The 288,358-nt window shown below is 41.7% G+C and overlaps 1 protein-coding gene and 1 long non-coding RNA gene across 2 annotated transcripts; one reads left to right on the top strand and one right to left on the bottom strand.

The window, feature by feature from the left end:
- Positions 1–106,002: 106,002 nt before the first annotated feature.
- SEMA3C (semaphorin 3C) lies at positions 106,003–269,072 on the top strand. The gene is made up of 18 exons (XM_037889242.2): positions 106,003–106,477; positions 109,763–109,903; positions 199,541–199,701; positions 202,664–202,726; positions 210,565–210,684; positions 216,402–216,492; positions 221,259–221,378; positions 223,580–223,722; positions 226,553–226,667; positions 228,865–228,934; positions 231,977–232,121; positions 238,247–238,469; positions 251,074–251,162; positions 254,165–254,206; positions 255,470–255,627; positions 258,988–259,055; positions 262,859–262,989; positions 264,749–269,072. Exons 2-18 carry the CDS (start codon positions 109,801–109,803, stop codon positions 265,160–265,162), a joined length of 2,256 nt encoding a protein of 751 aa, XP_037745170.1. The 5' UTR covers positions 106,003–106,477; positions 109,763–109,800; the 3' UTR covers positions 265,163–269,072.
- Positions 147,645–151,603, bottom strand: LOC122466767. The gene is made up of 3 exons (XR_006292551.1): positions 151,330–151,603; positions 149,674–149,725; positions 147,645–147,794 (listed from the first exon to the last, which is right to left on the bottom strand). It is a non-coding gene; the product is annotated as an uncharacterized LOC122466767 (long non-coding RNA).
- Positions 269,073–288,358: the final 19,286 nt, after the last annotated feature.

The raw sequence follows: 288,358 nt of genomic DNA, 5'->3' as shown, positions 1-288,358 counted from the left end.
GCCTCAGTCCTCATTGCACCTGGTAGAGAGATGGAAAAGGTGATGACTGTAAGCCACATTTCTGCTCCCCTGTTTCTAGGCCATCCAAGAGCCCAAACAAACCAGGCCCCTCCTTCCCACCCTGCTATGTCCCTTCCCCATCCTTGATGTCCCCTATATGATAGGGATGTGTGGTTTACAGCCAGCTACGTTGGCCTTGCACCACATTAGGATTCCTGTGTCAGGGAAAATCCTTCGCTGCCCCCTTAAGGAAGCTTCCTGGCTGTTTTGCACAGCAGCTACAATTCCGCTCTTTTTGTCTTCATTAGAATTGAGGACATGCTGAACTGCTTAGGATTGGGGCCACTGCTTGCCACTGACATTCCCATTAAAATCAATGGCAAATGATTAGTGATGGCAGTCTGGATGAGAAACTATATTATACTTGGAAAGGCAAATACTTGTTTCCCAGACACAGCAAAAGCCTTTGGGTCAACACATGACGTAGTAACAGATGTGCATGCCTCAAGGAGATTACTCAACTGCATTAATGCCTCTTTATTGCTGCAATGGACACAGACAATGTATTTTTGATCTGGGGTGGTTAAATTGACAACTAAGGCAAATTTCCATCCAAAATCAAAAACCAAATATTGTCCAAACCTTAGTCAATATAGAATCTAGGACTGGAAGGGACCTCAGAGTCATCTAGTCCAGTCCCCTGCACTCATGGTAGGACGAAGTATTATCTAGACCATTCCTGACAGGTGTTTGTCTAATCTGCTTTTGAAAATCTCCAGTGATGGAGATTCCACAACCTCCCTAGGCCATTCACCACCTGACAGGAAGTTTTTAACCACCCTGACAGTTAGGAAGTTTTTCCTAATGTCCAACCTAAACCTCCCTTGCTGCAATTTAAGCCCATTGCGTCTCGTCCAATCCTCAGAGGTTCAGGAGAACAATTTTCTCTCTCTTCCTTATAACAACTTTTTACATACTTGAAAACTGTTATCATGTTCCCTCTCAGTCTTCTCTTTTCCAGACTAAAGAAACACAATTTTTTCAATCTTCCCTCATAGTTCATGTTTTCTAGACCTTCAATCATTTTTTGTCACTCTTCTGTGGACTCTCTCCAATTTGTCCACATCCTTCCAGAAATGTGGTCATGAACTATGAAATTCAGATTTGACTCAGGATCCAAACCCAATTTCCCTAAAGTCTGGAGGATTTCTGACAGATGGTTTAGTTTTTGTCCATTATAGACATAGAAATAAAGCTCAGATCTACCTAAAAGATGTGCTCTAATTTATTTTGGAAGTACTTTGGAGAAGTTCTATGGCCTGTGTTATACAAGAGGTCAGAATAGATGGTCCCTTATGGCCTTGGAATCTAGGAAGCCAAATTTCCCTTAAAACCATGGATATTTAGATTTTGGTTTGTGCTCTCCTATAGTTTTTAAGGGGGTTGAAAAGTACAAGTTACCTACTTTTTGTTTAACAGCCGTGTTAGTCTGTATTCGCAAAAAGAAAAGGAGTACTTGTGGCACCTTAGAGACTAACCAATTTATTTGAGCATAAGCTTTCGTGAGCTACAGCTCACTTCATCGGATGCAGTGTATGCGTCCGTTGAAGTGAGCTGTAGCTCACGAAAGCTTATGCTCAAATAAATTGGTTAGTCTCTAAGGTGCCACAAGTACTCCTTTTCTTTCTACTTTTTGTTCATTTTTGCATGCCCTTGCTTTTCTAGGTCTTGGCTGGGGCTAAAAAAATAATGTACTGAAAGAGCACGAGAGGGCCTTTGTTTTTACTCAGTCAGTCTCCTGTGGGAGTTAATGTTCACCTCAGTAAGGACTGAAGGTGAAGAATGTCAGGGCCCGGCACTACATCTATAGCCCATTTGAGACTATGAGGATTTGCCAAACACTTGTTACTTTATACTTCCAGACCAGAGAAACATCCAGATTTTCTTCACACTTAGTCCCCCAATCTGTTAGCTTTAGCTATTGTTAATTCCAGTTCCAGTCAGTGGTCAAAGTGGGGTGAAAAACATCTTAGAGCTTGTTGAAGCTTGCATTGCGGAAGAGCTAGGGAAGAGATCACAATCAGGTAAAAAGGAAAGTTAAAAAGGGGGTGTCGTCTCTGAAGAATAGGTTTATTTCTGACCTTTGTTCAAATCATTAAATGTTCTTACTTTTCTGACTGAAGGTGCCTATTTCTTTTACTCTGTTTCATTCTTTTGGCATTTGCCTCATTTTACAGAATAGTAAAACCCTGTAAGAAATTGAGACATTGGTGTGCTCAGTTTGTGAAGGAAACAATGCCAAGTTCAGCTCTTGCTCATTTAGTTCAGTTCTCTTCTCCTTTCTTCTCCTTGTTTCTTTAAAATATTTTAATGCTCTGGCTTTGGGGATATAGATATTACAGAGTGTTGTAGTGGGCTAGAATTACTCTTTAAGGCCATAAACTAAACATGTTTGGGCCCATGGAGCACAGTGGTTAATGTCTATGAAACCTTATCCAGCTTTTGTTCTTTCAGGGTCTTGCATGGCTGACAGCAACTCAGCAGTTACTAAAAGTCGATTGAAAAGTCAAAGACTTACAACCGTTAGCTCTCATTTTCCCAGAGACCTGGGTTTATTCAAAAAACCACCTGCTTTCTTAGGGACCCATTTTTGTTTCTCTGTCAAAGATAAAATGTTGACACCAGAATGGAAATAAATCCAATGTGACCAAAAGGAAACTTATGATGTTTCTCATTTCAGACTTGATCCTGCAAACACTTACAACTCTGAGCCAAAGAATTCACCTGCTTAAATCAGTAGCCAATTACAACACCCACAGGCTCTGGTTCAGCTATGCCGGATCATAGAATCGTAGAACTGGAAGGGACCTTGACAGGTCATCTAGTCTAGTCCCCTGCACTCATGGCAGGACTAAGTATTATATAGACCAGTGGGTCCCAAACTTATTCTGCCGCTTGTGGAGGGAAAGCCCCTGGCGGGCCAGGGAGTCCCTCAGCCCGCACCGCTTCCAGCAACTCCCATTGGCCTGGAGCAGCGAACCGCGGCCACTGGGAGCCGCGATGGGCTGAACCTGCGGACGTGGCAGGTAAACAAACCAGCCCGGCCCGCCAGGGGCTTTTCTTGCACAAGGAGTGGAACAAGTTTGGGAACCAATGATTTAGACCATCGCTCACAGGTGTTTGTCCAACCTGCTCTTAAAAATCCCCCATGATGGAGATTCCACAAGTTCCCTAGGCAATTTATTCCAGTGCTTAACCACTCTGACAGTTAGGGAGTTTTTCCTAGTGTCCAACCTAACCCGCCCTTGCTTCAATTTAAGCCCATTGCTTCTTGTCCTATCCTCAACATTTTTTCTCCCTCCTCCTCGTAACAACCTTTTATGTACTTGAAAACTATTATCATATCCCCTCTCAGTCTTCTCTTCCAGACTAAACAAACCCATTTTTTTCAATCTTCCCTCATAGGTCATGTTCTCTAGACCTTTAATCATTTTTGTTACTCTTCTCTGGACTTTCTCCAGCTTGTCCACATCTTTCCTGTAATGTGGTGCCCAGAACTGGAGATAATACTCCAGTTGAGGCCTAATCAGCATAGAGCAGAGTGGAAAGATTACTTCTCGTGTCTTGCTTACAATACTCCTGCTAATACATCTCAGAACGATGTTCACTTTTTTTGCAACAGCATTACACGATTGACTCATATTTAGCTTGTGACCCACTATGATCCCCAGATCCCTTTCCACAGTACTCCTTTTTAGGCAGTCATTTCCCGTTTTGTGTGCTGGGGGATGGAGTCAAGGCTCCTTCCATTTTTCATCCATCCTGCCCACCTCCTCCAGGGGGAGTAAGCCAAAGGGAGGGTCTGGGAAGTCTATACAGGGATGAAAGGCTGAGTTCTGACTCACTGTTACTCCCTTGTGTGTGCATATAACTCTAATGCACAATCCAATATTATCTGTCTGCAGGATCAAGTCGTAAACTGGATGAGATCTCAGTTTGTACAAGAGGGAAATCTGAGGACTTTGAAAAGATTTAGACATAACTCTGTCCTCAGGTTGGCATAAACATGCACTTCTCACAAATCCTGGGAGCTGTATGCATATCTGAGGACACAATTTTGCCTAATGTTTATTTCTGACAGTTTTCACAATGTTTTTCCATCCACCATGTGTGAACCTTGGTCTTAGTTCACCTGACTGATCACATTGTTTTGTACATGTGCCCGGAGCTTTGGATGAGTAATGTATTTTTAAAAAGATTGAAAATCATACATATAAATTAAATAAATGCCCTTGCATGTTACTCTGTTGTGTGTTTGGAAGACTGAGAATTATATATTCTTTCCCTTTTCCTCTTTCTTCCTATTGGCTTAATAATGATATATTTAAAAATGGGGGTGGGTTGTAGAGGAAGGAAGGGACGATTTGAAAGTGAAACAGCTGCATAAGAATCAGTTTATTGCTCTACTTCATTTGAGACTTTGTTCCCGGAATGTGCAACAGTCTTTCCCCCTCCAATTACTGCTTAGTTCTTATATTATTTAATTTAAATTATTATAAATGACGCTGTCAAATAGTGAAAATAACAGCAGCTCAGATCAGAAGCTATAAGACCTTCATGGTTTAATTAAAAACAAATCACACAGCTCCATTAATTAAAAAGTAATGCCAGCATCAGGAATCAAAGGAGCTTTTATTCCTCACTAATCTTTGTTTTTTGTTGTCACTTCTCGTCCATTTTAATTATATTTTTATAAGAAGGCGTGTGCTGGTTGCTGAGCTCTTACAAGAACTCCCATTTAAGGGCCTGCTCCTAGGACGTGTCATGTTAGGCCCTGATCCTGCAACAAACTCTGCCTGAGCAGACTCCTAGACAGGAGGGGAGCCCCACTGAATTAATGGGGTCTCCAGGGGGGTGCTGGGGTACATCTGCACAGAGCTCATTACCAGGTCAAAGCTTCACTGCTGTGGGGTGATGAAAGCCCACACCAGCTTCAGTGTGGGTTTCACACAGCCCACTGGGGTTTCATACAGGTCTAGGACTCTGACTGGCTATAGTTCAATGCAGGACCAGCGTCTAAGACTGAGTTAAGAAGTTAAAATGACTGCAAAAATGTGTAATTTACAAGGCAAGACCATACAGCCTAAAATGTCCTTTGTTAGGTGGCATTTGTCAGAAATGTGGAGAAGAGCATCTTTCTTGCAGGAGCCCTTTCATGGCTAAGCTGAATTGAAATATATAAAAACAATAAGTCACTGAGTGCAGCTTGACTTCTAAGCAGAGTGGGGATAGTTCCCATTGCAAAAAAACCATTATACATAGACCTTCAAAGTCCCCTTTTTTCTTTCGTATCTGGACAGGTGAGTTACTTGGCACCTTGCCTTGGACTCCACAGCTCTTTGGAGCCAATGTATCCATCCAACACCATGAATATGAAAGTAAGCATATAAAACAATCGAACGGCGGAGCCTGGGAGGATGGAGAATTCACCTCCTGAGGACTAGATGTACTACATCTCAATTTGCTGTAAAGAGACACAAATCAAAATCCATGGGACAGGCCAGCCAACAGTCTATTCAACCAGTGGGCTGGGCTTACAGTTGAGCTGTGTGAAACTCCACAGTTTTGCTTCACAGGGGTTCATGGGACCTTCCCCTTTCCTTTCAGTTTGTGCCAATTCACACTCCCTGAGATTCACTCTGACTTTGGACACAGTCTTGCCCTTTAGGAGAAGTTATTTATCATTCTTAGTTTATTTATGTGCATGTTCACGATGCAGCTGCTAGGCATGCATGCATGTGCAGTGCAGTGTAGTCTTCCTTGCGGATGGTTAAAAAGTACTACCAGGAAAGCAGTAGGGTACAGAGAATGGGTTTCTAGACTATGACTCTAGACACCTGGGTTCTATTCTTGCTGTGGGATTTGGGGCAATTAATTTCACCTCTCTCTCTGTTTCCCCATTTGCAAATGGGGGTAATGAAATTTATGATGGATATTGGTGAAACCTCATTGAAGCTGGTGGGCATAATGCTGCCCCCTCATTCATGATAAATATAAGAATCCGTTTTTAAAAAAAAAGGTTAAGTACAACAACTGAAACCACAGGGCCACTGCCCAAAACACAAGTCATGTGAAAGTCTGGTCAAAAACTGATGTATGCGGGTGGAGGGGTTTTGCTGGGGACTGAATGAAAACACAGGGGTTTTGTTTTGTGGGGCTGGGGTTGTCTGAGCAGAAGCACCCAGAGAACAGGTAGAGAGAAACAGCAGGAAAGCCATAGAGACAGCAGAAGAAGCACTCGTGGCCAGGGAGAAAACTAAGAGAAAAGGTTTTTGAGCAGAGTGCTGACTAAAAAGAGTCTTGGAACTGTGAGCAAAGAAACTGCTTCCTGTTGTTTGATTCTTACTGTGTTCAGTAAAACAGGAATATACCAGTAACAAGACTTATTAACCCCTTACAGCAAGTGGGAGAGCAAGCCAGGGAGGGAATTGTAACTGAGAGCTACGTGCTGCTACTTACTCAGGGCATGTTTTAGTTATATGTAAGTACTGCTATTATAAAGGAATAATTGCATCCTGACCAAACACAGAAGATTTTCAGATATTTAGGATGTTTTGAGAGGTACTGTGCATTCAGTGTATCTATTCTGTCTCGCCTACGATTAAATATGTATTTGTAGCTATATTTCAGAATTCAGTATAAGGCCCTGTAGAGTTGCAAAATTCCAAAAGTACAGTGTCAAAGTAGAATGCCATATACCTCTCTCTGTGCACAGAATTTCTAGAGGTGTCAACGGCATTTTTGTGGACAATCTAGGGCAATATATATCCAACTGTGTGATAAGAGTGTCATTACTTAATGACTGACATATAATGAAGATTAAAATTTGATCCAGATTTAGAAGTCAACAGCTCTATTAAAAGTCTTCAATAATTCCTTGCAAATGGAGATACCTAGAGGCTATTTTGATTTAACTTCCTTTATCTTTGATATAATGATAACAAATGTTTAGTCTCCTTTTGTTTTAAGGATAATGCAGTTGTAATCCACACACCTCCTGGGTGTGGTGTTCTATCCCCTCTAGTGGCCTTAGCTAAGAGCCATCTGGCTTCTAGCTCATGCAGTAGAGGCTCATGCATTTAGCTCCAGAGATCACAGCTTCAAACCCGCCCACCGATGACCGAAGTCTGTCGGTGTTACACAGTCTCTACCATAAATATGTCCATATTTCATATACAAGTAGCTCAGATCTTGCTAAGAGCTCCCAAGAATTGAGGAAGGGCTAGACTACATCCCATCCCTGGGCATATAAGGAACCACAAGGGGATTTAAATCTTAGCATCCCAACCCCATCCTCCATTGGCACAGCAATAGAGCAGTCCCTCGGCTCAAGACCGCACATGGATTGCTCTCTTCTTGCAGCCCCAAAGAGGCACACCATCCCATAGGGGACCAAAAGGGGTGGAAAGGAAGCAGAGGTATGGCTAGCCAGGTGTAGAGAGTGGGCCATTCTGCACCATGTACTTGTCCTGGGAGAATAAATGTGGGATTTTACATCAACTGGCTATAAAGTTGTAGGAGTTTTTTGTTTACTCTTTATATTAACATACCAATGTTAAATACATTATAAAACATTCATAGATAATGAACAGCTGTTTTAATAAATTAACCAATTATTACAGAGTACAACAGATCAGTAGTCTGCTTATAACCATCCCTAGTAGCTTTTACTGATGCACTTACAACCTTCTATTACACATGCTACTCCTGTCTGTAACATGCTTATTACATCTATTAATTCCCTTGGAAGAGTGGACCCATGACTGGCACGCCCACTTGTGGCTGGGTGTAACGTAGGAGAACATACCTCTCTATGCCCCCTGCTGATGGTCACTCTGGTCCCACAGCAGTCTGCCTCTTCTCATGACTTGGCCATTTGGCCTGGTCCCATTTAGTCCCATCCCTTTTGAGGTAACAGAAAGTCCAATGTCCTTAGATCAGGTCTTTGGCCCCAACTCTGGGCCCCCTGGTCCTCAGACCCTTCTCTCAAGTGTCTCAGCCATCCTTATCTCCTTGTCAGGGGCTTCACACCACCTTCCCAGTAGCTGGTAGGGGAACCCAGGCCCAGCCTCCACACAGGGTTCCAGTCTAGGGACCCTAAGACAGACAGTCAAAGTTCACTCTGCCGGACTTCTTGCTGCCACCTTCCTGGACTGCTTCCTAGCAAGCCTGTCAGCAGGCCTCTCCCAGAATCTCCGCTCAGTGTTGCCCTCTGGAGTCTCCCAATAGATTCCAAACCAAAAGTATAAACTTAAACCCATCTCTGTCTACCACATGCTTGGCCTTTCTGTTCCTCCCATCACTCTCTCCCTGTAAGCCCTAATCCTGCCCTATTATCAGGCTCACTACTGGAACTTGCCACTGCCTGATGGCTGATCTGCATCTCTGCTGGCCTCTTACCAGACTTTGCTACTCAGGAGCAGATTTCAGGGCTAAATCCCCCTGTCAGCTTCTCTAGTCCTAGAGAGTGACTGCAGAGTCTCCCTGCAGCCCCCTTCTTCTTCTGTATTGAATGGTGTAAAAAACTCACACTCTGAGTCTATGACTTGCAGCAGCCCCTTTCTAACCTGCTTCCCTTCTTTACAGTCACCACCTTCCCCAGCTGGATTTCATCTTTAATTAAAACTAGCCCACCTCCTCAGGTGCAGCCAGGTAGCATAATTAGCCTCTCATGTCCACATTAACCCTTTCATTGCTTGTGTGGGGTTGTGGCACATAGTGTTGCCCAACAGCAAGAGACCAAGGCCATCTGGCCTAGTGGCTACAATTCAGGATAGTGTCACTCAGTGGCAAAAGTCCAAGGTTGCCTTACCTAGCAGCTACAGCATGGGGGTGGGGTAGGGTGTGGGGGAAATTGCTGTTAACCTTGCTGTTGAACCTGACCCCATCCCACTCTGTGACAAGATCTATGCCCTATATGCAGCATAGGCAAGAGCGGTAACGCAAGAGACCTACAGGCCTGCATCCTGTAAGACTTAGCTAAAGCTAAGAGCATTTTCATATGCTGGGCCGTGGTATTTTGACCCAGATAATGAATTAGGCTAACCTCTAACCTAGCTCAAGTCCCTAGCTGTCCATTATATGCAACCACTCCGCCCCAAACCTGCCAAAGCCTCTAGGCAAAACGCTGCCACAAGCAAACCGCAGATCTTGATAATAACGAAGTGCGTCAGCACAGTGCTAATTATGAAACTGTTTACTTTGGCTCCTTATAAGGCTTTATTAACAATGCTTGAGTGATAAAAAAAATAAGGAAATGTATCATTTGACTTGAATGTAAAAAACTATGTAAGACCGGTATTATAGGGGCAGGACAAAGAGAGACAGGGTGGCACCTGCGTGTGGCCATCTCTGTCTCCTTCTCCCTGCATGCTTGTATTCAAATAAAAGGACCTCAGACTGTTTGAACCAAACAGATGGTGTGACTCGTTTTCCACAATAAGGGGAACCCAGAAACCAGACCCACCCTACTTCACCAGGTTCTGACCCAGGGTCCTTCAAAACAGTAGTCCACTATGTGGCCTAGGATCTGGTACCCTCATACATGTCCCCTGGGTCAGTTCCATCATTGCCACTGGTTGGTCTTGGGATCCCTCTTGGGTTCCTCTATGGTCTGCCTCTAAAGTCCCTTGCCCTGGCAACAGAAAGTCATCACCCTTAGCTCCCAAGGTCAAAGTGCTTGCAGGCACTTGGTTATGAGTGGGGCCCTGCCAATTTCATGGTTCATTTTGATCAATTTCACAGCCAGAGGATTTTTTAATTGGTCAGTTTAATATTTTCAGATGTTTACATCTGAAATTTCATGGTGTTGTAACATCCTCAGCAATGCAAAGAATTCATTTAGCTTTTCCACAACACCCTTGTCTTCCTTGAGTGCTTCTTTAGCACCTCAATCATCCAGTGCTCCAGTGATTGTTGGGTAGCCTTCCTGCTTCTCATGTAGTTGAACAAATGTTTGCTGTTAGTTTTTTGTATCTTTTGTGAGTTGCTCTTTTAATGATTTTTTGGCCTGCCTAATTATACTTTTACACTTGACTTGCCAGAATTAATGCTCCTTTCTGTTTTCTTGATAGGATTTGACTTCCAATTTTTAAAATATATCTTTTTGTCTCTATCTGCCTCTTTTACTCTGTTTAGCCATGGTGGCATTTTTTTTGTCCTCTGATTGGTTTTTTTTATTATTATTTTGGATATACATTTAGTTTGAGCCTCTATTATGGTGTGTGTGTTTTTTAAAAGTCCCCATGCAGCTTGCAGGCATTTCACTCTTGTGACTGTTCCTTTTAATTTCCGTTTAACTAGCCTCCTCATTTTTGTGTTTTTCCCATTTTGAAGTTAAATGCTACTGTGGTGGGTTTCTTTGGTATTTCCCCACTTACAAGAATGTTAAATTTAATTGCATTATGGTCACTATGACTGAGCGATTCAACTATATTCGCTTCCTGGACCACATCCTGTGTGCCACTTAGGACTAAATCAAGAATTGCCTCTCCTCTTCTGGGTTCCAGGTGCAGCTACTCCAAGAAGTAATCATTAATAGTGTCTAGAAATTTTACATCTGCATCCCGTCCAGAGGTGGTATGTTGCCAATCAATATGGAGATAGTTCAAATCCCACGTTATTACTGGGTTTTCTATTCTTGTAGTCTCTTTAATTTCCCTGAGCATTTCACAGTCACCATCACCATCCTGGTCAGGTGATCATACACAGTCTAGAACCAAATAAGATCTAGACTGATCAGAATGTTTCTGCAGAGAGAAGAACATTATTTTTCACATCCAGGCTAGGTTTTCAGGAATATTTCCAATTCTTTAGAATAACTGAGCACTGGAGAATGAATAATAGGGGAAGCAAAATGGGCACCACCCTCTGAGGTATTCATTTTAGTCCAACAGATCTCAGTTATTTTGATGTTCACAGCTCATCCCTCTTCCTGAGCTTAATTTGAAGGGATGGGTTGAGGAATATGGCTGGCTTGGCAGGAGACACTATTATTTTATGATGAGCTGATTAAAATAAATAATTGACTAATATATTTACAGATTGGGTCAGTTTTGGGAGCAACAGGTAAGTATTGATCCTTTAGTTTTTTTAATTTTTGTACAAGCATCATTAGCCATGGCTAGGTGCTTTTTAAAATAAACATGTATGGGGCTAAGGTCGAGATAGCGCTTTGGGAGTTAGATGCCTAAACTGCTTAAGTGCTTTTGAAGATCCCTCTCAGCACCTCTCTACATCTTTAGGTGCCTAAAGAGCTTTGAAAATTTGGTCCTGAGTCGCCAACAGCTGATTAGGGTTCCATCACTAGTATGGTAGAGGAGATTCTTTAGCTTACACTAACTCCTTGCTGGCCATTTCATTAGAATTAAAGGCCAAACTCTGGCCTATAGCCACAGTTCCATCTTGGGAGTTTGCAGAGCCCCAGAACTGTCCAGGAGTGAAGCTGATGTGCCACCCTTACAGACTGCAGTGGCACTCACTGACATGGGTATGGGGGAGGGCCATGCTATGGCCCACTCCCTCGCCCACCCCTTTAGCAGATGCTATAGTGACTAGAAATACGAGACTTGCAGGAGAGTGCAAGATAGGGTTGCCAACTTTCTAATCACACAAAACTGAACACCCTTGCCCAGCCCCCTGCCCTGCCAATTTTCCGAGGCCCCACCCCCCCCACTCACTTTAACCCCGCTTCCTCTGTTGCTTGCTCTCCCCCATCCTCACTAACTTTCACCAGGCTGGGGCAGAGGGTTGGAGTGTGGGAGGGGGTGCGGGCTCCAGGGTGGGGCCAGAAATGAGGGGCTTGGGGATGGGGTGCAGGAGGGGGTGTGGTGGTGCAGGCTCCAAGAGGGAGCTAGGGTGCAGGAGGGAGCTCAGGGCTGGGGCAGGGGATCAGGTGCAGGAGGGGGTGAGGGTGTGGGAGGGAGTTAGGGTGTGGGAGGGGTTCCGACGTGGGGCATGGGTTCGGGGTGCGGGAGGGGGGTTGGGGTGAGGGCTCCGGCTGGGTGGCATTTACCTCCAGCAACTCCTGGAAGTGGCCAGCATGTCTGGCTCCTTGGTTCCTGGCCAATGGAAACTGTGGAGCCAGCACTCAGGGCAGGGGCAGTGCATGGTGCCTCTCTGGCTGCACCTGTGCCTAGGGGCCGCAGGGACATGCCGTCAGTTTCTGGGAGCCACGCAGAGCTAGGGAAGCTGGGGAGCCTGCCTTAGCCCCACTGTCACACCCAGAACCCCCGCCCCTCCCAAGGGTCCCCTGGGGGAGGCAGATCAGCATTGAATGTGCATTGTATATTGCTAATGCTGTTGCAAGCATTGCAGGGCAATTTGCGAAGGGTCAGAGGTGTGAGTGGGGAGTGGAAGATTCTTTTGCAGGCTGCAAGAGGCCAAAGGGGGAAGGAGAAAAAGAGCAGAGAATGGGTTAACTCAACACTGCAGCCAGCAAGCTCAGTCCGACGATAAGACGCTGGTTCCAGTGCATGGTCACGGTGCTAGATGAAAAATTATCTCACCCAGCCACAGCCAGCCATGAAAAAAGAAAAAGTACACTGAACCAGGGCTGCAGAGATGGAAAACACCGGTGAAACAACACGAGGGGAAGCAGAGCTTTGCGTATCTGGAGCCGGGTTTTTTTGGGAAAGCGGAGAAGACCACAGAAAACCGTTTTGGACTGGCACAAAGAGTACCAGGAACAGAGGTTGCGGAATGGAATACCCCCAAAGGAGCCCAGGACTTAAAACCCTCCTGAGAGCTGGAGCAATTCGGAGATCACAGCAGACCCTGGATGACCTGTGCGCAGAGGACAGAACTCCCGTCCACCCTTCCCCCTCTTCTTCTTACGTTACACCCAGGCCTGGCCAGCCTCGGGTAGTGAGTGTGAGAGTATGAAAGTGGGTTAGGACTTGGGGCATTAATGCTTTATTCCTTCCTCTGAGTGACATGGGGAGCACCCATCACTCTCCACTGTTATTTTATTATTTTATCAATGAAGCTTTAAAACTTAGACACCTGGTGTCTTCCGTCTCATCCCTTAATGATCCTGTGGCCTCAGCCTGATCACCTGATGCCTCAGGCAGATTGGTAACAGAAATCTGTCACACCACTGCACCACCGACCGGACTCTGAGCAGCCCGGTCAGCAGTTCTGACCGGAACCGCCAAGGTCCCTTTTCAACTGGGCGTTCCAGTCGAAAATTGGACGCCTGGCAACCCTAGTGCAAGGACACTCATTCTGCCTACTTCTTGCATGGGACATGGGAATGCAAGGCAGTAGACGGCCCTTGTGCATCCACACAAGGTCTGGAGAGAGCTGGCCTACAGAATTTGCTATGCCTCTGTAAATTGAGCCTCTAATACCATGCAAGATCTGGCATGGGACTCACACAGATAAATAAGTTTGCATGAGGAGAGCTGAAGTGGGTTCAAATAAGGCAAGATACGTAATTCACTGAAACCTTTCTTTTTGAAGTAACTTAATTTAGGTTTGACTGTTAAGAGTGCTGCAGTTCACAGCATCTCACTTGTGGGACCCATTTAGACAGCACTCACAGTCTATATTAAACCAAGGGTTGAGGTCAGGGTTTGTTTAAGCATGCTAACTCAGCATCATCACTGCTATCTGGTAGTGTAGCATGAAACTTAGCTGCCCTCTGCCAGTCTTCTTTTCACTGTTTCATTTTATAGTGCTGTTGCTGGGGGCCAAATTGCAATAGGTTCTGAGGCGGCTGCATGGGAGTGGGAGAAACATGTCAGGTGCCTCCCTACCCCGGCACGTGTAACCCTCTGTTCTGAGTATGTTATGCATCTGTCATAAATATAAAGGGAAGGGTACAACCTTTAAGTATGCAGTAATATAAAATCCCTCTTGGCCAGAGGTACAGAATCCCCTTACCTGTAAGGGGTTAATCAGTTCAATTAACTGAGTTGGCACCTGACCAGTTGGCACCGAGTTGGCACCTGAAAGAAGATACTTTCAAATCTGGGAGGGGGAAGGCTTTGTTTTTGTGCTCTGTGTGTGTTCTCTCGGGAGACAGAGAGACCCAGCAAGTAGTCCAGCTCCTACTGAATGATAAATCTAAATTACAGGAATAGTAAGTAATAGCAAGGAAATGCATTAGAGTATCTTTTGTTTTAGCTTGTGAATGTTCCCTATGCTTAGAGGGAGGTTTATCCCTGTTTTTTATAACTTTAAAGTTTTGCCGAGAGGGGAATCCTCTGTGTTTTGAATCTGATTACCCTGTAAAATTACCTTCCATCCTGATTTTACAGAGGTGCTTCTTTTACTTTTTTTTTCCTTTATAATAAAGTTCTGGTTTTTTTAAGAATCGGATTGGGTTTAGTGTCCTAAAAACCCAGGGATTTGGTCTGTGCTCACCTGTACCAATTGGTGAGGATTTATTCTCAAGTCTCCCTAGGAAAGGGGGTGAAGGGGCTTGGGGGGAATATTTTGGGGAACAGCATCCCAAGTGGTTCTTTTCCTTGAATCTTTGTCTAACTCAGTTGGTGGTGGCAGCGAATACCATCCAAGAACAAGAAGGGATTTGTGCCTAGGGGAAGTTTTAACCTAAGCTGGTAGAAATAAGCTAAGGGGGTCTTTCATGCGGGTCCCCACATCTGTACCCCAGAGTTCAGAGTGGGGAGGGAACCCTGAGAGCATCCCCCTCTGTGCCTAACCCACATAGGGTATAAGTCTGCTGCAGCTACCAGTTATGGAACTTAACTCTTTCGCTCGGGCAGTAGAGGCTCATGCTCTTAGCTCCAGAATGTAAACCCCACTGATCACCATGATGAAGGTTAAGACAAATTCAGACTGGAAATAAGGCAAACAATTGTTGTCAGTGAGATAAAACAATTTTGCCAAGGGTCATGGTGGATTCTCCATCACTGACCATTTTTAAATCAAGATTGTGTGTTTCTTTCTAAAAGATCTGCTCTGGGAATTATTATGGGAAAGTTCTCTGGCCTGTGTTATACAGGAGGCCAGACTAGATAATCACAAGGGTCCTTGCTTGCCTTGGAATCTATGAAAAAAACACTCACACAAGGACCTGTTGCAATTGCAACCCTTGTGTTAAGAGAAGCACAGGGACCAGTTCCATGGTGTGCCCTTAGGACCACACAGTGCTCCAAAAGAAATGGGAGAAGGGGAGACTATGACTGTGTCATCCTCACCCCTGTGCACCCCAGACCTCAGAAAGGGGTGCCCTCTTGGGAGGAGCCACATGTGCAATCTCCATAATAACCTGGAGAAAGATAAAAAAAAACATAGACGATCAGTAATGGAGAAATGCTTATGAAAGGCCATCATTAAGGAGAGAGCGAGGGTCTGAGGCTGGCAAAGAGATCTTAACAAGCCCCAGCTCAGGGTGGTATTTCATAATGTAAAACTTCTGATAGCCTGCAGTTGGAAAACACAGTCTGAAAACTCAGCATCCCAAAGGTTGATCTGATAGTGAGTTGAGTGCATGAACACTGTTAAACCCAAATGTTAGGACATTTGCTGGCTAAATCTAGGAGGCTACTTTCAATGTCCAAATCCATTTCTCAGATGAGATGAATTTCTCCATGGTTAATGACATTTCTGTGAACTATTTCTCCCTTCTCTCCAAATGCATACATTGATGCAAAGCTTTAGGAGACTGTGCTTTAGTTCCCTGTTTTTAACTACTGTGACGGGGCTCTGCTCACTGTAAGTGGCACCCCCTGCTGCTGTTCTGAGGATTAGTTCAGCGCAGCCAACACCCCTTCTTCAGTTGCACCCCATCGCTTTCTCACTTTGTGGCTGCTCTCTGACTCCAGGGTCTGCAGCCTCCTCTTTGTGACTTGGTCATCTGGCCAGGTCACTATCTGTGTTCCTCCACTTCTGGGGTATAGTCCTTAAAGTGTCTGTCACTCAGAGTGACCCAAGCAGTCTTCCAAATCATTGACCTGCTGTTTTCACTTCCCCACTGGTCAGTAGGGGAATCCAGGCCTGTCCTCTACTCCAGGTTCTAGCCCAGAGACCCTACAACATGCAATCAAGGTCTGTTCAGTCCCCAACCTCGCTACTTACTCCCTGGGATGCTCGCTGCTCTGCATCCCACTGGATCTCTTCTCCACCCTACTCTCTTCAGGGTACACTGTCCCCTCAGGGCCAGAGCCAGGCCTCCAGGCTCCTACTCTTTCCCTGAGTTCTCTTCTTTCCCCTCTGCTACACAGAGGGTGACCTCAAACTTCCTCCCAGCAGCCTTTGCTGCTGCTAGCTTTCTAGGTTTATACTAGCCTAGCAGTGAGCTTCCTATTTATCAAGGCACTCCTCTCGGCCTATATCTCACTCGTTTGCTACTTAATTGGCTGATTGGACCTGCCTGGCCTAATCCAGCCCTCACATAACCAGCATGGGCAGAACACCGCATCACAATTACATAATTACAGGTTCTTGCACATTTTCATATCCAGGCTCCATGTTTTGAGAAGCAATTTCTAGATCCTATGAATACTTACACCCAACATACTTTATCTTTTTGTGATATATTGTGACATTTCCATATGTCATCTCTGACATAAAAATGTCAACCTACAATAGGCCAAGCAGTTACATTTTATTCTATGTTATGATTCAGAAACAATGGACTGGAGTAGGCTTTCATGTTATTTCAGCTTTTAGGTTATGCCTTAACCTTGGCCTGTGCATGTGTACATATTGCATGCTGACATTTTTATGCGAGAGATGACATATGTATATATCAAAGTATGTGACAAAATGGTGAAGAATGCTTGGTATAAGCATGAACAACACCTAGAAACGGTGAGATGAAGATTTAGCTCCACACTCTCTGTTTCATTTAGGACCGCTGTAGTTATGCCATTTTTAAAAATCTGTCTTTTGGCTTCTTCTGATGAGCTTAGAACTGAACAACTGCAGCATTCCTGACTGCCACAGATTTTGACCCCATCTGCCACAGAAACCAACAGGTGTTTCTGCTCTTTAAAGCAATGGCACTCATGCAGTCCCCCCATCCCTGCTCCCTCCGTTTCATTTCTTCGGGGCTAGATGCCAACAGAAGTGACAGTCTATAAACGTATCACTTCACAAGAGAAACAAACAGCGTGAGCCTGTGGATCCAACAGATTGACTCATTTACACTGGTGTAAATCAAGAGTTCCTCCACTGAAGTCAGTGGAGTTACAACAGCCTAAAGCAGGAGTACAGGAAACGACAGGAGAATAAGGCCCAATGTATCAATGTCTGTGTTTGCTTAACAGCCAACTGCTTGCAAATAACAGGGAGTGGAAGTTTCCAGAGACAAACTAATTAAGTGCCAGATTGCGCACTACCCCATGCAGGAGCACTAGGTAGGAGAGAGAGCCCAGGAGCCCCGCCCATCCTCCCTGCACTGCCGAGCACAATGACAGTCCAGGCTCACACAACTCAAGCTGTGCAAACCAGTGGCCAAAAAAAAAAAAAAAAAAGGGTTGACGTCTAGTGAAAATGAAATGTTATGATTTTTTTCAGTTAACACAGAGTCAAAAAGAATGTGTTTGAGGACAATATGTTTTATTTCACTCAAGCTTTTTGTAAACTTTAAAAAAATGGAATTAAATCTTAAAGCAAAAAAATCATTTTGAACAAAATACCCCCATGAATTGAATTTTAAAATGTAGAAATGGGGGGGGGGGGCGCAAAGAGGAGTGTTTTTGTTTTTCCCACTGAAGCCATTCAGTGAGTACAACATTCACTGACAAAACATTTCAGTCAACCCAAATCTGCATTTTTCAGCACAAACCAGTTTTGGATGAAAAAATTTCACCCAGTGCTACACTCAACCTCATCGCCCCCCTGGAAAGGGGTTGGGTCATGATGGCAGCCCCACACTATCGTGGTGCTGGACCTATGCAATGGGAGAACATTCTGTACCCTTAAAACTGGATTTGTAGCAGTCATGGTCTTTCTGCACGAAAAGAGGCTTTGGCCTAGCTCCTCAAAGGCATTTAGGCTCTTAACTTCCATTGATGTCAATGGAAGTTAGGAGTGTAAATGCCTGCCCCTTAACAGAATGGAGCAGGGAATATCTTTGTCACATACATATACAGTGCCTAGCACGATGTTGCCCTGATCTCTAAGTGGTGCCTCTAAGAGTTATTGCAACACCTATAATAATAATAATAATTGTTTGTATTGCAAACAATTGGCCCAGTAATGGGCCAGAACACCATAGCGCTGGGAATGGCACAAACCAGAATAATGACTCCATGAGCAACTGCTGGGGTAATACATCACTCCTCTCCTCCCTACTGAGATGGGTGGCTCAGAGACACAGTTTAGCCCTATAGCTTTGCTTTTGCCCATTCTCAACCCCTGTTTTATTTTTTGTGAGCTCATCTGCCTTGAAAAGCCCAGGTGTTTTTTTTTTTTTCAAAATTAGGAAAAAGTTAATGAAAATTAATGACTAGGGAGAATAAAGGATACATGATCAAGTTTTTTTCTTTGTCATCCGCTACCAAAGCATTTGTCTAATTTATTCTCTTCCCATCAGCTGTTTCAAGAGCATCTGTTTTCCAGCTGGTTTGATAGCTCCTGGAGGTCAGTAACTAATCAGTCTGACCTCAATGAGATCTGTGTTGGCCTCAAGCAAGTTGAGGAGTTGATGTTTCAATAGCATAAGGATTCTTTAATGCTTTGAATGCCAAACTTTAACAATCCCTCCTATCTTCTGTTCCAAACATTGTTTATAACCTTTACTACATATTAAAAAACACTTTTTAAGCACAATATATTTTTTTTCATTTTCTTATGTTGTGCTTCAGCTTCTTAAATTACCTTCCTAATTTCCTAAGCAAATTGAATGGGGCTAGTTCTAAACTTTCATTTATAATAGTCCACATTCTACATATATATTAACAAAACAATAATAATAATGGCAAGGTACATGGTGAGAAGCTTACACAGCAACTGTGTTGTGATTTGTAATGACTGTGTGGTGTTCTAACTTTTCTCTGTGTTACAAGGTTTGGATTCCAGGTGCAAGCTATTTTCTTGTTGAGGGACAAATGAATTGCTATAGGAACAGTACAGAGTTCAACTCTAATTTATTTATGAGTATCTACATTTTTACACAGTTGTATTAAGCAGCAAAAATGCAGCCTATAACTCAGAGATGTGGCACAACACTCTCAGAACTCCAGTAAACAACTGAGTTCAAACCTTCAGCTGGACTATTTTTGACTGCTGCTCTCAAGCACTGATCCAGCTTTCCTTAACTATGAAAAGGTCCAGACGTAATGTCATCCTTCTCACCTCACATCGTCCACTTTTCAGACAAATGCTGAGCCAGCTTTTTCCATGTGGTTCGGAAAGTTGGACAAGTGGGTTTACCCCATCTTCTGCCAAAACCACACACACACATACATGTACATCTGTGGCTATTTTACAACAAAAAGAAGATACCTAAGTTTAGGTATCAACAACTGCCCTTCAGGACAGAAGGACTTTCATGTCTGCTGTTAAAAGCCATGAGTACAATTAGGACCTTTGTACTTTCCAGTAAATTTAGTTATTTTTATCACTATAAAACATGTGCAAAGTAGGTGTAAAAAGCTTGCAAATCAGAATGACAACATTGTACTTAATTTAGAGATATAAATTACTACACAAGGTGCAAGTCAACAGTTAATCAGGCACTCAGTTTGCACATTTCAGCAGCCATTTTGTTCTGAGAGTTACTGCAACCGGAAGCAGAGGGAAAAACCACACTCTGCTCACTCCTGGAGACTTTACTTTTGTTCTTTCTCTTTATTGTTTTCTCTGATTTAAAATGAAACCCATAGCACACTGAAAGTAGATAGGAACATAGAAGAAATGCTAGTTTCAAGGAATATGTCATGTTTCAAATAATACATCCTTTTTAGTAACTGGAAACACACTATAACAGTTAAAAGGTTATCGAGACAGCAGATAAATAACATAAGTGAAGTGATTCAAACTGCATAAAATGAGAAACACAAAGTTCAGCATTACAATTTTTTCTTGGCTGTAGTGATACACAAAGTGATCTCTTACATTTATACTTCCAATTAATCCTGACTCCCTGAAGATTCTTCTGATTTCAGTGGCTGGAGGTTCAGTCAGTGAGTGACTTAATGCTAAATCTCAGAGAGGGATTTTGTCATGGTTAGAAAATCTCTGCTGCTGGAAAGAGCTTCTAAATGAGGGTAACTCCTTTTTTATTTATTGTTTAAATCTAATCATATGGTTTCTTGCCTTGCACATCTGTTCTGAGACAGTCAGACCTGGAAACTATAACTTCATACACTGTCAACACCACCCTGCAGGGTCAGTTAGAGCCTGATCCAATACCCTCTAACACCAACAGGAGTCTTTCCATTGACTTCAATGGAATTTGGATCAGGCCCTTATTGACATTTGCAGATGACACAAAAATTGGGGGAGTGGTAAATAATGAAGAGGACAAGTCACTGCTACAGACCAGTTTGGGGTGCTTGGTAAGAGGGGTTCAAACAACCAATCGGTGATTTTAAGAATGCAGGACATATTTGTCTGATGAGGGGCTCTATCCCGGGAAGCAGTGACTCTGAAAACGACTGGGTGGCAGGGGAGGACAATCAGCTGAGCATGAGTTCCCAGTGCAATGCTGTGACTGAAAGGGCTAATGCAGGCCTTGGGTACATACACAGGGTAATCTTGAGTAGGAGTGGAGAGGTTACTTTACCTCTGTATTTAGCACTGGGAGTTTTGATGATAAGTTCTGCTCTCACATTGGTATAAATCATAAATAACTCTTGTAGTGACTGGTGTAAATGAAAGCTGAATTTGTCCCTAGGTATTCATTAGCCCCTCTTGCTGTACCGAGGAGTCTTGTTTGCTATTAAATGTAAGGGTTCAATATGATTTATTCAGGAAATAAACAATGGAGTTGTTGCTTTTATTATGTGTCACTTGGTGTTAAACCTGTATGTGGGGCAAACAAGTTTATCTTCCCAATTGTGTTCTCCTTTAAAAGACTCCAGAGTCTCATCATAGTTAATTGAAGTGAGCTCCTTTGGCTAAGACAATGATTCATGTTCCTTGGTGCCATCAGTTGTATAATGCAAACGTAATGATTAATTATTAATTCACAACACATTTTTGACGAAATGCTAAGTCGTTTAGAAAGCAGGAGAGCAAGCCATAACTTCCCTGCATTCTAATATTAGTGATGATGTTTCTCCCCTAAAACATTGACAAAAGAAGAACACGGTGTATAATAATAATAATGAGCCAGACTGTAGCTTTTCTACTAGGAGCACTGTGTGTGTGTGTGTGTGTGGTGGGTGGACCGGGAGGGGGGATAAGGGCCCTAAGGGATAGAGCTATAGCACTTAAGAAATTCTTTCTGTGCAGAGCAGACTCTGGCAGAGTCCTTTGGGGCATATGGGTAGGAGACAAGGAGCTCAAGCTTACCAAAAATCACTCCCTATTTAAAAATTTGCAGCATGTGTTACTGCAGTGCCTGCCTCTTGGTGCCAGTAGCTGTCCCTAAGGAGAGGTGAAATGCCAGCCCAATCCACAAGCTGGTTAGCTATGACCCATTGGGGTCAAAATGTGCTGCCATGTGCTTTAGCTAGTTCATGAGCCCGGGGTGCAAGAGGATAGTAGGTTTATTCTAATTCTGACTCATATAGTAGTGCTGATACAGGAGGAGTGTTGGGCAGGAAAGAGGCTCCTGGTGCTATTCCCTCTTGCCACCTATGCAGAGAAAACTGTGATTTTAGCAGCACGAAAATTTTTAAGCAATTTTTTTGCTTAAAAGAGACACATTTTTAAGCAATATTTTACTATTTCCATGCCCCAGATATGCCACCAGCTATCTAATTTGTAAATCATCCATCACTGTAATATTTGGTGCCTTAAACAATAACTTTCTGCAAATGTATCGCCTTTTGTATACACAAATCAACCTGACAGCACAGCCAAATGTATCCAAATGTATCGCCTTTTGTATACACAAATCAACCTGACAGCACAGCCAAATGTATCCAAAATGCAACACACAATTTTACCTGGCACTAGGCCTTGCACTCCTGTGGGATATTTAGAAGTAGATGTCAGCCCAGTAATTTTGAGATTTGTGGCTTTATAAACTTGTTTATTTTTATTTATAAAAGTGCTCATCAATTGAGGTCTAAGAACTGTAAATTAATGACATATATTATTTGCTGATCATAGTCAACATTAAAAGATTCTGATGCATCATATACTATGGCCAGACCCTCCATCACCTCTTCAGCCCAAAGCCTGAGAGAAGAGATGAAATTTCTACTTCAGTAGGAAGATTAAAAAACGTGGGGCCTGATCTACAGCCATTGAAGACAGTGAGAGTCTTTCCAGGGGCTCTGGTCAACCAGTGAGGGAAGTAAATTCCAGAGACAATTTCCCTCAGCTGAAGGTCAGGCCTTCAGCCTGCAGATGTTCAAATCTAAGGACTAAGAGCAAAATTCCTCAGTTGCCCTTAATTGTGATGGTGCCAGGGAGAGAGAAGAGGTTGACTCCACAGGCCTTTTCTGATCACATTTTCCTGAACTTGTCTTCTTCTTACACTAAAAACCTTGAGGAAAGGCTTTGCCTGAAGCCCCTTCTTGGAAACCCCTGAAAGGTGTGTTCTGCTGTTTCTGTAATGAAACTTGAGTCTTTCCAGAAACTACTGACTCACATATATGCTAGTAAATTGTTTAAGAAGATTTCAGTGGGGGCCATGCAGATAATGCAGGGGAAATATGCAGCAGTTCTGGTTATTCAGGGTGTTATCCAAAGGTCAGAATGTTGTAACTGCACATCGTTAATGTGATGAGACGAGCTGTTTCATTTGCTATTTTCATTTAGATTTTTATCACCTCTCCTTCATTGTATCACTGTATCTCTGTATCCTTTCCTCATGAAGTAGTCTCGAAGCTGGGGCTGAATGTTTTAAAAATTGTTATTTGTTTACCTGAATGTCTGTGAAAGTGCAAAAATATTTCCACTTCTTTTCTTTCTTGTCTCAGGCTGTTCCGCACCAATTCCATTCTGTGCTGCTGAAAAAGAGACCATTGTGTGTATGTGTGGGGGTGAAGTGGTGCAATTCTGAAGCAATCTGGTAGCTAGCATGAGCACTATGTAAAAATGTTGTGCTGAAATGGTATGGATGGTTTAAAATGCTGGGCTTTACTTGGATTTTAACTCTTCCCTGTTCTCCTGTGGGACTCTTACCATAAACTGAGACAGCTTATGACATAAATATAAAGGGAAGGGTAAACCCCTTTAAAATCCCTCCAGCCAGAGGAAACATCCTCTCACCTGTAAAGGGTTAAGAAGCTAGGATAACCTCGCTGGCACCTGACCAAAATGACCAGTGAGGAGACAAGATACTTTCAAAAGCTGGGGGGAGGGAAAAACAAAGGGTCTGTTTGTGTGATGCTTTTGCCGGGGACAGAACAAGAAAGGAGTCTTAGAATTTAGTAAGTAATCTAGCTAGATATGCGTTAGATTATGATTTCTTTAAATGGCTGAGAAATTAAGCTGTGCTGAATAGAATGGATATTCCCGTCTGTGTGTCGTTTTGTAACTTAAGGTTTTGCCTAGAGGGATTCTCTATGTTTTGAATCTAATTACCCTGTAAGGTACTTACCATCCTGATTTTACAGAGGTGATTCTTTTTATTGTTACTTCTTTTTTACTGTTACTTCTATTAAAATTCTTCTTTTCAAGAACTGAATGCTTTTTTCATTGTTCTAAGATCCAAGGGTTTGGGTCTGTGGTCACCTATGCAAATTGGTGAGGATTTTTACCAAACCTTCCCCAGGAAGTGGGGTGCAAGGGTTGGGAGGATTTTGGGGGGGAAAGACGTTTCCAAACAATGCTTTCCTAATAAAATAAACCCAGATAAACGTTTGGTGGTGGCAGTGGAAGTCTAAGAGCAAAGGGTAAAATAATTAGTTTGTACCTTGGGGAAGTTTTAACCTAAGCTGGTAAAAGTAAGCTTAGGAGGTTTTCATGCAGGTCCCCACATCTGTACCCTAGAGTTCAGAGTGGAGAAGGAAACTTGACAGCTTATTCCAGTGAAGATCTAGTCTCTTAGGGTCCTTTTCCCTTTGTATTGTTTTAACAGGTCCTTGCTGCTTGGCCCTAGCTGATATGACAAGTAAGCCTGGAAATGGATGCAAATAAAGAATACACAAAGCCCTGCGGAGGAATTTGGTACCATCTGTCCGTCCTCTTGGAAGTGGCAGGTATTGAAGCTGGAGTCCACCATGAGTCCTTTGCGAGCTCTAACAATGCCTTGTTAATAGGGATGGTGAGTCTACCAGTCATGGAAGGGTGCAGAATGCCTAGCAGCTTGTGTGACTTCTCTTGCACTGCTTCCTGTGGATCGTTAAGGGCCTCGGCCATGCATTTCGTCAGGTCTTGGAATGCCTTCAAGTTGTCTGTCAGACAAGGCGTAGAGAGATTGACTATCTTATTCGGGAGGATGATGAAATTATTGCTGAGATAATTGTTCCTCCACTTCTTCCTGTTGATTTTCCTCATGCTTAGAGGAAGGGGATCTAAGGCCATGTCTACACTTCCACTTTTGTCGGCAAAACTTATGTCACTCAGGGATGTGAAAAAAACCCATCTCCCTGAGTAACATAAGTTTTGCCGGCATAAGCTCTTGTGTGCTCTCCCACGGACAGATACCGCCGCTTTTTTAGTTGGCTTTATTATGTCAACAGGAGAGCTCTCTCCCGTCAGCATAGCGTGGATACATGAGTGGTCTTACAGCGGCACAGCTGTATCAGTACAATTGTGCCACTGTAAGCTGGTTAGTGCAGACATGGCCTAACCCTGGCGACAGAGTTTGCCAGTTTGTGTGCGTTTAGCTGCATAGCCCGGGGTGCTCAGGAGGGCTGTGAATGATAAACATATGTATACAGGTCTGGTGGCCACAGAAGGCAATATCAGGGAGTCTGTGAGATCCAGGCCTTCTCCTGCTCAAAGAGTGTGGAGTTCCTCCCTGTCTCTCAGTGTGGTGTCCATGGAGAAGAAGGGGATGAGCAGCAGATGAGTCTCTCTGTCATGTTGGAGAAGATGAAAATGACTCTTCCAGTGGTGGGGCTCCCCTTTCTGGGGTGCTAGGGCACTGCTGCATCCCTTCTACCTGGTTACAGGAAGAAGATGGTACTGATGTCTCAACTGACTGAAATGTCACTGACATGCCTCATGGGAGTTGTAATTTGGGCTCCTCATGTTCCCATTCTCCTATATAGGTTGAGCTCCCTGGTTGGACTACATCTCCCATGATATGCCATGGTCTCCCCTTTTTGATAGGGAGGTGGAGCATCACGGGGACCCTTGGCTGTATGGTAATATGAGAGATGAAGTCTGGCTGGGGGGACATGGCCCATAGAAGAGAACAGATACCTGAGGAAACTACACTACAACTTCCACGAGGCAATGTGGCAGCATATTTGATACAATATTTTGTTTAACACCTAAATATTTCTATTTCTGAATTAAATAAAATCAAATATTTTCAATTGAGAACAGATACCTTTTGTAAAAAATTAATTTTAGTCAAAAATCCAATTTTCCATCAAAAAACTGTTTTGGATTTCAAATTTTTGACCAGCCCTCTAGGATATTCTTGGTTTTACAGAAAGATCTGCAGTGGAAAATCTGTTGATTAAAATAAACTAAATATTTCATTGAACAAAGATGTGAAACCTCACTGGAATTTTCATATAGACCAGATTAATTAACTCAGAGACTTTAAATCACACAGGTCCAGACCTGTGGATTTTTAAGCATCCTCACACTGGAGAGAGTTAAAGGGGTCAGTGTATCCCTCAAGTCTGCAATCCACAGCTCTGATTCATTCCTTTGATTGACTTTACATGCATCTTTCATGCAACACCTGCTGCTCAGTGGTATTTTGGGGAAAATCCAAATAATCTGAATACACATTTTTTTCTGATGATTTAATGTTAAATGTAAGCTGGTGACATACAAGCCTTCACTTTGTTATGAACACTGCTTCTGATCAACAGGGCCTATCTCTGGAGGCCCAAATACTGAGTTGTAAGCTTGGGCTGTAAGTATCCCCTTAATCCAATTCTATTCCACAGGCTAATGCAGAAAATCATGTTTGTTTGCAATATGTCAGACTTGTTATATTAGTGTATAACTTTCTTTCCATCTGCAACTATTACATGGGTCAACATTTACAAGTTTGTAAGTCTATAAATACTCCCCATCACAGCAAACATTTTGACAATCCTTGATCTCTGCCGGATAATAATTGTTGTTTACTTTCTATTTTGTTTACATTGAAATAAATTGATAATAACGGGAAACTGCTAGCTAAAGTAATAAATTGTGCCTTTTGTTATACAGGCAAGAAGAAACATTACAGCTTTATTATCTTGTCTTTCAAAGGCCAACACTAATACTGTTTGCATTCAGCAATATGTGTCTCCTCAGCATCTTTGCAGCCAGTTTAGAAACTCAGTTGATGCTAATTTTTAGGGCCAGATTCTGCACACCTAAAAGCTGGGTGCAAAAGAACACTGAATCCTCATGACAGAATTTCCTTGCAGATTCACACAGTCAAAGTGGACTGTGATATTCTCCCCTCTTCATTTGTACAGCACACCAGTTTCCATCAAAGGGAGTTCCCCACACACAGGGAAGGCAGCATATCAGAGCTGGCCTCATCCCTGTGGATTGGAGGAGAGAAAGTTTTACTCCCTGAATGGCCTGACTCTGTAACTGCTCCGCACCTGGAATGCTGCCTGATTTAAATGGGTATATCTATACAGAGAAGACAGAGTTACTAATCCCCACATCAGTGCAAGCTCAGCAGATAGACAGGCTACATAATCAGGTGCTGGATCTATCAAATTTGGGGGAAAAAAAAACACACTGGTTTATTTGGCAAAGAAAACAAAAATTGCTGACCATAGTGATATTAGATGCATTAGGCTGTTGAAGAGTCTCCTAGGGAAATGGTGCACACTCCAATGCTTGGAATTTTAAAAACTAAATTGGACAAACTACAGGGAAGAGATCACTAGGGAACAACACACAACATTGACAGAAAGACAGACTGGATGATTTAACCAGTAGAGTTGGTCAAGAATTATATTTATGAAAAGTTTGTCATTACAAATATGCAGTTTCCTTCAAAACAAAACTCTCCTGGGAAAGGGTTAGTTTCAACAAACTTCTCAGCTCAAAAACCCATTGTACAAAGTTTCCAAAAATTGTTAAAGTGTCCCATTTTGACAGTTTTGAAATAGTTTTCTGGTTTGAAACAACTTTTCATTTCTAAATGTAAGCTAATTAGAGTTTAAAAAAAATGTTGGAAATCAAAACAAAATGTTTTGATTGATCCAAATAAAGACCATTTTCAAATTTTGGTTCGTGAAAATTTTAGAGCTTTAGACTTCTTTGTCCCAATCTGGTATATGAACATTTTTTAAAATCTCAAAATTTTTCACAGGATGGCAAAACCATTTCCCGACCATCTCTATTAACTGGTCACTTCCATCTCTGACCTGTAGGATTGTGGGCTAAATTCATTCCTGGGGTAATGTCATTGATTTCAGTGGAATTACACGAGGCATAATGGGTCAAATTCTGTCATGAATTATATTGCTATAGACATCCATGACTTAGAGAGTAAGAATGTGGTCCTTCAATCTCGAAGTTTCAATTAAATAGTATCTGAGATCATTGTTAATACTTTCCAATCAAATTTGATTATAAAAGGCCAAATTCCACCCCACATTATCTCTGTGTAACACCCCTGAAATCATTATGATTACATTATTATTACTATTTATTATTTTTTTTCAGGAGCACAGAAAAACCCCAAGAGGGATCGGAACACTAAACAAAAACAAAAAACAAACAAACCAGGCAGTGCATGCCCCAAAGAGCTAACAATTTAAGTATAAAATGAGAAACAACGGGTAGATACAACAACCAAATATGCAGGGAACACAAGGTAATTCTACAGTATAATGGATCAAACAAGGAGGGTGAGGCAATACCTGTTATTGGCCCAACTTCTGTTGGTGAGAGAGACAGAAGCTTTTGAGTCACACAGAGCTCTTCAAATCTGGGAAAGGTACTACCAGCGTCACAGATAAAAGATATTATCTCACCCATCTTGTCTCTGTGATATCCTAGGACCAGCATGGCTACACCTACACTGCATACAACTCCTGGTCAGAATATTTTGTCTGATTGTCAGCCTAATTCTCCTTTTCTTACATTCTTCACAATACGCATTCTCTCCCCCCCCCCCTCCCCCCGTGTACTACCCCAAACACAACAGTCATGATTCAAAAATCAACATTTCTCAAAAAACTATCACACAATAATATCCAGGATACCAGTTTCTCCCATTGTTAAAAACAGGAAATGATTGTTGTATCCATATAGTAAACTTTGTAAGGGTGACCCGTGTAATTCCAGCTCCATCCCTGGTGTGTATAACTTTCACTAAAAGGCTGGTCTAAGCAGTCATTTTATGTGGCATAACTATAGTGCAATATAGCAAGACAATGGTAAATGTTATTCATAGGAGAGAGAATTGAGCTTTTTCATTTAAGATGCAAATAAAATATGCTTAAAAAGGGACAGTGTTTTGATCGTGCTTTGCCCAAAAGAAGCACAAATTTTTGCACTAGTTTTTCCTGTTGAAATACAAACACCCAGGAATGAATTCATTTTTTAAAAATTAAGTTGACATACATTATCTGTGCCTTTTTCACCAGATTGTTACTTTGGTTTTATGTCAGTGTAAATTCACTGGAAAACAAATTAATGAGTGATAAATCAAGTCCTCTGGTGTTTCTACATAAATTCATTGTAGAGATGATTCTCCATGCGGTTTTATGTCTGTGCAACCCCTTTGGCTCAGAGATAGGTTGGGGCAGGGATGCTGGAACAATTTGTATAGTGGGGATGCTGAGAGCCATTGAACCAAATGGTAAACCCTGTATATAATGGAAACAACTTCAAGCCAGGCGGTGCAGCAGTACCCTCCGCACCCCTTCTTCCAGCACCTACGGTCTGGTGTAAAGACAATGCACTGGAGCAGAGAATCAGGCCCAACAAATTTAACAATTTCTCCCATAGCTGAAATGGTGAAGGATTCTATAAACTTTGGTCATATCCTCAGATTCCATATGCATGTAACGCCTTCATGGCCTTGCAATTCGTACTAAAAACACATGTGAGCAAACAAACCTTTACAGATGATAACAAAGAGAGCGTTTTTTCTTCCTACAGAGACAGGTAATAATTTAAAGTACAGAGGGGTGATCTTTGTCCTCTGTTCTGTGATTAACGGGGTTTACCATTTAACCTTAGGGTATGTCTACACTGCAATTAAAAACCCCTAGCTGGCTTATGCCAACTGACTCACGGAGCTCAGGCTGTGGGGCTGTTGAATTGTGCTGGAAATGTTGAGGCTCAGGCTAGAGCCTGGGCTCTAGGACCCTGCAAGGTGGGAGAGTCCCAGAGCTCAGGCTGCAGTCTGAACTGGAACATCTACACCATGATTAAACAGCCCCTTACCCCGAGTCCCATGAGCCTGAGTCAGCTGGCATGGACCAGCCACGGGTGTCTAATTGCTGTGCAGACATTCCCTTAGTGTCAACAGTAGCAAATGGACCAGCACAGAAAATCCCGTTCACATGCACAGAAAATCCTGTATTTGCACAAGTCCTCACACATTGGTTCAGAAAAAGAAAAGGAGTACTTGTGGCACCTTACAGTATGCATCCGATGAAGTGAGCTGTAGCTCACGAAAGCTTATGCTCAGATAAATTGCTTAGTCTCTAAGGTGCCACAAGTACTCCTTTTCGTTTTGCGAATACAGACTAACACGGCTGTTACTCTGAAACCTGACATTGGTTCAGGTACCTCAAAAGATATTATTCAGTACAAAACTGCACACAAAAAATAATGCACAAGCAAATGTCCCAATCCTTTACCCAAAAGAGCTGCTCTCAAGAGACATCATTTTGTCTCTTCGGCATCACTTTAAATTATCCATCCATCCATCACTTGATCATCCATTTCAGCTACTCCCTCTGTGCCAAGTCTGTTTTCAGGTTTCAAAATTCCTTCTGTGTCACTGCATCTTTCCTTCATTCTGTAATGTACTGGCTTGTGTATTTTCTGCATCTGCTATGTCAAATGTGCCTGAGCTTTTACCAGGTGGCTTTTACTATTTGAGCTAGCGCAGCTGCTCTGTTAGTACACCCAATAAAAGCCTGTGTTTTAATGAATAGGGGAGTGGAGTTGTATCAGTGCTGTCTTTCTACCCCAGGATTGGGGTGGTAATGAACTACTATGCTTCTTCTTCAGCAGTGGTGGGAAGGATTGTGGTACCTTATTGGGATGCTTCCTGTACCCCCCTGCCCCCCCCTTTTTTTCATGGGACTCCAGTGTTTTTCTTTCAATGCTTTTTCCCCAGAAGTATCATGTATTACAAGCTGGGAGAAACTGTGACCAAATCCTGCTCTCCCCTTACAGTGGGTGTAAGCCTGGGGTAACTCCATTGAGCTCACGTAGCATGTATCTCTATGATCTGCTTGCATCACAGGGTTGCTGTGGAAAATCCTTATTATTACTAATAAGATAACACCTACTGGCCAGCCAGGCTCGATTGCGCTAGGTGCTTTACAAATGTATTGTACAGAACGGTGCCTCCCCCCATGAGCTATCCTTGAGGCTATCCCCTACCAAAAGATGCTTATGCTGCTACAGAACCCCCCTCACCTCATTATTTTATATTTTGCCTATTTCTGTGACTGGTGATACCCACTTCAGAGGGAGTGGTTTTCCTGTGGTATTGTGGGGCATGTGTATTACTTATTCTTTTCCTCTTGACTTAGGGCTATTTGGAATGCCCTTGTGATGCTCTCATTGTTGCTATTCTTTTGTGGTTTGGTGTTTTTAATAAAATAGATCCAGCCTGACCAAGGAGGAGGCTGTACCAGAAATAGCCCAAGGAAGACTTCTGGCTCTAGTTCACTAACGGAAGAAGGCTGGATAGCTCAGATAATTGTCTGGATGTGCAGCTAAATATTTGCATGCTTATCCTGAGTGAGCCCAAGCTACATGTCTTTTGAGGGTCATCCCTCTATGATAATAACCATATTTGACTAAAGATACATAAATCAATTAACATTTTTAATGCCTCTAGATACTTATATGGTCATAATCCCCATAGTATGTGAACGCCTCGCAGTCATTAATGGATTTTATCTGTGAGGAAAGGGAGTATTATCCCCATTTAACAGAGAGCGAACTGAGGCACAGGGTAGATTAAGTCACCTGCCCATGGTTACACAGCAAGTGTATTGTTGAGCCAGGAAATGAACTCAGATCTCTTAAGCCCAGTATACTACTGTCCACTAGACCATCCTTCCCAAGCTCTCTATTCACTGCAGCAGAGAACCTAACCATATACTGGTGAAAATCAGGACTAACCCCCCTGCATAGAGTTACAATGGTGTACAGCCAGTGCCCATAATACCAGAATCTGACCCAAAGTGTCTGTGGTCAAAGGAGACCCCCTCATGAGAGAACATGAGAGGAACAAATGAGAGACCCTCTGCTTGCAAGAAAAACTGGGAGAGTGCTCAGTTTCCTGGAACAGCCTCTGTACAGTTCTTTAGGGTCTGATTCAGCACAAAATATTCTTGGCCTTTCTGGCCAAGCAAGCCTCAACATCGCCCGTTCCTGGCATTGTGGGAGACCGCTCTATTCAGCAGAAACATCAGCCCAGTCCTCATACCAAAGTCCCACACAGCCTTTAAAAAAAAAAAGAAGCCCTAAACCTGCTCCACAGTCGAGAGCTGCAGCCAGGCAGCAAGAGGGAAATAAACACCCGTTCTAAGCTAGAGCTACAGTGCTCTATAGGTGTGTCTGTACGTGCGTGAGTTTAGTGGTAGGTGGCCAATCTCTGTGACTGTTAAAAACACCACCACATTGTGACACTTTTCAGGGTTACCCAAGGTGTCCAGGGTGAATCACTACCACCTGCTCACAGCGTGAGGGAGCCCTGTCTTTGCCCTCCAGGAGAAATTCTGCCCAGCCACTAGCTTCTGGCAATGGAGGCATTCCCCTCTGGACTCCATGAATCCCACTGTTTCCCTCTTCAGACTAGCAATTTTATAAATTGTTATACTCGAGTGCCTAGTCCCCTATCTTCTGGAGACTTGCAATGTACACCAATCTGCTGCCTCTGCGGAAGCAGTGCACCCCAGTTTGTTACTTTCACCTCAGTTCAGTACTCTCCTTAGCACAAGGCATGATGTGCTAAGTAAAATGAAACTGAACTTTATTTAACAGAGCATGAGTCAGAGATTCAAATAAAAGCAAGTATAGGGATTTGGAAACTCAGGGGGTTATTGTAAAAGAAAATCATAAACACATATACTTATTAACAATTTACTTTCTTGTATAATAAGGTATTTTTCACCCAATAGTCAGTCAGTCCTTACAGTGCTTGCAGTCAGTCCAGAAAGCTGGGCTGGACCTCTGCAAGCAGAGTGTCTCCTTCATAATGGATACAGTCTTGTGACCTCTCCTCTTCTCTGATAGAGATACAGACTATTATCTCTTACCCTAAGAGGTCCCCTATTTAGAGACTTTTCTTGGAGTTCTTTTGTCTTTGTAAATTCTTGAACCTACACCTGGTCCAGACAGAAAACATAGGGCTGGCTCCACAGATGTCCATGGTTCTCAGCCTTGAATTAGCCTTGAGACACATTTTGTTTTGTGACAAGTTTCACTTCAACAGTTTTGAAACCTTATATTCTACATATCTCTTAAACTATATCCCATACAAACATATTGCAACAATCTTGATGATCAGCTGGACCTTAGCATTTGGCAAAGACCACACATGACCCCCACAGGTGAGATATTGTGAAGATGGTCAGACGCGTGTAATATATCTGCCGGGTAGTTCTGTATCATACACACAGCAGTCACTGCTTGTTGGAAATGAAATTAAACACCTTTCCTCTCTATTTGTTTTTCCAAACATCCTTGGGACTATCTGGATGTTCACAGCTAGATCCAACAGCATGTTATTCTTTTAACAATGCTACTTCTACCTTGTGTTGTGTTTTTTTGGCACAGAAGACTTCCACTGGATCTTTTGTGTGCTGAGAGAGGCAATCATTTTCATTTTAGATGGCTAGTTAGGAAATTTACTAGCTTTCTCCCTTGTATTATGCCTATAAAAACTGTCTTCCCAATATAAACCCTTATCTTCATTCTTTTATCTTGGCTAAAAAAATAAGCAAGTCATAAAACAATAACATTAAAAACCCTACATTAGAACCAAGTGAAGCAGGATCCCACAGAATTGAAAACTATGGAAGGCTTGATTGCTTCCCAAACAAACATAAGTCATCTTCTGTTCACAAGCGCCTGGATAGTTGCCTTCTGGAGGTAAATCAATAATGAAGTGGGGGCAAATAGCTCCATTATCTAATTTCTTTATATTTATATTCAGCAAAGGGGATCAGATATCCATTGAACATCTAGAAAAGGTGGGTCTTCTGAAATGGAACTCTGTTATTTTATCCATTGAAGGGGAAAAAAAACTCACATGAATCCAAGGCTAGATTTTGCCAAAGCTCTATTATGAGGAGTTTCTTGAAGCCACATTATTTTTTCACTTCTACACTGGAATTTTCAAATGCAATATAGCAATTTAGTTTTGAGACCACTTCCTGCTGGCTTATTAGAAGAAATACATTTTGCAATTACATTGTGACATTTTGTTATTATTAGCTTTTGAAAGAGAGGAAAGAAAATTCAAGCATTTCCCACAATGAAACTTAATCACTGATTCTATTTTTGCTATTTTTTCCCTGCTGGCAGGAGGAACTTAATATGCAATACTATTGCTAATTTGTTAAATGCATTTGAAATCTTAACACTGATGTTACTCAGTGAAAGTGAGAGAATCAAAATACCTTTATAGTGAAGAAAAGTAGCACTATTTCCTGTTAATTGTATTGGTGATTTTTATTTAGTTATTTATGGTGAAGTGACCAAAAAGAAGTAGACTGAGACTACTAACTCACTTCTCCTAAACCACACTAACCAGCAAAGAGTAGAGATTTTCAGGCAGTCATTCTCCACTTTGTCTAAATAGGCCAGATCCACAGTTCATTGAATTCAATAGAAATATTCCCAGTGACCACAATGGGCTTTGGATTAGGATATTAAAATCTCCACATGGGCTTTCTCCTGCACCCGTTGAAGTGAAAAGCAAAGCTCCCCTGGATTTCTGAGGTGTAGGATCAGAATTTGTGTCCTTACCAATCTCAGTGTAAAGCTGGTTGCTTGGCTTGGTCTGGTTCTGTGATTTTTTAACCATTGCTACAATCAGTTGGTTCTACCCTGTGTTTTAATGAAGCATCAGTTTGATTATGAAGATATACAAGTGTTCAGATCTGGTGGACGAGTCACTCAATTTTTAAGCTAAACTTGATCTTTGTGAGACTTCAGATCTTTTTTTCCAGCTGAGCTAGCTCACTCCCTTACCCCAACATTATACCTTCTGTGACAAAGTTCCTGCTCTACCTTGGTGGGTCTTGTGCTTATTGGCAGATTTGCTCACCTTGGAGCTTCACGGCAGCCCTCAGCTTGGCCGTTTTTCTGAATTCACAGTCCAGGTCGACTCCTCCTGTGTCTGACCAGGATTTGGGAGGAACCTAGGCCCGCCGTCTACTCCGGGTTCCAGCCCAGGGCCCTGTGGAATGCAGCTGTCTGGAGTGCCTCCTGGAATAGCTGTGTGACAGCTACAACTCCCTGGGCTACTTCCCCATGGCCTCCTCCCAACACCTTCTTTATCCTCACCATAGGACCTTCCTCCTGCTGTCTGATAATGCTTGTACTCCTCAGTCCTCCAATAGTCCACGTTCTCATTCTCAGCTCCTAGTGCCTCTTGCTCCTAACTCCCCACACGCACACCACAAACTGAAGTGAGCTCCTTTTTAAAACCCAGATGCCCTGATTAGCCTGCCTTAATTGATTCTAGCAGCTTCTTGATTGGCTGCAGGTGTTCTAATCAGCCTGTCTTAATTGTCTCCAGAAGGTTCCTGATTGTTCTGGAAACTTCCCTCTTACCTTACGCAGGGAAAAGGGACGTACTTAGCCTGCTCTCCTGCTGCTGCCCTCTGGCCTGGGCTTTCCTTGCTTTTTGCCCCTGCTTTCGGCTCCCCCCCTCCAACGGGGCCAGATGCTCTCCCCCCTTCTCCTCCCTTTCTTTTCTTTTTGTTGTTTTTTTTTCTTTCCTGCTGTTGCTAGAGTGCTGGCCGGCTGCTGACCGGCTGTTAGTATTCCCCCCCCCACCCGCCCTCGGACGCTGCTGCCGCTCCAGCTGAAAGCCCGCCCCCGAGAGAGGGGGGGCCTGCTGGCCCGCTCCCCAGAGGGGGGAAGTAGAAGGACCCAGCCCCCAGACCCAGCCGCTTGCTGTTTGTCTGCAGACCCGTCTTCGGTCGAGAGGACTCTTATCACTTACTCCGGCATTTCTGGAATGCTGTTGCTGAAAAAAAGAAAACCCGGAACAGACAGAGAAAAAGCTGTCCACCAGAGGAACACCGCCCGGGGAATCTACAAATCGCCATGGAGGGGGCCTAAGACTGAGTAACTTTTGAACTGTGCTCTCATGTGGGGGGAGGCCTTGACGGTGTCTTAATTGTGTTTGTAGGGACACAGGGGGTGTGGCACGGAGCTGCCCCCCGATCCATCTGTGTCCTCCCAACCCCCACACTATGACCTTCCTCACTGCCCCCCCCCCACACACCATCTTTGCTGGCTATCTAACATCTGCCTCTGGACTCAGCTGCTCGCCCCGATTCCACCGTGTGGACCAGAAGCACCAGCCAACCAAACAGGACTCTCTGGACAAGCGTACGGTGGTTTATGTGCCCCCAACCCTGAATTGTCCACCCCACAGCTTGTCCCTTTCTATCTGACCCCAACTCCTGTTAACCACCTGCCACCGCCCCCGCTGGGGCATCGGCAATGGAGGGCACTGGGGTGACCTCCACCGCTGCCATGCCCATCGCCTCCCCAGACTCTAGGGAAGCCCCTCCAGCCAGCAGGAAAGGCCAAGGCAAGAAGAAGGGGAAGGGCCCCGCTAAAACCACCGGGCCCTCCATGGCAGGGGCCACCCCCACTGCTGCGGCCCCACCACCGACCACGGCGTCCTCCCCTGCTGCCCCCTCCACTGGCTCTGCGGATGTCCCTCCCACAGCCCCTAGGATGTATGCCCGGGCGGCAGCAGCCCCCCGCCTGCTGCCTCGTCATCTTTCCCGCCCACCGCCTCCACCACCATCAATAGCGGCCGGGGCCCCTTTCCCACCATGACAAGGAAGCATGGTGTCCGATGCCTCCTGGTGCCCACCTCGCCCCACGTGGAGACCTACATGCAGGCGTTGGCGAGGGTGGTGGGGCCTTCGGCCATTGTGGCAGCCTCCAAAATGTACAGGAAGGTCGTCTTCTTCCTAGCATCGGAGGCTGCCACCCAGGAAGCACTGGAGAGGGGCCTGGTGATCGGGGGGGTGTCTGTCCCCCTAGAGCCGCTAGAGGACCTGGGCATCCGCCTGGTCCTCACCTCTGTCCCTCCTTTTCTCCCCAATGCTGCCCTGCTACCCACCCTTTCCACCCTGGGGAAACCTGTTTCTGTTATCAGCCCTCTCCCATTGGGCTGCAAAGACCCCACCCTCCATCACATTGGAGCAATAGTTGCAGCAAATAGAGTGTGTATAATCCATAGATTGAAATGCATTCAAAACTATTTACTGAACAATTTCAAGTAACAAACAGAATAATGGAAATCAAAATCTGTTCATGTATCATTCATAACCCTCCAGCACACTCCTGGACCCAGAACTGTGCAGGGGAGACCACCCTCCCCACCCACCCAAACACATACATACATTCTGGGGGCACTAGACCCAGGTGGTGACTCCCCACTTCTCTCCTCCCTGCTATCATTCGGCCTTTGGAGAAAACTGCAGAGAGCAGCCAACCAGAGACTCCAGCCAATAGGAGCAGAAGCAGCCAAAGCAGAAACCTTTGGTCCTCTGGTCATTCAGAGAACTTTCTACAGTTTTGACTAGACTTTCTCTGCCCTGTGCTGGTCAGCTATTTGCGCCAATCTTTTCCCCACAGTCTCTTCACCTCAGCTTCTCTCCACACCTGCCCCTCTGTCAAGGTTCCTTCCCCACTCTGAACTCTAGGGTACAGATGTGGGGACCTGCATGAAAACCTCCTAAGCTTACTTTTACCAGCTTAGGTTAAAACTTCCCCAAGGTACAAACTATTTTACCTTTTGCCCTTGGACTTTCGCTGCCACCACCAAACGTCTAACCGGTTTTATTTAATTAGGAAAGAGCCCATTTGGAAACGTCTTTCCCCCCAAAATCCTCACCAAAACCTTGCACCCCCTTCCTGGGGAAGGTTTGATAAAAATCCTCACCAATTTGCATAGGTGACCACAGACCCAAACCCTTGGATCTTAAGAACAATGAAAAAACATTCAGTTTCTTAAAAGAAGAATTTTAATAGAAGAAAAAGTAAAAAGAATCACCTCTGTAAAATCAGGATGGTAAATACCTTACAGGGTAATTAGATTCAAAACATAGAGAACCCCTCTAGGCAAAACCTTAAGTTACAAAAAGACACAAAGACAGGAATATCCATTCCCTCCAGCACAGCTTATTTTCTCAGCCATTTAAACAAACAGAATCTAACACATTTCTAGCTAGATTACTTACTAAGTTCTAAAACTCCATTCCTGTTCTGTCCCCGGCAAAAGCATCACAGAGACAGACCCAGACCCTTTGTTTCTCCCCCGCTCCAGCTTTGAAAGTATCTTGTCTCCTCATTGGTCATTGTGGTCAGGTGCCAGCGAGGTTATCCTAGCTTCTTAACCCTTTACAGGTGAAAGGGTTTTGCCTCTGGCCAGGAGGGATTTTAAAGGTGTTTACCCTTCCCTTTATATTTATGACACCCTCCTACCCACTTCTCCCCTGCCCAATACTTCTCACTCCCTTCCCTTTTCTTTCCATTTAGCTGATCCCCTCTAGACTATAACATGCCCCCCCAAAAATAAAAAAAAGATGGGACTAATGATGTTTGGTGCCATCACATTGGTCACTCTGCTGGTGTGTTCTACCCCTTCTCCCAGTCGGTGTCTGTCTTGTCTACTTAGATTGTAAGCTCCTTGTGGCACTGACAATCTACTAGTCTGTGTTTGTACAGCACCTTGCACAATGGGGCTCTGTTTTTGGTTGGTCTTTAGGCATTACTGAAATGAACATAATAAAATAAAATAGTAATACAAGAAAAGGGCTAAATTAATTGAATAAATTTCCCAGAGCCAATAGTTTGCCCAAATCAAGAGACAGCAAAGTATGCATGTTTAGGTAGTATCTTTTGACTTATCAGTTCTGTGCTGGTAAAAGATTCTTCCCCATGATGATATTGTCCCTTCAGCAGGAAAGGCATTCATGAGCAAAAGCAGATCATGCCTGGTCATTCCATCACCTCCTCTGGATATCTATAAAAATGTTACTCTGATTTCCACAGTTACATTTATTGTTTTGTAGAACATGACCCATATTCATGGAAAGGTCACTTTTGCATGTACATATGGTTGGCAAGCCCTTTCCACTTAAAGATGTCTGCAATTTAGACATGGACCATGATTACATATTGGAGATGCCATTATTTATATCTTTTTACAAAAAATACCTAGATGTTCAGTTTTAGACATTATTATATTTATTTATTAGTTCATATCAAGGTGATGTTTTTAAATAATTTCATGATGAAATTATCTCTGGAGACAGGACATTGTGCATGCTATAACAGGGAGTATAGCGCAATTAATTTTAATTGTACGTATTGAAACTCCAGGCAAAGGAGTGGCAGCTTAAAGCACATTATAATGGAAAGTTATTTTAAAAATAGGTTAATCTATCAATATCTTATTCTAGATGTACATTAAATCCATATTATATGAATGAATTCCATTTGCTTCATTTTGTGGACTGGGAAAAGATCCAAAGGCTTTGGCTTGCCAGGTTATTCCCTTTTTGGATATTAACTTCTTGCCTGGATCACTCTTTGCCATACAAAATGTTATGGGTGCGGGGATGTGTCATGTGCTAGAGCATCAGCTCTAGGACTCCCTGAATCTCCTCTATAAAAGTGGGTTACCTGGGCACGGATCAATTGCCACACAGTAGGTAATACAGTCAGAACTTGTATAACTAAGAATCAAAATAATGGCTTCTGCTTACCTTCCTGACCACCTGGGGGAAGCTGAGCTAATACAATCTGACTGATCATAAATACATTTTTGGCAGCTCCACAAAATGGGCTCCACCTTCTCACCAGGATTATTTCTTTTATAAACTTGTTATCTTGAGGTTTTTCTTTTCATTAAGCAGCGTTGCCAGCTCTCATGATTTTACCATGACTTGTGATATTTAATGGGAACATAAGATGTAGGACTGGAAGGGAAAAAGAGGGTCCTTGAATCTAGTCCCCTAATATGGCAGGCAGCCCTGTCACTTAATCCAAAACCATACCCAGAAACTATTGACGGAAAATAACATTGGCGCAAGAGGAAACTAAGAAAGTGATCACTTTTGGGAATCAGTCATTTTCATGGAATAATAGACATTTTGTGTTTCCTCAGGGATTCTTTTTCTTTAAAAGCTACTGACTATACTAAAAGTAATGTAAATGCATGAGAGAAAATATTTATATCTGAATTTTAAACACAAGTAAATATAGCTCCCAGTTCTGCAATTTTAAATAAATATTTCAGAATATAGAAATTATAGGATAAAAATCCAAAACGATGTTTTCTTTATTTTAAACAAGCCACTTTAAAGATCAAAGCATCTCTCTTTAAACACATTTTACATAAATGACATGTTTTAAGCTCCGAAAACTTCAGAATACAGTGATTATAAACATTGAACTCATCCTGGCTTTCACTTTATTGCTCTATTATTGCTCGATGGATTCTGGTTTTTCATCAGAAAAACAAAATTTCAGCCAAAAGTAGAATGTTTTAGTTTGCAGCTGAATTTTTTGGGGCAGTTTTTGGCTGAAAACTTTTCCTTTTTTGACAAAAATTCAAAATTGTCCATTAAATATTTTTACATTTCGCCCTCCCCCCCCCCCAACATTTTCTATGGGGACTGAGGGGAATGTTTTCCAACCAGCTCTAATAATTTGTATAATAGTTATATCACATAGTAAAATCATCATAACAAATCAGACACACCTCTGGGTGGCAGCTCATTCCCAACCTGTAAGAAAATCAAGTTTCCCACAAAGAATTCTCCACCTGGCCAAGGAAGACACATGATCCTTCTTGGGGAGTCAGCACTCAGAAGAATCAAAAACATACTGCAAAGGACAGGATGACAACAGGATGGTGTGCTGCCTTCCTAGGGCGACATCTTATTCTTGGTTCTAAGATTAGATATGTTTCTTAAGTCGCCAGACAAGGATCCACTGATGATGGTTCAAACTGGCACTAATGACACTATCAGGATATTTCACAGATAACATGACTCCAGGGAACTCAGAAGTGTGCTGAAGAAGTGATCTTCTCTGAGATCCTTCCCCGGTCCCATGAATGAATGAAGACAGAAGGCAGAAGTGAACCACTGGATAGGTAAGTGGTGTAGGGTGGAGCATTTGGCTTTTGTGGAACACTGGTTCACCTTCTTTGACAAGAGGGGGCTGTATAGTTTGGATGGACTCCATCTGAATAGAATGGGAACTAATCTCCTTGGCGACAGACTAGCTAGAGTACTCAGGAGAGTGTTAAACTAGTAACAAAAGGGGAGTGTAAACAGAGAGAAGATAGGAGCACTCATTTAGCACAAAATTGAGATTTTGAGAGCAAAATCAATCAAGGAACCGAAGGACAAGAAGAGAAAAAGTTCTTTAATTGCCTGTACACCAATGCTAAGAGCCTGAGTAATAAACAAGAGGAATTGGAATTGCTCATTTCCGAGCATAAATTTGCTCTAGTTGGTATCACTGAAATCTGGTGGGATGATTCACAAAATAGGAATGTTAAAATCAATGGTTATAACCTATTTAGGAAGGATCAAGTGGGCAAAGTGGGAGAGGAAGTGGCAGTCTCTTTCAAAAATGCATTACCTGTTTTCAAGTCACCAGTAACTTAGAAGAAAATGATCTTGAATGCTTATGGATCAATATCCTAACAGATAAAACACAAAATGGGGTATTAGTTGGTGTCTGCTATAGACCACCAAATCACACTAGGAAACAGAATGACTGGCTCTTTATGTACCTACCTATAATGTGTAGGAAATAAAGTTGTGTGATCATGGGGGTCTTCAGTTTAAGTGACATATGCTGAAGATCTCATGCTGCCAATACTAATATCATTGGAATTTCTAAATATGATAAATGACAATTTTCTAACTCAAAAAGTGTTGCATCCAACATGAGGGAATTCAATATTAGACCTCATCTTGACAGATAAAGATGAACGGATTGCAAAACTAAAAATTAATGGTAGATTAGGTACAACTGATTATAACTTGATCACATTTATAATGTGTAAACAAAATAAAGCCCAGATCAATTATTATATATATATATACTTGGGGCTTTAAAAGGATCTATTTCACAAAGCTGAAAACAATTATGAGCCAAATCAGCTGGGAGAAAGACTTTAATCAGAAAAAATATGAATGACAATTGGGAATTGTTTAAGAACACTAACTTAGATGTAGCTTTTTGAGCAAACTTACAATCAAAGAAGGCTGTATTGGTTAAAAAAACAGATCTCATTTAGAGGGGAAATGAAACTAACTATAATAGATAGATAGATAGATAGATAGCTCTAACAAATACGAGAAAGGGGAAGTTGATAGTAATGAATATAGACCAGAAGCTAAGCATTGTAGAAAACTGATAAGAGAAGCAAAGGGACACAAGGAGTACTCTATGGCTAGAAGAGTTTAGGATAATGAGAAGGAGATTTTTTTAAGTACATTGGGAACACCACCAACAAAAAAATCCTAGCAATGGTATTGGTCCATTGATAAATGGAAATGGTAGCTTTATCAATTATAAAGCAGAAAAGGCAGAAGTACTCAATAAATATTTCTGGGGGAAAAGTGATTATATAATCATATATTATGATAACACTCTTGCCATTCCCCTAGTTTCCCCAGAGAATGTTAAACAGCAGCTACTAACATTTTTAAATTCGCAGGTCTGAATAGCTTGTATCTAACAGTTTCAAAAGAGCTGGCTGAGGAGCTTTCTGGACTGTTAATGTTGGTTTTAAATAAGTGTTGGAACACTGGGAAGTTCTAGAAGATGAGAAGAAAGCTAATGTATTGATATTTAAAAAGGCTAAAGAGGATGACTGAGGTAATTATAGCCCTGTCAGTCTGACATCAATCTCAGGCAAAATAATAGAGCAGCTGATATAGGACTTGATTAATAAAGAATTAAAGTAGGGTAATATAATTTTAATGTCAATCAGCATGGGTTTATGGAAAACTGATCCTGTCAAACTAACTTGATATCTTTTTTTGACGAGATTACAAGTTTATTTATTAATAGTAATAGTATTGATATAATATACTAACCAATTTATTTGAGCATAAGCTTTCGTGAGCTACAGCTCCGATGAAGTGAGCTGTAGCTCACGAAAGCTTATGCTCAAATAAATTGGTTAGTCTCTAAGGTGCCACAAGTACTCCTTTTCTTTTTGCGAATACAGACCAACACAGCTGTTACTCTGAAACATATAATATACTGACTTCTGTAAGGTGTTTGACTTGGTACCACACAACATTTTGATTTAAAAAACTTGAACAATATAAAATTAACATGGCACATATTAAATGGGTTAAAAGCTGGCTAACTGATAGGTCTCAAAATGTAACTGTAAATGGGGAATCATCATAAAATGGGTGTTTCCAGTGGGATCCGTTCTTGGCCCTATGTTATTTAATGTTTTTATCAAAAACCTGGAAGAAAACATGAAATCATCATTGATAAAGTTTGCAGATGACACAAAAATTGGGAGAGTGATAAATAATGAAGGGGACAGGTAACTGATACAGAGTGATCTGGGTTGCTTGGTAAACTGGGCACAAGTAAACGACAGGCATTTTAATATGGCTAAATGTAACTGTATATATCTAGGAACAAAGAATGCAGGCCATATTTACAGGATGAGGGAACTCTATCCTGGGAAGCAGTGACTCTGAAAAAGTTTTTTGGGAGGGTGTGGGGGTCATGGGAGATAATAAGTTGAACATGAGCTCCTAATGCAACACTGTGGCCAAAAGAGATAATATGATCTCTGGATGCATAAATAGTGGAATCTCAGTTAGGAGTAGACAGGTTATTTTACCTCTGTATTTGGGACTGGTGCAACTGCTGCTGGAATACTGTGACCTTTCCTGGTGTCCACAATTCAAGGATGTTGACAAATTGGAGAGAATTCAGGGAAGAGTCACAAGAACGATTAAAGGGTTAGAAGACATGCCATATAGTTATAGACTCAATCTATTTAATTTAACAAAAAGAAGGTTAAGGGGTGACTTGATTATAATCTGTAAGTACCTACATGGGGAATAAATATTTAGTAATGGGCTCTTCAGTCTAGCAGAGAAAAACAAGGAATCCAATGGCTGGAAGTTGAAGCTAGATAAATTCAGACTGGAAATAAGGCATACATTTTTAAGAGGGAGAGTTAGGAAACACTGAATTACAATGTTAGTTGACAGGTTTCAGAGTAGCAGCCGTGTTAGTCTGTATCCGCAAAAAAAAAGGAAGACTTGTGGCACTTTAGAGACTAAGAAATTTATTTGAGCATAAGCTTTCGTGAGCTACAGCTCACTTCATCGGATGCATCCGATGAAGTGAGCTGTAGCTCACGAAAGCTCATGGTCAAATAAATTTGTTAGTCTCTAAGGTGCCACAAGTCCTCCTTTTCTTTTTAATGTTAGTTGAGTGTAGCTAATTTCTACGCAACAATTCTTTCAAACATGGAATTGACACGGGCATGAAACACTGTGCAAATAATCAGTGTATCCAATTCTGGTCTCATTCACACAAGTGTTACACTAGTGACACTCCATGTACTTCAGTGGAGTTACTCTCTATTTACACCAGTGTGAGACCAGAATCAAGCCCAGTAAAATAGGGCAATTCTTGAGAACTCTTCTTGATTTTAGAAACAATTTGTTAGTTGAAAACTGCCATCTTCTCAAACAATTTAAAGAGTTAAAACTGTCCCTACACCATTTTGCTTATTTTCCTAACATATATCTAAATTGACTTTTTTTCCTACAAAAATTATAGGCACAACTGTAATTATAGATGCTCAAATTCTGAGGTGTTAGCTACTCTATAGCATTTGAAGAATTCTAATTGACTACTAGTGAATGCTGATATAGCCATTTGAGGATGTAAAGTACTATATCATACTGGTTAGCATTAAAGTCTGTGCCATTTTGCCTTTTCCTAATTAACCTTGGAAATCCCTGTAATTAATTATTATAAAGAATACTGAAGTATTGGCAATTAATGACAAGCAGGAATTATAAGTTCTAGTGGATATGACGGTATAGTCCATAGTTTTCATGAAATACTTACACAATACTTGATTATTTGGGGGGGTGGGGTCTGAAAATATGGCTGGGTCACAGCCAAATGACTGACCTAAACTTGTACAGTGATGTCTTAGAGACAGCTGAATAAAATAATAAAGCACAATCATTAATAAACAGGAATTCAAGTAACCCTGAATTGGAGCTTCCCAAATGTCAGAACCTATGCATCCTCTCCAACTGCAGCTTTCAGGTTTCTAGCAGAGCCATACTTCTACTGCCTAAGCTCCCACTGAAGTGATCTTTCCCTCCCTTGGCTTCTGCTTTTACAGAGCAGATTACGCACACTGTACTGCCTCAGCTCCTGCTGACTGATTATTGCTGCACCTGTGATGCCTTAAATTAGCTACAGCTGTACTGGTGAAGATCTAATTGCTGCCATTTGTCGGGAAGCTGATGACTGACTCAGTCTGTCTCACTCTGTGGATCCTGTTGGAGAAAGGGTAGTTCCTATTGCCCCTCAGACAGAACTTCTACCTACAAGAACTGGAGAAGTCAAGACTAAACTAAGGCTTTTCATTCACCGTGAGTCTCTTCTAGCTCCCAGCTTCAGCCAAGCTGCAATCCTCCTTTAAGCCCTTCAGTAGAGAAATAAGAGGAAAAAAGTTTTGTTTTTTTCAGGGAAAAGTATGAAATTGAGAAATTGCCTCAGCAGTCTAGGAAAGAAGAATAATGGAAGAGATTGTTAAATACTTTGGGCTAGATCTTCTACTAGTATAAATCAATGTAGCTCCTTTAGAGCTTGTGAGGATGACATCCTGGCTCTATTGAAGTCAATGGGAGTTTTGCCATTAACTTCAATAGGACCAGGATTTCACCCTAAGGCTCTGGCTCCTTCTCCATGCACCATCTGTATCCTATTCTCTCATATATACATGTAAATGGGGGGGCGGGGATTATGAATGCAAAGGAGGAACTACAGAATAAAGGGGAATATCGCCAGGGTCCTAGAAAGGGAAGAGAGTAAATCTTCCACTGTCCCTACGCAGCAGCTTGGTGGAAAGGCTCCTTTAAATAACTAACAAACAAACAAACAAACAGGAGACCCTGAAGTCAATGTTGAGCTGCTGTAAATCAACAGACAGTTGATTCAAAGTCAGTAAGAGTTACTTTCTAATGGGGTCCAGAGAGGAAGAGAGAATGGTTCAGTCATCAGCTTCCTAAGAGACTTCATTGGAGCTATGCTAATTTACACCAGCTGAGAATCAGACTCTCTATTCCTTGCCATGCAGTTCTCTAGGAGTCCTTATATCCCAAATAAGCCATTTTTATAGATATAGATAACTTCCATGTCACATCCTACAGCTTTGTAAAAAGGATTCCTAGCTATGACTTTTAGCTTTCCTCAGTTTCATGTGCACTAGAACAGATTCTATCAATTTTAAAAAGTAAAGAAATTGTGAAGCTACATAGTTTATTTCTACAGCAGTTTCCATGGGAATATCCCAATGATCTTTATAGCTATAAATTCACAAAGCATTATTACACATCTGTTCTCTCAACACCTCTGTTTTTACTAGAGTTGTGCAAAAATTTTTGCACAAAAATTTTCTGTCAGAAATGCAGATTCAATTACACCAAAACATGTTGCTAATTTGGTCAATTTTGCCTGATTGTTTCAGTTTAAATAAAACCCTAAAAATCCAAACAAGATATATTTTGTTTTAACAGTTCTGAAAAGCATTTAGATTTTTTTTGTTCAAAACAACTTTATTTCAAAATTTCCTTTAATTTTATTAAAACACCAAACATTGACAAATGCTTAATCAAAATATATCGTTTCAGCTCAAATGAAACATTTTGTTGACCCAAACCAAACTTTTTCTTCAATTTTTTGGATTTGCCAGCGAATCAAAAAATCAGTTATTCGCCCAATGCTAGTTTTTACAGCTGGGGGAACTGAAAGAAGGAATGGCTAAGTTTCAAGGTCACATAGCTATAAAACCCAGGTCACACACAACTCAGGGCCAGAAATAGAATCCAGGATCAAGATTTTCAAAAGTGCCTCAGTTTTTGGGCACTCCCTTGGAGACACTTACAGGGGCTAGATTTCCAGGGAAGAGCTGCTCCACCCTTTCTGAAAATTAGGAAGTGTCTAGCTTCAGCCAGCCACAGAGTTCAGTGAGGTGGGAGTGTGTGCTCCAGACGGAGTGTGCTGGTGAGCCTTCAGGTAGATGAATTCAATGTCATACTTTTGGTCATCAAAAACCAAAACAGGAGACAGAGATTCAAATTTATTTAGTCACAGGGGCTTGCCACGCTGCTAAGGGAAGTCACAAACACAATTGACTACAAACTTAAAAATCTGTGTTCAGAATCGGAGAGGAGGCACCCTCGCTGGCCATCACTGCCTTGTGGAATGCATAGAGCCTTTTTCCATGCTCAGGGGGGCCCAGGTAGAATTATTTTTGATGAGCTTGACTGTGCCATTAAGCCGTCTTAAGGGGTAGTGTTGAGACACACACTGCTCTGGGGAAACACCAGGACCTTCCACATTGGGGAGATTCAGTGGACCAAGGCTGAGCGATAGAACAGATCAGGAATTTTTTTATGAAACGTTTTTTGCTGAATTTGTCAAAACTGAAACTGTTCACAGGAAAAGGACAATTCTGATGAATTTTGCATTTTGAAAAAGTTTTGATTTTTTTTTTAATTTCCATATTTGAGGTCTAAACATCTTTTTGTTTGGAAATTTACATTAATGTATATTAAAAATGTAAAATAAATAAAATGGTCAAAAATTGACATGAAACGTTTCTGAATTATTGGAACATTTTGATTGAGCTGGTCTGAAGGGGATCTTTAGCTTGCAAAAAAATTCGAGGTTGACTTTTTGTCCTGTTTTGGGAAAAAATTTGAACTCTTAAAAATTCTTGTGGGACAGGAAAGCTGTTTCCCACCTAGCCCTACGGAGCATTCTCTGCTACCTCCTTCTATGTGCTGCAATGGACTGCCTCATGCACTGCCAGCCACCACTCTGGGAAGGAATGAAGGAGGATCCCCAGTTCTTACTTGCTTCCTCTGCAGTTCTGTTCTCCCCACAGGGAGCAGGAATCCTTGCACTTCTCCTGAGCATGGGGACTGGCATTCTGCCCAGTTCTTATATGGATCATGCAAGAGTGAGAAAGAATCCTCACATACTCCCTCCCAGTGCATAGCTGACTAAGGGCCAGGCAGAATGTGGCCCTACGGCAGTTTTGCAAGGTATGTAAGTGTGATGCCAGTACTGTCTTCCTGCCTTCTGCATGTATTTCCAAATCAGACATGCAGAGATGTTGTAACTAAAGATGGCCTGGAATCCAAATCCCAGATCTGAATACCTCTGAGCATTGTGAAAGTCTAGAGGTGGGTTTTGCAGCTTGGACCCATCTCTAGTTGTAATATAATCTATCCTTGATCGTTTACAGCCTCTTACAGCTTTCAGTCAAAGACCAGTCAAGCTCGGCCAGCTTCGACAAGTTTGGTCCTCTGCATGACAGATCAAAGCCATTAGTCCTTCCTGGAGATCAGTAAAGATGGGAAGTCGCTAATCAGAGCCCAGCCCACAGCTGTGCCTGGGTTCATGGGTGGAGAGTGATATATTGCAGCATCTGCAGAAGCAGCAGGATGAGGAAAGAAGAGATTGAAAAAGGCAATGATAATCACAAGGTGACTATATTATTGGTTTATTCCCTCTATTTCCAACAAGCAGATGATGCTGCTTTTTTGCTCATAGTGCCTTTGATATTATGCCTGAATCTCCTTACACACTGGTTTCACCCTGGTATAAATCCATTTGTTTCAGTTTAGTCAGACCAGCATAAGCAAAAAGAGATTTCTGCCTGTTCCACTAATTCCTGAAGGTCGAGCAAAAACTGAAACTGATTAAGTTGTAATGGGTTATAACAGTGTTCAATTCACAAAGTAGTAATGGGTGATAACAATATGTGGAGTTGAATGGCATAAATGGATGGAGCGAATGAAGCTTTTCTACTGTATAGCTCAAGTAAAGTAAACTTCTAAACTGCTATGTCCATACATCTTGTAAGACATGACAGAACCTGGCAAACCAAAGTGGTTTGTAGCTTATACGCTCTTCTACTACACAGGTCTATTGGATTTACCTGAAATTCATAGGTTCAGAATGGTTACTGACTAGAGGAAGAGAACAAACAAATGGATTCCTGCTAATCACTAGCACAGGGGTTGCCCACCTGTGGCTCCGGAGCTGCATGCGGCTCTTCAGAAGTTAATATGCAGCTCCTTGTCTAGCCACCGACCCCAGGGCTGAAGCTCCAGGCACCAACGTTCCAGTGGGCCGGGGGTGCTCACTGCTCAACACCTGGCTCTGCCACAGGCCCTGCCCCCACTTCACCCCTTCCCGCCCTCTCTCCTGAGCCTGCCATGCCCTCACTCCTCCCCCTCCCCCCCAGAGCCTCCTGCACGCCACAAAACAGCTGATCAGTAGGGAAAGGGAGGTGATGATCGGTGGGGCTGCCAGTGGGTGGAAGGCCTTGGGAGCGGGGGGGAGCTGCTGGTGGGGCTGCTGAAGCATTACTGTGGCTCTTTGGCAATGTACATTGGTAACTTCTGGCTCCTTTTCAGGCTCATTGTTGGCCACCCCTACACAACAGAATCACTCTTCTCAATATAAAGTTATTGTTTTTTCTAAAACACAGAGATCATGGATACAATATCAATTTTTGATTATATGAAGGAAACTCTGTAGTGATTTAGGCCCTGATCCAGCACGGTACTCGAACATGCACTTAACTTTAATGGGCCTGCTCACATGCTTAAAGTTAAGTGTGTTGCTTGATCACAGCCTACTGCTTTTTACAAGGTCTGTTATACTAGCGATTTTTGTCTTGTCTCAGCTTTGCAATGGAGGTCCTAATTGCTTGAAATCTTCCTGTTGCTATTTTGGTCTTTGGTTAGCTCTTGTTTAAATAGGTTTAAGTGAGGCCAGGTGGCTTAAAGTTTACTTAAAATAGTAAATGAATTAAAACTAATTTACTACAAAGTCTGCCAGTATGTTTTGTGTTATCAGTGTGTTTAGATTGGAGAAGTGTCCATGTCTCCTTCTTTGTCTTGAAAATGCACTGAATACAAGCACACTGTGTATACTCAGCAAACAAATAAGTAATCATAAACTATACAGCATATTTTCTAATTATTGCCCAAACCACAAACCAGAGTAAGGCAAGATTTAACTCTAAAACAATTAATGTAACTGGTAAACGGATAACTTTGGGGGCCAAATTCTCTTTCCTTTAGTCAGAGCTGTATGTTATTCCTGTATATAAAATGACCACACACACCAATTGCTTTGGTCTAGTGCCTAGAAACCACAGATTTCTTCAAGAGGAATTTAATTCTTGTGTTCTCAAGCTTGCTCAGTTTACTTAAAAACAAACTGTCACTTTTAACATTACTTAACCACTTAGCCCAGACTCATGCAGAGAAAGTCCTCTTCTGCTTCAACAACTCTCTTCTACAGGAATCTTCCTTAAAACAAGTTCACTTAATATAATCTTCAGTCCAAACTTCCCTCTCTCCCTAGTTTAGAACAATATTAGTGAAGATTATTTCCCCCCCAAACCGCTACCTTTTCCCCATGGGAAAAGTTTCACTACCCACATTCTAAGCCATACAGCATATATTGTCAAATTGACAAAATTTGATGATGCTCCTGAGACTCAGACAAACAACAAACCAAATCTGCTCAAGACGGCAAGCTCTACAACCTTCCTTCATGATAATACTGCAAGTTGAGTAGACACTGGAGAGCGGGATTTTCAAAAGGACTCAGTGTTGGCCTAACTCTGCTCTGCAGTGTTGGCCTAACTCTGCTCTGCAGTGATGCCGATGGGAGTGGTTTAGAAAATTCCACGCATCTCTCTTCAACTTCTCAGTATGCTATTGGCTTGAAAAGAAGAACTAGAGCTCTGCTTTGTAAATCCTCCTCTACTATGTCGTGTCATCTAGTGGATAGGTCACCAGACTCTGAATCACAAAGCCTCAGTTCTATTCCCAGCTTTGCCACTGACCTGCTGTGCAATCTTGAGCAAGCCACTTCACATTTCTGTATCTCTGTTTCTGTGATGTTGGGGATTACTTTCTAGCACAAGGGGGCCCAGTCTCTTTTGAAATAATGATAATTTGAGCATATCCTGCCAATCAAAATAAAATTGTGCCCATAATTTATATAGATATTTAATCATGGTACCCCTAGAGCCTTATGGTTACTAGTTCTGAGAAATCCTAGATCCCTAATATGTAACTTTAAAAAGGGAAAGTGCTGCCTAGAATCTGGTAACCCCTCTTACTACACATACACTATCCTTCACTGAGGAACAGAAATTGTGTCTCTACTCCAACCCCAACATGTTGCAATACTTTAAAGACCATGTGTTTGGGCTGTCAATATGTTGGGTTTCAAGTCTCTGCATCAGGAAGTCACTGTACTGGCCCCACTGAAATCACTAGGAGTCATCAACTTCAGTGGGGCTAACATTTCAACCTCATTGTTAAGGCCAACCTTTGAAGAGACTGAGAAACCTTCAATATTGCTTTTTAGGATTGAATCCATGATGTTATAAAAGTGGTAAAGATATGAGAATAATCAACTGTAACTAAAGATGAAAAAATTGAATCAAATAAAATACAATTGAAGGTATCCATTTTGTTTTAGTTTGGTTTTTTTTTTTTTTTTTTTTTTTTTAGTGTTGGAACTGATATAGAGTTTCTCACTATGGGCGTCCATAGGCTTGTGTTAAAAAGGTCACATTTTGCCAGGATGCTGGTAAATAGTGTTGCCAACTTTCTAATCGCACAAAACCAAACACCCTAACCCCGCCCCTTTCCTGAGGGTCCCCCGCTCACTACATTCCCCCTCCCTAGGTGGCTTGCTGTTCTCCACCCTCACTGGGCTGGGGCGGGGGGTTGGGGCGCAGGGGGGGCTGAGGGCTCCTACTGGGGTTGTGGATGAGGGGTTTGGGGTGCAGGAGGGGGCTCTGGATTTTGAGGTGCTCAGAGCTGGGGCAGGAGGTTGAGGCACGGGCTTACCTCTGGCAGCTCCCAGTCAGTGGTGGAGCGGGGCTAAAGCAGGGTCCCTGCCTGTCCTGGCTCTGCGCTGCGCCCCAGAAGCAGCCAGCAGGTCCAGCTCCTGGGGTGGGGGCAGGAGGTACCCTCCGCCCAGCTCCCATTGACCATGATTCCTGGCCAATGGGAGTGCAGAGCCGGAGCTCAGGGTGGGGACAGTGCGCAGAGCCTCCTGGGCCCCCCGCATAGGAGGCAGACCTGCTGGCTGCTTCCGGGGCACAGCCCGGTGCCAGGACAGGTAGGGACTAGCCTGCCTTAGACCTGCGGCACTGCCAACCAGACTTTTAACAGCCCAGTTGGCTGTGCTGACCGGAGCTGCCAGGGTCCCTTTTTGACCAGGAATTCCGGTGAAAAAACCGGACATCTGGCAACCCTAGCACTGGTAAAGAGCATTAGTCCCACAAATGTTCACCTTAATGTGAATTTTTTTCCAATATCATTCACAGTTTACACGCAACAAGACATGCTTAACTCTAGTGTGTTAAAATTCATGAATAAATATATTATGCAAATCTAAACTAAGTTTTAAAGCACAATATTTATGTAAGCCCCCAAATGGTTTCTTTTATTATTTTCAACTAAGTCTGCATCTTGGCATCAAGAAGCAGAGATTTTACCATCGCTGTGTCTCATCCAGCATGAAAGCACCGAGTTGCAAACTGTCGGAACATCAAGGCAGCCTTTGCAGTGTTTCTCTCTGCTTGTCATGCGGGAAGGAGTGTGTGTGTTCCTAGCTAAGCTCAATGAATCCTGACTGCTCAGTTAGCTAGCAGCATGTTTGCTTAGATATGGTAATGTAGAGTAGTTATTGGCTCAGTTTATCAAACAGTTTCAACATAATGGTTGAAGGCTACCAAGGTAGTTTGACTTGACTAAAAAGAATAATCATTTGTTGGCATGTAACATGCGGGCTTGCCAACATAAATTGCAACTATTGGTATGACCTGGCAGGCACACAGTACCTAGCAACCTAGATTTGTTTAGGAATCTCTCTTTAGCAGTTAGGAATTTAATATCTTTAACTTCCAAAACTGTATGAATTATAAGGTATATTTTATGGCTACATTGCTATTAAATAGCGTGTGATCTCTCCCCTCCTGAAGTAAAAATAGCCTATTCTTCCTACCTAGGAATGGAAAGTCATTTCTCCTCTTTTGCCCCTCCAAATGAGACATGTGGCTCATTTTAATAGTCTACTGAAACCTGAGCAACTTCCAATGAATGTTGGCATTGAGAACTTTGCGGTCAAGGTCTGAGGATTTTGCACAGTGAGGGGTGAGAGAGGGACAATAAGGATTTTTTGTTTTAAAACAGTCATGTGAGGTAAGGCCTCTAAACCTTTCGGGCTGTCTATATTTAATAACAAGCCAAATTCACTAGTTAATATGATATACTTCAGCTACCATAATTACAGTCCATTATAGCAGATATAAAACAAGGAGTCTAAAGAGTAAAGTCTTTTTAGGCTTTAAACTCAGACTTTTTCTGCGGGGGGACACATGTGTGTAATAAAATACCCATTAAATTTTGCCATTCGGCCATGAGAAAATAAATAGCAAGGGAACGAAGCCTTTGTCAATAATTATGCTTTAGATATAAATTGTAGTTGTACTACTGAGCAATTTAAATGAGACCCTCCACACATACCCCTTTAGTCAGGAATAATAAAGGAATTTTATCATAAATAATCTGTGCTAGGTAAATCCATGATCAAATATTTACATCAACTGGAATTTTCAAAGGAGTTTAAGGGAGTTAGGCATTTACTTCCACTGAATTTCATAGGACTTTTGCAACTAAATCAGGTAGGCTTCTTAGCCAGTCCCACCCATTATTCATTTGCAATTAACTTATTACACCAAGAAAGTGATTGTCATCTAATTGGATTTAAAAATTACTTCTTTAAACTCCGTAAGTAAACCTCAAGAACATAAAATGAAAATGTTGCTAAAGTAAAAGCCCCAGATTAGTTATTTCCAGTCTTTAAAGTCCAGTGACCCATGTTTATCACAGGGATGGAAGAAGTTGTAGAAATGATTGTCTACAAATCAACATGGAACCAACCCATTCATGAGAAGTTTGAATAAATTCATTAACATTTTCCTTTTAATTGATTTCTGAGTATTTTCCCACTTCCTGGTCTTGGTCAGAAGTAGACAGGGAAATTGTGAAATTATGAAAGAAATACTATCTTTTACAGTATTTCCAGTATGGCCTGAATCTTAAAAATCTTGGAAAGCTCCTAAAAGCCTGTTCTCAAAAGATTTGCCATTCAATTTTTTAACCAAAGCGGTTTGGATAAGCACAAAGCTAACATGAACCACCAAATATTTTAGTTTGTGCCTTGACAGGTGGAGAATTATGGTCCAAATTTAAAAATACATTGGCTTTGGAAAGGACACTAGTAAACACACAGTTTTGGAGAAAGAATTGGGCCCAATCCAAACCAGTGTAAATATAAATTATAGTACCTAAAGTAATAGCATATAATGTAATTGAAACCAAAACATAGGAACAAAACCAATGCATTTTAGTTCTAATAAATTTTAGAGCACACGAATTTGACATTGTGATGTTTTAGCTCAAAATTCTTCCAGCTCAATGCAGACTCTTTCTCTAAATTCTAAGTGAGTTATTCTCTCAAACTATCAATTCTAAATAATCTGAACTTGTTTGTCTAAACAAAAGTAATAAACCCACAGACAATCCGTGCACAATTGTTTAATGGTTTAAAATTGTCTTTAAAATGGCAGCTTTTTTAAGGTAAGCAACAACCAACTTGATACGTACTTGACGTACAATTCCCATTTATATATCATTACCATAATAATTTATTGGGTCCCAATCCACATCCATAAATATTAATTTTTGCACTTTTTGATTCTAACCAGAAGGAGAAGTGCTGAGATTGGTGGTTCCCCAAATGATTCCTCCCCAACTTGAAGTAAGAAGCACTTGAAGTCTTTTTAGATAGTTTATCCCCATAATATATGATGTCCCAAAACCTTTTTGAGGGCTTCCTCTCTCCAATAATTACACTAGAACATTGGAACAATGAGCACTGATAATTCTTGGTTATAAAGAAGAGCCACATCTGTGTGATCTCTGATACATTTTTTGCGTTCACTATAACAAACATCTCATAATAATCATCAAAGCCTTGTCTTCAGGAAAGCTTGTCACCACAAGATCCTAGGACAAGATTTAAAGCAAGGTGACAAGTGATTTTGCCTTGGTGATTTGCTCATTGCTCACAGATTTTGACCAGCATACAGGCTTCCTAAATACAATAATTTGATCAAGTCACCACTTCACTTCTGTACTGTATTTTGCCATGCAACTCCGGTGATAACAATGATGTAAGACAATGCAGAATTTGGCCCCATATTTCAATATACACAGAAGAAAAAGGCAAAGGAGCAACAAAACTGATACGTAACAGATTTCAGAGTAGCAGCTGTGTTAGTCTGTATCCGCAAAAAGAAAAGGAGTACTTGTGGCACCTTAGAGACTACAAATTTGTTAGTCTCTAAGGTGGCACAAGTACTCCTTTTCTTTTTTCCACTTAACAGATTAAAGTGCCAAATTCACCGGGGCTGAAAATGGTAATGTCAGTTACTGTCTGAGTATGAATTGATCAGAAAATGGGGGTAAAGCTGCACTGATTTGGCATTCAAGGAGTGTAAACATGAGCATAACTGACATTCATCTGGTATTCACTGGGGACCAACGTCAAGTTTGGCAAAGGATCCTATTTAAAATAATGGGAGTTAACCGCACGACACAAAGGCTGAATTTGGCCCTGATACTATTGGGGATGGCGTGGGCTTAAGTCAAAGTGATGGGCTTATGGAGGTACTGCTTTATTTTACATCCTCCTGTGAGTTGTTTTCCCTGCCAAACCATCCTTTCTTCCTCTTTGTATTTTGGTTACACTCACTCTGCACATTCACTGAATGCCAAATCGGCTTTGCCACTTTCACCTATATTATGACCAACTTATATCTGTTATGCAGTTTACCTCACCAGTTACATCACTTCTGGATTTGGCTTAGTGGTGGATATTTACTCCAGTCTGCATTTATGGGTGAAAGTTCCCAGTTAGGACTGGAACTTAAGTGGTGCGTAGACCTTGGGCTGACTCTCTATCCATGGTGAATTTCACATCCTAAATTTAGCACATAGAATGGAAAGCCTAAAGAATGCTTTTCTTGGAAACCATAGTTTAAAATACTCCTAGGTAGAAATAAAATTGAATTGTTGTAATTTGAGATTAATATACTTATTTCAGCTTCTAACTTTCAACTATTTGATTTTAAGTGTAAGAGCTAATTTGAGAGGCACTTGCTTAAATCGTAGAATCATAGAATATCAGGGTTGGAAGGGACCTCAGGAGGTCATCTAGTCCAACCCCCTGCTCAAAGGAGGACTGATCCTCGACTACTAAATTACATGGGAGAAAAGATATGTCAATCAATAATACCTACCATGGATCAGAAAGAGAATAACAGAACTTTTACCTGATATTTTATTTTTATATATAATAGGTTTAATCAAAATCACTTTTGTTTAGTGCACTTGATATATAAGTGTAGGTTCTCTATACACAGAATTTTTAGAGTGCATATTCCTTTTATTCTTAATCACGAGAATTAAGGGAGTCAATACTGTGATAAAAATAGGTTTCAGAGTAGCAGCCGTGTTAGTCTGTATTCACAAAAAGAAAAGGAGTACTTGTGGCACCTTAGAGACTAACCAATTTATTTGAGCATAAGCTTTCGTGAGCTACAGCTCGCTTCATCGGATGCATTCTTTTTGTGATAAAAATGTAATTACTGAAACATCTAGTTTAAAGTTTACTGTGGTTCTGCCGAACAATTAGGGAATGCTAAAATTCAGAAAAAAGATACAGTTGATTCCAAAAGAAAAAAAAAATCATTGATTCCAGAAGCAAAAAACACTTCATTCCAAAATGTTAAGGTTTCTGAGTGTCAATAATGCACCTACCTATTGAATTGTTTATAAAAGCAAGCACTTAAAAGGAAACAGTTAAAAGGTATCATAATTCTTAAACTGCCCACATGGGCCAGAATCTCAGCTGGTGTAACTCCATTAACTTCAATGAAACTATGCCAATTTACTCCTGTGGAGAATCTGGCTTATCATTCTTATGAAGTAAAAAGTTCCACCTCTCCGTAATAAACAACACATAGCTGCAGAGATGGGTGTTGAACAAGCTCTTAGTCCTTGTTAAAAAGCTCCTAATATATAGGCCACTGTCATTTATACTGAAGAATTAAAGCTGGTCAGATAATTTAAAAAAAAAAGAAGAAAATTTTAATGAGAAATGAAATGTAGTACATTTGTCATGATTTCCTCCTCACACACTTTCTGATGAGCTCTGTAAAGGACGCTCTTAAGCCTCATCCACTTAAACAAACAAGCACAGGCTTAACTTGAAGCTTGTGAGACTTTCTATTGATTTCAATGTGACTCCTCATGTGCTTAAGTGTTTTATTGGATTAAAGCAGGGGTGGGCAAACTATGGCCTGGGGGCCACATCCGGCCCTTCAGACGTTTTAATCCGGCCCTTAAGCTCCTACTGGGGAGTGAGGTCCAGGGCTTGCCCTGCTCCAGCATTCCAGCCGGGGAGCAGGGTTTTGCCCTGCTCTGTGTGTGCTATGGCTCTGTGGAACTCCCAGAAGCAGAGGCATGTCCCCCCTCCGGCTCCTACGCAGAGGGGCAGCCAGGGGTCTCCGCACATTGCCCCCGCCCCAAGCGCCGCTCCTGCATCTCCCATTGGCCTGGAACCGCGGCCAATGGGAGCTGCAGGGGTGGCGCCTACAGATGGGGCAGCACACAGAGCCACCTGGCTGCCCCTCTGCATAGGAGCCGGAATAGGGACTGAGGTAAGCGCCACCTGGAGCCTGCACCCCTGATCTCCCTCCCGCCCTCCAACCCCCTCAGGCGCAGCCTGAAGCACCCGCCTGCACCCCCACCCCCGATCCCCAGCCCCACTCCAGAGCCTTCACCCCAGCAGAGCCCTTCCGCCCTGCCCTGGACCCCAACTGCCTGCCCCAGCCCAGAGCCCCCTCCCACACCATGAACTCCTCATTTTTGGCCCTACCCCAGAGCCCTTACCCCCTCCCACACCCCACACCCCAATTTCATGAACGTTCATGGCCCACCATACAATTTCCATACCCAGATGTGGCCCTCGGGCCAAAAAGTTTGCTCACCCCTGGATTAAAGCCCTACTTATATAACGGTTATATAAGGACTTCTATGCCCATCCTGAACTGCAAACATTCAGTAGGCTTCCAAAATGCTAAGATTTACACACACATAACATGTAGCCCATGTGTTGTCCAACTGAATTTAATGTGACATACTTAAAACTGAGCACATATATAAGTGTTTGCAAAATCAGAGCCAGAGAGGGCAATACGATCACATGTATAAACACCTAGGGACTGATCTAAAGCCCATTACGTCAATGGAAAGACACCCCCCCTCCACCCATGACTTCAGTGTGCTTTGATGAGGCCCATAGTGCCTACTTCTGCTCCCACAAGAAGTCAATGGTTATGTCTATACTGCAGTGTAAACCCAGGATTCAAACTCATGCTCAAGCCTAACCTCCCCTTCCCTTTGCATGCACAAATCATGGTAACCCAGGGCTCAGATCCAGGACCTCACGGTGGCGGAGGGTGCAAGCCTGAGAGAACCTGGGACACAGCTTCAAGTCCGATTGCTTTGCAATGTAGAAGCAGGCCCACCGGACTCATGCTCTGGGAGTCCACCAAAAGTATCCTACAATCTCACAGGCTGACTTTCTTTGTCCTCTGGACAGTCAATTTTGATGAACAGTCAAGTTTTTCCACATTGCACCATGAACAAAGGACTAGAAAGACCACATTTTGGAAGGGCACTAGGAAATCTGGGTGTTGGACTCAAGTATACATTATGCAGTGTTGGATTTAGAGTTCAACAATTCCTAACCTGGGGTTAAAAATGAGTGTAGATGCTCAAGCCCTAGGTTAACAAATTCAGGGTCTGCTAATTTGAGTTCTACTAACACTTTGCTTACACTACAGTATAGACATACTCAATGACAAAAAAATCAATCAATGGGAGCAGGATTGGGTCCCAAACAAAAATCATTAATAACTTTGCTTAGTTACAACAATCTGTGTCTTCAAATATAGTCAGGATATGTATTTGCACTTAGTTTTAACAATATGGCAAGTTTGAAGGATAACAAAATATTTGTATTTATATGCAACTAGAGCAGAGTGATTACTACTGTGCCATAATGCAATAGAAAGGCTATTATATTGATGAGGAAAACACATTTTCTGCAATGAAGACAATGGAGATGTGGTTGTGCTGTCTGTCTCCCTTCAGCATACACCGAATACAAATATGTATATCTATTTTGGAGTTTGGTTTAAAAAAAAAAAAAACAACCTGGGGGCAAAATAGATGCATATTGCTAACAAGTTAAAACACAGGATAAAGAACGACTGCTCTTCTATTTCTTTTTTCATTTCTAAGCAAACTTGCCCAGAGGCAGGTGATTGCTTTGTTTATTTTTATTTTTTACTTAGTTAAATACCCTTTTTCATTGCTTTTTAAGACCCCCGGCAATCTAAAGCCATCTGTCTTTTGAGCTGTGCAAGGGTTTGGTTTGTGAAGGACTTTGCAGTCTGGGTTAGAAATGAATCAACCCCAGGTTTACTTGAAAATTCAAACTGAAATCTCTGAAGTGATCCTCAACCCCCTCTCATCCCTCCCTACAATAAGCCATGGGGACACCACTTCCTTCCCTTACTTTAAATGGCTTTACAGTGCTCATCCCCTTATTTGGAAATGGCACTAAGGAAACAGGCTGGAGCAGAGTTTGGCAGGTTTCCACCTGTGAGAGCAAACTTCTTCCATATTCAGCGAACTTTCACAACTCTGCATTCTCTTTAGAGTCTTATTCCACGTCCATCACCTTGGTATCTAAGCACCCGTGAACCCAGTGTTCGCTGTTCTAGTGGGCTTGACATCTGATGCAAGTATTTAAGACAGCTCTAAATGGGCTTTATAATATTATATTTAAATGGTTAAAAAACTGCTACTCTTCCTGAGCCCCACAGAGCTCTAAAATTTCAGATGTTGGAACTTTTTCCTATTTTCTTCCAGGATTTTCCATTTCCTCTTCTCTATTCCACTGGCCACAACAGATCACCTCTCCTTACTGCCAAGCTTAAAAGCAGCTTCTGTGGTATTCCATGGGCCACTGAACAAGGAATGTCTAGTGTAACATGATCTGCACTTTCCTATTACAATGGTTGCTAAAGAACTCTGCATCTTCTTAACCCACCCTCCCAATCCACACACACATTCTGAGGCTTGGAATTCCTATGTCTGTCTCCATCTCCAGTCTTGCAGATAGAACTTGGAAGATCTCTCTGCTGGCACTGGGCCTATAGGCTTATCAAATGCTTTCATATACAACTCCGCACACTCTTCTCCTTGAAAATAATTTCATATGTCTTTAATTTCATTTATTGAAAGCAGATTGTCAGTGCTTAAGCAATCAAGAATAGATATGTTCTTTAAAAAATGGAATTCAGGTTCAGTTTGGATCTGCATCCAAAAGTTCAGATGTTTCTTTGAACTCATTCCTTGATTCTGGAGAGGGGGGTGTGGACTTAACATTGCTATTGGATATGCACGCAAACCTCAGGAGGTGATAAACAGAAATCAATAGTTATACTGGTGTGAAAGAGAGGGAAAATAATCAGGTGTTGCATCTCCAATCCCACGGGAAATACAGATGTTCGGTAGATAACTACACAGCACAAGACAACTGAGAATTTAGCCCTGTTTTCAGAGTGAGCCTGTGCTGCACCTCTAAGGGTATGTCTACTTCACCATTAGACTCCTGCGTCTGGCCCGTGTCAGCTGACTCGAGCTCGGGCTACGGGGCTGTAAAATTGTCCTGTAGATGTCTGGGCTCAGGCTGGAGCCCAGGTTCCAGAGTTCGGACTCCAGCCTGGGCCCAAACATAAACACTGCAATATTACAGCTCAATAACCCGAGTCCTAGGTATTTAATTGCAGTGTACACATAACTCTAAGAGGCCCAGCACAGGACTCACTGCCCAGGGGCAAGTGAAGGCTAAAGCAGCTTTAAGCCATGTTGGAGCCTCCTGATCCTGGGCTGCTCCAGAGGCTGGAGTGGCCCCTGGTGTAACTTAGTTATGACAGACTCCTGAGGCTGCCTGGAATCTCCACAGTGCTCGTGTTGTGACCCCAAACCTGACATGCCCTTCCCATTCCCATCCCCACCTGGGCTTATGAAGGATCCTTGGAAGGCAGCCTTACAGCTGTCTTCTACCATGTATGTGCCAAGGGAACCCTCCCATGCTTGAACTGGGGCTTTTGGGGCCCCTTTTATGCCACTCTGGCCCTTTTATGTGGCATACAGGGGCCAGAAAGGGATTGAGAATCTCACCCTTAGTGTCTGACAAACTGGGCTGTGTTGCCTTCTGAGCACCCTGTCATCGCCTGGTGTTGGTTTGTGGCCCCCTGCCTCAGTTTACCCCTTGGACCTCCAGCTAAGTCATCAACAAAAATCCACCCTGTAGCAGTGCGATGACTCATCGGTGCGGCGCCTCTTGCTGGTCATCCAGGGAATTAGCTCTCCCCATTATGGAACACTCTCTGCAGGCCAGTGTCTCGCCTGCCGCTGGCCCCGTGTCCCCTTTTCCTGCTGCAGCCCTCTCCAGAGCTACTTTTACGATTGGCTCCCTCAGGCAGCCCTCTCCCAGGGCTGTTTTAACCCCTTCAGGGCCAGAGCGGGGTGACCACCCCGCTACACACCCACTATGGGGAATACCAGTCAAAAACAAATAGAAAATACAGTGTTTGCCCCAGGCTCAAACTGGGTCCAGCTTCTTCTTCCTTCCTCTGACTCTCGATATGTCTACACGGAAGCTGCAAGGTTTAAATTCCAGCTCCAGGAGACATATCTGTGCTAGCTCCGATTGAGCTCGTGCTCTATAAATGGAATTCTAGCTTCAGCAGTGGGAGCAGCTAACTGCCCCAAGTACAATCCCACCTGAGACCCTAAGTTCATACTCAGGGATAGTCCCCTTCCCTCCCAATGGTTAGTGCTGCCACAACAACCCCTTTACTGTTAGCACGCTAACTAGAGCTAGATCAGAACTAGTATGGGTATGTCTACTCGAGCTGGAAATTATACCTTCCATCTCCAGTGTAGGCATATTTCCAAGCACTCTTGTGCTCACCCTTATGGGCTCAGCTTTCACCCTTCCTGGGCTCTCTTCATCTCTCCCTGAATGCCTCCTGGGCTCTTCTGGGTTCCTTCCTGCTCCTTCTTATGCAGCCTCTCCCAGGCATTCCTATCCAGGATCTTTCCCAGGCCTCTGCCTGCTTGTTGCTATGCTTTACTGTCCAGCCATCCCTCTCCTGCTGGGCTTCCTTCCTTATGGCCAACCTTACAAAGGTATAGCAGGGCAAAGTGAATGGAACAGGGCTGACTGGCCCATGGCCTCTGGCCCTGAAAGTGGCAAGCCACACTGTTACAGGCTGAGCGCTTCAATATCTCCCATGAGATTTTTGCTACTTTTCTTTTAGTCCGGGTTTTAGTTCGGAATTCAGTAGTTCAAAGTAGAGCAAAAGTGGAGGAATTACAGTTATTGAAACATTTCAGAATCTCAATTAAACTTCAAGTCTAATTTGGTTTAAAAAACAAACAAACAACAAACAAGGTAAAGTTTGGGTGAACTGGGAGTTCCGGGAAGGGTACAATTTTTATTTTTTTTCTGAACCTTACCCATCCCTAATTTAGAAACCCCAGATATCATGCTAAATAACTACAAAGATAAGGAACTAAATACAACAATTAAAAATCCAGTAGCATCATGAGTAGAGATGCAGAAATTGGTTCAGATAAAATAAAAGCTAGCTCAATCCCTTGACCATCCATAAAGGCAAGCCACATCTTGAAAAGTTCACCTCACTTTTCTTTTCTTTTTCAAGCACTTATTTCCTGCCAAAAGTTGCAGGGCTGTATTAGCTTATGAATCCTGGAAATCATATAATATAGTCTCTTCCTGTGAGATTTCCAACCACATTTTGCAGACTGAAAAGATCCAAAGACTCACATAAAGCTTTGAGAGGTATCTTAATTTCTGGGTGTTAAGTGTTTGGTTCAGCTAAAGTTTTACCCTTTGCTCATCATGATTCCCGAAAGAATCATTAGCTTGAAACAACAAGAGTCATTAATCTACCTTTTTAGGTAGGAATGGGAAATTGAAAAGGTAAAGCATTTCCCATAAATTTTAAATGAGTTGCACTGAATTTGTCACATCTTCCACTTACTGTAATGAATGGAGATTTAAAGCCGTGTGATTCCCATTAACATTTATACAAGAGTAATGTCAGTGTATCCACACTGTGCAGAAATGATACTTCTATGCTCTTCACTTATATTAAGTAGGGATGGGTGAAGACTGGAAGATAATTAAGAATTAAAAGAATTGAGCAAATAATTGATTTTTCAGTTTGGTGGCCAAGAAGGTTCATTTCCGATCCAAACTGATTTTTTTAAAGGATTTTTCTTGCTAAAACAACAACAACAACAAAAACAGAAAAAATTATTTGGGTTGAATGAAATGTCTAAATATTGTTTTGAAAATGATATTTCAAATTGATGTTTCAACAATGTCAATCCAAAACAGTTAGTTTAGAAATATTAAAACATATTTTGACTTTTTCTAACCTGTTTTTCATCTGAAACTCTTTTCCAAATTCAACCCAAATTCATGAATAGTTTAGATGCCCTAAAATGTGCATTTTCCAGCAAATTTACTGTTAGCCAAAAATCTTTCACCCAGCTCCAATTAAGAATCCTTTCACCAACCAGCCCACTTCTTTCTCCATTTCCAGAACTCAACCCTATGAAAGTGAAGCTTTCTGACAGCTCTGAATCCTCAGTTAGCTTTTTTTAATATAATTTTTAATGTTTGCATGTCTCTGCACTCCATAAAAACAAAGGAAATACCAAAATATCATGACGAGAGCTGTATTTTTTTGTATTTCTGGCCCAGCTGAGAGAAAGGATTGTATGCAGTGCTGTTGTAGCTGGTTGGTCCCAAGATGTTAGCGAGACAAGGTGGATGATGTAATATCTTTTATAGGACCAACTTCTGTGGGTGAGAAAGAGAAACTTTCAAGCTTACACAGAGCTCTTCTTCAGGCAGATGACCTGAAGAGCTCTGTAAGTTTGAAAGGTTGTGTCTCTCACAACAGCTGTTGGGCCAATAAAAGGTATTACCTCACACACTTTGTCTCACAAACAGACTATTCTGGCACCATTTCCAGCCAATTTTTGCAGCCTAATGGGTCCAGCTAAGCTTTTAGGAGTTAGATTCTACCACTTTAAGTTATGGTGAACAGTACCTACTGACATACATTGACTTCAGTGGGACCAGGGTTTCACCCATAGTCCTTACGGGGCCTGATTCTTCGACCCCTATTCATGTGGAGTAATATCTGGCTCCCTGAGTAGTCCCAAAGACATCAAGATGACTCAGCCGGTACATTGCTGCTCATTGTGAGTAGGAATATCAGACTCAGACACCTACTAAGCATTCAAACTTTATCGGTTGCTTATCCAAACTGAACCAGGGTCTGATTTTGCCACCTACCTCACAGTGACTGGCATTGCAAGTGGGGTAAGGTATTACACACTGTGAGTAAGGGTGGAAGGAGAGGGCACCAATGACCAGATCCAAAGCCCATTGAACTAAATTGATAGACTCACTGCAATCAGTAGGCTTTGGAGCGGGCCCTATGTGAGAAAATTTTTTTTCAAAGTGGTGTGCTGTCTCTATGATGGTATTGTGGCTGCAGTGTGCTGCACCACAAGGCAGATCACAGATGTACTGCTGGAGACCTAAGCTTTCCTAGGGTTTCTAGTTTTGAGTGCCTCAGTTTCTGTCGGTATCACTTTGAACTCCATATTCAGTCTAGACTTGAAGACTACAAGAGATGGAGAATCCACCCTTTCCCTTGGAAGTTTGTTCCAACAGCTAATCACTCTCACTGTTAAAAAAAAAAAAGTGCCTTATTTCTAATTTGAATTTATCTGGCTTTAACTTCCAGCCATTGGTTCTTGCTATGCCTATCTCTGCTAGGTTAAAGAATCCTTCAGTGCCTGATATTTTCTCCTCATGAGAAAGTTATTAGCAAAGGGCACTCTCTTAACACCCACATTTGAATCACTTACAGATTAATTCTGCATTCCTTACAAATGTTGCCCCAGTGAAGTCAGGGAGACAACTCACCTGAGCAATGGCCTTAAATTGCATTGGGTTTGATTAGAAGCATTGGCATCTACTATAAGTTAGTATCAGTATTTAGGGCCTGATTCAACAACTGAAATAAAAGACTTTCCAGTCAATTAAGTGGACCCTGGATCTGGCCCCTAGTTAATATCTATGATAGTCATTTTAGGCCCAGATTAACCCCCACTACTCTATGGGAGTGTAAGGGGGGCAGGAAGAAAGGGTAAGTGGCTTCCTTCCTGATCTCTGTGTCCCTGAACAATAGGGACACAGTTGTACACTCAACAAAGAATGGGAGCAGTTGGGGTCCTGGTGCTACCTCCTGCACCAAGCATTGGCTACCAGAGATGGGGAAGATGCATGCTCTGAAGAGATAGAAGCAGCCGTGCTCACCCATTCTTACAGAGCTCCATGAGGAATTTTCCTTCCGTCAGTGGTACAGTTTCACTTCCCCAAACATGGAGCTGAGCCTAAATGGCACAACTGAGCCCATAGGGAGTGACTCTCACGTTAGCTACGGAATCCCCGTTAGGTCAGCCAGCAGCGAAAGGGAGGAGGAAGAACTTGGACAGGGAAAAAAGCCATGTGCATACATACTGGCTCCAAAACTCTCCCAGTTGAACACTACAGCTTTATTTCTTTCAGGTAGGAAGGATAAAAATCTGTTAATAATTTAGTTTAAGAGCCCCATCTTTGTGGATTCATTTGTATGCCAGTAATGGCAGAATTCATAATGAACAGATTTTACATTTCTTTTATGTGAATGTCATGTCAACTTTTTTGTATTTTTAAATGTTCCATCCTAATTGAGGATATGTTTATAGAAAAGTAAAGTGTTACCTACAATTACCAAGGGAAAGATTTATGGTGAAATCATACCTCAGGAAGAAATACAAATTAGTTCATTCTAGCTTAGCTTGCATAGAAATTATGCTAACTATTAAAATATGAATACATGAAAATGTTATAAAGCTCAGATCTTATCAGAAGTCAGGTTCAGAGGGACAGAACATGACTGGAAGAACTATCATAGTGTTTATTATATACTCCATAGCCTGTAGTACATCCTTATATTTTATAAATAAATCATGCAGGAAGATAGAACCTACAGAATAACAGAGAAAAATGTAATATGGAACCAATCTAATTTCATCTTTAACATTTCTCATCTTATCTGGCTATAACATGGTTCTTATTAAATGTTAGCCCCACCATGACTTGTCTGAGCCAATTGCAGAACCAGTGCTGGCAGTCACACACTTTTCTGAACCACAGTAGCTAATGAATGAGAACTTTCTTTTTTTTAAGTCATCATTTATGATATTATAGGCCTCAACCTCCTCTCACATCCACACTGTAAAACAGGAGTAACTCCCTTGAAGTTAAGTGAGTTACACTGGTGTAAAGCTGGTGGGAGAGGAGAGTCAAGCCCTATATGGCTCTCTGTGACCAGAAAGATGAAAGCAATAGATTTACCACATAATATTTTAGCACCGGGCATACGTGAATTATATGGAATCAAGATTATCTGGTCAGATTTATTAATACATATGCTAGGGGCCAAAATGACTTCTACGGGGTCCCTGTGTATGCAGAATGTGGCCACTACTTTCTGAAGACATCATTTGTGACTAACTCAGGCCCAAAGTCAATAGAACTTGGGCACATGCATAGGTGATTTCCTGAATCATGGCCTTAGACTGCAAATGCTGGATTACTACATCTTTTAAGATCCACCTGGCAGCATTACTAACATAAAATTAGTTTGCCATTTAAGATTTAACTAAGGTGACTCCCATTACACAGTATCTCAGCACCTCACAGTCTTTAATGTATTTATCTTCACGACAACATTGTGAGGTTGGAAAGTGCTATTATCCCCTCTTTACAGATGAAGAACTGAGGTATAGAGAGACTAAGAAGTCTGTGGCAGATCAGGAAATTGAACCCTCATCTCTCAGGGTAGTTTATAAGTGACACTAACTACTGCAGTATCCTTCATCTTTGCATTAAGTACCTGAGATGGGATTCAGTAAGGTAAGCTTCACTCTTTTGGTAGTCAAGGCTTAACATTAAATGTTAATAACCCTCTATATATCCAGCAATGTGATAGCAAGGAAAAATGCAGAATTGTCTTTATATTATTTTAACTTTCCTGGCTATCAGTAAAGTAAAATCTGAGAGGCTCTGAAATTAACATCTGACCCACAGTTTGAGATTCAGTTTTTCAAGGCTCACACAAGCGCGGGAGTCAAGCTTTTCCAATAATGACTTCCTCCATTAATTTGATGGAGTAGTTAATAAGTGACACAGTATACACTATAAAGGGCAAACTGCACAGCTGAGTCACCACTGGTAATACTTACCCGCATTCTACCCTCTGTAAATATTATATAGCGTCCAAAGAACTGAATTAATTGTAGCTAATGAGTATGTGGTTTGCTTTTGTGTTACTTATTGGGACTTCCAACATGAAACTGCTTAGGGTGATGGTTTATTTAATTATTTTCAATGTTATAAAAATGCATGCATCATATCATCTCAGGACACATGTACAGTATACTTGGTTTCTGTTCCTTTTGAATAAAGACAGTTTACCAGTCATTAAACTACTTACAGCCTGCCATATTCATCGTGGGTTGGACTCAGCTGAAAAGTTATTACACAGAATTAATAGATCAAATGCATTATAGTATGTTTTATATCCACCACTCTAATACTGACAATGTGTATTATATGACTAACATGCAATTTATTTGGAATAAAACTATACTTGAACACTACAATAAAAAATAAACTATAAGTTCTTCATTCTAACTTTACTATTAATTTCAGTTTATATATGCTGTTTTCTCAATAAAGGCACATTTCATATCCTGTACAGAGGCAAGGAAGATATTATGTCAAATTCCAATAAAGAGTCACTGTTAATGCCATCTCAGGTAAATGAGTAATAGCCCAAGAGGTGTTTAAATTGCTAATATAAATGAAAAACAATATGTGGTGCCTTGATTCAATTACGGCAAGTGCCTTGGAAATGCACATGGTATTACTAAGTGCCCCCCTTACATTATTAATATTGCCATTGCACAATACTATTTTGGAGCACAGTTAAATGCATTTTCCAATAGAGCTAAAGCCCAGCTTCCCCTTTATATGCATGTCTAATTCTGGATAACACAAGTGAGAACTTGTCTTTCAAGAAGATAGTAAGTTGAAAGGAGCGATACAAGTAAATATTATATTATTATTAATATTCATATATTATCTCCTCACCTTTACACAGCTTGATCATGATCTCCACCATTTTACAGATGAGATAATCAAAGCTTAGCGGGGCTAGAGTCCAAAGGATCCTCTTTTTGCTGTTTCTGGATGGGCCCTTAATTTCCAAGATTGGGATTTGTGTTTTCATTTTGATTTAATAACAACGTTTTTGTGACAATTGGTCACTTGGCAGCTCTCTCGGTGCTCAGCGAAATCCTGCGAACCCACAGAACTGAATGAAGCTTTAAGATTTTTAAATTTTTAATTCTTACTGGAGGAGCTGAGTTTAACCAGCCCTAACTGTAAAGACAACAGGATTGGAAATTATACCAGACGTTCATTTGAGTCACACTTTATCTTAAGGTTACATTCATAAATAGTTTATAAAGGTTGAACAATAGATTAATAGAAGTTTTAATAAATGGTTAAGCAATTGTTACAGAGTGCAATAGCTTAATAGGTTACTTACCATCATGGATTATAACAATCTCTAAAACCTTCTACTGATGTGCTTGTACCCATCTCTAATATATATTACACATGTATGCATCTACTTATAACATCTATTAATCATTTGTTAACATTTTTATAAACAATATATAAATGTACCTTTAATGCAAAATATGAGCTTGCTTTCATATGAACTTGAGTTTTAAATATTCGGACCTGATTTTTTTCTCATTTATACTGGTATAAATTTGACTGCTTCTATTGAAGTCAGTGGAGTTTTATTGATTGTACAGCAGCCTCAGATTAGAATCTAGCCTTAAATTTTAACGAGTATAATTTGCACCAGAAGTACTCACACCACCCCATGTTTATAAAGTTTTGGTCATCCTATCAAGGAACAGAAACACTAGCATGTGACTTATGAGGTAGCCAGTCCTATATAATGTAAATAGTGAACAGTGAATAGTCAAAGGCAGAGTGGAAGTGAACAATCAGGCTGTTCACTGAAATATTGTTGCATAAAGTGTTCAAATGATTATGAATAAAAATTTTATAAGAAGCGAGAAAATTCTGGAACAGAAAAACAGATAAATGTGCTGAATAATATGTTCAATATGAATAGCTTGCCCACTTCACATTATATCCTACCTTGGTCACAAAACTAGATTAGGAAAAATGGGACACAAAAGTATTCATCTTGAGATTGCTCTTTTTAACTGTTGTTTTTAACCATTTAACATGAATAGATAATATTTCATAGAATCATAGGAATTAGAGATAGGAGAGATATATAGAAAATCTGTCCCATTCCCCATCATGGCGACCAGTGTAGGGGGACTGTTCCCTGTGGCACACTTTCTACTGTATTTTAGCCATTTTAAAAAAGATAGTGAAACTGAATTTAAACAGGTTTCAGAGCAGCAGCCGTGTTAGTCTGTATTCGCAAAAAGAAAAGGAGTACTTGTGGCACCTTAGAGACTAACAAATTTATTTGAGCATAAGCTTTCGTGAGATGAAGTGAGCTGTAGCTCACAAAAGTTTATGCTCAAATAAATTTGTTAGTCTCTAAGGTGCCACAAGTACTCCTTTTCTTTTTGTGAATTTAAACAGTTTTTTAAAGTTGCATTCTGTCTATTAAACAGCTTTAAAACTGGTGTAACATGGTCATTGTCACTTTAACTAGTGTTTGAAATATTAAAGAAAAAGACCAACTAGATGACTGAATAAACTTTCAGCTAGATGTCCATAAAGATGTAACTCAACCTGTCTCGAACACAGACCCTCAGTAAACAATATGACAATCTTAATACTGGCGCAGATTCAGAGCAGTTGTCTGCAGGTGATCAGAAAGAGTCGAAGATACTACTGGTGGGCGATTTTTCAAAGTGGAGTGAATACTACAGTTGATATGTTTCCCCACTGCTTTGAATTACTGAGGTAACATGAAAGCTGTATTTTCCCTAAAAAGAAGAACCTCATAATCTCTCATACTAAGTATCTGACGTGGTGGTTGTCTTTTAGAAGTTCCACTGGACAGAACTGTCACCTGATAATGTCCTTGTAATCTGCCTAGGAAAGATATGTTCATTGTCACATTAAGCCAACTGGCTTGGAAAATGCCTCCAGTGAATTTGTCATTCAGCTCAGATAGACTGGTGCAACCTTTCATGTAGCTCACTCAGGCTCAATCTGATACTGTTGTTCACGAAAGCAGGCTTTGCACACAGGAATAGTCCCATTAAAAACAACGGGAGTTGAGTGCACAAAATATATTGCAGAATTTGACCCTTTCTTTCTCTCTGTTTCACATCCCATCTCCTCCCTACATTGCTTGAAAGTTGTGTAACTGGGGCTTAAGTTAGTTAGCAGTAAGACTGGTTATGGAATGGTGCTAGACTAGGACCTGGATCCACAGAAGGACGAAGGAGCCTAACTGCCATTTTGGGTGCCTAAATTCAACATTAAGTGCCACTGAGATCCATAAAATCCCTGCTTAGCTGCCACCTACCCCTGTAAGCACCGGCAGTTCCCAAGGCACCTACATTTCCGCCAGTGAGCATGAGCACGGCCACCTCAGCCTAGGCCCATCGGCGCCACTCACACCTAAGCCCCAGTGAGATTCTGAAACAAGTCCTGCTTATCTTGCCTGTCTGAGCATGCCTACTCCGATTCAGTGGGCATACTCAACACAGCCCTAAACTCACACAAAACAGCAAAGGAGATATGGCACCAATTCAGGATGTGGGAGTTCAATTGCCCACTCTAGCTCACATCAATAAGGGATTTGAGCTCAGGTTTCCCCTCCATCAGGTAAGTGCCCTAACCACCGGACTACAGTGTCATTCTCACATGCTTGCTGGCACACTACATATTTAATTATTTATACCCAATGAACAGCTTCAACAGAAGAGACTGAGGGAACCTGTACCAGAATATCCCACAGTCCACTAGTTAAGGCACTCACGTCAGAGGCTGAAGATCCAAGTTCAGATTCCTGCTCCACATCAGGCAGAGTGGGGATTTGAACCTACGTCTCCCACGACCATTCTGAGTGTCCACTGGGCTAAAAATTATAAGGGACCCTCTTCATTATAGGGGATCTTCCACCCCCAGTGTTTCTTGCAGAAATTGCTTAGGATCCTGACTGCAAGAGAGGGTTAACAGCTGAGAATCCCAAGAGAAGATAGGCCCCTCCGTCTACCCTGGATTTAGGCACCCAGCTCCTTGAGAAGGACAGGGCTTAGGACCTCTCCTTGGCATGTCCTACTGGCTAAGTTATGCAGGTACCTGCTCAGCATGCTAGTTTTTGTGGATCCCATTCTTAGGTGCCTAACTCTCCCCACAGACTTTATAGGGAGCCTGGGCACCTAATTCTGGTCTCCAGTGGATGGCAAGGCACCTAAAAGTTAGGTGTGACAACAGCTAAATCCCTTTTTGGCTTTAGCCCCTAGGTTCTATTCCTGGCTGTGATGTGCTGTGTCACTTTAGGCAAGTCACGTCCCCACTAAGTTTCTCCATTTGTAAAATGGAGTTATGCTACTGTTCTCATTTGTAAAGCACTTTGAAATCTACTGAGGAAAAACAAGATAAGAGCTAGATATTATTCTGTAGGTATTTTTATTTCAAATCACTAGGGGTCTTGTTTTGTCACACATCCACATTACAGATCTCTGAAATTATGTCTATCAATTTGCATAATGCATATTATAGTGCATAGCAATGATATATGTCAGAAGCCCCCATACTGAATGTTTGAGTTAGCAGCATTCTGCCAGCTTCCAAAAAGTGTGGATATGTAGGATTTAAAGTCTTGCATATTTGTAATGGAAATGTAGCAAAACTGTAGATTTAGCAAAACAATTAAGTTCTTCCTGTGCTATAAACAGAAACAGGTGGATCTGCAGCTTAAATCTGTTAAGTGCAAATTACTTCCAACCTTATCTAGAATTATATACCACAAATTTGCAGCTAACAGTACGTAGCTGTCTGGCTACCTGACATTGCACAAATCCCTTCAGTTAAATCAATAAATCAAAAATGTGCACAAAAAAATAAGCATCAAAAGTCATCATATCAGTTTTGTTTCAGAATCCATAAACCAGTGAATGAATTACACTCCTCATTGCACACAGTGCTCTCATATGTCACCTAATACAGTATGGATAACAGTCTACATTTCATATTCTTCATTTAATAATTAGTCCAGATACGATTTAATGCAAGTTATGTGTATATGTGCACACATGCATGTATGTAGACGAACAATTTCAAAAATGTCAAGTCAAACCGACATTCCACACAGACTAAAGTTTTTCATTTTTTGTTTTAGCAAGAAAAAATTCAGTTTCAGTTCAAAATGAAGTGAATTGTTTCATAGGTGCTGGAACTAGGGATGCTGGGGGTGCTACTGCACCCCCTGGCTTGAAGTGGATTCCATTATATGCAGGGTTTACAGTTTGGTTCAATGGCTTTCAGCATCCCCACTATACAAATTGTTCTAGCATCCCTGAATTGTTTTGGGGATTTTTCAGTTTTGCCACCAACCCTTTACCCCCACCCTCCAAAAAAATCAGCTATTTGCTCAGCTCTAACCAAGACTTCCATGGCTCCACCAGTCATTCTGAGAGCCTGCAACTGCTCTCAGTTCCATCATCTTTCAGAGTTCTTCCTGCCATAACCTTCCTACAGACCAGATGGGGTGTCACTCATATTACTCTCAACCAGGTTTGGGTTCCATAGGGTGCTGTGCCTATTGCATTATCCAAGGCAATGCTGAAAGTAAAGTACAGACAGAGTGCCTGCTCCTTTTACTCTAGGAATATCCCCCCCCCTCACCCCATTTGGTCATATACTAGTGGTGTCAGGGTCTAAAGCTTTACCCTGGATAAGATACAATGAACAGCCCCTACTCAGATTTACACTGCATTAACTTTTTTTCCTCATCTTGTTCTTGAGTTTTGTAAAGTTTATTTTTATAAAAGCGATCATTTGGACTGAGTTGTACTTGAACGTGTTCCTTTAATGTTCTTGCCAGACTTTCAACCATGCACCTTTAGCACCATGTTTACTACACACTCTGTTAAGTAACTTTTATAAAGATGTGACCAACACCATTTCTTTCATTTCTCATTCCATGAGAAATCCCTAAGATGTCCTTTCAGGGAGTGAATGAATGTGAAAAATGTCTTTGTTCAAAGAGTGACAGTTTCTAAATGAAAACTGTGATTTGTTTGAAAAAAAGCTTTTTAATCGTTCCTTTTTTCCAGCCCATGTATAACAACCATGTGAAAATGGTAGTGATAAATCTAAAGTCATTTCCAAAGACACTGGTTGCACAGAAAGTGGCCTGTTATTAATTGTTATGTCTGAGATCATCCAGGCAGTTTTTGCTTCTTGCTTTTGCTTAAGATTCCAATCAGCTCGTTTATTTTTTTCATATTTATCATTCAAGTAATTATAATAAAGTCCTGACCTCTGACCAGGCAGCAGTTTCCCAAACAACACAAGAAAGACACAATGCAAGAAAGACATCGTTGCAAGATACTCAGTGAGTCTGGAACAATTTAGTTCCAATGGGCCTATTAAACTATTATGGGTTGTCTTTACAATCTAGATGAAGAGCAAGTAATTTATTTTCTGCTGTGTATACTTGTAATCAGTGATCCTCAGGTCAGCGCTTCAGCACATACTTCAGGTAAGGCTAGAGACTTAGTCTAACAAAATCCACGCATGTTAACTTTCAGAAGTTTTGATTAGTGCATTTCTTGGGAATTAGACCAGTTTGTACTCAGTTGTAGTGCTAAAGAAAATTAGCATATCGCTGGCAAGTGAAACTGATACAAATATTCAGAACAGAAGAATGCTAGAGAATATTTAGGCTGCCACTGATTAAGTAATAACCAACGGGGGATGGAATTAAGTAGAGAACTATCAGGCCAGAAACAGAAGACTTGAACCTGTTTTTGTATTAATCAGGAAGTGTTTGGGGTTTGTTTTGTTTACCCGTGCTGTAGTTTCAAGGACATTCCAATGCTATTTCTATTATTGTTCTTATTCTAGCTGCCCTATTTTGAATATTAAAGGATAAAGCAAGACAGCATGCAAATACATTAATGGCCTGATCCTGTGAAGTGCTCAGCACTTGACTGAAGTCACTAAGAGGCATTCATGCTCTGCCTGGCATTGACTTTAAAGGGAGCTGGACAGGACCTCCAGGTATTAAGCATCAAAGGGAGCTGAGTGTATGCCACACCTTACCAAAGTTGCTCAGCACAACTGGAGATTGGGCCCTAGATTCACACTGGTTATTTCCTATAGGAAAATGTGATACTTGGAGCTGTAGGGCTAAGTTTTTGCTTCTGCTAAAGTATCTTGGGGCCACTAAATCAGCACAAGACAGCATTAAAACCAGCTTAACAGGCTACATGAAGACTCTTGGGGGGGGGGGGTGAGGTGAACAAGGGGAGAAGAGCAGATTACTAATTTGCAGATAGTGTCATAAACTAAGTTAGGTCTTGACTGCACTAGGGATTTACTTTGCAGCAATTGATACAGCTGTCCCAGTGTATCCCCAATGTATAATGATGAAACAGACTCTGCCGGGGCAAGTATAGCTTTGCCCGTAGAGCTACACTGATGGCTGTAACCATGGTGAATCCCCCTTATAGGCAAGGCCTCAGAGGGCTGCTGATAGCACAGGGGCCTTCAAATAAGGAGTTTCCAAGCACTCCCCATACTATTAGGACCCCAAAGGGAGAGGAGCTGGAAGCACCACCACCACCAGGCACCACCAGGCACTCTGTCTCCCAGGGCATTACTCTGACCCCCCACCTTCAGAGCCCCAGCCTGCAGTGAATTAGTCTGCTACCTCCCCAGCCTGCATATAGCCCCTTTAGTGAATTAATGTGCCTAACCCCACAGATCTCAGCATAACCAAACACACCTCTTCAGATACTAATGCTGCTCCTACGCACACTGCTCTCCTTAGTGCCGAGCTGTTTTATTTTCCCAGCTGCATCACTCCCCTCCTAGTTCTGGGGGAACTTCAGGAGTTATGGGCCAAACCCCAGGAGTTTGTTTCTTACCAACCCTTCCCATCCCAGCTCCAGAAAGAGTGCAGATAGGAGGCAGAGGAGTTGTTGCCAATAGGGCCAAGTGCTTCAGGAGCACGCAGGAGGGAGGTCTGCCTTCTTCATGTGTGGAAGAATCTCCTCAGCAAATGGAGCCTCTCCCCTGGATTTCCAAGGAAGGACAGCCAATCACAGGGGTCTTCTCTGGAGGATCACAGGTTTTCCCTACAGACTTACAGGAAGGTCTGAAAACCTATAGTCTGTGGGGACCAGTTATAGTGTTGGCAGCTCTGAACCCCTTCACTCTGCAAACAGTCCAGTCAGAGACTGTGATGGACTTGTGTCAGTTTACCAGGTGAGGATCTGGCCCTGATTTCTGGAGCCTTGCTGACCTGACTGAAGTAATTAAAAATGTGTGTGTGTGTGTGTATGTATATATATATATATATATATGTGTGTGTGTATATATATATATATATGTGTGTGTGTGTGTGTAGATAAGGGAATGGATTTTCTGAATAAAATACCAGCTGTGGTATTCCAGGATTCTATAAAATCGTAACAGCCTTAAAAACACCCTTTCTCTAGAGTCACTTTCAGGCTTTTTAGCTTAAGGAAATGAGACATATTCTGTTCTCACCTACACCAGTGTATGTGCATGTTCATTCCATTGAAGACAATAGAGTTATTCTGGATTAACACTGGTATGACTTTAACTGGTAACCTACACAGCAATTTACCTCTGTCTGACTCGGCATTAGTTTCTCTGATAGCCTGGCACAAAAATGGAAAATGTCAAGGTATACACAAAAAGGAGAGGCTTTGCATTACTTCATTCAGCTGTGACTAACACTCTTAAATTCCTCACTTCTGGGTGCTGGCAAGAGGTCTTGATTTAGCACTGAACTTCTAAGCTGGTTTGTTTCTAACAGTTGCAAAAGCAGTTGGCTGTTCCATGCAGTTTACCCTGCAAAGCATGGGAAGGCCATTCAGAACTTAGCCATCTTACGAACTCAGGTCTCATCTCCTCTGCATAGGTGCAAAAGCTCTCAAGGCAGTTTTCATAAGAGTCCTGGTCTGTCCAAATGTTGTTGGCTCCTTCCCACGCAGTGTTTTGCAACGTGTGTGTGTGTGAAACGTTTGGTTGCTACCCTCCATTCCAAGGGTGGCTGCATTTTAATAGTGCTGAACCCCAGCCTAGTAAAACCTAGAGCTGATTGGAATTTTCTGAGTTTCAAAAATTTTAATTAAAACTCTCACTGAAAGTGCAATTTTCAGCGAATCATCATCATCATCATGGCAAATCCCAATGGGACGTGGTCTACTTGCAAATTGAGCACCTCCTTGATTGATGTCTGGTAAGGTGCTTAAGGAGGTCTGATTGTATAGTCAGTTTATGTCCATCAGTGGCAATCTTGTCCCATCATCAAAGCTTTTGGTGCCATGTGATCACTGGACACGTAGCACTTCGTACACGTGCTCTGGAATTTGTTGGTTTTCCATTCTTATAATATGTCAATACCAAGAAAGATGCTGAAACTGAACCAGTGCTGATGAAGGCAGTTGCTGGGTTGGCTTTGAATATCCTTGGTTCTGACCTTGTCCTGTCACCTGGTATGGAGTAGCTGTTGGGGACTCCTTCCTTCCAAAAATGATGTATTTAAACCATTTCTAGTGGGAACCTATCCGAGATACACTGTACCTTCCTCGAGCAGAGGATTATCTCTTTATCTTCAGTTTTGGAGAAACATGTATGGTTTGTCAAGACAGTTTTATTAAATTGAATTCATATCCATGTACCATCTAGTTTTTGAAATTCTTTTGTAATTGGGTAGGCAAAAGCCACTATATTTTTACATAATTATGTCTGTGGGATTTGTAAGGTGACCTCAGCACTAAACAGAGAGAGATTCTGTTTCTCCTGTTTCATAATCAAAAGTACTGTGAACTGCCTTAAGTTCTCACTGTGGGGCTACTATCCCCAATGAGATTGCACAGGTGAAACTAGGGACATAATGTGAAGATAATGAGGTTGCACAGGTGTAGCTGAGGGCAAACCATGAAGATAAAAGGGTTGTACAAGTGTAGCCAAATGCAGAATTTGAAGAAAATGGTGTTGCACAAGTCTTAAAGAGAGAAGTTTGAAGGCAACAGGATTACACAGCTGTAACTGAGGGCAGAATTTTACCCGCAGATTCTTTATTGTTTATGATGCACAAGCAGGAAAGAACACAGGCTGACAATTGAGATCCTAGAGTAAGTGTGCAGGATTGGCAGTGAGAGAAAACAGATTTTTAGTTTTAACTAGGCCAAATCTAATCTGGAGTCACTGATGATGTCTCACAATGTCAGAGAAAAATGAAATTTTGAAGGACTACCGTCAGTTTGAAAATCACATTTCTGTCTGAAAATGTTATATCTATTATCATAACATAATAGATTATTATGGGACAAGATTTTTTTCAAGATTATTGAGACAAGATTGCCACTGATGGACAATCTTGTCCCAACTTCAGAAAAAAAAACAAAAAAAACTTCAGTCAGAGTGATCACAGATGTTTTTTTTTCTGAAGTTTGTTTACTTTGTGCATTTGACAGCGCTTTATATATAGTCCATTTCTCTATTTCCAACATAGGAGTGAAATTTAGGAACCTTCTTTATCAACAGAATCCATCTCCTCATAATCTTCTCTCTCTCTCCCGGATGTAAAAATAGCGATGTTTAAAATCTATTGTACATCAAAAACTCCAAACGACAAACAGAATATAAATGGTTCCATGACCCTGCTAACCTACTTAATCTGACATCTGTTGTTATTGCCTCTGCTGATGCTGAAGGGAAATTGCTTCTTTCTTTTCCTCTGCAAACATTTGTTACGTCTTGGGTCAGGCCAGTTGTTCAAAGTCCACATAAAGAGGAAGCCTGATTTTATGGCCTGAGACATTGAACTTACAATGCAAGTAATGTCTACATGCTATTCCCTTTTGTTTGGGCTGGGAATTTTGAAGGGTGAGCTAAGGAGCACAGCATGCTGAAATCGGATCCTGTACCCAGTGAATGCCGGGGGATACTGGAGACAGCATGCGTGGGGAGGAACAATGATGCCTATGCTGAAACTTCATAGTAATAGTTTGTACTGGGAGGATGTTAACTTTAACAAATGTAACCACAGCAACAGTGTCTGTTGCTACTCTGGACTTTGATCACGGGGACCGCTCAGTGCAAGACAATAAACACTAATCAGAGCTGTCAGACAATAAAGATTGTTTGCTGCTTCGAGATACCTGTCTTGTATATTGGCTCTTCCTGTGACACAACATGCCCAGTTGTATTCAGTAGTACAGGTAGGTGTGGAATTATTAGCCAGATAGTGTCATTATTATAATCTGTCATATTCTGTTCCTCAGGAAACACATCCAACTACCTTTCCATTTTCCTGGGTGGAGCCTAGCACTGCGGTGATAGTTGTAACTATTAATTCAAGGCCTGATTTTCAAAGGTATTTAGGTACCTATAGATGTAGAGAGGCACACAGTGGGATTTTCAAAAGTGCCTAAGCAAATAACTAATTTAGAGGGAAGAGTGATATATATATATATATATATATATATATATATATATATATATATATATATATATATATATATATATGTAATAGGAGTTAGGAAACCCAACCTACTGTGGTACTTTTTAAAACCTCAGTAGGTGCTTATCTGTTTCTGAGAACCTTTGAAAATTGGGCCCCTTGATCCTTCTTACTTTATATAGTTAACATTGCTAATGTTATAACCTGAAGAGCTCTGTGCAAACTAAAAGTTTGTCTCTTTCACCAACAGAAGTTGGTCCAATAAAAGATATTACCTCACTCGCCTTGTCTCTCTAACCTCATATAAGTGGCCTGGATCAAATCACTTTGAATCCAATCATTCTTTTGGTGCTGACTAGACATTCCAGTTTCATGCCTGCTGCATATTTTAATACTTTCTTCCATGTCCTTTTCTCAAGTTATTTATGAATAGTGTGTCTCAGATTGTCTTACAAAAATTCCCACAGTACCTCATTTTCTGCCTTCCACTCCATCTATAGATTGTTTTTTCCATGTGTGTGTACACATACATATTTAAAATAACTGTGTGAAGAGAAGCACTTATGTTATATGTGATAACCCTCATCACAGCTATAGACACTATGCCTTTGTGCATTTAGTGGCCTTTGTTTCTCAAAATATCATATTATGTTACATGTATTAGTATCATTACTTTATAACTGGACCACTTACACTAAACTAGCACTAATATGATGTAGTTATATAGCACATCTCAGTGCTGTAGTATTACAAATATTACTCAGTTCTCACTGAAATGCATCTACATCTGGGGTGGAACACGTGAGTCATTCTGCCCCAATAATCACTATGCCACATTTTGAGGAGTGGAAGCAAAGACTAATGTAACCACTTGAAACCAGAGAGGGAATTTTAGGCTCTGCAGGAAGAATACATTTACCTACGTTGGAATTTGGTGAAAACACCCCTGCTCTGGCTAATGGTCTTACTGTGACAATGCTGAGCCTGTACATCCCAAGTCAATAGGAGTTGCAAGAATGCTCTTCACTCTTCAAATCTGGCCCTAAATATGCTACTGAGTGCTTACAACAAATAGACAGTTTTATATCTCCTCCGAAAGATGGCACTTTCTACAGCACAATAGCTATCAGCATCATGCTGGGACATGTGTAATAACTTGGAGGGAAATGTACTTAATTACCAGTTCTGTTTGTTGAAGAAAACAAACTTATTATTCCTCATTTGCAGAGCTCCTGTACTTTGGCTGTATGATTCCATATCCCTGGGTGCATTAGGCTAGAGTTGTGCACAAACAACCCTCTTAAGGCTACACACTGAAGGGCAATAAAAGGGATCCTCTTACAAATTTTATACTTTGCTCTGGAAAAAAGAGATAATTTTTAGGTCAGACATATTGCAACATAAAACATTATGCTGGCATTTACACGTCGTCTTTTGAGCCAAATGCCAGGCAAACAGGGAATCCAGCAACATTCTCTGCAGCCTACAGATTAGTGGATCTAGCAAGTCACACTGTAGTCTATATCAGTCCCCATTAAACTGAGGTTTAAAGAACTATAGCTGTATACTGGCAAACTTTTAAACCAATAAATTTTATCCCATGTAGGGATGCACTTCAGCATCTATTGGTTTTCAAAGTTGGATTTAGGTGTAGTATTTCAGTGAGAATGAGGCAGGCTTTAGAATAACTTATTTAACTAACAGTAGAAGCAACATTTAAAGTGAACACTGGACTGCTGCTGCTGTAATCTAGCCTGGCTGTACTCTCTGTCTTCATAAATGCACTTGATTCCTGTCTCTGTATGAGAGAGTCTGAGAAAGAACAGGACTTCTTGCAATGCGTAGTGTCCTGCAGAATGCGTGGCAACCTTAATCTTCCTCTGGAGCTTAAACCTGTATAGCACATTAGGTTTGCACATCATGGCAAGTGTTAGGGCACTTGACCTAGAAGACTCCACTGCGGTGTTAGCAATGGATGTGAGTTTGGAGTGTTCAAATGCAGAAGACATGATCCTGTGTTAATATGGTTCAGGGACTATTATATTTCTTGTGCTACCATTTTGTGTTGAGATGCAAGTGCCCTACAGAGGGGATGCACTCATGGTCTGGTCTCTCTGAGAGACCTTACTTTTGTTCTTTCTGGGTTTGTTCTCATAACGTAAAACGCAGAGTGGGTACTTTGCTTTCCGTTTCTTGTTCTTTGTAACATAAAACACAGCATGGGTTCATGTTTGCTATGTCCCCTCTCACTGTTTGTTCTCCATCTCCTTCAGCACCTGTTTGTCCTACTCCTACAAAGCTTCACGCACCGAGCCCTTGGCAGGGCTCCCCGTTCCCATGCTCTGTGTATGGAATGTTTTGACTCATTATCAGATCCTGTCCATTCAGTTTGCTTTCAAAGGAACCCAGGGAAGAGAGAGACTGGAGTGAAGCACTTTAAACTTTGGGAAGTCACTGGTTTCATAATAAGCTATATAAAGACAGGTTTATTTAAACAAGGGCCCTTGATGTGCATATGGCTTAAGACGTGAGCAAAAAGGCATGTTCTCTACTCCTAGGAGCATACAATGTATATGGTCACACTATAGATTAAAAGAAAAGAGGTGCAATCTAAAAGCAAAGTGGTAGAATAGTGCATTTGGCACACTTCTTGTTAGTCCAGATGTTTACACTCTTTAAATTGTGGTGTGACTTCCATTAAAGGAATATGAGAAAGGGCAGGAGAGGGAGAGCCAGGTTGGATGGTTAATGGTGGATTGCAATCCAAAATTTGAGTAGAGCCTTAAAGAAGAGGACTGCTGTTGTCTGGGGTACTGGCTATAAGCATTTGGAGCTACAGGTTTCTTCAACCTAGTCAAAGAGACAAAACAATTATTCATGTACACACATGCAGACTCCTGGCCCCATGCTAGAACATTTATTCATAGAATGTCTTGGTTGAGAATTCAGATCTGTCTCAAGAGCTGTAGCTCATGAAAGCTTATGCTCAAATAAATTGGTTAGTCTCTAAGGTGCCACAAGTACTCCTTTTCTTTTTGCAAATACAGACTAACATGGCTGTTACTCTGAAATCAGTCTGGAGTGGATCCTCTATTGTCAGAAGAAATAGGGGAGAAAAAAGCATGCAGATCTGGTTGTCTGGTATCCTCATCCTTGTTTAGTGAGTCTAGACAATCTATTTTAATTTGAAACCATTTCAGCAAACCCCATACAGAGAAGGAGAGGTAGAGGGGGACAAATTATGTTGGGGAAAAAACTGTTGAGAGATTATTTACTGATTATTTTTTTCTTCAGAGGAACCATTATCCAGTCTGATCTCCTGCATTACACAGGCTATAGGTTTTACCTGAATTAATTTCTGTTTCTTCACGGTAAATTAGAATTTCATTACAGACAGAATTACAATTTTCACATTACAATACATTGAACCAAAATTGAATTTTGATTGTATTTCATTATAAACGGGGCATGAGAAGCATAAATCTGGATTTCATGTTCCCTCCTTTTAATGGTTCTTTAATCCCAGGGTGCATTCATCCAAACTCCCAGAATCACACTGGATCACACAACATTACCACAGCCCCAGATATTTTTAAGGAAGCAATAATAGACATATTCAATATCACATGCTGAACTTTATGAGTTCACAGCAGAGATTGTGTGTTTGAGTGTGGTAAGAATCATACCACCACTATTATCTTCACTCCACCCTGTTATCTTCACTAATAGTTCGATCATACGATGGATCACAGCATTTTCAAATGCCCAGATCATTTTTCTGTTGTATTATTTTACCTCTGAATCATTAAGGTTGGTCATTCAGAGGTTGGGTTCAGACCTCAAGCCCACACTCACTCCATAATCAGGTAAGACTCCAATAAAAGTCCACACTTTATCTAAAGAGTGAATACAGACTTCATGATTGTGCCTACGGTATATAAAATACATTGCTGAGGGAAAAAAAAACCATGAGCAACAGAGTACAAATGCAAAAGAACTAGTCACTCATATTAACCTCAACCAAAGGTAGCATGCTAATCGACTGAGAATAAAAGATAATAAAATGAATATTGTGGATCTTGGTTTATGTCCATAAATATTTGTTTGGTCAGATTACAGTCAGCTACATTATGCATTGTCTGTTTATCCCAAAATATCTGTTTACGTACATCAATTAAAAATAATCCAAGTTGTAGTATACTGTATATTCTCTTGATGAAACAATATATCATCAGGACAACTATTTCCCCTTCACCTAATTACTATCCTCTGATGGGCTTAAAAATCCTGCCAATTGCCTTAGGTAACTGTCATAAATATAAAGGGAAGGGTAACCACCTGTCTGTATACAGTGCCATAAAATCCCTCCTTACCAGAGGCAAAAGCCTTTCACCTGTAAAGGGTTAAGAAGCTGAGGTAACCTCGCTGGCACCTGACCCAAAATGACCAATGACAGGACAAGATACTTTCAAATCTGGAAGGGGGAGAACAAAGGGTTTGTCTGTCTGTGTGATGCTTTTGCCGGGAACAGATCAGGAATGCAGCCTTACAACTCCTGTAAAGTTAGTAAGTAATCTAGCTAGAAATGCATTAGATTTCCTTTTGTTTAATGGCTGGTAAAATAAGCTGTGCTGGATGGAATGTATATTCCTGTTTTTGTGTCTTTTTGTAACTTAAGGTTTTGCCAACAGGGATTCTCTATATTTTGAACCTGATTACCCTGTAAGGTATTTACCATCCTGATTTTACAGAGGTGATTCTTTTACCTTTTCTTTAATTAAAATTCTTCTTTTAAGAATCTGATTGCTTTTTCATTGTTCTTAAGATCCAAAGGTTGGGTCTGTGTTCACCTGTACAAATTGGTGAGGATACTTATCAAGCCTTCCCCAGGAAAGGGGGTGTAGGGCTTGGGGGGATATTTTGGGGGAAGACATCTCCAAGTGGTCTCTTTCCCTGTTCTTTGTTTAAACGCTTGGTGGTGGCAGCATATGGTTCAAGGACAAGGCAAAGTTTGTACCTTGGAAAAGTTTTTAACCTAAGCTGGTAAGAATAATCTTAGGGAGTCTTTCATGCAGGTCCCCACATCTGTACCCTAGAGTTCAGACTGGGGAAGGAACCTTGACATGGTGGCAGAGCGGTGGGATCATTTTGAACCAGAAGCACAGCAGGATTTTAAAGCATTTTGTAAAAGGTGATTGCAGCTGTAGATTCTGTCTCTCTGCCTGGGGGACAGAGCAGCGGCCATAACAAAAGGATTTTTCTGTAGGCTGAGAACAGCTATCAGAGAAAAAGGTTTCAGGTTACAGCACAGCAAAATTTTACAAGCCAGAGGTCCTCAGGCCTAGATACTTCCCAGATACCCTCAGAGCGGAGGGAAACTGTGAGTGTGGGCAGGAAGAAGGTCATCGCGTGGAGGGACACTGGAGCACAAGTGTCGGCTATCCATGCTTCCTTAGTGGACCCCAATTTAATCGACCCAGAGGTCCAAGTGATGATTCAGCCCTTCAAGTCAAACTCTTTTGACTTGCCTACAGCCAAGTTGCCGGTCCAGTACAAGGGCTGGTCAGGAACGTGGACTTTGCAGTCTATGATGATTATCCCATCCCCATGCTGTTGGGGGAAGACTTGGCCAATCATGTGAAGCTAGCCAAGAGGGTGGGAATGGTCACCCACAGCCAGGCTAAGCAAGCTGGCACACATAGCTCTATTCCGGAAACTTCTACCAGGACCCGGTCAGAGGTGATGGAACCAGACCCCATTCCAGTGTCTGTAACAGCAGTAGTGGATCCAGTCCCAGAGACCCAGACAGAGCCAGTCTCAGAACCGGAACTGGCGGAACAACCAGCACCAGAACCATTGCCAGTACTGAATCCAGTACTTGCAACCCCAACACCAGAGGGCCCCACCAAACCTGCACCAGCAGCAGCAGATAACCCTACACAAGAGGCTCAGCCGGAGCCTGAACCCCAACATAGTGCACCAGCGGAGAGCGGTTCACAGTCAACGGAAACAGCCCCATCACCTGCATCGCTTCCAGAGGGACCAAGCCCAGGTCCACAATCCAATGAGAAACTGATGTCTCCAGTATCAAGGGAACAGTTCCAGACCAAACAGGAAGCAGATGAAAGCCTCCAGAGAGCTTGGACGGCGGCACGGAGCAACCCACCGCCTCTCAGCTCTTCTAATCGATCCAGGTTTGTTGTAGAAAGAGGACTTTTATACAAGGAAACTCTTTCTGGTGGACACCAGGAAGACTGGCATCCTCAGAGACAGTTGGTAGTTCCAACTAAGTACTGGGTAAAGCTATTAAGCTCAGCCCACAATCATCCTAGTGGCCATGCTGGGGTGAACAGAACCAAAGACCATTTGGGAAAGTCATTCGACTGGAAGGGAATGGGCAAGTATGTTTCTACCTATGTGCGGTCTTGTGAGGTGTGCCAAAAAGTGGGAAAACCCCAAGACCAGGTCAAAGCCCCTCTCCAGCCACTCCCCATCATTAAGGTTCCATTTCAGCAAGTAGCTCTGGATATTCTGGGTCCTTTTCCAAAAAAGACACCCAAAGGAAAGCAGTACATGCTGACTTTCATGGATTTTGCCACCCAATGGCCGGAAGCAGTGGCTCTAAGTAACGCCAGGGCTAAAAGTGTGTGTCAAGCACTAACGGACATTTTTGCCATGGTAGGTTGGCCCTCCGACATCCTTACAGATGCAGGAACTAATTTCCTGGCAGGAACTATGGAAAGCCTTTGGGAAGCTCATGGGGTGAATCATTTGGTTGCCATCCCTTACCATCATCAAACAAATGGCCTGGTGGAGAAGTTTAATGGAACTTTGGGGGCCATGATACGTAAATTCGTAAATGAGGACTCCAATGATTGGGATCTAGTGCTGCAGCAGTTGCTCTTTGCCTACAGAGCTGTGCCCCATCCCAGTTTAGGGTTTTCAACATTTGAACTTGTATATGGCCATGAGATTAAGGAGCCATTACAGTTGGTGAAGCAGCAATGGGAGGGGTTTATACCTTCTCCAGGAACTAACATTCTGGACTTTGTAACCAACCTACAAAACACCCTCCGAACCTCTTTAGCCCTTGCTAAAGAAAACCTAAAGGATGCTCAAAAAGAGCAAAAAGCCTGGTATGATAAACATGCCAGAGAGCGTTCCTTCAAAGTAGGGGACCAGGTCATGGTTTTAAAGCCGCTCCAGGCCCACAAAATGGAGGCGTCATGGGAAGGGCCATTCACAGTCCAAGAGCGCCTGGGAGCTGTTAATTATCTCATAGCATTCCCCACCTCAAACCTAAAGCCTAAGGTGTACCATATTAATTCTCTAAAGCCCTTTTATTTCAGAGAATTAAAGGTTTGTCATTTTACAGCCCAGGGAGGAGATGACGCTGAGTGGCCTGAAGGTGTCTACTATGAAGGGAAAAGTGATGGTGGCATGAAAGAGGTGAACCTTTCCATGACAGTTGGGCGTATGCAGCGACAGCAGATCAAGGAGCTGTGCACTAGCTACGCGCCGACGTTCTCAGCCACCCCAGGACTGACTGAATGGCATACCACTCCATTGACACAGGTAATGCTCACCCAATTAGAGCCCAACCTGACCGAGAGTCTCCTCAAGCTAAAACTGCTATAGAATGGGAGATCCAGGATATGCTACAGATGGCTGTAATCCGTCCCTCCGGCAGTGCCTGGGCATCTCCAGTGGTTCTAGTTCCCAAACCAGATGGGGAGATACGTTTTTGCGTGGACTACCGTAAGCTAAATGCTGTGACTCGCCCAGACAACTATCCAATGCCACGCACAGATGAACTATTAGAGAAATTGGGATGGGCCCAGTTCATCTCTACCTTTGACTTAACCAAGGGGTACTGGTAGATACCGCTAGATGAATCTGCTAAGGAAAGTTCAGCCTTCATCACACATGTCGGGTTGTATGAATTTAATGTGCTCCCTTTTGGGCTGCAGAATGCACCCGCCACTTTCCAAAAACTTGTAGATGGTCTCCTAGTGGGATTGGGAGAATATGCAGTCACCTACCTTGACAATGTGGCCATATTTTCGGATTCCTGGGCAGAACACCTGGAACATCTACAAAAAGTCTTTGAGTGCATAAGGGTGGCAGGACTAACTGTTAAGGCTAAGAAGTGTCAAATAGCCTAAACAGAGTGACTTACCTTGGACACCAGGTGGGTCAAGGAACTATCAATCCCCTACAGGCCAAAGTGGATGCTATCCAAAGTGGCCTGTCCCAAAGTCAAAGAAACAGGTCCAATCCTTCTTAGGCTGGGCCGGATATTACAGGCGATTTGTACTGCAGTACAGCCAAATCACCGCCCCCTGACAGACCTAACCAAAAAGAAACAGCCAAATGCAGTTCAGTGGACTAAAGAGTGTCAGAAGGTCTTTAACCAGCTTAAAGTGACACTCATGTCTGACCCTGTGCTAAGGGCCCCAGACTTTGACAAACCATTCCTAGTAACCACAGATGCGTCCGAGCGTGGTGTGGGAGCAGTCTTAATGCAGGAAGGACCGAATCAAGAGTTCCATCCTGTCGTGTTTCTAAGCAAGAAGCTGTCTGAGAGGGAAAGCCACTGGTCAATCAATGAAAAGGAATGTTATGCCATTGTCTATGCTCTGGAAAAACTACACCCAAATGTTTGGGGACAGTGTTTCCACCTGTAAACCGACCATGCTGCGCTACAGTGGCTTCATACCGCCAAGGGAAATAAAAAAAGCGTATTCGGTCGAGTTTAGCTCTCCAAGATTTTGATTTCGACATACAACACATCTCAGGAGCTTCTAACAAAGTGGCTGATGCACTCTCCCATGAAAGTTTCCCAGAATCAACTGGTTAAAATCGTCCTTGAGATGTGGAAAATATTGTTAGTCTTTATACAGTTAGTAGTATATTTAGAGGTGCATGTGTCTTATTAACTCTGTTTTCTCCTAAAGCTCCAGGAAGAAATCACAGCCAGTGTTTCACCCTATCTGTAATTTGGGGGGCATGTCATAAATATAAAGGGAAGGGTAACCACCTTTCTGTATACAGTGCTATAAAATCCTCCTGTCCAGAGGCAAAACCCTTTCACCTGTAAAGGGTTAAGAAGCTAAGGTTACCTCGCTGGCACCTGACCCAAAATGACCAATGAGGGGACAAGATACTTTCAAATCTGGAAGGGGGAGAACAAAGGGTTTGTCTGTCTCTGTGATGCTTTTGCCGGGAACAAATCAGGAATACAGCCTTACAACTCCTGCAAAGTTAGTAAGTAATCTATAAGTAATCTAGCTAGAAATGCATTAGATTTCCTTTTGTTTAATGGCTGGTAAAATAAGCTGTGCTGGATGGAATGTATATTCCTGTTTTTGTGTCTTTTTGTAACTTAAGGTTTTGCCAACAGGGATTCTCTATATTTTGAATCTGATTACCCTGTAAGGTATTTACCATCCTGATTTTACAGAGGTGATTCTTTTACCTTTTCTTTAATTAAAATTCTTCTTTTAAGAATCTGATTGATTTTTCATTGTTCTTAAGATCCAAGGGTTAGGATCCAAGGGTTGGGTCTGTGTTCACCTGTACACATTGGTGAGGATTCTTATCAAGCCTTCCCCAGGAAAGGGGGTGTAGGGCTTGGGGGGATATTTTGGAGGAAGACGTCTCCAAGTGGGCTCTTTCCCTGTTCTTTGTTTAAAATGCTTGGTGGTGGCAGCATATGGTTCAAGGACAAGGCAAAGTTTGTACCTTGGAAAAGTTTTTAACCTAAGCTGGTAAGAATAATCTTAGGGAGTCTTTCATGCAGGTCCCCACATCTGTACCCTAGAGTTCAGAGTGGGGAAGGAACCTTGACAGTAACTATGGTCTTAATTCTGTAACCCTTTCTGTGCTGATGAGCACTTAGTTACATGAGTAGTTCCCTTGTTTTGTTTTAAATGAGACTGTTATGTGTTACACAGTATAATTAAGATCTAATAATGTAGCCTTATATAGGCATCTGCAGATAACCTCAGTGTTTGAAGTATATGAAGTATTTCCTATGGTAAGTACAGAGAAATTCAAGGGAACATAGTAGATACTGAAGACAACTGCTTTTGGTAAAACTGGCCCATCTTTAAGGGCTACCAGTATTACCACCTCTGCCAATCATCATTGTAGCACTCTTTATAGAATCTGGATAGATGCATGTTTGTTTTTTGCAAAGGCTCGAGAATGCCAAATTCACTTCCAAACCCATGTCTCTTGTGCAACGGCAGAGCAGCATGATGCCGCCAGTGCCATGCCTGTGGTCCAGCTGACTTGTTTTAACAAAAGTTACCTGAAACCTGAGCATTTTATAATGTTGAGATCTGAATATATTACTCTGAACATTAACACCCGCTGAGGATCTGACCTAGTGTATCTAATGCACATAGGTCCACTGAAGCTGGGGAAGCTGTGCCTAATTCCACCAGCTAAGGATCTGGCCCACATTCTTTAGCTCACTTCCTTTAAGCAGTAGCAGTGAGATTTCTCAACAGACAGTGATAGAATAGTCTGGCACACATTTTCCCCCCATGAATCACAATCCTAAATTAAAATTGCACAATAATAGCATGTGCACTTAAATGTAAGTACTAGAGTGAGCAAGGGTCTAGAAATAGCTAAATACTTAGATTAGAGAGATAAGCAAATTCTGTAAATTATACATTGCTGAGCAGGGTGTTCCACAACTAGCACACCACGTTCTGTTAGCCCAGAAGACCAGGTTGTCTCATACTGAGGGAGAGATTGAGAAAATAAATTTTGGATTTTAAATAGAGGTGATTTATGCAGCAATATTATTAAAAAGGTTCCATTTTAGTAGATGGGATTGTCTGCGAGTATTCAATAATAAAGGCTTTGAATTTATTTTGACACTAATGGTTAAAAGGGCAGGATGTTTCATTAGTCATTATGTTTATCTGGTTGCATTTAAAAATCTATAATGCTATATAAAGTATCTTTTATTTCTCTGACCTCTTCAGAGGCTGTGGTAATAACTAAATGTGGACTAGCTTAGATTTACGGTTCTGAATTCCTCTAGAGCAAGGGACTGCTAGCATGGGTTTGCAATCTATCTGGTACTGATGTTAAGCCAGATCACCCTCCCGGCTCATAGGAGTTGACTGAGATGGGGAGGAAAACTCTAAGTTTTCAGCTTGGAGTTTTCCTAGTATCATCCCATGAAAAAAATCTTTCTGGGTGGAACAAACATGGAGGGGTATCTCTATGGGCTGGGTGTATAGCATAGCAATGACAGCCCATGTAGAAGGATATTGATCTGCATCATATTCTCAGTGCCCGTGTAACCAAAAATCATTACCGCCACAAAAGATGCATTGATGGAACTGTATACTGGAAGTTTATTTTCCTGAGACAAGGAAACGGAAGAACCAGTGTGAATGATATTTTAATTAGAAACACTGACAAAATGGGCCTTGCTCTTTACAGCCATGCATCATGTGTACTTATTACACCTGTGCAAAGGGAGTGTTAAAATTTTACCATTCTGATTTGGCCATGTTTTGCATCCACTTTGCACAGGCATCACTACACGAAGTGATATCTTTAGTAGATTTGTTGTCAGCATCATTTTTGTAACAGTCAAAGAAGCAAATTAGCATAACTAAACATCAAATGGTGCAAGAACTAATGTGTATTTTGATACCACACCAGGGAAATCAACATCCTTCACAAGCTGGAAATTGAAGCAGGCAAGCTATTCAGAATGAAAAATGTATTCAGTAAATTGAGCCCTATTATCTGTCCATGGATTGTTTGTGAATAGACATTGATTTTTATGAATTTTCTCATTATTCAGAGCTATTCATTTTTTTATGTAAATACATTTTAGCCTATAGATTGCTCGCCAATCATTTACTGAGACTATGGCTTTTAGTATTCACCATTCATAATTCACTATTTGTGCTCTGTGATTGGTTATCTAAGTCAAATGGTATTGTTTCTGCTCTTTGATTGGCTGACTGTAACTCTTGTAAAGAGGAGAAGAGGCCCACTAAGTAACTGGGGCTGCTTCAGGATGATTGAGCAATCACTTCTGTCAGAAACACATAGTATCACAAATGTCCATGAGACTTTTGCTTTAAAAGAACATTCTTGCCAGCAAGAATTGTTCTTCTGAATGTTTGTAGGAAGCAGTCAAAAGAGGATGTGAAAAACCTTGATTATTCCATGATGTTATTTGGATGAATAGTAGTGGAGGCTCTTTTTTTGCAGTAAACACATAGATTCTGTTGTAACCAGGTTTTCCAGACTCAGGTCTCTTCTTGCTCTGAAGATATGCCTCTTACAAATACTGTACGCTGCCTCTCTGAGACGCTGACAGAGCCCAAATAGATTTGCATAACATTATAGACAAAATAAGTCTATGACATTCTGGAACTTGGCCCGGGACTGCTTGCGAGAACTCACCCCTTCACTTTATCTTTGTTAGACTCAAAGAGCTCAACCTATTTAATTTATCACCACAAGGACTGAGTCCTATGATCCTAATCCGGCATAAATAAACACACCAAATCTGTTGCTGATGACTGTTTGCACGTTGGTCCTGGGACCATAATGTAGCTTGTCATTTCAGATCTTGTTACCTGATATAGTGCACAGAAATCCTGGCATTCATCCGACACGAGAATGACTGTGAAACAACTATGAAGTCATGATGCAGGATTTCATAGATAAGAAAAATATTTTTCATTTTTCATAGACAATGATGGTATCAATTGATATGTCCGCTCCTGGGGTCTGTACCCAGTTCTTGCATAGGTATGTACTTGATGAGCTAATAGTATCCTTCAAGCCAGATCATCAGCTGGTTTAAATCAGTGTAGCTCCATTGATGTAAATAGAACTGTGCTCTTTTTTTCATCAGCTGAAGATGGGGCCCTTCAACTCTCAATAAAATAAGCATAAAACGAAGAAGTGAAATACACTGAAATTTAAATATCCTGTTGAGGATACTAAATGTTTTCCAGACAAAATTTGTTTCTAGATAATTCTGATAGTGGAACCCTCCTTAAAACTAGATCTGTTTTAGGCCAAAGTAACCAAATTCCATCCTGCACATCATAAATGAATGATGGACTTTTGTGTTTCCCAGTTATATACCCGTCCGGATTTCACAGGGTGAATTGTCCTTTGGGAAACGGACCTGACAGGCTGGTCAAAATCCAAACATCTCTTAGAGCAACTTGTATTCTGCTTGTCAAAAGTCAGATTGTTCAGCCACACACTTCTTTGTGAAAGTGAATGACAGGCGGAAATTGCATTGTAAAAGAGAGAATTTCAGAAAATAGGACAATGAAATACAAAGCTAGATGTGGTGTCAGAAACATCTAAGAACAGTGTTCAAACCACCAGATTTAAATACGCCCTTAATTTACCCCACTGTGCCAGGATGCTGCAGAGCACACAGTATGTTTGATGTTATTTGCAATACTTGACAACGCATTTTGCTTTGCTCAGGCAAGTATTTGTGCCTTAATTGAGATTTGTTTCTGGTGTTGGTTTGAATTGGATTTAGCATTACCTGAAAACAGATTTTTTTTTTAAGCAAGATGACCCTTCCTAATATTAACTCATTATTATTGCTAAGTCATCTCTATTTGTTGTTCAACACTGGTACTGTAGAAGGCTACAGTAAGAATAATCACTGCTTCAGGCAGTTTATGGTCTGTAGCCCCAATCCTGCAACTGAGTACATGGTTTACCTTTGTGCCTGAGCACAGTAGAGTGCATGATTGATGCCAAAACTGCAACGGTTCTTTCAAGGATGTTCGTACACAGCATGTTAATCTCTGTAGTGAGTTTTCTTGTTTTAAAAGGAGAAAGCTTTAACCTTTGAGTCTGCAGGGCCCGATTCAGGGCTTTGGCCCACTGAATTTAACAGGAGTATTTCCATTGTCTTCAATGGGTTTTGGGTTAAGCCCATAACAGCTGACACAATGAGCCAAATTTCTCCCTGGTTTAACGTACTGGCTGCATTGGAGTTCCACCCGGTATAAAGGTCACTCAGTGCCTTCGAGAACATCATCAGAGCGTAACTGGCTACTGTTATGAAAATATGTATGTGCCTTACACCTCTATATTGATAATTTACTGCAGTTGTACACTAGGTGTTTTTTAAATAGACAACATAGTTGATTTAATTTGAAATTGAAATACTTGGACAGTTCTGTTCAAATTGTGAACTTTATGGCCCCTGGAATTATATTGTAAACTCTATTTGGAGAAATGTGTGTGAGGGAGATTATAAACTTATTTTTTCTTTCATTACCTCTGTCTGCTAAATGGATGTTTTAGGAAGTTAGTAAAGGTAAAGGAACAACTTTTACTCCTGGTCTGAAACCTTAGCCCTGGTCTACACTAGGACTTTAGGTCGAATTTAGCAGCACTAAATCGATGTAAACCTGCACCCGTCCACACGATGAAGCCCTTTTTTCTGACTTAAAGGGCTCTTAAAATCGATTTCCTTACTCCACCCCGACAAGTGGATTAGCGCTTAAATTGGCCTTGCCGGGTCGAATTTGGGGTACTGTGGACACAATTCGACAGTATTGGCCTCCGGGAGCTATCCCAGATTGCTCCATTGTGACCGCTCTGGACAGCGCTCTCAACTCAGATGCACTGGCCAGGTAGACAGGAAAAGAACCACGAACTTTTGAATCTCATTTCCTGTTTGGCCAGCGTGGCAAGCTGCAGGTGACCATGCAGAGCTCATCAGCAGAGGTGACCATGATGGAGTACCAGAATCGCAAAAGAGCTCCAGCATGGACTGAACGGGAGGTACGGGATCTGATCACTGTATGGGGAGAGGAATCCGTGCTATCAGAACTCCGTTCCAGTTTTCGAAATGCCAAAACCTTTGTCAAAATCTCCCAGGGCATGAAGGACAGAGGCCATAACAGGGACCCGAAGCAGTGTCGTGTGAAACTTAAGGAGCTGAGGCAAGCCTACCAGAAAACCAGAGAGGCGAACGGCCGCTCCGGGTCAGAGCCCCAAATATGCCGCTTCTATGATGAGCTGCATGCCATTTTAGCGGGTTCAGCCACCACTACCCCAGCTGTGTTGTTTGACTCCTTCAATAGAGATGGAAGCAACACGGAAGCAGGTTTTGGGGACGAAGAAGATGATGATGATGATGATGAGGTTGTAGATAGCTCACAGCAAGCAAGCGGAGAAACCAGTTTTCCCGACAGCCAGGAACTGTTTCTCACCCTGGACCTGGAGCCAGTACCCCCCCGAACCCACCCAAGGCTGCCTCCTGGACCCGGCAGGCGGAGAAGGGACCTCCGGTGTGTGCACCTTTTAAAATACTATACATGGTTTAAAAGCAAGCATGTGAAAGGACTAATTTGCCCTGGCATTCGCGGCTCTCCTGGATGTACTCCCAAAGCCTTTGCAAAAGGTTTCTGGGGAGGGCAGCCTTATTGCGTCATCCATGGTAGGACACTTTACCACTCCAGGCTAGTAGCACGTACTCGGGAATCACTGTACAACAAAGCATTGCAGTATATGTTTGCTGGTGTTCAAACAACATCTGTTTTTTATCTCTCTGTGTTATCCTCAGGAGAGTGAGATATCATTCATGGTCACCTGGTTGAAATAGGGTGCTTTTCTTCAGGGGACACTCAGAGGTGCCCGTTCCTGCTGGGCTGTTTGCCTGTGGCTAAACAGAAATGTTCCCCGCTGTTAGCCACGGGGAAGGGGGAGGGTTGAGGGGGTAGCCACGCGGTGGGGGGAGGCAAAATGTGACCTTGTAACGAAAGCACATGTGCTATGTATGTAATGTTAACAGCAAGGTTTACCCTGAAAGAGTGTAGACATTGTTTTATAAAATGTGTCTTTTTAAATACCGCTGTCCCTTTTTTTTTTCTCCACCAGCTGCATGTGTTTCAATGATCACAGGATCTTCTCCTTCCCAGAGGCTAGTGAAGATTAGAAAGAAAAAAAAACGCACTTGTGATGAAATGTTCTCTGAGCTCATGCTGTCCTCCCACACTGACAGAGCACAGATGAATGCGTGGAGGCAAATAATGTCAGAGTGCAGGAAAGCACAAAATGACCGGGAGGAGAGGTGGCAGGCTGAAGAGAGTAAGTGGCGGGCTGAAGAGAGTAAGTGGAGGGCTGAAGACAGGGCTGAAGCTCAAATGTGGCGGCAGCGTGATGAGAGGAGGCAGGATTCAATGCTGAGGCTGCTGGAGGATCAAACCAATATGCTCCAGTGTATGGCTGAGCTGCAGCAAAGGCAGCTGGAGCACAGACTGCCGCTACAGCCCCTGTGTAACCAACCACCCTCCTCCCCAAGTTCCATAGCCTCCTCACCCAGATGCCCAAGAACGTGGTGGGGGGGCCTTCGGCCAACAAGTCACTCCACCACAGAGGATTGCCCAAAAAACAGAAGGCTGGCATTCAATAAATTTTAAAGTTGTAAACTTTTAAAGTGCTGTGTGGCATTTTCCTTCCCTCCTCCACCACCCCTCCTGGGCTACCTTGGTAGTCATCCCCCTATTTGTGTGATGAATGAATAAAGAATGCATGAATGTGAAGCAACAATGACTTTATTGCCTCTGCAAGCGGTGATCCAAGGGAGGAGGGGAGGTTAGCTTACAGGGAAGTAGAGTGAACCAAGGGGCGGGGGGTTTCATCAAAGAGAAACAAACAGAACTTTCACACTGTAGCCTGTCCAGTCATGAAACTGGTTTTCAAACCTTCTCTGATGCGTACCGCGCCCTCCTGTGCTCTTCTAACCGCCCTGGTGTCTGGCTGCACATAACCAGCAGCCAGGCGATTTGCCTCAACCTCCCACCCCACCATAAACGTCTCCCCCTTACTCTCACAGATATTGTGGAGCGCACAGCAAGCAGTAATAACAGTGGGAATATTGGTTTCGCTGAGGTCTAAGCGAGTCAGTAAACTGCGCCAGTGCGCCTTTAAACATCCAAATGCACATTCTACCACCATTCTGCACTTGCTCAGCCTGTAGTTGTACAGCTCCTGACTACTGTCCAGGCTGCCTGTGTAAGGCTTCATGAGCCATGGCATTAAGGGGTAGGCTGGGTCCCCAAGGATAACTATAGGCATTTCAACATCCCCAACAGTTATTTTCTGGTCTGGGAATAAAGTCCCTTCCTGCAGCTTTTGAAACAGACCAGAGTTCCTGAAGATGCGAGCGTCATGTACCTTTCCCGGCCATCCCACGTTGATGTTGGTGAAATGTCTCTTGTGATCCACCAGAGCTTGCAGCTCTATTGAAAAGTACCCCTTGCGGTTTATGTACTTGCCGGCTTGGTGCTCCGGTGCCAAGATAGGGATATGGGTTCCGTCTATGGCCCTACCACAGTTAGGGAATCCCATTGCAGCAAAGCCATCCACTATGACCTGCACATTTCCCAGGGTCACTACCCTTGATATCAGCAGACCTTTGATTGCGTGGGCTACTTGCATCACAGCAGCCCCCACAGTAGATTTGCCCACTCCAAATTGATTCCTGACTGACCGGTAGCTGTCTGGCTTTGCAAGCTTCCACAGGGCTATCACCACTCGTTTCTCAACCGTGAGGGCTGCTCTCATCTTGGTATTCATGCGCTTCAGGGCAGGGGAAAGCAAGTCACAAAGTTCCATGAAAGTGCCTTTACGCATGCGAAAGTTTCGCAGCCACTGGGAATCGTCCCAGACCTGCAACACTATGCGGTCCCACCAGTCTGTGCTTGTTTCCCGAGCCCAGAATCAGCGTTCCACTGCATGAACCTGCCCCATTAGCACCATGATGCATGCATTGGCAGGTCCCATGCTTTCAGAGAACTCTGTATCCATGTCCTGATCACTCATGTGACCGCGCTGACGTCGCCTCCTCGCCCGGTATCGCTCTGCCAGGTTCTGGTGCTGCATATACTGCTGGATAATGCGTGTGGTGTTTAATGTGCTCCTAATTGCCAAAGTGAGCTGAGCAGCCTCCATGCTTGCCTTGGTATGGCGTCCGCACAGAAAAAAGGCGCGGAACGATTGTCTGCCGTTGCTCTGACGGAGGGAGGGGCGACTGACGACATGGCTTACAGGGTTGGCTTACAGGGAATTAAAATCAACAAAGGGGGTGGCTTTACATCAAGGAGTATTTCAGGCAGGACTTCACGGAGGGTTCCAATAAGAAATGGTGCACCTAAGTAATTGTTCTTGTTGGAACAAGCAGGTTGGTCTGGCCTCTGATTGATACATGGCTACATTTACCTCACTGCACCTTCTCTGTGAGTGTGACCTAGAGGAATGAGTCCCCTAGATGAGGGGGGGAAGCAAATGAGTACAAAACAAATCTGGTCTATTTCTTGTTTTGATCCACTCCATCTATCTTTTACATCTTTGGCTGGCAGCAGACGGTGCAGAAGGACTGCAAGCCATCCACATCTCATGGCTGCTCAGCAGAAGATGGTACAATAGGACTGCTAGCCATCCTCATTTCTTGCCTGCCTGGCAGAAATGGTACAATAGGACTGCTAGCGATCCATATCGCCTGCCTGCTCACCATAAGATGGTTCAATAGGACTGACTGCAGGACTAAAGAGAATGACCTGGTCAAGTCACTTCTAATGTAGTCCCTGCACCCATGTCTGCCCAGGCGTTCCTGGCCGACGTGGCCAGGAGCACCTCGGACATGACGATGACGGCTACCATTCCTACTGTACCGTCTGCTGCCACAAGGCAATGGGTTGCTGCTGCTGTGTAGCAATACGGTACCACGACGGCCAGCACCCAGGAGACATACGGTGACGGTTACCTGAGCGGGCTCCATGCTTGTCGTGGTATGGCGTCTGCACAGATAACTCAAGAAAAAAGGCACGAAACGATTGTCTGCTGCTGCTTTCACGGAGGGAGGGAGGGAACGGGGGCCTGACGATATGTACCCAGAACCACCCGCGACACTGTTTTAGCCCCATCAGGCATTGGGATCTCAACCCAGAATTCCAATGGGCAGCGGAGACTGCGGGAACTGTGGGATAGCTACCCACAGTGCAACACTCTGGAAGTCGACGCTTGCCTCGGTACTGTGGAAGCACTCCGCCGCGTTAATGCACTTAATGCACTTAGAGCCTTTTCTGTGGGAAACACACACTCGAATATATAAAAACGATTTCTAAAAAACCGACTTCTATAAATTCGACCTAATTTCATAGTGTAGACATACCCTTATATTGTACATTACATTTTTTCTAGCGTGAACTGAACATTTGTATCTAAGTAGCAAATATTGGCCCCAATTAAAGACCGTACTTGAGCACAGGCTTTCAGTGGTTCTGAAACAAGTGCTTAATGTTCAGCATCTGCTCAAGCACCCTTCCTGAAAAGGGGTCATAGCCAAAACTTGGTGTTTTGAATTTTGACTTTTCCAACAGTGATTTCTAAGGCTTGGTCTACACTACCAACTTATGTCGGTATAACTACCTGGCTCTGGGCTATGGAAAATCCCTAGTGTAGACAGTACTATGTTGATTGGAGGGCTTCTTCTGTCAACATAGCTACCGCCTCTCGGGGACGTGGGGTACCTAGTCTGACAGGAGAAGCTCTCCGGTCAGCATAGTTAGCGTCTTCACTAAGCCCTATAGCAGTGCAGCTGCACCAGTACAGTTGAGCCCCTGCAGTGTAGACAAGCTGCAGCAGGAGTACCTTGCCTCTTCCCTGGTTTTCCCATGTGTTTTCAATATATCTAGGAAGCAAATTCAAAGGTAAAGGATCTATGTCTGTCCTACTTAATCATGCCAGACTCGCAACATGTTAATGGGTGCAAAGGTCAGGACTGGGATTCAAGCTACAAAAGCATCAACATTTTCCCTCCAGTGACCAATGAGTGTTAGGCATTGTCATCCTTTACAATATATGTGAATAGGGCAAGGTGAATGTCCTATTCAAAGTGCATAAACAATGCCTCTTATCCCAGATCATAAGGTATCCCCAAAAGTCAGCTGGTCTGAGGTCAGTCAAATTCTGATTTCACATTCCAGTAAACTAAATAAACTTTACAGGGAAAAACAAATATGCTGTGCATTGCATAACAGTAATAACTGATAACATGTGCAAATCCCAACTTTTTTTCATTTATTTGAAATTTGTGAAGAAAACCCAACATTGTAACTACTACTTGTATAAATGGGATGGGAAACTCTTTCTACAACTTCTTGATCAGCATTCTGGGCCAATTGAACAAGATTTGTTTTTGTGGAGCAAATGGGAAGGTTTATATAAATACTTTAATGATTCCAAAAAACAAACTACTATTACTGATTCTGGAGACACTCAGAATGTAAATAAGCTATGAAGACTAAATAGACAAAAAAACCCTGTGCTGAAATCCTAATGTAAAATACATTTATATCTAATTTCTTTAGAAGTCCTCTACAGTATGTTGCAATAGTTTTGGTTTTCCACAAACAAATTTTAGTCTTTTAGAAATGTTGATATGACAGGAAAAAGCTCTTAAGAACAATTCTTTTCTGTCCTGTGTTTGTCTTTTGCTTTTCTTTCTATTGACATTGAATAACTGATTCTTACTGATTCTTACTGAAGGTATGTATAACCAAGGAAAGGATATTGTACTCTGGCTGCCATCCAAAATATAGATTATTTTTTGTCTTTCTTTTTGGCATAAATCAACCTGCTCCTAATAAATACATATCAATGTTGAGCTAACAGCTGTTCTGGAGAGAGGGAGAGAGATGGGGGGAAAAGACAAATATTTAATGAAGTGCTTATATTGTGTGTGTGGGGGGGGATTAAAAGAAGACTCCCTCTCAATTGTGGTTCTTTGAGCAGGGAGCCAAGGACTAATTTAAAGTGGCAGAATTTTCTCATTGTATTATAGAACTCTGAAGCTTAATTCATAATGATACCATGGTTCCAATGCTAGATTCCTTATGCACCAAATCTACTGAAGTCAATGTTAAGTTTGAGCAGGCAAGAAATGCAGGATTAGGCACTAGATGTCATCTTACTACAAAACAATGGATAAATGAATGTTTTATATCAGACCCTTTGGACCCTATTGAGTCCTCATTCAGTTAATAAAACAACCCTTGAGGCTAATGGAAGTTTTGCCTGGATATAGCTTCTGGTATATGGGCTACTGTCATTCCTAGTTCATTTTAAATATTAGCCTATACCCCTTCTGTTGTCCTAAGGCCCAAAACAATGCACATTGAAGTAAATGGAGATACTCCCATTAACTTCAGTGGACACTGAATCTAGCCCCAAAGGCTTGCATTGTACAGGATCAAAGCCTGCTCACTTTATTCTTGCAAGAAGTACCAATGGAGCCCGTGGGACTACTTTGCTCAAGTAGAATTCAATAATTTGCTATCCTGCAAAAATGTTTTTGAACTATCTTTCAAAATATCTATTTATTGAGGGCCTGGTAGAATAAAAGAAATAGCTGTCCGTCTCACACATCAGCATTCAAAGACATTTTATAAATATGTATAAGACAGAAAGAGCAATCACATTAATGTACAATACATACAGCATTTGAAGTTTGTCTTGTCTGGTGCCTTGGAAGAACACAGTGGGTTCAGAACAATACAGCAATGAAGAGATCAATACTGAAGCTGCAACATCCATAAAATACAATTTGAATAATACTTTTATTCCAAAGACAAAGCTTGATACATACCAAACAATCCAAGATCCTTCTTAAGGAATGTAAAAGGACACATTATGATAATCTGCTGGGAACAAAGAATGTCCTCCAGATTTCAAGTACTGAGGCAAATTCTTCCGTCAGTTTCTTTGATGTAAAATGAATAACTCAAATGCCATGGGGACTGAAAGCTTTGCATCACACCCTTAATGAAGTTAATCTGGAGTTGCACAAATATAACTGTGAGCAGATTTTGGCAATTATATTCTTCCTGCCGCTTAAATTCCTTATAGAAAACTTAACAGCATGAGAACTCCACCCTGGTGTGTGCTGGGCATAGGGCCGCCGGACCAGGGGCGACCAGGGGGCCATGACCCCATCACTTTTGAAAGTGGGAGGGCTATGCCATAAGGGTGAGTGACAGGGGGAAGAGAGAGGAGTGAGCAGTGGGCTGGGTCTTGGGGAGGATGGGTGGCGCAAGGGAGGGAGTTCAGGGGGATGGGGCTGCATGTGGCTCGGGCACTGGTGGCCCCCGCCACTTTTAGGGAGCTTGCGCCACTCCTGGTTGGGCAATATTCTAACAAATATCCTCACTAGAGCTCAGACCTGGTACACAGACAGTGAAAGGAACCAAAGGCAGCCAGGTTTGGTTAAACCTGAGAAGGATAAAACGAGAAGGAAGGTGGGGAAAGGCGGAGAGTAGGGCTGAGGCCTGAGGGAACAGTGCTTGTTATATTAAGGTAGGAGGAAAGTATTCTATATTCAGGTGTTTAGGAGTGTATTTCAAACCAAAAATGAATTGAAAACAATTCACAAGTCCTTTTAAAAATAAGTGGCTGAAAATGTTCTATAAATATTGATAGTTGCAAAATAATGTTGGAATAGTTACACAAAAAATCCCCTTCATACAGAGGGATAATATTCCCTTTAGGGCGGCTCAGCCTTCTGTGGTGTGGTCCAGTGGACAGGGCACTATGCTAGCACTTGAAAGATTTGGGATCTATTTCCAATTCTGCCACTGATCTGTTATGTGACCTCAGCCAAGTCACTACAACTCTCTGTGCCCCTATTTTCCTTCTCACCCTTTCTGTCTTGTCTATGTAGAGCATAAGCTCCTTCATGAACTGACTGTCTCGCTCCCAGCACAGTGGGGTTCAGATATTAGTTGAGGGCTCCATAATACAAATACTGTATCTTTTGTATTCCTCCGCCACCGTATTCTGAATACTTTCTTTGTTCCTCCTTTAGCTAGGAGCCATCCCTGGTGTGCCCTCATTATTCAAATCCTTCCTAAAACACACATTTTCTACCTACTGCCTAATTTAACCTCCAGAAAAGAAGTGTTAACTTATTAGGTCTGTAAAAAACACAAACCAAATCACATTCAGAGGCACCACATACATCAGCAGCAACTGCATCCTCACAGTCTCCTGCACTCTCAGGAATAAGAAGTTGAATGACACTGGATCTTGCTGCCTTCAGGAAAAAAATGCCTTTGACAGTTTTATCACAACCACAAATAGATATATTTCACACACGGCAAATCTCTCCTGGCTGGGGAAGAAAGGAGAGAACTGAAGGGAGATCAGTTCTGAACTGTCCACCTGATGACCTCGTATTTCAGTGAGGAGCTCTGATGCTTCACTGATGTGTGAGCAGTAATAGAGAGGGAAGCTGACATCACTCACTCTTGTCACTTGGACTCTCGCCACTTGCTGGATATGCAATTGTTTTTTCATTTTACTGCGAGCAACAGATAGTGGTTGATGGTGATTCTACTGTGTCTTTATCAGCTAATGATTGTGTCTTTTTTCATAGCTGGCATTTGATCTAGTCTGATTTGAGAGTCAGTGTTTATAATAGAATGGAAATTGATTGCTGCACCTCTTGATCTTCTTAATAGCTTCTTTCTTGCTGATCCAATCCAATTACACCACTTGCGTTCAGCCACCTGCTTCTCACCTCTACTCTGTCCTTCTTCTCTCCATCACCACCTTTCTGCTTCTACTCTGAATCACTCATCTCCTAAAACAGAATGGCCCTTCACCCATTCTGACGGTCTCCTTTAACCCTTTCACCACCTTTATTCCATTTTGCAAACATAATACATTCTAAATGATAACGAAGAGTGGGGCCCCATTGTTCTAGGCACTGTACACACACAGAATAAGTGGCAGTCCTTCCCCAAAGAGTTTACAACTTAAATAGACAAGACAGAGTAAGGTAAAGGTATGTAACTTGTATGTTCTAACCCTTGCCCGCCCCTTCTACCTATCCCCTTATTATTTGCTGCTGTCATTTGGTGTGTTATGTCTTAAATTGCCCTTTGATTCTGCATGGGTGAAACCTTGCACCTAAGCAGAGACACAGTGAAGTCAGCAGTTTCTCAGCATGCTCAATGTGGTCATGAGGGTTTGACCATGCAGATCTCATAGCAGGAATTAGGACCTTGGACTGAATAATCTGAGGAAAGGATCAAGATGTGATTCTGTTCTGACATAGATAATAATGAACCTGGAGTAACTCCATTCAAGTCTCAGAGTAACAGCCGTGTTAGTCTGTATTCGCAAAAAGAAAAGGAGGACTTGTGGCACCTTAGAGACTAACCAATTTATTTGAGCATAAGCTTTCGTGAGCTACAGCTCACTTCATCGGATGCATACTGTGGAAATCGCAGAAGACATTATATACACAGACACCATGAAACAAAACCTTATAAGCTATTACCAGCGGGAGAGTGGGGTGGGAGGAGGTATTGTTTCATGGTGTCTGTGTATATAATGTCTTCTGCGATTTCCACAGTATGCATCCGATGAAGTGAGCTGTAGCTCACGAAAGCTCATGCTCAAATAAATTGGTTAGTCTCTAAGGTGCCACAAGTCCTCCTTTCCATTCAAGTCCGCAGTGTTGTACCATGGTAAACGTGGTGTATGTGAGATCACAAATGGGTTTTAAAGCAGCTATCATGCAGTGTACACGATATAAATAATTAATAAGGATCTGCAGAATTGGGCCCCTTTTCAGACATTTGTATCTTTGTGTTTGGCTTTCAAATCCGCAGCCAAGAAAGCAAGTGTGTTGCATACCTTTCATTTCGCTCAGAGGCCTGATTCATTTCAGTAAATACTCCAACCCCACCTCATAGTTTGGAAAGTAATTTCCATTCCACTGTCTGAGCTTGACACTAACATATGCTATTTATTGCAATACAGTTAAAATAAAACTTTAACCATTTCACTCATTCCAGATGTGTGGAGTTTTAAAATATGGTGTGAAGTTAACGATTAACTGGTAATCATCTCTCTCTCTCTCTCACACACACACACACACTGAATAAAGCAAGTAAATAAATATAGCGTGGTTGTTCATGCTTATATTTGCATTTTGATTTCTGAAGTAAGGCTAGTTCCCTTTGAATAACAAGATTACACCTCCCTGATTAAAGTTCTGTGTTTATATCTCTTCTTATAGTTCATTTGTTGCTTTATGAACCCAAAGTCCTCAAGGGAGTGTCAGAAATCCATGTAATTTTCCTGCGTTCTACATCTGACATTTAGATCTCTATCTGTGCTAACGTTTTTGAAAAAAGAACACAGGCAGCCACGTGGTTCCTTCGTGTCCACACGTGAAAATACTGAGACATTCAAATGATTCCAGCTAAGGCTAACAGCAACTTACATTTGAAAATTGTCCTCAGTTGCCTTTTTCCAAACGTATAATGGGGTAGGCTGGTGTATTGGTGCTCCTGGTTGGTCAACTTTTTTTTTTTTTGGTGGGGGTTTTTGTTTGATTAAAATTATCATCATTTTAAAAAATTGTTGGCAAAAATCTAGGTGGCATTTCCTGAATTCCCCCTCCCCTGCTGTTTTAGACCAGCATTGCTAAAGTGCTCCCCTGAAGTGTTGTTGTTACAATGCTCCCTTCTGGAATCTGCACTGCATAGATTTGGGCATAGAGCAAATTCACTTGGAAGAATGTCAATCTTAGCTCAGAAGTGTCTGGGTCTGCAGATCAGCCTGATTGTACAGGGTACTCCCAAAAGAGTTCAGGGAAATCTTGCACAGAGCTTGTCTACACTATGTGCCAGATCCCCATCTGAGAATCTGATAAGCTTTTATCTTAATATGTGTTTTTAAAGCACCTTGGGTAACATTTGCAAAAGTACCTAAGTCCCATTAAAGGGGAGACTTTCGCTGAACAGCATTTAGGCACGTGTATCACTTAGGTGCTTTTGAAAATTTTACCCTGATCAAAATATTTGGAGTTATCTACACAATCTTTATTTTTAATATTCATAATCATCTAGCGGGGTCTAACCAGGGCTATCATCTGCCCCTCTTATAAACTCCAGTCTCACCCCATTTTTAAAGTTTTAAAGAGAATGGCACTCTTACAAGAATCAGATTTTGCACCAATTTTTTCCTCCTAAATCAAATGTTTAGTTTTTCTTCCCTGTCCTCTTCCCCTCGGTATAGCGACCTCTGCTGGGTTTTAATATGTTGTCATCCCTCTCCAGCAAGTGCTGTTAATCTCAGCGGTGAGACCCGGTCCCCTAGCCTTTATACGTCTGGCTCTTGACAGAATTGCATTCTTAACAGGACCATCAAAGCATGTCTTGTGACTCTGACTTGGAGTCCTCTCCTTGGCTTGAAACACTTCGGTGTGCAGGATTTGAACGCTCACAATAACCTTTCTGTATAAGGTGGTGGTGCGAAATAAATTCCTTTGAGGCAGGTAGGGTGGAGTTAAAGGATTGTTAGGGGAGGAGGAGGAAGTCTGTAGAGGGTCAGAGACAATACAGTACTTGCTTCAGGGTGCAAAGGAGATAGCAATAGGAAATAATAGCCGTCATAAACAGAACAAAGATTGTTTTCTAATTCACAGGCTTCTCGGATCACTGGCATGCTGTGGAAACTAAACTTGGCTATTTCTTTGGCATGCGTTTATAAGGAGTGTCCCGAAGAATCAGCCCTGGAATCCTGCAGAGAAAGAAACCTTTTCCTTAAAAGGATTTCATCATTTTCTTCCACTCAAAAGCATTGTGCACTTTCATGTTTATGACCCAAGTGGGTCTGCCTGCTTTCTAAGTAGGAAACCCTCTCAACCCACCCAGCTCGACACTGACTCCTCTACAGCCTGTGAAGCAAACTGATTCTGTGAGCTGGCATCTTTATGTTGCACAATCCAGGGTGGGATTTCTTCCCCTGACTTCACCTCTCTGTGTTTCTGCTCCTTTCCCTCTTGCTGTCTTTTTCGCTCTCCCTCTGCCTTTTCTTTCTGTGTCTCCCTCTCTCTTCCTTATGGGTGTGGCCTCTGCAATATTTATGAGATCTGCCCCTACTTGCTCAGCTAATGATGTATTCCAGCCTTGGTTCGCTGCCTCTGTAAAGCGCTGGCTGGAGGGCAGTAGGACCAGAGTGAGTGGTGACTGTAACTGGAAACCAAAGCTTTCACCGTCATAGCTCAGCTACTTTCCATTCACTCTTAGGTGCTTAATTAAAGAACGAGGAGAAGAGTTCCCGGTCCTTATAGCAATAAGGATTATTTTACAAAGAAACTGGGAGGACGTTTGCAACCACCAGGAGGAAAAGGTTTTCTACAATGAGCCAGGTTTGGAATGAAAGTGTTCTGGTCAAAGGAGTGGAGTCCATAAACTGATAGAAATTTGATGGCATTGCATTACTGATTCCTTCAGTAGCTAGGTAAGCACGATTGAAAGTTCTCTTTCAGCACTGTCACAGATGTGAAATGGGATTGCTGAATTTTTGCCACAGTTCATGGCAATGATGTTTTTCACAACGGCATAATCCTTATTTTTCTTGCAGTGGATGAGTTGAGGTGCAGAGAGTAATTCTGGAATTCAGCCTTGAGCATATGACACCTGCACGGCGCTTTACAGTGAAGTTACACACTACTTTTCTAAAGCAGTGGAGCATTTCTTTAAAAAAACAAAAACACAAAAACAACCAGAAAAAGAACTCCACGTGAATGCAACGTTCCCTCTTCACTTTAACAAGTTTGTTACTCGCACTGTGAAAACAGGAACACTCAGTGAGAAATGAAACTAGTTCTTGTGTCTGTGCTAAAGGGGAGCACTTGTAAGGTTTTAGAGCAGTTGCTTGCCGGTAAAGGTCATGTGCTCGATACGTTGATTTGACTTACTGTCGTGACTTTCTAGAGATAAATACAGAACTGGGATTTTAGCCCAAACTGGGATTCTAAACTGAAATGCGTTTGTGTTCAATTGCCAAGGGGCCCTAAAATTCCTACAATTCAACATATTTCCATTCTCTAACTCACATGTCAAAGAAGGCTGTAATAACAAAGCCATGAAATACCTTTATGGCAACAACATGCCTTTATTATACGGACCTAACAACAGGGCAAGGAGCATGCAGTTTATTGTTTGGATCTTATATTGCCTGTCACCTTTGTGTAACAGTGGAAATTTGCAATTCAAGCAGTGAAGTATAGCAGTATTTCACGCATAAAACTGATGCAATTAGATTTGGCTAGGAAGGTGGAAGGAGAAGGGAAAGAGGGGTGAAGGATTTTTATTTTTGACAGTTCCTCCTACTATGATTTAGCAGAACAGAAATAACCCTTTAGTTTCCTCCCTTTTCCTTCCCATCTGTATTGCAAAGAAGGCATCGTACTACTACTGTAGAATACTAATCCCATTGCATCTGTTAAAATCACGTTTGGTATGATTGGCCATTTGTTTTGGCCCTACAAAGCAATCTTATCAGGGTTAATGGCATTTTTGTGATTGAAGAAGGTTAAGCAGAAGGCTATCCCATGGGCTAGTGGTAGGGTATTGAATTTAAAACCCACAAAGCAGTGTTAATACTGGAATTGGTGCAGCTTGTTTTAAAATTATTTTTGGCAAGGCTATACAAGTATAATTGTATTAGTTAACGAACCCTTAAAAATTAACTGGGGCTGTTCCAAAATACGTTGTTTCCTTTTGTACTTCAGATCTGTATTTGGGAAATTGCCCGCATTAATGGTTTTGTCAGTTAACAGAGAAACACCACAATACCTGATCTTGATGCATTAGTCAGCTCCAGATCAGCTGCAAGGGATCTGACTGTTGCAGAAACTCTCTCTCTCTCTCTCCGCTTTCCCCAGCCCCCAAGTTTAGTATGGAATTCTGGGGCAGATTGTAGCTCTTTTAAAAAAGATTTACAGTAAGTGAATATTGGATGACTGAGGCATGGTAATGAGACACTGAGCCTTTCAACTCTGAGTCAACTGTGTGAATCCAATCCAAATTGGGACAGATCTGAAGCTGTCATTATCTGACAGCTGTTTACTGCCCCATATGAAACTAGTTGAAGTTAGAGCCAGTTCTTTTAGGACAGATGTTAGTCTCACCAGAGAGGGCAAGGACTGAATGGACACAGATACAGAACTACTGTCTTCACCCTTAGAGGTGATCCTGCTGGAGTATATTTAAGGGGCAGTGTGGAGCAGTTTGCATTAGCATAGTCCAGGTAATATCAATTCTCAGGATAAACAAAAACTTTCAGTTTCTAATGTTCTTACTCTGTGGTAATTCTTCGACACTAAGGGCCACATCCTGCAAGATGCTGAGTGCCCTTGCCTCCCATTGAATCAGTGTAACCTCTTTATGATAGCACCCTCAGAAAGCACTGAATAGCATGCAGAAGAGGGATTGTTCTTATTAAAAAGGTAGCCAGAAGTTGGTATATTAAAAATGGGGTTAGAAATCAGTATATATGGAGTCTATTCAGAGAATAAACTTGGGAGCTAATTCTCCACTCCATTGCACCAGTTTTATGCTGGTGTAAATCCATTGATATCAAAGGAGGTACACTGATGTAAAATGGGTGTAATTGAATCAAGGGGGAATCAGAGCCTAGTTGTGTGTGACCATAGAAACCTCTCTTAATCTCTCTGAAGCCTCCATTTCTGTATCTGTAAAATGGGGCGAGTTATATTTGCCTGTTTCTCAGGCTGTATTCATTAGCCTTTGGAAAGTGGTTTGAGATACATGAATGGGAGCTGTTGTACAAGTGCTAAGTCTTAGTGGGAGGTTTTGTTTTATGGGCTCCCATTGGCTCCACTAGACTTTGGATCAGGCCCTATATGAGCCACTTTGGAATTAGAAAAGCAGCACGTTCGTAGTATTCTTCCTTGAAAAGCTACTCAGAAAGGTGAGTTCTATCAGATATGCAAATACACCTACCAGGGTTATGTGAAGGGAGTGAAGCAATGGATTGAACAGAGTATTTATATATCATATAGTATGAAGTATTCCTATTATAAAACAAAAATCTGGAACTAAACTCCCTGATGGGATTATCCTAAGCAACAGTTTACAAATGTTAGGTGTAAAGAGTGAGGGTGAAATCTTGGCTCTATTGCAGTCAATGGTAGTTTTGCCATTGACTTAATGAGACCAGTATTTCACTTTGTCTTTTTTGTTGTTTCTTATATACTAGAAAATACACTATGTAAAAAAATAAAACAATAAAATACAATAAAATAAATAAATAAAATAAAAAAGTCGAGGACTCTCTGGAGCAGACCCGAAGTTTAAAAACTGTATTGATTAAACATGATGTACAGTAAGGAGAGAGGTCTAAAAATATCAACCAGCTTTTATTCATGAAACATTATCCCCTGTCCTTGCTTTGCTCTGCCTTGACATTTAGCATAATTATTTTTCCAGCAGGTGGAATTGTCCTTATTGAAATAAACTGGGTCTAATCCTGCAGTCTTTACTCACCTAAAACTTTATATCTATTCGTCCTAAGTAAAATGCTTACAGTTCTTTTAGTGCCAACACAGAACATATCCAGACAAAACATTTCAGATTTGAAAAGAAAAAGCAGAAGTGTCATATATTATAGCTTCAATCTGGCAAAGTTCTCTGACACCTACTGTTCTGTAGTGTTGATTTTGGTCCACACAATTTATATAATGTAAAATTAGTAATGGGCTCTTTTTTCTCCTTTTAGGTTTTATTTCTTGGATATTAAGTTGCACATCTGAAGATATGGCATTTCTAGCAGTCCACATGTTGATTGGGATGTTTATTTACTCTAGCACTGTAAAAGGATCCTCACAGCCTCAGGCCAGGGTGTTCTTAACATTCAATGGTAAGAAAGCAGATAAACATTCCTAAGCAAATGTTATTGTAGAACATTTTCTTCTTTCCATTCAATCCAATAACTGAGTAATAAATAAGGTGATGGCTTCTAAATGCCTGTCCACATAATTGTTGTTTTTTTAATTATTTGTATACTGTAGTGCCTAAGAGCCCAATGCTGAGGTTAACTATTACATAGAGTTTAGCAGTAATTACAGGCACAAATAAATGGGGTTTATTTTATTTTTTTCTTTTCTTTTTAAAGGTGTAATTATGGCTTAGGCAGACTTAACGCATGTATTCCTTTCCTTATTTTTTTGTATTTTTAAAGGTAATTATTACAGTGCATATTGCGATGTATAAAGTGCATGGCCAACAATTGCAAAAGAGATCAGTGATTCTGGTTGCCTCCATATTTCGGTGCCCATCTAGAAACAACTTTAAAGAGACTAGATTTTCTGAAAAGGGTGAGGACTCACCGTCTGAAAATCAGGCCTTTTTAAGGGATCTTAATTTGAGCATAAAAAAATCACCTGTCATTTTGTACACTATTGGTTTTGTGTGTACTGTATATACACTAAGTAGTGGGTATGCGTATGAATTTTAAATTCACATGGGGTCAAATTACTGATGCCCATATATTGTAAACAGGCTATAAAATTGCTTGTTTTCAAAATGCATGCACAGTTCACTTCTAAAACTTCCTTCCTTTAAAATGCTGAGTGGTACTTTGTCATAATAGGGATGTAAATGTTTTAAAACTCTGCATTTAATTGCAAAACCGGACCTCCTTGCATGCTGGCTGTTAGCATTTATGGTGGTGATTCCATGTGTTATTGTAGTAATTTTTTCCCTTCTGTGTATTTGTATGAGAATTTCCTAGAGGTTTTGACAAATGCTGTGCTTAAATGAAAAGAATCGAATGCTGAAAAATATGCTTTGAATTGATGTTTTCTGCATATGGTGTTTCCAGGGCTGGAATGGAAATTTGTGAGATTACACATTTCATGAAATTTAGAAGGAATTCAATCCTCAGGCCATGCCATTTTGCCAGACTTATCTGTCAGCCCATGCTGCTCTGGTTCCAAACCACTTGCAAGTGTGACTAAGTCATCTAGCCCATAGTAAAGAAATACAAGAAGAATAAGTGGGAAAGGCCACTCAGCAAGTCAGGAGCTAGTTGCGTTTTTATGACTGACCCCATTTATTCTATTATTGTTTCAATCACCCAAATGTCTGGAAAGCTGTTGCACTTGCTTTATTATTCTTTGTCTGAAACTGTGAGCCCAGTCACCTCTCAAGATATGTGCCCTCTGGGCCTATCAATTCAATTGAATTAATATTAGTAACTATTTGGCACTTAATATTCAGATCCCTCACTCTTATACAGATGCGGGCCTTTGGCCTGTCTTTGAATCACATGGAGCAGCTCCTGCCCGCACTGGGGCAGTTTTTCACTGGTCTCCTGGTGCACGGCTGCCCTGAAGCTGGCAGGTCTTGACACTTGAAAATTTCCACCCCATGCAGGGAAAACCTTGGGTAGCACAGAGTCACCTTAATGATTCCTACACCGCTCTACCACCAGGACTTTGGTGTAGTGGGTATGGCATGGAGAAAATTGGTGTGACCAGGGTGTCTTTAGTATAAGTTAAAGCAGCCAAGGTGGTTGTAAGTTGCTCCCTGGGATCAACCTGGTGACCTCAATGCCAGTTAATGGGCTGCATACTGACTGTAAGCCTCTCCTCACTTCTAGGCAATGATAAATGCACAAGGGACAGATCAAAGGATCTGTTTTCTTTGTTTTTATATTTCCCTTCTTTCTTTCACGAGAGGTGGGGAAGTAGGTCTATCATGATTCTCCACCGCACTCTCTATTTTTTCCACTGACCCAAATATTCCACATGATGGTAACCCTATTTCTGGTGGCAGAATTCCCCCCAAACTGGTAATATCCGGAGAAACACATGGTAAATGTTAAGTATAACAAATGTCTTTTCCATCTCTAATAGTCCTAATTCCATCCTGGGAAAACAGAGTGTAGAGGTAAATTCTACGCTTAATAGGTCATTTCCACTTCTAATTTTCATGATTCTGAGATTTTAGGGTGGCAGCTCCAGCATATCAGGGAAGGTATTATTGGAAAGAAGCCCACCCAAAGAGGAATGATTGCAAAGTATTGTATATTGTACAGTAATAGGTTCTGAACATGCTGGGCCAGATCCCCTGTGAGTGTAAATTGGCATTGGTGTTAAGGTAACTATTTTGGTGCTGAGATGCAGTGGCCACCTGGAAGACCAAAGGATGTTTAAGCTTTGAGTCAGTATTCCTCACTACTGAGTCTAACCTCCCAGGCTGTCAAAATTTAGCAAACTCTGACCCCAGGCTCAGCCTGGACAGAGGCAAAGTCTGCTGTGAGTGTGTGGTGCTGCTCTAGCCAGAGCTGTAACAGGCTTATACAAACCAAACCACACTATTTTTCACATTAAATAGCACAGAAAATAGCCTAGCTGTCCCTAATTTGAGAAAAACTGAATAGGGTGTCTTAGTTTGAACAAAAAGAAAAGGAGTACTTGTGCCACCTTAGAGACTAACAAATTTATTTGAGCATAAGCTTTTGTGAGCTACAGCCCACTTCATTGGATGCATGCAGTGGAAAATACAGTGGGGCGATTTACATACACAGAGAACATGAAACAATGGGTGTAACCATACACACTGTAACGAGAGCGATCAGGTAAGGTGAGCTATTACCAGCAGGAGAGCGGGGGCGAGGGGGGGAACCTTTTGTAGTGATAATCAAGATGGGCCATTTCCAGCAGTTGACAAGAATGTCTGAGGAACAGTGTGTGTGTGTGGGGGGGGGGGAGGCGGGACAGGGGGAAATAGTTTTACTTTGTGTAATGACCCATCCACTCCCAGTCTTTATTCAAGCCTAAATTAATTGTATCCAGTTTGCAAATTAATTCCAGTTCAGCCGTCTCTCATTGGAGTCTGTTTTTGAAGTTTTTTTTAAAAGAATTGCCACTTTTAGGTCTGTAATGTAGTGATCAAAGAGATTGAAGTGTTCTCCAACTGGTTTTTGAATGTTATAATTCTTGACGTCTGATTTGTGTCCATTTACTCTTTTACATAGCGACTGTCCAGTTTGGCCAATGTACATGGCAGAGGGGCATTGCTGGCACATGATGGCATATATCACATTGGTAGATGTGCAGGTGAACGAGCCTCTGATAGTGTGGCTGATGTGATTAGGCCCTATGATGATGTCCCCTGAATAGATATGTGGACACAGTTGGCAACGGGCTTTGTTGCAAGGATAGGTTCCTGGGTTAGTGGTTCTGTTGTGTGGTGTGTGGTTGCTGGTGAGTATTTGCTTCAGGTTGGGGGGCTGTCTGTAGGCAAGGACTGGCCTGTCTCCCAAGATCTGTGAGAGTGACGGGTCATCCTTCAGGATAGCTTGTAGATCCTTGATGATGCGTTGGAGAGGTTTTAGTTGGGGTCTGAAGGTGATGGCTAGTGGCGTTCTGTTATTTTCTTTGATGGGCCTGTCCTGTAGTAGGTAACTTCTGGGTACTCTTCTGGCTCTGTCAATCTGTTTCTTCACTTCAGCAGGTGGGTGTTGTAGTTGTAAGAATGCTTGATAGAGATCTTGTAGGTGTTTGTCTCTGTCTGAGGGGTTAGAGCAAATGAGGTTGCATCGTAGAGCTTGGCTGTAGACAATGGATCGTGTGGTGTGGTCTGGATGAAAGCCGGAGGCATGTAGGTAGGCATAGCGCTCAGTAGGTTTCCGGTATAGGGTGGTGTTTATGTGACCATCGCTTATTAGCACCGTAGTGTCCAGGAAGTGGATCTCTTGTGTTGACTGGTCCAGGCTGAGGTTGATGGTGGGATGAAAATTGTTGAAATCATGATGGAATTCCTCAAGGGCTTCTTTTCCATGGGTCCAGATGATGAAGATGCCATCAATGTAGCGCAAGTAGAGTAGGGGCATTAGGGGACAAGAGCTGAGGAAGCGTTGTTCTAAGTCAGCCATAAAATTGTTGGCATACTGTGGGGCTATGCAGGTACCCATAGCAGTGCCGCTGATTTGAAGGTATCCATTGTCCCCAAATGTGAAATAGTTATGGGTGAGGACAAAGTCACAAAGTTCAGCCACCAGGTTTGCCGTGACATTATCGGGGTACTGTTCCTGATGGCTTGTAGTCCATCTTTGCGTGGAATGTTGGTGTAGAGGGCTTCTACATCCATAGTGGCCAGGATGGTGTTATCAGGAAGATCACAGATGGATTGTAGTTTCCTCAGGAAGTCAGTGGTGTCTCGAAGATAGCTGGGAGTGCTGGTAGCGTAGGGCCTGAGGAGGGAGTCTAAATAGCCAGACAATCCTGCTGTCAGGGTGCCAATGCCTGAGATGATGGGCGTCCAGGATTTCCAGGTTTATGGATCTTGGGTAGCAGATAGAATACCCCAAGTCGGGATTCCAGGGGTGTGTCTGTGTGGATTTGTTCTTGTGCTTTTCAGGGAGTTTCTTGAGCAAATGGTGTAGTTTCTTTTGGTAACCCTCAGTGGGATCAGAGGATAATGGCTTGTAGAAAGTGGTGTTGGAGAGCTGCCTAGCAGCCTCTTGTTCATATTCCGACCTACTCATGATGACGACAGCACCTCCTTTGTCAGCCTTTTTGATTATGATGTCAGAGTTCTTTCTGAGGCTGTGGATGACATTGTGTTCTGCACGGCTGAGGTTATGGGGCAAGTGATGCTGCTTTTCCACTATTTCAGCCCGTGCACGTCGGCGGAAGCACTCTATGTAGAAGTCCAGTCTGTTGTTTCGACCTTCAGGAGGAGTCCATCCAGAATCCTTCTTTTTGTAGTCTTGGTAGGGAAGTCTCTATGGGTTAGTATGTTGTTCAGAGGTGTGTTGGAAATATTCCTTGAGTCGGAGACATCGAAAATAGGATTCTAGGTCACCACAGAACTGTATCATGTTCGTGTGGGTGGAGGGGCAGAAGGAGAGGCCCCGAGATAGGAGAGATTCTTCTGCTGGGCTAAGAGTATAGTTGGATAGATTAACAATATTGCTGGGTTTTGAACAGGAGCTTCCACTTTTTACAGATCTCAACTGGATGACCTAGCAAGTACAGGAGGAATGCTCCTGCAGTTTGGGTGTTAGCCTGAGACTCAGCAGAGCTGAGTTCCATTCCTTGGTTTGCTACAGTTGTCCTGTATAACCTGGAGCAAATCACTTAGTCTCTCTGTGCCTCAGCTGCCCATCTGCAAAGGGGGGGATAATAGTACTTCTACTAATAGTACCTCAGGGGTCTGTGAGGATAGGGTGACCAGATGTCCTGATTTTTTAGGGACAGTCCTGATTTTGGGGTCTTTTTCTTATATAGTCTCCTATTACCCCACTCCCCCGTCCCGATTTTTCACACTTGCTGTCTGGTCAGCCTCTGTGAGGATAAATACATTAAAAGATTGTGAGGTACTCAGATGCTATGGTAACAACCCCCTTTTGGCCAGCACTGCCTACTTTTGGTACTGTCCCTCCCTTCCATAAGTGGAGTTAGATCTGTTTTATTCCACTGCAACCCATTCTTTTGGTGAAGTGCCCATCCACAAGGGGTTCTGCCACAATTCAGGCCCTGGTGAATTTAACACAATTTTTGTAGAATAATGAATATTGCAATATCTTTGCTTTGGGCCAGATTCTACTACTCTTATATAAATAGCCCCTTACCCCAGATTGCTATTTAGTGTGAAAAACAGTGACAGTCTCTATCCCTCAGAGAAGAGAAGTAGTAGTCATGGGAGCTCCCAAGCCTCACAAGGCTGTGTTGTGACTGTGTTTAAATGGACTGATCTAATAATTTCCTCTCAGTGCCTCAGCTATTAGCCATATTCATGGATTTCCTCTGAATCTGCTCTGAGGTTTGCACATCAAAATGTCAAGCCTAGAGCAATTTTCTTTTGTTTTTCAATAGAGTATATGTTTTGAATTCCTTGCTTTTTAACAACTCTTTATGAGTCTCTGAAGTAAACAATTATATAAAAAAATTATACATATATATGTAATATATTCAGCATCATCTGAAGCACTGAGTGGTAAGCTCTCCTTGTAAAATGAAAACAGTAAGTTTATTTTTTATTAAGTTTGCTTTCCAGATGGTCAGAAGAGCTTTGGGATGTGAAAAGGGATTTCTTAGCTTGCTGTGTTTGACAGGAAAAATGCCCCATCTACAGTACAATGGAACCACTATTGTGCACTATTCTGACAGAAAAAGGTGAAATGTGATGCTGTTTACTCTTCAAATGTGACAATGCCGCCTTTCAGCTTTAGCATACTTCCAAGTCCATCCTCTTTAATAATAATCTCTTTACCAGAAGATACTGCATGTAAAAATTGTTGATTTTTGGTAGAATGATTTTCACTTTTAAAAAAATGCATATTATGAAAATTTAACTATTTTTATCAGCCCTTGTGGTTTAAACATAATGAAATTAGGCAACAATGACCAGTCAAGTCATTCCTCTTAACTCAGAATGTCTGTGTGAGATTGTTCATGTTTTGGATTGGATTCATGTCTCGCTATTATAATAGAGGTACATACAGGAATAAGAAGGAAAAGGGGCGGGGGGGAGAGAATGCAATCAGGAGGAAAAAAAGAGTGATGCATTTTAAAGCTGACCTGATCTTCTAGGAACAAGTCCCTTTATGTTCACATAACAGCATTTGACATAGGGGAATCCAGTCAGCAACTTGACCCATTCCGTTTTTCCATCAGGAAAGATAGAGATCTGAAATGAATGAATCATTAGTTGCTTTCATTCCTTGTCATGCTTTGCATCAAGAAGGAAATGTAATTAAAAGTAAGCCACTTTAATATCTTGAGGGTCTGATGAGTTTTGCAATTAATTTCAATGGGAGCAGGATTACACCCTTAATTTCTATTTTTGAAATCAGGAATATGTTCCCCTTTCTATTTAAAATAGAGTTTGTGACTCATTTGCTATTGTTAAATATTTATTTGACGTTTATGTGGAATTTACCATTTGTGTGCCTTACATGCCTTAAAAATTCCAATGTCCTGCATACATTATGCCTGATTTTCTATTGCCTTTCATGTTGTACCCTCATTTAAATCTGTGCAAAGTGAAGTCACCTTAGAATCGAACCATTCACTTTGCATGGGTATAAGTGACTAGACAAGGCATAAATCCATGAAGAATCAGGCTCAGGAATCCACTAATCTGGCGTGGCAGTTTTATCATCACCTCATTGTCCTGTTAGCTGTAGTGGCCAGATCCTCTGCTTCATTGCTTTTGCACTCAGCAGAGCTGAGAAGAGAAAGGGGGAGGAGGGAAGGAAGGTAGCTTTAAGATCCTCTAATTCTGGAGTTGTGAGGGTGTGTGTGTGGGGTGGGGGAGGGAAAAGCCACCCCAGGATATATTAGAGCATTCTAAATCTATACAATTTAGCAGAAGACGAATACTATCCATAATTTCTTCATGGACTACTGAGACCAACCCCAGCTGTTTCTGATTCCACCAACGTATACTCTTGTGCACACACATTCCTCAGTGCTACTACAGAGGTAGGAAAATGAGGTTTTGGGGCTCAATCCTACAGTCCTCCCATGGACAAAGCTCTTCTTGAAGCCAGGGGAGTCTTGTCCAAGTAAGAGATGCAGGATCAGGCCCCAGGGTAGCACAAAGTTTGCTTTGGTTTCAATTTACATATAGCTACAATTCAAGTATGGAGTTTCATGTGCTCCCAAACCATGAGTGCTGCATTGTTCTGAAGCAGTGCAATGCTGCTCCAGATAGCTTTTGAGCCTTAGACCTTTTAAGCAAACCTGTTTTGACTTTTGAATTCATAGTGGAATGCCCAGACCAGGTGAGTTTCACAGGTTTCAGGCTTTGCTGTGCGCATTTCACACAGCCATGTCCATAACACCAGAGCCAAACAGAAGTTTCCCGTGTAGATCCCCCACTGTCTTCACTGGAAATGCCACAGAAGTAATGGAACAGGGTCTAAGTTTGTTCAAGTTTAGAGACAGCTGTGTCTCTCCACGAGGCTTAAAACTTACTAGAACAAGTAAACAACTTCAGCTAACTTAATTAATAGTAATTAAAAAGCATAAAATGTCACTAGAGCAGCAGCAGCACTTTTTCAACTGTCAACGTGTTTTAAAAGATTTAATGTAACCCCTGTGGTTGCCCTCCAGGAGAAATAAAGAAACCGAGAACCACTTTCTTCTAGCTTTTGAGCAACAGCAATACAGCTTGTTTTCAAACAATCCCTCATTGTAATGCTAATGTTAACCACACTTAATAAAAAGTTCATTTATTATTTGGGCTACTTTGTGGTGTTGACAGTCCAAGTAGTCAATAGTTTTGTGGTCAAATAGTTGAGGGGCTCTTTGGTGTTGTTCATGTAATGAAAGCTACTTCCAAATGGAAGCGACCGTTGTAGGATAAAAGACTACTTATAAAACCCCAAAAGGCCTATCAATCTGAGATTTTATTTCTGTTTTGAATGCAGAACTCATCAAGCTTCTCTCAGCTGTTATCATAGCATCATTGTATTCTGGGAATCCTGGGCTACATTTATTAAAGTAACTAGTAGTTTTCTGTTCCCAACTTTAGGGACCTTTTTAAGGGTATGTGTCTAAACTCCACACTACGCTCGGGTGCTGACTCAGATTTGAGCCCACGCCCCATTTACATCCACACACAAATCAGTATGACTTGGGTCAGCAAGCGCTCAGGACCCAGGTCCCAGGATCCTGCTAGGGGCATGAATCCAAGCCCAAGTCCTGCTGCGACTCAGGTCCAAACCCTATCATGCTGCAGTATATCGGATGCAGGTCAAGCCACAGTCTTGAGTCAGAAGTGTAGTGCAGTATGGATGCATCTGCACAGCTGTAAAACCCGAGTCCAGCAACTATAAACCCAGGTTCACAGTGGTATGTGACACTCAAGCAAAACCTTGGAAACACTAAGTTGACAAGCCCAGGTCACGCAGACTTGAGCTTGGTAGATGTACCCAGAGTGGCCTAATTTTTAGAAAGTGCTGTACGCCCACCCTCTGAAAATCAGGCCCCTTTATCTCAACACCTAAAATCACAAGTCACTTTTGAAAATTTGGGACCACAGACTATAAAGCTCAACATTACACTTCATTTTTTAAAATAGAGAAATAGGTACCCTTGTCTCTGATGGAAGTGACAGCCAAATAGTCTGATTGTATTAAAATCCATACATCTAAATTACAAAGACAAAGTTGTGTTTGTTTTTTTTAAATTGTATTAGCCATTCAGAAGCAAGCAGCCCACCTCTGTGTGTAAAAAATATGTTTATTTTTAAGTGGGTTCATTTAGCTTGCTGTTTTGTTAAAACTGTGCTGTGCCAATGTGGACATAATGCAGGTAATGTTACATCTGCATAATTAACTGAAATATTTAAACTGGGCACATACGGATTTTTTTTAAATCCTCCTATAAGAAGCATTAAAGGAAGTGCTGGGTCATGTGAAAAGCCCAGTGTTCTTTGGAAGTGCTCCACCTGCAGAGCGCTCATTGATAAGTAACCAGTCTTCTCTCACTCCTTATTTTGTAGCACTGTCGTTCAATTGACTGCAGTGGAATGACTTTTAACAGTGCATGTGAGGGGATACTCAGACTTGCTTTCCCAAGGTGATGTGTGGGGTGAATTATGAACTTCAGCTATGAAAACTAATCATACAGTGAAGTCAGGGGGATTGGCAAGGTGAAACAAGGTTTTGTCTGGTCTGTTCACCAGTGAATCTGTAAAGCCATTAAAGGAAATTATGAGTAATAAATAACTGCAAAAGATGGAAGATGATGGAGAATCAAGCCCAAAATCTGGTAAAATGCTTGCTAATTCAGTCCTTTGTTGAATTCACAAATTAATTTACTCATCAGAGTGCTAAGAGCTCTATTTCTTTCACTCTACCACAGTAACAATATATTCTAACAGAGAGGGGCTGTGTCCCTTAACTTTCTCACAGTCTCAGTCTTTGGAGATTTGGGTGAGTGGACGCTGGCTCTGAACTACCTCCGGTGTTGACTTTGGTTTAGCAAATGCCAAGCCGGTCTGAGCTTGCTTTGACAAACCTTCCCTATTTTAATCCTCTCTAGTTGTCACAGAAGAAATGGAATGGTCAATCCCATTATTCCCTTGCTTCAATTTTGCCTTCTGTTCCCTGTTCCAGGCCAAACACTGCAGTCCCTACTCAGGTAGAGATCATATTGACAACAGTGTACAATGCATCTTCTGTTACTTTAAAAAAAAATACAAATAGGGAAAAGCATTGACCTGCCTAGTATCCTAACATGAATTATAAGAATATCAGTAACAAGAGCTGCACCATGGGCCATTTTCTACAAAACGGTATACATACTCAAAGAGTTCACAGTGCACTTTGATATACGATGCTTCAGAAGCCTGTGTGTGTGTGTGTGTGTGTGTGTGTGTGTGAGAGAGATTATTACTGACATGTGACACACAAAAATTACTCATTTTTATTGGAGGGTGTTGAGTGAGCTCCTTCAGTAAATAAGCGAATGGAATAGATGTTATGCTCTTCTCATTTGGACTGGTTATTTCTTCCTTCAGCATGGATGCTTTGATCTTTTCAATGTAGGTTTCTATTTGACTCCAGCAACACTCCCTTATAGATGACTGAGCATTCCTGCTTCCCCCCCACTCCTTTTTTTTTTCTTTTTAACCTAAGAAGCTTTAGTACTAAGGACACAATTTGCTGGTGCATTCTATGCCTTCCTGGTAAATGTTACATTTATACAATGATGTTTCATTCCTAAGGATCCCAATGCATGTGGCATACTTATGGAATCCTTTCATGCACCGCTGACAGTGTAATTGTTTGGGGGATAGAACGCCTGCTCACTAATGTGATTTTCGTGAGTCACTTGTTAAAATCCTGCTACCAAACTGATGGGAGGATTGGGAGTAACTGCACTGCCTCTTCATGGGAATCACTCCTTCTATGGATATGGCTACATCACCCCTGATATTGATGTTTTTTCCCCAGAGGGTCATAAAAATACTTTGGGAGAGAAAATCTTTTGCCTTTAAAATAAACCAGATTTTGCCTTTAGCATGGACCCAACTTTTTATTCTGTGTTTGTACAGCACCTAGCACAATGGGATCCTGGTCCATGACTAGGGCTCCTAGGCACTATGGTAATACAATTAATGATCTCAGAAGTGGATATCACTGGGGTCCTTACAAAATCTCCACTCCCTCGCATTTCAAAGTACACAAGTTGACCGCTGAGCTCTAGTGAGGATATTTTCAGGAATATAATATACATATTTTCTACCTACAGAGTTAATATAAGTGTATTTGCCAAGCTATGTAATCCTTTTAGTTATATAGAGAGATGTGCCAGTAATTTGTTTAAATGGGAGAATGAATGAATAAAAGTCCCAGTATTTCACACCTCCTATCTACATGGCAGCCTGGTACATGAAGTTTATCATGCTCTAAGGGGAACATTTTTCTGGGAGCTCCCTCTTAAAATATACTGGCAGCACATCACTTCAGCAACTGTTCACCAGTGCAGCCACAGTAAATTCATATAAGGGAGTGAAAAGAAATACAACATCTATTTGAAACTGTAGATGCCATTTAGATAAGCATTCTGGGCCCAAAACTGTTGGGTGCTGAGCACTTCCTGAGAGGGTCTGAGCACCCTCAAATTGACAGGAGTTCAGGGCATTCAGCATACTGCAGCAGTTTCTCAGCACCTCACAGGACTGAGCTCTTAGTACTCTCTCAAAATAGATTTTGGCCAGGACATCAGGACATGACACCCCTATGCTTGTTCTAAGTGCCATGTGATTTTTTCAATGACCACAGTAATCTTGGGGAGGGAGCATGGGGTAATTTTTTTACTATATGAAGTATTTATTCCCAGTACAAATGTCAAGAACCAGTATGGTTGCATGTAATATAACATTTAGCAGTTGTTTGGGACTTCACACACAGACTTCTAAGCTGTCCTATTTAATTTAGTTAGCTACTGCTGGGATAAATGATTACCGCAGTAAAATTACCTTCTAGCATGTGTGTTGCCAAGTTGCTTAATGGAAGAATTTTGTCTTAAATTGGATTTTCTACAAAATTAATAGCCAAGAGGAGCTTGGATCCAAATTCTTTCATTAAAGGCATTGCTTTCACCCATTAAAAGGGTCAGACTTACGCTCTGAAATGTGGAATAAGGACTTTATAGTCATACAGTAAATGTAAATGTGTCAGATCAACATTCACATTCATCTGTGCTTTCTATTAATCTACTTTTACTCTTCCCTTTGCCGTTCTAAAGTTTCCTTTTTGCCTTAAGATCATTTATGTCATATTCCAGCAGCTCTAAACAGCCTGCTATGTCCTTCTCATAGAATAAGTGGCTTTCCTGACCTCCTTTCTCTGAGGCCTTTTAAACTCCCATTGTCCTTCCCAATTTCTTAGTGAAAAATGTTTATTATAGCCTCAGCTTTCACAAGTAGCATGTGATGCAGAATAAATCGATTTATGGAGATTCAGATTGGCAAATATGTTGCTTCTTTGAACAGCTGCATAAATCATTCTGTAACCCTTTATGGCCCAGTTTAAATTAGCTGGTGAAGTGGATATACAAGGCAAAGGAGGTATGTTATATGAGGCAGCTGTTTGACCACTATATCACTTCACGAAATGATGGTCAGGGTTGGTGAGGAGCATTTTTTCCCTACCTCTTAACATACCAGAGCAAGGCTGCCAAAATCTATACAGGAGGAGAAGAAAATAAATTGGAAGGCAGATAATTGAATGTGTCTGCAAAATTTAGATAGCAAATCAAATGATGGGATAAATGTGCTGGGAAACCTCCTACAACCTCCTACAACCTCTGTGTGTATATAATGTCTTCTGCAGTTTCCACGATATGCTATGCATCCGATGAAGTGAGCTGTAGCTCACGAAAGCTCATGCTCAAATAAACTGGTTAGTCTCTAAGGTGCCACAAGTACTCCTTTTCTTCCTACAACCTCAGTTACTAGAGATGGAAAAAGTCAAATGCATATGGAAAACATGCTCAGCTTTAATTCCTCCACGTAGATGTATGATTCATATTGGATGTGGATGTGATCTGGTTTGATCCCAAAGTGCGTTAGAAAGTACGGGCCTGACTTCTGTGTTTGGAGCTGCCACTGATGGCAACAGGAGCACTCAGCTCAGATGATTTACAAGATTGGATTCTGGACCTGCCCAGGGATCACCTGGCCTGACACGGAAGCACAGCCACCTCTGGAGTGAAGCACCACTATATTTTTAACAGCATATAACACCACCACGTGCTATTTGGGGACAGGGAATGGAGATGAATACTGTATTCTACTGAACTGCTGAGGAAATTTGAGGAGGTAGGATGTACTTACCCAAGAATTTCACCTGGTTCCAAAAGCAAGACTGATGTGCCCATGTGAAAAGTGCCATCTTGACTAACCTTAGGAGATCTAGACCTCAGTTTGATGCCTTATCAAAAAGATGGCACTGCCTCCCAACACCAGTATTCACCCAATCTAAATAAGATGGGGAGTTTAACCTTACTAAATTGCCAAAGCTGTTTCCTGCAGCACCCTGAAAATATGATCAACCTCTGTGTTACTGTTTAGCTTGAACACCTGAAAATGGAAGAAATTGAGACTTCTATGAGAATATTGCCTTTAAAACACTCGCATGGTAAAAGCAACCCTTCCAGTTTTTAAAAGTTCCTCCTCATTCTGCTGTTGCATTCACTCCAACCTACAGAATCCCTATCATTTCAGTTTTGTGAGAGGGCTTTTTTGAGTGAACACAGTATTCAGTATGCAGAGTATTCTTAGAAGCCAGACTAGTAAAATGGAATAAAACAATGCAAGTATTGTCATCCCCCCAAATGGCATTTTCTGTTTCATTAGTAAGAACCAATTAAGATTTTCTAAAAGAAAAGGCTGGCATTTCTTCAAAAGTTACATTTAGAGGTCTGATAGGGTTTAGTTGGAATGGAGAGTTGATCCTGGGCTTAGATTTTTTTGGTGGGTTTAATGTGAGTACATCTGGAATTTTTAAAGCTCATTCTGTTAAAAACCTCACTTCCTGCCACAGTTCAGAATAACTGTATCAGCTGCACTATTTCCTTAATGTACATTACCTACAGCAAAGAGAAAAGAGGCTAAAACCTTCAGGAGTTTTGTTGTACTTTGTATTCAGGATATTTATATGGATTTAGGCAAACGAAGTATGCTTGACTATGCAATATGAAGCTGTGTTTGTCTGGAGACCCAGCATGTCTCGATATCAGTATCCCCATCCCAAGTTACAACAGCATTTGCCACATGCACATGAACTGTTTGCTACACCAAGAGACTATGACCATTGCTCTTGCTATGGATCTTTGCGAAAATAGGACCACAACTTTTAAAGCACCATAGCAAGTTAGAAGCACAGATCTCCTGAGTTTCATTTCCTAACACACTTTTGGAACTTTACTCATAGGTACGTACATTTAGGCACCTAAATCCATATTTAGTTCCATCAAGGATCTGTGCCTAAACTGGTAGATGAGCATGTAGGAAATTTTCAAAAGTAATTTTAAGCCTGTCTAATCTTCAAATGCTGTCAGTTATATGCAGAGATACTGGGGGGCTGTGGTCGGAAGCAAAGCAGGCCAAGGACTATTTCTCGTGTATGCACATGGGATATTCAGAGGAGTTTATGGACGAAGTTTGTGCCAGATGAGTCAATATTGGAGTAGTTTGGTGGCCCTCTGGCTTCTTTGCATGTATTTTGCAGTTAGGTTGCATAGAATCTAAAACCAGAAGGGATCATTAGATCATATAGGCTGCCCTCTTTACTTTGCACCTGATTTATTTGCAAATGTAGGAATTCCAGAGATGCAAATGCCAGAGATAATTCCTTAATTCACATTTACTGCTTAAAAGTGATACATTCATAGAATCATAGAATATCAGGGTTGGAAGGGACCTCAGGAGGTCATCTAGTCCAACCCCCTGCTCAAAGCAGGACCAATCCCCAATTAAATCATCCCAGCCAGGCCTTTGTCAAGCCTGACCTTAAAAACTTCTAAGGAAGGAGATTCCACCACCTCCCTCGGTAACGCATTCCAGTGTTTCACCACCCTCCTAGTGAAAAAGTTTTTCCTAATATCCAACCTAAATCTCCCCCACTGCAACTTGAGATCATTACTCCTTGTCCTCTCATCTGCTACCACTGAGAACAGTCTAGAGCCATCCTCTTTGGAACCCCCTTTCAGGTAGTTGAAAGCAGCTATCAAATTCCCCCTCATTCTTCTCTTCCGCAGACTAAACATCCCCAGTTCCCTCAGCCTCTCCTCATAAGTCATGCGTTCCAGTCCCCTAATCATTTTTGTTGTCCTCCGCTGGACTCTTTCCAATTTTTCCACATCCTTCTTGTAGTGTGGGACCCAAAACTGGACACAGTACTCCAGATGAGGCCTCACCAGTGTCGCATAGAGGGGAACGATCACGTCCCTCGATCTGCTGGCAATGCCCCTACTTATACATCCCAAAATGCCATTGGCCTTCTTGGCAACAAGGGCACACTGTTGACTCATATCCGGCTTCTCGTCCACTGTAACTCCTAGGTCCTTTTCTGCAGAACTGCTGCCGAGCCATTCGGTCCCTAGTCTGTAGCGGTGCATTGGATTCTTCCGTCCTAAGTGCAGGACTCTGTACTTGTCCTTGTTGAACCTCATCAGATTTCTTTTGGCCCAATCCTCCAATTTGTCTAGGTCCCTCTGTATCCTATCCCTACCCTCCAGCGTATCTACGTCTCCTCCCAGTTTAGTGTCATCTGCAAACTTGCTGAGGGTGCAATCCACACCATCCTCCAGATCATTTATGAAGATATTGAACAAAACCAGCCCCAGGACCGACCCTTGGGGCACTCCACTTGATACCGGCTGCCAACTAGACATGGAGCCATTGATCACTACCCATTGAGCCCGACAATCTAGCCAGCTTTCTGTCCACCTTATAGTCCATTCATCCAGCCCATACTTCTTTAACTTGCTGGCAAGAATACTGTGGGAGACAGTGTCAAAAGCTTTGCTAACGTCAAGGAACAACATGTCCACTGCTTTCCTTTCATCCACAGAACCAGTTATCTTGTCATAGAAGGCAACTAGATTAGTCAGGCATGACTTGCCCTTGCTGAATCCATGCTGACTGTTCCTGATCACTTTCCTCTCCTCTAAGTGCTTCAGAATTGATTCGTTGAGGAGCTGCTCCATGATTTTTCCAGGGACTGAGGTGAGGCTGACTGGCCTGTAGTTCCCAGGATCCTCCTTCTTCCCTTTTTTAAAGATGGGCACTACATTAGCCTTTTTCCAGTCGTCCGGGACTTCCCCCGATTGCCATGAGTTTTCAAAGATAATGGCCAATGGCTCTGCAATCACATCCGCCAACTCCTTTAGCACTCTCGGATGCAACGCATCCGGCCCCATGGACTTGTGCATGTCCAGCTTTTCTAAATAGTCCTGAACCACTTCTTTCTCCACAGAGGGCTGGTCACCTCCTCCCCATGCTGTGCTGCCCAGTGCAGTAGTCTGGGAGCTGACCTTGTTCGTGAAGACAGAGGCAAAAAAAGCATTGAGCACATTAGCTTTTTCTACATCCTCTGTCACTAGGTTGCCTCCCTCATTCAGTAAGGGGCCCACACTTTCCTTGACTTTCTTCTTGTTGCTAACATACCTGAAGAAACCCTTCTTGTTACTCTTAACATCTCTTGCTAGCTGCAACTCCAGGTGTGATTTGGCCTTCCTGACTTCACTCCTGCATGCCCTAGCAATATTTTTGTACTCATCCCTGGTCATTTCTCCAATCTTCCATTTCTTGTAAGCTTCTTTTTTGTGTTTAAGATCAGCAAGGATTTCACTGTTAAGCCAAGTTGGTCGCCTGCCATATTTACTATTCTTTCTACACATCGGGATGGTTTGTCCCTGTAACCTCAATGCACATTGAGAGGAATTAAATACAATTCTGCACCTGAAAAGACTGCATTTTAGTTAGTTAGTTTTTGGAAATTCAATTGATTCCTTCAGCACTAAGATAAAGTTACTTCTAAATTAAACATACAGGGTTTGTGACCAAATCTCAGAATAAACGTTGGTTTTAAGACAGGCTTGAGACCTTTGCTTACTGCAACATCTGGATAAAGTTTATTTCAATTTCATCATTTTCAAAGTGTGTGTCTGTATAATATTATATATAAAAGATAAAACAGATTCCTGCAGTATATAGTGTGTATATGAACTTCTGAGCAAGTTTTATATTATCCATTTTATGCAATGTGTCTCATGTATATGTCAGTCTGTGTGTGTGTGTGTGTGTGTGTGTATATATATTATTTGTAATATATATTACAGACATGTAATTGCAGAAGTCTGGTAATATGACGTTTTTCATAAGTTTATCCTTTTGAGACATGTTACTAGTATCTATATTATTTCTGAAAGGTGAAAGCTGAATTTAAGAGTATCTAGGTTTTAAGATTCTCTCTTTTTCCTGGTAAACTCACCTCATTATCCATGACAGACAATTATGATCTCTTTATAATATTGACTGTGAAAATGGCAGATCTCCCCTGTCTTTCCTTTTCTCTTGAACTCTTAGGGCCAGATCCCAATAGGTGAGCAGCTGATTTCAATTGGACTGCTATTCAAGTAACTGCTCAGTGGCTTCACAGTCTTAACCACTTGTCAGCTACCATTCCACAGAGATACAAAATACCAGTATTAAGCCGATTTCTGGTATTGGACAAACCTGCAAGACGTATGATCTGTTGGACAGACTAACTTTGTATTTCCCAGGAACACAGAAGGGCCTGATTCTGTTCTCACCATTCCAGGGTGTATTGGGAAATGGAGGCACACCAGTTTAAAATTGATGTGAATAAGTTCAGAATCAGGACCATATTATGTTTTTACCATTAAATCCTTGGGGGGCGGAGAGGGAGAAGTCCTGTATCTATGGAAGTCAATGAGAGTTTTGCCAATGATATCAGTGGGACCAGGATTAAACCCTTCGCTTCCATGTCAGTTACGGCCAGTGTGGTTGTGGGTTTTGAGAGATGGCTGTCCATCCACTAGGAACTGGACTGACACCACCACTTCATCACAGACACCTTCAGATGGTAACTTTTGGTCCCTACCCATGACTAAATTCATATGAGCAAACTAGGAGTGAAAGCCTCAGTCTCCCGTCTGCTCTGGAGGGAGAGGAACTGAGGTATTATTAAGGCAAATATTGGGTATTAATACTATTAAGTATTAATTGAGAGCTCTGTCATTTATCTTAAACACTAAGCAAACTTAAGAGCAGTGAATAGAAGTAAAATATAAAGCATAGAAAAGGTTACTGAATCTAGAAATCTAAGTGTGTTTAAACTCCACCATCTAAACTGATCCATTCTGTGCCTCGTGAAGGATACAGGCATATTGGCTATAAAGGGTTATTCATTTTAAACTGATCTTACTTAATCCTAAGGATATGGATTTAAATCCCAGGGCCACTGAAATATATTAGCATGAAGCTGCCATCAGCCTTCAAAAGCTTTGTGACAGAAGGCTCTCAGCAGGTGTTATCCAGTGAAAAAGATTGTGGGTGAGATGAAGATGACTTCATTTGTTCTTCAAAAAGTATCAACTTTTAACCTGAAATAATAGAATCCCTCGGTAATTTTGTCTGAAGTATCAGCATCTGTCTTGGTCAGACAAGGGTTATCCTTGGGATAGAACAGTTGTTCATCTTCTCTAATGAAGAAAACTAGGGATTTTTGGTATCACAGTTCATAGAAAAATACGTTGCCTGTTTTCCCAGCTGCCACACCCTCTCTTGCATGACTCCTGCTGCGTGTGGGAAAAGGAAACTGAAAAAGGAGAAAGAATAGAGGTATTGCTGCTCTGGTTTTAAACCGTAACTAATGTCAATACTGCTGCAGAATAAGGCCCTTCTGCTTCCATTTACAGCCCCCAGCAAAACAGGGCAGTTAAGACCCAATACTTACAGCGTATGAATTCTCAATATGGGAGGGTGGCATACGGCCACTCTCAGTTTCTTTATGGCTGGATGAGGGGGTAGGATGGTGATCCTTAAACTAGGAGAGTGGGGTCCCGAAACTGTTTTGCGATGGAAACTCATGGTCATGCTAGGGAGAAGATTAAGAACTGCTGCTCCGGTGTAAAACCAGAAACAGATAAAAACCAACCAACAGCTTTCAGGGCTCCTTAATACATTAAAGGGGCGGGGAATGGGGCACAGAAACATCCCATCTGCCCCTTCATTTTCAAGTCAATGTTAACAGAAATTCTGTATCAGTTAAAATAAAAATATGTCTACATGGCCCTGCAGTTTTGACTGGGGGGAGATGGGGGAGGATTTGAATTGCAGGGTGCATTAGTATGCTACGCTGTAACTCGCCCACGTGGATGCTGCAGGCACAAATTAAAAGGTACCTAGGTCATCTTTTAACTTAGTTCTAGAGGACTAGTGTGCACTGCAATTCACACCCCCATAGTCTGAACTGTGGGACTGACTCTAGACAAGCCCTTGGGTATCTAGTGTGACAAAACTCTGCATGTGTTATGTATGGGCCAATTGGCTACATCACAGTTTGGTGGGAGACCCTATTCAAAAGGGAGAAGATGGGCTGGAAAAGAGATTTAATAGGGTGTGTTCTAATGCCCATTGACATCACTGGACTTTGGATCAGGCCCATTAATAGGAAGAAAAAGAAATAATAGAGTAAAAGTCTGGCCCACACTGAAGTAGCAGCAAAACTTCCATTGCCCCACTGAGGTCAAAAATTTCACCTTAGAAATCTCCACTTTGTTGTAAAAGTTAGCAAAACGCCTGTGGTTATAGAATATCCTCAACAACTTCATGGAAATAAATTGGATGTTTTCTCACTATAAGTAGCCCAGAGATTGGGTGAGATTTATAAATGAAAGTTAGAATTTTGTGTGCCCTTGTTTCCAAAAAGGCTAACAGCATTTTGGGCTGTATGAGTAGGAGCATTGCCAGCATATCGAGGGACGTGATCATTCCCCTCTATTCGGCATTGGTGAGGCCTCATCCGGAGTACTGTGTCCAGTTTTGAGCCCCACACTACAAGGAGGATGTGGAAAAATTGGGAAGAGTCCAGCGGCGGGCAACAAAAATGATCAGGCAGCTGGAGCACATGACTTATGAAGAGAGGCTGAGGGAACTGGGATTATTTAGTCTGCAGAAGAGAAGAATGAGGGGGGATTTGATAGCTGCTTTCAACTACCTGAAAGTGGGTTCCAAAGAGGATGGAGCTAGACTGTTCCTGTTCTGTCACCTGGTACCAGTGAGGAGTAATCGTCTCAAGATGCAGTGGGGGAGGTTTAAGTTGGATATTAGGAAAAACTGTTTCACTAGGAGCATGGTGAAGCACTGGAATGGGTTACCTAGGGAGGTAGTGGAATCTCCTTCCTTAGAGGTTTTTAAGATCAAGCTTGACAAAGCCCTGGCTGGGATGATTTAGTTGGGGCTTTGAGCAGGGTGTTGGGCTAGATGACCTCCTGAGGTCCCTTCCAACCCTGATATTCTATGATTCTAAGTGCATCAGTTCTACTGTTTGGAATCTTAGTAAAATCTGAATTCCTGCCTCAAAACTTCCCAACTTCAGTATGTACCACTCGTTATACCCAGTGATGAGCTGCCAAAATCTTAAAGGGTTCCCTCCTCACCCCACAAGAGGGTCGTTGCCCACCCCTGCCCCCCGGGACTCCTGCCCCATCCAACCCCGCCACGTTCTTTGATGCCGCCCCCGCCCCCGGACCACTGCCCCATCCATCCCCCTCCCCGTCCCCTGACTGCCCCCAGAACCGGGCAGAAGGGTCTTATGGGCCACCATAGTGGGTGCACACCCCACCCCTAAGAGCCAGAGGCACCTGCCGGGGGGCAAGGTGGGGAGTCCTGGAGGTGCTTAGGGCAGGTCCCAGGAAGCATCCGGCAGGTTCCTCAGGCTCCTAGGGGCGGGGGAGCGTAGCTCGGGTGGGGGCAGGGGGAGCAGCCACTTCCCCACTGATCACATGAAAAGTGGCACCTTAGGCGCCGACTCCCTGGGTGCTTCCAGACCGGAGCACCCAAGGGGAAAATTTGATGGGTGCAGAGCACCCATCGGCAGCTCCCCGCCCCGCGCCCGACCCCAGCTCACCTCCGCTCCTCCTCCTCCACTGAACGCACCACCCCGGTCTGCTTCTCTGCCCCCACCCCCGGCTTCCCGCGAATCAGCTGTTCGCGCGGGAAGCCTGGGAGGGCTGAGAAGCAGGCCATTGCTTCCCGCTCAGGCTGAGGGTGGCGGAGGTGAGCTGGGGCGAGGAGCAATTCCCCGGTGTGCCCCCCCCCCCCCCCTCGGGTTACCTGCTGTGGTGCGGGCGGCCCTCCTGCCCCAGCTCACCTCTGCCTCCCTGGGCCTGAGCAGGAAGCCACGGCCGGCTTCTCAGCCTGCCCCAGCTTCCTGCTCAAACAGCTGATTCACGGGAAGCTGGGGGGAGGGGAGGGGAGGGGCAGGGTGGAGAAGCAGAGCGGGGCGGCGCATTCAGGGGAGGAGGCGGAGCGCCGGTGAGGTGAGCTGGGGCCGGGGGTGGGGCGGGGAGCTGCCGGTGGGTGCTCTGCACCCATCAAATTTTCCCCTTGGGTGCCCCAGGGCTGGAGCACCCATGGAGTTGGTGCCTAAGGCGCCACTTTTGGCCGGTTAAATTTAGAAGCCCTTTTAGAACCGGTTGTCCCTAGCAGAACAACCGGTTCTAAAAGGGCTTCTAAATTTAACAACCTGTTCTAGCGAACCGGTGCGAACCGGCTCCAGCTCACCACTGGTTATACCCCTGTTTAGCTATTGCCTTCAGATATCCATGAAAACTTTTGGATTCATGCGGTTGCAACTCCAGAAGTCAGGATCAATGAACAAGATGACAGCTGCATAACCTCAGGATGTGCATACTTTACTGTCCTAAGTATCCTCTTGGAAATAAAAAAGGCACACCCTTGCTATGCTCCTCTCCTCAGTGCATGTGCCGGTAATTGCTATTTTATGTAATGTATAGATACAAAGCTTTGGTTTGCAGGTTTGAATTTTCTTCTTTTCTTTTTAGCCACTAATCATCACAGCTACACCCAAACATTTCTTGAGGTTTGTCTGGTTCAGACTGAGCTTAAGAAGATCCTTGTGGGTTTTTTTTTTTTTTTTTTTTTTTGCTGTCTTATAACTGGCAGGAGCTAAAGTGGGGCATGTTAAGCAACTACCACAAAAAGAAATCAGTAATTTACAAGTTCAGGTGAAGGTCACAGAAATATTGCTCTTCTGTAATTGTGCTCTTGCATATATTTATCTAATATTTTCATATTTTAGTCTATTTAATTTTCCCTAATCGAGGGAATGTTGTACTACGACTCAGGAAAACCCAGGCCAAAGGATTATTTTGTCTAAGCAGTGCCAAGGCCTGTGATATTTCAGTGGGAAAAAATATGGGTGTGGAAGGAAAGCAGTAATTTATTATTGTCTTGCAGTCAGTTAAATGTATTTCGAGATAAACTGATTCAAGAAGTTTTCTGCCTTTCTACCTGATCAGAATAATAAGCTTCTATTGAAATGAGCCAAACCCCAGACCATGTCTTCAAACATCTCTGAACTTTTAGATGGAAAGAATGTGGAACCCAGATGTCAGCTAGCCCTCATTTTAGTTTTGATTGTGCAGAACCAAAAATCTGATTGAGGAATGTAACGGGTCTGCTCACCACCCTAGTGCCCAGAGAGTGGCTGCAGGCTTCCTCACTGCAGTCTGCAGCCCTTTTCTGCTGCCAGCTTCCTGCCTGTATGCTAGTCCCATCTGTTCTTTCTCAGCTCCATCATCAATCTGGGGTTACTTAGGCCACAATTGAAGGAAATTAGGTGGCCTATCTGGTTAATTAGTGCCTTCTCAACCTCACTATCCCTTTCCAGGCTGGGGGTGTTTACCCTACCATCACACACTCTCCAGTTTGCAACCCTAGGGGATACAGATTCCTCCCGCCCTGTATTTTGCCAAAGCTGGGCCCACAGGTCATCCGTTTCCTACTTCAGGTCCTCCACCAGGAGATGCGATCTGCCCTGCTCCTCCATAGTGTTTCTGAATTTTTCCCACTGGATCTCCAGGTCTTGCACACCCACTTGCAAGGTCTGCTCTGTGGCTAGCAACTCTTCATGTAGCCTATTTCTTTGCTCCTCACAACCCCCCAGTACCCTTGCCCACAGTATTCTACTTAGGCTGTGTTTCTTCCTGCCTCCTTCATGCTTATCCTTGTAGGAACCTCACTCTCTCTCTTCCAGTTCCTTCCCACCATCTGTCATTACAGCACAGTCAGCCTTCTCTAGTACTGTGATGCCCATGCAGTGAGTCACTACCTCTTCCTACAGGTCCTTAGCCAGAACCTTGCCCCACCCTGGGCTACTGTTCTGTTCTTTGTCAGGGCAACGCCTCCTCACATGTCCCACTTCCCCACAAGACAAGCAAAAGCCTCTCCCTCCTGCTCTCCTAACAGGTTGGATGCCTTTGGGCTTTTCTACATCCTTGCCTTCAGGCCAAGGCTTCTGGTTTCTGTATAGGTGGGGGCATTCTCTTTTTAGGTGGCCCCTCCGTCCACAGGCCTAACAGTCCCTTGCCTGGGCTTACGGCCTCTTGGGCCTGGAGCTCACTTCCCACAGGATCCTGAGCAGATATTCTGCTTCTTGGCCAACTTTGCCAAGCAGAAATATTTGTGCCTCATCTCTGCTGGTTTTCTAAGACCTACATGAGTAGGATCTGGGTCCCCCTTTGCTGTTTGTCAGCGCCCTTCAGCAGGAGCAGGAACTCTGAGGTCCACCTCAAGAGAGGCTGCACTTGCCTTCAGCGAAGCAGGCCTCTGCATACTGCAGCTCCATTGTCTATTTCCCTATTTCTTTCCTACTTCAGTCTCTCACTGTCCCTTTGTATCGGGGCGACTACATGCTCCATTAGAGCGGTAAGGGAGGCCTTCACCATTATAATACCCAGAAAATAACTGCAGGCTTCCTCAGTGCAGCTCATTTCAGCTCCCAACCCCCTGCCTTTATACTAGCCTCTCCTTTTCCTTCTCAGCAGGGCTCCATAATCAATCAGCAGTTACCTAGGCCATCTAATTCCCCTCAGGTATGGCCTACCATTTAATCAGCTCCTTCGCATCCTCATTAACCCTTTCCAGACCAGTGTGGGGTGAACACCTCTGCAAAAGGAGGTTTTGCAAAATCAAAAGCACCCTCAACTTTTCATAGAATATCAGGGTTAGAAGGGACCTCAGGAGGTCATTGAGTCCAACCCCCTGCTCAAAGCAGGGCCAAACCCCAATTTTTGGCCCAGATCCCTAAATGGCCCCCTCAAGGATTGAGCTCACAACCCTAAGTTTAGCAGGCCAATGCTCAGACCACTGAACTATCCCTCCCCCTTTTCACATCTGTAAATGAAACACAAGTCTTTTACTCCATTTCAGTAAAGGGGAACCGGTTTCCTCACTCACTGGAGCATTTTAGATAACCTGATAAAAAGGATGCAGGATACATTTCAGCTGAGAAAGTTAGTTATATTCAAACTTGCAATGATAAAGAATTGGTAATATGTCTAGTATTATCAGCTACATGGCCATCTGTAAATGGGGATACTATTATTTCTCTACCGCACATGAGTGTTCTGAGAATAACACCCATTAGAGATTATGAGGCATTCGAATACTGAGGTGTCAAGAGCCACATAAGTACCTTTCTAGATGATTATGACCTTTACAAATGCAAATCGGTTTTTCTGTGGCTGAAAAATTTGACTGACTCTTTCCTAATTAATAGTCAGATCTACTGAGTCTTAAACAAATTATGGAACATGTAAAAACCACAGATCAAGGGACTAATAATCTGAATTATAGATCCTGATTCAATATAAGAGATCCCACCTGAAATCACTGATTTTTCCCGTAGTGAATCCAGAGCTCCCGCCCCTCTTTTTATTTTTTTTAAAAGCCAATTTGGCTCTCTTTCAAACAATATAATTAGAAACGGATTTCATACAGATGATTTCTTTAGTGTCCCTCTTTTTCTTCTAAAATCCACCATTGTTTCTTTCTAAGCTCCTTAGGGGACTGCCCGCTATTTTGCAAAGCTAAAATATGCACTGGCCTGACAATTCTTAGCAATAAACATCTACCCCAATTTGATATGCCAGCCCCCAGGAAAAGAGATCTTCGAGCCCCTGAGCACACTGCTGAAAGCTTTCTTTTTCTATATGGGGAACACAGACTATTTCATAAAGAAAAACAGCATAAATTATGGAGATTAAGTGTGAACAGTGAACTGAATAGTGAATGGTATTGTCAGTTTACTTAGGATTTTTTCACAACCTCATTAGTTTTTCTCCTCTTTTATTAGAGTAAAATGTTACCAGTTAGACAGCTGGAAAAACAGGGGCAAAAGGCTGGCTTCCATTTTCCATTGCTTTCTGCCCCTTAGATCCAGAAGGCTTCCTCTTCTGCCAAACCACATTCACCCACCACACACACAGGCCCCTATCTTGTTGCTTTAAGCCACGTGCGGATTAAATGTCATTAGCTGAGTGAGGTTTCAGAAAAGTTCAAACTATAATAGATGGAAATTTAACAAAAGGAATTTGAGTTTGTTTTATTTTTAGACTAAGGCTATAGAAAAGAGGAGAGATCAACGCTCTGTGGTGCTTTTGTGTTGATAATGATTAAAAGTTGAAAACCACTTTTTTATAATATTCTTTAGAAGCCTTCTAAGCCTGATATCCAAGTACTGTGAATTTTTTTAAATTCACACATGCACCAGGTGGAAGCTCACACATATGTCATTAAATAAATAAGAATATGCCTATATATAATTTGCCTTAGAGCAAGAAGTTGGCATTGGGACAAGAAGTTGTGTTCTCAGTTTTTCCTGGCAAACGTGCTACAGGTTGAGCAAAATGAGCAACAGGGATAGATAACTTTTATACCCAGATAGGTTGGCTTTGCTTTCTTCAGTCACATTAAAGTTACCTTCCAAATACCATGGAAGTCTGAAAACATGTTATTTCCCCATTTCCCCAAGGCCTGCTTATCTCAACATTGGAGCAATGCTAGCAGAGGGACAGCAGATACCTGAGGGAACTGATCAGCTGGAATTTTAGATGCTTAAATATACTGTATGTTTCAAACTTTTAATACAGTCCCTGTACAGTCCCTATCATAATGGGGCCCTGATCCCTGACTGAGGCCTCTTGGCACTATTGCAATACAAAGAATCTCTCTACCTGAACATGTCCTACAAATTAATAGGGGGTGAGCTTCCAAAGATTAGTTAGTAGTAGTAGTTGTTATTTATTACTTGTTGTGTTGTCATGTCAGTATCTCTGATGTTTTGCCATATATAGGAAGACAGTCTCCACAACAAGAAACGCTTCCAGACTATGGGGTTTATCCGGCTCCTACTGAAGTCAATTGGACTCTTTCCATTGACTACAAAGGGCGCTTTGAAGACACCTTATATACCTGAGGGGAGATTCACCTCCCATTCTGGCTCATTAAGCCTGACCTGAAAGGGCCTTAAGTGCCCCATATCTGGCCATGGGATAATTCCCCACGGACAGCCACTGCAGAAAACAGCGATTAGGCTGCCTTTGGAGGACTCCCCCTCCATTCCTGGCGTAGGGGGTATGCCAGAAGCAGGGCAGGAGTGGCAAGTTGGAGATGGGGCCACAACACTTCGGAGGTTCCATGGAAATGCTGGGGCCCATACAGCAGCCCAGGCAGACTGCTGTAATTTAGATAGGCACTCAGAGCTATGTTATGCAGGGGGCTGCACCAGCCCTAGAACAACCAAGGTTAGGGAAGGCACAAAGGTGGCTTAAAGCCATTTTAGTCTCCTGTTAGCCGTTGGCTGCAAGTTCTGTGCTGCATCTTTAAAATCTCACTGAGGATAACCAAATGCTAGTATGGCACCTACAAGTATCATAGACTAGATTACATCATTTTAAATTACATTAGAGAGATTAAGCTCCATCCTCAAAATGGTGCAGAAGAATTTTTATTTTTATTGTGTTTTTATTCTTCTAATCATCAGTTAAGTACTGCAAGATGTCACCGACAAAGTGTGTTTTTAGGGAGGAGACTCCTAAGGAGCACACAAGAGGAGGGAGATGGAAGGAAGCACAAAGATATTTGTGGGAGAAGGTTCAGAGATCTGCCTGCTCTGCAAAAATGAAGTTTGGAAGTCTGAAGTCTATCCATATTTATCTGAACCTCTGTGAGGAGATGTGGCACTGGCTGCAAACCTCACAAGAGAATGCTTTAACTGGGTGCCAGTTTTCTACTGAACACATGATTGTCTTCTCCCATAAAACTTGTGAAGGGTTCTTCACAAACTCCATATTCCAGGGCAGAGCAGAGGAAATGGTTCAGACCCCCTTCAAACTCCCCCTTCATTACCACACAAATGCAGGATGAGAGAGATTATTGCAGATCCTTTGCACTGGAAATAGCAGTGATGTAATTGGGCACCTAGTAACTAGCTTCTCGTAACTTTGGTAAGGTTGGTAATTATGCCTTGAAATAACCAGTGCTTAAACTGGCAACCCGTTTTGCCACTTGTAGGTGACTATTGCAATAAGAACAATATTTTTCAACCCTTATACCTGTTTTAAATATTTTTAGTTCTCAGCTGCTCAAAAACGCATTCAAGCTGCAACTTTTTTCCAGCTTCATCTACAGCTGAAATTCACTGCTGATGTCAGCTGATGCAGCACATTGACTTATGAAACTATGCCAGTTTACACCAACATGTTATGTTCTTTTCAGTGAGTGTTGTGTCCTTTAAGTCTCATGTCGTGAGGGGCAGTAAGCAACAGAGATGTGACCTGAGAGCATTTTGTTGAAACATAACTAAATATCTCTAGGTATGCTAGCATACATGCTGTACAATGTAGATTATATACATATGCCTATCTGTAGGGGGAGTGGCAAGATATGTGAAAGAAAATGTAGAATCAAATGAAATAAAAATCTTAAATGAATCCACATGTTCCATAGGATCTCTATGGATAGTAATTCCATACTGCAATAAGAATATAACAGTAGGGATCTATTATCGACCACCTGACCAGGACAGTGATAGTGACGATGAAATGCTAAGGGAGATCAGAGAGGCTATCAAAATAAAAAACTCAATAATAGTGTGGGATTTCAATTATTCCCATATTGACTGGGTACATGTCACCTCAGGATGAAATGCAGAGATAAAATTTCTCGATACTTTAAATGACCGCTTCTTGGAGCAGCTGGTACAGGAACCCAAAAGGGGACAGGCAACTCTCGATCTAGTCCTGAGTGGAGTGCAGAATCTGGTCCAAGAGGTAACTATAACAGGACCGCTTGGAAATAGTGACCATAATGTAATAACATTTAACATTCCTGTGGTAGGAAGAACACCTCAACAGCCCAACACTGTGGCATTTAATTTCAGAAAGGGGAACTATGCAAAAATGAGGAGGTTAGTTAAAACAGAAATTAAAAGGTACAGTGACTAGAGTGAAATCCCTGTAAGTTGCATGGACATTTTTCAAAGACACCATAATAGAGGCTCAACTTAAATGTATACCCCAAATTAAAAAACACAGGAAAAGAGCTGAAAAAGAGCCACCGTGGCTTAACAACCATGTAAAAGAAGCAGTGAGAGATAAAAAGGCATCTTTTAAAAAGTGGAAGTCAAATCCTAGTGAGGTACATAGAAAGGAGCATAAACATTGTCAAATTAAATGTAAAAATGTAATAAGAAAAGCCAAAAAGGAATTTGAAGAACAGCTAGCCAAAAACTCAAAAGGTAATAACAAAATGTTTTTTAAGTACATCATAAGCAAGAAGCCTGCTAAACAACGAGGGGGCCCCTGGACAATCAAGATACAAAAGGAGCACTTAAACATGATAAAGTCATTGCAGAGAAACTAAATGAATTCTTTGCTTCAGTCTTCACAGCTGAGGATGTTAGGGAGATTCCCAAACATGAGCCGTCTTTTGTAGGTGACAAATCTGAGGAATTGTCACAGATTGAAGTGTCACTAGAGGAGGTTTTGGAATTAATTGAGAAAATTAACAGTAACAAGTCACTGGGACCAGATGGCATTCACTCAAAAGTTCTGAAAGAACTTGCAGAACTATTAACTATGGTTTGTAACCTGTCCTTTAAATCAGCTACTATCCCAGTGACTGGAAGATAGCTAATGTAACGCCAATATTTAAGAAGAGCTCTAGAGGTGATCCTGGCAATTACAGACTGGTAAATTTAATGTCAGTACCGGGCAAATTAGTTGAGACAATAGTAAAGAATAAAATTGTCAGACACAGAAGAACATAAATTGTTGCGCGAAAGTCAACATGGTTTCTGTAAAGGGAGATTGTGTCTTACTAATCTGTTAGAGTTCTTTGAGGGGGTCAACAAACATGTGGACAAGGGGGATCCAGTGGACATAGTATACTTAGATTTCCAGAAAACCTTTGACAAGGTCCCTCACCAAAGGCTCTTATGTAAATTAAGTTGTCATGGGATGAGAGAGAAGATCCTTTCATGGATTGAGAACTGGTTAAAAGACAGGGAACAAAGGGTAGGAATAAATGGTAAATTTTCAAAATGGAGAGGGGTAAACAGTGGTGTTCCCCAAGGGTCAGTCCTAGGACCAATCCTATTCAACTTATTTATAAATGATGTGGAGAAAGGGGTAAACAGTGAGGTGGCAAAGTTTGCAGATGATACTAAACTGCTCAAGATAGTTAAGACCAAAGCAGACTGTGAAGAACTTCAAGAAGATCTCACAAAACTAAGTGATTGGGCAACAAAATGGCAAATGAAATTTAATGTGGATAAATATAAAGTAATGCACATTGGAAAAAATAACCTCAACTATATGTACAATATGATGGGGCTAATTTAGCTACAACTAATCAGGAGAAAGATCTTGGAGTCATCGTGGATAGTTCTCTGAAGATGTCCACGCAGTGTGCAGCGGCAGTCAGAAAAACAAATGGGATGTTAGGAATAATTAAAAAAGGGATAGAGAATAAGACGAAGAATATCTTATTGCCGTTATATAAATCCATGATACGCCCACATCTAGAATACTGCATACAGATGTGGTCCCCTCATCTCAAAAAAGATATACTGGCATTAGAAAAGGTTCAGAAAAGGGCAACTAAAATGATTAGGGGTTTGGAACAGGTCCCATATGAGGAGAGATAAAATAGGCTAGGATTTTTCAGCTTGGAAAGAGGAGACTAAGGGGGGATATGATAGAGGTATATAAAATAATGAGTGGTGTGGACAAAGTGAATAAGGAAAAGTTATTTACTTGTTCCCATTATATAAGAACTAGGGGCCACCAAATGAAATTAATGGGTAGCAGGTTTAAAACAAATAAAAGGAAGTTCTTCTTCACTCAGCACACAGTCAACCCGTGGAACTCCTTGCCTGAGGAGATTGTGAAGGCTAGTATTATAACAGGGTTTAAAAGAGAACTGGATAAATTCATGGAGGTTAAGTCCATTAATGGCTATTAGCCAGGATGGGTAAGGAATGGTGTCCCTAGCCTCTGTTTGTCAGAGGGTGGAGATGGATGTCAGGGGAGAGATCACTTGATCATTACCTGTTAGGTTCATTCCCTCTGGGGCACCTGGCATTGGCCGCTGTCAGTAGACAGCATACTGGGCTGGATGGACCTTTGGTCTGACCCAGTATGGCCATTCTTATGTAAGGGCTGTGTCTATCAAACAGACCAAATTATGATTAACACATCATTTTCTTTTGCATACATGTATCATGGAATTGTAAATGGTAGAGATCATATCTGCTCCGACCCATCTCCCTGCTAATGCAAAATTGTTCCTTGTAATACATTTTACTAGTGTTTTGTCTAGCCCAGCTCTGAAACTCCCAGGCAATGAGACTTCCACCACCTCCTTTGTGCAGGGACAGGAACTGTTTTCTTAATACGAAACCTTCATTTTCTTATATTCATTCCATCCCAGAAGTGGAAGTTTATTCTCCTTCACCATCCTACTAATTCCTTTGCTTTCTTGGAATTTACACCTCTCACATAAAGGAGGAATGTTATGTTCCCTCTGAATAATTTCTTTTCTTAGCTGTGCATATTCAGCTTTATAATTTTTCCCTCATAAATCATTCCCTTTGGCCTCCTGATCACTTTCACAGTTCTAAACTCCCTCTGGTTCATCTGTATCTTACTGGTAAAGAAGGAGCCCCAAGTGAATGCACTTTCAGCTACAGTCTTACTACAGCTGTAGAGGGGAGCACTATTGTCTTCTTGTTCCATGATGTGATGCCACCATGTATGCAGTTCAAAGATGCACTGCGTGTAGCTCAGCATAATTTCTACTGTCTTCTGCAAGCATTTGTGTCCATAGACACATTTGATCTCAATTAAATTAGTGTAAATCCAGAGTAGCCCCACTGAAGTCAATGGAGTTACACTGGATTTACACCATTGTATTTAGTTAGTTTTAAAATAATAAAAAGACACTAATCCAAGGCTTTTGGCACCCTCATCTGTCACTGCGATACAATAAAATGCCAGCAGCATTAATGTAACTGAGATCAAAATCTCACTTGCATGTTTATTGTTACTTGAAACCTGTCACTTTGACATCGGCTGAACAGCTGTACAAATACACAGGACTGCAACCTAGGATTTTTGATTTACACAGACCTCTCTTTCTCTGAGGGCCATTTGTACGGTATGGCAGGTACATTGGCATTAAGGTATTCAGTCCAAAAGGCTTCCAGAACACTTCATGCAGGCATTTGCCATTAAGTTTGGCTGAGGATGTTATATATAAGCATGGGACTTCCTTTTCCCCCCTATTTCTATAAGGAAACAATGTCTGATATCCTGCACGGAGTTCTGCTGCAAATGGAAAGCAACCACCAACAGCCCTATGAGAAAACAGCTACAGAGGGGCCTAAGTGGCATATCTTGCATCCAGTTCAAAATGTTCCACAAGTTTTGGGGACATTTCATTTGGCCCACAGAGGCAGCCATAGTATAAGTCCAGTTTCACTCTTTCCCAATATTAAGGAAGGTTTAGATCTGGGATTTTGCTCTGGGCACGTCTCTTGCTCTTGGGGGAAGAGATGGAATAACTGCCTCAGCACCGTCTACCTGGGGTAAGTCACGGATGCTGATGTTTCTCACACCTCAGAAAGCTGCAGCCACTCAAACCTCTGTTTTGGTGCCAAACCACATTCTTCAAAGAGAAGGCAAGGATACAAGCTAAGCAATCCCTTCATTTAGTCATCCTCTCTCCCACGCCCCAAAACAATGCAACACGAGCAGATTTTAATTTGTAATGAAAGAGGTCTCAGGCAATTTTTTTTTTTACTTTCAAAACAGATGTGGCAAGCCCAGAGGTGCCAGGGCTATGAACTGCCAAGCCGAAAGGTGCCAAGGCTCAGCCCTGGCAAGCTCTCGCACAAATCAAGCCCTGGTCACTAGTACTAGAGAAGAGCTAAAAAACAATATTGAAGTATTTTGTGGTATTTTGTGCCTGTTACAGTTATTATGCAACATCTGTGGTGTTTCCTAGAGATACAGAAAAGCAGTCACTCCCTCTAGAAGTTTCCATTCTAGGTTTAACCTTCTGAAGAAAGAGATCAGCTGATCCATCACTTCTCTGAAACATAGTTAAAAGGGATGTAGGAAAATAGGCATAGATAGGGAGTGAATTGGACTTTAAGGAACAACAGAGACCAGGGAAGACTCTTAGGCCATGTGTTGAAAATAAGCTTATTTATTGTCTAATACTTTAGAGAAATTGTTCGAGAAGAAGTTATCCATGCAAAATATGATCTGGGCAACAAGATCTTATTGTTACTGATCCATTGTTATGTTCTGTTTTATGCAACCAGTACCTAAGTCCTGGAGGCAGTTTTAACTCTCACAAGTTTCCAAAGCTAGTATCTGAATATCTGAGAAGACTTTTTGTTCAGTACCTTCTCTATCTCAACACCACACATGCACAAAATATGACAAGTTTCTTCAGGCACGTAGTAGTAGTAATGATTTGGTTGATTGTAACAGGGTGATCTGCTCCTTTAAGGGCCTGAGGCCAGCCAGTCCTGTTTGATTGTCAGACACAGCTTGGAAACAGTCAGGTAATTCCTATAAAAGGCTAGAGAGCCCAATTGAAGGGGAAGCTGCAGAAAGCAGGTGTTTTGTCTGGTAGACCCTGGAGCAGGGGAGAGAGGTACAAGGGGAAAGGCCTCTGGGTCCATGTTTTGGTCAGGGGAACAGCTTTGTTTTTGTGCTACTTTGTGAACTTTTGTTTGAAGAATCAAGTGTGCACTGAAAAAGAAAGGCCTGGACAGACTTTGGGTGTGGTGTTTAATCTTAGCTTGTCTCCCCAGGCACGAAATCAGCCTATGGTGATGCTATGCATTAAGAATTCTAAATGAAGTTACATATGTACATTGTACTGTTCAATGATTGTTTTATTTGAGCCTGATAGTTGCATCACTCCACTGAAAATAGGTGACAGTATATAAAGTATAGAGTTCCACATGCCCAGAGTACATTGCTTAGGGCCAGATTCTCAGCTGGCAAAATTCCATTGAAATCAATGAAGTTAGCAGCTCAGAATTTGGCCTCTGAGCTTTTTAAGCAGTGTTTTGCTACCTACTATGGAGAATGTCTAAAAGCAGAAGCAAAAAAACTTGGATGAGATCATTGAATTCTCATTGTGCAGTGAGTAAGTAACTGGAGTTCTATTTGACAGTTCATCTGCTCAGTAAGATACAGAAATGGGGATCCAGATCTATAAGGTTGGAAGTACTTCTTTCATACAATGCACAGTCAACCTGTGGAACTCATTGCCATGAGATGGTGTGATGGCCAAAACTATAACTGAGTTCAAAAAAGAATTAGATAGGTCAATCAATGGCTGTTAGCCAAGATGGCCAGGGATGCAACTCCATGCTCTGGGTGGGATTGCATCCCTAAACCTCCAATGGCCAGAAGCATTGGACACTGCCAGAGGCCAGGATACTGAGCTATATGGACCAATGGTCTGTCCAGCATGGCTGTTCTTATGTAAGAGAGTATAGAAAGCTTTCTGTACTGACTATAGTATGTATTACACAGGAGGAGACCGAGGGGAACGTATATTAAGTCAATAGATCCTAGCCTTTAGGGTTTTTATATGTAGATTTCCCTTTTTTCCCCTCCATCATTCTTTACTTCCAAGTATTTATATGCTGGTGTTTCATTTTTGTCATATTATAAACCATGCAAGAGTAATAGTAGAAACAATGAAAAGCCCTACATGTGTTTGTAAAAATAACTCCCCATTAAAAATGTCCAAACCTGGTTTGATTCTGAGCCTCACACTTAAGATATCCTAGCAATATATTAGACTATAGTTGGGAACTGAATGTGCAGGAAAATCTGACAATTGGACACTTACGGTCTGCTACAGATTTTGTTAGAGGTGTTGACCTTACCAAGGTTCGTGGGTCCTATTACACTCAGTACTTATAAAAATCAAGACATCATATGCAACAGCAGTCTTGGACAGCTCAGCTAGTTTACTAAGAGAAAACCTTGGCTAGCAGGCTAAGGGTTACTCTATAAGCTTTCTGAAGAGTCCCACTGGCTCTTTAGTTTCCACACGAGAGAAACAGAAAACACATCACATTAATGCAAAAGATGGCACCCCCAACAATTCAGCTCTCAATTATTGTACTGTAACATCTGTACTAGGGATGAGGTGCAAGACTTGAATTGTCTTGACCCTTTGCCTAGATCCAGGAGTGCTACCAAGCTAGCTGCCAGTCATTGTCTGTCCTACCAATGAACATACTTTTGTTAACGGGAGAACATTCTTTGGGTGGGAGAATTGCAATTGATACCAAACTGTGGCTTCTCACACACACTATAGTTTTAACTTCTCACACACACTTCTAAGTACATGACTGTACAATTAAACGTGTGCCAGACTCATTAGGAAAAGTTCAGGAGCTACTGAGCATATGCAAATGTGTCCTCTGACCAACTGGTTTAAAAAAAAAAAAAAAAAAAACCAAAAACCACACCAGTAAAGATGACTGTCAAACTTTAGTTGAATTAAACTGAATAAAAGTTTTTTTGAAAGTTTAGATAGGAAACGGAACCCATCCAAACATATCCAACCAAAAGTAACTTTTGCTCACAGTAGATTTCCTTCCTTTGCTGACACTCAGCAAACTCCACTGTACACTTAGTAGATCTGCCAGGCTTAAGTGCTACAGGGCTTTCCATATGTTAGAGATTCACAGTGCATCATGGGATAGCTCTAATCGAGGTAATGATTGGAGTGAGTGAGGCTTGAGGACAACAGCCAGTGTAGCACAGTGGCAGGCCTCCAATGATCCTGCAATGAACAGATTGGCAAGAGTGAGGGAGGTCAGTAAATTAAAAAGAAAAGTGGTTTGAGTCTTATTTTCTGACAACCAGGAAGGTACTTGAACTGTGGGATTATGTTGAGGAAGTGAAGAGTTATAGAAGGGTAAAGGTTTGGTTGTTGTGGCATGCAGCCTGGGTGCTATAATCACAGTACACCCCTATAAACACACTAAGATATGTTAAAGCAGTTCACTTCTGCTCTTGTTTTATCCTGCTTTTCTGACTGAATCTGACAGAGCTAAACATTGTTTGTGGTAAAAAACAGCAGGTTCAGAATTTCTAAAACATCTTTGAATGTTCATTTTCAATATATCTGTACCGTGTATCCTTACTTAGGAACTATTTATTGGGCTTTCTAAAGTGTAGAAATCCTTACAATTTTCCTTTCATTAGCATATCTCCTTCTCTGATGTGTCTCTTCACCTGGAAGTGAGCAGAGTGGAAGCCAAAATAGCTTATAAGGTCTATGGGCAAAAGCAGTTCTTAGTTTGTTATGAGTATTCCATTAGAAGTATCAGGGGACCAGATTGGCTTGCAGCTAGTCTAGCATGCTTCAAGGCTGATGCCTGAAATAACCATAGTGGAAATAAAATTGTTTGATACAAGAATCTTCTGTGTTGCAGACCTAAAATGGGTGGGGGGGGGGGGGGGGGGACAAAAAACACCCACCCCACTTTCCTTCATTGTCATACCCAGGCTATCATTCTTCAGAGAATATCTTTGGAATGAAAGACTTGATCTACTTTCAGAGAGCTACCAGATCAGTTGTATGCTGTTTAAAGATCTCCCTCATGAATTGTATACTCACTCATTATTAACATGATGTGATCCTGAAGGTTCTATGTATTCTTCTCACCATATATAGTAGATAGAAACTAATCTCTGATTTAACCATCAGAGGTACAGGCATAGTCAATGAAGCTACATTGATTTACATCACTTGGTCCTCTTTGCTGCCTAATGACAATACTTATGTATTCTTCTTTTGTATTGATTTATAGGGTATATTTAAATTGTCTTGAACCCCTTCAGTCAGCAGTATTTTCACTGGATATAGTGGATCACCACTGTAATTATCTCAGAAGATTGAAACCTGTATCCATAGTGCCAGTAAATGGCTTGACACATTGAATGAGACATTTGACCTTTATATAACCTAGGTAGAGGGGAGGGGAGTCAATCTACTTACCAATTCTGTGATACAGAGTTCCTTTCTCTGACAAAGTATTTGCAGAGACCATGAATTCCTATCCATGCAAGAAGACAGCTGGATTTTCCATATTAATACTAGAAGTGGAAATTATAAGAGGATTCACTTTCTTTCTCTTAGGAATCCAGTATAAGTCTTTACTATAAGACAGTTATGCACACACAATTAATTTCAAATTCTTTTTATGAAAAACACTTAAACCATTACAAGCACAGCAGTTACAATGCACCTTAGCTGGACTATCACCACCAACTAGATATATTATTTTCCTTTAAATTAATATAATAGGGCCTGAAGCCCAAAATAAAATATATAATACCTTATAAAGTAAATACAGCGATTGGGACTTCTGACAATCTGAGATCTTTTTCTTTCACATGGGCTCACCTTCGGTATTATATTGACAAGCAGATAAGGCATTTCGTTGTCCTATATAACCAGTTATTTCAGCTTCCACAAAATTTCTGGCAACAAAAATTATTAGGGGGCTGGGGCACATGACTTACGAGGAGAGGCTGAGGGACCTAGGATTGTTTAGTCTGCAGAAGAGAAGAATGGCGGGGGGAGGAATTTGATAGCAGCCTTCAACTACCTGAAGGGGGGTTCCAAAGAGGATGGAGCTAGGCTGTTCTCAGTGCTGGCAGATGACAGAACAAGAAGCAATCGTCTCAAGTTGCAGTCAGGGAGGTCTAGGTTGGATATTATTGGACTATTTGGACTATTTCACTAGGAGGGTGGTGAAGCACTGGACTGGGTTACTTAGGGAGATGGTGGAATCTCCATCCTTAGAGGTTTTTAAGGCCTAGCTTGACAAAGACCTGGCTGGGATGATTTAGTTGGTGTTGGTCCTGCTTTGAGCAGGGGGTTGGACTAGATGACCTCCTGAGGTGTCTTCCAACCCTAATCTTCTATGATTCTATAATACTGAGCACATACACAACTTCATGTCAGAAAGAAAACTTGACAATGATTGCAATTGTTAGGCTCACGCTGTCTCTGGTTCAATGATGTAATACACGTCCTGAAGACATCGGGCCTCCAGTCTGGAATTCTTCCCGAGTGGCGTTTCCCAGTCTCAATCCCAGTGACTTCTGTTAAATTTACAGAAAACTGCACTGAGATCCACTCCCCGCCCATCCGATTCAGTCTGAGTCACCCCAGGCAGGTCTGTTTTCTCCCTGCAGGGCTGGGCTGGATCTGACTGGTGCTCAAATAGAGCCCAGGTTTGTACCTATGCTAGAACTTACTGTTGATTGGCCAGGTGCTTCTAGCTTCCAATTAAAATGGTATGCGGTACATGCAGGAATGTTTGCCCTTAATGACGCCTGAAACCTCAGCTTCAAAACAGCTACTGAGTATGGTTAACAACTTCCTGCCCTCCCTCTAGTGTGCTGAAATAGCAACTACTTCTCTGCAGTCACTCAAGGCTCTATACTGCCACCATGTCCGGGAATGTTTCCATATCAACTCAGACCATGTAGAAATCAGCTGTGAATACAGCAATAAAAGTGTTATTGGCTGAACATCATGAAATAAGAAAAAAAAGGGGGGGGGGCGGGTTACATTTCGGCTGCACTATTTAAGTGTCATCATTCTGCTAACTCTGAATTGGAGATTTGCTTCATACATTTAAGCATTCTGCTCAGTTCAGATATATCTACTGCTCAATGTAGACTGGAGCTTATGCAAGTATTTGATAGGACTAGATACAGAAAGCAAAAAAAAAAGCAGGTCCCTATTGAGCACCTCTGCTGAAGTCTTGTCACCTATATCTAGGTTTTAAAAGCTAATTGTACATGTTAATATTCAAAAGTGTAAATAAATCTGATTTGACACTAAATATGGATGTTATGATACACCAATATACAGACATATTGGAAGGAACTTGATGGGATAAACATAAAATTTCTTTTTCAAGTGTTCTTTTCTCTGAGCCTGATCCAAAACACATTGAAGTCAATGGAAAGACTCACAGTGACTAATATAGGGCCTGATCCAAAGCCCATTAAAGGCATGTCTTTTACTATAGTCTGAATCAAGTTTGTAAAAATAGATACTGCCTAATACGGTCTTCCAATACCTTGCTTTGGTTCAAATTTCTAATGTGTTTAATTTATTATTAGAGCCATAGTACTAAGGCATTACCAACTCCTCCTGAAACACAGAGGAAGACCAAGAACCTGTACTTATTAGGGTTCAGTCTAAATACAATTAACATTTCATTTTTTTAAAAAAATAATGAAACAAGAAGTCACACCTACAATAAAGGACTTCAGTTTTTCTTTTCTCATCAAGATGTTTTACCCAGCAGGTCTCACAAACAGCCATATGCTCTGTAGTCTCAAGGGGATCAGCTGCAGCTTGAAAATCAATATGTCACTAGCAGCTTTGTGGTAATGGATGCTTACAGCAGCAGGTTTATATAAGCTAATGGTACACTGTGCAACAGCAACTCATTTAGTTGAAAGGGTTGTGCAGCCTGAATCAGATGTTTCAGGCAGCAAAAAGATGAATGTTTGTAAAAGCTAATCAAAATTGTAATTTGTTCAGTGACGATCAGGTTGATAGCTGGTTATACTGGAGACATTACTGTGGAATGATTTCAGGGTATGTTGGCATCTTTTTCCAATCTGCTTTAATATTTGTGGACTAAAGAAGCTGTGGTCATCTCCTCAGATGGTGTCAATCAGCATAACTCAATTGAAGTAGGGCTATGCTGTTTTATATCATCTGAGAACCAGGCCCTGCCTGTTTGGTCACAGTAGCTGCAATGGGCAAGCTTCTATGTTTTCCCTGCATAAAATTTGCATGGTAAATATGTCAGTGGGAATTGGGCCACGACACCCTCCTTTTGTCAATACCAAGAAGTGGTCAGGACTGTGGTTTTGAATATGATCTGAAAAGAAGAGACGAGACAGGTCTAGGATGAGCAGGGATACCGAAAGCATTCTGGCCTCTCTGGTAAATTACCTTTATTTTTGCGTGGTTGGTGGACCAGTGACCAGGTCAGAAATCTCCTGCACTGCAAGGTATAGAAACAAATATTACTGCTCTCAGTGCCCCTTCTCCCCCCCCAACCACACACTTTCCTGGTAAGAAAGATTACTCCAGCCAGTACTGTTCAAGCATCATCTCTCCACTCTCCCTCACTCAGCTCAACTGGGAAAAGCTGTACTTTAGTCCCAAGGATGGAACAAGCTGTAGGCTCCAATTTGAAGACACTCATTTAGAAAGAACTAAGTTTGCATTCAGACCTCGCATCACATGCAATAAGATATTTTATCACCTGTGTGGTGTAAACATTATACACCATTTCTGCCACTGTGTATATTATTTTAGTGAGGTCAAAACAGGGGCGTATGGCTCGGCAAGAAAAGGAGTGCCTCAGCTTGTATGAGATCAGCCAGCAAAACTTGTGCTATTCCAATTATAAATGGGTGATCCTGGAAAAATTCAGAGTTCCCCAGTGGTTCAGTTAGGCAAGCATATATTTGGCTGTTTACGTAGAACATATCAAGTATCCAGATCTTCTGAACTTATTTAAATTGCTGTGGACATCTCATCAGAAGAGGCTGTCACTGGATTCTCTGTCCTTTCCTTCCAGATAGAGCAGGAAATACACTAAGAGCAAGTCTTGGCTCATCCACTCAGTCCTGTTTGGGAATCAGTGGTGAAAACATCTGAATATATTTAGGATCTATATTTTAGAACACCAAAGTAGGTTCTGTTTGAGTGCAGCGATAGAAATGAGTGACGTAGCCGCTCTAATTTTTTTTCCCCAAATCACTTATTTCATGCTAAATTCTAATGTGGACAGCTTGGGTATTTTGTTTTAAGAGCAATGCAAAAGATTTTCAATGTAAATCCTAATCTCCTGTCTGTTCAAACATATACTTTTCAGTTTAAATAACTAACTAATTTTAAAGAAGGTTTTTATCATCTCAAAAACAATACTTTGTAATTTGTGGGAACCAAAGATTGTCTTGGCAAGTTTTTCAAAAGTAACCAAACTATGTTTTGTGTGATGTATATGTCACTGTTTATTTATTTCACAACTCTTTAAAACAGTTTTACATATTATATTTATGATTGAAGTTGCATCCAAAGGACCCCATGGCCTTTTGTTCACAGGTTTACGATACACATCAAAAGGACATTATAAACACACTGAGAATTTCTTCTAGCTAGAAACAAAACCACTGTATTATTTCTACTGTACATGTGCTTATTGTTTACATCAGTGACCTGCGTTACCTTAGTTCTGCGCTGGTGAAGCGCACTGCCAGTGTATGCACAGGCCATGACCTCATTTTATATAATACACACATGCCTTACAGACTAAACCTGGGGTTTACTATAATATAGTGTAAACTATATTGAAAAACCTTTTATCATGTTATCTGAACTATAGGATTATTAGCACCCTGCCATGTCAGCTCTTATAGAGCCCAATCCACAGTTTATTAAGGTCAATGAAAAGACTCCCCTGTCCTGAGTGGTGCTGTTGAGACTCTTGTCTCTCAGAGGCACCTCTAGGTCCCCCCATCCCTCAGGGACAGGGTTGCACGAGAAATGGGAAGTTGACAAGCTGTATTATCAAATGTCAGTGTCATGGGGTACACTCACCGCTCGGGTGCCTCCCCCGACTGCTCTGGGGAATAGCTCTCTTCCAGGTCCAACACCTCCACTTGTAGTCTCTCAATATGCTGTCCTCTCATTTTGTGGCCCTTCTCCCGCTCCAGCAGCTGTAGCTTCCTTTTCATGACTTGGCCCTCCACCCCGGTCACTATGTGCGTTCCCCTTCTGAGACTCCTAACCGCATTGGACCCGCTATCCAGGCAGTGCCATTCCATCGGGGGCTGCTAGGAGAACCTGGGCTCGCTCACTACTCCAGGTTCCAGCTCAGGGACCCTACAACATACAGCTAAGATCTGCTCAGTCCCCAACCTGGCTGCTCTCTCCCTGGGCCATATCCTACTCCGCCTCCCAGAGGCTTTCTTCGTACACCCTTCCCTCAGGGCCAGGCTCCCCAGGGTTCTACCCTTCTCCTGGATTCCCTCCTTCCTTCTGTAATGCACAGCGGGTGACTACAGCCCTTTCTATTTCCATCTTCCTGGCTTTATAAAAGCCCAGCCCACACCTGATCAGCTGAGCTCCAGCTTCCAATCAGGGATTACTTCTCCAGCCTAATCCTCTCATGTGGGGGTCTATCACACTAATTGGCCCTTCATGGCTGGTGTGGGGGTGAACACTGTGTCACAATCAGCAAGTAAAATAATTTGCATATAGAAAATGGAAGCCATTTAATGTAACAGGTCAATCATCCCTTCACATCAACATGTAACTGGAATGGTCATCTGTGTGTATGTATTACATGGAAAAAACTTTGGGAAGAGAATGTTAAGGTTACAGTGTCACTCAAAAGTTAGGAAATTCCAGAGCTTAAAGGCTGTCTGTGCAATCTTAATTCCAGCCCTTTGTGCATATACATTATGATACAGTTTTCAATTACATGATCACATGCTATTTTTTCCCACAGGACCCCTACCTCATTCTTTACCCAGAATATAAAATGCTCATGGAGCAGCTATTCAATGTTTAGTTTTCACCTCATTGTTCAATATGTGACCCTATGCCTTCTTTCCTGCACTCTACTCAAACCCTCTCTGAAGATGGAAATATTCATTTCCTCGTGGGCTTTCCTGTGATGCTCATTATAGTAGCTTTACAACCATTAATGAATTTATTTTCACAACATGTGAGATGGGGGGTATTATAAACTCTGTTTTACAGATAGGCAACTGAGATACACAAAGATTAAGGTCAAAATAATCCACTAATTTTGGGTGCCCAATATGAGATACCTAGAACCCGATTTTTAGGAATACATAACATCATCTAGTACTGTATATGTTTAAAGCACAGCTCCTCTTGACTTCAGTGGCAATTGTCAGTGCTCAGCCCCTCTGCAAATCAGACCCTCAGGGACTCAAGACAGGCACCCGGAAAATGAGGACTACACACAGTTAGTGACCACCTGTGAAAAATATGGTGTAAGTGACTAGCCTAGCATCACATAGGAACACTGAGGCATAGACTCCAGTTCTCTATGGCAGCATTCAATTGCCTTAACCATGAGATCATCCTTTCTCTTCCTGCAATCCCCTGACTCGTTCCTTACACATCTTCCAATGCCTACAAAAACGAAGCAGGGCTCTTATGGACAACAGCCTCCTTCAGTTTCACAAGCCTGATTCAGTGCACATGATGGGGCTATTCTGGGGATGAACTCTAGAGGTGTGTAAATTATTCACAACCAGAAGTGAAAATTCTAGAAGTGCTGATTCTTTGCATTTCTTCACAAGCTTGTAAGTGAGCCTGTTTCTCCAAGTAGTAGTATTAGGTTTCACAATTTTTTGCTCCAATATGGGCCTCTTCTCCAATGAAAACGAGCCCATTTCCAAATGAAAACGAGCAGTTCTCTAAATTACTAAAGTGAGTAGACTTTTGGCATTGATTTCAATGGGAGAAGGGCTGAGTTTTTTCATGAGCAAAAAGGGGACTCCAAAATTCAGGTTTCAGATGCTTTTTCCAAATAGCATATTTCCTGATATATGTCTGGGACCTCTGCCATCTATGAGTGCTGCCATCATTTGTACTATGGTGCAAAGTATTATAAATCTGCCATTTCCCAGAGTTTTCATTCAACCTTCATACATTTATGTTCTTTTCGTGCTCCAGATACACTGATTCAGTTTCCTGTGTTGAGGATGCCTGGATACATTTCTGGAATCCCTCTTGGGATGTCCCCTGTGCTTGGACTGACATTAACTAAGACAGAAATGTAGACAGCAGACCATGGTATACACAAAGCAAATCCATTCCAGTGGTTCATATTGTACTATATGTGAAAAAGAAAAAATATAACGTGAGACATCGGATCACCCTGATTGCTAATGACTGTTGCCAGGATAATTCTATTGGTTTGGCTCTTCTAGGCCTTAGTTTTAAACATTAGCACTGAGGAATCATTGTGAATGCAAACTTTCATTGTTTTGCTCTCCTTTAATATGTGCTTACAAATGCTTAAGTAACCTTGGCCATTATTATTAAACTGAATGCCGGTAGCAACTCTGTGCACTTCCAAATGCAATAGGGGAAGATAGTACCTGCCCCCAGTACATTTAGGAGCATATTCTGATACCCTGACTGAGACTGAAGTTATGCCACGTGTGCAAAAAAGTGCTACCAAGCACAAGTGAGGTTACGAGACTCTGGTTCTTACTTAGTATGTTTTTTCCCCAAACACTTTTGACCAGGGTTGTGAATGTGGGTAGCCTGTAAAGCTCATATGTATATGTCAAACATTGCGCAGTGAATGTGCATGTGTGTGTGAACTGCAAAATGAATGAGGCAAATTGTACTTCACAAGTTGTGGATCTGAACAGAAGCAACTCACTTCATTTTTCTATGCCTCAGACCTTATCTACACTAGAAAGGGCTTGTCAGTGTAGCTATACTAGCAAGCCTCCTGACAGGGTTGCCAACTTTCTATTTGCAGAAAAACAAACACCTTTGTCACGCCAATACCACATCCCTTCTCCGAGGCCTCATCCCCACTCACTCCATCCCCGCTCCTTCTGTCACTCGCTCTCCCCCACCCTCACTCACTCGCTCGCTCATTTTCACTGGGCTGGGGCAGGGGGTTGGGGTTTGAGAGGGAGTGAGGGCTTCAGTTTGGGGTGCGGGCTCTGGGGTGGGGCTGGAGAATGTGGGGTTTCAGGTGTAGGAGGGGGTTCCGGGCTGGGGGTTGGGGCCAAGGATTTTGGAGAGTGGGAGGGGGCTGGGGCAGGGGTTTGAGGTGTGGGAGGGGATGAGGGCTCTGGGCTGGGGCGGAGGGCTTCAGAGTGGGGCCAGAAATGTGGGGTTCTGGATGTGGGTGGGGGCTCCAGGCTGGGGTAGGGGTTGGGGTGTGGGCTCCAGGCTGGGGCCTGGGATGAGGGGTTTGGGGTGCAGGAGGAAGCTATAAGCTGGGGCTTGGGGTGTGGGAGCAAGTTTGGGGTCCGGACTTCAGGTGGCGCTTACCTCAGGTGGCTCCCAGGAAGCTGATGGCATCTCTCTCTGTCTCCTAGGCAGAGGAGTGGCTGGGTGGTTCTGTCCGCTGCCCCTGCCTGCAGGTGCCGCCCCTGCAGCTTCCATTGGCCATGGTTCCTGACCAATCGGAGCTGCGGAGCCAGCACTGGAGGGACGGAGCAGCGCTCGGAGCCCCGGTGGCCACTCCTATGCCAAGGAGCCAGAGGGAGATGCCAGCAGCCTTCTGGGAGCCCCATGGAGCCAAGCAGGCACCCTGCCTGCCCTGCTGCGGGTGACCAACCAGACTTTTAATGACCCAGTCAGCTGCGCTGACCGGAGCCGCCAGGGTCTCTTTTCAACTGGGCGTTCCTGTTGAATACCGCATGCCTGGCAACCCTACCTCCTGGTGTAGACAAAGCTTAAACCAAACAAAATAAGCAATACTGACAAAATGTACTTTTTTGCTGGTATTACTGTCTATACTAGGGCTTTTGCCAATATAAAGGGTCGAGGGATAACACTCTTAATAGACTCTTCTATACTGAGAAAAATTTCTAGATTAGACCAGGTCGCAGTCTCCAGTATCAGAAAAATTAGGCCACTAATTTGTACCAACCTTTTTTGAAGCACTTTGAATCTACAGTTTTAAAGGTGCCAAGTGAGGCACATTTCAATGATGGATCATTTGATACGCAGATTGAATGCCTTGCCTTAGTGAATCCATAACGCAGGGGAAGAGAAGTTGTCCCCTAACCCAGAATATCTGGTTTCACATTTTTTGGCTGACACTTATTTGCTGAGTGAACATATACACATCACCAAACCTCTTTCCTTCAGTAACACCACATGTAAAATCAAGCTGTACCACTGCAGATTGCTTTGTGATGGGTCTGCTCCCATTGAATTCAACGGAGTCTTTCCCATCACATTTTCTGACTTTACACTAGTGTCAGATGAAGCTTTTTGGTTGCAGTTCTGCATCAGCTGAATTAAGTATTGGTTTTCTGGATTCATGTGAAGGTAGAGGTCTGACTCTATTCTTTCCTCAGCCCTAATTCACCCTTTCTCCCCACAGCACACCCTTCCTCCCCTTGTGAATTAGCCTGCATTAGGCCTATACCTATACCTGGGTGAAGGTATACAGGGAAGAGAGCAGGGATGCTGCACTATTGCTTGTATGTTTTTGTACAGAGTATTTTTAATGCAGTCTGGGAAAGCACTACACCTGGTGGAACTTTTCATTTTGTTTGATTTTTGTTTAATTTTTTCTTTTGAAACTGAAGAATTTGAATTTAAATTAAAAAATTACATTCAAAGAATGCTGAGCTGCAAAGTCACTCTGAAGCCAGTAAATGACAAAATGAAAGTTGTGTATACAATTTTAACTCCTCTGTATTGTGTATGCATTATGATATCGTATTTTTCAAATAACACAATTTAGTTTTTTGTACAGTTTTCCACAACCTTAAAAACACATTCCTCACATGGTATATAATTCTCTTTTGGTATAACACAGCTGTAATGGTTCAGTTTCTTATATTAAAAAGAAAAATTAACAGAAAAGTTGAGGTACAATAAAAATTGTTACATCCTCTTGAGAAAACTTATGGGACTGTTTCACTCCTGCCTTGCTTTACCTCACTTTCACATGGAATCTGTCTCAGGAGAGATACATTGCTGTACAACTGAACTAATGCAGGGGTGAATCACACCTTGTATTTGCAATAAACGTGACAGTTGCATTAACAATAGTATTAGTTTCTAAACTACACTGAAAATTTCAAAGTGAAAAAATAGCTCAATGCACCTGGCCCCACAAATGCAACTAGTATTTTGTTGGGACAGCTGCCTGGTTGAATAAGGAATGTCCTGACCTGCTTGGCCCTCATCTCTCCCCCACCATGAAGGCAGAAAGGGGAGCAGACAACCGACACTGCCGAAGAACTGGGGGGAGAGGGCAAGGAGCCAGTGTGATCTTCCAGAGACTAGCAATAGTTCCTTCAAGGTGCAGAAGGGGGCTGCATGAGGCTGGGGCTTGGGTAAATTTGTACATAAGGTGTAATTTCTGCTTTGAATATCACCAGGTGATACAAGTACTTTATCCAAACTGGCCCTTAGCTGCTGACATACAGAGGTAAGGATAACAGCAACTGGGAGCTGGATTCATTTGGTATGCTAGATTGGTGTGTTTCATTGTGGTGATAACTGATAAGAAAGGCCACTGGCTGCTAATAAGCAGGTGGGTTTGGCTAGCAGAAGAATAGGTATATGCTGACCTTGGTAAACTGTTAAAGATATAAAAAGCCTGTTGGGTTTGCAGAAGCATCCCCAATGTTAGTTGTAACTGTGGCAGGCTTTTAAACATCATTAACATTTTTACGAGGGTCAGCAGTTCCCTCACACTTTTACCAGCCAAATCCACCTGCTTATTAGCCCTCCTTAATAATTTTCACCACAGTGCCACATACCAAGTGCAGCATCCAATTGCTGCTGTGAATCCAAGTGTAAATCCAGTTAATTGCTTCCATGATTTAAAGATTAGGCGCATATGGAGAAGGTGTTTGGTTTTATGACACTGCCATAGCTGCTCTAAAGGCCTCAAGCATCAGAGGGGTAGCCGTGTTAGTCTGGTTCTCTAAAAGCGGCAAAGAGTCCTGTGACACCTTATAGACTAACAGACGTATTGGAGCATAAGCTTTTGTGGGTGAATACCTTGTAGTAGGTAGGATCCCTGACCTTATGTATCATAATTCAGTTGATTAGATGTGGGCCATAACCTATTTTCTGAATCAGGAGCCAGATTTGGATCAGGCCTGGGACTATATTTCAGAGTTGTTTATCTATGAAATTGTCTTACTAAGGTTTAGGAGGTGACTATATGATGAAACGGTGCTAACCTCTGTCTACTGCTAGCACTGTACCCTCTGCTGACTGAGTGATTGGCTACAAGAGCAGCCCCATGTTTGTTATAACGGCTCACAGCCTTGTCACCACCCCTAGTCAGCCAGACAGGTGGTGCCAGAGATGGGTACAGTGGCCACTACGGGTTTAGATGTGTTAACTTGGCATTTAAAAACAAAACCAAAATATTACATCCCCCCATGATAGGCCCCCCACTTGTAAAAGGGGTGGGAGATATCCCTCCCCTTACACTTGGATGTAGAGAGATGGCAGGGTTGCTCATTCCGTATTGGAGAAGATCTCAGGAGCATTTGCATTCCTGGGAGGAAAGAGGGTACAAGAGGGTTGTTGGCCAGCAGATGCATGAAGGTTTATCCTGTGACTAGCTGCTGCAGATACTCTGAGCCTATTTCGTGTATGGCAACAATGACCTTGTGTCTCCTAATTCATCAGTGTTTGGTCTGAACCAAATACCTGTACTGTTTGTATGTGCAATAGTTCTGTGCTGTAGCAGTGGAAAGAACTGTTAGTATGGTACAAGTGTGACTTTAGATGCAAGCTCTAGCTATCTCTCTCTGTCGTACTCATCACTACTATCTGAATGACTTTATATAACGCTGTAAATGGACATAGAATTAGACGTGATCCTTCTGCAAAAGAGCAATGCATCTGTGTTTGAATTATAATTGAAAAAGTCATTCTCCACTCGGGACCTAACTGTAGCACCCCCCACCTGCTTAGGCAATAAAATATTTGATGGCAGAAAGTCTCAATAGGCTGATGGTGAGCGAGGAATGTTTACTGTTCTTGAGGCACTATGGTTTCCTTCCCAGCCTGCTGATTTGGATTAGAATCCGATACGAGTTTCCGATTCAATATGTATAACACCGAGCAAGGCAGTTGTTTTTGGCGCTGCTGCTCCTTTCCAGAGAGGGAAAGCAGGGAATGGCTGTTGGCCACTTTTCACGACTGAACTTAGAGTGCTGTCGGACAATCACCAATACTGCCTCGACTTCTCTTCAGTGAGCACTGGATGGGCAATGTGGTCTCACACCATCAACATTAAGCGTATGTCTACACTGCACTGCAAAACCTGCAGCAGCGAGTCTCAGAGCCTGGATCTATGGACTTAGGCTCATGCTAGGCACTAAAAGCAGTGCAGACATTGTGGCTTGGACTGGAGCTCTGGCTCTGAAATCCACCCCCCGACCCACGCTTCTGAGCCCAAGCTCCAGTCTGAGCCCAAACATCGGCACAGTTGGTTTAGCACTGTAGTGTGACCCCAAGGCTGTAGAACTGGGCTCTGAGATTTGCTGCTGCAAGAGCCTACTTGCTGTGTAGACGTACCCTAAAAGTGGCAGAAAGGCAATAATAAAAAGTAAAACTGGTTAATACATGAATTATATGATTGAAATAAGAGTTCTTCCTTTTGTGGAAGCAGAAGGGGAAAGTTGATCTTGTATTTCTCCATAAGATATTTACCCTTGAAACAGACATAGTGGGTTGGGAAACCTAAGGACCTCTTTTCTCCCCAAGCACCTGAAAATTTGCCAATTTCTAGAACCAAACTTAAGCTAAGCCATTTCAAAAATATAAATGTTTACAGTGATGTATCCAGCCTACACCAGAAAGGTATGTGGGGAATTTCAATTTAGAGCTTGTTCTTATGAGATTTCCAGCCTGATTTTGCTGACTCAGAGCAAACTACAGTGACAAATATTATTTAAGTGAGATCTCAAAATATAGGAAGGGCAAGCTGAGGTGCAGAGAATTATTGTCCAGATGCCAATAAGACTAGCGTGTCCCTTCAGGCACAGCCATTAGCAAGGGATGCTGAAGTGATAGTGATTAAAGAGGTGAAGCCAAGGCTGTGTCCACTGCCCACACACCTGCTCAGGAGGAAGGATCATCCAGTGGTTATGATGCAAGTCTTGCATTCTGGAGATCCAAGTTCAAGTACCTGCTCTACCACAGACTTTTTGTGTAACCTTGGGCAAGTCACTCAGTATCTCCCATGCCTCTGTTCCACATCCGTAGAATTGCAACAATAGTACCTCCATATCTCACAGAGATGCTATGTGGCTAACTACATTAAAGATTTTGAAGTACTACAGTAATAGGATCCAAGTATTTACGAGTAAGACAGAAATAAAAGCTACTCTCTACATGTTTGGACTTAAGATCTGGATGCCTGAATATGTATGTAAAATGGTTCCTCTCTCATTTTCCCCTTGTGGCAACTTATAGTCCAAGTCACAATGTAGCCCATAGAGATTTAGAAGCACAGCTAGGAATAGTGTCCCAACATCTCTATTAAACCAAGCTGCCTCTCGTTATGCCTCTTTGCATAATCATCTGAATTCAGTCTAAAACATTTTTGCCCATCCCTAATCTATTCTTTAGGAGCCATACATGCATACATATGCTGTACAGAACCTGGGTTTTGTACATATGAGGAGAAAGAGTTCAGAGTGTGGATCTAGCTAATGTTTAACAATCCCAGTGAAAAGCATAGCGATGGCATTGTAAGGAGTGAAGTATGATATTTAGATATGAAGCATTATAATACTGTTCCAGCAATACTTGTTATTTCAAAGCCAGTCTGTAAAATACATAAATAAAAAGAAAGATTACTCATCCAGCTTCTTTACTAGCTGTGCACCTCTTTATGAGCACTGCATCCACAGATTGTAACCTTAAATGGAATTAGAGAATTTGATAATTGTAAACTAATTACGCAATTAAAACAAAATTCCTTATTCATATTTGGCATTGCCTTCTTTTTTATATTTATGCATTTTGGCACACAGCGAGAAAGCTTTTAGTTTGTATTAAGTGCAGCACGCAGCATGCCTGTACTTCGAAGGTACTGTGTTTGAAATCTGTAAGCAATAAGATACAGCCTTGTTATTTCCCCTAAAATATTATTTTAGGGTGGGATTTTCAGCAGAACACAGGTGACTTAAGAACATAAGTCCCATTGAAAGTCACCAGGGCTTGTGTTGCTACATCGTGTAGTGGATTTGAAAATTCCACCCAGTGTCCAGTTCATATGGATGAAATCTGCATATTTTACTCATCAGACATGCAGCATGGATCATGAAAAGTCATTAAATCATAATAATCAAAGTCATAAACACACCGACGTGGCAATTTTAACTTGTTTATATTTAAATAATGTTTTACATTCCAACCTCCAACAGGATTTATAGGGACAGGATTTTCACTGTTGGTCTATTTCTTCTCCCATTGAAGTCAGTGAGAGTTTTACCAAGTAGCATCCTGACTCTGACGGATGCATCCAATGGCGCTCATACCAAGCAGAAGGGAGGAGGGTGTTGCAGGAAGTCGAGACCCTTTTGCCAGCTCACCAGGAGCCATGAAGGTAGTAGTGGGACAGAATAAAGAATCCCATCCCTGTGTATCTGTCAGCCCCATGCACCATGCAGGAGGTGCCCTGGAGCCAAGCGTACTCCACACAGAGACCTCAGGGTCCACAGGGAGCATGCAGACTCAGTGTGAGGAAGGGAAAAAGAGCCCGTCCTTAAAACTCTGTGGGGAAGGAAAGAAAGGGGTTTGTTTCTATTAACAAACATGGATGCAGAGAGGTGGAGAGCCTGTAAATCAAGACTTTTAGTGTACTCTTTGCCCTTGGTTCTGCCCTGTAGTGATTTGGTGGTGCAGTACCTCCCCCTCTCCTCTTCCTGCTGGGCTGTGGTTTGAACACTGGTAACTGCAGGACTCTGTTACCCCTGAGGTGAGGAAAGTCATTTTCTAATGGTAATTTCAGCTTCCTTGGACTTTTCATGCAATCTGTATCATGTCAGTGCAGTAATCTTCAAACTAGACAACAGCTGGGCACGGGTTTGTGACAGATGGTATCCTGTCATCTTTTTAGCAGCTGCTTGGACATGGCAGGGTGTCAACACCACCATGATGTAACCATTGTATGCCCTTGAAGCCATCCTCATGTGACCCTGGAGGCACTTGGCATTATGCTGCAGGTGGCATATTTTGCAGGAAAGGGTCCGGAAACACAAAATTTAAGCATGTGTCCTTTCTCTACACACTTGTATGGGTAGTGACAAGTGTGTTAACGCTTCTTAACAATAAGCCTTGTGCTGGTTGCGAGCTGAGGTGTTAGATTCAGAAGGATTTGGTTTTGCCTTGATTGTGATCTCACTTATGCTCTTTTTCACCACTATGATCCCATTGATTCTAGTGGAGTTATTCCAGGTTTACACCCACAGAGCTGACAGGAAAAGCTAGTCCTTGACATCAAGGCCTTAACTGAAATGTTATGCCCTGTCTATACACAGAGTGGCACTGGTTGAAGTAAAATCAGTTTGAAACATGACTTTAGTTAATCCCATTTAGTTAATCTTATTTTGGATTAATTCAAGTGATTCTCACTAAATTAAACTAAATCAATATAAATCTAATTCAAATTAAGAGTTTCCACACAGGGCTTTGCCCTGGTTTAAGTGAATGGAGTTAACAACATATTGCATTACACCACATGTAGAAGAGGCTCAGGATGAGGACATAGTGTGAAGTGTTAACTCAAGTTCATAGTTAATAAGTAGACTGATTTAATAACTAGCAACAGGATTATATTCCATTTTAGAATTTAAATGTTTAATCTGTATAGTCTAACAAGGCCTTCTTTACATTTTTAGCCTGTAACATTGTAAATTACCCCAAAATCCTAAGCAATGAGCTTTCCCTCTAACAGCATGATATTCTTCAGTGTTGAACTATGGCTTTCAGCAATGGCAGTGAACTATTTGTCCTGTTTACCTTTCAATTAATTGTTCTCACCATTGTTGCTCACTGTGGCTGAGACCAATATTGAGAGTCCTGACCCAAATTCTCAGAATTCTCGTTCAGCAATCTTTTTAGGTCTACATATATATATTTGCCTCCAAGCCACTACCTCAGAGTTCAAACCATCTGTGGCTTGAGTCCAGATGTAAATTGCTTTGATCAAGGCTAGTATACACAAGATCTCACCACAGGAGCCTCATTTCTGGTGCCTCTTTCCCTGACCTTTTCAGTTTAGTTAATTATCAAGTATCATGACAAGCAGCGAGTGGGCCCTCTGTTCTACATGGGCTGTTAGATCTAAATCATGCCACCAAGCAACAGGGAATTAAGCAATAAGAGGGGAATGATAGAGCAAAGTTAATTGGCTATTAAATCATTCAGTAATCTTCAGTGTTATTGAAACATTCTAAAAATGCAGTACAGTGAAAATATGTTACTACATATTACAGTCAAGTGTTCAAAAATAACTTTTTGCTTTGTTTGCCTTATTTTTTTTAACTTTATTCTATTTAATACAATCTAGTGTTAAAGCAATGGTGGGTTCCCCGTAGCTTTGGAGACTTATATTTCATTATGATTTGCCCCCTCTTTAAAGACTGGGGGATGCTTCAATCTTTGCCACTACTCTTTCATGGAGTTCACAGTCTGAAGGGACCAACAGATCATCTAGTCTGACCTCCTGTAAATTACAGGCCACCAACACCACCCACACCCTCATACTAAATCCTAACTGAACTTAGACCAGAGTATTATAGCCCTCCAAAGGCTGTTGTATGCCATAGGCAGAGAACAGGAAGGCAAGGACAGGGAAATGATTAAGCGAGCTATACCCAGATAATCCTGGAAAGTCATCTGCACCAACATGCTGCAAAGACAAACCCCCCTAAGGTCACTGCTAATTTGACCTGGGGAAAAATCCCTTCCTAACCCCACTTATGGTGATCAGTTAGAGCCTAAGCACATGAGCAAGAACAAAAGGAAAACCAAACTTGTTATGAAAAACAAAAAAGGCCCTGCACTAGGCCTACCTGCCCCAATGAAACCCTAACACTCCAGAGTTTCTAGCTAGATACTAGCCTCAGCTAATCAGTCCGTCCGTCCGTCCAGCTGCCAAGAGCGTCTCTGTTAGGGGCTGATTTACCCATACCTAACTCAGGAAACTTGTTCCTTCTCTCAGTTACCCACTACTGAATTGCCTCTTTTATCTCCTCCCTCCAGGCTTGACACCTCTCATAGGTGTAAGGGGGAGGGGCTCATTGGCCCACAGGCTCTCATTAACACCATTTCGGTCAGTGTGGGGTCTGTAGTCTCCATCACATCAAATACAGAAAAAAAATTCCTGAGGAAAATGACTCATGTACCCAAGGAAGTAAGAACTGATCTGCTAGCATGCAAAGCATTTCCCTTCCAACAAAGATTTTCAACCATTTCTTTTGATTAATTGTAGCATATATATTTTCACCACCATTTTGACAGCTAATTAGTGTTAATTATGAACACTAATCTTAGATATGCTTATTTTCAACCTTGCCAAATGCTCCTACTGGAAACACTTGACAACTCTTTCTAAGTTCTTTTTCCTGGCTAGTAGAAGGGTGGTGGGTAGTGTAAAACCAATATTTTTGAGAGTTTTCCAAAGGGGTATTCAGAAGCTTCCCTGGTTTACCACTCATATCAAAGCTATATTATTTTAACTTTATTTTAACTATAATTTATTTTATATTAACTATTTTAACTATAAACATTTTTGCACAGTTAGCAGCTTTACATAATGTGCTTTACATACAGCTCCAGACATCACCCCACCTAGGTTTTGCAGCTGTGCTGTTTTGTGTAGAGATTCTGCCAGCTCTCCACAGGTAGAGAGAGCCAAGCTGGATCAACATCCAGGGCACACCCAGCTTCTACAGCTGCTTGTGCTGATGATTCATTAGGTGACACTCTCCTAAATCAGTACACCAGTCACAGTGTGCACTGTGTGGCTGGAGGTGCAATCTTTTGGGTGAGATGTTAAATAGAGGTCAGCTTAGTTATTTGAGTCTGAAAAGTCAGAGCAAAATGCAAGGTGTGAACCCCAACATAAACCAAACCAAAAGTAAAGCTCTATGAAAAAGAAACCTTGAGTTTCATGCTTAACCCATCCCCTGCAATTTTGCTTGGATTTAGCATTCTTCATCATTCTCACTCCTAAACCTCTGTGCAATTTACTATGCACTGTGAAATAGCTGCTTCAGAGCTGGGTTTTGAGAAGTGTGATCCCTCTAGAATGCTTGCTTTTCTCATAGGTGTGTTAGGAGTCTTAATTAAATGTTTGTAAAGTCCTTTGGGATCCCTCGATAAAAGATGTATTGTTGGTCTGTGTTTATTTCATTACCTATTGTATTAATAGCCCATAATGCAAAGACAAAATACACTTTTTCAATATATTATATCAAAATTTGTAAATATAATATTCAAAACAGCAGAGAGGAAGGATGGTCGAGGAATTAGACCAATAGCTAGGGCCTTGGTTAGAGCAATAGCTTGGGATCTTCAGTTATTTGTTTTGCCACAGATTTCCTGTGTGACCCCTGAACAAACCACTTAGGCCCAGATCCAGTTTCTCAGTTCCCCATCTGTATAATGGGAATTACAATACTTCCCTATATTAGTGGGATGTTGTGAGGATAAGGACATTAAAGATTGTGAAGTACTCAGATACTCTGGTAATGGAATCATATAAGAACTTAAGATAAAAAGGTTTGTAAAGCCAAACAAGGCTACTAGGGTGTCCTGCCTATGGAAGGAGCCAAGGCTTGTTATTTTTCAGAGGAAGGAAATAATTTCCCCAAGTATACCTGGTAATTGTACAATGCCTTTTTTCACTGTGGGAACATGGGTGAGGGGAAGGACAGAATTCCTTCAGGACCCCAGTTGTAAGACTGTGTGATTTCCTTAGGGGAAAATCCTACTGGGGGGGACAAAATGTTTGTTTACTGCACACAATAAACATGGATGTTTTATTGTTTTGATAAACCAATTTCTATTGCTTTCTCAGCGATTGGCTCTGTGAACAGCCCCTTTATTAGCTTTACCATATTAGCTAATTGCTACAAGTATTTTATGTTTCTTTGCTCTTTGAATGCATGCATTGTCTAATAGAGGACCATATTTATCAGGCAGTTATTACAATATAGCCAGGGTGGATTAATAGAATTCTTGTACTAATGGAGTTGAATGCTACAGCTGTAACAAATTAATTAAAACCTGTTATTATTTAGCCTGCAGCTTGGACTATGTACAACTTAATTCTGGTTGTAATAAATACAATATTATTATTATGAGTCCATAAAGACCCACATACTTTAACTAGTTTTATGATTTCCCTATTCAGTGTTAGGCAACAAATTTAACTAACATGAAACATTTGCATTGGGAAACATTATCAAAAGCCTCGTTATTATGTGGCCTGTTTTTACAGCTCAGTCAGTTATTAGAGTGGTGGGAAAATCCTCAAAAAATCCAGGATTTGGTTCCTTTCAGATATACAAGCAAAAGTTTAGAGGCCAAATCCTGAGGTTCTCATTTGATTTGTATTTAGTTCATCTCAGGATTACTCCCATTTCCTAACTTCAGTGTCAGCTTGTCAGAGTTGGAAGTGGGTGGTAACTGTGGGTTTGATTCTGCCTTATTCAAGTCAACAGAAGTTTTTCCAGTGACTTGAATGGGGCAGGATCAAGCCCTCTGAAAGGAGTTCAGTATGCTCATCTGAATTCTCTTAGATTGAAATGGTGGCTCCATCCAAGTCAATGGAAAAACTTGCAGGATTTCACCCCTAGTGTCCCCAGAATAGGCTTTTTCTGAAATTTCCATCCTACTTCTCTTTCGCTCAATCAGGGCATACCATAAGAATAGCATTTCCTGTGGTATTTTGGCCCCCTTTCTTTTAGTTCTGTGTGGACCCTGAAAGAACAGAGGGGAACACAATTCAAAAATAATAGCACGGGAGAAATAGGCAGACTTTTCTGAATCTCAAAAGGTTGGAGTCATTGTGTAGGAAGGGGGAAGGGTTTCATATTTTATCCAAACTGATTCATTCCTCTCTACCAATCCTCCCCATTTGCTTTTCATCACAGTGTTGCCAATTCTCCTGATTATATCATGATTCTTGCAATAGCCTGTGTTCGTCTTAGAGCCCGCACTCCTGGAATTCTGTGATTATGTGAGAATCTTGGCTTTCAAGGTCTATAGATTAAGTTTCCAGTTCCCCTGGGGTTGCAGGGAAAGCCTTGAAAACATGAACCCTAAAGACTCAAAAAACAGAAGGCAAAATAAGAACCTCATATTTGTGATTTTTAAAAATCTCATGATTTCTAAGGATTTTGGAGGACGGACTGCTGATTTTTCAATGCTTGAGGTTGGCAATCCTGCATGCAGTAGCTGGCCACCATTTAAACTTCTAATCATAATATTTACACTCTGGTAGCTCCTACAGGCTGCAGTCATGTTCCCTTGCAAGGAACTGAACAAACCCATAGGAATCAATAGTCTCTGCACTGAACAGCTTACAATATAAGAAACATTGGGAAATAATTGCTCCCAAGACTGGATGTGTGCGAAGGGGAAAGGCTAGGAAGCCTCGTTCCTCCTGGAATTTCTACAATAGCAAGAAGCAGGAAGTGCAGATGCTCGCATTCCCTAAACTCAGTGTTGGACACCTCAGAGGAGCTAGTGTGGGCACACTTGGTGATGGCCCCAGTCCTCCTGTGGACCTACTAGCATTAAGAAGTCTAGACCGGGGAGAGTGAACTCAGCAACTTTTCTTCAAGTGTACCTGCATGCATCCGATGAAGTGAGCTGTAGCTCACGAAAGCTTATGCTCAAATAAATTTGTTATTCTCTAAGGTGCCACAAGTCCTCCTTTTCTTTTTGCGGATACAGACTAACACGGCTGCTACTCTGAAACCTGCTGCTTCTGGTAAGCACGTCTTTCCCCATCCCATCACTGGAGGCAGTGTTCCTGAGCCTTTCTTGTGAAGGAATGAGTGCGTGGCTCTGGGGTCTGGTCTTCATTAGCTGAGTCCTTAGTATTTGCTTGCTTATTAAAAGAAAATGCACTCTGTGAACTTTTGGCTTGTGCAGTGTTCCTACAGAAGGTGACATTATCAGGGCAATGAAACTTTTGCAGCTCAATCTAATGAATGAAGAGAAGATAGCAGGGTTAACCACAGATCAGAAGATACCACTGTTTGCCACTGTGTGCTCGGTGGCAAATATTCATTCAGTCTTGTTCCCTCCCCTCCCTGAATCTTCTTTGAAGCATGTCTCTGTTAACAGAAATGTCAGCAACTGTTTCAGTAATTCTTCCATTTTTCTGAGCCAAAGCCCTTGCTTTGTACATTAGGGACGTTTACTCGCCAAGATATACATGCCTGGCTAAAAGATGTATTTTTCTAGGAAAGGTCAGAATTTTTCTTCAATGTACATCTGAATTTTTTCTTTTTTCTTTTTTCTTCTTTCTTTTTCTTCTTTACTTTTTTTTAGTCGCTGTTGTTTTGGTTTTGGGGGTGGTGAGTTTATGCATTGCAATGCAGTGACATAAATCCTGTGACAATGAGAAACAGAAATGAGAAATTATTTAGTACACATTCAGTGCAGTTCAATTTAAGCATAAAAACCAGGCAAGTAGTGTCAAACGAGGAAGGCAGAAATCTTTAACACTAGTCAGACATAGATTCTGATGCAAAAATAAACAGGTACATAATTCAGTGATATGGTGCAAACCTATGTTGTTTCACATACTATATTTAAAGTGTGATTGCATTCTGAAAAGTGACTGTAAAAATGGCATTGATGGGGTTGCATGTTTATTGTGTGTTAATATCAGGTCAATTTTTTTCAGATTACAAGTAAAAAGAGGAGCTTTTCCCCCATGCCAAACTCCTTCTGGGCTCTCAGAGTCAGACTGTGTCCTTTCCTTTTCAAACATTATCACCTTGACAGCACCTATAATACACAATAGGTGCTGTTAAGCTGCAATACAAGTGTGCATTGCAGAAGCTGGGGAAGAAGAGTAGAAGACTAGAAAAGCCATGCACCTTCCACTTGCTCTAAGAGCCACAGGTTTTCATAGAATCATAGAATATCAGGGTTGGAAGGGACCTCAGGAGATCATCTAGTCCAACCCCCTGCTCAAAGCAGGACCAATCCCCAATTAAATCATCCCAGCCAGGGCTTTGTCAAGCCTGACCTTAAAAACTTCTAAGGAAGGAGATTCTACCACCTCCCTAGGTAAGGCATTCCAGTGTTTCACCACCCTCCTAGTGAAAAAGTTTTTCCTAATATCCAACCTAAACCTCCCACACTGCAACTTGAGACCATTACTCCTTGTCCTGTCCTCTTCTACCACTGAGAATAGTCTAGAACCATCCTCTTTGGAACCACCTCTCAGGTAGTTGAAAGCAGCTATCAAATCCCCCCTCATTCTTCTCTTCTGCAGACTAAACAATCCCAGTTCCCTCAGCCTCTCCTCATAAGTCATGTGTTCTAGACCCCTAATCATTTTTGTTGCCCTTCGCTGGACTCTCTCCAATTTATCCACATCCTTCTTGTAGTGCGGGACCCAAAACTGGACACAGTACTCCAGATGAGGCCTCACCAATGTCGAATAGAGGGGAACGATCACGTCCCTCGATCTGCTGGCTATGCCCCTACTTATACATCCCAAAATGCCATTGGCCTTCTTGGCAACAAGGGCACACTGTTGACTCATATCCAGCTTCTCGTCCACTGTCACCCCTAGGTCCTTTTCCGCAGAACTGCTGCCTAGCCATTCGGTCCCTAGTCTGTAGCGGTGCATTGGGTTTTATGGGGACTCATCACAAATCCATCCTCCCTCAACAGCACAATCTGGAGGATTGAAACTCATGGACTTTCTTGGTCATAACATGCAAGATAATTTGAACCGAAAAAGAAAAGCAAATTCACACCACATTTCTGGGTATGGTTTTTTTTTTATTTAAAGCTACAAACCATTCATGACTGTTTAGAGTAAGAGCTTCCACATTTTTCTCCTCAAGCATGTGCTGCCAATCTGCTACCCATAACAAATACACAGTACATCTGTCAATCCTTGGCACCCTCAAGTGCATGTAGGAGGGCTAACTTGCACCTGAAGCTGCCACAAGGAGTGCTTTCAGAGTCAGCCAGTGTCCCCTATACAGGCTGCCAGCATGCCCATTCCAGAGTGGTCTCTCCACCTTCCTTTGGAGGCTCCAAAATGCTACCTGTGATCAAGTGGACGTGGCACTGGGACTCAGGAGACCTGGTACCATTCCCAGCTCTGCCACTGCCCTTCTTGGTGACCTTGAGCAAGTCACTTTCCCCTCAGTGCCTTGGTTTCCCTCCCCTATCTACTTAGATCAAAACCAGTTGGGGTCAGGGACTTTTGTTATGTTTATGGAGCACCATGTGGAGCCCTGATTTTGTTTGTTTGTCTTGGGGCTACTGTAAAAATAATATGTGCTCCTTACTTAGCTGGGGTTGAGGAGAAGTGGCAGGATATGTCCTGCCACCTTACCTTGCTTCCCCACATTTGCACAGCAAGCACCTATGTGGGCTCTAGAAAGGTGTAATGGCTGTGCTCCTCAAAGGCATTCAGGCCAGCCTGTGCAAGAGCAGCAGAAATCCTGGTATTTTCAGCCCTCATCTATTCCCACACAGGAACCAGTCTTGCTTTGTACTGCCAATCTGACTTCCAGATTGGTGGTGATGCTGCTGCTTCTTCTTCATCTCTTATTTCTTGAGGACTCTTTCCCCTGCAGGGATATTTATTTATAATAATGGTAGCCCTGGGTTTATTTACAAATTCTGGCTATTCCTAAAGTTCATCCTTTTACCTGCAGCAAAGCAATGCAAGACTATTCCCTCTTGCAGCAACTAAACCAATAATGTCCACTTCATCCCATTTCTTTGTTTTCCTTCCATAAGAATGTTTTTCTTCACTTGCATTTTTATCCTAAATTAAAGCCTGATCGAAGAATGCACTTAAAGATATGCCTCACTTTATGCACCTGAGTAATCCTAAATGGGACTACCCATTTACTTAAAGTTAAGCTTAAGGCTTAATTGGTTTGCTAGGTTAGCACCTTATTTAGTCCACATAGAGGCAGATGCACTACTGAGGATCTGCCTCTTAATCTATTAATCATAGACATTTGTCATAAATGACATCAACATTTGTCTTCCATGTTTAAGATTTGAATCTTAGCTATTTCATTCTGTCCCCCTGTTTAGTTTATTGTGTATTAACTTGTCCATGTGAAGGGAAAATATGGCCAGAATCCTATAATGGGATCTTGTGAGCTCATGGAGTCCGACAGATTTTGAAAGGTGTAAGGGTCCACATAGGCAGAATCTTTGGTTGGATCAGGCCCATAATAATTATGATAACTTTCGAAGGGAACATGGAAGTGTAATCAATTGAAGTCATGAGAGATATTGTTCATAAAATGGATTGTGTCATGGCAGAAATCACAAATGCGGCTACACTTAAAAATTTACAGGAAAAAATAGAATTACTGACCGAGAGGACAAGCCCGGTACAGAATTGGCATTTCTGAATGGTGGTCAACTATCATTCATATGACAAGGTGAATTTCCAGTCTATGTGATCTGTGTAAGTACAAAGTTCTTCTCTTCCTGGGATATCACTACTAAGAAACACATTAACAGGAACACAGAGGAAAGCCCAGTGTAAGCCATTTTCACAGCCTTCGATGTTCCTTGGGTTGGTCATTCAGGGCTGCTCAGCCCAGCATCTTGCTAGTATCTATGCAGGCTGTTGGTCTCAGAGTGGGAAGGGCTTTGGATTTCTGGTCTCTGAAGACATGCATTCTGACTTCCTCCTTTGGTGACATAACTACGGTCGTTCAATGGCAGCTCTGACATTGTGCCTGTGGTTAATGAGCCCTCACAATGGGTTTCTGAGCTTTCACAGCACTGACTTAGTTATGTACTACTCAGGGGCCATCACTGCACATCACTTTCCCATGGTCCCTGGCCCTATGTCAGGTTTTATTTTCATGATGGAGGATGATTGTATTGTTCATAGTTCTGCGTGTCAGACAGGAGTTGTTTGAAGAAGTCAGTGTGGTTGAGCCACTAATTAACAGCAGCCATAATATAATTATCTTTGACCTCTGCACAGGGTAGTGCAGACCAAGAGGCAGTACCATAAGCCTAAATGGCAAGCTGAAAGAGGGGGGGTTATTAAAGTCGTTGGAAGGGGTGAATTGGGAAGCTAAAATCCACAGGCAAACACAGCAGCTGTTAGATTTAACAAAATAAATAAATAAAAGGATTAGGCATTTTTATCACTCATCCTCATTATTATTTGTGTCTCCGTAGAGCCTAGACTGTGATTGTGCTGGATTCTCTACAACCACATAGTAAGAGGCAATCCCTGCCCTGAAGAGTTTATGATCTAAATAGACAAGCCAGACCAAGGGCAGGAGGGGAACAGAGACACAGAGAGGTGAAGTGACTTGCCCAGGGTCATACAGCAGGTCAAGGGCAGAGCTGGGAATAAATCCCAGGTCTCCTGACTCCCTTTCCTGTCCTCCAATCCATTAGACCCACAAGAATAGCCTCTGATTTTACACAGATAGGAGGAAAGGTTACCAGAACCTTCAATCCATAGTCATCAGATAGAATCAGAAATAAATCCTCCTTCCCAGTAGTATAAGATTGTGGAATACACAATTATATGCTTAATAAGTGATGTATATCTTCCTCTGAAGCATTAGAGACAAGGTTTTGGGGATAGTTAGACCATTTGTCTGTTCCAGAATGGCAATACTCTTGTTCTATAACTGACATCAGCAGCTATTTTATGCTTTTTTTATTGCTTCAGTGTCCAGTATAGGCAATCTTGTCTAAATATGAACTTGTTTCTGATTAGGATGTTTTCCCCAAGGCTATTGACATAGTTTCCTTTGTTCAGTCAAATCTAGCCAAGTGCTAATGTCTCCTGAGCAACAGTATCATCACAGCAGAACGGAAAGCCAAACATATTATACTGTACATTCAGTTGTTATACACATGTATGCTACCACTGTTAATTAAGTGTAATTGATAGGGCTTATTTAAATTAGAACCATATCAGAGTTATATAAATAGCTTTGAACAATTAAACAAATTCCTGGTGTCAATTACTTTGATTTTGCAGAATATTAGTTATTTTTGAGCACAGAAATCTGCTTTCAGCAAATGTACACAATGATTTTAGAGGAGAAACATTGGTGGAAGGGGTGGAAGCTACCAAATTTCACACTTTGAGCCAGATTCTCCTCTAGTGTGAATTGATATAGCTCCGTTGACGTCAATGGAGCTATATCAGTTTGTACCAGGTAAGTGTGTGTCTGGCCCTTTGTGTTGGTTGGAAAAGAGAACAGAAAAATGTCTGCCCAGTAGCAAGGCAGTATCATTTATATAATCAGCACCATGATTTTAGTGAACCATATCTGCATACTCACTAAGAATCAGCAGTGTAGCCTTACTCGCATGATTAGTCCATCTGAAAACAATGTGGTTACTCTCATAAATATTGGTTTGCAGGATCAGGACCCTGGTTTGCATTGCTCCTCTGTCGCAGTGCCGAAAAGAAACCAGCCAGTTTACAAAGGCTTGAGGCACTGAAGTAGATTAGGTGTTATATACCCCTCTCTCGCTAATCAGAAAAAGAGTATTGCAATATATGAAATATATTCAATTTGCATGTATTCAATTCCCCCCAGCCTATGTCACCTGCCTTTTTGGATTATAAATTCTATGAGAGTATGTGTTTGTACAGCTCCCTGCACAATGGGACCTTGATCCTGCTTTGGGCCTTTGGGTGCTACTGTAATATAAATTTATACACAGAAGAGCCCTTGCCAATTTCCAGACCCAAACTGAATCAGTAAGATTTTTAAAAAATATTTATTTAACTATTTGAAAATTATTTTTCACTATCATACACCCATCCTCTGAAATACCCAAAGGTAACTTAAACACATTGTGTATGCAGTATTTTGAGTCGTGTCTCAGTTTACAAATTGGTGATAATTACTGAATTCTGTTTTGTAACCTCCATGCTAGTTCAGATATATCAATTTGACCAGTATGTGGGGAGACAGAAATAAATGATTCTCATGGTTTTCTGGTGATTTGATTCTAGCTTTTGTTATATTTCTAGGCATTATTCAGGCATAGAAAAATACTATGGGAATAACCCTGCCTGTTCCCACTGAAGTCAATGGCAAAACTTCCATAGGATCCCAAGTTTGGGCCCTGTTTCACTGCTAGTCTTTACTGTCCGAACATATGTATGAAAGCTTATTTTTGCTTTGGTTTGCTTCTTCCTCTTTCCTCAAACACCCTGACACCCTTCCCTTCCCCCCCTCAAAAAAGTGAGAATTTATACGGGTTTTCTCAAATCGAGGCCTAATTATTGTTATACTGATTTTTCACATGGAGAAACTGAGGCACAGAGGTTGAACTGTGTCCTATGCTGCACAGCAAGTTATTAATAGAACCAGGAATAAAACTCAAGTCCTGAGTCCTAATGTCTTTCTCTAACCATTAAGCCATATTGTGACAACTCTTGGGATACCTGGGACTGTAAGTCACCTTGTTACCCCCTGCTTCTAGGATGAGGGAGTCTTGCTTGTGGTAACTGGTGTTAGCTCCCTAGCACCACCAGCCTTTCAGCCACACAAGCACTATCCTCCATGCTATGCCAGCCCTGACTTTGCCTTGCAGGTTAACAAGAGGTGCACCCCAATACCCAAGTCCCCTTAAAGCATCCCCCTGTGGTATCCAGTCCCTGGCACTGGCTACTCACAGAAATCCCAGACCCTCAGCCCCCCAAGGAGCAGTGTATCTGAGTTTACCAGTTTTACCTTAAACCACAGCTCCTGTATAACACACAGCACTTGTAATGAAACAAAAGAAGGCTTATTTTAAAAAAAAGAATAAAGATTCCACTATAAATAAGAGAGAATGATGGAAACAAAGGATTACAATACAAAACAATATCAGAAAGTGTGAACTAGGGCCAACAGTTATTAACAGTTACTTTTCCTACCCAATCAATTAGGTCCCATCCTGCCCCCCCGCCCCCCCCCAAAGTCCAGGATGTTGCAGGGCTGGCTGGCTTCACAGGAACCAGGATCCAATCAGACATGAAAAATATCCCCACTCAACAAGATGTATCCTCAGTGAATGGAAGCGGAGGGTCTTTCTCTGCCCTCTCATATACTGTATCTGTCTTTTGTCTCTGTTGGCAGACAGGGTGATCCCCGTCTGTTGTAATGTTCCTTCCCCCCTCCCCAGTTGTTTTGACTGTTTTACAGTGTTCTTTGATTAGCCATTGACTGTTCTGGGATGGGGCAATTGAACAATACATTGCATAATCGGCTGGCCAGGGAGACATGACATATAATTCCCTGGTGACTAACTTTTACTCCAAGACCGTAAGGGCATAATTTTCAATATAGTTATATTATTCCTTAAATATTACCAATACACACATCTCACAATGATTATGCATATTGATAAGTGATAAGTTTTCAGTAGAGACCTCACAAGCTGCCCTTCTTAGGTAAATACTATGAAAGCAATATATTTGATGTAGTGAGTGTGTCAGGTCTAAGACAAGAGTTGTTTGCAAAGAACAGGGGACCCTTTTCCAAGGGGCCTTTGTGGCGACACCCACCCACTCCCGTTTCATCATATGTTGCCAGCAGCCAATTGGGAAGGCCACTCAGATTCCCAGGCACCTCTCTGACTTCACTGACAGCAGGATCAGATCCCATACTGCTCTTCATAACAATGCCAAAATCATACACTGTAGTTTAAGGGCCAGGTTGTGTAATCTAAGATCAGTTGATACATGCAGCAGGAGAATGCCTTGTACACTATCCATCTGTGTTTGCTTTCTTGTATCTGGCCAGCAATTCTTGTCAGTGTGGAAGGGATAGGGATATGGCCCCACTTTTTCTCCACCAAGATGGGAGGGCACAGAGACTGCAGTTGTGACTGGCTCTTTGTACCCTACTCACCTTGCCCACCTACGATCTGCCAGTCACAGTCTATCCTATCAGGGAAGAATCTAAACAACCGTGGTCATCATTTCTGGATCTGGAACCCTGGGAGAGACATCACTGCCTTGAACCCGCTGTTTCAACACCACAGCTATCAAATAGCCATATGTTACTTTCATTTAGCACACTTTGCGGCTTTCCCTGGCTGTTATTTCTTCAACCTGGAAGCAATAATATATCATCCTCTTCTCTTTGTCTGTGCTCTGCATACCCAAAGGGTCTAATAGCCCACTAATGTTAGGAGCTATCATTATCTATAAGTGATTGCGCTGAAATCACAAGACACTAAATAACTCATAGGGTTTATTATCTAAACATGTAGCGTTTATCTAAAATATTTTCATATTTATCTGTGAACAAGAAAGAAGTAAAAATTCTTCTTCTTTCCCTCCTGCTCCCCAAATGCTGGATGATACTGCTGCTGAATAAATATGGCAAGTCTAGTTTAAACATGGTGTGAGTGACTGCAGAAGGTTTATTTATTTAAATAGCTTCCCGTTCAGATGAAATCTAAACAGAAAAGCACAAAAGTTATCTCTTAAATCCAAACCAGAGTTTTGGCTGAACTTATTAAGTCTGAAAGTTCTGGACGTCAAGCAGAAGAAACTGGTTTTGCATGTGAAATGCACTTGAAATAATGTCCTACGTCCTTCCCTTTCAGAGTGCTTTACAGACTCTACCTAACACATCCTCCTAATTTCCCAGTGAGATGGGTATGTTACTATTATCTTAATTTTACAGATGAAGAAATGAAGGCAGAGAGTTTTTGTGACATGCCCAGTGCCACAATGGGAAACACCGACACAGCACCATTAGAATGATGTAGTTCCTGATGTACCGGTTCATGCTCCGTGTACTATCTATGCCTCTCTTTCTAGTGTCTTCCAAACACCAGCTGGTGATTGGCTGAAAATGAAGATTGATGGTAGTATGCAACTGTGGAATATGCTCCTAAATTCACCCTTCACCTATATTCAACCTTCTTTATGTGGTACATACCGAGTGAAATATGGTTATGTAGCGTGTGTTTGAACAGCAACCATGTTACTCACAGAAGTATGAGTCCTCAAACAAGAGCTGTTCCTACCAACTTTAGAGATAGCTGGGGGGTGGGGGGACAACAAAAGGCTGACTCACTAAGGAGACACCCACATCAAATAAAGGGCTGCTGGTAATGGATCCACTCACAACCTCCAAATCCATTATTAAATAAAGTAGAAAAAATAAATAAGGAAGGAGTAAATACTTACATACATATGTACATTTTGGAAGGCTTTTTGTTTGTGCAGTTAAAACAAATAACATAACAAACCTTAATTAATCTGCTAAGGAAAGTTTTCCAAAAGTTCTAGGCTTGTCAGTGACACAAGTAATGCATGTTAAGGAGGCACTTAATGATTCAAAGTTACTTCTAACTTTTCTTGAAATTCACCAGTAGGTGTAATGACAGAAACATTTATTTATTTTGGCTCTTGCCATTGACGCAGTAAGCTACAAAATCCCATGAATTTTTAAAATGATTTATCTAACATATGCAAGCTGATTAGCAGAAAACCTTACGCAGATGCAACCACATCACCATCCTTCTTCTGGGCGTGGATGCATTTTTGTATACCACAAAAATACATTTTAGGGAAAAACAGGAAAACAAAATAAGAAGAGGCCTGAGCTTTGCTCATCTCCCAAACCAAACTTTCCTTAGCTTCCGGAAGTATCTCCCACACCCACCTACAGACATCAGCTTGCTTCTTTCCAGTGGCAAAAGCTGAGTAGCCTTCCTTTGGAGGCTGACTCAAATTGAACCAAACTACCCAAATTAGATCCACAGGGGATAATTTAGTAGTACAGAGAAACAGTACAGAATAGGGCAGGGAGTGAAGAATATTCTGAATCGTTGAAATTACCAATATTTGTATAGGTACAATTGTGAAAAGTGCCATGGAATCAGCAGTGACTACTTCTTTTCTCAAAGATGGTCATGATAGGGCTCTGGCTCATTTATGGCTTGGGGAAAAGTGACAGTTACTTACCTACAGTTTTGGTCACTGAGATATACTATCGTTTACTTGTTCCTCTATCTCTCCGGTATGAACAAGTTAGAGATAGGTAACTCCCTTAACCTGAAATATGGAAAAGAATAATTGTTACATGAACACAGATGTGACATACTGGCCTATACCAATACTAGTGGCATACATGAAACCATATGAGAAGACCAATCCAGTGATCTATGTAATTCCAGCCTCAGTGCTGCTCACCTGCCAGAACAGAGACCCTTACTTGTGGTAGAAACATAGAAGATTAGGGTTGGAAGAGACCTCAGGAGGTCATCTAGTCCAACCCCCTGCTCAAAGCAGGACCAACACCAATTAAATCATCCCAGCCAGGGCTTTGTCAAGCTACGCCTTAAAAACCTCTAAGAATGGAGATTCCACCACCTCCCTAGGTAGCCCATTCCAGTGCTTCACCACCTTCCTAGTGAAATAGTTTTTCCTAACATCCTACCTAGACCTCCCCCACTGCAACTTGAGACCATTGCTCCTTGTTCTGTCATCTGCCACCACTGAGAACAACCTAGCTCCATCCTTTTTGGAACCCCCCTTAGATAGTTGAAGGCTGCTATCAAATCTCCCCTCACTCTTCTATTCTGCAGACTAAATGTAAGGGGACTGTTGCCCCCTTACTAACATCCAGTGGGGGTGTTTTAGTTGCTAGATCCCAGTACTAAAAAGGGGGAAGGATCGATGGGGAATCAGGACCCTGAGACTGACAGCCCCCAGGAACAATGGGAAGAGGCCAATGCTCCAGGTCAGCCTGAATGACAGGGCGAGCAGGCTAATCAGGGAGTCAGGAGGCCAGGGAGGCCCCATCCTCTGTGTGAGCTGGATTTGCCTGGGTCAGACAGAGTGGGGCCGAGCTAAGGAGAAAGGAGGGGCCCAAGCTAAGCTGGGGAACACAGCTGTGCCAGATCCAGAGGGGCCAGAAGAGCAGCCCAGAGAGAGCAGACCCTGACCTGGGAGCAGAGCTGCAGCAACCAGATCCAGAGGGGCCAGAAAAGCAGCCCAGGAAGCAGGTCAGTACTGGGAGCAGAGTCACAGAAGCAGCCTGCAGAGCAAACCTGTCCTGGGAGCAGAGCTGTAGCAACCAGAGGCAGAGGCGCCAAAGAAGCAGCCCAGGAAGCTGGAGGCAGAGCAGCAGCAGCAGCAGTGCTGAGGCAGAGGGGTGGAGCTGGGGCTGAAGCAGTCCAGAGCTGGGTGCAGTGAGCAGCTGGGGAGAGCGAGGGGGACCCTGGGCAGCGGGCCCAGCACAGGGAGATGCCTCAGCCAAGAGGCTCTGCAGGCCAGGCTTGGATCATAACCCTGGCAGGGCGGGGGCGACACTAAGAAGAAGGGTCCTACCACTTAGAGCCTGAGAGCGTGTGGCCACCACCAGAGCAAGTGTCCAACCCACTGCATCCCTGCAGCACAGCCAGGGCCGGAGAAGGAGGCCTGGGACTTACAAAGAACAGACTGTGAACTGCCCTGACATTCCAGAGACACTACTTGTGATGTTCCCTGCCACAGAGCAGGGTGATGTGTTTCCTTTAACCTTTCCCATTTTTCCTTATTCTTTTTAAAATTAATTGTTGATTAAATAACTTGCATTTGCTTTAACTTGTATGTAATGGTCAGTGGGTCAGAGAAGTGCCCAGTGGAGAGAGACTACCCCGGAGTTGGGACACCCTAGCCCCTGTCCTAGGTGACCACAGCAGGGTTGGGGTCGAGCCTCCCCAGGAATTCTGGGCCCAGAGTCCCAATGAGGACTCTGCCAGACAGGAGAGTGGAAGGGGAGTCCTCAAGGGCAGGGAGGCCATTGGGTAAAGGAAGTGGGAACGAGGACTCAGATCCTTTCGCTAGCCTACTTCACCGGGATAGTGCAGAAGCAAGGAAAGTTCCCCACAATAGCGGGACTATTCCCCCGCTTACATAAATAACCCCAGTTCCCTCAGTCTCTCCTCATAAGTCATGTGCCCCAGCTCCCTAATCATTTTCATTGCCCTCCGCTGGACTCTCTCCAATTTGTGCACATCCTTTCTGTAGTGGGGGGACCAAAACTGGACACAGTACTCCAGATGTGGTCTCACCAGTGCTGAATAAAGGGGAATAATCACTTCCCTCGATCTGCTGGCAATGTCCCTACTAATACAGCCCAATATGCTGTTAGCCTTCTTGGCAACAAGGGCACACTGCTGACTCATATCCAGTTTCTGGTACCAGCATTTCATTTTACTGTAGTCAAAACAGGACCATGGGCCTGAACTTGGCCTTAAGGGGGAGATGTTTTTAGTATTGGCCTTCTATATCACCTAGTCTTTGGTCTCCTAGACACCCACATACCCCTCCCCTTTCCTTCCATATAACATGCAGCAACTAAGATCATCTTTCCCAGCTATTGCACTTACCATGTCACCCCTCTTTGAATCCTTCTATGTGTTCCCATTTTCCTCTGCATCAGATTCAAACTTTTTGTCCTCACCTTCCCTTGCTTCCATGCTACTTAATCACTGTTATCACTTGATATGGTTGTGCCTCACCTACTCCACTGCCAGCTTCTAAGGCCCATTTGTTCACTTCTCTCGCAAACATCTCTGCATCTTCCCCCTGAACATGGAATACTTTCTTTCAGCTGATCCATAAGGCATTAACCCTCCCCCACCGCACACAGACCCTGAGATGTATTTTCCTCAGTCCTTGCTCAATCAGGACTCTCATTACTTCGCTGAAGAATGAATTAAAAAAAAAAAAAAAAGGACCTCAGATCCTGACCCACTCTCAGCTAATTCTAAATTGATTAAAAAATATTGTAATGGAATAGTGACTGTGAAAACATACGTTTTCTATTTTGTTACTATAGTACAGTGGCGAGAAAAGACTGCTGTGGGAGAGACCATTGTGTTTTAAGGAGATTTGTGGGTAGTGACCCAGCTCCTGTGCCGAGAGGCTAGAAACGCAGCTGAAAGTAGTAACATCAATAAAGTCAGGGATTAAACTGCAGCATGAGCAGTAATACCAATCCTAGATATATGGAAATTGGCTGACTCTTCAGAGAATTTGCTCCTTGAGAAAGAAAGGAGTATAGTGAAAGGGGTTCTTCTCTCTGATCACAATGGAGATGGTTCTTGTTTTTTTACTGAGAACATAATGAAATATCTCAGCACTTGAGATGTGCTTTGTCAATGTGTTTTTATTAGCCCTGGCAGTGTAATTCTGCACCAAAGTGACTGTGTGGGGGAATGTAGGGAGGAAGTAAAAGAACACAGGAAAACTTTCTAAGTCTAAAAACCGTAACCTCAATAGTGCATGCCTAAAAACTACTATGTTTTTGTCACTTACGCTGTTTTGAATATTTTGGAGCATTTAACTATTTTCGGTTCCAATTCAGGCACACAGTCTGGACTCTGTGAACAGTGTTATAGTATTCAATGGAAAATAAACTTATTAACCTCTCAGGGCTACAGTGAGACATGGTGAGAATGGCTGCCATATGAAATGCAAAAAGGAAAAATGATGGGCTGTCAATATTCTGAGAGGGGTCTCCCTCAGCAGGACCGGCTCTGGGCACCAGCAAAGCAAGCACCTGCTTGGGGTGGCACAATTCCAGGGGTGGCTTTTTTTTTTTTTTTCGCTTGGGCAGTTGCGCTCTTGGAGCTTGGGGTTGACAAATTTTTTGCCGCCCCAAGAGCCGGCCCTGTCCCTCAAAAATGTTCCCCCTTATCTTGCGTTAACTCTAGGGTACTGGGGGGGCAAGGGGGATGGAAGGAAAGGTGTGGGGAGGGACTAGAGTATGTGTGTATCTGTATTCATAGAATCATAGACTATCCGGGTTGGAAGGGACCTCAGGAGGTCATCTAGTCCAACCCCCTGCTCAAAGCAGGACCGATCCCCAACTAAATCATCCCAGCCAGGGCTTTGTCAAGCCTGACCTTAAAAATATCTAAGGAAGGAGATTCCACCACCTCCCTAGGTAACGCATTCCAGTGTTTTACCACCCTCTTTTAAACATTCCCTTTTAAACACAAACACTGACCATGAGGGAGGCCTTTAGGACATTTTATCGTTTGTTCTTGGGAATTTAGATACTATGTTAATTGCCATTGTATAAAAAACCAGGAAGGAAGGATGGAGGCATACGTGTATGGGTGGATGGAAAATTGTATGAAGTAGAGTGATATTATAGTAACATGTTCTTTGATTGTAAGCTGTTTGGGGCAGGGAGCATGCTTTCCTATGTGCGTGGACAGTGCCTAGCTCCTTATGGGTGCTTCCATCATACAATTAATACAATTCTGAACATTAATAATGTTTAATGTTTCAAATAGGGATGGTAGGTTGAAAGAGTGGCTGTACAGATTCTGAGGGTATTCATCCCAAGACAATTTCTTTTAGAAATACCTTAACCTTGGTGTATTCCAAAGGCTAAAGAGTATCTTCTCAGAAGTGTTTTATGAGCACAGAGGATCGGTAAGTCATCTCTGGCAGGGATAGGTTAGCAGAAGCATCCAGATGTGTGGAGCTGAACTTCAAATAACCCCAATCTTCTCTTCCATATGCTTGGTGAATTTTAATAAGTGGGCGGGGGGAGGGATAGCTCAGTGGTTTGAGCATTGGCCTGCTAACCCCAGGGTTGTGAGTTCAATCCTTGAGGGGGCAATTTAGGGATCTGGGGCAAAAATTGGGGATTGGTCCTGCTTTGAGCAGGGGGTTAGACGAGGTGACCTCCTGAGGTCCCTTCTAACCCTGATATTCTATGATACTAAGAGCCATCTCCAGCACATTGCAGAAATGGGCAGCAAGTATTTGTGGTACAGTGCTGTAATAGGTTATATCCCTAATGAATAGGCTAAAATGGGTTGTAGGCAGGACACATGTGTATCTGTTCCATTAAGTGGTCACTGCCTTTGGGAATGACAGATTTTTAATAAAGCTCTGACTTTCTTCGACTTTCAGACCAGCAAGGTTCTGGTTCAAGCTCTTTGTGGTCAATAGCAGGAAGCAACAGAGAGAATTAGGGATAGCCTATCAGTAAAAGAAAATAATGTAAGCTGGGGGACTTAAATGAAGAGGTAAACAAGTACAGTGGCAGCAATATTTCAAAACTCCTTTATTCAGCAAGAACAATAAACAAATTCCAGTAAATTGTATCTATTCTTGGTCTTTACTTTGCCCACAGCCTTTTAGTAATCCTCCTGTCAGTAAACACATAAATAATAACAAATGACAGTTGATTACAGGTAAAGTACAAATGCAGCTTACTTTTCATGGAGAACTAGTTGGAAAATACTGTATATTTTCCATGAAAAAGTTCAAATGGAAACAGACAAAAATTTGGTTCTTCATTTTTTCCACATTTCTCTCCCATGAAAAGGGCCATTTTCCATTGGAAAAAAATACTTTGATAAAAAAATTGTGATCAGCTTTACTTCCATGCAATGCCACTACTTAAAAGTGTAATAAAGCAACTTTCTGTTAATGGTAGAGGAAAACAAGAGGATGATTTCATGCTGACTTGTTTCCACTGTATTATATAGCAGTAATAATAATATTGGGAAGGGATTTCCTTCCCTTGCTAGGTAGAGTTGCAGGGTGGGTATGGAATGGAAAGTGAAACTGAATGTTCTTAGACGAATATTGTCTTTTGCCAGTTCAAGTGGAGGCAGGCTGTACTGTGTGATGGCCTTGGCGGCATTAAGCAATTGCTGGATTTTGAAGACAGTGTTGTGTTGCCTCCTTCATCTGGCGTAATATTTTGCTCTTCTATTGTGACTTCCAATGGGAGGATCTCAAGGCTCGTATTTTATAAAAAATCCTTCCTCCACCAATGTTGGTGCACAAGGTGTAAACCAGTCTCTTCCATGCCTCTCTGTCTTTTGCTGCTGCTTCCATTTGCTCTATGCTGTTGAGATCGATTATTCTGTCCTCCCCGCAAAGGATTGTTCTTAAGATTTCTCTTGGGTGCCCTTGTTTCTTCACTTGAGTTGGTTTCCACTTGACAATGTCATGTGAGAGTCTTCATCCGGAGTACATGCCCCAAATATGTCCAGCATTTTCTTCTAATTCTGGTAGAAACTGCTGGTTGGTGATTTCTCGGATCTCTTAGTTGGTGACAACATTCGTCTTTCCAACCAATGCCCAGAATCTTTCGTAGGCACCTGTTTTCAAAGGTGTCTAGTTTTCTGTCTGATTTTTTAGTAGATCTCCAGCTCTCACAGACATTTGGTAGCATTTGAAATGAAAATGCTCAGTTTTGTTCTGGTGCTATATGTCTTTGACTTCCACGTGTTTTTTTTTTTTTTTTTTTTTTTTAGTTTACTAAATGCTGTAAATGCCTTTCCTATCCTTGATGTAATTTCTTTCATTAGGTCTCCATTGACTGATATAGTGTTGTCCAGGTAGATTTACTGTTCTACTTTCTTAATATTGTTTCCTTCTAATGTGATGTTACTGCTTCATGTCTGGGTTTCAAGGATGATTGTATTATCATAACTAATTTTGAGCTGCTCTTGGCCTGCTATTTTTGTCAAGTTGTCTGCCTTTGTTTGCAACTTTTCAGGGATGTTGCTCTGTAGCACAATATCATCAATGAAGTCTAACTCTTCTAGGCATTTGCCATCTACCCTGCAATACTGGTCTTTGTATATACTTATACTTATACTAATAATATACTTCTTTATTATCCACTGAATGGCAATGCCAAACAACAGTGGAGATAAAATGCAGCTCTGTTGCACTGCAGCCTCCACATTGAACCACTCTGTTGTCAAAGCACTTTACAAACATTAATAACATAGGCCTCAAAATAAGTAGACCTCTAGGCCAAACAGCTCTGGATCTTCACCACAGTCACATACCACTGAGTAAATACTCACACTGTGCCTTAAAGGTTAGCACACACTCAGTGACAGACTAACAAGGGAAGAGAATTTCAGCAATGAGGGCCCTCTGTTGGAAATGTCCCATCTTCACACTCACCACCCCACTCCTGCGCCAGATGTTGAAATTTAGAGACTGTTAGCAAGAGCACCCCCGCTGATATCAGCTATCACAGCAGTACACGGAGAGATGAAACCCAGGCCTCAGAGGGCTTTTATATTTCAAACATAACAGCATGAGTGGCATCCCAAATTGAAAAAAAAGGGAAGTTCAGCCTTTGTGGCCTGATCCATTTTGAAATCCACTGACATCAGGGTGCAAGATAATGGCCATGGAGTACCGATCTTATCTGTCATATATGGTTGACACCACTAAGTGGGAGAACAGCATCATTCAACATTAGCTGTAGCTTCTGATTCATCTTCACATGGAAGGAATTCCAGTAATCCAATCAATTTGGTTTTTCAACTCTCTTTGACTTTTGTGTGTACAAACAAGGCCTCTTTTGTCTGAACTTTGCCTGATGGCTTTGTGGAGCATTTTTGCAAGTGAATGAACTTCAAGGGAGACATCTCTGCCATGCTTCCTTTATGAAGTGATTGTTCGTCCAGTAGGAAAAAAAGAGAGAGAAAACAAGAGATTATAAAGATGTTTCCAGAAGGAGGAAAGCAATGTGGAATATGTCTGATTTCTCCTCGGGTGTGGCTTTTTTTTCTGCCCCTCCAGCACAACAATAATGTCATACTTGGCAAGCAAAGAGCTTCCTGCTCCTGCATATGGAAATTAAAAATGTCTTGAGCTCTGATTGAAAAGCCTCTGTGTACATGCAGGCTACCAGCTGAGGCTCCTCTGGTTTTCAAAGCAGCAGGAAATGTGCTAAGGACCCTCTATGTCTCTTTTGAAAATAAATGAAAAGGGAGCTCTATTACTATGTACAGACACACTCTGACATATACAGCTTAAATCTCCTTCAGAGCAGCTTGAACACTGCAGAGTTGTTGACCTTGTATGCCAGACAGTGAGAAAGGAGAGAGAGAGAGGCTTCTATATGAAATGGCTAACTGATTTAGCTGAAGTAATTTGAAACCAAATTGACATGTCTTCACTGCCCTTCACACTTGTCACAGTTGTTCCTTTGGTTTGGGAGCAAAGATAATAAATAATCTAGTCAAAATAACAATTGAATAATTGGATGCCTCTTTCCAGAGAATCCCCCTGCACTGCTCTAGTTGTGATATTTTCATTCTGAGGTTAGGGTGACCAGATAGCAAGTGTCAAAAATCGGGACGGGGGTGGGGCGCAATAGGTGCCTATATAAGAAAAAGCACCCAAAATCAGGACTGTCCCTATAAAATCGGGACATCTGGTCACCCTATCCGAGGTACACAAATCATGATGATGTTCTTGAATAAAGTATGTTATGGTTCTCCCCATAAGGATAAAACTGCTGATAAGATTTGCACAGTAAGAAAGTAAGAAGAACTTTTCACCTCTCTTACCCTTTTAATAGTGGTTTAATGCCACATACTTCAGTGGAGTTACTCTAGATTTACACTGTTGTAACTGAGAGAAGAATCTGGCCTACTAACTGTACAATTATGATTAGAATTTGCTAACCCCTAGCTAGACTGCCTGGCTGAAGGGTGTGGGTGGTCTTGCATAATTCTGAATGAAGGAATCTGGATCCTGGAATCTTTGGCAAGACATCGAATAACTTTGCTCCTGCAGTCAGGGAAAAAGTTGACTTCTTTTCCCTCTTCCTTTCCAGAGAAGCCTGGGGTCTGTACTGTGGAATGTAGCATGATTGCACCATAACAATATATCAGTAAATCAAACATTTATGTTAGGCATTTTAATAGTGCCCATTCCTCATATTCTAAAGCTGCAATACAAACACACTTAACCTTACTAGATGGCTTGAATTGATGAATGTGCCACAGAGCCACTTCCCCACACATTGCCACCCACACAAGAAAAGGTATTTGTCTCTAGTAATGTTTTCACCATGCCTCAGAAATTGACCTGCAAAATGGACAGTGATCTAAATCTCTGTAATCCACCTCTCCTCATTCTTTATTCTTTAAAGCGGAAAATCGAAGGTGAGTTGATGTTCTGGAAGATTTTAAAATGGTTTTGAAAAAAATCACAGTAGAACAGCAACCTGTCTCCATAAGAGGCAATTCCTCATTCTTTAGTCTTTAAAGCAGCAAGTCACTTCCCTCTCCTACAGCTAGGTTGCCATTCTATTGTTTGTTTGTTTTTGTTTTAAATTATTTTAAAATCTACCAGCTTTGAAGATTATCAAACTATCATGATCATGTCCTCTTACAGACTTGTGAAATGCATTACTTCCAATGGCATATATCACTGCACTGTTCAAGACCAACTGTACAGGCTCTGTTCCTCTGAATTATCTGGTGCATCTTTCCCTACGAGCCCCTGGTCACCTTCACAAAGAGTTCCTCGAAGTACTGCCCCTAATACACATATTGTGTTACCGGAGGTGACTGTTTTGCAAACCTGCTAGAGCTAGCTCTGGGTCCTAATTCTCCAAAGGGTTTGTGCAATCATTGATATCTTGAGCTGTCACTGATACCTGTACACAATGCTACCACTCTGATCTGGGAGTGTTTTACATCCATTTTATACTTATCTTGCATAGGTATAAATGATTATACAATGCGCAAGGCAGTGGAGAATCAGTGCTCATTGAAGCAAGGTAATTTTTATATCTCTCTGGCAGGACATTTCCATGTTATTTATTCTTCACTCCAAGCACAGAAACTAATTTTGTTTCATGTAAATTATACATTTAAGCAGTGGCTCTTGGCAGTGGCTCCTTTTTTGCTCTATATTGACAGAGAACTTTTGTCCCAAATGACCGTGTTAATGAGTTAACTTGTGATTTCCTGATTTTCATCTATTGTTTTATTCACTCTCTCTTTTTAAATAAAAAGTCACTTAAAACCTAGCAAGAGATTTATGAACTGACTGGATGCATTTATCCTGTGAGTCTCAATTCTTATAACTCTATTACTTTGCTATTAAAATTCAACTTTTCTTTCAACAACAATCACAGAAAAGCATGATTGTATAGGCTTCTGCATAATGCTGTGCTGTGGTTTGAATATTGTTAACTGCAGGGCTCTGTTAACCTTGTGAGAAAATCCTTTTCTAATGGTATCTTTGGCTTCTTCTGACTTAGCTAACTAAGCCAGTAATGAAGTTCTTCATGCAATCTGCATGGTGCATCACAGATCACCTAAATGCATGTAATATTGACAATGAGATGTTGACATGTCTTTGGCAGAAAAAAACAAAAAAAACACCCTATCCTGAATTATATATTCAACTATTCCTTGTCTTATCTGTGCAAAGAAACTCAAATTAAACTCATTTCAGAATTTACTCAGCCCCAGATGAAAATCAATAATATAAATAGTATACTCTTCCAGGAATATTACAGACACTCTAAAGAAACAAACACAGAAACAAAAAAGTAATGTATTCATGTCATTCTATTGAAAAATCTGGAAGAAGATCAAGAAAAGTTAAGATGATTGTTTTTCTCTTTGTCTGAAGCCTGTAGTCTCTCATCTGGGACTTTTCAAGTCAATCCCCCAACAAGTTACTAAAAGCATTGTTCAGTCACTCATATCTAGTACTGCAAAGCATAAAGGGGAAAACGTATAAAAATACATGTTTTCTTTTAACCAAAATTTCTTTGTGAAACTGAAATTATTTGCAGGCTTGGAGAAATTTCACAGAAATGATAGTTGGGACAACATTCCAGATTCCACTTACATTTTTGAAATGTAGGAAAAGCCGACAAGTGAAATTAGAGAAAGTGCTATATATCAATAGTAAATTGTTCGCCTGCTCAGAATTACCCCAAAAGCAAATGGAGACATTCTCCTTTGTGTTTTGTGTGCAAAAGGTATATGCTACTAAAATAGATACTTCAAGAAAAAAAAAACTGGTTTCATTGCACTCCCTAAGCAGACAAGAGGTCATATCACAAAAACACATTAGACGCTGCCTGGCACCTTTGTTGGTGTAGACCAAGGATTAAATTAAACTGAAAAGAGTATTACAGACCGTACCTTCATCCAGGGCCTAGTCAGACAATGTTTCCAAAGCTGCAATTACAGATGGGGCTCTGGCTCATATGGACCTATGACCCAGGAGGGACAAGTTGAAATAGTCTTATGCTGCTGTCTGCCAAGTCTTCAGGGCTGTGTGGAACTTAGGGTTGCCAGTTGTGGTTGGACGTATTCCTGGAGGTTTCATCACATGACATAATCTTTAATTAAAGATTAATCTTTAATTCCTGGAGGGTTGGCATCCTCAGGGACCTGGCGTTAGAGGGCCCCCATTCCCTGGAGGAGCTGTTATTGATGGGACACCAGGGGAACCGGAAACGGGTGAAATTATTCTGGAAACAACTCCCCTACATGGACAGAGCAGTGCACAGGGTTTAATAAAGTTCCACTTGTTCTACTTAGCCTGCGTTCAACTTCACTCTTTGCTAATGAAACATGGTGACAGCATCTGAAGCTACCCAGAGACCTCCATTTTGCAGACACAAACCTTGACCAGTAGTGGACCCAGTGGAAGGAGACGTTTGAGCTGTATGCAGACCTGGCTATCTGGGAGGACAATAGCAGGAAACAGTATGCATCCGATGAAGTGAGCTGTAGCTCACGAAAGCTCATGCTCAAATAAATTGGTTAGTCTCTAAGGTGCCACAAGTACTCCTTTTCTTTTTGCGAATAGCAGGAAAGTTATTTTACCTTACTGGTGAACAGGGAAGAGAGCCCTGTACCACTCTGAGGCTTGCCACTGCTTCAAGCCTCACAGCTGCTCTAGGAGCCCCGGACAAAGAAACTGTGGAGCAATACAGGTTTCTTGCTATGTACAGATCTGAAAGGAAAGGGGATGGACCCCTGTGTACTGCCTTACATATACTGGCTGTTACATGCAACTTTGGAAACTTGACAGACTCCCAGATTCGCGACAGAATAGTCTGTGGAACTCGGGATCACCACATGCAGAAGTGGCTGCTCTGGGAATGGGATCTCACATTAGATAGATACGTAGACTTGGGACATCCATCAGAAGCCTCAAAAGAAAGGATGAAAGCCCTAGGGGGCACAACTCCCCCTAAGTACACGCAGTGAGACAATAGCAAAGGAGTTCACATAGGCAGGGTTCCAGACCGGTAGCGAGATGCATTTATTGTGGGAGAACAGATGAGTGGGTTAAGGAGATGGACCTGCATTTGGACAGCATTGCAAGGACTGTGGAAAGTTGAGCCATTTTTGCAGTGTGTGCAAGAGCAGAGGAAGGTGCCAGAAAGATTCAGACAGACTTGTACAAGAGCGGAATGGCACATCAGACAGCGGTGATGACATCATCACTCTCTCCTTGACTCCAAGACCATCTCAGCTTCAGGCTGTCAGGACAGGAAACTAACCAGGGACAATAATAACTTCTGTGCATGCAACAATGTTAACAGGGAAACACCCTGTGCCATTTCAGCTGGATAGTGGGAGCTTCTGCAATGTAATTCCTCAGAGTGAATTGGACTCACGCACATCCATTACAAAGACTAGGTTCACTCTAATAATGTACAATGAGAGCACAATGCAGCCCATTGGAAAAATGTGAATTCATAGTAACTAACCTGAAAAATAACAGATGGTACTAACTGACGTGTGTGGTGGATGGATGCACCACAGACCCCTCATGGAGAACACAGCCATAGTAATCATGTATCTGATCATGATGTAATATCAGAATTTTAAGCTGCAGTGCAAGAAGCAAAATGGGAGGTCCCATGGGCAATGGAGATTATTTTAGAATATATGGAGATATTTTCAAAGATGACTAGTGCCTCAAAGCAGTGACTGGAAGTAGACCCGCAGTGGACCCTGTGTGCTTAACATGAGAGAAAATTCCAGAGGCAGTGTATAATCCGGTACACAAGGAGTTTGAAAGTCTGCAGAGCGTGGGTATCAGAGCACCTGTAAGGCCTCTGCAGTCTGGGAAAGCAGCATAGTGGTGGTCAAGAAGCCATCAGGCAAATTACACATCTGTATCAGCCCAAAACCACTAAACCAGGCATTTAAAAAATTCCACTACCCACTTCCCATATGGTATTACATCTTGACAAACTTTCCAAACCAGAATCTTTACAGTGTGTGATGTGAGGAATTGATTTTGGCACATGATAAAAAGTCCAGCATCCTCATCCAAGAGCTGGAAGAGCTGCCTGGAGCGAAAATAACTGATTATATCCTCATTGTTTGTGAAAGGAGTAATGATACAGAAGCTGAATGAGACCATGACAGAAAAATACATGGTTTTCTACAGCGATGCAGGAACAAGAACATAAAACAGAACCCAGAAATAGTTCAGTTCAGCAGGAGATGATGTACATTGGACATCTACTCACAGCAGAGAGAGACTGAAATCAGATCCCAGTATGATCAAGGCAGTCAAAGACATGCCAGCTCCAGTGGATGTGAAAGAGGTACAGCACTTCGTAGGAATGATCAGTTATCATTGAAAGTCCTGTCCACAGCTGGCTGCGGTAGCGGAACCCATGTGTCACCTCACAAGGAAGGTTGCTGAATGAAGCTGAGCAGGTCCCCAAAGGCAGGCATTTCACATGCTGAGACAAATGATAGCGGATGCCCCTGTCGTGAAGTATTGCGAGCCAGGTGTGCCACTGCCATTCCAGTGTGCTTCCAAGGAGAAAGGATTGGGTGTGGTTCTTCTACAGGAGCAGCAGGTTGCTTATCACAGATGAGTCCTGCCAGAACCTGACAGAGATATGCCCAAATAGAAAATAAAAAGAGCTTCTGGTTCTGGTATTTGGAGTAGAGTGATTCCATCAAAACACCTATGGCCACTCAGTAATAGTGCAATCAGACCACAATCCCTAGGGACAATCATGGCAAAGCCCGTTCTTAGCGCTCCAAAGAAATTGCACCTCATGTTGACACGCCTCCAGTGGTACCGGGTAGAGATCAGAGATTTTCCAGGATGCTTACTGATGTTAACTGACACCCTGAGCAGGGCAAATATACCCAGTATTGGCAAGCTAGGGGAAGGGGATCAGAACATTGATTCCATTAACATGCAGCACTATCTTCCAGTTTCAGTAACAAAACTAATGGAAATCAGAGGCTTTGGAGAAAGATACTCAACTACAGGCAGTCAAAAGAGCTATCCTAACATGGTATCCAGAAGACAAAGGCCAACTGCTGGTAGGAGCAGAACCATATTTTCAAATTAAAGATGAGCTGAATGTACAAGATGGAATCATATTTTGAGGAAAGAGAGCTGTTGTCCCGACCTCATTATGTAATAATATAAGGCAAAAAATACACACCTCACATCTGGGCACTGACTGCTGTCTTAGATGGGCTTGAGAGTGGTTTTCCTGGCTGGGAATGAATATATAACTCCGCTCCTTCAGAGAAGTGTGACACCTATTGGTTTTGTGATAACCATCAGCAGAGAGAGACTCTGTTGCCACATGAGGTAATGAGTGGATCACAAGCTAAATATGAGTCCACAGTGTAACACTGATGCAAAAAAAAAAATGCAAACATCATTCTGGGATGTATTAGCAGGCATGTTGTAAGCAAGACACGAGAAGTAATTCTTCCCCTCTATTCCACGCTGATTAGGCCTCAACTGGAGTATTTTGTCCAGTTCTGGGTGCCACATTTCAGGAAAGATGTGGACACATTGGAGAAAGTCCAGAGAAAAGCAAAAAAAATTATGAAAGGTCTAGAAAGCATGGCCTGTGAGGGAAGATGGAAAAAATTGAGTTTTTTAGTCTGGAGAAGAGAAGATTCTGTGGGGGGAAGACACATAATAATTTTCAAGTACATAAAAAAGCTGTTATAAGGAGGAGAGAGAAAAAATGTTCTCTTTATCCTCTGAGGATAGGACAAGAAGCAATGGGCTTAAATTGCAGCAAGGGCAGTTTAGGCTAGATATTAGGAAAAAATTCCTAACTGTCAGGGTAGCTAAGCCTGTGAGGAATATACTGGAATAAATTGCCTAGGGAAGTTGTGGAATCTCCATCACTGGAGATTTTTAAAAGCAGGTTAGACAAACACCTGTCAGGGATGGTCTAGATATTACTTAGTCCTGCCTTGAGTGCAGGGGACTGGACCAGAAGACCTCTCGAGGTCCCTTCCAGCCTACAATTCTATGAGCTGCCGACCTATCCATGGCAAAAGGTGGGAGTGGATTTATTTACCTTCAAGTTGTAGTTGTAGTTGATTACAGTGTGCTATTAATAAAACTTTTGTGAGGTTGATACCTTGCCTAATACAAGAAGCAAGTCAGTGATTGGTAAACCGAAGGCCCACTTTGAAAGATATGGTATTCTGGACTTGGTATTCAGCAATAACAGACACCAATTTGCCTCAGAAGAATTCAAGGAATTTGCATGAAAACGGGAGTTTGACCACCACACCTCCTCTTCATCATATTCTCAGATTAATGAGAAAGTGGAATCATCTGTGAAAACAGCAAAAAGACTGTTACACAAGATTGTTTCCTCTGGTTCATATCCCTGGTTACCATTTTTGTCACATGAAATATCCCACAACAGGGGTGACAAAACAGTCGAACACAGGCACTAAGGGGACAAAGGACCAAAACCCTGCTACCAATGAGGGGAGACTTGTTGCAGCCAGAAGGATGGGAATGCCAAGCAGAAATGGCCAACAATCAGAGAAAGCAGGCACTAGCGTATGATAGGTCAGACAAGGACTTGCCATCCCAGAAGATGGGCACTCCTGTGAGGATCCAGTCATTAGAGAGACATGACAAGGAATGGACTAAAGGAGTCATGAGGGGTGCAGTGGTACCCAGAGCACATGAGGTGATTATGCAAGAGAGACAAGTGATCCCAAGGAGCAGAAAAGATGAGCCAGTAGACACAACACCCAGAGAGAGCCTGAAGAGATACAGAGGTCATCACAGAATGGAGAGGAAAGACAATTAGCCACACACCAACCCCACAGGGAGGGAGGAGACTCCACAGAGGTAGTTGGCTAGACAAGGACACAGGTAATAGGTAGACAGAGCTGGGTCACTCCCGGCAAGGTTGCCTGTTGGGGAGACCAAACTATCTCAAAGACTACATAACCAGCTTAGTCTGTGGTAAAGATGAGGCTCCAATTCAGCTATGTGCTGGCAATCTCTGGCCAAAGGAACACAGTTGTGGGGGTCCGGGTATCAATTCTTTGTTTTTAAGGTATATATTAAAATGTTTGTAAAACAGGGAAGAAGTATCATGATCAGTGTAATTGGAGTCAGATAAGAAGAGCCCATGTTCCATGGAGCGGCTGTCATTGACGGGGCACTCGGGATACAGGGCACAGATAGGGTTAGGCTGGAAGCAACTAAGCCACATGGACAGAGAGTTCTGCTTGTTCCTCTGGTTCAACTTAACCTGCATTCAGCTTCACTCTTTGCTGATGAAACAGAGTGGACGGTGGGTTGGGCAGAATGAGTAATGTGTAGGGATGATAGAATGAGCCTTTTGGGGAGTCAGGATTTTTCCACTTTATTGTGGCCTGAGGAGGAGGCATGTTGCAGGTCTCCCCCTCCTCTATCCATTGTTCCCCTAATTTCTTTCACAAACAGATGTATCAATGCTGGGCATGTGCCCAAGGCTTCCTCATGCACATGCTTGCTGAGACTGGAGAGGAAAGGAAGTCCCTAATTGTCCTTTGTGCCTTACTGCAAGGGCTTCCAAATGGATAGCTTCACAGAGTACCCATATATACTGGAACCAGCCCTGTCTCAAGAGGCCCTGCCCGTGCTGTATCTATCTGTGGATAAATAGAGCACTGCACATTCCAGGACTGGTAATCCAGGTATCCCTTAATTCACTGTTAAAAAAGAATAATACAGTGCATATCCTGAAACTCAGAATGTATGTACATACCACTCATTTTCATCTTCTGTCCTTCATTTCCTCTGCTTTTAATAGAAAAACTTTCTGGAGAGAGTCATTTAGTGAGGCAGATACAAGGGTATCTGCAGTATAGCCTAGAACTCATACATTCTTAATGCAAGATAACTGTCAACTTTTGGAGTTTCCCAAAAGCCCAGAATAGTATATGGTTCTGGGGAGAGAGTTCACTGAACGTTTTGTTGTTTGTTAAAGGAAAGAGGGCTAAATAATCTGTTTTTTAAGATCAGATTTCTAAGTGTGTAAATCAGATTGGTATTGATTTAATCATGAAAGCCAAGACCAAACTCACTGACCTATTTAACAGAGGGAACAAAGGTTACTCTTGTGTGGTTACAGCCAGAAGTTATTTACACATGGAATAAATTATAACCTTTATTTTGATTGCCATACAAAAATATTAAATACTCACAAAGTGCTAAGAGGCTTAACTTGCTGGGGTCTAATTCTACACGCAGAGTTTACTGCTTTGGGGATGTTGGTTGAATTCCCAAATTCCCAAGGCAAGCAACTGGGTTTAGTTTGAAGGTCAATAAATGTATAAACCTGATAATTTCAGATAAAAGATCCTGTTCTTCTAAGAGGTTTTCCTTATGAAATATTGGAAGGGAGCATGGAAGACATTATAGTGCAGTGGGTGGGCAACCTGCGACCCATCAGGGTAATCTGATTGCAGGCTGCAAGACATTTTGCTGACGTTGACCGTCTACAGGGAAGGCCCCCCGCAGCTCCCAGTGGCCGCAGTTCACCGTTCCCGGCCAATGGGAGCTGCGGGAAGCGGTGGCCAGCACGTCCCTGCAGCCCACCGCTTCCTGCAGCTCCCAGTGGCTGGGAACAGCAAACTGCAGCCACTGGGAGCTCCAGGGGGCTGTCCCTGCTGATGGTCAACATGAGCAAAATGTCTCATGGCCCACAGAGTACGATGATGGGCCGCATGCAGCCCGTGGGCCGCAGTTTGCCCACCGCTGTTATAGTGTCTTTCCGTCACTGAGGTTTCAAAATAATAGTTTCCAGGTAGTAGCACACTTTATTAAGCCAAATTTTGTTAAGAGGTTTTGTGGCAAATTTTGTTATGTCAAAAGACAGTGTGTGGAACCATGAATTCCTCCCCACCTGACAAAAACCCACAGGAGGCTTGTGATTCATTCTTAGGCCTCAGCCCAAAGGAAGTACAAGTAACAAGCTTGTATGGGACTGTATCTCCTGTGATGGTGTTTTACAACAAGGAGGGTCTTTCCTTTCCCACTTGTGAATGCCTCTGACTTCTTTGTAAATGTAACCCTTCTGCCAGGTGACGCCAGCAGCAACAAGGGCCGGGTTCAGTATCTAGGGGTTTCTCTTCAACAATACAACAGAAAACCGGCTTGAGCCCCCACCCAGTGACCTGGGACAATTACACACCACCCCCGGGTGCCTCGAAGAGGCAATACTTTCCCTCTCGCAAGCATAGAGTCTGAGTGTAGCAAAAACTTTTAATAAAATGAGGGAAGTAACTAAGCATTAATTTGGGAAAACACCACAACTAGGATTCATAAACACAAACCATGAGCAAAAGACCCACCCACAAGTAGGTTGGGCAGTGTCCTTTTCCCCTCAGGTTCTTAAGTCAAGCAAGCCAAAAGCCCTTTAATGTGCACATTCTTTCTCTGCACTCCACTCACAGTTGCTGTCCTTGGCCAGTGCAGCCCCAGAGTCCAGAGGTTCATCCGCAGAGTTCACCTCCTACCCTGGGTGGAAGTGGGGGTAACGAGGCACCTCACATGCTCCACTGCTCAGGCACTCGCTCATCACCCCGCTGGGCAATTGCTGCACCTCTTTGCCAGGCTCCGGTCTGGCCGTCTCCGCCAGCCACCCTGCTGGCCACACCTCGCCACCAACCACCTGGCTAGTCCTTCCATCAGAGTATGCCAGGTACAGTTCTGCTGCCGTTGGTTCACACAACAAGGATAACAACCCCTTATTACTCCTGCCTCAATAACAAGGAGACTGGGGATCCAACACCAGGCACAAGTGATCATTTGGGCAAGCAGTCCCATCATGCTGAGCACCTGGGCAGGGTAGGTGTGTCCATGCAGACGAGATCAGCTCCTGAAGTCCTTTTCCACAGCTCACCACTAGATGTCAGGGGAGAGCTCATTCAGACTTTGCTTACATAGGATAGGGTAGTGTCCTGTGGTATCCTTCCAGCCAGTGACCTGTTTGAAACAGAGTAGCTCTATAGCTCTCCACTTCCACTGCTTTTGCCTGTAACCATATGCCTTGTAATAAGGACAGTGCTGTAACAGAGCTTGATCGCAGGAAAATATAGATATCTCCTAATATAAGCACGAGAACCATGGAAAGGACATGTTCATTGGTTCCTGGGACCCTTCCTTGAGAGCAGTCATTACCACCCTGACTCATCATGATACCATTCGTGAGATCTCTGACTACTCTAAAATGTATCATTAATGGGAAATTTGTAAATTCAGACATACTGACTCACTGATGCTATAGTATATACTTGCCTTTGGGAGTGATATCATGGAGCCCAGTAATTTAGCATAGCAGAGGAATGTGATATTTTCATTGGGTACCTCTGTGTGATTGAGCTATAGCTCAGCTCTGATAGCATGATTGGTGAGAAGATTTAGTTTTACCTTACTGCAGCAAAGCAAACTCAATATGATGATTAAAGTAATCAAAAGGCTTAATGAGAATGAAACTTCCATAATCCGTTTGAAAGGTGAGCCTGAGAATTTCAAAGGAGCCTATGAGAGTTTAATTTTGGGATTTGGGCACCTATTTCCCTTAGGTCTCTTGGAAAAGCCAACCATTAAAGTTTACACAGAGGAATTTTGGATGAAAAATGGAAAAAGAGAATGGATTTTCCAAGGGAATTAAAAGTAAATTTGTGGATTTCACCTGTGCGACATGAACAATTTTAATATATGGTTATGAGAGCCACCTTTATTTAAGCTATGAAGCAAGGAGTTCAAATCTTACTTATGAATAGTACTATTTTTAATATTACAATATATACACTGGAGAGACACTCGACTTCTGTAAGTTGTCACAGCTGCACTGAAGTTGCTAACTTACACCAGAAGAGGATCTGCCCCATTGTCTCCAAGGTTACTGGCTAAACACAATGAGAATTAAATGGGCATGAGCTATTGTCTATCAGAGTTAATGTGATAATGCAAATCTTTTCTAGTTAGCTTGATTCTCTATACTTATATCTGCAATACGTGTATGGAGGGCCGAACTCCGAAACATTTGCTCACATGAACAATCTAGAGCTTGTGGAGAATTTACCATCAAAACTGTTTTCAATGGAAAATCGTAATTTTGAACTCAACAAAAATTTTCTATGTAGTGTCTACTTTCTGCAGAAAATTTCAACTTTTTGACAACCCCCAAAAAATCTGAAAACCAAAATATTTTTGGCTTTCTGACCAGCTGTATTATAGCCCCATTGATTCACGCTGACTGGTTGCAGCAGTAAGGGCTAAAGGACAGATCCAGGAGCCCTTACTCAATCATTATTCAGGCAAAGCTCTTGTTAGAGATTGCAAGAGTGCTGAGCAAAAACTGAGAACCAGGTCTCTATCTGAAGTAAATAGGCATAGATCCAATGATGTTAATGGAGTTATACCACTTTAATCCAAATAAAGATCTGGCTCTGAGTGAGGGCAACGGACTTTGTCTTGAATTGTATGAATAAGGTTTGCAGGATTGGGCAAATAGGGCTTCATTTTCAGAGGTCCTGTCCACCTGCAGCCTTCATTGACTTCACTTGGAACTGTGGGTACTCAGCACCTCTGAAAATAATGTGCCTGTGGTATAAGTACATCATTTTAGGTATTCAGAATAGGTTCTTTTACTTTTTAAAGCTTCAATTTCCCTTCTCAACTGTTAAAAATATATCCCCTACTTTACAATGAAAAATAAAATAACTGAAGTGGAAGCCAAAGATTGGCTGAGTAAGGAGAGGAAGGCTTATCTTCTTATGTTGTTGGCAGTGTTGTAATTGTGTTAGTCCCTAACTATGAGAGAGACAAGATAGGTGAGGTAATATCTTTTACTGGGCCAAGTTCTGTTGTTGAAAGAGGCAAACTTTCAAGCTACACAGCATGTAACTTTCACCAACAGAACTTGGTGCAGCAAAAGATATGACCTCACCTACCTTGTCTCTATCTTCTTACAGCAGTTGTCTCTCCAGAACAGAAGAGCATTGGCAAGGTGGTGTAGAGTTGTAAGCATTGCAAATGTTTGTGTTGTTCATGTAATGGGCATGAGTGTGCACCACTGAAGGCAATAAGAGTTTTGCCATTTACTTCAGGAGGGACCCGAGTGGGGTTTATCTGAATAAACAGATGAATTCAACGTACAAGGGTGACACAATAGCTCCTGTCCCATTAAAAAAAAAGAAAGAAAATTGCCTATTTGAGTTTGATTTCATAATTAGATTTTCTTTGAAACTAACCATAGCCTGTCAAAAGTAATTAAAATTCATTATGGGGAACTAGGAGAATAATTAATTTTGTGAAAAAAAAAAAAGCAACTTCCCCTTGAAAATATATAGGCAGCCATTCTCAGTGAAATCCTCTGTTAGGAAAAGTAACTGAAATGTGTTTATGTAGCTTTTATTGATTGTCTTCTGTCATAAACTTTATAATGTATTGAGTCCATTATTTAATTTTATAAATAATCTGCCTTAAAAGCTAAAGCTGTAAATAATAACATCCATTAAAATAGTGGAGTTCATTAGCTGAATGGATAAATCAATGACTGACTCTTACTTACCCTGTAAATACCATTCACTTAAACTTGGAAAGGAAAATTGGTTTTAACTGAACACTAGCTTTATTGCCAACAGCTTGATATAATTTTTTCTGTTGTTATTAGCTACACTTATATTTAAAGGGTCTTTTATTTCAAATAAGATGCAATTATAAAACCAAGAAAAGCAACTGAATGCCTTTGCTAACTTGTGGTACTCACTGTTACAGAGCTGCAGGAAACCAAGACCTCTGAATATTACCATATATCCCACCACCCACTCGATTACAGGATATTATTAATGGATGAAGATCAGGACCGGATCTATGTGGGCAGCAAAGATCACATTTTGTCTTTGAATATTAATAACATAAGCCAGGACCCTCTGAGTGTAAGTTCAAAAGTACTTCCAGAACCCAGTATCATTTTACTGCATGTCTTTTTTTTAAGGGAAAAAAATGTGTGTTTCATTAGACCAGCAGTAGGCAGAAGTCTAAATCCACACCTCATTGAACAGTTAGTACTTGTTTGATGTGTCACATGAGATGAACAAAACTTTAAAATGACTCAAAACACTTCATTCAACCTGTTTACTTGTTTTTGAGTCATTTGCATGGTGGCTCAGTCTCATAAGGAGCACCTTGTATGAGGTGACTGATGTAAAATTTCCACTCCCCTCAAAGATTTGAGAGTATTCAGAGCTGCAGCTTTAAAAGAACCTTGTAAGCAGCTTGAGGATATTTTTTTGTAACTGTCTCCTTTTTCAGGCTATGCAAGGGAAATGAATAGGATGAAGCTGTCTTTAATCTTAGACTAGGTTTGTTTTATTTTCCTACGATAAAGAAAGTCCCATAGCTGAAGTCTGTCCTCTGAACTTTTTTGCTTCTGTTTTATAATCCCTCCCATTTTTGTATCATAGGGGAGTAATACATTCCTAGTTTCAGAGACATAACGCTAATCCTGCCTCCATTGCGGTCCCCCTCCATACCATCCTCTCCTTTCAGTTATTGTAACACTCTTTCTTCAGGCCACCTCTCTATATTCCAGCATGTGCAAAATGTTCATGCCTTCTCCCTCAGCTGTATGGAAAATGCTGTGACATCATTCCAGTGTTTGGAAACCTCCAAAGGCTTCTGTTTTACTTCCAGAACCTATTCAAATTCAGATTTCTGTAAAATATACTTAACAGATCTTTTCTCTCTGATAAAGAACACATATTTAATAATAGGTTTCAGAGTAGCAGCCGTGTTAGTCTGTATTAGCAAAAAGAAAAGGAGTACTTGTGGCACCTTAGAGACTAACCAATTTATTTGAGCATAAGCTTTCATGAGCTACAGCTCACTTCATCAGTGAATGCATTCGATGAAGTGAGCTGTAGCTCACGAAAGCTTATGCTCAAATAAATTGGTTAGTCTCTAAGGTGCCACAAGTACTTCTTTTCTTTTTATATGTAATAATGGGGTCTTCAGTCTGGCAGGGAAAGGTATAACACAATCCAATGGCTGGAAGTTGAAGCTAGATAAATTCAGACTGGAAATAAGGTGTGAATTTTTAACAGTGAGAGTTGGCATCACTGGCAAATTTAAAATCAAGATTGGATTTTTTTTAAAAAAAGATCTGCTCTAGGAATTATTTTAGGGAAGTTCTGTGGCCTGTGTTATACAGGAGGTCAGGCTAGATGATCACAGTGGTCCGTCTGGCTTTGGAATCTATGAATCTCATCTGATCCTTTAGTCCAGCATCCATCTTTTTACTGTACCTCCACATAATTTATAATCTCCATTGGTACTAAAGGCTTGTACTATCTGGAACAGCCTTACTGTACTGCCACACTGATTAAACCCCACTGCAAAACTCATCTGAAAACCTGTTTTCTTTCTTTTTCTGTGTGTGTCAGTCTTCTCTCAAACTGCTGTTATTTATTCTGTGAAGTGTTTGGGTGGATGTGTAGATAGATAGATAGATAGATATATGATATGCGTGCATGCAAGCAGTGTGCTTTACAAACTAATGTTGCAATGCACTGTAATAGTAAAATGTAAACCAGAGTCAGGGTTTACTTACATATACCCATATAGAGCAAAACAAAAATAAAAACAACCAAACAAAAGCAAAAAAATATCCCCATACAGTTCTGACAGGTCACATGACCACCCAATATTAGGCTGCTCCAAACTGGAATTTATCCAGTGTCTGCAGGATTGCTACTTAATCTTTCTTTATAGTGGCTGCATTTTGCTACTCTTGTGTCACCTGGGAGATTCTGTTCAACATGATCTCTTTTATGTTGCGATTCATTTGCTTAAATATCACTAAAACATCTATTGAAATAATAATATTTTTAATATAGGAAAGATGCACAGAAATGAACCATCAGCTAAATACATTTAGACTCAAGTCTGTCATCACAATGCTCTTTTTATTGTTATGATATTGCCAGTGGTATCTTGAGACAGAATTCTGATTTACTTTTCCTTATCAGCCTAACCCACCTATGAAGAGTGAGTATAGAGAGTGTTTCTCTATTAATGCCTTTTCTGTTTCAACTCTGATCTTGAAACAGATTCTGCTAAATTCAGCTGGAAATTTTAAGAGAACACATTTTCTCATGAGATATCCAGCACTTCTGCTTCTGCTTCCAAAAGAGAAACACTATAATAACAGCCTTTCTTGCTGTATTTCAGCAGTTCCGATTTCAAGTCATGGACCATCCCTGGAAGTAGCATAGGGATATTAATAAAAATGTATCCGGTATCCAAAGATTTCAGAACCTCAGAAACGTTTTAATCCTAAAGTTCTTTTGTTCAGTTGTACAGAATAGCAAAAGTTCAGTGGGGTTAGTAGTTTGTCCAGGTTGGTTAACTAATCCTTAACTGGAGCAGCAAACTTTAGGCCAGATACTCAGCTAGTATAAATCAGCTTGTCTCCATTGATTTCAGGGAAGCTACACTAATTTATTACAGCTGAGGATCTGGCCCATTATTTTCAATATTGCATCCTAAAATACAAAGCTCTCATTTACCATTGTTTTTATGTAAAAATAAACTTTTATAAAAGAATAAAAGCAACAGTTTTTTCAGGGCCCATGTTTTAAACTGATGCATGCCTAATCCAGACTTGTAGGGAAAAGTAAAACTCTCTTTACTGTTTAAACTGGATTTCTGTCAGAAAAATATGTGGCAGAAATATTTTTCCCTAGCAAAAAAGGTATGAAATCTGTAAAAATATTGACTTTGTGAACTCAGAAATACCTTGAAGGAAACCTGTTAGCATAAACTAGATGGGGTGATGAATGTTGTATATATTCAACTAAAATTATGTAGTTCCTTAAATTATTATTTCTTTCCAAATAGATTTTCTGGCCAGCATCAGCAATCAAAGTTGAAGAGTGCAAAATGGCTGGCAAAGATCCTACAGTAAGTTTTATACACACACACACACAATTAAATATTTGGCCATTGAGTCAGAGCACCTTGAGTGCAGCTGAAAGCAAGATGTAAGGGGTGTGGGCTTTTCTTTTTTAATACTCTGCAGGTCAAACGGTAAAGTGAAATTCTGGAAAATGAGAATATTTACACAGTATACGTCTTCAGATTTTGTCTGGAAAAAAATATGTACATTGCTCACTTTCACTACTGGATTTATGATTTTTGTTTTGTTTTTTGTTAGTGATGGATAGCATTAATAATGCTTGTTCCAAGTATCTCCCGGAGAATATATTGTAGACTGCTGAGCTAATGATAATGTCAGTGCCTGGACTAGCTCCCAGACAATATATAGTCTTTTCTATGGAAAGAATCTTTGCGAATGCCGTGGTTATTCTTCACATTCCAACAGCACACAGAATTGGTCATAAAAAAAACCCCACTTGTATTAGTTCTCTAACACAGTGTTTTAGGCAGATATCTGAAAAATAGCAGTGCTTCCTTAAAACAGGTAAATTTGACACACACTATAACTATACATGGGAAATGAAAACCAAAGATATGCTGTGATAAACAGTTATACACTGAAGCCACAATTTTGTAGGTGGGTCTGTGCAGATCCTGACTTCAGTGTGGAGCTGTGTGTGGGCGTAGGTATCTGCCTGCATTCCTCTCATTGCAGGATCAGGTACTAAGGCCTGTATACATTTGCTTGTTTCACACACACAAAGAAAATTGGTGTGCTCAAACAAATAGACAGCGACATTTGCTGTTCTCCCCAATCTTAACATAAGAACATAAGAATGGCCATACTGGGTCAGACCAATGGTCCATCCAGCCCAGTATCCTGTCTACTGACAGTGGCCAATACCAGGTGCCCCAGAGGGAATGAACCTAACAGGTAATGATCAAGTGATCTCTCTCCTGCCATCCATCTCCGCCCTCTGACAAACAGAGCCTAGGGACAACATTTCTTACCCATCCTGGCTAATAGCCATTAATGGACTTAACCTCCAGGAATTTATCCAGTTCTCTTTTAAACCGTGTTATAGTCCTAGCCTTCACAACCTCCTCAGGCAAGGAGTTCCACAGGTTGACTGTGCGCTGTGTGGAGAAGAACTTCCTTTTATTTGTTTTAAACCTCCTACCCATTAATTTCATTTGGTGGCCCCTAGTTCTTATATAATGGGAACAAGTAAATAACTTTTCCTTATTCACTTTCTCTCCATCACTCATGATTTTATATACCTCTATCATATCCCCCCTTAGTATCCTCTTTCCAAGCTGAAAAGTCCTAGCCTCTTTAATCTCTCCTCATATGGGACCCGTTCCAAACCCCTAATCATTTTAGTTGCCCTTTTCTGAACCTTTTCTAATGCCAGTATATCTTTTTTGAGATGAGGGGACCACATCTGTACACAGTATTCAAGATGTGAGCGTACCATGGATTTATATAACGTCAATAAGATATTCTCCATCTTATTCTCTATCCCTTTTTTAATGATTCCTAATATCCCATTTGCTTTTTTGACTGCCGCTGCACACTGCGTGGACATCTTCAGAGAACTATCCACGATGACTCCAAGATCTTTCTACTGATTAGTTGTAGCTAAATTAGTCCCCATCATATTGTACGTATAGTTGGGGTTATTTTTTCCAATGTGCATTACTTTACATTGATCCCCATTAAATTTCATTTGCCATTTCGTTGCCAAATGGGAAGATGCCACACCCCTTATTGAAATGATCCCAGTCTTCACTTACATCATCGCCTCGGACACAACAATTTTTCCATAAAAGAATTTAAGCACTGGAGTTACTAATGTGACACAAAGAAATTGTTTTTTCCCCAGCACCAATCTTCAGAAGGCACTTGGTTCACAGAATCATAGAACATCAGGGTTGGAAGGGACCTCAGGAGGTCATCTAGCCCAACCCCCTGCTCAAAGCAGGACCAATCCCCAACTAAATCATCCCAGCCAGGGCTTTGTCAAGCCTGACCTTAAAAATACCTAAGGAAGGAGATTCCACCACCTCCCTAAGTAACGCATTCCAGTGTTTCACCACCCTCCTAGTGAAAAAGTTTTTCCTAATATCCAACCTAAACCTCCCCCACTGCAACTTGAGACCATTACTCCTTGTTCTGTCATCAGCTACCACTGAGAACAGTCTAGATCCATCCTCTTTGGAACCCCCTTTCAGGTAGTTGAAAACAGCTATCAAATCCCCCCTCATTCTTCTCTTCCGCAGACTAAACATCCCCAGTTCCCTCAGCCTCTCCTCATAACTCATGTGTTCCAGTCCCCTGATCATTTTTGTTGCCCTCTGCTGGACTCTTTCCAATTTTTCCACATCCTTCTTGTAGTGTGGGGCCCAAAACTGGACACAGTACTCCAGGTGAGGCCTCACCAATGTCGAATAGAGGGGAACGATCACGTCCCTCGATCTGCTGGCAATGCCCTTACTTATACATCCCAAAATGCCGTTGGTCTTCTTGGCAACAAGGGCACACTGTTGACTCATATCCAGCTTCTCATCCACTGTAACCCCTAGGTCCTTTTCTGCCGAACTGCTGCCGAGCCATTCGGTCCCTAGTCTGTAGTGGTGCATGGGATTCTTCCGTCTTAAGTGCAGGACTCTGCACTTGTCCTTGTTGGTTGAATTCTGTTTTCATTGATGTTCTGATCCAGAGCTCAGCAAAGTCAAGAGGAGTCTTTCCATTAATTTTAATGGGCTTTGGATCATGCTTTCATGCTGGTTTAAATCCAGGACCACACCACTGATGTTCAGTAAAGTGATCCTGGAATTATGCAATATAAAAGAAAGAATATTCCTTTGGAAACAATGGGCCTGATCCAAAACTCTTTGAGGTCTATGGGAAAGTCCTATTGATTTCAATGGACTTCGAAACAGGTCCAGAGTTACCATATTTCAGGTACAATACAGCTTGAAAATATTTTATTAGTTGCACATTTCCTAATGCCAAATTAAATGTAATGGTGACATTAAATGCTCATTCCAGGCACTGTCATACTAAAATAGTGAACTCACTAACCAAAATCAGACTTACATTAAAATTATGTTTTCCTGAGTCTATCATAGTTCAATGTACTTTTAATTAAAGGAAAGGAAAACAAAATATATTGGACCTACTTGAGCATAATGCAATGTAGCCTTTTCAGTAAAACTCTAGAAAATAATATGTTCTAGTGCTCCACAGCAACAAAATGATTCTTTAAATAAATAAAGTAGGGTTGAGACAGTAACATATCTGTTTTTCCTTTCTAGATTATAATAGAATTAAAATATGTGGTTTTTCTTAAGGCATATGTGTCATCTGCTACATTTTAGTATTTCTTTACATTGTTGCTGTTACAGCTTGCAACAGCCTGGATCTGGTAGCTTGTTAAACTGCATTAAACATAGAGAATACAAAATTGAGCAGTATATAATTGCATTTTAAGAGTTATGGGTTGGTTTAAGTTTGGGGATTTTTTTTAATATAGTGAGATCATCAGTCTTATTCAAGTCTCCAAACATATAGTGACCCTTTTTGCAGCAAGAATACATCACAGCATGGAAGGTGCTTTTGCCTTGAGTGCAATATACAAAATGTGTGCTCCATGGAAAAAAAACAAAAAAATAAAACAAACAAACCTCACAAATCTCTATTTTCCAAGGAGTTTCTTTTAAAGTTGATTACTCAAGAGTGAGACTTTTATAGCATTTTTCCATAATGAAGCATCTCGGGATGCTTTACCGTATGATTAGCAATAAAGGCCACATTGCTAAATACAGCCTCTGTTTTTGCACCTGCAATTGATTGTCTCCACATTCCACTACAAGCCCAATCAAGTATTTAAAATATGGGAATCCTATCATTTGCACTCACATTTAATTCCATCTGCTTTTTTGTGTCTGTCATTCATTGTAGATCCAAAATTGCAGGTACAAAACTAAAGTCTTAGGTGAAGACACTTTAAATATGTGACCCTAACACTTGGTCCACCCTAAAGAGTTAATAAGAAATAAAAGTCTGTCCGAATATATGACTATGAAGGTAAAAAGCCAGCTTCTGCTTCCACTGAAATCAGTGATGGGTCTGATCAAAAATTCATTGAAGTCAGTTGGACTCTTTGCCATTGACTTGTTTTTGGAGTGCAGTTGAGCATTCTTGATTTTTTATATAGTCAGGGCTGGATTTTCATCTCACTTGTATCTGTTTTACATTGGTATTATTCCATTGAATTTGTTGGAAATACTCTTCATTTACACCATTGATAGTGAGCTCAAAATCTAGTAGCTCCTAAAAAGTCAATGCATAATAACTAATTGATTGACAATGCAAAAAGTTACATATGCAAATGCAAGCATACTTTACTTCAGGCAATGTCCAGAAAAGTGAGCAATCACTAATATTCAAAAATTAGTGTCCCTCTTCATGAAGGTTTATATAGTACGTCCACAATTCAATAGGTATCAGCGTAAATAGGATAGCACAAATACATTCTCTAGTCCCCATCAGAATCTTAGCCATTATATTCTGTTCCTGTTGAATACAAGTAATGTTAGCGGAAAATCAAAATTCCAATAGGTAGCACATTGTAATAACCATTATGAGAGGACGTGAATATCTGGGTTGGAATTATTATATCAGAGACATCCAGCAATTCTGGAAATATTTCTCAAGTATAAGAAATCTGCCTCTACTACTGAAGAGATATGGAAAGCCAAAATGAGGCTTAGCTTAAGCAGAATTCCCAGTCTTTTTTCTAGAGGCCATGGCTATTTATCAGAATTTCCGAAGGTGGAAGAGAAATGATACCTTATCAGCTAAAGATGACAAAATCAATCAAGTGCAATTCTTGTCAAAGCAATTTAACATTCCAAATAATTCACCCCGATTTCACGATTATTGACATTATTTGCAGTGGAAATACCCAGTAACACATGAGCTCATGACAAACTGATCATTTGCATTCCCAACCAAAGCTGTCTCTGTGCTATCATGTGACCTCAGACAAGTCAGCCGTTAAAGAAGAATAAGGTAACATAATAGCTAGAAAGGGCAAATAAGATACTAAAAAGATAAGTTTTGCTGAATCAAAGATCTTCAGATTCCAATGCTATTTTTTTTAAAGGATTTAAGTTACAATGCCCTGTTTTAATGGGATGGGGATTGTAAGAGAATCACCTAGCTTAGTCATTTATAAAATCATAGGGAGAGATCATTGGCACTACACTGGGGAATAATAAACATCAGCAAGGGATCGAAAGAACAATTTCAGAACCGGCTCCCTGACCTCATTCTGTGAGGCAAATTAAAATCTCAGAAAATCAGTATTGAGCCAGATTGTGTAACCGGCCTGTTAATCACCACAGAGGAGAGATGAGGGCACAGTAAATGTTAAAACATGAGCTCACAATGCTGTCCTTAAAGGAATGTCAGATTCCTCTAGCTATCTCCATACCCTGGCTGCAGATACAGTGGAAAGAAGACACAATGATTACTGGAGGGGCTTTATCCTTGGTAACAGTAGAGAACAACCCTGTGTTACACTCAGGTACTATTCATCAAACCATAGTCTCCCTGTCTTACTCTACAAGGAGCTTTTTTATAAGATTACCCAACACAGAATCCTTTATGTAGAGTTGTTCCTGTAAAGCCCCCATTGACAGGAACAAACATTGAAGCAGCATTCTGCCTTCCTGGCATGAAGTTACGTGGTGCATATGAGCCAGTAGTGCGTCTTTGACTAGCTCCTCTCCTCCTCTTCACCCACAGCACAAGTAGACAACACTGAGATATTTCCTGGGCAGGACTGATTTTGACAGCACGACCGCACAGCCAAGCAGCTCTTGAGGTGCAGCAGTGACTTATTAGATGTGGGGAAGCGGAAGGATGTAGGGACAGCTCTCAGCTTTAGGAAAATTGTCTATTTTGATAAGGCTCCCATAATAACTCATTTAATGCAATAACAGTTAAACCTCCTTGCTATTTGCTGCACTGCATTTCTAATGGGGAAGCTTTTTTGTCCCACCAGCACAGAACTCCTGACAGTTATAGAACCACTTTTTGGGTGCCTTTATAAACAGGTGTCATAGCAGAGTGCCATTATATATTGAACTGAAAATGTGAATGTCTTCAAATATAAACAAAATGGGCAGCCTGTTGAGGAAGGATTAGCTCCCATGATTAGCACGGGAGTGATTGATAGCCTAGGTTCCAACCATGAACCCTTTATGCACACACAGTTCTCAGTGACTTCAAGGAATGTTACCCGGTTGAATACGAGGGCAGAACTGGGCTATTGATAACTAAAAATATGGAAAAGAAACATCTGGGTACCTGAGCTAATCTAAAGGGCAGCAGCAGCTAATCAGTGTGAAAAAAAAGGGGGACTGAAAGGAAAGGGATGCTAGCAGGAGAATGGGAGAGAATCATGGAATATCAGGGTTGGAAGGGACCTCAGGAGGTCATCTAGTCCAACCCCCTGCTCAAAGCAGAATGCAGAGCACCGCTGATCGTACCTGTATATTTGCTCTATGTGTGCTGCTTTGAAATCGTTAAAGCAGGTTTTCAATATTGGGCAAGATTTCACATCCATTGGGGATTTGCTCATGCTATGAGCTTCTCAGGCTCTTATTATTTTGAAGGGAAGTTGTCTAGACAAGTAATAGGTGCTGTTTTTTTCCAACGGCTTCCACCTCTGAAATGGTGGTGTTTAACCCAGCAATAACTGGGAAAAGGCATGACCTCTTTACAGAGACTTCCTTGAGGGCACTGCAGATTAAGAGCAAAAGCCTGCTTTCCCTCAGGGGCTTGATTCTCCCTTTGCAGGGCATGGGTAACTCCTATTGAAGTAAATGAGAATTACTCCTGGCCTGTGGGGAGAGGATCAGGACCCCTTTGTGGATGGCCCTGATATGCTGTGGTACTCTGAGCAAAAAGAGCGGGCTATAGAGAAGCTGAACATGGAGAATCATAGAATCATAGAATATCAGAGTTGGAAGGGACCTCAGGAGGTCATCTAGTCCAACCCCCTGCTCAAAGCAGGACTGATCCCCAATTAAATCATCCAGCCAGGGCTTTGTCAAGCCTGACTTTAAAAACTTTTAAGGAAGGAGATTCCACCTCCCTAGGTAACGCATTCCAGTGTTTCACCACCCTCCTAGTGAAAAAGTTTTTCCTAATATCCAACCTAAATCTCCCCCACTGCAACTTGAGACCATTACTTCTTGTTCTGTCATCTGCTACCACTGAGAACAGTCTAGAGCCATCCTCTTTGGAATCCCCTTTCAGGTAGTTGAAAGCAGCTATCAAATCCCCCCTCATTCTTCTCTTCCGTAGACTAAACATCCCCAGTTCCTCAGCCTCTCTAGAGTCCTTGGTTTCTGCATACTCCATGCTGGCCCATCCATGGCAATCCGGAGAACAGAACAGGCTGGAAGAAAGGGCACAGGCATGGCTTGTAGGTTTACGGCTATGTAGCCCTGCTGGCCAAAACTCCCCGTGGACGAGAAGTGAAGTAGCCATAGCTTTTCAGATGAGAACAAGAGTCCCTGCTCCAGCCCCCAACACTTGCACAAAGCCTGTTGACTGAAGCTTTTGGACAGGGGTCATGGATTTGGCTCTATACAAGGAATGAGAAAGGGAGCAAGGGAGTTTATCCTAAATAATGAGACTAATTGCAACAGAAAGTATTGTAATAAAGAAGTTGACAAGGACAGCATTAAAATTATCAGCTGTTCCTATTCCTTTGTGTTTCCCAACATTCAATACATTTTGTCTGCATGCATATTTATTAAGTCTTTTTCTTTCCCTACAGCATGGCTGTGGAAATTATGTACGTGTGATACAGACCTTCAATCGCACCCATTTGTACGTCTGTGGGAGTGGAGCATTCAGCCCAGTATGCACATACCTCAACAGAGGGCGCAGGTCTGAGGTAAGTGTTTTCATTCATTGTTCCCATGCTCTCTGTGCTGGATACTTTTAGTGCTGGACAAATACACTTATCCAACGAGGATGAGTTTCGAAACTGGGCTTGGAGATCTCATGAGGTTACTTTGTCCAGTCAGGCTACAAATAGCACAAGAACAGCCATTCTCCTGGTTTTCTGACACTTCTGTTTCCAGTCCCAGCTGCTACCAGAGAGCATGACATGCATAAAAATAGAAAATGGTTTGATAGTATTAGTCTCAGGAAAAGTTCACTTCAGACTTTGGGGTAAGGTTTGGCTAGTTCTCATTTTATCTGAACTGGTTCATTCATTCCTAATTTGTCATCCAAAACTGGGAGAAATCTTTGGAAATAAATAGCAGTAGAAGAAAACTCAGTAAGGTCCCTCACTTATTCCCCATCCTGCAAGGCATTTATCCATGGGAGTAGTATTGTTAAGTTCAATAGGACTACTCCTCTGGGTCACATACTCACCAGGGTAAGTGTTTGCAGGATGGGGACCTACAATCCTGAACCTGCAATCTCTGTTCGGGTAGAGCTCCCACTGAAACCTCATTGACAAGAAAAGTTGTGCCTGAATAGATGCTGCAAGGTTGGGTCATCGATTAACATATCAGGGTGAGATCCTCAGCTGGTGTAAATCTGCTTATTTCCATTGATGGCTCCAATTGAGGTATCCTGATTTAATTCCTAAGAACCACAGAAGCAACTTAGTTTACATATGGTAACAGAGCATTCAAGAATTAAAGGGTTAAGTATCACAGTAACTTTCTAAAGTCTTCTTGTGACAAGTCTAATTGTCCTGTAAAGTTTACCACCCATCTACCATTTAAAAAAGATTCCCCTCCACACACCTGTTTCTTGTTTTTTGTTTTCCCTTCCAGGCAGCATAATTTGTGCTACTAAGTACTAGTTGTCCTCCTACATTTTAAATCATAAACCATTTTCTCCTTCCCACATACTGCACTGTCATGGAATAATAGCTAGCCAAAGTGCTTCTTGTAAAGAGCAGCCTCTTAGTACATTACCTGAGTTAGTTTGCCTGCTTTCAATTTGATTGTATTGGTTAAACATGTAAAAGCCCAGGAGTTTCATAAATGCATTTTCCAGACTTCATGATTTGAAAATGAAATGTTTGTTTCTGTACAAATGTAGTAAGCAATACATGGAGTCGGGAAAGGAAAAAGGAAAGTTCTCATCTGAGTCCTGGCACTGTGGTAGAGTTTGGGTCAGACTGACTCTTACAGGCACAGAAAGCAGCGGTATGTTTTCATGCACATGGAGAAACAGCTTTGCTGCAGGGGAAGGGCAGGCAGTGCTAGCGTTGAGTTCTGCCACGGGAAGGCAGCTGTAAATGTCTGCTTCTGCTTCTGTAGAAGTCCATGTGGGTTTGGCCACTGATTTCAAAGGGAGAGGACTGGGTTCGAAATTCTCAACCCTCAAACACAAACTGCTTGGAGGGGCTACAGATCAGTGCATCTCCTGGCAGGCCTTGCCCCACCCTTCCATGAAATGGTCCCCAGTAATTTGGGGGAGCATTGGCTGGCTCCAGGCCCCCAAGTAGACTGTGCAGACTGAATCGCTGTACTTCCACTTCTAGAAAACGGTCTGCCATTGGGGCTTAGGAGCCTGGGTTCAACAGCACAGAACCCCTGGAATGAATCTCTGGAATGAATGGATCTCTCTACAATAGAAATCTACTCTTCTGCTCTCAACTAATTAGGAACTCTCAGTCGTTCCATCCTGGTGACATTAATTCTAATTTAATTTAATCAGGAAATTAATTTTAAAATTGAAAGTGATCCCATCTGTAGAATAATCAATATGATATCTTTTAAAACATTATGTAGCAGTTATACCATGCACTACAGAAATATTGAATCTGATTTCTTTGTTGTCAGAAAAGTCATTTCACTTTAAATAACACGAGGCTTCAAGATGATGCAAGATGTTAAAATTCTGAAGTTAAAAATAAAGACACGTCTTGGAGAGTAGAGTTGGCTTCACTTAGCTTGTCTCTGTAGCTACATGCCTAGGAACAATTGATTAAATAAACTGCTGTCTCAGACGTCTGGAGTCTGTCAGACACTTGACTAGGCATTGCACTCTCATTGCTGGTACTGCACAGGCCAACAATAGCAAAGCACTTTAAAGAGTACAGATTTAAATTCAAGTATTTCCCTCTGTACCTATGGCAAATGCGTAATTAGGAGAGCTGAGTGAAAAATTATGTCGTGCTGATGGGACTATTGAGAAGTTGTGTTTCCTTTGCTTTTGCATAAACCATGATTTCACATTGAATTTGTCACTGTTTTCCACAAACAAATGGTTGTTTTTGCAGGTGTAAAATTGCTATTTTAAACAGGCACATCTATTTCTGCTGCACACTCCCTGGAAACCATAAAACACCACCCAGCATGACAGCACCATAGCCTGGCACTTATGGGAGCCAGGTCTCAGGTTTTGGTTAATACATGATTGCAATAAAAAGGCATCGTGTTCCCAGCTAGAGAGCCCTCACTAGGGAGGCAGGATTTGGCCATCTCTGGTTAAATTGTATTTCCCTGACGCAGTTTATGAAAACATTCTTTGCTTCCCTTTCTCATTCTGTGCCTTGATACACTGGCCAAAGGAAAATGTTCTTTGCAGAGCTGAATGCTACTCTTGCCATCATAAAATGTAGACTTGTGTTAAACTCTCCCTGCAAGAACAGGTGAGGAAAAGGCTAATCATTTGCAGAATGTGATTACTGTGAACTTAACCAAGTGTTATTCTAATATCAGAGTGGGTGCAAGTAGAAGCAAATGTTATGGCTGTGTGGATTTATGATGGGCTAAGAAAAAATAACTTAACACATTTGCAAAATATATGTGGTCCTGGGGCTCCTGGCAAATTGCCAGTGCAACAGTTGGGCATTTTGGAGTAGTGTACAATAAGTATAAAATAGTAATATACATTAGTATCAAACTACATATTCATTAAGAAAACAGAGAACATAGTCAGACTTATACTTAGGTTCGAAACTTTGTTTAGAAGATCTGTCTAATGACTATAGTGATGGGATACAGAGATAAGATTCCACAGCATTAGATTAGATAGATAGATAGATAGATAGATAGATAGATAGATAAGTAAGTAATGGAATTTGGGAACTTGCAGCTTTTAGTGAACATTTAAAAATCTGTCTCAAGTTAGTAGAGACCAAATTTATTACCCTCAGATGGTTGTTTAGTGGCCTGTGTGGCATCTAGGTTCCATCGTGCTTGGTCTTATTAGGGAAGGAGTAAGTAATGAGTTGGTGCTCTTGTCAAGCTGTCTTACAGTGGCTCCAGAGTGTGAGTACCAACCTCAGGGCAGACTGTTAAGAAGCAGGGTATCAACCCCATATTGCATGTCAGTTCTATACTTAGATTTTGCCAACACATTATCAAGTGTGAACTCGTCAGGCACTATCTTAGCTTGAACATGGAGTCACAGATAGTCCCCTTGGGTACTCTGATCTATCTTGCCACTCAGATAAGCTTACCTTTGGGATAGACAGTCCCTTACACCAAAGATCACAGCAATATTCTGGTTACTCCCAGTCCCAAAGGACCAGTCACTTATCCTGGGTCAATTGCACCTTAGATATCACACCAAAGACAACACTGGTAACCCATCCTATAATAAACTATCTAAAGATTTAGTAACTAGGAAAATGAAATAAAAAGTTATTTACAAGGTTAAAGCAGGTAAATACATACACACACAAATGAGTTCCCATCTTAAGTTTCAGAGGGCAATAGAAGCTTCTATGGCTAACCCAGGCAAAGCACTGGGGATGTTTTGTGTAAGCTTAATAATCATTGCCCCTCAGAGTCCAAGCAGCATAAAAAATGCAATTTTTCCTCCTTAGGGCTTTTTAATCCCTTCGCCACTTCTCTTTGAGTTGCAAATTCAGCCACTGGGAGGAATTCAGTTGCATGTCTCCTCTTCCTAGCAGTGGGGGAGCAATCAACAAAGTCTTTTGTCCTCTGATGTTCCACAATGGTTTGTCTGGTGTCTATGGGCCTTCTTTCGTTGGGCAACTGCTGTGCTGCTTCCTCCCTCCCCAGGCTGTAGGAGCCACTGCCCCCCGAGAAATCTGGATGGTCGTGTGTGTGTGGGGGGGGGGGGAGAGATGAACCTTTCAATTGTGTGTGTTTAATGTGCCCCTCCAAAAATGGTCACATTTAAATTCCTGCTCACGCCCCTGCAGAGCAAACACTTGAATGTTACCTTATAACATGGGATACAGATGGTATAAGTGAAATTATGGAATGCTTGTAAATTGCTGCCTGCGTTAAAGTTTGAACACCAAGGTACATTTTTATAACTCTAATACATATTTAACCGTACTCGCACACAGGTGAGCCAGACTGGTTCCAGCTCTGTCTTTGTCAGTGTTCAGCTGAGACCTGGGGGCCTTGGCATGAGCTGGCACCTGGTCTGCCAGCATCACATAACTCATTCCAGTTTCTTCTGGATTGGCATCCACATCACAAAAACTTCATTCTGATTGGCTTTCTTGTGAATACTTGTGAATTACCTGTTTCTGGTTGAGACAGAAATAGCCTAAAATCCTTTCTTATCCTTGCAATTCTTTTTCTGGTACTGGCTGGAGTCAGTAAATTAAGAGGGACACCAAGATGGGGTGGGAAAGCGAGTTAATCAAAGATGGCTTCTGTTCAAGGAACAGGTAAAGGTCCAGATTGCTTCTTCTTAACCTAAACACCTCACCCATTTTTGAATTGTAGTGTTGTGCATGACCTATACCATCTAAACAAGATTGCTGTCTTCTAACAGCAGTAAGAGAGCTAGTCCTACACTTGCTTTTGTTATCTGTAAGGCACCTACCACCATAGTGTCTGAGCAATGAGCGTAATCCAAGAGACAATGCTCTGAAGAAAATGAGTGTGCTTTAGGAATTATTTTGGAAGCGAGGTAAGGAGACAGGCCCAGATTTTTAAAGCTGTTTAGGTGTCATTGCACTCAGTGTTGCAATGCCTAACTGATTTAGGAGCCTACATGTCATTTTCAAAAGAGATTTAGTCACGTAGAAGTCTAAATGCCATTGACTGTTGATGGCATTTAGATTCCTAAATGCCTAAATCTCATTTGAAAATGAGATTTAGACTTCTAAATCAGTTAGGCGTTGCGACACTGAGCACAGCAACATCTGAATACCCATAAAAATCTAGGCCCTTTTGATTTATAATATGACAAGCTGACAGTTGAAAAGAGAGGCTTGCATTCTCGTGTATTATTACTAGAGTAGTTTATTGCAAGTGCTTTATGCTAGGCCCCTGATATAAATACCACAATGAATTCATCAGGTAATTCATAGGTAATTCCAAGACTATAGAAAAAATGTCTGCAGATGTTATTGCCAACATATAAGCTAGGTGGACCACAGACCGAGCAGCTCAGCTAAACTCAGAGGATACTTCCTACATTTGAGAGTGTATTGCATTTGTAATTACAGTGAAAATAATTGGGTACAAGTGAGAAGATAATGAAAACTCAGCATAAGACAGTTTTATTGTAAGTAGTAAAGCAAAAATCCACACCAGTGCTGACTATTCTAATTGTGGAGAACAACAAAGGAAAAAAAGGCCTCTCTGACTTTATTTTCATTTCTAAGGTTTCTAAATATCAGCAGTGACATGCATGTCTATATTGCAGGAGCAAGTCTTCATGATCGACTCCAAGTCTGAATCGGGGAAGGGGCGCTGCTCTTTCAACCCTAATGTGAACACAGTATCTGTTATGATCAGTAAGTAAAATAACCAAGGATCCTGGAGGCTTAAATCATTATTACTGAGCAGAGTGTGAAATGATGGGGTGTCATAAACAAATGGAGCACAGGGCACACCCTGTGAAAAGGAAACCATTGTGTTCAGACTGCTTGTCAGGCATCTCCTGAAGTCCTGCCTGGAGCTAAGCATGGATGTGTGAAGGAAATGCAGAAGGAAGCAGCAACGAGGGAGGGAGGAATAGAGAGCAAGAGATTGTCCCCTTTTCATCTTTCACATTTTCCCAGGTTTAGCTTCAGCTTTTAAATATCTTAACCATTTTTTTATGTTTAAAAACTTTTTGACTTCATTCATCATAGCCAGTTCCTGCTTCTCATTGTCATGTAGTTAGGGAAGCAAAGCCTGCTGGAGTCTTTCGAGTTATTCTGCATTTCATATTTGTTGTCTCTGCTATTGAGGCCACCAGCTACTGCCAGGCTCTTCACTCTGCAGCTGGCTTTTTTTACTTACCCCTTCACCCCTACTGTATCATTGACTATAAATTTAGCAATTCACTTCCATATGAAAGGGCAGAGAGTGTGACAGCTGGTTCCCTTGACATCTCACTGTAGGTTGTCTGGTAGAGTGTTCAGTGAGAGTGAAACCTTGGCACACAGGGCCAGCACAATGCCTGTGCCCCACTTCAGTCCCACCTAAGCTCTTTGTTGAGATTTAAGTGGGGCATAGGCCTGGTGTAGTCTTTTGCACAGGGGTGAATTTCACCTTGAAAGAGAATGAAAGGAGAACTCACAAATTCCACTTGGAGAAATCAACATATCCTCACTTCAACATGCCTGATTTCCAATGGTCTGTGGGCTGGAAAAAATGCCAGCACATTAAGGGCCAGATTTTTCCTTTGCCTTGCACCTGTGCAAAGTGGGTGTAAAACACTACAGGCCTAATTCTGGTTTACACTAAGACCATTTTACACTCTGGTGGCAGTATAAAGAGCCTTCAAGTGGATGGAAATGTAATATGGCCTTAATGCAAAAGGAGAATCAGGCCCTATCATTTTGATTTAGCAGCGTTTTATCCTCACTTGCACTGGCTTTGCACTGGTGAAAAAGATCACAGCAGGCACAGGGAAAGGGGTAATCAGACCCTCAGATCTCCCAGATTGCAGCAAGATATGCGTTAGCCATAACTCTGGGTTAGTCAGTCCATAATGAACTCCTCACTGGGCTTTCACAGCAAGGAATGAAAAGAATTTACTTTGGAATGGCAGGGCTTAGATGATTAATTTAACCGTTGCCCTGAATTCATTAAGCATGCTCAATTGGTTGTTTTGTTTGCCCTCTGCCTATTCACAGCCTGCAGTACATTGTGAGGACTATGCTAGCAGCCAGGCTGGAGCAGCAGCTGCCTGCAGCACAGACAATGCTACAACCGCTTGAGCCACATGTGCTCTTGAATGTGCAGTGTAGACATACACTTTGCCGTTTAGATTTGCAGCGTGTTCAGAGACTATTGATTCCAAAGCCTCGCATGTTGAATCTGTATCTAATCCCTGATCTCTGAGGGCCCATCTGTGCTGCCCTGCAGTTTTGACTGCAGGGGTGTGAATAACAACGCACACCAAAGTGCTATGCTGTAACTCCCCTGTGTGGAGCTATGGGTGTGAACTAATAGGTTGCTAGTTGGTATTAACGTAGGACTACATAAATGTGAATTGGGAATCTTTGAGTTGGTGCCTGCAGAATCCACACGGGGGAGTTACAGGACAGCACTTTGGTGTGCACTGCTATTCACACCTAGGATAGACATAGCCTAAATTAGCAGCCCAAACATAGTGTGTTTTTAGCCAAGGGAAAGAGCAGGACTTGCACAGATTTCTCAAACTTATTTAGGATTTTCTTAAACAAAGGGAAGAATTCTGTTGACCTCTGTGTACAGTATGTTGAGTTTCATAGCAAGTGCACACAATATAGCAAGACATTTAGCCCTGGGTTTTCACGGTAGTACCATGTGGTGTCTTAGCCATTCAGCTCCCATTGAAATCAATGAGAGGTACCACAGTTGAAGTGCCAGGCATTCACCTGAAAGAGTAGGGCTCCAGGGACAGGTCCTTGGTTCTCTCCTCAAAACTCTATCAAAGACAAGGAACTGAACAGAATTATCTCTGCATCTTACCTGCAAAAATATAAAGTTCCAAGGCCGCCTGGCATGGTAGTGAGCAGAGATGCAAGCAGAAGGGGATTCCAGTCTGCATGGAAGAAGGGAAAGTGTCACTTCTCTAGCATGATACTCTGCCTCTTGGCTGCATTCCATCTTACCTCATCAATGATCTGTGTGCAGCATGTAAAGGAATTTGATCAAAGTCAGTTATAGCCTAGTCCACTCACAAACACCAATTATGGTTTTCACATTCTTAAATGAGTTACTGCCATCAAAGAATAGAGACTTTCTCTTTTTTTCATCCTGGGGTTTATGCATGTCCATTAAAGTCTTCTTTTCTAAGATACTGTACACACAGTAGGACAAAGGCTTGTCTCCTCTGGACACATGGGAGTTTTCTTCATTTTAGTAGAAGTTACTTCATCTGCTTTAATCTCCCAGTTATGTGACTGAGCAGGCCCCCAATATCTAGTTAATCTCCAAAGCAGTATTTCTCCCTGAACTTTGAATTATTTGGGTTCCACAATGCACAGTGCTCACACTTTAAAAAGTTTCTTCTTTTTTAAAAGATTCAACCAATTGGAGAACTATACTACTACTAAGGGAGGAGTAGAGAGCCTGAGTAACTAGGAAGCCAAAAACAGAGCTGGGAATTGAACCCAGAGCTCCTGAGGCCTAGATAAGTGCCTTAATCACAAGACCTTCTTTCCTCCCTCTTCTTGCACTGAGCAATGCCGCTGGAACGAGTAAAGTGTAATGACATAAATGTTTTATCGTGTGGTCCCTGTTTCTTGTCGATTTCTGGCATTGCCTTCCACCTATGCAACACAGAACACAAGCTTGAAATACAACAGGAAAAGTGAATGGCCCCATAGAGGAAAACACCACATGACAAACAAATTAGAAGGTAGGAGAAATTCACCAGTCTACAAAAACGCTTTAGAAGCAAAGCTATGAAAAATGTATCTTTGGGTAGGCAAGGCATAATTAACATGCACGCCCCCTTTATTTCCGGAACCAATGCTCCTAGGTATTTACAAGAGCAGACATACATCAGTTCAGTAATTCCCCCAGTAACAAAGAGAAACAGTGTGAAATGGTTACCCTGCAAAGACAAACTGTTGTGCGGAATTTAAGCATTAAACCAAAAGGAAGTGGAGCTGACAGATATCATTTGATACCTGATTAGACTAGTAGGCTCTAGGAATGCTTAAGACATAACTAATAAAGCTGGTATGCAGTAGGATTAAGAATTCCATAGCCCCATTCCAGCCTTTCTGTTTTTTTTCCAGGAATGAACATGAGAGCTCTGTGAGAGCCATAGGCATGATCCATTGCAGCCAATATATTTAGCAACAGGAATAAGACACCAGGTGGTTCTGTGGGCAATCACGTTGATGTAGAAAGATTCATAATAAGCCGCTATTGATCTGACAGCGCTATATATAGATAAAAATAGTGGAACAAACCACATTGTGTAAATTCCTCTCTACTCTACTTGTTGCTACCCCTGTGCAATGGATTCCCTCATACATTGAACCCCAGCTAAGGGAAAGACATGTAGGTGACACAATGCCTGCACTACCTACTGCCTAATCAGTAGGGATCTGGTTCAAGCAATGGAAAAAAAAACAAACCCTCCAGAGTTTTCATCTCTCAAAGGTGAACTGGTATTTCTTACTGCAGAACAAACAAAACATTAAAGAAAGCCTCAACTGCTTCAGTATTTGTGGCTCTTGCCAGCTTGACCACACACACTCATGGCAGCCAAGGCATTTGGGTGAAAACATCAAAGGACCTAGCTGTCTGGGAGTTCGTTCAGCCACTGCTTCCAGCATGAAAGTTAAAAATTATTTTAGCTACTGCGTTGTACTCTGGGGTTGCCTTGCCATTAGCCAGTGAAAATATAGATAGACATATGGGCTGAATTTTCAGAGTTCTGCTCAGGAAATTTAGGTGCCTAATCCTATTAAAGTAAACAAAAGTTGCATGTCTAATTTCCTTCACACCACATTGAAATTTACTCTGAATCTAGTATATAATGCGGGTATTTGTTGCTTCCCATTACACTGAGCCAGGTTCATAGCATCCTTATCCAGTTTCTGCAATACAGAATCGTGCTTGAGTCCAAAGTCAGCCTTCAAAACAGCAGCAACTCCATTGACTTCAGTTGGAGCTATGCCAATTTACACTTGCAAATACTGGCCCAGTATTTTTGGCTACTTCCATAACACAGAAGCTTTTTCAAGTACTTTTTAAAAAAACTGAATTTGATTCCTTTTACTACTATTACCCTGTCTGTGCATTGGTGTTTAGCAATGTAAGTTCAGTCACTAAGCTGTATTTCAAATGGAAGGTTCACTACACATGTGGTTAGCTGCTATATTTAATTATGAAGTTCCCTAAGGTTCTTAGCAACATCTGAGGCTTTCTCCTTAGGCTAGATGATTGCTCCATGATTCAGAGGAAACTCCACTCTCACCCGACCGATACTTCTGTGTAGTGATTGCTATGCAAATAAAGAACTGGCACTGTCTGAAACAAAAATAGGTCACTAGAAATGGATTTCCCAAAAAGCCAATATAGACACATTCATGGTTTTTTTTCCCTTTTCTTTTTCTACTTTCTACAGATGAAGAGCTGTTTTCAGGAATGTATATAGATTTCATGGGGACCGATGCAGCTATTTTTCGCAGTTTAACCAAACGGAATGCAGTGAGAACTGACCAACACAATTCTAAGTGGCTAAGTGGTAAGACGATTGCTTCATTAAAGCTTTTGATATGTGACTAAGAGAAAGGTTGTTTGCAACAAAAGAGTTCTTTATTTCCCATTCTAAAATTAATCTACTAAGGGAAACTGTGGGCAAGAAATAGGAATAAAAACATGCCACAGACAATGCACGCTGTGTGATGAATAGGAATTCTATATGACATGGGAATTGCCATACTGGATGAGACCCATGGTTCACCTACTCCAGTACGCTGTCCCTGAAGTGGCTAAAACTAGCTACTACAGAGGAAAGGGCCTGTTATAGACAGATGTGGGATAATCTGCCTCCCAGAGAAGTTTCTTCTTAACCCCTAATAGTTTGAGATCATCTGACATTGGAAAATTTGATTCATATTATTGACATTTAATTATCAACTGTAGTAAATTTAAATAACTTATTAACTATGTGATTGTCATAAAATGGCAAAATAAGGAAAAGTCACCTCTGTGACTTAGAAGTTTTTAAGGCCCAGCTTGACAAAGCCCTGGCTGGGGTGATTGAGTTGGTGTTGGTCCAGCTTTGAGCAGGGAATTGGACTAGATGACCTCCTGAGGTCTCTTCCAACCCAAATATTCTATGATTCTATTCTGTGTGCAAGGGTGAGATACAAGGGGTGAAATCCTGGCTCCATTGAAATCAATGGGAAACCCCTCACTGACTTCAGTGGGGCCAGGATCCCACCCATGTCTTATATACGATGCTTTATTTTATTCTTAAAACAGCTATACTTTATGCCCATGCTTAATTTTAAGCACATAAATAGTCCCATTGATTTCACTGGGTTAAAGTTAATCATATGCAATAGGTTTTGTGCTGGCACTCTGCACAGTGGTGGATTTCACCCAATAGGAATATGCCAGATTTATCATTCTGATTTGAAGATTTGCATTTATAGCTGCCAAGCCTGCTGAGGTACATTGAGGGGAACCAGTCTGGTTTTTCTACCTCATGCAATTTTACTGGGCAAATCCTAACACGTCTATTCTTTTTATTCATAATTAATGTGATATCACGTGTTATGATACTGACTTGCACTTTTTGTAACAGAATAAATGGAATATGTCAAAAGAGGGAAACTCTATCTGTTTTCTAAAATTTGCCTTTAGTTGTCTTCATTCTCTTAAGCTTGCGTACTCCCCTCAAAGTATCTTAGAAAATGGACTGCACAGAAAACGCTTCATTGCTAGAAAACCTGCATAATGCAGTTGCTTGGAAAAGGTGACTGACACACACAATGTATTCCCATATTCATCCTGAGCTAGCATCATGAAATGTGACATATTAATTGATAATGGACTGAAGAGTACAGAAAATATCCAAAATTGAAAATGTGACCTTTCCATCAGAGGTCACCAAAAAGTCAAAAGTGGTTTGTATTGGATATCAACCAATCGAATGGCATGAATAATAGGAAGTAAGTGACCTCCAGACTGGAAAATATAGGTCATCCAATGCTATTCATTAGATTTTAGCCAAGAAAATTGCCAAAGGAAAGCAAGTGTACTGCAGGCTGCAACACTGATACCTGCGACTACTTAAAAGTAGTCTGCAGTGATATTATGATACACAAACAATTTGACACTAGCTCGCTGCAGTCCTTTATCTCTGTGCTCATTCAGACTGTATGGCATATTTCTTTCAATATGTTCACCATTTTCTAATAGGAATACCTTTGAGGAAACTTCACTCCCCAAGCATTCACACATCCTCAAAGTCTCCCTTGCTTTGGTTTTCAGTAGCCCTACAGCAACCTTTACCCTCTGATTTAATAGGTTTGAAAAGTAATCTGTTCATTTTCTTCCTAACAGGTTTTCAGATCATTGTTTCTCTTCTCACATTTTTTTCCTCAAAGAGTCTTCTCTAGTTTGCTCACGGATCCTTCTCCTGCAAGGCTTTCAATCTCTGTAGTAAACTAGCACTGCTGGTTCTGCATCAGACTTGCTTTTTTGAAAACGGAGACAGATCTGCTCCAGTATCAACTTGAGTCTACAGAAACCATCCCAGATCCCTGTCCTGAAAACACTGACACTAGTGCTTAACTTTACACATGAATAGAGCCAAGTCCTAGCACATTGGGCAGTAGCAGCAGATGCTTTCTGTGGAGGTACCCGGGGAGATCAGTAATTGTCAAGAGTTGCTTATATTGACACATTGTCTGCTGTGTATCTGTCTCTTTTCAGAGCCTATTTTTGTGGATGCTCATCTCATCCCAGATGGCACAGACCCTAATGATGCCAAAGTGTACTTCTTCTTCAAAGAGAGGCTCACAGACAACAGTGGCAGCACCAAACAGATTCATTCAATGATTGCTAGAATATGCCCAGTAAGAATAATTTTTTGTTCAATTTTCAGGGGCTGATTTGCTGGCTTGATTGAATAATCAAAATGAATCCATTGCATTAAAATGATTTAAAAGCCTTTAATTCCAATTACAAGCAAATTTCCTGTTCCTGCTTCCATCTCCATAATTAAGAAGAAAGGCTGTTGAGTATACAGCCAAGCCCTTCCCTTGTTAGATATATCTGGAATATATCTGTAATTTTAGTAGGAATATTAGTGCTTGATGAATCTGTGCACCTCAGTGTCTGGTGCAGTGTAGTTAATAACATTGGCTTCCTAAGCTTGCTTTACTTTCCAAAATTCAGATATGAGTGTTATGGAATCACAGATGTACCAAATCTCCCATATGTAAAGACATTTGAAAACATTGTTTTTATTCTTAAAACAGTTGCACTTTATGCACATGTTTAATTTAAGCACATGAATAGTCCCATTGATTTCACTGGGTCAAAGTTAAGCATGTGCAAATGTTCATGCAGAATCAGTGCCTTAGTTATTGCCTGTATTTCCCTTTTTCTGTAACCAGAGTGAATTTTGTTTGCAGTGTGATTGAAGCAGCTGTCTCTTTCTCTGAGGATATGGATACATGTAAAATTAAAACTGTAAAATGCTCTATTTTTCTGATAAGCTCTTTATCCCTTACCTAGGAACAAAACTGGAGATCAAGTTGAAGGTCCTCCCTCCCCTGGTTAATAGGGGTTTTGTATTCACTGTGGCTTGTAATGTGGCTGTGCAGGGGAATGGCTGTGCACTTTGGTTTTTGCTCAGTTCCTGTTCTGGCAGTTCAATATGACATATGACCTAGTCTTACAATATTGCTATTTTTTGTATTTTTGGTTAGGTGCCCAATGGCCTCTGGGTATTTTTCAATAAGACATTAAACATTATTAGGACATTGTTGTTGTTGTTGTTATAATGAAGTCCAGATTGCTTCTAAAAGGACTTGGACCTGATTGTGCTTATATTGAAGTCAATGCAAACTCCTATAGATTCCAAAGGGAACAAGAGCTGATCCTTCATGTTGATAGTAATCTAGTATAACAACCTCAATAAGGAGTGAACATTGCTACAAGCCTCCTGGTGTCAGCCTGACTTGCCATGAGCTCTGTTAACTTTAGGTCAGTTAAGGAGACCGATTCTAATAGCATTTTTGGCAGCACGAAAGTTAATGCCCAAGCCTCTTGAGCCTGTGCTAGCTGCAAACAAAGTATGGACAGGCTACTGAAAAGGCTTTATTCCAGTTTAAAATGAGAGAGGTCACTTTCCCCCTTCATCGGTAGAACTCCTCTTACACATGCACATGAAAGGCAGAATAAAACTAGAGCTGGTCAAAATTTTAATATAGTTTTGATGAGTTTTAACAAAACATATTCCCATTTTTGGTGTGCTATAAATAAAACAAAATTGGTTATTTAGGTCTTATGAATTGAGCCTTCCAGGTCACTTGCCCTCAGATAACAAATACCTGAATAGTACATTAATGAGATTTTGTCTGAATCTGGCATCATAAAGATTTACCAGTTATTTCATCTTACATGCACATTTCTATCAATGCCTCTGTTAAAGCAGTACTTTAATCTTAGTTCTGTTAACTAAAATAGTTCATCTTTACAGATCCTGTCAATGAGAACGGTCAGGGGGACAGAGACTAAGGGGTGAATTTTGCTGTAAACATTTTTTCTGATTCCACCTAAAATTTTCCTAATATAATTCACTGTGATCCTTACTCTATACGGCAAACACATTTCAAAATGATTTTATAGAAAAATTATTAAAAGCCTGATTTTCAAAGGCTAGACATGCAAAAGTGCCGTGGTTGTGTCATGCTTGTGCACCCAACTTAGGCTTGCAAATACCAATTGTGCTTACCAGTAATAGACACAATTGTGTAAAATTGAAGGTATTTAAACTGTTGAAAACTAGACTTTTAATCGTAGCATAAATGTTACTTGTTAGTGTTTTATGATGTTTATTTAAGTTCTAAATAGTACCACTTACAATATGATTTAAATAATTGGTTAGCATTTTTCATCATGGCAAGAGCTGGATTAAATATGTGTTTTCATACTTTATTGGTAATTTTGCCTACGTTTCTTGTAATTAAACATGTTATTTACTGTCTGGTTGGCTGACAAACAGGAGTCTCCAGGTGATTGTTGTACAGCCTCAGAAAAGTTGTAAGATCTGCTCTGTCTATTATGTCCACTGAAGGATAGAGAGAGGAAATCTAAATGAATCTGATTGCAGTGGCATTTGGGGTTTTGTTGAAAAGATTCTCATGGACAAACATAGGTAATATAGGAATTACCATAATGGATAAGACCCAGAGTCCATCTAGTCCTGTGTCTTGTTTCTGACAGGAGTCCACGTCAGATGCTTCAGCAGAAGGTGCAAAAAACTTTTCATTAGGCAGATATGAGATAATCAGCCCTCTGCATGAGTTTTCCTGTCATCCCCAATAGTTAGAGATTGTTCTAAACCCTGAAGCCCGAGGTCTAACATCACAAGCTTGTAAAGTTAACATTGTTGTTGTCTGATACCCCTGTGAGGCCATTTTATAGAGTGGAACTTTAATCTCTCTTTGTTTGCTCAAGATAGTCCTCAATTTCAACATTCATAATTGGGTCTGTGTTTTCCCAGATTTGGCGGTGTTTGGGAGAGGGGTTTGCTTCATGCCTATTTTTGTTTATTTTCTTTAATATAAGCATTGTATTTGCTAGATGATGGGTCAGAATAATCTGAGAAAAAATTGCAGGGATTAACATTTTAGTTTTGCTTTGTTTTACTTTTGTCAAATTCATTTTGCTTTTCAGAATGATACTGGTGGACAGCGTAGTCTTGTAAACAAGTGGACAACATTCTTGAAAGCAAGACTTGTGTGCTCAGTAATGGACGAGGATGGAACGGAAACATACTTTGATGAATTAGGTATAGCAGTGTAGTCTTTATGAAACATTATCTATATCATGTTACCTCTGTATGTGTGAGTATTTGAAAATCTTAACTTCAAATGAGAAAAGATATACTTGTGCTTAAGCCACAGATACTGGGAGTTAAGGACATCTGAATTTGATTCCCAGTTCTGCAACAAAATTCCTGTATCACCTTGATAAGTCACTAAGTGTGAAATATTCGCTCCATTTAAGTCTATGCCAAAAATCGTATTGACTTCAATAGTGCCAAGATTTCACTATAAATTTCTTTACCTCATCATCCTCATCTCTGAAGCAGGAATAATAATGCTTGACTATACACTGGAGTACTAAGAGGCTAAATTAATGTTTGCAAAACACATGGAGAGCTTCCAATGAAAGGAGAGATGTAAATGCAAAATATAATTGTTGCTGTTCCTATTGTTTATGCTCATGATTAAGATTTGCTTATAGTATTTTAAACTGTTTTTAGTATCAGTTTTTATGTACCACTAATGCCCTTTTGATGACAAGACAGGTGCTCCTTTGGGTCACTTGGTAGAAGTCTCTTTGGAAGCAGAACTTGTTGTTGATGAGGATACTAAATACTACTACTACTAAGTATAATTTCTTAGAATTTATGAATGCTTTTACATCTGCAAAGCTTTTTACAAATATTAACTAACTAACCCTCAGAACAATTGTATGAGGTTATGTTTGTGTATGGTCTTTTTAGGATCTCCAACATAAATATGGATTATTAACTTCATGATCACATATCTAATGCTGCGTGTTTGCAGCCATCTGGTGTCTATGATTGTCATGGGCGTGGTCACAGATCTGAACCCCATTTGTTGGACAAATAACCTCAGACAAGTTTTGCCTCAGCTGGGGAGTGTGGGCTTGTCTGTGCACCACTAAGTAGTTAAAAATGACAAAACTTGATCAACTGCCCCTGATCTCCTTTAACTCAATGAATAGACTGTAGAGTCTTTTGCTTTGAGAAGCTAAGGACATAAATTCTATTTCAGATAAGATATATGTTGTTAGCTAATGAACCAGATTCTAGGTCTGAATCTGACTCATGCACACTGCTTCCACGCTTGTGTAACTACACTGACCCCAGTGGTATTGCCCCTGATTTTCACCACTGTAAATGGGATCCAGAATCTCTGTGGCTATGGATTGTTATAAATGTTTCAGTGCAATTGTTTTGATTCAGAATGTAATAGTAGTTGGATCAAATCCTAATTTAATGTTCCATGTGAGTAAGGTTATCAGAATCTGATCCTGGATCACTGTATTTTTATCCTATGATAAAACACCGTATGGTATATATTGCTGGTCTCAGTCCTTAAAATAAAGCACAAAGACCAAATTCAAAATTTAGAGGATACTTTGAGAGTCACCTTTCAAAAGTGCTCTGCTCCTGACATCTCCAAGACCCTGATTCATCAATCCACTCCTATTCAGCAAAGCACTGATGTTCAGCTTTTAAGGCTTTTGGGATCATATTGGACTAGCAACTGAGCATGAGCTCCCAGGATAATGCTGTGACAGAAAGGGATAATGTGATCCTTACTTTATCAAAAAGTCGATTGAGAGATGACTTTACTATAGTGTTTCAGTACATTCATGGAGAGCAACTACAAAGTACTAAAGAGATCTTTAACTTATCAGGGAAAGGTATAACAAGAACTTGTGGCTGAAAGCTGAAGCCAGACAAATTCAAATTAGAAATTAAGCACAAATTTTTAACAGTGAGGGTGATTAACCACTGGAAAAAACTCCCAAGGGAAGTGGTAGATTCTTCTAGCCTTAAATTCTACACATCTTTAAAAGCACTATAACTTCGACTCCAGTGGGACTTAAACATTACCTAACATTAAGCACATGATTAAATGCTTTCATGAGTTAAGGTCCTTTTGAGGAGAATGGGAGAAGATAGGTACTGAGCACATTTGAAAATTTGATCCATTTATTTGTGTGTCTAAATAGGGGCAGCTGGGTATTGAGTTCATTTGAAGAGCTGGCCCAGAATGTGTAAATGCTAGTTTTACTATGACCAACCTTAAATATGATGGGCCTGACCATTGAAGTCAGAGACAAAATTCCTATTGAAGTCAATGTGAGTAGGATGGGGCCCAAAATTTTGAGGTTTGAAAGTAAAGCTAGAGCAATTACTCAACAGCTGTGTTCTTTCTTTCTCACAGAGGATGTGTTTCTCCTCGAAACAGATAACCCTAGAACAACACTGGTGTATGGAATTTTTACAACATCAAGGTAATTTTCAAGATTTGTAGAGGCAGCCTCTGTGAACAGCCTCAGTTCCAGTTCCATATAAACACAGAAAGAAGTATTTTGATCTCAAGGCAATTGAGATTGAATGCATTACCAATATATCCTGCAACTATTGTTGCCACCTTTCAATTCTGCTTATTCTCATCAATTAAAAGCACAATTACTTGTGATCTGTGTTGGAGCTATATTCATTGTGCCAAATTGATCCCTTGTGTCTCCAATACAACTATACCTGAGATAAATTTCCCCTCTGCTCCCAGCTTTTAAAAAAAAATATTATGGATTATATTGAGAAAATGGTTCCTGTTGTCTCCGTATGTTTACTAGATAGTGGGGAAGAACAAGGACATCATGTGTGATTGACTTCAGTGGCAACTGAGGATTCTCAGCACCTCATCAGGGGTCCTTAGCACCTGAAACATCAAGCCCAGAATTCCTAAATAAATTCATGCTAATAGTTCCCATTCACATAGCTGGCAGACTATTCCATGTGCCAATAGGACTTTGGCTCCCAAAAGGCACCCTTATATCCTGTTTGATCAAGTCCTTCCTTAATCACAACCTGAGTCTTCAGCCTTCTCTGGATCACTGCAAAACATGGGCACTCCTCATCTCTTGGCAGATAAGGGCCCACCTTGCTGTGAGGACAGATTGGATAGTTATTTGAGAAAGTTCAAGATTTCTTGTTAAGCTTGCTGGGATAGTCTTTCTGAGAAAAAACAGATACTAACTTTATTTGTATTTTGATGTTTTGGGGGATTTTGCTCTTGTCCCAATTATCTGAACAATGGAAATGCCACTGCCCATCTGTCAATGTATTTCTAATACATACCTCGCTGTAGCATTTTGGTGCATTATATTTCTGTCCAATAGCTGGACCTGACCAGTTAGAAGTTTTTTTTGAAACTGACTTTTTTGATTTTCTTTCTTTTATGGAAAAATTTTGAATAAAATGGAAAAAAAATCATTTCAGTTGAACATTTTCATGTGAGAAAAAGTCATTTCCTGACCATGTCAACCACCGTGATAATATATGCCCCGTAAATGCCAATTGTCAAGCTTACATATAGCCAAGAAAAGATAGTTTCATAATATTTAGGTGAGGGGGAAAAAAACAACCCTGTAGCTTAAAAATAGCTGAGGCTATCTATGCTGTATGGCTCTTATAGCACAAGAAGAGAAAATGCTGAGACAATGTTTAGCGATAAAAACCACACTTATGATTATGTTATGGATTCAACATGTCTGAGTTGGAAACTGTTCTATCTAATTCTCATGGTATTCCTGCAGTGGAAATTGGGTTTGAGTTAAGGCACCATATAACCAGACTGAACACTTGGTCTATTCCAGGCCCTCTGGACATTTTCTCACTTTATACAAGGTTTTACTTTTGTCTAGGTTTCTGTTTCCACAAACCACAAGACTTCTGTTTGTTTGTTTTTTTACTCTAGATTGAACATGTTGTGTAATTAAACCTAGCAGTCATAATGAATTTCATCTACTTGTACTGCCTGTATCTTTTTCATCTCTGTAGACCCCAACCCGAGAACAGTAATTGGAGAAACAGACTGCGAGATAAAAATAATTATGAACTTTAACTAAACTATATTGGTCTAGGCCGTGGCTGAAGTGAATTATTTTTATAGCAGCAACTATTATACAACTAATAAAGGTGCATTGTCTGCAATGATAAAGTGCATCCTTTAAACCATATCTTATGGCTCCCATGAATACCGGGGAAAACTTCATAAACCAATTGTGAAGAAGAGAGAGTTCAGACAACGTATGTGATTATAATGCATCTGAGGGCTTTCTCAAGGTAGCATGTGTGACATAGAGCAATGGGATTGCTGGGTAATGTCCTGTAGCAGTTACCACATTTTCCTCTTTAGTGATTTTACCTGTTCAGTGCACAACAAAGAACAATTTCAATTTTCCTCATCTCACACTTAATATTGAGCAAATCTGGAATGTTTGGATGTTCATCTCTGAAAAAAACATCCAAAGTGTGCCTTCCCCCCTCCCCCAACACATACATTGCACCCTTTCACACAGTGGACACAGAAGGGGACTGTTAATATCACAGCCAATGTCTTAGCTTCCCACTGAAGATCATTTCCTTGACACTGGAGATCATCCTTAATGGAGAGTGCTAGGGACAAGTACTGGCTGCAAAGTCTCTGGCAATAGGGCTCCACAGCACTAAGGAACCCAGACAGAGCCTCAGTGGGCCCATATTAATGTGAAGGCACAGGGCCTGTGCAACTGGATCCAAACTAATCTCCTGGGAGTTAGTGGGTCAGAACCCTAGTTCAGGCTGTGGGAAGGTCAAACCTCATCACTCCTGATGGAAGAATGCATAGGAAACTCTGCAAAAAAACCACATGAAGTTTCCTGGCCTCTGTGGGGGTGTTTCCATGTAACACCATGATCTTAGCCCATATTATTTATAGAAAGGTCAACACTGATTACAATAGTCTAACTGCATTTAATTGTGATTATTGTTTTAATGAATGTTCTATCCAGGAGTTTTATAAGGCAGCTATGGGCTCTCATGGACTGAGGGCCAGGAGAGATGTGTTCTGTTTCCAGTTTAAACACACAGAGAGTGTCAAATCCTGGTCTCACTGAAGTCAGTGGTATTTTGACTACTGATTTCATTGGGAAAAGGTTATGCTCTCATGTGTGCTGTATAGGGGAAGTCATTTAACCAGTCTCTGTCTCCATTTTCCCCATCTGTAAAACAGGGATGATAATACTTTCCCCTCTCATTGGGAAGATCAATACTCTTTGTGAGGAAAATGTTACCTAGCTTTACAGGTTAATGCTGTGTATTTTAAAGGTAAATTAATGTGTGCAAAGTTCTTTGAGGTCCTTGTATGGAAGATGCTCTAGAAGTGCTACATATTATTACATGTGTCATCTCTATGGGCAATGTTGCATCACTGAACCCTTTGTGATGATGGAAAATGTTATGTAAGAGATGGCAGATCGTGGTGCAAATATTGTCCTTGTTTTTTCCAGCTCTGTATTTAAAGGTTCAGCAGTGTGCGTGTATCACTTGTCTGAGATCCAAACAGTGTTCAATGGGCCCTTTGCACATAAGGAAGGTCCTAACCACCAGCTAATTCCATATCAGGGAAGAATTCCATATCCACGACCTGGCACAGTAAGTACTAAAGACATTTATGCAAGTCAGGGTTGGCAACTAATTGTCTTTGTTTAATTTAATGAAATATCATAAAATTGGTGCTAAAGCACAGACTATACATTATATCTAAAATTAGTTGTAATTCCATCTATCTGCCTGCCTACTTATATATTTACCTGTCATACACATCACTATAATATCTGAGAACTATTAAAATTATTAAAAAATCAGTCTCTCTCTCGCTTGCTCTTTCTGTCCAGCAGGTAGAAGTAAATAATTTCATTAGATGTCTATTATTTTTTAAGAGTATGTGTATATTTGAGAGAGGGAGAGGGAGAGAGACAAAGAAAGTGCAGGGGCTATTAAGAGAAGCCAAGTTGAAGAGTTTTGTATTTCACCCTGATTATTCTTGCCTCTTATAGTATCGAGTTCTATATTTTAGGTCCAATGCCCATAAAAGTCTGTCCCCTGCGCTCATGAATCTTCCCCAATTTTCAAGTTTCATTATTCCAATGGAACATTGAGTAGGTGTGGTGGAGTTCATGGTTGCTGAGGGAGAGAGTGTCTCAGCTGACTATGCCAATCCCATGGACGGTATTGAGAGTTAGTAAACAGTCCTTGAAATGGACTGTGTCATGGATGAGAGGCCACGATAATCTGTTCACAGCAACCTGTGTTGCTGCTTCTTTTTGTACCAGTTGGAGCTCTCTCAGGGCTTTGTTTCAAGATATAATGAGTTTCAATAATCAGCCTAGAGATACTTAATGCATAGAACAACATGGCCAGGTCTATGCCTCAAATCTTGTAAGGATTTTTTATAAAATTGGATTGTGCCCTTTTTTGTACAGGTAATGTATAGAGATGGCCTGCAGTATATATATCCAAAAATGCCCCTCTCCCCAAAACTGCTTGAATTTTACTTCAGAAATATTAGGAGTCTTTTATTTTTACTGGAGAGTCTATGGAGGTTCTCTGAGATGTAGGCAACCCTGTGCACTGTGGCTTAAACTATCCCATGCTGTTCTCCTCTCCTGAAAAACCCTCATACTTTGTTCATATCTCTAGAAGCATTTGCTTGTTATATCATATTTGTGATGAACATCCCAGCTCTTAAAGATTGGCACCATAGCAACCTTTCAGTGTTTCTGAATTGACAAATGAAAATACCCTTATTAGCAATGATCAATCATATGGTTAATTACCTATGAGAGCATCATCAGCTAGCAGGATTGAACCGGGGACCTCTGGAGCTTAGTGCATGAACCTCTACATCTCTCTCTCTAAGTGGTCACAGTGCCACTGGATGGGACAGAACACCACACCCAGGAGGTGTGTGGGTTACAACTGCACCTGGGCTTTGCAAAGAATAAAAGTCCCAGGGACAAGAGAAATGTAATTCTTTGTAGCTTCGGGAATATCAGTTCAGCCTCTTATGATATTACTGGCTGTCAGATTTAGGACATTCATATCACAAAATCTCTTCAGAGTTTGTTAATAAATACCTGATGTTCCGCTGTGGTTGAATGGTAGCATTCTTGCTTGTAATTAATTCAAACAGTGTTAATCTCATGAGTTCACTGTTGCTTTAATTTTACTGTTTATGAAAATATAAAATAAATGGCTCATTTAACCAGGAAGTTTCATGCTCTGGTGATTAGTCACATTTCAGTGTTTCTTGCTGCTTCAGGAGTATTGTATCTCTGTATTTTTTCAACCACTGCCATGTTATTCTTGGTTCATCTTATGAAGGCTTGTGAAGTATTCCAAACAGGGCTAAACAGGGGATCAGGCAGCACAACGGAAAGGAAAATTTAATTTAGAATTGGGTTTTACATAGTGGCAAAAATTATCCATATTTATCAGATATGCTAATGGGCTCTGAGTTTGAAGGATCCTGAGAAGAAAGGTTCTTGGGGATTGTTATGGACACCTCAGTATTTGCATTAGTTCAGTGTGAAGTTGCAATTAAAAGAAAAGCCAGAAAGATGGTTTACATTAATAAAGGAAGGCAAAAATAGATAGTATAATAGAAGGACATGATTAGTGATACATCTACACTGGAACGTTAAAACCAAAGCTCTGCACATTTCCAGGAGATTGGAGAGTTGTATCTGAATCTTCTGACTGGAACTCGTCCCTATATTTTTTCTTTGGGTCAAATCCAAACCTCAGGTAGCCTGGTAGTAGTTCAGAGAAGGCCATGAGAACTGCTATCCAAATCACCCCATGTTGAGCGTTCAGCCAAATTTTCCCCCTTCTACTGCCAGTTTTTCCAAGACAAGACATGACTGGACTCTAATATTCTTTCCCCAAGACTCTCCAAATTCTTCTACACAAAAGTCTTTTAACAAGCCATTCCACAAACACACAGGGAAGTGTGTCACTGATTTCCAGTTGTCATGTCAGCCAATTCCCATGGTACCTCCATTGTTCTGCATAATCCAATCCAGTTCAAATCAGGACAACAATCTCATCAAATTTGACTGAACTCTGCATCCTTATCATCTGAAACTGCTTATCCTCTCATCTGTTCCCCTGATGCTTCTCCGCAAACCACCCTTCTTCATCACAGTCACTAAGCAAAACATTTTCTGACATGAGATTTCTGTAGCTTGTCTCTGCTTTTCTTCATTGGCAGAAGGTTCTGTCTCTGACATCATGGAAGGATTAAGGTTTAAATTCCATTTCCCACTGAAGTCAGTGTAGGTGCAGCACCTTTGAAAATACGTCCAGTTTTATTTAGAAGCTTAAATGTATATTCAGATGCCTACTTTTGGGCATCCAAGTTCAAAAAGTTTGTCCAAAATACATTCTGGGTTAGGAGCCCCTTTCCTGCCGAACATCAATATTGGCCACTGCCAGGATGCTAGATTAGAACGACAAGCAATCTGACCCAATACGGCAAATCCTATGTTCCACTTGCATAAATAGATCTTTCAAATTAAACATTTTTATATAAATGCACTTACAATCAGCCAAAATGCTCTAACTATAAATATCACAAATGCTTCAGCATAGCTTAAATGGAATTAAATAAAGGAATACATTCGCTAGGCCACCGGCAGGCTCTGCAGTCTTTGGCTGCCCCTTTACTACATACCAAGCATTTCTTATTTCTTCCACAAACTAAAATTACTTATGGAAAACTTTTATGACATAATTGGCAGCTTCCTACTACATTCAGAGCTGGTTAAGGGTTGTTTGCATTATCCAGACTCTACAGAAATATTTTTGTACCCAGAGCTCATTGAAGAATGTACTATAAACCAAAGGGTTCCTGTCCTCCTTTAGTTCATCTCTAATCTTTGGGGCTATCCCAGCAGGCTTGTGGGTGCAAAATGTGCTGTGAGTGCAGTCACCATGTGGTTAAATCATCTGTAGGAGGGGGAGTGCAGCAGAGGTACACTCAACTCTCCGAGGAAGGGAACAGCTCATGTTGTACTTCAGTGACTTCTCTGGTTGGCAGCAGAGAGACACAAGCTATGAAGCTTTCTGAGTCCAGTCCTTCATGGACAAAGGAATAATTTTCATGACATGGGTCTTTGGGTTGGTAATAGAGGCAATGAACTGGTCCAAGAAGGATGTCTGGGACTTGCCTGAAACAACTATCTAATTATCCATCTGCAATTCATGAGGATTTATATGCCAGGGTGGGAATAAATAGGGACAGTTGAATCTGGGATAACATTGGAAAACTGGAACTTACTAGGATCTGTGAGGCAGAAGGTGGGGAACATACAAACAGCCATACTGGGTCAGACCAATGGTCCATCCATCCCACTATCCTGTCTTCCAGCAATGGCCAATGCCAGCTGCTTCAGAGGGCATGAACAGAACAGTCAATCATCAAGTGATCTATCCCCTATCGTCCACTCCCAGCATCTGGGAAATCTGGCCTAGAAGACAGAAAAGGTACCTGTCTTCTAAGGAAGGAGGGCAAGGACAGGTGATATTGGTCTAGGATGCAGGTCAAGGGGGGGAGGCTCTCTGATATAGTTCTGGGAGTGCCTTTGAGTTTTGGGGTCCCTTGCCAAGAATCACCTTACTTGGAGCCCTCAAAAGCCTGTAGCCAGCCCTGTTTGTCAGTGCTGGTTACAAATTTCTGAAATATTGCCCTGTGTTTCCTGGAAAATGAAAGGCCCGTGAGCTGCAGAAAGCCAATGGAGTTCTTGAGCAGCAGCAAGTGAAGGAGTTGGCTGGGGCTGAGAGAAGTCATATAAATAGGTTCCCTACACAGCACAGATTTCTATATTGGAACTGATTTCTCCTCTCCCTGTCTTCTTCCCCACATTTCCCCTAAATACTCACAACCTGTCAGCTCTCTATGGCTGGAATTACTCCCTTGTGAGTACCCAAGGGGACTGATAGATCACAGGATTGATCAATGGGATGGTTCTTCATTCAGTGTAAAGAAAGGGCTAGAGCTTGGTGGGACTCCGTTATCCCAGATTGCTGTGGCGGGAGGGGCAGGAGGGAATCTGTCCCTCATAACACCTCTCTCTATGGGCTCTTCCCATCTCTATCTCACCAACCACAAAATATTATTTCTCTGTAGGGGGGGATGAGCCATCTGCCCCCTGGGGTCTTTTCATTGTCTCACAGTCAAGAAATGAAGGTGAAAGGCAGGGAGGTTCTGCTGTCTTTGTATTGCAGCCCCTTAAAGCTGTACAGACATTGAGTGAGAACTCTCACTTTGGGATGCCAGAGGACTCTTTGAGCTCAGTGCCTTCCTGTTGTTGTTACCAACATCCATTTGGCACACTTAGAATCAAGCTAGGGCGAGGGGACCATTACTGGCTGGTGTGCAGTACCTAATCTGGGTAATAGCCTTCATAGCTGGATAGCTTGGAAAATTTGTGGGGCTTTGGGGGACAGGGTCATTGTAAGGCCTTTTCCTAGCACTCTACAGAAAGCTACAGATTCTTCTGACAAACCCATGGCTCAGAATTTACCTGTCAAATGTCTCTTCATGCCTTGATGAGACATAGGATCGATCCACATTTACAGGCCCCTGAAAGGAGCAAAGCTCCAGAGCTAGATGAACTGCACAGAAGCTGCCTGGTAAACCCTGTGCTATGCAGCAGTGTATTGTGGGTGACTCTTCCAATGGTAACATAGATAGGTGCAGGGCACAGATATGCGCAGGCACATAGATATGTGTGGCCATGTTGCCTGTTTACATGGACTGTGTGCAGCAGGCCGAAATTTGAGCCTGATTCAGGAAAACACATAAACACATTCTTAGCTTTAAGTGGTGCTTTCACCCAGAGTTAACTGGCCTGGTTGGGGGTACGGGTTAAAGCCCAGATACAGTTTCCATTTGGACTGGGAACCTACTCACTTTGCTGTAAGGATGCAGGCTAACTCACCTGTGGGCTGAGGGTGGGTGTAATACCTCCAGTGCCTTCCACCAGTCTCCTTGTCTGCCCAGTTCTCTTAGAAGTCACTGGGAAAGAAACATAGCATGGCTCAGCTTATTGCACCAGAAGCCCTAGTGAAATGAGCACAGAACCAGTGAGGACACAGTAACACAGGAATGGCTTTGCAGTGTGGCTCCTCACACCGGGGTTAGGCTTCCCTGCCTACTCATGTACAGTCTCAAAGGGTCTGGGAAAGGCTCCTTGCATTTTCTCCCTTCTTGTGCATTTGCACAAGGTTTGTCCAAATCTAGCCCTATGTGCACTGAATAATTATAACACACAAGCAGAGGTAGGTACCTAGTTAGGCATCTAAATATACTTGTTGGCCTTTATATCTATTTTTGTACTACCCAGAGGCAAGATCTTTATATCTTTCCCCTTACCAGTCACTTGCATTCTTTGCAGTGAGAACTTTGGGAGCACAAGGAATGCAAAAATAAGGCCCCTCAAGCATGGAGCATTGCCATCAGCCTAGCTTTTAAGAACACACAAATATGTTTGTTTGTTTTGTCCCAGCTGAGGGCAGTTTATAGACATAGCTATTAGAGTACAGCTTTTCCATTATATAAATATAATCATTTTCACATGGAGTATGAAGTGTTTTTTCAAAAAATGTTACCATGCCGCCTGACCATCAGTCAGTGTTTGTAGATAGATTGAAGACAAAAAATGCTTGATAGATGCTATGCACTGTTAAGCATTATTATGAATTCTTCCTCACAGTGTCCTGGAGGAGCCTTTACACCCAACATGCGGACAACCAAGGAATTCCCCGACGACGTTGTAACCTTTATTAGGAATCACCCCTTGATGTTCAATCCCATTTACCCAATACACAAAAGACCATTAATCATTCGGACAGGAACAGACTACAAGTATACAAAGATAGCAGTGGACCGAGTTAATGCTGCTGACGGACGATACCATGTCTTATTTCTTGGAACAGGTAAGATGTACTTAACAGCAGCTATGCACGGAATTGTTTTATTTATTTAACTTTGATGCACTGCATTGTAGTTTTTAGTGAATTCCAAACCCTGTACAGCCTATTGTCTTCACACGTGCTTATTAAAACATAATTACTATATACTTAAGAGATATAATCAGAACAAAAATACAAAGAAAATAAAATGAATATTTATTGTAAAAAATAGAATGGTTCTCATCAGAGACAAAAGCCAACTTTGTTGTGTACAATGTATGGTCTAGATTTACTCACCATGAGTAGCATCATACCCATGAGTAGTACCATTAACTTCCATGGATTAATGTACTATTTTCCAGGACTAGGAATATGGGAATCTGACATTGTATTATTACTAATTATGAACATCATATGAGGTAAGCTGCCTGTGAAAAGAATGGTAATGTGGCCAGAAAGTTACAAGGGCAGAAATAACAACTTCACAATAATGTAAAAATATAGAGGGTTTTAGCAAATAGAAAAGGGAAAACTGTATTTCTAGTGGTACTGTATTGTAGAGACTTTCTAAGTCTGATTCTATGATTACAAATATTTCCTTAATAACATAACAAACCAAATTCTGCTCTTAGTTACACCAGTGTGAATCTGTAGCAATTCCATTGAATTCAATGGATGTACTGAACTGACACCAGTGTAACTAACAAGTCTAGTGATTTTCATTAAGAACTGTAAGGTTAGAGGATAGTGATCCAATTTACTTTTCAAATGTATTGTGACATGATTAGAATTGCAGAGAACGATCAAGCAGTGTCAGGGAAATAGACTAAAGTAGCTGATCTAGGGCTGGATCCTGAAAGCCCTCTGCATCTGGACCTGCCATTGACTTAGTGGGGGGCTGTGCTTGAGAAGGGCTTGTGGCCTGGAGCTCTGATAAACTAAAATCCAGGGTTCTTGATTCTATTTGTGAGCACAGAGCAGTTTCAACTAAAAATAAGGCAGATAATCCTATGAGAACAGGTTTGTCTCTGAACATCAGACAAGTCTTATAGAGATGTGGAACTACTGTTTCTGCCAACAAACTACCATTTAGGCCACATGGGTTTGGGAATTACCATCCTTGTATTAGACTCAGGAAACCAAGGCTAAAAATCTTTCAAATCACCAGACTTTTATGAGGAGGGGATTAAAAGAAACTCTCTTCACTCTTCTTAAAGGAAGTCCCCAACCACCAAAGGAAATAAGAATACAGAAAAGCTCTGTTATTGTTCCCATGGCAAACCATCACCAAGGGCCTCCATTCACTATGTCGTGATTCATCAGAATGACACTCACACTCTGTAGTGGCTAGTGTACATCATTATAAGGCATGACAGTGATAGAAGACGCATAGAGCTTTGGGTATTGAATTACAGCAAGAATTTAGTGAGTTTTGGATCTGGGCATTCTTATTTTTCTTGGCCATCTGATGCAAAATTAGTTTTAAAATTGCCTTAAAGTCTCTTGGTTTTGCTTTAGTTGTCAGGTCATCAGACTAAATAAGAAACCAGTTAAGACACTTTTTTTCTTAGCAAGTATCAGCATTACTAGTAGGCCTTGTGAATCCAATGTCCACCCGGGACCTTTGGATCCTTCAGGGTTTAATTTGACACAGTAGGTCCTATATCGCTTTTCCTATGGAAGAAGCAAAGAAGGGTGCTGTGCATGCTACTGTGGAAATCTCTAGAGAAAGGCTTATACGTGCCCTCCCTACTTATTGTTCACATAGATTAGCATCAGCCATGTCTTAACAACAACAAAAAAATCTTGGTCTTCTACCAGCTTAGCTTCTCCTTGCCAACTCACTGTTTTAACCACACAAATAATTTGGCATGCAATAGAGCTTTCAAATGAACATTTAAATGTCAGTATGGTTTACAAGTGTAAACTAGTATCATTTGTCTAAACATATGGTGTGTGTTTTTTAACTAGAGGAAAAAATACTGCTAAAGATTAATTAAGAAGCCAAGCCATATAAGTCTCCAGCTAACACAGGGTACATTTTATAGCAGTTACAAAATATAGTATATATTATACTATACAATATACAAAATAGCAGTAATAATTAATAATGTGCTGCACATATAAAGTGCCTTACATTTTTGATGCTTTGGACAATAATGATATTTAGCATTTCAATAGTTCTTTCCATCTAAGCCTCTCAAAGCACTTTACTAATTTTATTAAACTGAAACTCATTAATGATGTCACAGGTTTTAATGATGAACAGTAACTTCAGGCCGAATCCAACTTGAGTGAATAAAAATACTCCCGGTGACTTGGAGTGGGAGTTGGAGCAAGTCTCAAAGTCAACAACTGAATATTAGCAACTTACTCCTCATCAGTTCCATTGAGGAGGATAAGTACAGGCAACCTCATTTTATAGGTTGGTTAGGCATCACAGAGAGCAGCTAAGGGACTCAGCCATGGATACACAATGAGCAAGTGGCTCATTAAAGGCATAAACATACCTGGGCTGGTTATATGTGTTTGTTTTCATTCTATAATCTGCCAGCACATTGTCCACTGCAGGACGATTTGTGCATTATATGTAAGCATGGATGTTACTTATCGATTTATACTTGGGTCAAAAAGACCCTTTTGACCCTTGCGGTCCCTTCTAACCCTTCTATGATTCTATGAAATCCAATTTAGTGCACCATCTCAAAGAGTTAAAATTAGAATCACAACTGCTGAAAACAATAGACTTGATGCCCTGTGATATATACTATTTATAATTTCTGCTAATCTATTTTTTTGGGACGTTACAATTCGTGGGTGGTGCAGAGATTCTTCTGAAGATGCTAATAGCTTCATAGCCCTGCCATAAAATAAACAGATATGACATAGGTACAGTGCCTCTCAACCCTTGTAAATAAAAATGATCAAGTTTCTGTCTCTGTGAGGAAAGACTCTACCCTTTTCCTTGGCTCTGTGCTTTCTGTGAGGCTCAGGAGGATTCGATAAAGATATTAATGGTAAGAAGAAATGCAGTGAGGGTTTCCTCTTATGTAAGTTCATCCTGGAAAATGCAAAATTGTATTGTATAACAGCGTTTCAGTTGATAATTTCTCGGGAGCCCTGAGCCCCTTAGCAGTGGAGAATGGGCCTTGGCACCTGGTAACAATTACACTCAGTCTCTGATGGCGAGTTACTGCTGCTGAACTGAGATGTTGCCAGTCATGTCTGTCACTGTCAGTGACCTGTCTCATGCTGCATATTGGAGTGTTTTATGTTGTGCCAGATGCAGAGCACACAAAATGTTTAGCTTCCCGCGCCTCCTTGAGAGTCTCAGTAATAAATCAGTTCCTGAGTGCAAGTGAACAATAACAAAAGGAGCTCTAGGAACCCCTGTATTTTTCATCACGTAGCCATGGCACAGGAAGGGTACAGCCAGCCATGTCTTTTTTTTACACTAAAGTGAAATAAATGCAATATTTCTTTGCACCCCGCAGCCAACCATGTCAAACTCACTGTAACTGTTCCTTGCCAAGAGTTAATTTCAGTACAGTGCTTGTTTTCTAAGCTACGTGACTAGTGAAATAAATCCCATAGACTGACATTGTTCTTGAAACATTACACACAGCTTTTCTAATGATAACGATCTCGCATTTACGCTGTGCCTTTCATCCTGAAGAATCCCAAAGCACTTTACAAAACCTGCCAGGCTGATGCGAAGGAAGGCTTGACACAATGGGGATCTCTACACCCACCACTGAAATGGAGGTGCCTGTGGGGTGAAAAGCAGCAACTACTTAGTGGTAGATAGACAAGTGTAGAATACCTTCTCATCCCAATAGAAACCACAGCTGTAATTAGCTGGGCACAGTGTAATTACCCGTTTGCATATTTGGCGAGGACAATGAGGCTAATACCCTTTCGTCTATGTCATCTGGTCAAGACCTTGGATTTAGATCTCTTCTTTGCTCACTCTGCTTCTCTGTTAGGCTTGTGCTTGTCTAATTTTGCCTCTCATAAAGCATTTCATTTCCCTTGCATTTTATTTTAATTACATTACTCCATGTCTCAAACCTCCAAATTCTCCACTTTATCCCCTGGTAGATTGTTTTTCCTTTTAGTTTAAGAAAGGCAGCAAAGCAGCATGCAGGCATTTTCTTAAGGTTAATATTTATTTTTTAACTTTGCGACCTACCACTTGCACTTCCAAAGTCTTTGTGCAGAGTGCACCAGATTGCACAATGCTTAGACTATGCATGGTTTCTTTATTGTTGTTAGTATTATGGAAATATTTAAATGTCCACGTCAGGTTCAGGCACATTCAGCAGTCGCTGGCCATCTTTAAGAATTTTCTCGGCTCCTATAAGATATGAGGTCATACAGCTTTTGAAAAGGGGGCTAAATTACTATTGTAAAAGGTGTTTCAGATTTCCGGATGATTTAGCACAGTTTCATATGTTTAACTTGGGCCGTGTGCATGTGGTTTTGTCTCCAGTGTCTAACGTTGTGTGTGCTTGTTCAGTGTTTCTAATTATCTTTCCGTCTCTCGTCCAATTGTTTGAACCCTTCATTTGAAAGACTGGTTGCATTTGGCACTTTCAGAGCATGAGGTTAAAATATGGATGCCACATATGTGACTAAATCCCTGGAGTACTAGCTTTTGTGGTGTTGGCTGTCTTTTTGGAAGACTAACTCTCACTAACAACAGTAGTATCCAGCAATGGAATAACTCATAACATGTAATGAACTACAGATTGTTACAGAGCTAGATAATCTGGTGAGAAAAGCGAGCCTTAAGTTCACTAGTTGGAGTTCTGTGTTTGCGCTCTGGAAGAAGGTTTTACACAAGAGCGATACCAAAGGCAGCCTGGTTCCCCAGGTCTACTCAGGCATAGTGAGCGAATCATTCAAAGTGTTATGATGATCATCTCCTCCAAAGCTTTTTTACCCTTATAGCCATTTTAGGAGTTGCAAATTCCCTCCCAGGATCTGTACCCTGAGATTCCCCACTCAGTTCTCACTCAAACTCGCGTTGACTCTCAAGAGTATGGAAATGGAATGAGTAGACACTGAATGAAGATCTAAGTAGTTAGCCCAGTAATTTTTTGCACTTACGAATTGCTCTTTGGGAGAGACCTCAAAGGGCTTTACAGACTGTTCATTACGTTTCACAGCAAGTCCATAAGTTGAGCAAGTATTATATCCATTTCAAGATGGGGTAAACTGAAACATTGAACAATTAAGTGACTTTGAACAGGCCATGCAGCAAAACAGTGACAGAGCCAGAAAGAGAGAGCCCAGGAGGCCTGGCTGTCAGTACTTAGCTTTAACTGCTAAGCAGTACAACAATTCATCTCAGAATCTCACGTGCTGTCCCATGACTGAAAGGGTTTCACACAAAGAGAGTTTAGGCATCATGGAAAACGTATTCTTTTCTTTTTACTTCTTTATTTCAAGTCAATGTAATGCTTATGAAATGTGCCCAATCAACAACCTTAAGGCATGAGTTCACAGACTCCATCTGCCCCTCTACAAGAACAACCAGGGCAAAAGCACTTCTCACACTGCCCCACCAATCTTCCTCATGCCTCAACATGAGGGACCCCTTAAAGGAGGAGACCTCTCCATAAAATCTTTAACATGGTAGCAGTTAGTGTCAACTGTGATGGTGGTTTTGATGATGTGGACAGCCAGCTCTTTGATTTGTCGATTTTTTTGTGGGATTGTTGTTTGTTTGTTCTAAGTCTTTAAGTTGGCAATACTGAGCTACTATGGTCATTGTGGAAAAGAACGGTTGGTGGTAATTTGCAAAGAGAGATGTAAACTCAAATCTCTCCTGTTCAAGACATTGTATGTCAGCGAAACAGCTCTGCATTTGATATCACTATTCATTATTTTGTACCTCCTTTGTTATACACTGTGGGCTAGGTCATCAGCTGGTGTAAGCAGGCATAGCTCAACTGGCTTCTACAGGACTCTGCTGATTTGCACAAGCAGAGGATCCTGTAACTTATTCATTTTTTCTTTCACATTGTTCTCTTCCTCTCTGTGTTCCTTTCTTCACAGTCTCGCTCTCTCTCCGTTTGTTTTCCACTCTGCCTACTCTCTGCTCCATTTCCAAGCCTAGGGGATGTTTGCTCTTTTTCCTCTTGCTGTTCACTCTTTCCAATCCCTCATAAGCAGATTTTGATCCCAGTAACATTCAAGTTCAAGTCAAGCTTTGAAACCTGTCTTGTTTGAGAAGGTTTGGCATGAAAGAAATTACATTCTCTCATTATTTATTATTTGTATTATGGTTGTCCAAAGGCCTCAGTCAGGACAGAGACCCCTAGTGTGCTGAGCATTGTATAAACACAGAGAAAGACATGATCCCCGTGCTGAAGTGTGTGTGAAAAATAATAGGAGAGAAGGGGAAGGGAGCATGAGGTTAATAGTAATAAGATCATGCTGTTAAATAGGTTAACTATAGGCCTAATCCAGAGTTTACTGAAGTCAATGGGAGTCTTTATATTGACTTCAGTAGGCTTTGGATCAGGCTCTATATACGCGATTAGATTGTTCCAAATCATGTAAGAGTTTGATTTATATTTTCAGAGTAGCAGCCATGTTAGTCTGTATCCGCAAAAAGAAAAGGAGGACTTGTGGCACCTTAGAGACTAACCAATTTATTTGAGCGTAAGCTTTCGTGAGCTACAGTTCACTTCATCGGATGCATTCAGTGGAAAATACAGTGGGGAGATTTATATACACAGAGAACATGAAACAATGGGTGTTACCATACACACTGTAATGAGAGTGATCAGGTAACGTGAGCTATTACCAGCGGTAGAGCGGGGGTGGGGGGGAAACCTTTTGTAGTGATAATCAAGGTGGGCCATTTCCAGCAGTTGACAAGAATGTCTGAGGAACAGTGGGGGATGGGGGGGAGCAGAATAAACATGGGGAAATAGTTTTACTTTGTGTAATGACCCATCCACTCCCTGTCTTTATTCAAGCCTAAGTTAATTGTATCCAGTTTGCAAATTAATTCCAATTCAGCAGTCTCTCGTTGGAGTCTGTTTTTGATTTTTGACGAAGAATTGCCGCTTTTAGGTGTGTAATCGAGTGACCAAAGAGATTGAAGTGTTCTCCAACTGGTTTTTGAATGTTCTAATTCTTGACATCTGATTTGTGTCTGATTTATATTCTGGAATTCAAATTAACCCCAAACTCAAAGCGAAGCTCATCGGTCAGCCTTGTAAGGTTCGCTGAAACTTGTGCAAACTAAAGTTGGTGGATTTTGCCCAGACCTGTACCTGCTCTCTGAACAAGAATACCACTTCATCTTTGGAACTTAACTCAGTATTTCCAGAAAGTGCTATTGAGATGGCTGCTATGTTGGTCAACACACCAGGCACTGAACCAGGGACCTGCAGGCACACATAATGCACACTGACCAGTGGGTTATATAATGCCAATGCCAATGATTATCTATGGCTAGGATACTATTAACTGTGGGGCAGGAAAGCAATCATAACAGCTTTCTTTATTAGTTTATGTGACTGTAGTCTCTAAAGAAAAGGTTTCAGAGTAGCAGCCGTGTTAGTCTATATTCGCAAAAAGAAAAGGAGTACTTGTGGCACCTTAGAGACTAACCAATTTATTTGATCATAAGCTTTAGTGAGCTACAGCTCACTTCATCGGATGCATAAAGTGGAAAATACAGTGAGGAGATTTATATACACACAGAACATGTCTATATAAATCTCCTCACTGTATTTTCCACTTTATGCAAATGGTTCACATGGTGTAGCGTAAAGGCCACATGTTTAAGGAACTGTAGCAGGAGACCAAAGAGGCCATTGAAGAGAAAAGTAACATGTAAATGAGAATCTGCTGAAGGAAGGAAGGAAGGAAGGAAGGAAGGAAGGAAGGAAGGAAGGAAGGAAGGAAGGAAGGAAGGAAGGAAGGAAGGAAGGAAGGAAGGAAGGAAGGAAGGAAGGAAGGAAGGAAGGAAGGAAGAAAGAAAGAAAGGAAGGAAGGAAGGAAGGAAGGAAGGAAGGAAGGAAGGAAGGAAGGAAGGAAGGAAGGAAGGAAGGAAGGAAGGAAGGAAGGAAGGAAGGAAGGAAGGAAGGAAGGAAGGAAGGAAGGAAGGAAGGAAGGAAGGAAGGAAGGAAGGAAGGAAGGAAGGAAGGAAGGAAGGAAGGAAGGAAGGAAGGAAGGAAGGAAGGAAGGAAGGAAGGAAGGAAGGAAGGAAGGAAGGAAGGAAGGAAGGAAGGAAGGAAGGAAGGAAGGAAGGAAGGAAGGAAGGAAGGAAGGAAGGAAGGAAGGAAGGAAGGAAGGAAGGAAGGAAGGAAGGAAGGAAGGAAGGAAGGAAGGAAGGAAGGAAGGAAGGAAGGGTGAGCTAGGAACTCAGTTTATCGTATCATGCAAAGAGCAACTTCCAGATGACAGAAGCTTAATATATTGTAGCTCCTACGGGTCTCAGCTGGGGAAAGACTCCTTTTTGGTTCACATTCTACAGAGCTCAACCAATAGACGGGCTATTTGAACTAGGGCTGCATCCACCTACCACTCAGCCAGACCTCTACTCTCCTTGCCTCTCTCTCTTTCTCTCTGTTACAACATGGGTATTGAAACTGTAGTAAGGTCAAGTGTTGTGTATTACCTACAGAGACCAATGAAAGGCATAAATCTGCTATGTAGCTTCTTATATATTGTAGTGTTTAGCAGACACAATGGCTTGTCTCCTAATTTAGTAGAACTAACACATTCTTTGTCAAATTCATCTTTGGAGTGACTCTAGAGAAGTCAACAGAGTTACTCCAGGAAGGAAATTGTCCCTCTATTTGTTTGATTTTTATAGGATCTTGTTGTGAACATAACTGACTTACATTCATTCTGTGTCCTCTTGTATCTTGCTTTAAGAACAATAATAAACTGGAAAACACATCAGACTGTGTGTAATTTTGCATACCTCTTGTGTCCATTGCTGTTTTGCCAGTATCATTTCCAACATTTCTTTTGACCCAAGAATTTAAATTCCATTAACAGAAGTGAACAAACAAGATTTGCAACAAAACTCAAATGTAGTTATTCTGAGATGAACACATAGAAGTGCACTTGGTTTGACAACCACTGTTCTTACAGTCTAGAGAGCTAAACATTTTGGAAAAGGGACTAGGAAAGCCATCTGGGGACAATTATTTTTGTTTCACTTACCAAGGAAAAGACTGAACAATAACAGTAAAACTAGTGTTATTGTGTATTGTTAGGGAACAGCCCACAAGCCAAGGTTAATCCTTGCATAAAATTGTTTTTAATGAGCAATTTTCCACTGTCATGCTTTACATTGCATAAAATAAGTTGAAAATAAAGCAGGACTAGTAAGCACAGTAGAGTGGTGCGGGGATTCCTTATGAAAGGTAATGTATCTGGAGATAAGGATCTGGCTTGTCATGTTAAAATAATATTGAGACAACAGGCAATAAATTGAGATGCAAATGGGAAATACTGTCCGCTTATCCTGTTTTATCAAGGCATTGCAGAAGCTAATGATTCAGGAACCCAGTTTTCAGATGTGGAGTGCCTTATAAGGAAAACAAGTCCCTGAATTTGTGTGCTCATATCAGTGCTTAGTTATGTAAATACCCATGCTGGTCTCCTACTGTAAGTTCTAATTTCAGCACCCCTTTTCAGGGTTTGTGCATTGAAGACCAGTTCACAGTTTTAAACGTGTAGAATGGATTGCTACATAGATGAAATACACTTACTTTTGTATGGGTCAGACCCATACTGCATGTGTGAGGATAGGAAGGGTCTGTACCAATGTACATTTGAGTATTTTACATCCTGTAAGTGAGGTTTAGAGGACACAGGACAGGCAGTTGAGAGTATATTCCAAAATTCATGACAATGAGCAACTCCTCCCCACCACTATATTGTATATCCTGATATTGAGGGAACAAAGGACGTTGCTGGAGAAGAGTCATAACACAATGCTGTGAAGGGAGATGAGACGGAGAGGGAATAGAGACAGACTATGTGTACAAACTACACGTATTCATGACTTGACTGGCTTTTTAGAGGTAAAGGTTAGTGCCTTATCCACACACACACACACACACTCTTCATCTCAGCTCCATGGAAGGACATTCCACAGTACTCAGGGAGTTTAGGGATTGTGTAGGTCCTGGCAGCCAGTAAATCTCTTTCAGGTCCTCACAGTTTTGCTAATGCTGACACCCTGTCCAGACCACTGGGGTACTGTCAAAAGATTTAGTTTCAGGAAAGTTTCTTCTGAAAGAACTGGTTTATCATGTCATTGCATAATGAGGACAAACAATAACCATAGAACAAATCCTCATGAAATATTCATGGCTAACATTTGCTGAGCACGTACAGTTGATAGCTATACATTTTTTTATATCTTGGATACTTTAGGTTTCTTGATATAATGTTAAAAAACAACAGTGTGGTTTAGGTGTGTGGTCAGGATTATTGTACATGAGTACAATTATTTATTTTGAAGCCAAAGTATGCCTATCTGCTGGCTTACACTGCGGAAAAAGAATGATTTAAATTATTTACAGCAACCAACTTGCATTCTAAGTCCAGCTATGGAATGTAGTCACTGACCTTAAAAACAAAATCACAAGTCTCCCGCTTTTGATTTCCTCTGTCAACATCATAGATTGCCTGATGGGAAGCTCAGATCACCTGCCCACAGGCAGAAACACACACACACACACACACACACACACACAGAGCTCTAACATTTTACTGACCTGCTCAATTCAACATTATTATTGAAACATTTCATGACAAAAGGGGGATACAAACTCTTTGCTCTTTCTCCTCTGTGACAATATGGAGCAAAATAGGTTTGTTATAGTCAGTCTGAGTTCTAGTCCTTCCTGACAAGAGGAACCCATAGCCAGGGGTGCTGGAATAATTTTTATGGTGCGGGTGCTGAGAGCCACTGAACTAAACTGTAAACCCTGTATATAATGGAAACCACTTCAAGCCAGGAGGTGCTGCAGCATCCCCAGCACCCCTAGTTCCACCACCTAGGTCCATAGCCCTTTTTTCATCCAAGACTATGTCTACACTACAAGATAGAGGTGTGATTCCCTTGCTTGTGTACACATGTTTGTGCTAGCTGTCATTGAACTAGTATGAGTATAAATTACACTGTAGCCTCAGTGGCCCAGGTAGAGGCAGCAGAAGCTGAGTGCTGCTGAATACGACCCCGCTGAAACCGGTGGGTACCTGCTCGGCAGGGCTCAGCAGTGCAATAGCAGCTATACCGCTGTGCATTCTCACACTAGCTTTGTGAGAGCTAGCCCAAGTTACGTGTACATGAGCAGAGGAATCACACCCCTATCTCATAGTGTAGATATAGCCCAAGGCTCACGGTTTTCTAAAGAGCCAACAAAGTCCTGGCTGAGCAGCATAAAATTAGCTGCTAAGATCCTCTTTCTGGTCTACCATTCTTACCATCTCAAACCTTTCTTTGAGTCCATCTTCTGACACTGCCTTTTCCACTGCATCAAATACAATACATTTGTCCCTTCCTTGGAGGCCCTAGAACAATGGAGTCCTGGTTTATGACGTGGGCCCCTGGGTGCTATGGTAACGCTAATAATTAATATAATATAAATCTCTCCCATTTTATCTGTTTCTATATCATATTGTGTCACCTCACACACTGCCTTCAATGTCATCCCTTTCTCACAGAACATCCTCCCTGAACAAATCCCTGAACAGCCTCTCTGAACCATAAAGCCACTACCTTGCCCATCTTCAAGTCCCACCTCAATCCCCATTTCAAATGTCATGCTAGCAAATTGATTTTGTGGACAAAGACTACATGCTACTATGTGTTTTTATGGCGCTGCTGTGGGAGACCAGTTTTCGAGCATTCCTCATGGGCATCCTTGATTCTCATGTGGATGAAAACAATGGCTTCTGTTGCTACATAAGGCCCCAATTATTGACGGTGCACACCAACCCACACTGGCGAAGGCTTGCATCTCACCCATGTTAAAACTGATTCTTGCACTGAAATTTGTACCATGCAGATTGCTTACATGTTATTAGTTTCTGTTATATGTTGCCAGGAATTGCACATAAAATTCGGCATTGTATCCATTTCTCCATTCCTTTGTTTCTGTTGTGTTTTTAGATTGTAAACTCTTTGTGGCAGGGGCTGCCTCTTCCTCTGTGTTTGTATGGCACCCAGTACAGCGGGGACCTAATTCTGATGGGTACCTATGGGTGCTATAAAAGAATAATACATAAATGAATGAATAAATAAATATCTGACCATGACTTTATCAAAAAAAGTGTGAGAAAAGTCTAATCCCTTTATACATCTATTGTCTGCTTGTATGAATCACACTAGGAAGAGTTATTACAGATACTTTAAAATCAAACACAAAGTTATTGGGCTCATTACAGGAGTGACTGGATGAAGGTCAATGCTCTGTGTTCTACATGGGGTCAGACTTAGACGATCTAATGGTCCTCCAGATCTTAAAATCTATGAATTTATGAAAATCATTTCCACCCTTCTCTCCACTAAGCTTTTTCCTCTAATATTTTTTCCTACTTGGTAAGAATTCATCTGTTCTCTCTCTCTATGTTCCAGATCAGGGGACTGTACAGAAAGTTGTTGTCTTACCCACCAACTCTTCTGCAAGTGGAGAGCTCATTTTAGAAGAACTGGAGGTTTTTCAGGTTTGTCTTGCTCCCCCTTTCATTCCTCCAACATGTACGTTCACACAAACACTTTGGTCTAAAGGACTTTAGCAAGGGTGACTAGCACTTGATAAAAGATCAAATAAATTAGAATGTCAGCTTGATGCCCTCCAGCTGAAGGAAGTAGGAATAAGGTGATATCTAGTGTACTGTGGAGTGTAAATGGGCTTAAATCCTTTTTTTTTTTTTGCATTCAAATGCCTTGTATTTCTTATGTTGTCATCCTGGCTCAAAGGATTTTGATAATTACATTTTTTAAGAGGTCATGTTATACTGGCTGCCAGCTGGAGACTTTTATCATTGGCATCACATATTGAGGCAACAGCCATTTGCAGCTGGAATCTCAGTTTTTCTTTTTCTTTCTTTCTTTTTACTTCTTTGATTATACGATAAGCTTTCTGATTACGAGCCACATTTTGAAGCAAACTAGTGTTGTTTTTACTTTGCTCCAGTTCTTTAAAGCCAGATGTCACTGGAGTCAAAAAGCTTTAGGCCTAAATCACCCTAAGCTGAAAAGAGGCATAAACAATTAATGGCAAAAATAATAAAAGAGTCTCTGTCAATCATTCTAGCTGCCTGTTAGAACAATAAGGAACTGTTCACCCCACTGGTGAAAGCTCTTTGAAATTTGCGAGCGGACTGTCATTTACCAGGTAGACTCAGGGAAAGTGATGGGGATCTGGGCTGAGCTTCACTGCACCCAGGGCAGCTCAGCCTGTTGTGCCGAGGGCCTGGGCAGCCACTTGCTATGGTGCGGCTAACTTGCTGTGTAGGCACATGTGGAAAGGGAAAGACATGGCTCCATCTCCTCCCAGCCCTCTTTGGGCGCACCAAGGAAGCATATCCTCTTCTCCCCTGTGGACAGAGGCCCTCCCTTGTGCAAGCCATACAAGGGACTGCCGTCTCTCCACAACCTCCTCCTCTGCACACCTTCATACACGCCTGTCCCAACCCATGTTCCACAGTCCCTTTGTACCCCAGGATGAGTCACCTATGAACTTAAATGGTCCTGTTATGCCTTGTGTGGAAAACTGAGCCTATTTTTTTCAAAAAGTGCACATGAATCATATTTTATGGGACTTCTTTCACCAGAAATAGTATTCATTCCATTTTGAGCAGGGGAAGCTAGGCAGGGAAAGCAAGGGCTCATGGGAAGTCTGTACCAAAGCCTGGGAGAGAACCCAGGGTCAGGACTCTCAGTCCCCTTCTTGGTCTTCTCATTATTACATTCTGAGCCCTCAAGGTCATTCTAGCATAAGCTCAGGGCTCAAAACATATGTAGTTGTGCTGGGGCTTTACTAATGACTCTCAAAAATAGAGGGGACAAGGGTAGCGTAGGCTTAGTGTTAGTAAAGGCCTACACTAAGTAAAGCATGTGGTACTGCTGTCAAGTATTTTCTTTTTGAAAAGTAGCTCTGAGAGGGAAAGTGGAATCTGAGGCCCAAAGTGGCATTTGACAGATTGCAGTGAGAAAAATGGCTGGAGCAAAGCTCTTTAATCTTGTTTCCATGCAAGACAGAAGAGACAGGGCCACAGAACAGCACTGCAGACACAAATCGGGGACATTTTGATCTACTTCAGTGTTTGTGAAAATGAGACACTGATAGAACCGTTCAAAGCAAGGGGAGAATAGGCACTGTATGCTTCCCACACACTGACCTCTGCAAATTTACTACCCATTAGACATGAACTGGCAGCAACACCTTATTAATCTGGCCATTTACCCCTTACAGCTATGTCAATATGACTCATTTCTCACCTACTAAACTTTTACTGCTCCAGTCCTGAGCCCCAGCATCTGCCAGTGCACTTTTGTTTACCTCAGGTATTTATATGTCCCCCGCTACTGTAGCATCTGAGCACCCTATAATCTTTACTGTGTCTGTCCTCACAGCATCTCTGTGAGGTAGGGAAGTACTACAATCCCTCATTTTACAGATGGAACTGTAAAACTGGAACTGAGGCCCGGAAAAATCTAAGCAACTTGCCCAAGGTCACACAGAAAGCTTATGGTGGAACATGGAATTGAACTCACATTTCCCAGCTCCCAAGTATTCAGTCCTGAAGTGCTACAACCCCACAGTCCCAATTCTGAGCTCCTTCCAATCTCTGCAAAGCCCCTTGCAATTCCAGCCCTGGGCCTCCTCACAGCTCTTCTGGTGTGCCACACTTTAATCCTGACCTACCACAATGGCATCCGTCTCTTGTGATTACTATAGTAAATCCTTGCTCCCCAAAATAATGATTACCATTACTGTTGCCATCACTGACACCATTAATTTTGATGAGAATAATGGATTGTTTCATTGGTTTACCACAGTGGATGTAATAACTCCAAAGGATGTTCTTTAACATTCAGTTTCACACAGATAATAAGTCACTGAAAACTACATACAGTAGTGTGCAGTGTCCACTGAGTACGCTGAGCAAAAACAAAAATTCAGTAACACTTCACATCATTTGTAATGTTGGCATTTCTTGTTGATTATCTAAAATCATGTGTTAGACAGTAACCAAAGTGCATGCGTTGTAGATACAGTGTGGAAGAAATATTAATTCTCCTTGTCCGGATCATGTGCTAATTACGCACGAGCTGTTACATGATTCCTGCATGCTGTCACCTTCCAAGAACAAAGGCTGTGCCTTCCAAAGAGAGAGTGATGGTTTGCAAACACATACTGCCTATCTGTAGTGGTGAGCCAGCTCTTAAGAGCTGTTCTGCCAGAAGTGTGAGAGAACTTGTTAATGTGTCTTAGTCAAGTCCAGAGGTTCATGCAGCCAGTATATTTACTGACTCAAACTTTGTGTTTATGTCATATTTGTTGAGTTGTGGCAAAAGATGATTAGGTGTGAATGACATCTCCTCAAGAGTCTGGAAAAGAACAGTTTATCTAGAGATGACTGTGGCTTAGAAAACGTTAAAGTTTAATGTCATGACATAATAAATAAAAGAAGGCATATAAATGTGATTTGTCTTTCAGAATAATGCTCCCATAACAACAATGAAGATTTCATCTAAAAAGGTAAAGAAAAGTGGAACACTCATTCAATGGTTATTACTGGAGGACAGAATTAACGTAAGGTCCTAAAAAGGCTAACTAGGATGCACCATACTAAATACAGGCACGCAGATCTTCAGTGTAGCACCTTTGACTCCCAGTTTTCTAAGGATCTGTGCCAGCAGCATCAGGACAAAATCCACTAGTGTATTGTTCAATATTAGTTATTTTCAATTGATAAAAAGTGTCAACAGTCCAATTAGGGAACAAAAAAAGTCCCATATAACCAATCACATCACAATCCATAGACTGAAGCTATTTGTCTAAATTATTCATTCAGCGCTTGGGGAGTATAGGATTGGTGGTATGGCGCCTGTGATGAGGTTGTATCTGTCAAGCTAATTCATAATGGCTATTTTGACATGAATCATTAATATGGTGATGGTGATCATAATAGTTGTGTGACTGCACAACCAAAATAAAATGTAGCTAAAATTCTGTATTCAAACAATTTAAATTTACTGAATTGTGCCCAAGACTTTTCAGAAGTATTAATTAATTAATTACAATTTCTGAAATTAAACTCAATGAGATTTGCCAGCATAATGAGAGAGAGGGACTCAGGCCACCACAGTTCAGGTATGCTCAGATCCAGGGTTTATTTCCACTTTAAGAAATGCTATTTAACTGGCTTTTGGTTAGAACCAGTCAGTTTGCTCCAGATTCTGATGGCTTCACTCACCTTGAATGATCCTTACTCCATGAGTGGTCTCATTGACTCCAGTGGCCCCATTGGCCTGGAGTAAGGTTCTGTTTAAGGTAAGAGTCTCAGAATCTGGTCCATAGTGACCTCTAAGTTTTGAGTTTATGAGAAATCCAACTAGAAGCTTTGCACAATATTTCTTAAGGAGACTGTATGCAGAGAAGTTACTTAGCTCAAAGGCTTGATTCAACAATTCTCACTAAGGACCAAGTCCTCAAATCTGAACTATATTAACTCAGACCTGCTGCAGCAGGCCAAAATAATGAGACTCAATGTTCAAAAAACCATTAGCATTCTCCATAGCATTTTAAGAATTTTCTAACAGGAGGTGGTTATGTTATAAGCATATTAACCTGAGTGATTTCTATTTATTTTGGTTTTGAACCCTTTAGTGGCTCACCTCTTGGTTTTCAGTTAATTCCAAAACTAATTGAAGGCTTTATGCATATGTTAACTAAGCTCCTGAGTGAAGCTGCTCCTCTAGGCTCCACAACTGTAATAAACATTTCCATTGCCTTCAACAGCAACAGTTGTATGTGAGCTCGGATGAAGGGATCACGCAGGTATCTTTGCATCGCTGCCGTATCTATGGAACAGCCTGTGCTGACTGCTGCCTAGCCAGAGATCCTTACTGTGCTTGGGATGGCAATTCCTGCTCCAGGTTCTACCCAACAGGGAAGAGGTGAGGAGTCTGATGAGATTTGCAAGAAAAGTACACGTCAGGGGTTTACTTTCATATGTAATCATGGGTCATGTAATGTGATAGCAGAAGGGGATTGTTGTTGTTGCTGGCTTCTTTAAAAATAATACTGAAATACCTGTTGTATTTGGCATTGCACACTGACCAAAATTATCTGCTAAAGAAGTCACTTTTTTATTAAAAGCAATATATTGTGAAAGAAAGATTTCATTCTAATTTTAATGCAACAAGCACCTAATCCTCCTCTGGTGTACAATATGTGCACCAATGTTAATGGAGTTACACTGAGGTAATGATGATGTGGGAATAGAATCAGAATCCAGTGATGCCTTTGCCTTTGCTTAAATTGCTGTGGATATAACTATCATGGTAATCGCTTCCATTCAGCATAATATCTGAGAGTGTGTGTGGTGCATTAAATCTTTTTATTCTGTGTTTCTCCTCACTGAAAAGGACTATTTATAGGGAAACAAGTTGGTTGGGAATTTTTCAGTGAGTCACTTTTCATCAAAAAACACTGATTTGTTGACAGCAAAACTATTCACAGGGTCTGTTTCGACAAATCCCCTGACCTAAAAAATGTTGGAATGAAAAGTTTGGAATTGTCAGAACATTCCATTTCAATATTTTTGAAACAAACCAAAAACAGAATCATATATTCCGGTTAAAAATGTAGACCAAAAAATATTAAAAAAAAAAAGTAGAAATCAAAACAAAACATTTACAAATTATTGAAACAAAGGTTTTGATTGGTATGAACCGATTTTTAAAAAAAATTCTATTTGCAAACATTTTTGAGATTTTGACTTTTCAGCCCCATTCAGGATGGTAAATATTTTCAAACTCTCAAAAATATTCACGGGACAAGAAGAGTGTTTCTCACCCTGCTCTGGGAAACAGACCAATACAGGCAAATTTCATTTCATATCATACCCACTAGATTTGGGATTTTCAACATGAGGTTCATTAAAGCGGACATAGAAAGCAATTTTTCTTTAATTTACAACAGAAGGTCTCTCATTCTCACTGAGCTAATGGCACAAACCATACTTTTTATGCAAAATAGCAACCTTGCTCCACTTCTCCGGGGAAATATTTAATAGCAGAAAGCTGTAGTGAAGTTTCATAATAATTCACTGCTTGTACAAATGACTACAGAATATCTAATAAACATTGTGTGAAATATTATCAAACTAAACTTTTCATTACAAGTGGGGTCTTAGCCTGGCCTGTGCAGGAGCAAAAGGGGAATGAGACCCACATTCCTCTGTGTAACCTCCCTGCATCACAGTTGTAGATGCAAGGAAGTGCCCGTGGACAGTGTGCATGGTACTTCTCCCTTTGCAGATATCTGGGGAGCTGACAGAAAGGGATGGAAAATGGGTGGAGCCTTGGTTCCATCCCCCAGAGGACCAGCCAGTTGATCAGGTGCCAGTAGCCAATGGCTAACACTTGGGAGCAAAAAAGGGAACAGAGACCATTCCTTTGCTGGACTTCTCCTGGGTTAGGGCACCTACTGGCCACCCCTTGCATGGGATTAACTCATAAAGCACAAGTTAGTCCTGAATGAACAAAGTATATTTTATGGCGCAGGTACCTTGCTTTTTTGTAGTAGCAGTAGTATTTCTTTACAATTTGCAAAGTTCAGCATTTGACCGCTGGTCTTCACGACAGATTCTCTCAGACACCAACCAAAGCCCAGGGTGGGTGGATGGGGAATGGTCAGGGTGCTGGCTCCAGCTCTCTAATTCTCAGCCCACCCGAAACCAACACAACTTAAACTGTCGAGACGTATAACAGAGTGGAAACTCAGGCCCAACATTTATAATTTCCAGTGGACCTCTTGCCATTTCCATCATGTATAGCCATGTTATTTCCATTGGGTTTTATACTGCTGTTTGTAATGTGCTTCTTATTGCAGACCAAAGTAAACACCAAAAACAGTATGGAAAACAATCTGTTTTTCATATGTTAAGGAAATGAGTTGTTTCTTTATCTAAAGAAACAGCTTGTGCTGGAGAAAACATCAGTAAATCGAGCCAAATCCCCAAGTCTAGACAGTAGTATCTTTCTACAGTCAATCTTTCTCTTGCCTCCTCTTTGCCCTGTGTGTTACTGCTGTGTGTCATCCCACACCGCATAACCTCAAAACACCTGACTTTTTCCTTATGTCCTGAAAACACCCACAAACACATCCTCCCCAAACAAATATTTCCACTTCTTATTTCTGGATAAATTGTAAACTGTCAGGATAAGGTCTCTTGATTAGGTTAGTGGGATGTAGGAACAGCTTCTGCAGACCGCAGCAAATTATGGTTTACCTAGATATTTTCCTATTCTGATGTTCACTGTTTTCTCTCTCATCTGCAGATCTTTAGGCCATGTGATAGTGCTGCAGCATTTTTAATATTGAGTATTAAATGTAAAGGAAATCCTAAGCCACATAACACTGGCCTGGTTTCAGGTTTTGTTGCAAATTCTAAAGTCAGACAGAGAGATATCCACCAAATTTTGTGTTGGGCTTAGAGGCATGAATTCATGTGGAGAAAAATAGTTATAATAGGATAAAGCATGACCACCTGATGATCCCAAAGCACTTCACAAACATTAATGACTTAAAATTCACAATATCCCCTTGAGGCAGAGCACTATTACTCATCCTATATGAAGAGATGGGGAAACCAAGACAGAGAGATTCTGGCACACATTTCCATACCAACTGCCTAGAGTAGGACAGGTAAATCCATAGTTAGGCACCAAAATAAGTAGTGTGATTTTCTGAGATGCAGAGCAACCTCAACTCAGCCAATGAGAACTAATGACAGGCGTGGGTGTTCAGTACCTCTGGTAATCAGACTACTTAGGCCAGTTGGAAACGTTGGCCTAAGTAACCTATCTAAAGTCAAATAGTGAGTAATTGATGAGGAGCAGTCATTGAACCTACAAGATTATGTTGCTCCACTGTACAATAGAGACTGTTGGAAGGACATACTGCTTGATAGTGAAGAATGGATGAACCAGTTTGGATACAATGCAAACCACTTGCAACCTTTCTCAGAAACCTGAATACAACTCATCTTCTTTGAGTTAGACTCAGAAGAGTCTGCCATTTTCATGAATAGGGTCAATCTTAGCACCCAGCTCTGCTCCCATTGATTTCAGTGGGAAAACTTCCATTGATTTAAATAGGACCAAGATCTGAACCTTATATGCATGCCAGTTGCAAAACATGGAATTGTTTACAGTAAATCATGACCACTGATGCTAATATATAATTTGGTGAATAGTCTGTTTTACAGTGTGGCTATTTTAGTCATAGTTTATACTTCCCAAATATTACAGGCGGAGTCGTAGACAAGATGTGAGACATGGAAACCCTATGACGCAGTGCCGAGGATTTAACCTGAAAGGTACTGTCACTGAAAGATGATCGTACTGTTAAAGAGCATTCGAACTTTCCTTCATGTGACTCATCCTTCACGTCAGCCATGTGGTTTACTGGTAAAGCAGCAAAAAAGCACAGTCATTTTCCAAACCTGAGATAGGATTTTTTCCCTTAACATCCTTTCCTTGCATTTTACATGAAATGTTGCCTTTGTGTGATAAAACAGCATGAGATATTATAAAGTGAGAGTCCCGTAGCACTGACTTGAGTCAGCTATAGGGAAATGATGGACTATTCTATTCCCCACACACTACTGCCCATGTCCTTTAAACCCATCTGTTCCAATCTTGCATCTGATAATTATACTGAACTGTAAAGTTATTTGGAGCTAGATTATGCTTTTGGGCATAGCCCTGAGCAAGGGGTGGTGTGTAAACTGCACCCCCCACACGTACCCCGGAATAGCCCCAGGGCGCACTGTGACTTGGACACCACTCTGAGTCATAAGTCTTCCTCTTTCCCCCTTTGCACTGGGGGATGAGTAAATTATTCCATTCCTTTTCATGAAGCATTTTACACCCTGATGTGCCCCGGATCATCTACGCTGCCCAATGAGTTGTGGCAGTGGAACTAAGGCTCCTTCCACGCCCAATTCCAAGCAAGGCCAAACAGGGTGATATCTGTAATTTAGGCCCAGGTCATCAAAAGATCATAGAATATCAGAGTTGGAAGGGACCTCAGGAGATCATCTAGTCCAACCCCCTACTGAAAGCAGGACCAATCCCCAATTTTTTTTGCCCCAGACCCCTAAATGGCCCCTTCAAGCATTAAACTCACAACCCTGGGTTTAGCAGAATAATGCTCAAACCACTGAGCTATTCCTCCCCTCCCCTCCCCCAAGATGACTAACTCCCATTGGTTTCAAAGGGAGTTAGGTGCCTAAATACCTTTGAGGACCTGTGCCTTACTCCATCTTCCTCTCCTGCATGGCTGAGTAAGGGCTGTGACAGTCTTGTGCTTTGTAATCCACACAAATTGAGATTAGGGGATCAAGATCATTTTCACCTGTAATTTTAATCCTGTTTTGAACTCTCATCCATTTCACACTGTGCCATCAGTAGTAGAGTTGATGTCTTTTGATGGGATATGTCAATTTGTCAAAAACAAAACTTTTCGTAGAAACATATCCAGTTCCAATGCAACCTTCATCAGGAAGGTTTCTCAGGTCCAGGATGCAAATTCTAGGAAAAGAGAGTGAGATATCCCAAAATAGCCAATTAACCTGGTAGTAAAGATAACCAGGGTGAAGTCCTTACTCTGAATTAGATAGAGCAGAGGCTTAAACATGGGTCTCCTACAACTTGAATGAGTGCTCTAACCACTGAACTATTGACTAATCTTAATTAATTAGGGTGTTTCACTCTCTCTTTTCAAGGAAGTTTTGGTGAGAGTGGGGAAGAGAAGAGCTAGGGTATAGATAGGTGGCCCTTCTCCCACTTTTTCCAGTGTAATAAAAGATAATAAAGAAACCGTAATTTAGACTCTTTCAACATATAATTTATATTTTAAGCCATTTTATGGCAAACTAATACACTGAGAAGAAAAAATATCGGACAATCACCAAAAAGACAAAAGAACTGATGTGAGCAAAATGTATTAGCAAATTCATAATACAATTTTGAAAATAAGGCATAAAGCTTGCCATGTTTTATGCCTCAACATTCTTTAACATGGGAGGCGTTAACATTTTTCAACACAGTGCTACATTTAAATATAGCGTTGAGCACCAATAGGTTTGTATGACCACTCTACATATATTCTGTAAAAACTTTTAACCCAAATTATTGTTAACTCTTAGGGCTGTTTTCTCTCTCTCTCTGTCTTTCAGAGCACACATAACAAATAAAAATAATGTGCAATAGATAAAAGTTTAGTGAAAGGGTGGAAGCATTTAGATACTACAATGCTAAAGAAAACTGTAAAAACTGTAGAAAATGTAGACAGATAGACTCTCATATTCCTATATGACTCAGTCCTAAGGTACATCTATAAAACTCACTTTGGCCCCAGTCCTGCAGTAAGCTCCATGCAGGCACAAAGGCCTACTAATTGCCAAATTATGACCTTTGAATGCCAAGTACTTCAGGATTGCTTCCATAACATTTACAATATTATTACTGTTGTTATTACAGAATCCAAAATGTGCTAGGCAGTTTACAGAAAGAATAGAAAGCTAAGGTTCCTTGCCCAACTAGCTTAGAATCCAATTTTAGACGTGACTATGACTGAGGGTCAGAAATAGGAGATGGGGGATAGAATGAGGAAAGAGGGTGACAGCCTTATGATGATGCTATTATTTGATTTAGGCATCTATGTTTAGGTGGTTCAATTTACAATATTTATTTTTAACCATTACTGTTTACTCAGAAATAGAACTTACATTTCATGTAATGTTAGAAAAATTAAGCCTTGGCCAATATTATTATTTGAGCAAACTAATAAAAAACTAAACACTTGATGTTGGTAACAGACATTCACTCATCTATAAAGAGTGTGAAGTAGCACAATAAGTCTAGGTGATGATATAAACTCAACATATGCCCAAGTATTGCTAGAGTGTTATAAATCAATTGAAAGCCTTTCCAAGGAGAAGACTGGCATCATCTCCTTCTGTCTCCGGGTCTCAGTCTCTGTCTGATCTATGCTTTTCATTGGACTTTAGGTTTAGAGCTAAGTCCTGGCCTACCTATAGACGTAGCTGCACCAAGTGGTTGGGGTGGAGTGAGACTTCATGATGGCTAAAGGTGACCGAAGAGCATCTTAATGCTGTTTTGAAAAAGAAGCTGTATTTGGCCCTTTTTAGCCCCCACCTCACCTCAAAATGCACATTCAGGGAACAGCTACAGGCCTAACTACATCCCTGGGGTAGCGGGCTGTATTTTTGTGATGCTGGGGCATTGACAGGCATGTTAAATAGCTCACCCTCCTTTAGACTCATAGACTTTAAGGTCAGAAGGGACTATCATGATCATCTAGTCTGACCTCCTGCACATTACAGGCCGCAGAACCTTACCCACTCCTGAAATAGACCCCTAACCTCTGGCTGAGTTACTGAAGTCCTCCAATCATGGTTTATAGACTTCAAGTTACAGAGAATCCACCATTTACACAAGTTTAAACCTGTAAGTGACCATGCCCCATGCTGCAGAGGAGGGCGAAAAACCCCAGAGTCTCAGCCAATCTGACCTGGGAGGAAATTCCTTCCTGACTCCAAATATGGTGATCAGTTACACCCTGAGCATGTGGGCAAGACCTGCCAGGCAGATACCTGGGAAAGAATTCTATGTAGTAACTCAGAGCCCTCCCCATCCAGTGTCCCATCTCCAGCCGTTGGGGATTTTTGCTACTAACAGTCACTAATGGGCAACAGAGAGCACTAGGATGATGCCCTGGCCTACTGCTACCTTAGAGCACTGGGCAGAAGAAGTTCCCTGTGTCCTTTTATTATTCCTAGGCTGCACAAGACAGTATTTGACCCAGGATTTGCTAAGTGACTCACAAACAGGTGCCCAAATTTCTCAGAACAATCTGCGCCCAGAGCTGACATATTTGCGGTTTGATTTGGCCTGAAGTTTCTCCAAACTTCATTCCTTTTCTTTTATAGATTTCCCCTCCAAATTTCAGTCTAACGAGTCTGAGATGGGGTGTGACTCAGCTAGGTTACGGAGCCTTGGTTGCCAGTTTTGCTGACATGTAAATGTTTGCTTTCCAAATCAGAATCAGGCATCTGTAGTACAATAGTCTTATCTGCCCCCTTTTGCTTCCTAGCATACAGAAATGCAGCAGAAGTAATTCAGTATGGAGTGAAAAACAACACCACCTTTCTTGAGTGCACCCCTAAATCTCCCCAGGCGTCCATTAAATGGCTCTTTCAGAAAGACAATGACCGAAGGAAAGAGGTGAGTAATGCAGCTCAGCAGCACGGATCAATCGAAGGGGGAGGAGGGAAAGTGCATTCAATCAGGGGGCTCAGACAGTCTAGTTATGATGAAGCAGGTTAGGAAAATTGCATGAACATATTTTAGTGTTTTGGCATGAGGAGGGCCAGTTCTCATGATACATTATAGCTGAGATTTTCAAACGAGCTTAAGAGAGTTAGGCACTTCACTCCAGCTGACTTTTAATGGGAGTTGGGCACCTAATTCCCTTAGAAAATTCTAGCCTACACCTATATTCAAAACACTAAGCAGAAACTCTTTCCTCTACAACAAGGTGATTGTAATGGGACTATTTGCTCAGTCAGCACATGCTGTTGATCTGAGGAAGCAGGCATAAAAGAAACAAGATGTGTAAAATCAAGGAGTTAGGTCTGGTCAAAGCAGCACCTTTGTGCAATAGAGAAGATAAAAGGAAGAGCGAGGGGGAATGGGGCAGGTTTCCTTAGCAAGAAATTAGCTTGAGCTAAAACCACTTAAGGCTACAAGCATTTTCCCCACTGTGGTGTAATCACATTTTCCATTACTGCACCCTCCAAGGCTCTCAGGTTTCATCACTCGAACATACAGTATAGTGCTTTCCTTGAGTGATACAAAAAGGAAACATCATTTCCATTTCAAATCTGAAGCAGATATTCTTTGGAATAAAAAAGGAACTTCTGTTGTAAGAGGAAGACGGTAACATGGTGCAGGTGACAGAATATAAATAATGGAAAGTGTTAAACTCATGTCAGGCCACCCTGTGAAATGAGAGAGAGGACTAATAAGGCGTTTATTGAGTAAAACATGCTGTTTCTGAGGTATGCTCGGAGAAGGCTCAAACCTTGTGCTAGCAACATAGAATCAATTCTTTCTTCCTTACTCAAGAAAAACATACACCGTAGCTGAGTCCCCTTTTGTGTTTCTGTTTTGTAATTGTGTTGGAATAACACATGCTGGAATTAGTAACGGATGAACCATGAAAGGATCAAAGGGTTGTTTCTTTTCAACTAAACTGAATCTCTCTGAATTCTAAAATCTCTTTGCTTGAGGAACTGGGCTGGAAATTTCATGAGAATAGACTTACTCAAAATAGATTTCTGCAAAGCGTCATGCCATGTGAGTTGCCGCAACATCGAAATATTTAATAAAACACCATAGTCGACTGTCATAGGCATGAAACTAAAATTAAATAGTGTGCTATGGAAATTTCTCCCAAACTCTGCAACACTGAAAACAGAATGACATCCTTCCTACAGCCACTTTTACACCATTGTATAGAATCTACACCAGATATATAATTCTTTATAGAATTGCCCTCTGGTGCCAATACCCAATTAAAGCATTTACCCAACAGCCACCCAGTGTCCAGTAAGACATCAACCACCAGTCTTACGGACTCCATCTTCCTTTCAGCAGATTTAGCAGAACACTCTGATGTTAGTGGGTAGGCTCCCCAGGTCTGTAATGCTGGCAGAGAAAAGTCTCTCTACCCCCAGGGGTCTACTCTCTTTGAGGTGGTTGAAAATCCTGCCTTGTGTGGCTCCTCCCAAGGACCTTGTCTGGCTTGATCTTCTCAAACGTTAATAGTAACTGTTGAAACTCATAATAAAGATAAAATTCAGATAAACTTTCCACAGAACAAGCTCCCCATATATGAAAAGAGAGTCACTAAAAGATATTACATATGTCTTGAATAATTAATTGGCCCATAAGAAGTTTATTTTGCCTTTCGTCCTTGTAGGTCAAACTTAATGAAAGGATCATATCGACTGAGCAAGGACTCTTGATTCGCTCTGTCCAGGATACTGACAGAGGACTCTACCATTGCATTGCAACAGAGAACAGCTTCAAGCAAACAATAGCAAAGATCAACTTCAAAGTGTTAGATTCAGATATGGTGGCCTTCATGACTGACAAGTGGTCCCCCTGGACCTGGGCCAGCTCTGTACGAGCCCTGCAGTTCCACCCAAAGGACTTCATGGGAGCTTTCAGCCATTCAGAAATGCAGATGATTAACCAATACTGCAAAGACAGTAGACAGCAAGGACAGCGCGGAGAAGAATCTCAGAAGATGAGAGGGGACTATGGCAAGTTAAAGGCCCTGATTAACAACAGGAAAAGTAGGAACAGAAGGAATCAATTACCAGGATCTTAATTTTTTTCATTTGGAGCCTCAGATGTGTTTGTTCTCCCTGCAGGGGGCTCTTGTTTGTCTGTTGAGAGCATATTAAATTAAAACTAGTAAAGCAAGCCTGAGAAACTATCCTTCTCCCAGTAAAATGCAGTGTAACTTAATTAAAGAAAATATAAAACCAGCATTTTCTTTGTGAGATGCTCACTGGCACTGCATAGGTCCCTATCGTAGCAGCAAAACTGAATATTTACCTTAACCCATTTGATATCCTGATATTTACTTACAGTTGAAGAGAAAGAAAGAAAATAAGTACATTAATTTGCAGTTTTGGAATTGAGCAGAACAGAAGGGGAGAGAGATAATTGGGGTTAAGATGGCTGTTCAAATGAGGGTGATGCCCAGGGGTTTCTTGCACTGCATTTAAGTCTATGAGTTTCTAATTGTTTACGGTTCAATGTTGGGTTTACAGTTTTAATTCACTGTACAAGTCATGTGAATGCATGTAGCTAAGAAGCTGGCAAAGGTAAAGTACAGTAGAAGTGGATAGTACAGAAAAAAAACTGAAGGTCAAAGTAAGGTAAAAGTAGAACAAAAGGGGAAAAATTATTTTATATGTCAGGAAACACTGATTATTGTTCATAATATGAGTTGTAATACATTCTGAGATTTAATTTACCATATCTCTGCTCATATTGACATCAAGTAGCATATTGGCCCTATAACACTGCATAGCTTTGTAAGCAACATGAGGACTCTGATTATAGGTAACATTTTCAAAAGCATCTAAGTGACTTAGATACTTTTGAAAATGTTACCTTCCTGTGAGCAGAATGTGGATGTATAGTACAACATTTCCTCAAATACTAGAGCCACAGATTTCTTTTATAATGTCCCAAATGATAAAGGTTAGAGCTGGTCGAAAGATGTGGAGAAAAAATCATGAACATTTTTGAAAATTTCAAAAGCAGTATCTTTTCAAAGTTTCCAAGAGAGCTGACTTAAAAAATGTTCAGAAACCTGCTTTCCAAAAATATTTGATTTCAAAAATTACCAGTTTTGATTTTTTTCCCCCTTTCTTTCATCCTTTTCTCCTTTTTTATTAACCCATATGCTATTTGTTTCTGAAAAGGGCGAAACAAGAGAATGGTTTAGAAAGGGGCAAAAAAGAAAACTGAAAAAAATATTTTTTGTCCAAAGAAAAAAGGAACATTTCAAAACAAGATTTTTGGTGAAATTTTCATTTTCAAAAGCCGTTTTTCAGCAAAAACATTTTTGTTGAAAAAAGATCTCCACCAGCTCTGATGAAAATCATGATTTGTAACATGCCAAATAGAACTGGTTGAAAACTTGGTGAATGTCTTTCTGTCCATCCATCCAGCTTGGTACAAAAATGTCACCATTTTCCAACCATCTGTAATGCAAAATATCAGGGGCAAATCCTGCTAGCCTTACATATGTGAGAAGTTTCCTGGAGTCCACTAAGACTACTCACATAGGACAGTTATTAGCAACAGATAGCCCCACAGAATATCACATGTAATGCAATGACACTTTACGATGGTCTGCAGCAAAATAAGCTAATTAAAGATATATTCAAACAAAATAACGTAATTTTATGATGAATTGAGGAAAAATAACTTCTAAACCAGAGGTGGTTTTCAAAATAAAATGCCAGCAGTGCTAATAAAATGATGCCTTCAAACAAAGTATCTATATCCAGTGGTTCTCAACCTGTGGGTCAGGACCCCAAAGTGGGTTGCGACCCTGTTTTAAAGGGGTCGTCAGGGCTGGAGTTAGACTTGCTGCGGCCAAAGTCGAAGCCCAAGCCCCACCACCTGGGGTCGAAGCCTGAAGGCTTCAGCCCTGGTGGCAGGGCTCAGGTTACAGGCCCCCTGCCTGGGACTGAAGCCTAGGGCTTCAGCTTTGCCCACCCCCTCCACACACGCACACACACACCCAACCTGGGGCGGTGGGGCTCAGGCTTTGGCTTTGGCCCCTCCTCTCGAGGCAGTGGGGCTCAGGCAGGCTCAGGCTTCAGTCTCTCCTCCTGGGATCATGTAGTAATTTTTATTGTCAGAAGGAGGTCATGATGCAATGAAGTCTGAGAACCCCTTATTCTAACCATTATTATTTTAACTTTATTTTGAAACAGTTAGTGAAAGCTTTTGGGGCATGATTCTTATCCCACTTCCTTTGGTGTATATCAGGAGTAAGTCTACTGAAGTGAGTAGAATTACTTGAGATTTACACTAGTGTGATGAAGACTCTGTCTCAGTTGCATTATTCTGATTTCAAATTGATGCGAGTGGTATCAGTCAGGCATGTTACCATTGCCGTTCAGTGACGGAACAGCTGGGAAATATGCCTTGATTCAGCAGATCACTGAACCACAGGCTTATGTCCCATTGTCATCAGTGGGACCACTCATAATTAACTGCAAGTTTAGCACATGCTGAAGTGCTTGCTTAAAGGGGGATGGCATGGCTCATGTGCTTAAATCCGAGCCTGTACTGAAGTGCTTTGCTGAATCAAGGCCTAAATGCATATTAGTGAACTATGTACACTGGTGTATAGTGGCCTGAACCAAAGCCCATGGGAACCAATGGGAAGATTCCCATTGATTTAATTGAGCTTTGGATCAGGTCTCAAGAGCTGGCAGTGTAGATTCTACAAAGATTAAATAAAAATGAGTCAATGAAAATCAGTTTTTGCCAGGTGTCTTGCAGTGGAGAAAATATCCTTTTGGTAGGATGGGAGACTTTCTGAAGATTCTATACTTAAGTTACAAACCAAAAAATCGTTTTGGGCTCCACAAAACAAAGCTACCTCCTAGACTGACATTAGCTCATATACTCTGTATACTGCACTTGCTCTTCCAATGTTATCCAGGAGATTCACGGCACAGTTAGTATAACATTAATGTCTGTTGTGAGGCTCGTAATTGATTCCAGATGAAATATGGCATTTAATAAGCATTTAAGGATACAATTTATTCTTTGAGTGGTTGACTACAGTGATATTTTAATAGGCCCCCATCAGGCCTCAAAAATGATAGTTACATTGTTTATAACTGAATATTGGCAATATGGGATTCAGTTAAAACAATCAGCATAGCTCTGAGTTTCATATGATTATAAAATAATATTTTTAAAGCTGCTTCACATACAATTCTTATGGTATGACTGTTTAAGGGATTACACTTAAACTAACATTTTTCTGCTGCATGAAAACGTAAATGTATATATAACAAACTTCTGTCAATATGTAGCTAGTCCAGCCTCCCATGCTTTAGCAGGTCTCCTCTGTGTATAGTGTAGGTAGGGACCAGATTCTCAGCTGGTGTAAATAGGTGTAACTTCCTTGATGTCCATAGAACTACAGGGATTTATACCTGCTGAGGATCTGGCCCTAAATGTACAGGCTAGACTTACTACAATTTTATTCTTTTTAAAGTAAAGTAGACACCCCCCCCCCATTTGTATGTAACATGGACATTTAAGATTGTAATATTGTTTGTGCTATTTAATAACTTCCTATTTTGAGGATTACTGAATAATGTATATAATTTTATTCCTTTTTTTAAAGAAACATCTTCTAGATATAACTTTGCCAAATGTAAAGATAAGCTCTCTGTCAAGAACTCCATAAGTACTTTTTTTTGCTGTTTTTATTTTGTGTAGTTGTAAAGTTTGCTGAAATCCTGATTTAACAATGTGTTCCTTGAATCCTCAGTACTGTACATAAACGTGTTTCATTCAGAAAACCCTCTTTTTAAAAAGTGTAGGTATGTGTATAGTTCCTAGCATGATGAAACTGTCATTACAGTGAATATTCATTATATCCTGTGAAAGAAAGAACAAAACGTAGTTTAACACAGTGCTATTTAATTAGAATTATTATTTGCCTAACAAAATAAAGTGTGTTGAAACCACTTCAGAATTTGTTTTGCTTTTCCCTCTGTAGGTATTTGCTAACAACCAAAAACTTTCTTACTTATCAGAAGAACAGCTGTCCCATACATCTTTGCAACAAAACCATGCAAAACATGCTGGTTTAAAGATTTGTAATGAGTCTTTTTTTGCCCTCCCTTGCTCACACTTAGTTTAGTATTATTGGTTTCTTAGAAAAGTCTGGAACTTATCTAAGGGCAAGATTGAAGCTCTAGGAATGAGCATCATGAAGGATCTCTGTACCCCATCATGACATGAAGGAAGATCAGGCTGAAATTTTTCATAGACTGTAATTTGGCAGCAAATTGGTTTTTGCCAGAAAATATAATTTAGCAGGAAATTTCTGTTTTGAAATTTTCAAAATTCCCAATTTTTTAACTAAAAGGATTTAGAATGGGGGTGAAATTGGGGAGTTAGTTTTTCCCCCCTCCATTTTTGTTTCATTGAAAAAAACTGAAAAAACTCAGTGGAAAATTTCAAATGAAACATTCTTGTTTGGACTTTTTGCACCAATGATATAACATTTTTCAAGCAGCTCTAAACGAGGGACACAAGGCCAGAACGACAACTCGGAGTCACAATTCCTTCGTATCTCCTGCCTTGTTGCTGGGTGAAGTAATTTGCCCCTCCCCGTACCACACAACTTTCTCCTCCATGGCACCACGTGCTATCTCAGCTGTGCTGGCCAGACACCTCTGCCAAGCCTTTGCTGCCTTGATGTGGGAGCAGTAGAGGACCTACAGAGCCTGCTTTCCCTCTTGGGAGCTGCCAAGGAAGCAAGGGAAGGGGTTTTACTCCACATTACTTGGCTACAAAGAGCTGGGACACCGTCTAAGAGACTATTTATGTCAGGGAGGTACTACTGAACTTGAGCGATAGTGGCAGAATGAGAGCACAATCACCAACCTATGTTGGTTGAAAGGCACAATAAATTGTGAGTAAACTTGAACCAAGTTTTGAGGGAAGGTGAGTTCAGGTTTGAGGGAATGTGAACCTCGGTGTGATGCTTTCTCAGGGTGCCCAGGACTGTGAATCTCCTTGCTACCCCCTTGCCTCCAACTAGAAGCACTGCTGGTGCTTACCTGGGTGTCAGCTCCCTGATACCACCAGTCTGTTAGCCACCCAGTCTCCTCAGGGCAATGCTAGCTCTCACTGTGCTTTGCAGGTTAATGGTAGGTGCCCCCCAGACTCTGAGCCTCTGCCACTGGCTACTCACAGAAACACCAGGTTTGCTGTCCCCAAGAGGACAGTGTACACACCACACTGAGGATCAGCTCCTATACGTATCACAGCACCGACATATATTTATAGTGAAAAGAACCATTAGTTTATTACCAAAGATGAAGATTTAAGAGCTAGTGAGTAAGGATAATGATGGAGACAGAAAGGTTACCTATAAAACAAAATCTATACATGCCTTAGAATCATAGAATCTCAGGGTTGGAAGGGACCTCAGGAGGTCATCTAGTCCAACCCCCTGCTCAAAGCAGGACCAATCCCCAACTAAATTAGCCTTCTCGAGACTAAACTTAACTTTAACAGACTAACTATCTGTTTAAAAGCCAGCTTATCTCACCTAAATGGCCTTCACAGTGCTTCCAAACAGGGCGGGTTGGATGCCATTTTCATGAATGTAATTGCATTGCACTTCCTCGGGTAAAGGATAAAGAGGTGTCCTTTTGCCATAGCCTTATATGCCCCCCAAATCCACTTTGCCCACACAGTCAGGATGATACCCTTGCAGCACAGGACTTATTCCCTTGCATTGTGTTGGCTTACAATTCTTAATTTCCATGTGAACCAAGGCAGGCAGGTGAGTACACAACCTTTGTTTGCCAGAAACCTGTTTGTCAACCCTGCCTTGATTTAGACTTTTTAGGATCATATCTGTAGTATACACATAACTTTTGGACATGGTATTCGTACATTCATTTCACAACAACATTAATGACCAGTATGACCCCGCCTGTCAGTAAAGACCTCACATCACATTCTTTTTGGAGAAGTACTATGGAAGCAGTGTGCTAGTTAGGGCCAGGCCTGTGAGTTGTTACTGTACAGAACAGTGTCCCCCTTTGCCAGTTGGCATTGAGGGGTTCTTAGGGTCACACCCAGGTATGAGGGAAAGCAACTTCAGGTTAGCGCAAAGGGGAGCCTTGGCCAGTTTATGATCTTGTATAGACAGTGTGTGAAATGCATGGATCCATAAGATTTTATGGCAAAAACTAGTAGAAAGCCAACATTTCCACTGAGATTCCTTATTCACAGTTACACACCCTCTCCTGGTTTCTTTGAGTGCGCCCCACAACTATCCCCCAGGTCTCATGCCTTGAGCTATCATACCCTTTGGGATAGAATCATGTGATTCTCCCACTCTCAGACCGGGCTTTGGGCTGCAGTACCCTGGTAGTGATCATGAAAGATTATCTTAGCTAGTCTGACTTAGGTTCAGCTTCTGCAGTGCACTTCCCTCTGAGAGCTATGCCCAGTGGTACCCAGTGACTAGCCTTGTTAAAGCAAAGTACTATTTCATTTAGAACCAAAGCACATCAGAGAGAAAAATTCACTCTCGCTTCTTCAGGGAATGTGTCTTTAAATCCTGCTCAGTCTTTTGAACTCCTCACCCCAACACCTTCACAGGGCTTAAGTCACTTTTTAGCTGTTTATTGCCCTTTGATTTGTTAGTGCCTAGACTTGCCAATGCATTGGAGGGGATCCTCGAAGTGAATAGCTTTCCCCATTGTCTCTCAGGAGCGTGCTTCTTACCTGAGAGCTATTGGCTTCTTGCTGGCGAAAGCCCCCATTGAATTAAAGCCATATCAACATAAAATAAAGATTCCACAAGCCCAGCGTGACTGTACAGTCTCTCTCAATGCCGAGGTCACACAGTATTCATAAAGTTATTACATCACAGCTCTACATGCCATACTCTGCATTGGGCATGCAACTGCATTACCCTTGAGGGAGACCCCTAGAGTTGCCTGGTGCACAAGCCAACCACACAAACCACCATACCCTTTTAAGGGGTGCAGCATAATCCTTTCCAGTGTGGCCAGCAAGCTGAACTCAGAGGCTACAATTCTGCCCAGTTTTTACAGGGCCAAATAAGGACCTTCCTCCATCCCCAGCCCCTCCCAGAGTGCACACCTAGCCCTTTACTTAAACCCCAACATGAAAGTGACTCTTCGGTGTGCTATGAATCAAACTGACTAGTAGCCAACTAAAACCTTTGCACACACCCTTACCAGGCACTTTTCACAGGGGTGGAATGACAAACCATTTTTCCCTTTCAGATTTCACGGCCTAATTCATACAGGGTCTGATCCAACTTCTTATCATGTCACTGGGACTCCTTCTACTGTTTCAAAGGGAGCAGAATCAGGCCTCCAAGTCACAAACCTTCAACAGCTCTGTGGGCAGAATGTCCATTAACTTCAATGGAAGCACTGCATTTCAAACAGCCAAGTAATTGGGCTGCTAACACCCATTTCCTCCAGTCAGCTGTGTTTCTAGTTTGCGTTTTTCTATACCCTGTAGAAGTTGGTGAATTTCTCAAGATGAGGAACGCTCTTCTATTATTAGCCCTTCCAGTGCAATGCAAGATATCAAAACTGTGCTATAATTTAATATGTCTTATCTAAAGACTGAGATTTAAGAATGCTTTGGAGCTGTGAATATTCCAAGAAGCAAATTCAACACAGCTGGTTCAGAAGTCACTAAGTAATTGCATTACAGTGATAGACTGTTCTGTAGCCCAGGATTCACCACTGGATTCAATATATAGCTCTGCAGAGCAAGCAAGATTTCACGTACTTTGAGGACACCATCATCTTCATTAGATTTTATTTGCATGCCAGGCTCAGACATGATCGAGAATGTTTGCTGAGTTTTGCATTCAAGGGGATTTTAAAACACCCTACATCTTAAAGTACCATAGAATGTTTCAAAAAGAAATAAAAGACATTTACATTCAACAAATGTCCACAAGAAATGACTTACCAGAGTCAACAACAAAAAAGACTGTTTTCTGACTAAACAACTGATATAACAACTTGTAGATGGGGAGAGAGTAAATAATATGTTTATTTAATCTCAGGTTCACAATTCTCTTGGCCAGATGGGCCTCCTGAGGTTCGACCACTCAGCTATTTTGCAGTGCTTTTCTTCCTAGTATCTGTTCTTTTTCTCTCTCCCGTTCAAAGGTCCCACAGAGACACAGGGTCTCTATTTGCTTCCAAGGTCATGTTTCTGTTCTTCTCCTTCCAGGACATCATTTCGCCCTCTATATCTAATCCAGCCTTAATAGAAATAACATTACAGCAATCTAGAGTATCTGCCTAAAAGGTTACTATTTATGTGGTGTTTGGAGCAGTAATATTGCAGTACTATTTAAGGGTTTAATCAAAGTGGCAGACAGACAGGAATAGGACGATGGAAGGAGACAGAGCGAGCAGTATAATAGAATATTCCATAGCAAGAGCTCAAACACTATATAAACTGGCATTTATTACTGAATACTGTATTTGTTTTATATGGGAAGGAGTGTTGGTCTTTGAAGATTCTCTTTCTCCTCACCCTCCTCTTTGGGCCCCATTCCAAATCTCAGTGAAATAAATCAGTCTTTTCACTGCCTACAATGGAAGTTGGATTGAGCCCTTTCCCTTTCTCTGTTTCAGAAGTCCCCCTCTGTTTTTGTTGTAAATTCTTCTTGTTGTAAATTCTTGTTGTAAATTCTTTTGTTGTAAAGCTATCTCTTCCCCAGGCTTTTCTTCTTGTAGCCTCTTTAATCCCTTCCCCTTCTTCAGCCAATCTCTCGAAGTCCCTGCTGTGCTAATTTGCTTTGATTATAAAAACCAGTTATAATAAAGATAATACCCAACAAGAGTAGATCTCAAAACAGTTTACAAAGGAGGTCGGTATATATCTAACCTCTTACAGATTGGGAAACCAAAGAACAGAACCAGGGTCTCAGTCCAAAGTTCTATCTATTATGCCACGCCACTCTCAGATGTACTGTCTGTTCTGATCTTGAGCAGATGCTACACTTCTGGGACAGCATTTTGTGCTTGCTGAGCTTGCTGCTTTAATGTTTGGTTAAAAAAACCAAAACAAAATAACTAAAGGAACCACTTTTAAGGACCATGGAACCATTCAATACATGCAGGTCTGTGATTAAATTTCAAGCCCTTGTTATTTACTTGACTTCATTCTCAAACCTCCCTGATTAAAAAAAACAAACATATTGCTCCATATTTCAGTTTTGTTTTCCTCAGAACAACAATATTGCCTGAATGTATTGTCTCATCTGACAATGGCAGCGTATGCCCTATTCCATACCTCATATAAGTTTCCTGAAGAAAGCTCAAAACATAGTAATAAAAAAAAAAACAAGTAATTTGATCTTCAGGCTCTTTGATAGCACAAGATGAGGTAGTGGGCAGTGTAACTAGATGAGATTTGATTAGTTTATTTTAAAAATAAATGACATACCTCAGAATGCATCTATTAACTAGAGCGATCGCTCGATCGGTTTGGGGTTCTTCTCAGAAAAATATCAAAAAATTCAGATCTTTATACATCGCTAGCCTGATTAACTGAAACTATGGAGCCCATGCAAACTGCTGCCCCGAATACCTAGACCATGTCTGCCACCAAATGACCCAGGCAAGGGCTCTCTCTTACCTCACTTCTATACCTAGCCTATGTCAAACTACAGTTTTTGCCAGTGTAATTTATGTTGCTCAGGGATGTGAATAAACCACCCCCCCGTGCCCAACGTAATTTACACCGAAATAAGTGCTGATGTGCACCGCGCTATGTCAGCAGGAGAGCTTCTCCCGCCAACATAGCTTCTGCCATTTGTGGAGGTGGGTTTTTTATGCTCTCTCCCACTGGCATAGAGCGTCTTCACCACATGCGCGTAGCTCCGCCACAGCAGTGCTGTGTGTATAGACAGTCACATGGCCCTAGCAATAAGGAACCGCAGCCTCCTCCACATCCTGAGTTTTCCAGGGGCAGCGAAGAAGCCTTTTCCAGGGAATCCAGACACATAAGATTTACCCATACTTGACCCATCAAGCCCTGCCTCTGGCAGCATCTGGTGCTTTAGTTCAGAATGCACCTGGCTGATTATGCAATGGTACGGATAGAGGCAATATGCCTTGACACCATTTGGTGACCTGCTGACATCATGAAGCACGATACTTGGGTCCTGCCATCAGTGCTGTTATGGTGCAGTACATATTACGGTCCAGGGGCCCTAACTGAAATGAGAGACAGTTCATTTCCCAGCGTTGCTGGAGTGCAGTGAGAGATTAACAGAGAAAAATTTGCCCAGCTAGTTTATTCTTTTCCTGTCAAGAAGGCAAGCCGTTATTTTGGAAGAAGCTTACAACATGAAGGCAAAAGCCTTATAAGCTGAACAGAAATTCCCCCCTGCATCCCTCCAGCCAATTTTAAAGTCAGCCAGCAGTAATCTTGGAAATTGTACAAGTCATTTTGCACAGAGAACATTCAGGTTTGGATGCCAAGAATAAATGTCATTCTGAGGGAACCCTCTGCAGTAACTGCTGTTGACTGAACGATTATGGCCTGGGGAAGGCACAACTGATCATGGCAGAGGGGGCCATACCAGGTCAGGTGCTGAATTCACCCACTCAGAACAGTTTCCATCTTCCTTGTTGTGGGCAAAGAGATGTTGTTACTCTGAAGCCTCAGAAATTCTCTCCTTGAAGGAAGGGTGAAAGTGCTGCTCCTTTCAGACAGCTACACTCAGGCTGGAGAACTTGGCCTCTTTCATGGTACGCTCCAGCCATAAACAATTTAACTGGATGGTTAAGTCGGTTTCACAGCTGCTTTTCATCACGAGAGTGGGGCAAAGCAATCACAGTGCACCACTAAATCTGGCCTGTTATTTTAAGTTCCTTTACCAAACCAAACCACCATTTCTGCAGGGGGACAATCTCAGGTCACAAGCAGCAATCTAAATCAGGACACACCTGATACTCACCGTGACAACTGGGACAGCCATGACTAACAAACAATTTTTTATTGTGACCTTCTTAGCTCTAAGATGTTTTGATGCTGCACACACATATCCTTTGCTGATGAAAGCAAATGTCCATAACAAAGGCTGCGGCTTCCATCCAAAATTGAGTAACTGGAAAAAGCTGGGGATGAGGGAAACATGAAAGGTACAGAGCTCCAGTTGAAGAGAGTTTCACTTAGAATATCCCAGTTCTTGTGCAGATGTCATAAACTCCCTTGGGTGATGTGCGCAGTTCCAGTCTCTGCCTCTCAGGAAAAAATCAACTCTTATTTCTCTGCAGACAAATTGGAAAGCAATATTGTCCAATACAGTAGAACCTCAGAGTTACAGACACCTCAGGAATGGAGGTTGTCCATAACTCTGAAATGTCCATAACTTTGTACAAGACATTACGGACTTCAGCCCCGAGCCATGGCACCCCCCACCACGGGGCTAAAGCTGGGACCAAAACCAAGAGGCTGAAGCTCCGAGCCCCAGTGCTCCAGAAGGCTAGAAGCCCTAACCCCAACCCCTGCCCGGAGCCCTGAACCCCCCACACACACTCTGCAGCTTCAGCCCTAACCCCCACCCCTCAGCTGAAGCCCTAAGCCCCAAGGCTAAAGCCCTGCAGGAGTAAGGTAGTGTCTGTATGTGTGTGTGTGTGTGTGTGTGTGTGTGTGTGTGTGTCCCTCCACTGCTGCCTGATTACTTCCGGTTCCAGAGCGTGTCCGGTTGGTCAGTAAGTATGTAACTCTGGCATTGGTATCTTTGAGGTTCTACCGTATATTCCATTTCTCAGCTTCTTGGGCACATTCTGCAGGTCTTAGTCAAGAGTCCCACTGAAGTAAATAGATGGTGCGCATAAACGCTGAGCCAGGGCTGTGGGGTCTCGCCTTTTGAAAAGTGTGTGCAGTCTCAGTCTCTCTGGCTATGTCTACACTGCAGCGGGGAGCGTGCCACCCAGCTCAGGTAGACAGACATCCACTAGCTCTGCTCGAGGTAGCACACTAAAAATAGGGGTCTGGATGTTGCAGCATGAGCTAGCCACCCGCGTACAGACCTAAGGGGTCAGGTAGTCCTATACTTGGGTGGCCAGCCACCCGTGCTGTAACATCCACACTGCGAATGTTAGCAAAGCTGTCTATCCGGGCTGGGAGGCATGCTCCCAGCTGCAGTGTCAACATGCCCTCTATGCCTAGGGTCTTCTAGCTCTGAAATCCTGCAGCTCCTCCCCGCACCTGGAACTTGATGCATTTAGTGAATAGAGCACCAGGCTGGGACTCAGGTGATCTTGGGCAAGTTACTTCCCCACTATATGCCTCAGCTGCCCCCTCTGTAAAACAGAGATGATGGTATTGACCTCCTCTGTAAAGCCCTTTGAGATCTACTGATGAAATGTGGTATATAAGACCTGGGGACTGTTATTTTTGTGCCCACGCTATGCAAATTCATCTGATTGCGAATGGCTATTGAACAGCTCTCTTTAAAGTGCCTTTTTTCAGTTTCTGCTACGTTTCTAAGATCTCAAAATAAAGAAGTAAAATTCAAATTGTTTTAGGTGACACTAACCATATGTCACAAACAAAACAACTAGAGCATGTTGCAAAATGTTACATTTTTGCACACTAAATTATCGAGTGAGGTTCAGAGGGCACAATTAGAACCAACTCTGCTAACTCCATGACATAATTACACAATTATACAACAGAATAGTAATTAAAATACATGTAATTCTGTCTTCCTCTGGCATGTTTTACTGTAGTGGTAGCCATTAGACTGGGCTCAATCTTCTGTTCTTCACGTTCCAAAAATACTTGAATTTCAAAATAAATGGTTTCTAGCACCCATCCTTCCCCTTATACATTAGCAAAAGTTCTGTCTTATAAAGACAGTTTGGTAGTTTGGTGAAGAGTTCGTGTCCAGATTTTTCTCTTAAGGAGCATTTTGCTCTCATTTGCTCATGAGAGTTACCCAAGAAGTTAGCTAGTGCTACAGCACACTTATGTGTTGGTATGTTAATGAAACTGTGTGGCTCACTCTCTCCTTAGTATTGGTCAGAAAGCAGCATTCTCAAACTTCGTTGTAACTACAACCCCACACTGTGCAAAAAGGCACACCGGGGCCCCAGTCAGCCCTGCCTGCTGCACGTGCTGTAGGTGTCAAGCTTGGAAGGAGGAGATAAAAGAGATGAATTCAGAAAGGAGAGCAGCTCCTCTGGCTCTCATGCAGGGACAGATGCCTGAGCTGAGCTGGCTTGCTGGCAGACAGAGACTCCCTAAGGGAAGCCAGGTTTGAAGTGGAACTATAGTATAATTTAATTTGCAGCACCTTGCCTGTTGGTCTGCAGGGAGATGGCTGCCTGTCAGAGCCTCCTGGGGAAAAAGGCGGCCGAAACAGGGAGTTTGAAGCAGTTGTGAAGAGTAGCTGGGGGGAGTGAGTTTTCCACTCTGTCAGACAGACCTTCAGGGTCAGGGAGTGACCTGCAAGGGGAACTGAGCCAACTCACCTGTGGCAGAACCAGCTGGATGGCAGAAAGGTCTAGGAAGCTCTCTGCAGTGGGCAGAGAGAGATGCAGATTCACAGTAAGCCTGGAAAGAGGCTGTGGGAAATGCCTAAAGATCCGCTGGGTAGGACGTAGTCCCAGGAGGAAGCAAGCAGTCTAAGTGGATGGACTTTGACTGCTTATGGCATGGTCCCTGGGCTGGAACCCAAAATATAGAGAAGGCCTCGGTTCCCCTACAGGCCCACCAAGAAACGTGGCATAGAAACCCCTCTGTTACAAGGGATAAGGATGACTGAGTTGGGCTGAAGGCCCAGTGAGAAGCTGGTGGACTATTGTTTGTTGGCCTCTTTGTCCACCACGGAAGGGGTGGGACAACATGTGGCCTGGCCTGACCACAGTGGGCCCAAATGGTCTTTGGGCAGAGGCAATGGAAGGTAAGGCCCTGTGATGTTACACCTGGCCACAAGGAGGTACTCTGGCAGTGAGTCACTCTCTTACAGGACTCTGCATCATTTCTTAAGGTAGAAAAATTAAACTGGTGAAGCACATCTGCATCCCATTCCCACACCTTCCCTGATGCTACTAATAATGCTTGGCTGCATTAAAAAGACAGTGTTACGGATCAAGATGAGAAAAACCTCACTGCACTGGAATGGGTATGGCTGGGTGGCTATATATCTCTATTTTGAATCTGTGCTATTTATTTCTTCTGCTTCAGTGTAGGCCATTGCATCATTTCTTATTTGCATTAATAAGATTTTCCTTAATAATATTTGCATCATTACCTCAATCTTCGCATTTCTCTGTTGTCAGCAGCCCTTGCTATTCTAATCTCTCTAGATTATTTTGCAGTTTGGTTCTCTGGTCCTCTTTGTTACCCACTTTGATTAGTGCGTCCTCCACACACGTCCTCCACACAATTTGACCATGGCTGAGTTTACACCAAAGAAACAAGTGCAAAGAATGGCATCAAGGAGCTGCAGAGTCTATTGAGAGGGGTTTGGGTTTATTGTTTAGTTGGTCAGAAGATTAGGTGCAATTCAAAATAAACCAGAGTGTATATTGTCCCACATTTCACACTTTCTTACTCTGACAACTACATAGGACACCAGAGTTGTAAGAACTGAAATGAAAAAGCAAGTCTCAGGGATTTATAACCTCCAATATATCCAGCTTCTCCCCCCACCCTAAAAAGCATGCCTACTTATAATTTCACAAATGTAGAAAGACATTTGGAACAGCATGAGAAAGAGATACAATCATATAATTGTTGGGTCTGCATATATAGATGGGTCTTCGTCTGACTGCCTTTGTAGAAACACTTGTTGATACTCTATTTTGAGATTAAACCTGGTGAGCATCTTTATGGACCTTCTGCAACAAAACACACTGCCAGCAGCATGCCAACCTCCACACAATCCCTGTCAAGCAGCAGAAACGGAATCCTGGATGCAGCTCACCAAAATAACAATAGCAATCATTCTAACAGTAAAATAACAAAACAAAAATACCAGGTGTGGAATTCTAAGCAACCAAAATCATGTTCTTCCCAGATATCAGCCCAGCAATGCTCAAGAAAAGAAGGGAACTGATGCAGATCAAACAATTTCTGTGAAGGTAAATATTGATGCAGCTGTTTATAGCCATCTAAGAAAAACAATATGTCTTTGGGGACACACATGGTTATTGCAACAAGGAAACTGTCGTGTGAAATTTAGAAATCACTACCTTATTTTTAAGACCTGCTTCTGCCACCCTTCCTGAGCAAAGGTGATGGTGAACAAGTATCCTAATCCACAGGTATGCAGTGCTTTTGGAGTAAGGGCCTGATTGAGACTCAGGTCTAATTCTGTTCAAAGGGCAGAGTATAATTCTGCTGCCTCAGGAACAACACAGTGAAGGTCAAAATTCCTTCCTTGGGTTCCCTCCCACTTCTCAGGTTTACATGAGATGTAATTTACTGGAGCCTTTTGCAGGACCTTACCTCCTTTGAGCCTTTTATTAATTATTGTTATTATTAACCAGGATCAGAACCCCTGTGATCCAGGCACTGTACAAATGCTAACAAGAGACAGTCCCAACTCCAAGAGCTTATATTCTAAATCAACATGTCTAAGGTCACACAGCAGCTCAGTGGCAGAGCTGGGACTAAAATCCAAATCACCTGTTTCATTGTCTAGTACCTTACCCACTGAGCCATGCTGCCTCTTTCGGCCACTTAGACAAGCTGTGATTGAGCCGCCCTCCTTTACTCCTTCATCTCACTGCAACTCTCACCATCGGTCTCTCTGTCCACATCTACTCTGTACATGCAGGAAATGAGCAACCATAGCATCATCTCTCTCGCCTCACTGATTCATTTTGCCAAGCCTTCTTGTTTAACCCTGGCATCCCAATTGATCCACATAGCTTTTAAGACTGTTTAATTCACTCACAGAAAACCTCCCTTGGCCTCAAGCCTCCATGTAGCAGCTTTCAGAGAGATTGTCTCATCTCCACTCATTACAGCCATATCTGGATCACACACTTCAATATGGAAATTGTTGCAGCCCCAGGGGATTGCATTAAATAATTCAGAAGGAGACCAGGTAATGTCTTTTTCTGTAACTGAATCTGCAATTCCAATCAAATAGCTGACTGTATCTGCTTGGGCAGGCAGCATTTCAGCACACCGAGCCCCATCATGAACTAGACAGCACAAAAGCAGGCTCCTTTCTCTGTGATAGAATCTCCTGGTCTAGGACATGTTTTCATTAGTTGAAAGAATCGCACGAGCCATTCTGTTAAATCAAAACACCCAAGAAGGACAGATTTATCGTCTGCTTGGGAAAGCATGGTAAGCAAACTGAGCTGCGGTTCCAAGCCAAAGTTCACAGTCAGGCCATGTTTCACCTTTAAGACCTGAGTTTGCTAATCCTGCAGGCCAGTTCTGTTCTGACATTTTGAAAGAAATTCGCATTGCTAAGTGCTAATGCAACTGCAAATACAACTTTCTATTTTTTCCCCCTCCTTTCTACTGGCTAAAGCCCTGTGCAGCTGGTGTTTGCTTTCTCGATATTGCAGTTCTTAGGGTGAAGCGTTTGACCTGCACATGCAGAATGTGTTCATTTCTCAGGAATCAAATGACCACACCAGAGCTAAACAATATGTGAAGTGTTCAATTTGTTTTGGACTAATATCCCTCCAGATGCTGAAAGCTGGTACATTTATGAACCGCTGGCTAAACAGCAGTTCACACTGATTGCCAGCAGAAAAACACACATGCAGAAGAGCAAAAAATTGTCATCTGTAGTATTATTTCGACTTTCAATGGATGCCAACAAATGACCAAGTTCACATGTGTAAGTTCCCAGCATTTACCTTCCAAACAGATAGATACAGCAGAACAGGGAACAGCCTGAAGGCCAGATCCTCTGCTGGTTTAAAGGGCCAGAGCCAAGACCTACTGAAGTCAATGGAAAGACTCTCACTGATTTTAGTGGGAGTTGGATCGGGGGCTAAAACATGCAGGAAAACTTGTCAGCCGTATGCACTGCGATAGCTCATGCACAGCTATGGGGGCAATCCAGCACTATTTACTGGCACAACAGTTCCACTGATTTAGCTGTTAGTCACACTTCTCGGCTAGTGTTTCAGGGTCTGCAAACATAGGGAGACATCACTACTCCAGTTATGCTCAGGTCAAGGCTATGAGCATCTGGAACAGCCAGAGATTTACAGCTGCTGTTAAAAATGAAAGAATGAAAGCTTAGATTCTGGGGAACAATAATGCTGCATGAAAGAGGTGCAGGTCTGCCATCCCCTGCATACGGGCTCAGTCTGAGCCCTGGCTGTGACCAATGGGAGTTGGTTTCAAGGGAGCATTGCCTGGGAAAGGAGTCAAGAGTTATGTCCTTGAACATTAGTTATAATCAATGGTAGCTTTTGCCATGAGAGCTGCCTTCACTACCCATCATTCTGTTTAAATCTCTGTAAGTGACAGCTATTTTTAAATAAGCGGGAAGGACTCATAAAAGGACTCATAGACTACAAAAAAAGAGGCAGGCTGGCTGGATAGACACATAGATAGTGGGTAGAGTAACCAGCTTATGATTCTTGAATTTTTGCACCAACCTGTGCCAGGGATAACATGAGAGCGGTCTGTATTCAAATATTTTCTCATGTGTTCAGAAGCCAAAATGTAATTTTATAAAACACAGGTGCTTAAAAATAAATACCTTTTTATTTCTTATCAAATGTATATGCTAACAGGGATACACAAGTGAATTATGCAGTTATTGCAACATAACATTCATTTGTGAGGTGATGCTACAATATTGTTTTATGTGTTAGGTTTAATGCAAAAATCAGGGTTTTAATATTCCCTACTTCAGTGGTTCTCAACCAGGCATACATGTACTACTGGGGGTACACAGCGGTCCTCCAGGAGGTACATCAACTCATCTAGATAGTTCCCTAGTTTTGCAACAGGATACATGAAAAGCACTAGCAAAGTCAGTAAAAACTAAAATTTCATACAGGCAATGACTTGTTTATACTGCTCTATATACGATATCAGTGTTTCTCAGCCTGGGGGTTGCAATTTATTTCAGAATTATGTGGTAAAATGAGAAAGTAAGCAATTTTTCAGTAATAGTATGTGGTGACAGTTTTGAATTTTTTATGTATTTTTTGTAAGCAAGTAGTTTTTAAGTGAGGTGAATCTTGGGGTGCACAAGACAAATCACCCTCCTGAAAGGGGTACAGTAGTCTCGAAAGGTTGAGAACCACTGCAACTTGTCCATCCTAATTAAAGGGTAGAACAAGCATTTGTAAAACCCACAATAGTCAGGTTTCAGAGTGGTGGCCCTGTTCGTCTGTATCAGCAAAAAGAAAGAGGACCACAGTAGTCAGTTTGAGATATAACATTGCCATCTAGTGGTCATTGAGGACATTACACACTAAGACAGCCACCTTATATTCAATGTAAGCTATTCAGTAATAAAATATCTACAAATATAAACAGGGTCATCAGAGTTCTTCAGATCCTGGTTATTTCTGAAGAGACATAAGAGAAGAAGAAGGCCCATGTAGGGAGATAACTGTGAAAATCCTCAGAATCTCAAGACTCATTTCCCAAGCACCAAGTACTAGCTCTGGTGAGGGACCTGGTGTTAACATCAGGGAGTCCTGCCTTATTCCAGCCTCGTAACTGGACACAGAGGAAGCTGTCCAGGAACAGAGTAATCTCTGAGTGAAAAGATGCAACAGGATTCCCTTTTTCCGGCTCACAAATTTCTTGCAAACAAATTGCAAATTGGATGTAAGCTTTGCAAAAGATGTATTTTCTTACTCAAAATTGTACACACGTTGCTTTAGTGACTGAGTCTGCAGATCTTTTAGAAATGTGAATAGTGGCAATCTGCACTGCATTGGCTACTTGTATAATTACGTGGTATTTATGTTTCTCCCCTTCAGCGGTGCCAGCTGGTCCTTGCTGAAGTAGAACTGAATGTATCTTTGAATAGCAGATATGTGTACCTACTTTGTTTAGGACCTTGGAATCCTGCACGTCTCATTCGAGTACAATTCCCATTATATTCAATGAGAATTTTCTCTAACAATGCTGGACTGGATCCTTTGGAAGCCCAAAGAAATAAGCCTATAAAAGAGTATGGAGGGAAGCACTGAAACCCCTAGGCAATTGCTAACATGTTAATTCAGTTGCAATTCTATTCTGACTAGTTTCAGAGTAACAGCCGTGTTAGTCTGTATTCGCAAAAAGAAAAGGAGGACTTGTGGCACCTTAGAGACTAACCAATTTATTTGAGCATGAGCTTTCGTGAGCTACAGCTCACTTCATCGGATGCATACTGTGGAAATTGCAGAAGACATTATATACACAGACACCATGAAACAATACCTCCTCCCACCCCACTCTCCTGCTGGTAATAGCTTATCTAAAGTGATCATCAAGTTGGGCCATTTAGTACATCTCTATCAAGCATTCTTACAACTACAATACCCACCTGCGGAAGTGAAGAAACAGATTGATAGAGCCAGAAGAGTTCCCAGAAGTCACCTACTACAGGACAGGCCTAACAAAGAAAATAACAGAATGCCACTAGCCGTCACCTTCAGCCCCCAACTAAAACCCCTCCAACGCATTATTAAGGATCTACAACCTATCCTGAAGGATGACCCAACACTCTCACAAATCTTGGGAGACAGGCCAGTCCTTGCCTACAGACAACCCCCCAACCTGAAGCGAATACTCACCAACAACCACATACTACACAACAGAACCACTAACCCAGGAACCTATCCTTGCAACAAAGCCCGTTGCCAACTGTGCCCACATATCTATTCAGGGGACACCATCACAGGGCCTAATAACATCAGCCACACTATCAGAGGCTCGTTCACCTGCACATCCACCAATGTGATATATGCCATCATGTGCCAGCAATGCCCCTCTGCCATGTACATTGGTCAAACTGGACAGTCTCTACGTAAAAGAATAAATGGACACAAAGCAGATGTCAAGAATTATAACATTCATAAACCAGTCGGAGAACACTTCAGTCTCTCTGGTCACACAATCAGAGACATGAAGGTCGCTATCTTACAACAAAAAAACTTCAAATCCAGAGTCCAGCGAGAAACTGCTGAATTGGAATTCATTTGCAAATTGGATACTATTAATTTAGGCTTAAATAGAGACTGGGAGTGGCTAAGTCATTATGCAAGGTAGCCTATTTCCCCTTGTTTTTTCCTCCCCCCCACCCCCCCAGACGTTCTGGTTAAACTTGGATTTATGCTGGAAGTGGCCCACCTTGATTGTCATGCACAGTGTGGGGAGAGTGGTCAGTTTGGATGAGCTATTGCCAGCAGGAGAGTGAGTTTGTGTGGGGGGGGGTGAGAAAACCTGGATTTGTGCTGGAAATGGCCCACCTTGATTATCATGCACATTGTAGGGAGAGTGGTCACTTTGGATGAGCTATTACCAGCAGGAGAGTGAGTTTGTGTGTGTATGGGGGTGGGGGAGTGAGAAAACCTGGATTTGTGCTGGTAATGGCCCACTTTGATTTTCATGCAGGTTGTAAGGAGAGTGGTCACTTTGGATAGGCTATTACCAGCAGGAGAGTGAGTTTGTGTGTGTGGTTTTTGGAGGGGGGTGAGGGGGTGAGAGAACCTGGATTTCTGCAGGAAATGGCCCACCTTGATTATCATACACATTGTGAAGACAGTGGTCACTTTGGATGGGCTATTACCAGCAAGAGAGTGAGTTTGTCTGTGGGGGGGGCGGAGGGTGAGAAAACCTGGATTTGTGCTGGAAATGGCCCAACTTGATGATCACTTTAGATAAGCTATTACCAGCAGGAGAGTGGGGTGGGAGGAGGTATTGTTTCATGGTGTCTGTGTATATAATGTCTTCTGCAATTTCCACAGTATGCATCCGATGAAGTGAGCTGTAGCTCACGAAAGCTCATGCTCAAATAAATTGGTTAGTCTCTAAGGTGCCACAAGTACTCCTTTTATTCTGACTAGATAACTTCTAACTAATCAATGCACCACAAGTTACAAATGGTACATTTTACAGCTGAATATGTCATTTAAAGTTTCAGCCAATAATTGTGCCTTTCAGCTCACAAATTTTCTGGGTCTAGTAAAGCTTAAGCACTTGAATTGTCTACAAAAGTGAGTACCAAAGGCTTGGATATATAGCTGAATACAAATCTGCTTTTGAATTCAAATGAATCACTAGCTGCATATAATTTTTGTGCCCTTAACGCAGCTCTACGCAGTAAGGACTTTAGTCTTTGGCTGTTAAGAATAACAGCAATAAGAAGTGCATAAGTGAAAAATGACAGGAGTCTGATACTCCTTTTACCCCAGTTTTACACTGGTGAAACTTCATAGACTTCAATACTTTTACTCCTGATTTATACTGGTGAAAGTGGCAAGACCCTTAAGCCAACAGTGCTTTTGTGGAGGAGTTCAGCTAGTATGTGAAGGGAAAGGCACCTGGTAGTTCATTAGGGATCAGTAGAGATAGGGAAGGAGCTAAAGGTCATCAGATAAGTATATAAGTCCTAGTGGTGACTAACTATCCTATAAAGAAGGGATTTCAGTTCTAGTGCCAGTGCAATGATTGGTAACAAGTTTCAGGGTAGATTAAACAGACAAAGATAGATGTCCAACTCTGTTTAAAGCAAAGAGCATATTGCTGGTTTCACATAAAACAGTATCCAAACAGCAGACACAATCACCTTGGCTTTATACATTCCATTTGTTGTTCTTTCTACAGACCCATGGGGAAATGGTAGAGGAGGAACACCCAACATTTTTAGATCTTCTGTTTAAAAGGGGTTACTGAGCAAACCCTAGGAAAGAACAGGTTAATACACAATGGGGTAGATTCACAATGGGTATTTAGGCATCTAACTGTTCCACTAAGAACCTAATTCCAACACATAGGCACCACCCCCTAGCCTGTAGGCACCTAAAGTCAGTAGGGGCCAGGTTCTCAAAGCAACTCACATGTTGTGTTGGCAGGATACTCAAACTAGGTGTCTCCCCAGCAGGGCCCGAGCCAGTAGGTTTGCTCAGAGCATGCTCATCCCACACACCAAAAAAAAGGGGAGTGGGTGTCCCCTCATAGCCAAACATCTAAAATACTCCTTCAGGATGTTGGAGACCCAAGTTTAAATCCCTGCTCTACCTCATTCAGACCAGGGAGATGAACTCAGGTCTCCTATCACCCAGATGAGTGCCCGGCCACTGGGCTATAGGGTCAGTCTGACTTTTGGTTTTGATCCAGTGACTATTTAAGCATTTCATACAAAGTGGAACCATTTCAACATTGAAACTACCCTCCTCTAGCCCACTGGTTAAGGCAATCAGTTGGGAGCCCTGAGTTCATATCCGTGCTTTGAACCACCCCCATCCTGGATGAATGCCCTAATCACTGGGCTACTGGATGCAAGGGCACTGCAATTTTTGGTGCCAAAGGCCTGATCTAGCTTAGGTGCTTAACTGCAGCTGAGTGTCCATGGCTGTGAGTCCCAAGTGAAGCTAGGCACTTAACTGTGGATCCCAATCAGAGATAAATAGTTTAGGCCACTTCCCTCTCTAGGAATTTCCTATTGGCTAGCTTAGGTGGCTCCCTGAACAGCATGCTGGCTTCTGGGAATCCCTTTTTAGGCTCCTAACTCTCCCTCTGCATTGTATAGGGAGTGTGAGTGCCTATCTCAGGGCTGGGGATTTCACTGGGTGGCAGTATGCCAAACATTAGGCATGTAATGTTTAGCCTAAGTCCTTTGTGGATCTAGCCAGCGTGTGTATCCTGAGTTATTTTCAGCTGGCCAGCTTCAGTCTTATACTGTATGCCGTGTTGCTATAGCTGTTTTGGGCCCAGGATATCAGAGGGAAAAGGTGGGTGAGGTAATATCTTTTATGGGACCAACTTCTGTTTCCCAGCCCTGAAGAAGAGTTCTGGATATCAAAAGCTTGCCACTCTCACCAACAGAATTTGGTCCCATAAAGGATATTACCTCACCCACCTTTCCTCGTTAAAGTTTCAGTCTTAAATATTTGTGGACAAACGTGTGTCCATTGGGTGGCGCACAGTTCAAAGCTTTCCACTCCTTTCTCAATTGAGTAGTGATCAAGATGGCTACAATCTTATAGCAGCTTGATGACTTTTTCTTTGTAGGTCTAGGGGAAAACTACGCCCCAGTTATATCCAGGGCTAC

This window comes from Chelonia mydas, chromosome 1 (genome assembly GCF_015237465.2).
Source record: "Chelonia mydas isolate rCheMyd1 chromosome 1, rCheMyd1.pri.v2, whole genome shotgun sequence".
Taxonomy (NCBI): domain Eukaryota; kingdom Metazoa; phylum Chordata; order Testudines; family Cheloniidae; genus Chelonia; species Chelonia mydas.
This window is presented reverse-complemented; position numbering and strand designations above follow the sequence as displayed.

Coding starts and splice junctions, on each gene's coding strand:
- SEMA3C (XM_037889242.2), top strand. CDS start 109,801: ATGGCATTTCTAGCAGTCCACATGTTGATTGGGATGTTTATTTACTCT. Junction 202,727..210,564: donor TGGCTGGCAAAGATCCTACA/GTAAGTTTTATA, acceptor CTTTCCCTACAG/CATGGCTGTGGAAATTATGT. Junction 259,056..262,858: donor CCGAGGATTTAACCTGAAAG/GTACTGTCACTG, acceptor TTTGCTTCCTAG/CATACAGAAATGCAGCAGAA.